We start from the raw sequence: 221359 nt of genomic DNA on the forward strand, positions 1-221359 counted from the left end.
CTTACATGCAGAGTACATCATGAGAAACTCTGGGCTGGAAGAAGCACAAGCTGGAATCAAGACTGCCGGGAGAAATATCAATAACCTCAGATATGCAGATGACACCACCCTTATGGCAGAAAGTGAAGAGGAACTAAAAAGCCTCTTGATGAAAATGAAAGAGGAGAGTGAAAAAGTTGGCTTAAAGCTCAACATTCAGAAAACGAAGATCATGGCATCCGGTCCCATCACTTCATGGCAAATAGATGGGGAAACAATGGCTGACTTTATTTTTCTGGGCTCCAAAATCACTGCAGATGGTGACTGCAGCCATGAATTAAAAAGATGCTTACTCTTTATGTTATGGCCAACCTAGACAGCATACTGAAAAGTAGAGACATTACTTTGCCCACAAAGTTCTGTCTATTCAAGGCTATGGTTCTTCCAGTGTCATGTATGGATGTGAGAGTTGGACTATAAAGAAAGCTGAGCGCTAAAGAATTGATGCTTTTGAACTGTGGTGTTGGAGAAGACTCTTGAGAGTCCCTTGGACTGCAAGGAGATCCAACTAGTCCATTCTAAAGGAAATCAGTCCTGGGTGTTCATTGGAAGGACTGATGTTGAAGCTGAAATTCCAATACTTTGGCCACCTGATGTGAAGAGCTGACTCATTTGAAAAGACTCTGAAGCTGGGAAAGATTGAGGGCAGGAGGAGAAGGGGACGACAGAAGATGAGATGGTTGGATGGCATCACCGACTCGATGGACATGGGTTTGGGTGGACTCCGGGAGTTGGTGAGGGACAGGGAGGCCTGGCGTGCTGCAGTTCATGGGGTCCCAAAGAATCGGACACGACTGAGCGAGTGAACTGAACTGAACTGAAGGTGCACCTGGGGGCCGGGCAACAGACACAGTGATTGAAAGACGGTACTGAGGATGTTCGGCAGTTAGAAGTCTGCCAACAGCTGGGCAGTGAGCGGGTCCTCGTGGGGGAGAGGGTGGTGTGAGGCGGACAGCGGCCTTCTCCCCGGGGCCCTCGGCCCCCAGGACCCTCCGCCCCTCGTGAGAGCAGCTGGGACGTGCCAGCCCCGCCAGGCTGCTGGCGTGGTCTGGGACAATCCGCCTCAGGGCCCGGCCCGGGGCTCGGCGCAGGGAGGGCTGAGGGAGGGGTGTGTCGTCTTTGGCGGCGCCGAGGTTTGATGGAACATGGCAGGCGTCGTGCGGCTGCAGCGAGATCCCGTGACACAGAGATGCTAGACAGCCACCAGCTGCTCGGACACTGCCCTGCGCCGGCCACGCGGCCGGCAGTGAACTTGAAAGGCCCCCAGGACGACATTGTCACCGGTGCAGCAGATAGGGCCGGGGCGCAGGCTGGTGTCCTGAGGTCAGCAAAGCTGCCTCAGCAGAAGCTGCCCCCTGTCTTCCGTGCCCAGGGGGGCCGTCAGCCTGTCTTCGCAATGACTGAAAAGGCTGTTGGCCAAGAGAAGAGTCGTCTGTCTTTGGGCTGAGTGTGTTTCTCTTTCTCAGGAGCACTGGCAGTGAAATCCAATTTGTGATGCTCGGGGATTAGAATCCCCAGGGTGCTTGCTGGCAGCCCTGCGCTCCTGCAGAACCAGGAAGCCCACTGGCCTCTTGAGCCCTGAGCTGCGTGCGGTTTAATCCCAGAGTCCCTTTCCCGTGGTTTATAGAGCGGAAGGCGTTGCTGGTGATGGATGCCGGGGTATTTCTTAGTCTCCGTGAAAGTTCAGGTGTGCGTGATACGATCTGATTGTCCGGTTTCTTGACATTCAGGCTTGTCTCCTTCGTAACGCAGTGGAATTGATTTCTGGGTACTTGGGAATAAAGCCGGGAGTGGGGAGACACGCCACGAACAGCGAGTAGGGGCCGCAGGGTGGGCGCCGCGCCCACACGCGTTCGCTGGTTCAGCCGTCGGGGCTGCAGCCTCACGGAGTTCTGGAACCACAGCCCACCCCCCAACTCTAGGCTTGGTCCCCACCTCCTACAAAAACAATTCCAGTCGAAGTGACGGCATGACGGGGTGGGCTAGGAGCCCCAAAGTGTTCAGGGGTGGCCCTGGGGCTGGGCCAGGGGCGGTCTGCGAGGCTGGAGAGGGGGTCCTGGGCGGCGGGACCCCCGGGCCCCATGTCCAAGGTGCTCCAAGGTGGGTCCCCTGCACCGCAGCCTGCATTCTGAGTGTCTGTTCTCTCGTTGCAGGTCAGAAGGAGAAAGCTCCCGCAGCATCAGGTACGTGTGTCGTCGGCCTCTGTCTGTGCGTCTGTCTGTCTGTCCTGGGCAGGCGGCATCAGTGAAACCATGTGCTTCCCTTCCCTTTGACACGGGTTGGGGGGTCAAAGCCCAGTGCCCAGGCACCTTGGCTGCACTGTGCTGGCTCAGCGTCCTGGAGTGAGAGTGCCCGTATACCGCCGGGCCTTTCCTGGTCCCACAGTGACCTTCTCAGAGGTCCCCTGGCCTGCTGGTGGTTCCTTCCCATCAGGGTAGTGGCAGGCAGGTTCGCCTGGGCTGTGACCCACGTAGGACCAGCAGCTTCTCAGCTCAGACAGCCCCTGGGGCCAGGCTGGGTGTGTGGGGCAAGTCTTTGGGGAGTGCGGAGGGGCGGCCCCCACCTGGGCTGCAGTGCGTCTGTGGGTCATGCCACAGGCCAATGGCACCGTCACAGGGCTGGCGGCCAAGAGCCCTATGCCTCCCCATCCCTGGCACCAGGGGCTCTGACTGGACCCAGAGCGGGGTGTTCGTGCCTCAGCCCAGGGGCTGGGGCAGCCGAGTTCAAGGCTTGAGTTGGGGGCCAAGGAGGCCATGGGGGATGGGAGACAGTGGTTGGTGGTGAGCGTGGGGGCGAGGAGGAGACACAGAAGGTGGTTAAGAACCACAGGCCCCCAGGCCCACAGGGTGCCTCCCCGTGACCAGGTGGGTAGAGGAGGTGCTTACGGGGCTGCGGCTGGGAGTGTCGGGCGGGGCGGGGTCCTCGGGGCAGGGCTGGAGGCGGAGTGAAGGTGCCTGCGCCCTGAGGAGGCTCCTGGAGCCACAGCCCCTGCACTGGGCTACGGCTTAGCCCAGGAGGTGCCGGCAGTGTCCTGAGCCCGGGAGGCAGAGCAGGGGCTGCAAAGGGGGCTGGGGCTGATGGCCACGAGTCAGGCAGGCAGCAGAGGCACCCTCAAGGGGCCTGAACAGAGCGCCACATGAGGAAGAAGGACGGGCCACCCAGGCCTGAGGGGCTGGAGGCGATGCCGTGCGAGACAGCGTCCAGGAGGTGCAGGGGCGGCCTGGTTGGGTGTTCTGGGGCTGCCCGGGGTCCGTGAGAGCCGTCTGCAGCTCTGAGAGGGGTGTTCACCGGCTGCTGGTGAGGAGGAGGCCCAGGGGTGCTGTCTGCGAACAGAGAAGGTGCAAGAGAGCCTGGACGTCACGTGACATTTCGGGTAAGGAAGTCAGATAGAAGAATGTGATTTCTTGCTTTGTAACGTTTGCATTAAAAACCCAGGGCAGGAGACATAGGCAGCTAGTAGACTGTACCCTCAGGAGGTGGGGCAGAGTGCAGGGCAGGCAGGGAAGGGTGGCCACCAGCCTCCTCTGAGTCCTGGGGCAGTTGCTGGCTGTGGACTGGACCCGTGGACGACCTCTCCAGAAAACTCATTAAAAGTCGAGCACCGTCAGCAGGGAGTCAGGGTCCCGGCAGTGGGGGTGTGCAAAGATGTCAGAAGCGGATTGGCAAGGAGAGGGGAGAGTGGTGTCCCACCAGCCCCCACCACCTGCGTGGGATCTGAGGACCTCCCCTGCCTCCGTCTGGCACACTCACCCAGAGGGGGCTGCAGTTCCCGAGAGACCTGTGGGTTCTGGTTCCCAGTGAGCGGGGGTGGGAGGTGTGCGCAGGGGGAGGGGCCTTGCAGGGGGCCCTGAATGGGCCCGAAGAGCTCGAGAGCCGGTCTCACCCCCCACCTCCAGCCTCGGCACCCCATGGAGGGGTGGCGGGGGTCAGGAAAGTGGGGTTTGAAGGCCGTGGTGCTGGCAACCAGCCCGCGGGAGGAGGGTTGTCCGTGCGGGGGAGGTGGGGGCGCTCATGTGAGCACCCAGAGCCACATGGCTTGACTGCCTGGTGGGAACAGGAACGGCCTTGGGACATGGGGGGCGGTGTGCAGAGTGAGCATATGTTCCCAGCTCCAGCCAGACGGCTCTCGGCAGGGCGCCTGGAGCGGAGGAGCTGGGCAGGGAGGAACTGGGATGGGCGTGCGGGCAGAGAAGGCTGCGTTTCCGCTCTTCTGTGAGGACCCCAGCCTGACGGCTCCAGTCCGCGTGGTTCTGTGCACGCCTGGCTCGTGGGCGGAAACTGTCAGGACGTGAAGGTGCCGGCTTCCGTCCTGGACCAGGCTCCATCCCGCACTTCATCCCGGGCCTCTCGACACGGGCTTCAGGCCTCCGCCACACGTCACAGCTGGTGCTGGGGCATGGCAGAGCACACACACGGCCCTCTATTTGCTGAGGAGCGGCGACCCCCGGACCACTCAGCTCTGACTCAGCCCTCTGTTCTGCTGGTGCTCGGGACTGCCTTGCAGGACAGCTACAGAGCTGGGTGTCCGGGGAGGCGTGTGGAGGGGTGTCTTCTATCTGTGCACCCAGACCCTGTCAGGCGGCCTCCCTGCAGCCCCCCCTTCCCCACCAGAAGGAGTGCTCTGAAACCTGGACCCCCTGCTTCTTGCCCCACGATCCCTGTTGCCCCGCCAGCGCTTCCCCCCGGTGCAGCCTGGTTTTCCTCCAAGTCCCCCTCGAGCTGCTCCCGCAGAGCAGTGCTCCTGACTTCTACATGTGGCCGCTGACTCCTTGCCTGCCTTCTGGCCTGTGGGTATGACTTGTGCCATTTCCTCCACCCTCTCCCCGGGGCGAACCTCTGGCTTCTCGGAATCGCCCACAAGCTGCTGCCACCCTGAAGCTTTGCGGGCGGGGGTGAGGCTGACGTGCTGCCCTCCCCTCCTCCCACTGAAGCTGGAAGTTCCGCCTCTGCGCACCGGTGCCGAGTCGAATCTCGGAGACAAGGGTTGGGGTGAAGCAGAGCGGAAGAGCTCTGTTGCTTTGCCCGGCACAGGTGGGCACGGTGGACTCCTGCCCTCGAAAACTGTGTGTCCCTACCTGGGAGGCTTGGCTGAGAAGCTTTATAGCAGTGGTTCAACAGTGGGGCTGCTGCTGAGATGCGGGTGTGTGCAGGGCCTACATACACTCCCTTAACCTGGCCCCAGGTGGGCTCCGGATGAGCTTTTCTGGATCCCTTGATGTGGCTTCAGGCGGTCTTCTCTGGTTTGAAGAATGCTGACGCCTTCCATTGCTTGGGCTTTACTTCTGTGAAGAGCTCAGAGAGATTGTTCTGTGTATCCCTTGAGACAAAGCAGGACCCTGCTCCGAGGCTGCACGGCCGTCTCTTGACTGCCCTGCCCCTGTCCCTGTGTCCCCTCCCTTCCCTGTTGGCAGCTGTTTGAACTGCGCTTGGGAACTCGGGGAAGGTTGGTGGAGGCTGCCCAGAAAAGCTCCCATGCCCAGGATGCCCACTGGGTTCTGCTCGGCTCTCACACTTGCCTTCCACAGCTGCTGTGCACATTTTAATATCCAGGTCCTTGTTGCTTTGTGTCCTAGTGACGTGAGCCCCTGTCTTACTCACCCGAGCAGAGTTAGGGACCCAGGATGAGGCCGGGGGTCATTTCCAGGTGGGGCCGGCACCCCCAGGCGCACAGCAGGCCCCACGGGCCTTAGTGGAATGAATGTGCCCTGGTTATCACCAGGAGACGTAGCACGTCTTGCATGGAACAGGGGAAAACTGTTTGTTCTGTTGGATTCAGGACCCATAAATATTTTCAGACTGTGAATCTGGTGGAAAAAAGTGGACCATTCACCTTGCTCAATGTCCCCACATCCACAACAAACCCTCACTACAGATAGTGGGCAGAAGGGGCCGCCTTTGATGCCTGGGTTTTGTTAGCCTAGCCAAGTGAGGTGTTGATGGATGCTGTGAGCTCTTTGCTAAATGTTAACGAGCTGAATCCAGGGAGAACCCCTGTTCCCCACCCTGCTTGGGGCCCGTTTAGATGCAGACCATCTGAGGCGCCGCCTTCCTGCTTGGATGTCTCAGCCTCGCGGAGCAGCCAGCAACTATTTTACCAAGAGAAGCCTGTTTGAGAATTTGCGTGCGCTTCTTTTCCCCGAGGCGAAACATTTGCAAGATCAGATGTATTCATTTTCCACAAATGAGATGACTCATTTTTGACCATTTTGCAAACGTAGGACTTTGCTCCTTGTGCCCGGGGAGCGTGTGTCTGCTTTTCACTCCATTCCAGGGAAGCTCCCGAGGGCCAGACTTGGAACATTTTAATGATTTATTTAGGGGAAGAAGGAGACATTTGCAGAGTGTAGAGTTTGGAAAGAATGAAGAGTTGCATGGAGCGCCCAGGAGGGCTGATACTGTATTTAAGATGCAGAGGCTTTCTGCAGGGTAAAGCATTACCTTTTCTCTCCCTGGCTCTCATCAGCCCCTTAAAGTGAACTCATACTCACTGGTAGGAATTAAGTATAATACCATTTAAGGAGTGTTCACTGCGGGTCGGAGTCTCACCACATCTGAACTGACCTCACCCCTGCAGGTGAATTGTTGGCTTTGTTTTGTAATTCTAAGAATTTGTTGCTTCATCCCAAGTTACCTCATTCGTTAGAGCACAGTTGTTCCCGGTGCTCTCTTACAATCCTTTTTATTTTTCTGCAATGAGTAATAATGTCCCCATGTTTACTTCTGTTTGAATAATTTGCCTCCTCGTTTTTTCTTAGTCAGTTGAGCTCACAGTCTGGTTAGATGGCTTATCTTTCCAAAGCACCGGCCTTGGGTTTTGTTGGTTTTCTCTGTTGCTTTGCCGTCTGCTCTGATCTTTGCTGTGACCTTTCTTCAGTAGCTTCGGGTTTAATTTGTTCCCGTTTCTAGTTTTCCCAGTTGCACAGAGCTGAGTTCTTTATTTGTGATCGCGTCATTTCTCAGATGGATACGTCCTCGTTTTCCTTCGTCTGTAGGTAATTTCCAATTTCCCATGATTTCTCCTTTGACACGGGTTCTGTTTAAGTGCGTTGGGTACTTTCCACAAACTGTGAATTTCCCACTTTCCCTTTGTTACGGATTTCTAACGTCATCCCGTTGTGCCTGGAGAAGATACTGTGTATATCTACCTTTCAAAGTCTGCTGAGACTTAAACTGTGCTCTGACGCATGGTCTGTCCCAGAGAAGGCCTCCTGTGAACTCATGTGTTGTGTTGGTTGGTAGGGTCGCGTATGTCTTGGGTCTAGCTGGCTTATTGTGCTGTTCCCGTTCCCCCTTCCTCGCTCTGTCTGGGTGCCCTAGCCGTCCCTGAGACGGGGTACTGAAGACTCCAACTACTATGTAGAACCGACTGTGTCTCCCTCTGTCTGTCCATTTTCCTCCGCATGTTTTGGTGGTCTGTTAGGAGCCCCGGTGTTTGCAGTTTTACCTTCCAGCTGTTCTGAATGCGCCGTGTTTTCTTTGCCTCTTGAAGCCTTTTCTGCTGTGAAGCCTCCTGGGGCTTCCCAGGTGGCACTGGTGGTAGAGAACCCATCTGCCACTGCAGGAGGCTCGAGAGACGGGAGTTTGATCCCTGAGGCAGGAAGGTTCCCTGCAATAGGAAATGGCGTCCCACTCCAGTATTCTTGCATGGAAAATTCCATGGGCAAAGGAGCCTAGCAGTCTACAGTCCACGGGGCTGCAAAGAGTCAGACGTGATTGGACGCATCCTAATGCCAGTTCGACGTCTGGCATAAGCACAACCTCCCTGCTCTCCTGGGGTGCCGTCTGCCCAGACTCTCTTTTTCTGTCCGTTCACGGTCAGCGTTTTTGTGTCTTTGGAACTAGAATGAGACCTCCGTATCCTTTCTGCCAATTAGTATTCTGTTTGGAAATTTTAATCCGTTTACATTTAAAATTACTGGTAAGGAAAGCTGGCTGCTTTTATTTTACTGTTTGCTGCCTATGTGCTTTACAGCGTTTTTGTCCCTCTTTTCCAACTTGGCCATCTTCTTTTGTTTTTAGCTGACTTTTTTCTGTAGCGAGCCGTTTGAATGCCCTCCTCATTTCCTTTTGTGTATATCCTTTGACTCTTTTCTTTCTGCTGACTGTGGGATTACATTTAACATCCTGAAGTTATAGTACTGTAATGCCAATTTATACCAACTTAACTGTAACAATGGCAACCCACTCCAGTACTCTTGTCTGGAAAATCCCATGAACGGAGGAGCCTGGTGGGCTGCAGTCCATGGGGTCTCGAAGAGTCGGGCACGACTGAGCGACTTCACTTTCACGCGTTAGAGAAGGAAATGGCAACCCACTCCAGTGTCCTTGCCTGGAGAATCCCAGGGACGGGGGAGCCTGGTGGGCTGCCATCTTTGGGGTCACACGGAGTCGGACACGACTGAAGCAACTCAGCAGCAGCAGCAGCAGCAACTGTAACAAAGTATAAAAACTCTGCTGAGCAGCTCTGACTCCATTCCCTCTCAGTTACTGACGTCCCAGAAGTACATCTTCATGCACCGTGTGTCCAAACACAGGCTAATGGTTGTTTGGTGGTTGTTTTAGGACTTTAATCTCTTAAGTAGAAAAGAAAAGTGAAGCTACAGTAGTGTCAGCTTTTCTAACTATCTGTGAGTTTACTTTCACCAGAGAGCTTCATTTCTTCACATTTCCGGTATCCTTCATTTCAACCTGAAGGGAACCCCTCATTGCAGGCAGGTCTGGTGGTAAAGAAATTGTTCAGCTTTGGCTTTTCTGGGAAGGTCTTAATTTCTCCCTCGGTTTTGAAGGACAGTTTTATCAGATATAGAAGTCTTGGTTGACAAGCTTTCTTAAATTGACATCAGCCTGTGCCTCAAAGGTTTCTGATGAGAAATCTCCCAACATCACTGGTGAAGATATGATGGAAGCTATCTTCCTTACAACTCTACAGATGCTAACGGTATGCCTCCAACCCAGGCCCGATCTCTCCTCTTTTGTGGAGTTTTCCACACACATCACTTCCTGGAGCCAGTAGTTCTGAGAGCTGATAGTAAACAACCCCCATCTATTCTATTCTAATTGTTTCCTCTGTGTGGGTTAGTTAGATTGTGAAGGGGAAATCCTAGAATCTTGCCTCAACCTCCTAGGTTTCAAATACTGCATATTTGACATGGTAACAAAAAGAATAAAGATACTAATCATGTCTCATCATTTCCCTATAGTGTCATGATGCCAGCTGAGTTGTAATGTTAGAGACCAGACTTTTAAGGAGAAAGAACTTAATATTTTAAGTGTCGATGTTATGAGGTCTTTAAAAGTAAAAAATTATTACAGGTTTTCAAACTCGAAATGAAACGTCCACTGAATTATCCTACAGTTTCCATTTTGAATGAAGTAATCTCTAATAACTCACGTCAATAACTGTTTGGGTCCTTTTTGTTTGTTTGTTTTTAAGAGTAAAGAGGTCTTAAGACCAATTAGTGAGAAGATCGTGGTGATTGGTCCATTTCTTGCTCTGACCTCAAAAGGCGCTGCTATGATTATTTGCAGAAAATCTACAGAGGTCCCTGCTGGGCCCAGGTTTTCCATTCTTGTAACCCAGGACGCTCCCTCTGGTGACCTGACAACCTTGGCCCCACAGTTAGCTTGTTTTTTTCCTTTTCACTCCCATGTTGTTTATTTTTCTTTATTCTCTACTCACTTAAAAAATTTTTTCTTTGTGATTTTTCTCTTCGATTGTTTTCTGTATTTTTAGTATAGTTAGTGTAGCTAGAATTGTTGGTACAGTTAGTATGAAAGTGAAAGTCACTCAGTCGTGTCCGACTCTTTGCGACCCCATGGACTGTATAGAATTCCATGGACTGGAATTCTCCAAGCCACAATACTGGAGTGGGCGCCTTTCCCTTCTCCCAACCCAGGGATTGAGGCAGGTCTCCTGCATTGCAGGCGGATTCTTCACCAGCTGAGCCAGTTAGTAAGCATAGTTAGCATTGTTAGTATACCTAGTTAGTTAGCATTGCTGGCATTGTTAGCATAGCTAGGACTGTTTGTAAGCGTAGTCCGTGTCTTTGCCTAGTACAGCCAGCAGGTGGCCACCGCACAGGGCCTCGCTGAGGCCTCCCTGCTGACGAGGAGGCGCCTGTGGGCTACTCCAAGCTCCTCAAGATCATGGGTCCACGCAGCTTCACCATGGTGACGCTGGCCCGGCTGGCCGTCCAGGTCCTTAAGGAAAATCAGCAGGGCTCCTCTGCCTCCGGGCACTTTTCCGTGAAGGCTGCGGGATGAAGGGCTTATATTACCAAAGTTCATGAAGTTATCCTTGGGGACTGACTGGAGGAGACCCGCTGGGCCATTTGCAGGACAGACAGGCCTGGGGCACATGGGGAGCTAACCTCCACCTGCGGGACGGCCACCAGGAAGGGATCGAGGGAGGGGCCTGAAGCCAGGAGACCTCCTCTCTGACGTGAGAGGGGCAGGCTCGGCCTCGGCAGGAAGTGCACAGGCTGTAAGCTGAACTCCTGTAGCCCCGCTGCATACGCTGCCCTGGAACTCTCCCTGGGCCCAAACCACGGCAGCCGCTTGGTGCGAGTGCGGAGCCTGGGACTGTGGCCGCTAGTCCCTGCCCCCTGCGGGGAGGACTTTGTGGAGCTGCGGCAGCGGGCACTGTGTGGGCAGCAGGATTCCTTGTCATTTGAGCATGAAAACCTCTTGGAGAAAATGATGACCGTTGACCCTAGTGACAGAGGACTTTAGAAGATGTCCGAGGAATCCACGGTTCAACACAGGCCGTACGTGAGCCTCCCTGGGACAGAGAGGACCCCCAGGTGACAGAGGTGATAAGAACCACGGGTGTTGAAGGGGACGAGATCCAGGACTCAGAGTGAGGCCACGGATCTGGTCTCAGCTCTGGGAAACCCAGCGTGCAGGGCCCAGCCCTGAGTGCCAGGGCTCCCTTCCGCTGACCTCAGCAGCCGTGAGGTCTAGCCTCACCCAGCCCGTGAGGCTCAGCCAAAGGTCTCTGGGCAGAGGAGCCTCTCGTCCCCACGTGGCAGCCTGAGGGGGACCAGGAGTCAGGGCAGCGAGCCCGCCAGCCCCCCGCCCACCTAGGGCCGTGCTGGTGGGGGAGAGGGATGGTTTTCATCAAGGAGTTGGTCCTTCCTCATCGTGACATGAACTGGATGCTCCAGAAAGCTGCCTCACAGATGCTCTGTCCTGCATTCTCCCCGCCAAGAGGTGGGGCTGTGTATGGTCCTGGAGTGACATGGTGCTTGGAGTTCATCAGAGCAACGAGATGGGGTGACGACTTAGAAGAAGTATCAGGCAACTTCCAGCAGCCACCAGTGTGGTTCTGCCGGGAAAGGCCAGGGGCCGCCGCAGGGTGGGAGTGCGGAAATCGCGCATCACTGTCTTGCACCAACATCACCCCGTCTCCTGAAGGACCGAGGGGAACTTCTGCCCTGAGGTCTGTGTTCATTACGACCCAGAGGTTCGTCATAGGATAGTAAAGCCCCACGAACCAGCCAGTGTGGGAAATCAGAAAAAGGCGGGGGGTGATCCCCCAAAGAGTCTTGGTCTTTCCTCTGCAGCTGGCTTTTCCGACAGTCATGCGGGAGTCAGGCCTTTTCCCCTTTCCTCATCAGGGAGGGCCCGCAATGCATGACTTTGAGCACAGGAAGCAGCAGGCATAGGGCTGAAGAAAGCTGGGTGTCAGAAACGCGCAGGGCAGAAATGGGGAGTCAGGGGCAGGCCTGGCCCCCTTGCTTGCAGGACTACCCCTGGTGTGCACTGTCCTTGGCGGCTCCAAACTCACGCCCCCCAGCTCAGGGCCTGGGAGCAGCGGCTCTGATGCCGGAGGCTCAGGGCCCTCCCGAGACCGTCGCCTCCTCTCCGGTGAGCCCCGGGCCTGGGCTGGGCCACGGCTGCCACTGCTCACCCTCGGTGCAAGCTCAGTCTCACAGGGAGGGCTATGGGCTTTCCCTAAAGAGTGGGGTAGCCGTGAGTGGGGAGTAACACAGCTGCCTGCCGCTGGCAGCACACATCTGGCCACAGGTGCCCACCGAGTCCGGCAGGGCCGAGGAACCTTGGTCCCTTAGGGATCCCCACCAGCAATTTGCCAGCAAAACTCAACAGCAGCCAGAAGCCCAGGGTATGTAGCTGGTTCCTGAATTATGAATTGCTTAATACGATTTGTCTGGTCCACACAACAGTCTCATAAAATAGGACCTCAGGTAGAGAGGGGTGGGGTGGTGGGCAGAACATTAGAAGGGGTGAGGCTGAGGGGTCCTCGAGGCTCCCAATAGCCTTGTCCACTTCCCAGAGCACTGAATACCAACCTTTAGCTGGCCACACAGCCCCCCAGGACTACAGGGTTCCCATCTCTGCAGCGAGGCTGGGCGTGCGAAGCTCCCTTCCTTCAGGACAGGAAGGGAGGAGGTTTGTAGAGCCTCTGGAATGTGTCCTAGGAGAGAGACGCTGGCTCCTGCTGCTTCTCCCTCTGGGGGCAGGAGCTCTGAGGCTGGCTCTCATCCTGTCCCCATGTAGACGAGCCACTCCTCAGGGACGACAGGCATCAGAGAGAGGAGCTTCTGGGACCAGCCCTGGACTGTCTGCCTCCAGACCCAGTGGGAAGGATGGGAGCCACTCGGCTGTGGGGCTCTCTGTTGCAACCTCTGAGCCTTATCCTAGCCCAAGCAGCAGTCCTCAGGGGACATTTCTCGCTCCCTTGGGTCCAGTCTCAGGACCGTGGCTCTCCTGACGTTTCCAGCCCTCCCTCCCGTGGGTGACGGCCAGGCTCCGCTCCAGCCCACTCTCCCCTCTGGGTGCTTCTCTGGAAATCTACGGCGGGAAGACTGATGCTCCCGACTGGAGGAGTCAGGAGCTGATACCTCCCAGGGGCACCACCCCCGCCCCTTCCCAGAGATGTAGGTTGTTTTGAAATACGCTGCACTGACTCTTTCCCGGCTAATAGCTGCAGATTCTAATTAAATAACTCGGGGAACAGGCCGTCTCACGCGTGGTGTAACTTGATTATTGCTGGAAAAATGAGTTCGGAAATGACAACTTCCCTGCTAGGCTGACAAGTATAAAAGCTTAATTTGAAAAAGCAACCAAATTCCATGCACAGTATGAAAGCAGAGGCTAGAACTTGGTTGAGCCTTGGTCTGAGCTGTCCGTCTGCGGAGACGGATCTGTAGGGCGTCCTGGGTGTCCAGTCCTGTCTAACGCTTTATGTGCTCTCCAGTCATGGCCTGTGATTTTAGAGGGAGAGCAACCCTTACATACGTTAGTCAACTGTGCACGCTCAAGTCGTGACCCCATGGACTATAGCCTGCCAGGCTCCTCTGTCCCTGGGATTTTCCAGGCAAGAGTACTGAAGTGGGTTGCCATTCCCTTCTCCAGGGGACCTTCCCAACCCAGGGATCCAACCTGTGTCTCCTGCGTCTGCTGCTTTGCAGATGACTCTTTACCGCTGAGCCGCAGGGAAGCCCATACATTAGTCAACAGATTGAAGACACGGTAAAAAAGAAAAACCAAAAAACTGTTCAGTTGATTTGTTCACTTGTTGGAGTGATTGCAAAGTGCTAAGTCAGGCTGGCTTAAAATAGGATGTATTCATAGAAAGCTTGCCTTGAGCACCTGCTGTGTACTTGGTCCCAGGTTGGGGGCTCGGGGGACTGTGAGGAGGGAGCCTGGGTGTCCGTCCATGAGGGACAGGACGATGCCAGATGAGGAGGCCAGGAAGTGGGGGGCTTCGAGGTGAAGTAGGGACACATCTGGTGGGGAAGGTGGGCTAGGGTCTGGTGGGGGGCGTCCTTGAAGCATCACCGCTGTGTGATCTGGTCAGGACAGGGAAGGGTGTGGGTGCGCTTGGTGGAACAGCATGCACGGTGGCTCAGAGGTGTGGGGGGGTGGGGGCATGTGACCCTGTCCCTGTAGCAGGCCTCCATCTCCCTTCCTCTGTGAGGATGGGGGTGGTGATGAGAGCAGCTTAGTGAGCCCTCCTCAGGCCCTGCTAGTAGTTCTTTATTACAGATGAGGACACTGAGGCCCAAGGTCACACGGCAGGAATCAGCTCTAATCCAGGCCGCACAGCTAGTGTCTTTACAGCTGGCTCTGTGTTGGCAGCAGGGGTGCAGGCTTGAAATGGACGTGGAAAGCAGTCTGGCCCCAGTGCTCCATCGGATGCTGAGTTGCCCTCAGGAGGCACGCCTCAGTGCCCGTGTGCATGCCCCCGGGGATGGGACTCGTTGCTGACCCTGACCCCGACCCCGGCTGGGCCTCCCGGGAATTTGGCCTGGGATGGCCCAGGGGAGCCTTGGGGCAGCCATAGGCACCCTGAGGCTCCCTGTCCCCTGCTGAGCAGCTCTGGTCCCCTGACTGTCCCTGACAGGGGGCCCGATGGAGGTGACAGCCGTGAAGCCGGGCGTGCTGCAGAGCTGAGGACGCGGTGGGCATGGTGCAGGTCCATGCCAACGGTGAGGCAGCCATTCAGCAAACACTGGTTCAGGCCTTGCAGTGTGGCCGGGCTGGGCAGGGCCGGGGTGCCCAGTGGCGAATACAGCACAGCCCCTCTCTGCAGCGCTCGGAGCGCGGGTCCCCCATGCCCCACACTGCTCCTGCAGAACAGCAGCACTGAGGCCGCAGCTACGGGGCCTGGAGGAGGATGAGGGGGCCAGCGTGGGCACTGGCCCGGAGCTGGGTGGCCTGGGCTCTGTGATCGGAAGTCACGCCACCTCCCCATGCCTGCTTCTGACCTGCAGAAAGGGGTGATGATACTGGTGTCCGCCCCCAGCCCCAGGCTTCCGTAAGTGGGCTCTGGCCTCGGAGGCATGGACAGTGGTGTCTGGCAGTGGGCCAGGCTGCCATTCCCTCACAACAGGCTGTGCCGATTCGAAGGAGGAGAAGACTAAGGCTGAGAGGAGTTAGGAGGCCAGCTCGGGCTCACCCTTCCTTAGGCTATCCTGCAGTCCCCTGGTCTGTCTGTCCGCTGAGACCACCCAGCAAAGTAGGTGCTAAAACTCTCTGAGCACATCAGCGCATGAATGAGACTCCAGCCCCACCTGGGGCTCTGGAGGCCGTGGGCACATGGGGACGTCAGACTCCCCCAGACTGTCCATCGCTTCACCCACACCCGACACGGAGAAGGTGTGGGGGCCAAGGGCCAGGAGGCTCTGGAACAACCCCTGGAGGGGGCTGCTGGGCAGGCAGGGAACAGGGAGGCAGATGCCTCCGGAAGACATTGCCGGGCAGCAGAGGTGGGGACTGAGGGTGCTGGGGGGGCAGGGGGCAGAGCCCAGCCTGGCACCTCCCCCTGCAGGACGGCGAGTGGGGTAAGAGCCGGGTGCAGCCCAGGCCCCCTCCCGGGCCCCCTCCTCGTCCAGCAAAGGGAAGAGGAGACGATAAGACTAACACCCCACAGCGCTCCCTGAATGCCGGGCACAGCTTCAAGGACTCTGTAGGCCCCTCAGAGCCTTGTGAAGCGGCTGCTGCTTCCAGCCCCGTGGGGACAGGGGCACGGAGGACACAGAGACGCCTGAGGACAGAGCTGGACTCCAGCCAGAGTGTGCGCGGGGCGCCGCGCTGAGAGCAGCCTTGGGGACTCTGGAGACGCCCTGGCCTCCCCCTCACAGCGGCGGCCCGGCTCACTGGGCAGGGGGCTCCAGTGCCTGTCCCTGGGCCTCTGCGGGATGCGGGCGTGTGGGACCCAAAGGCTCTGGGGAAAGGAGAGCGAGGGGCCGGGCGTCAGGGGTGTCAGAGCCCAGCGCTGCCCCTGTGGCCGTGTGACCCGGAAAGGCTCCCTGACCTCTCTGCGCCCCGCCTTCCCACCGTGTCCCTGAGGATGACTGTGCTTGGCACACAGGAGGCCCTCAGCCAGAGGAAAAAGCCAGTCGCCCCCACCAGAGACCGACCGTCTTATGTGCCCCCAGCAGAGCGCACACGCCACGAGTCCCAGAGCTGACCCTGGGTAAGCAGGGCAAGTGCAGTCCCGCAGCTCTCCCGTGCCAGCCCGAGGCCTTCCCCTCCTCGGGGACAGCGGCTGCGAGCAGGCTTTAGCCTCGCAGGAGGTCTCAACTGAGCTTTCGTGACTCGGGGGAACTCCTTGTACCCACTTGGCTTCCAGGTTGTCAAGGGACAGAGTGCCCGCTCAGCGTTTCAGCAGCAACATCCTCTACGAGTTGCCCATCACTCTGAGGCCGGGACACGTGAATCCAGCGCCCGTGACCGTCTGCCCGCTGACTGCGGGAGAACCGTGCCCATGCCCCACCGCACCCCTTGCAGCCGGCTCCCAGAAAAGTGGGTAGTGATCGCGGCCACATGCCGTTTAACCAGAACACAGCACCGCCACCAATTGGAAACACAGGGATGAAGATGGAAAATCCCAAGCCTGGACCACCGTCCTCCAGAAAGCAGAGGTCAAGGCACCTCCAGACCCGGAGAAAATATTTACAGATCATGTATCTGATAGGGGGTTGATACCCAAAGTATCTCAAGAACTCATACAACTCAACAGCAAAAGACCAAGAAACCCAGTTGTGAAGTGGGCAGAGGATCTGGGTGGATCTTCTTCTGAAGGGCGCGTGGCCAGCAGGTGCATGAAAAGATGCTCTGCATCGCAAGCACCAGGGAACGCAAATCAAAACCATGGCGAGGTGCCACCTCACAATTGCCAGAAGGGGCTACCACCCAAAGACAAGAGTAACAAGAGTTAGCCAGGGTGTGCAGAAAGGGGGGCCTTCGTGCGCTGTTATGGGATGGAAATTGTCGTAGCCACTGTTGAAAACAGTATGGAGAGTCCACAGAGGAAAAGAAAGCTGCGTGCGGTCCAGCAGTCCTGCTTCTGGGTGTTGGTCTGACGGGAAGGAGATCGTCATGCTGAGAAATGCCTGCGTCCTCACCTTCGCTACGGCGTTATTTACAACAGCCAGGTCACGGAGACGACCTCGGTGCCCGCAGAGAAATGAACGGACGGAGAGCATGTGACGTGTGTACGTGAGATCTTAACCCGCCGTTACAGAAAGGAGGTCCTGCCGTTTTCAGCCATGGACCTTGAGGGCGTCATGCTCGTGAAAGAAGTAAGACAGAGGGAGGCACATGGCATACAGGCTCCCTCCCACGTGGAGCCCGAATAAAACCCCAAACGCACTGAGACACAGAACACGCTGGAGCTGCCAGAGGCGGGGTCAGGGAAGTGGGTGACGGGGCCAGAAGGCACAAACGCCGAGTCGTGTAATAAAGGGTCCTGGGGAGTCCTGTGCAGCAGGTGAGGCTGGTTGGCAGCACTGTGCTGTGTCTGGAAGGGAGTCGGTCCAAGAGAGCAGACCTCGCAGTTCCCATCACAAGCAGAAGCGTGTGACTGCAGTGCTGCGTGTTAGACAGGCTTGCCGTGGTGATCATTCCACAATATGGACAAAGAGCGAATCATGCCGTACGCCTGAGACCAACACAGCGGTCCTCAGCAGTTCTTGTGGTTCAGCCGCTCAGTCGTGTCTGACTCTGCGACCCCACGGACTGCAGCACGCCAGGCCTCCCTGTCCTTCACCATCTCCCGGAGCCTGCTCAAACTCACGTCCATCGAGTCGGTGATGCCATCCAACCATCTCATCCTCTGTCGTCTCCTTCTCCTCCCGCCCTCAATCTTTCCCAGCATCAGGGTCTTTTCCAGGGAGTCAGCTCTTTGCCTCAGGTGAACTATTGGAGCTTCAGCTTCAGCATCAGTCCCTCCAATAAATATTCAGGGCTGATCTCCTTCAGGATGGACTAGTTGGGTCTCCTTGCAGTCTGAGGGACTCTCAAGAGTCTTCTCCGATACCACAGTTTGAAAACATCAGTTCTTTGGAGCTCCGTCTTCTTTGTGGTCCAGCTCTCACATCCACACGTGACCACTGGGAAAGCCACAGCTTTGACTCTGTGGACTTTTGTCAGCCAAGTGATGTCTCTGCTTCTTGATACACTGTCTAGGTTTGTCATAGCTTTTCTGCCAGGGAGCGAGCATCTTTTAATTTCATGGCTGCAGTCACCATCTGCAGTGATTTTGGAGCCCAAGAAAATAAAATCTGCCACTGTTTCCATTTTTTCCCCCATCTGTTTGCCATGAAGTGATGGGACCAGGTACCATGGTCTTAGTTTTTTGAATGTGGAATTTTAGGTCAGCTTTTCACCCTCCTTTTTCACATGCCAGCAAATTTGGAAAACTCTGCAATGGTCACAGGACTGGAAAAGGTCAGTTTTCATTCCAGTCCCAAAGAAGGGTAATGCCAAAGAATGTCCAAGCTACCATACAATCGTACTCATTTCACATGCTAGCAAAGTAATGCTCAAAATCCTTCAAGTGAGGCTTTAACAGCACTTCCAGATGTACAAGCTAGATTTAGAAAAGGCAGAAGAATCAGAGATCACATTGCCAGTATCCGCTGGATCATAGAAAAAGCAAGAGAATTCCAGAAAAACACCTGCTTCACTGACTAGACCGAAGCCTTTGACTGTGTGGATCACAACAAACTGGAAAATTCTTAAAGAGATGGGAATACCAGACCGCCTCACCTGCCTCCTGAGAAACCTGTATGCAGGTCAAGAAGCAACAGGTAGAACCGGACAGGGAACAACAGACCGGTTCAAAATTGGGAAAGGAGTACTTTAAGGCTGTATATCGTCACCCTGCATACTTAATTTCTGTGCAGAGTACATTATGCAAAATGCCGGGCTGGATGAAGCACAAACTGGAATCAAGACTGCTGGGGAAAGTGTCAACAACGTACCAGTTATAGGAGACTGTTACAGGAGAGAGAGCACGGACGACTTGTTAGCTGAAGTTGCATTGGCCCTGCAGCAGCAGAGGGTCATGCCTGGGTCAAAGACCAGAGGTCCCCTGGAGCCTAAAATACTTACTGTCTGAGCCTTCACAGGAAAAGCTTGCTGACCCTGCCCTGGAAGACAGTGGTTGTAGCAGCCACAGCAGCATCCTGGGACCACCCTCAGCCCAGTCAGCTCCCCTGCTCCACTGTCTAACCCTGAGAGGGAGAGGCTTCAGTGTTCCCATTTTACAGATGAAGAAGCTGAGGCTTCTTTTGCTTTCAATTACTAACCAAGAGGAGGATGAGACGGTTGGATGGCTTCACCGACTCAGTGGACATGAGTTTGAGTAAACTCAGGGAGCTGCTGATGGACAGGGAGGCCTGGCCTGCTGCGGTCCATGGGAGTCGCAAAGAGTCGGACACGACTGAGCGACTGAACTGAACTAACCAAGCGGTGGAACCAGCCTTGAACCCCAGTATTCTGGTTTCAAAGCATCTGCACATCTCAACTGCGATTTCTAGAAGGTGGGAGTCCCGGCGCTGGGGAACACCCGCTCTTCCACACCGAGATTCATGCTCCAGGGCCAGCCATCCCAAAGGCTGCTGGATGGACGCTGAACCCATTTATTCTGCACTCCTCAGCCCTTGGCAGCCGTTTTCCTGACATTTCAGCTGGCTGAGTTTTTATAGGTGAATCATCCCTGCCCACCACCCACCCTGCCCTCCTGTGTGGCAGGCCCCTCCTCACCCTGTTATTCTAAATCCTTAGCTCACCAATCTGCAGAACTGCTTTCAAAGAGCCCCGCTCACCTGAGGGGAAGGAAGGGGGAGTTGGGGGGAGCTCTCCCACTGAAGGTGACATGTGAAAGGGACAGGGTTTATGTCCTTAATGGGACTCAGCTTAATGCCAAGAACTTAGTCCCAGAGAGAAATAAAAGCTGAGAGGCTGAAGGTTACAAGACTGCTGACAAAGGGTCTTGCCTGTTGGTTGTAAATGTGTGATTTAATTTAAAAAACGAGCCCGGTGGATGCTGACGGTTTGCCCCTCGTGGCTGGAAATGGCCACCTGACCCTTAAGCCCCCTCAGTTCTGGGACACGATTGCCTGGGCGTTGGGACCTTAACAGGGGTGCTGTCCTCCCAGTCCTGGGCACAGCTGCCCTTTTGTGCCCCCAGGGACTGTAGTCCCCCGTGTCAGAGTATTTCTCATGCCAGGCCCAGGAGACCCCCATCATAAGAAGGAATGGCATGTCTCTGGGGGTCACACGTATGCCCTCGGCAAAGCATCACAGAGAGAAGAGGCCTCCCCACCCAGCAAGCATGCTGGGATCAGGAGTGGCTGATGGACTGAGATCCCATGTTCCCACTCACCAGTGAGCACCCCCCACGTCCAGCCTCTGTGTTCCTCGCTAGCCTGGAAGCCAGTCTCCCTCGCCCACACTGGGTCGTTTGGGTGCCCTGGGGTCTGCAGACCCCAAGGCTGGGCAGGACGCAGGTGAGAGAGGAGAGGTGTGTGTGCAGCCGGTGTGGCAGCGGAGCTGTCTTGGAGCTGGCCAAGTGTTTGTGTTTTGACATCCAGAAACGGGCAGCGGCCCCAGCAGACTCGTTACTTGAGGTCACCTGTACTCTCTCTCGTCAGTTGCAATCGTGTGTTTGAACAGAGGCCTCCGCAGGCTATTAGTGACGTTACTGCCCATCACGGACCGGCTCTGCTCAGCTCTTAGCATGACGGCTTCTGCACACCTGTGACTTCCCACCTGCCCCGGCATCGCTCTCTCAGGCTCAGCGGCTCCCCGTTGCCCAAGCCTGCTTCACTCCAGGCGCAAAACCTCTTAGGAGAGCCTGGCCACCCCCCGCGCCCGGGCAGTGGCCCGCCGGCCACCCCGAGCCCCCGAGCCCCCCAGGCAGTGGCCCAAGCCCCCGAACCCCCTGGCAGTGGCCCGAGCCCCCGAGCCCCCCAGGCAGTGGCCCGCCAGCGACCCCGAGCCCCCAGTCCGCCCCTGGCAGTGGCCCGAGCCCCCGAGCCCCCCGGGCAGTGGCCCGCCGGTGACCCCGAGCCCCTGGGCCGCCCCTGGCGCTTCTGCCCACCGCACGCGCTGCCCCTCCTCCTCTGCTGTTCCCGTGTCTTTGACCTTCAGCTCCCCTGTCGGTTTCTGCCTTGTGACAGGACGGTATTGGTTACTCAGCTAGAAGCCTTTGCCCAGCCCAGCCTGCCTTCCTCCTGTGGACGCCCCGCGTGGAGGAATCACAGTTGGTCTAAGCCATCACGGCAACTGTTTCCCCACCACCGCTAGGGATGGTCAGGACAAGGGATCAGGACCCAGTTCTGGCCAGTGACATATTTGGAGGAAGTCTGGGGGGGCTTCTGTGAGAGATTTTCCTTCCTGAAAAGAAAGCTCGACAGGGAAGAAGGTGCCCCCTTGCTTCTGCTTTGAGTGCTGACTGTACAGAGGTGATGGCGGGGCAGAGGCAGCCGCATTGCATCCATGAGGGAACACCACCAGCATTCTGCTAACGGTGGAGGAGAGAAGTGGGTGGCATCGGAGTCACCGATGACACCATTGGCCCCCAGGCCCTGTCTGGGCCTCCCGTCTCTCATATTTTCTTTAAACATGAAACATTAGATGCCTTCATAATTTAAGCCACTCTCAGTAGGCTTGTCTGTTACTTCAGCCAAGCACATAACTAACTGATGCAACCCTCCAGTCTCAGGTGAACAGTCTTCGCCAGTTCCCCATCAGACTTGGGTCTGTGCCCTTGACCCCTGCCCTGCACCCATGAAAGCAGCTCACATGCTGTGCTGCAGTCTGCCTGGCTGGCCTGTCCACAGGTGGTCTGTGGACACCTCTGGGGCAGGCCTCCACCTTTCCTTCTCTGTGCCTCCTCAGCCTGCACACAGTGGGCCTTCAGAACCTCAGAGACCTCACCCCACCCCCACCACGGCCGGAAGCCCCCAGCCATCAAAACAGCTGCAGATTCACTGTGGCCTGAGCTCTGCTTCCGGGCCACGGGGGCTTCTGCAGCAGGAAGAGCGAGGTCTCTCGTAATCAAACCTTCTCAGCGGTCAGATCTCACCTCACAAGTGCCTTCCAGGGCTGACCTGTGGACTCACGGTCAGCTCGGTCTCCCGTGTGGCAGCCACGGAGGCCAGGATGCAGAGAAAGGCACAGTGAGCAGAGTTTCGAGGGAGACGTGGGCAGGGCAGGGTGGGTCCCTTTCATTCCAGCCTGAGTGCAGGTCTCTGCGTGGTCTGGTGAGCAGGTGGGGAGTAGGACCCCTGAAGGCCCAAGTGAGGGAGGTCTCAGTAGCGGGGATAGGGTTAAGGCTCTTGGGCTCCCCGTGGACAGGGACTGCCCTGGTGGTCAGAACAGCATGATGCTATTTGCCACACAGAGCAAGACAAAGAGATGCCGAGCGTAGGGGGCCTGGGGGGTGTGGTGCCGGCAAAGGACCTCTCCCCGCAGGGCTGATGGTCTAGAGGGAACGGTTGCCTGGTAACAGTACCACCGCGCCCCTTCTATCACACACTGAGCGCCTGCTGTGTGCCCTGGGCATTTTCAGGACGTCCGTCACTTTGAGTAGTGGGCAAGAGGCTCCCAGGGGGAATGAGTTCTGTCCGAGGAAGCCTCTGAAGGTGCACTTCCAGTCCCACCCTGCCCCCCACTTTGTGACCCTGAGGAATCCCTCCCCACTAGGGGGCTTCCCTGCCTACCATACAGGAGACCCAGGTTCGATCCCTGGGTCGGGAAGATCCCCTGGAGAAGGGAGTGGCTTCCTACTCCAGTGTTTTTGCCTGGAGAACCCCATGGACAGAGGAGCCTGGCAGGCTATAGTCCATGGGGTCGCAAAGAGTTGGACAGGACTGAGCAACTCTGATGCTGGGAGGGATTGGGGGCGGGAGGAGAAGGGGACGGCAGAGGATGAGATGGCTGGATGGCATCGCTGACTCGATGGGCGTGAGTCTGAGTGAACTCCGGGAGTTGGTGATGGACAAGGAGGCCTGGCGTGCTGTGATTCATGGGGTCGCAAAGAGTCGGACACGACTGAGTGACTGAACTGAACTGAACTGAACTGAGTGGTGAACACACACACACTTTGGGCTTCTGCTTTCTTTGTTTCTGCAAAATGCAGCCCTGGGGAAATGAGGTCCTGGAGCCCCTCTGCTCTCACAGCCTGTGGCTGGGTCTGAGCCCAGCCGCGTCGGCCTGTGAGCACCGTGGACGGTGACTGCAGCACTCCCAGGGCCGGGCTGGGCTCAGGCGAGTCCACACTCACACAGCTGTGCGTCTGAACCCCTCCTCACTCGTGGCTGCTGAGGGCACCCAGGGCAGAGGAGGGTCTGGGGTTTTCTGTGCCTGAGGACTCTGGGCTCAGTTCCTATGTGGTGGCAGAGGGGGCTGCTGCTGTAGAAAACCTCTCTGGGGGTGTTTGTGAGCACCGGGCCCTTCCATCACTAAAAGTCAAGTTTGGGGCTCTCTTCACTATGGCTAGAGTGGTTTACTAAAAATGGAAACTTTTATGCGATGCTTTTCCATTGCTCCTGGGACACACATCAAAATCTTAAGCCTGGTGTGGAACCAAATTAGAGTTTGCCCGCATTCCGTACCCTCTGCTGGCGTGTGCCCTTCTTTTTCTTCTTTCTTGTCGAGGGCATTATCCACATAGAGATGCTGAGGCTCCATATAAAGAGTTGGCTTGGAGAAGACTCTGAAGAGTCCCTTGGACTGCAAGGAGATCAAACCACTCAATCGTAAAGGAAATCAGTCTCAAATATTCATTGGAAGGACTGATGTTGAAGCTGAAGCTCCAATACTTTGGCCACCTGATGTGAAGAACTGACGCCTCGGAAAAGACCCTGATGCTGGGAAAGATTGAGGGCGGGAGGAGAAGGGGACGACAGAGGGTGAGATGGTTGGATGGCATCACCGACTCGACAGACATGAGTTTGAGCAGGCTCCGGGAGATGATGAGGGACAGGGAGGCCTGGCGTGCTGCAGTCCAAGGGGTCGCAAAGAGTCGGACACGACTGAACAACTGACCTGATACAGAGATGCTCCATCAGCCCAAGTCCTGAGGGAAGGGATGTGAGCGGATAGCATGAGGGTAATAAGCCTTTCTGATGGCTTCTGAGATTTCGGTTAGCGTTTGTTACTCAGTGTAACTCAACCCTAACTGTTAACACAAAACCCACGGACTCTTGCTTTTACTCCGTCCCGCAAGCCCTGCCTTCCACCTTTATCCTGTCTCCTTGGAAGGTTACCTTTTTGCCTGCTTACTACCAGTAAGATCTCAGCTTAAATGTGAAGTCATCAGGGAAGGATGGCCTGATCTGTGTTCAGAGTACCTTAAATTCATCTAGCTCCCTTTCACTAAACTGTAAGTTTCCTGAAGGCAAAGCTTAGGTATTTAGCTCATGCTTTGGGGTTTTTTAAAAACCATATCGTTATTTATTTATGCGTTTGGCTGCGTCAGGTCTTGGTCGTAGCAGGCAGGGTCTGCGCTGCAGCACGTGGGATCCTCCGTTGCGAGGTGCACGCTTCTCTCTAGTTGTGGCTGTGGGCCTGGTTGTTGCGTCAAGTGGGCCTAGTTGCCCCGGGGCAACTAGGATCTTCATTCCTGGACCAGGGACTGAACCCACGTCCCCTGCACTGGAAGGTGGATTCTTAACCACTGGACTACTAGGAAGTCCCTAGCTCATGCCTCCGGGAGGCCCTGCTCCATCCCCACTATGTGCCAGGGCCCAGGCTGAGGGGCTGGAGATTATGGGGGTGAATACCAGCCCTGAGCCTCGGGCCCACAGACCCACCCTGTCGAACACATACAGCAGCACTTGGACCCACTGGATCATTCCGGTTGGAAATAAGTGTAACAGCGGCTGGAGGGAAGGCATGGGGGACTGCCTGGAGGAGAGGGTGTTGCAGCCTGATTTGGAGGAGGACGTGGAGTTATCCAGGTGTAGGGCTTGCTGGGGGTATGGTGAGATTTGTAGAGCAAAAAGCAGTATGCCCAGAGTTTCCAAGGCTTGAAAGGATGAACCCAGGAGCAGCAGAACCAGAAATGAACCTCTGGCCTCTGTGTTGCTGTGAGCAGAGCTCCCCTGTTTCGGCGCCTCTGTAGGTGAAGAGCAGAGTATGGCGTCTGCTGCTTGGAGTCTGTGGACAGTGCGGATCATAGCGGGTTCCAGGCCCTTCTGTATGTTGGTGTCGTGAGCTCTCTGGCCTGGGGGTCAGGTGGGCCCAGGGTGGGCACACAGAAGGCTTTGTTCAGGATGGAGCAGCCGGGGGCCACTTTGCTCACTGGAGATGCCTCGGTGCCTTCGGCTCCCATCTTTGCTTTCTGAGAAGCTGCCAGAGTTTTTTCTAGTAAACTGAGGCTTCCTGTGCCCACAGCCCCAGCAGCCGTTTAATATTTGCGTAAGATGAAGAAAATAGAAGCGAGGTGAATCAGCAAAGCACCGTGTCGCTAGCGGTCACATCTCTGATATGATCTCGTTATTAAAATGGTCAGCGGGAATCAGGATGAGATAGGGCGAGCCTGCTGCTCAGGAATTAGTGACCGTGGTCCCTCAGCGTCCCTTGAGCTGGGGAGGGAGGCGCATCCACACCGGCTTGGGGCTCTAGGGCCCTGGGATGCAGAAGGAAGCCCCCAGGCCCCCGAAAGGCAGGAAGGCGGTCTGTGACACTGGAGGCGCCCTTCTCCATGGCCCTGGACTTTCTCACTGTGCGGAAGGAGAGTAAAGTGTGTCCCCCAACACCACCGCCCGCTCCCCTGGTGGCAGGCGCGTTCATTCCGTCAGTGGAGCAGCTCGGGCAAGCCCACTTATTCTGAGAAACGGTTGTCGCCGTCCTGGTCGTGTTATTTATTCCCTGCTGGCTGTGAGGCTGACCCTGAGAGGGTCCCTGAACTAGAGGGACAGACACGCACAGAAACGGACGCGTTCTGCGTGGGGAAGCTGACCTGTGGGTCCTGGCCCCAGAGGAGGGACGTTAACTCCTGCTGGGAGGGAGCAGACAGAGATAGGGAGCCCCCCGACCCAGAGACAGGGAGCTCAGGAACAAAGAAAGGAAGGCCTGGAGCCCGAGGAGGCCACGGTGGAGACGGGGGTGCAGCCCTGTGCCGGGGGTGGGGTGGGGTGGGCAGATGGTCAGGGCTCAGTGGGGCCGTGCCTTGAGGACTGGAGAGGACGGCGATCCTGCCTGGCCGCCTGCACTGGGGAGCTGGCTGCAAGTCCGGGAAAGCTCTCCAGCACTGGGTAGATGTGAGCCTTCCCCCCGTGGCAGGTGGGAGCACGGAGACCCAGGAGGGTGGCAGGTGGCAGCACGGAGACCCAGGAGGGTGGCAGGTGGCCAGGACATTCCCCGCTTCTGGGGGCTGGCTGGGGCTGGCTCCAAAACCAACAGACGGTTTCCCGAGAGGTTCTGCCTTCCAGGGCCGCTCTGGCCCGCCAGCTGGGCTTCAGACCTTCCGGGTCAGAGCTGGCTGGACCCTCCAAGTCCGCAAGCCGGCATGGTGTAGGAGGCCTTCTCTGATCCACCGTCCCGGGCAGCCTGCCATGAGCGTGAAGCCGAGGAGGAGGCCTGTCCTGCAGGCGTGCTGCGGTCCATCAGTAGTGTCTGCTGTGGGTGAGGCGGGCAGGCCTGTGTGACGTGTGCCAGCCATTTGCCATTGCTGGCGCAGCCTCTTATCGCGCTTATGGAGGAGCAAGCCTAGGTTCTTCCACCTCCTGGTCTGGCCTCTGGGCACCAACGGGGACACAAAGGAAAAACAGTGAAGTGTGCGGTGAGGAATCAGTCATCCTGGAGCAGGCTGGGTCCACACTCTTCCTCCTCTATTTTCTGCTTGCCTGTCTTAACATTTAGTGTGTTTTGTCCATTATAAGAGGTAGTTAAACAGCATCTGTGAACCCGCCACTCAGCTCCAGCTCCAGAACCGTCTCAGCAGCGTGAGTCTTGACCACCGTAGGGTCAGTGCCCGGAGCCGTGCGTGTTGCTTTCCTGCATCTGTCTAAGCAGCGCTTCGTTTTGCTTGTTCTCGAGCTTCGTAAAAGCGGCACTCTGCGTGTGGACTCCAGCGCTCGTGGTTTTCAGGCAACAGGTTCGTTTCTCAGGCTCTCTGCACAGCGCTGCGTGTAGCTGCCGCTGGCGTTCACCGCTGGCGTGAAAGTGAATGGAGAGGCCGCTCAACGGCTGCTTCTCCCGTCCTCCTGCCCGTGTGCACCCGGGTCCTGGGCGTGCTCCCGGTTATTAACAGTGCTGCGAGGAGGTCGCTTGCGTGTGCCCTGTGTCGTGCCTAGGAGGGGAACGTGGGGGCTTATACGGTGTATGAATGGCCCTACAAGCAAGCGCCGAGGTGGCTTTCACAGCGGGTGTGCAGCTCTCTCATCCCCAGCGTTTACGTGGGGAGACCCATATGTTCTAGTGGGTCTTTGCCTCTGAAGCCCTAGGTGCCGCCAGCTGCCTCACAGTTGGCGTGTCTAGTGGGCGTACAGTGAGGGGCTGCGATGTCAGCTGTGCTCGCCAGCGCACGAGCAAAGCCCACCGGCGCCTCGTCTCACGTTTCCTTTGTGCGCCTGTTTCCCCCTCTTCAGAAATGCCTGCCTCAGGCCTCTGACCCTCGCCCTCCTTCTCCCCTGGATTCGCAGGAGCTTGCGTTTTCTGGACGCGCGTCCTCTGCTGCCGTGCGAATGGCAAATGTCTTCTTGCCGTTTGTGGTTGCTCTGTCTCCTGTCTTCCAGCAAAAAGGAATCCTTCCTTTTGCTGTAGCCGTATCTATCGGTCTTTCCCTAAGCCTGGAGAGCTTTCTGTTCCTTGTTTAAGAAATTGTTCCCAGTCCCGATTGTAGGAAGATAACTCCTCACAGAAAACTATTGGAAAAGTTGTCGGGTGTTCCCTATCGAATGCAGGTTTAGGCCTGACTTGGGATGCGGTGTGAGGTGTGAGGCAGGGATTCGGGCTCATTTCCCCACGTGGATACGAGCTTTCCTGCGCCGCTGACTGAAAGGGCCTCCTTGCTCCAGTCTCACATCTAGAAGCCTTTTGTCTGCATGTCCTCGGCCCCAAGGCCCTCAGATCTCTGGGGGTTTGTGAGCGCCCCGCGGGCCCTCCTGCTCTCTGCGTCTTTTTCCCTTCTCCCCCATTTTGCAGTTGCAATTTCTAGTGTGTGTGAGGGCCCCAGAAAGCGCAGTGTCCTGATTCCTGGATGCTTTTGTGGAAACATGAGCATAGTGGAGGGTTTGAGTCCGTAATGATGGGATGATTGTGTGGGGTGACCCCGTGATGGAGGGTGGCCGGGACTTCCAGAGGGCAAGGTCTGGGTTCCTTTCCCTGGCAGTGTGGCCACACACAGCAGGGCTGGTGGGTGGGGACCCGAGTCTGGGGCTGAGGCAGAGGGCTGAGATACCCAGCTCGGCTCCAGTGGGCTCCCCTGACCTGGCATGGAGGCATTTCTGCCACATTTCCCCGAAGGTGCTTCCAGAGGGCCTCTCGCTGCTTCTGCTTCTTATCCCGCTGCATCCCCCTGGGGTCATGTTGACCGTGAGGCCCTGTAGTTTAGGGACCTCCAGCTCCTGGTCTGGCAGTGAGAACTCGGGGAGCAGTACCTGTCACCCCGGAGCCTGGATCAGAGCAGCTGTCCTGGTGGAATGCCCCGCCACTGCCGTGGGGGGTTCCGAGTCATGGTCTCTGACCCTGCCCCACCCCCCGGCTCCTCCCCACCTCCCGGGCCCTTGACGCAGGGCCCACTCGGAGGTCTGGAGCCAGGAAAGGAGGTGGCCTCCCCTCCCGGGCCCGCAATCTGGAGTTAAGCCCTCAGACCAGCCCCTGCCATCTCTGCCCTGCCTGCCCACAGAATCAGGAAGGCCCGGGATCCAGGACAGCCCCACACAAGGAGAGGCTCATGGAGGCCCACAGGCCCTCACCCTACAGAGGTAACGATGGCGCCGGCTTCATGTTCCAGGCCCGGGTCTGAGAAGCTTTTCCTCACAGCCCTGCAGAGACGCCCGTGTGCCCATCTGACTGGCCGAGCCTGAGGCCCAGAGCCCAGGGCCCTGCAGCAGGCCTGAGGGCGGCCCGGGGTGTGCAGCCCTGCTGCCTGGCCTCAGACCCTATGCTCCCCGCACAAGGCTGCAAGGCCCCCTGGACCTGGGCCCGGCCCCCAGCTCAGCCTCCCTGAGACCGATCTGAGCCCATTCCCCAGGGGGACTGTGCCCCCTTGCAGAGTCTAGAAGAGCTTTGCCCCTGAGCTCTGGATCTGTGGGGGCCTGGGCCTGCCCCAGCCTCCCTGGCCATAGAGAACGTTCTTCTCTTCCGTGACCAGGCTGGGCCAGGATGCCTGCTCTAGGGTAGGGGTGCCCCGGCTCCCTGCAGTGGGAGAATCAGCCCTGAATGCTGGGCCCTTAATTTTAGAGTGTTTCACACAGCGGGGGCTCCACACTCCACGGAACAGACCTCTGGGGCCACCTCAAGTGCAGGTATCTTTGACAGAAGTCACCCACAGGGGGCTTACAGCAGCCGTCCTGCGGCCGTCCATCTGGGCTCGTGCTGATGAGTGAGAGCCCAGCTCCTAGATGAGGCTGCAGCCTGTCACTGTCCACAGAGGGGCGGGCAGCTGCCAGGCAGAGAGGACAGCAGCAGAAGGCCCAGGCTCTGTACCCTGGTGGACCCCGGGGGACCTTCCTCACCGCCCCCCAACCCTCACTGGCTCCTGCTGGAGGCCTCGTGACTTGGGCGTTGTTGGACCAGGTCATGCCGCGTGCTCTGAAAGGAGAGCCGGCAGGGGCAGGGCGTGGGGGGCGGTGGGGCCCTCTGACGAGAAGCAGGCTGCTCTGTGGCGTGCTGAGGCACTGGGAGAGGGGCTGCAGGAAGTGGGGAGGGTGCCGGCGGGCGCCGGGAGGGGCAGTCCAGCCCCGGGGGCTGCAAGTGCAAAGGCCCTGGGGTGGGGCTGGGCTCTGTGGGCTGGAGGCCTGCAGAGCTGGAGTGGTGGGAGAGGGTGGGAGACAGGAAGCTGAGGGGGCACGGGGCGGTGGGAGCTGTGTGCTTGGATTTGACCCTGAGTGTCGCAGAAGCCGCTGGAAGGCTTTCCGTAGGGCCTACACCCTGGGGAGCCTGGGCGTGGGGTGCCCAAGCTTGTATCTTGGTTGAGACTCTGTGCACTGAGGCCCAGGGTCCAGTCTGTAGGGCAGAGCCTGAACAACGGCTATTGTGAGGGCCAGGAGGCAAGAGCCCGAGGCCAGCCCATCTGTCCACAGCCAGCCCCTGTCCACGTGTCGCAGAGCCTGTGCACGGAGCCCTGTGTGTTCAGGATTCTGCAGCGCCTGCATCAGCTAGGTGCTGCTGTGTGACAAGCACTCCAACACGGAGCAGCTCACACCAAGAACCGTTTACTAGCCGAGTAACTCGCAGCCTGGGCGGGCTCCTGGGCTCCCGCAAGCATGTGTGGTCGAGCAGGGCAGGGGGGCCCATCTGAGGCCGGGGGTCAGCGGCCAGCCGGCTGCTAGCTGAGGTGGCCGGGGGTGATGCTGGCCGGGACTGCGTGGCTTTCATTCTTCCAGGAAGCTCGCTGGGCTTCTGCACGTGCTGTGACAGGGCCCCAGGAGGGTGGGCACACACACCCGCTCGATGCCTGGGCCCGGCACGGGCTCAGTTGTCCTTTCCAGCTTGGAGGCAGCACCGGTTCAAGGTGGGGAAACTGGGCCCCACCTCCAATGTGGACAGCTGCCCAGTCACTGCACAGGGAGTCGGTGGAGACGGGTGGCAGGCAGCCCAGTGCCCCCAGACAGAGGGAGAGCAGTCTACCACGGGCTGGGCAGCAAGGTGCCCTGCACGAGGGGCAGTGGACGGTGCTCTGAGGGGCTCATGGGCGGCCCTGGGCAGGGGGTTAGTTTCCAGTTGCAGAGTTTCTGCTCTGAGCTCTGACCTACCCACAGTATTATCAGCATAGACAAGCTAGCTGAGCTGTGATAGCTCTGAACGCGGCGCAGCCACCACAGGGCAAGAGTAAAGGCCTCGCACGCACAGCGGAGGCGAAGGAGGCAGGGATGGCGGGGCACGTGCTCTTCCCTGAGTCTCAGGGGTGGGCCTTGCCGGGGCCCACGGCGGGACAGGCCTGGCTGGCTGCGCCCGAGCCTTCTCTGCCAGCGGACTGTCGGAGCCACCGCCCTGGCCGGGCAGGCGCTGTCTCCTTGGGGAGGGAGGGTGAAGCCTTTGCAATTTGTAGTTGTCTGTTGTATTTAGAAACCCAAGCATCCCAGAGTCATAAATTACCTTGAACTAGTTTGCTAACCCGTGTGACTCATGGCTCTTTAAAGCGGCCAGTTATATAACTGGCCGAATAAGGCGCACCCTAGACCCCTCGAGAGGCAGGGCTGAGCCAGTCGTGGCAAGGGTGCCCACCACTCAAGCCCACAGGTGTCAGTGCGAGGAGACGCTTCAGGTCCCTGCAGGTCACTGGCATTTCCATGGAAACGCACTCCTAGCAAGGAGCAAGGGCTTACAAATTAATGAGGATGGATTCTCATTCCCCGAGCGAGATCACGGGATCTGTGCCACACGGAAGGGGCAGAGAGCGCCATCTGGTTCAGCTTCCCCACAGTATCCCGGGTCATTCAGTGCCTGCTTACACCCTTCCCGGGACAGGGAGCTCATCACCACCTGGAAATTTCACACTGATGAAAAATTCGCTTCCTGTGGACTCCAGCACTCTCTTCTGGGGACACGTGTATCCATGCCTGAGACAGCCTGGACAGCTCTCCTTCCCCACCACCGGCCCTCTGGACAGAACGGATGCTGATGGGCCAGCCGGCTAGACGTGCAGCGCATTATGTCCACACGGCAAGTGCATCGGGACCACCAGCATTGACGTCACACTTAACTATCAGATGGTTGCAAGATACACGTGTCCCCTCTTCTTATCGGTAACAGAGCTTCAGCCCCCTCCCCATTCCTGTGTTCAGATAGCAGAGGCGACTGTGCTGGGCGCGTGGGGAGGAGATTCTGGTGTAAAGGGGGTCTCTGTTGTAACGTGGGATCAATTTCCAGTCTCCTACACGGTTCCCTGAAATCTCCTAGAGAACAAAACCCGTATGATGTTCTGAATCAGGCTTCAAACTGAATGGGACGCCTGCAGCCTCCAAATAGTGAACAGAATACATGGACCAACTCCCCCCAAGGTTGAGGAGACAGAGCTGGCCCTCCCAGAAGACCGAGGCAGCGAGGTTCACCCCAGGAAGTACCAGGGTCCTCCAGACAAATACACTCCAACCTGGAAGAAGTGAACAAATTCTTAGAAAGGTACAATCTCCCGAGACTGAACCAAGAACAAATAGAGCATATGAACAGACCGATTGCCAGCAATGAGAGCGAATCTGTAACGAAAACTCCCAATAAACAAAAGTCCGGGACCAGATGGCTTCACAGGTGAATCCTACGAAACATTTCGAGATGACTTAACACCTATCCTTCTCAAACTGTTCCAAACACTGCTGAGCAAGGAACACTTCTGAACTCATTATATGAGGTCAGGATCACCCAGATACCAAAACCAGACAAAGATATCACACACAAAAAAATTACAGGCCAATGTCCCTGATGCATACAGATGCGTAAGTCCTCAACAAAATACTAACAAACTGAATCCAACAAGGACTAAAAGAATCGCACACCAGGATCAAGTGGGGCCTCCCTGCTGGCTCAGCTGGTGAAGAATCCGCCTGCAGCGCGGGAGCCCTGGGTTCCATCCCTGGGGTGGGAAGATCCCCTGGAGAAGGGAAAGGCTGCCCACTCCAGTGTGCTAGCCTGGAGAATCCCATAGACTGTGTGGCCCACGGGGTCACAAAGAGTCGGACACGACTGAGTAACTTTCACTTTTACACCACAGTCAAGCGGGACACATCCCAGGGATGCAAGGATTTTTCCCTCTCTGCGAATCAGTCAATGTGATAAACCATATTAACAAACTGAGGAATAAAAACCATATGATTGCCTCAATAGGCCCAGAAAAAGCTTTCGCTAAAATTCAACATCCGTTTGTGATAAAGTTTCTCCAGACGGTGGACATACAGGGAACTTAACCTCAACGTATACAAAAAAACACACAGCTACCGTTATACTGTGGATCATAGGAAAAGCGAGGGAAGTAAAAAAAACAAACAAACCTACTTCTACTTCATCGACTACTCTAAATCCTTTGACTGCGTGGATGACGAGAATGGGACAAGAGGTGGGAATACCAGACCACCTTACCTGCCTCCTGAGAAACCTGTATGCAGGTCCAGAAGCAACAGTTAGAACCAGACAGGGAACAACGGACTGGTCCAGAATTGGGGAAAAGGAGTACGTCAAGGCCGTGTATTGTCACCCGGCTTATTTACTTCTATGCAGAATACATCGTGTGAAATGCTGGGCTGGATGAGTCACAAGCTGGAATCAAGGTTGCTGGGAGAAATATCAGATATGCAGATGATAGCACTTTAATGACAGAAAGTGAAGAGGAACTAAAGAGCCTCTTGATGAAGGTGAAAGAGGAAAGTGGAAAAACTGGCTTAAAACTCAACTTTCAGAAAACAAAGATCATGGCATCCGGTTCCAGCACTTCATGGCAAATAGATGGAGAAACAGTGAAAATTAACATTTCATTTTCTTGGGCTCCAGTAATACTGTGGATGGTGGCTGCAGCCATGAAATTAAAAGACACCTGCTCCTTGGAAGAAAAGCTATGACCAGCCTAGACGGCATGTTAAAAAGCAGAGGCAGCACTTTGCTGACGAGGTTCATGTAGCCAAATTATGGCTTTTCCGATAGTCACGTAGGGATGTGAGAGCTGGACCCTAAAGAAGGCTGAGCACTGAAGAACTGATGTTTTCAAACTGTGGTGCTGGAGAAGACTTGTGAGTCTCCTGGACTGCAAGGAGATCGAGCCAGCCAACCCTAAAGGAAATCAACCCTGAATATTCGTCGGAAGGACTGAAGCAGGAGCCAGAACTCTACTACTCTGGCCGCCTGATGTGAAGAGCCAACTCACTGGAAAAAAACCTTGATGCCGGGAAAGACTGAGGGCAGGAGAAGAAGGAGGTGACAGAGGAAGAGATGGTTGGATGGCATCCCTGACTCAATGGACGTGAGTTTGGGTAAACTCAGGGCGATAGTAAAGGACAGGGAAGCCTGGTGTGCTGCAGTTCATGGGGTCGCAAAGAGGCAGACAAGACTTTGCAGCAACGGTGCCATACTCAATGGTGAAAAGTTGAAACTATTTCCTCTAAAATCTGGAACAAGAAAAGAATGCCCATTCTTGCCACTTTTATTCAACACAGTATTGAAAGTCCTAGCCACAGCAGAGAAGAAAAAGAAATGAAAGGAATCCAAATTGGAAGGGAAGAAGTAAAACCATCGCTGCCTGCTGATACTATGTAGAGATAGTATCTATGATACTACATAGAGAAAAATCCTACAGGTGCCCCTAGAAAACTGCCAGAACTCATCAATGAATTTGGATTTTTAAAAAAATTTGCATATTAATACAAAATTAATATCAGAAATCTGTGACATTTTTATACACTAACAATGAACTATCAGAAAGAGGAATTAAGGAAACCATCCCATTTATCATCACATCAAAAAGAATAAAATACCTGAGAATACACCTACCTAAGGAGATAAAATACCTGTTCTTGGAAAATTGTAAGACGCTGATGAAAGACAGTGAAGACGATACAAAGAGAAGAAAAGATACACCACATGCTCCTGGATTGGAAGAATTATAATGATATTGTTAAAGTGACTATACTCCCCAAGGCAGTCTACAAATTCAATGCAATCTCTTTCAAAATACCAATCACGTTTTTCACAGACCTAGAGAAAATATTTTTTAAAATTTATATGGACCCAAAAGACCCTGAATAGCCAATCTTGAGAGAGAAGAACAGAGCCAGAGGAATCACTCTGGCTTCAAACTACGCCGCAAAGCTGCAGTGATCAAGACGGCGTGGCGCCGGCACAGAAATAAACACACCGGTCCACGCATGAGGGCAGAGAGCCCAGAGATATGTCCACGCGCCTGCGGTCAGTCAATCTGCAGCAGAGGAGGCAGGAATTTACAGTGGGGACAAGACAGTGTCTTCAGCCAGTGGCGCTGCGGAAGCTTGACAGCTCGGTGAATGAAGTTAGAACACCCACTAAGGCCGAACATCAAAATAAACTCAGGGTGGATTACAGTCCTGAGTGTCAGGCCAGACACTATGGAATTCCCAGAGGAAGATGTAGGGAGAGCCTACACCTTTTAAATTGTAGCAATAATTTTTTTGGATTTTTCTCCGAAAGCAAACATAAATAAAACCTAATTAAATGTATGAAACTTTTACGCAGCAAGAAAGCTGTTGACGAAAATGAAAAGACAACCTATGGAATGAGAGAAAATATTTGCGATTGATAGGACGGATAAGGGATTAATATCCAGCTTATATAAGTAGCTCATACAACTCAACATCAGAAACAGACAAAAAGCAACCCAATTAAAAAATGGGCAGAAGAAACGAATAGACATTTTTCCACACAGGAAATGCAGAAAGATGGCCAAGAGGCATATGACAAGGTGCTCCTCATCAGTGATCATCAGAGAAACGAAAATTAAAACCGCAGTGTCTATCACCTCACATCTCTCAGACGCTGCCGTCAAGAACACCACAAATGACAAGGGTTAGTGAGGATGGGGAGAAAAAACTCGTATACACAGCTGGTGGGAGTGCAGATTGGCGCAGACACTGTGGAAAACAGTATGGAGTTCTCCTTAAAAACGAAAAATAGAACTATCCCAGGACCCAGTAATCCCACTTCTAGGTGTGTGTGTATATATCTGGAAAAAACCAAAAGCACCAGTGGGAAGAGGTACACACAGCTCAGTGTTCTTAGCAGCGTTGTTTACAGTCGTCAAGACAGAGAAGCAGAGTGTCCACCAGCAGATGAAAGGGTAAAGCTATGGGGGATACACATGCGCACGCACACACACGCACACGCACGCACACACATACACACGCGCACACACACGTGCACACACGTGCACACACACGCACACGCATGCACACGCGCACACACACGCACGCACGCACACACGCACGCACGCACGGGACTATTACTCAGCCACAGAAAAAGAATGAAACGTTGCCATTTGCAGCTGTCTGGGTGGACCTGGAGGGCGTTAGGCTAAATACACTGAGTCAGACAGAGAAAGGCGAATAGTGTGTGACACCACTTACGTGGAGAATTTTAAAAATACAACAAACTGGTGACTGTACCAAGGAATAAGCAGGCTCGCAGACGCAGAGGAGAAGCCAGCGGCTCCCAGTGCGGAGGGGGAAGCGGGAAGGGGCCAGGTGGGGCAGTGGGTTCCGGGGCTCTCAGGCAGAAAGCCAGCACCAAGGGCATGGGGCCGTCTGGCCTATCAAAATAGCTGCCACTGGACTAGTACATTTAAAATTGTGACTCACCGTGTTGTACACTTAAGACTCACACCATATTTTACAGCAAATACACTTCAAGTTTTAAAAAGCCTACCAGAGAGTGGATACATGCATACGTGTGGCTGAGTCCCTTTGCTGTCCGCCCGAAACTGTCACACAGGGTCCCCTTTGAGCCTTCAGCTGACCGACCCCTGTCTGTGAGACAGCGCCCAGCGCCTCGAGGTTAACTGTCCGGAGGAACCGGGTAGCGCCGTGCCCGGGCCTCGCAAGGGGACGGTAAGGTGCGACTCTGTCCACAGTCAGTGGAGAGTTTGGGGCGTGAAAAAAGGATCAAATATGACACATGAAAAAAAACAATCGAAACTGACCCCAAACAGACATCGATTCCAGAATTAGCAGGCTTTACAATAGGTACCATATGTTCATGTCCGTATCTGTGAATAACCAAGTGTTCAACAGGTTATGTATAGGTTTTTTAGAAACCCAAATTGAACTTATGGAGATCAAAACTACAATAATACCATACGCAGCATTCAAATAACTCCCCCCAAAAGAGGCAGAAAAAGAAGAAAAATAAAGCAACCCACGGGACAGAAAGAAAAATAGATTTAAGCCTAATCATTTTCAGCACTCATAGTAAATATAAATGATCTGAATATCCCAGTTAAAAGGCAGTGATTTTCAGATTCGATGGTTTTAAAAAGTGAGGATTATGTACTGCCTACAAGAAATGTTTTAAATAGAAAGATACAAATAGGCTTAAAAGGATGGAAAAATATGTGGAACTAACACCAGTCAAAAAGGGAAGTGGAATGACTGGATTAACATCACACCTCAGAGCAGAGGGCGTCAGCAAGGACAGAGAAGGCCAGGACATAGTCACCAAGAGGCCAGTTCATAAGGAGGAAAAGGACAGTCCTGCGTCATTATATAACATGCTTGAAATACATAAAGGAAAAAAACCGAAAAGACGGCAAGGAGAAATACACAAATCCACGATTATAATCAGAAATGTTATTATTCCTCTTGTAATACTTGATAGAACAGAAGCAGATAGAATCAGTAAGGATATAAAAGGTCTAAACAGCATCATCAGCTTTAGCTTCCTTGACATTCCACCCAAAAGCAGCAGGTAAACATTCTTCTCTAGTATACCCGGAAAGTCTGCCAAGACAGACCAAATTCTGTGTGATACAAGTACCTTAGATTCAGATCATACGAAGTATGTTCTGGGATACACTGAAATGGATTAAACATCAAGAACTTCTGGAAATATTCCTGGAAAAGTCCCCAAATATTTGGAAAATAACATTTCTAAAGAACCTGTGTGAAAGACGAAATCAGAGTCTTTACAACTGAATAATAAAAACACTGCATATCAAAAATTTGTGGAATGCCACCTAAGCAACACGTGAGGGGCATTTTAAGGCACAAGATACCAGTAATATTTAGACAGGAGAAACGGTCTCAGATCAGTGAGCTTAAATTTCACCTTAAGAAACAAGTTTCAGGTTCTTTTTCTCTTTAAGGAGAACAAATTAAGCCCAAAATCAGTGGAAGAAAGAAAATGTGAATATCAGAGTGGGAATCGATGGAACAGAAAACAGAGAAAATAAATGAAACCAAAGCCCAGATCTTTTGAGGAGATTGATACAGGCAATAAACCCTTAGACAGATTAATCCAGGGAAGAGAGAGAAAAGGCACCAGCTCCCAGTACCGAGAATGAAGGGATATTGCTTGGCCTCTTTACAAACTAAAACCGAAATGGCATGTTTCTACATGCCTACTAGGATGGCAACGATTAAAGTGACTTCTGTAGGGTGTGCGTTTGAACGTGTGGAGAATCTGAAACTTTCAGAATGTGAACTGGTGTGTAACCCACGCTGGGACAGTTTAGCAGTTTCTGAACAGGTTACACGCACCTACCACATGCTCCAGCCTTTCCACTCCTAGGCGTTTATTTTCCGAGAGAAATGAAGCCACGTCCGCACAAAAGCTTGTGCACGAGTGTGCGTAGCAGTCCGGTTCGTCATAGCCAAAGGGAGGGAGTAAACAAACGCCCGTGGGCTGAGGCGTGGACGCGCACACAGCCGTGCATCCGTACCGTGGAATTCCGCTTGGCAGGAAAACGCCGTGAACGGCCGGTACGTGCGACAACTTGGATGGATCTGAAATCGTTATGCTGAGTCATAGAAGCCAGACTGAAATGTCTGACTCCATTTGCATATGATTCTGGAAAGTGCAGACGCATCCTTATCCATCAGGGGCTGCCTGGGCGTGGAGTCAGGAGGCAGGGTTGGGCCCCAAGACCTAGGCCAGACGCATCGCTAAGGACAGATCCCCTGGAGCCCTTTCCGGAGCTCTTGACACCTGCCGGCCCCCCGCCCGTCACGGCCTGGACGCCCCCTCAGTCTGCAGCCACTCAATTCAGTGAGCGTGGGGCAGGCGTTGTCTCTTGCACCCCCGCCGCCGCTCACCGCTCTGATTTCTGTCGTCGTCGAGGGACGGCAGCAGGCACAGTGGGCCTGCAAGCTCTCCTAAGCCCCCAGCCCACACGGCGATGTGAGCCCGCTGGGTGTGTGCTGGCAAGGGGCCAACGGGGGCCACAGACCACATCCCCTCGCAGCCCCCCAGCCTGAGGATGTCTGCTTCCTCCCCGGCTGGGCCTGAGTGCTGCTGTTACGCTCCTTTTATCGGCAAACTGAGAAGGCTGGCCCCCCCCCCCAGATGTCAGTGTTAGCTCTGAAACCAGCTGCAGGGCCAGGGAGACCCCGATGTCAGGACGAGCACCTCCCCGCGGCCGCTGCCTGCAGTCGCCACCACTGGAGACACCTTCCCAGCTCGTCTGTGCCCGCCTGCCTCTCGCGGTCAGCCCGCGCAGAGCCTTCTAGGCTGGATCCTTTTCTTAATCATCTGCTCAGTGGGTGTCTTACTTGACATGTAATTGTCTTCCCTTGGGAAAATTCATTCTCGGGGCCTTGAATGGTCTTTATGAAACTCAAGAGGGTGGTGAACCCCAGCCCTGCCCCAGGCTCAGGGGAGCCCCGGAGCCCCTCCCTCCCGCCGGAGCTCTGGGGGACCCCCAGGCTGCATCCCGCCAGGCCCCCCTTCTAGAGGGAAAGTCGGGAGTGGCTCCTGCGATGTCTGAGGAGCAGGCCGGCTGGCTCTGAGGAGCCACAAGCCTGGCTTTGTGGTCGCAGGTGTCCAGTAATGACCCTGTGACCCTGTCACTGTCTGAGCTTTGGGGTCCAGGCTGCAGACTGGAGGCGGTCTGTGGACCCAGGAGCTGGGCTCCCCCCAGAGCCTGTGCTGAGCCCCCCTCCAAGAGCCTGTGCTGAGGGCGTCAGGCAGTAGCTGCTGGACTCGATGAGGGGCCGCCCTGAGCTCTGCGTGGAGCTCTGCCTGTTTCCCTCTGAAGAGTCAGCCCTTCCCCACCGAGCAGCCAGAGGGGCCCCTCCTGCTCACTCCTGCCCACTCACAGCAGAGACAGGGTCCTCGCAGCAACCCTCACGGCCCACCCCATTGTGTCCTGGCCCCTGATCCCAGCCAGCCTCGCCCGTGAGGGGCCGACGGGGGCCGCAGACCTCGTCCCTACATAGCCCCCAAGGTGGACGGGCCATCTGGCCGCCCTCTGCCTGGCCTCAGCCATCCCTGGGCTCCAGGCAAGCTCTTGCCCCAGGGCCTTTGCACCGGCCGAGCCCACAGCCTGGCTCACCCTCTTCCCAGATGCCGTGTGGCTCCCTCATCTGCTTTAGGCCTTCGCACCGCCAGCCTCCTCTCGCCGAGGCCGCCCCTGGGCAGCCTGCTGCATTTGCAGGCTGGCCCCTTTTCTAGGCGCGGTTGCGGTTCACGGTATGCCCCCCCCTGTCGGGTCAGGCAGACTGTCATCTCCCCACTGGAAGGGAAGGGCCCGGCGCAGGGCAGGCGCTGGGAACGCCTGCTGCCCCTGGGTGACCTGGATGGTTGTCACCCAGCTTGCAGAGGCCGGGCCTTCAGTTTACATGGAGGTCCCCTTTCAGCCTCCAGTTGCCCCAGTGGTCCCCTGAGCCCAGGGGGGGCCGCGGTTCTGGAGGGCTGCTCACCACCAGTTCTCGAGGCAGCCCTGTCTGGCCCCTCCGTGTCACAGCTAGGAGCTGGGCAGGCCTGGCTCAGTGCCCATCCTGACTGCGCCCCCTTAGTGATCCAGTGTTGGTGGAGCAGGGCACCTCCCTTCTCTTTCCCCAAACCAGACCCCCAAGGCCCCAGACCCCCATCTTCCAGAGGCAAAATCAGCCTGTCCTGTGCCTGCCTGGCTTCCTGTGATGGCCGGGCTGGAGCCCCGTCCTCTCAGGGCTGGCCTTGGTCCACTTGGGTCCCGGCTGCCCGAGACCTTGGCACACGTTGGGCGCATCACAGGTGCAGGTCTCTGCCCAGGGCCACCGCCCCCCAGGGCAGCGAGCGCCTGTGCTCACGGGCCTCCAGGAAGGTCCCCGTGGCCCCAGACTCCGCCCTGGACTGTCATCCAGCCGCAGCGTCACACGCCCATCCATTGCCTGTCCACCTGTCTATTCAGCAGACAGTCACCAAGCAGCTGTCCGCGCTGGCCCTGCCCTGCGCTGCCTGCTGGAAACAGCCCAGAAGCCCGGCCTCCGTGGGGCTGGCCGTTCCTCTCCCAGCCCTGGGCACCTCCTCTGTGAAATGAGAAACTGGCATCCCTTCCCCAGGAGGCCGTGAGGAGTCCAGCAGACCAGTGTCAAGCGGGGATCAGCAAACTCGCTCTGTTTCAGGCTCACGGGCCGCGCTGTCCCGCAGCTGTCTCCACCTTAGATGAAACGTACGCATCTCTTACAAAGACAGACCGCGGCTGGACGTGGCGGGGGCCGTGGCCTGCTGGCCGCTGGTGTAGAGTCTGTGGTGGCTGCAGGGTGAGGGGCTGCTGGTGCTGCGATCGTGACCGAGGATGACAGTGGCCATGGGGAGGTGCCGTCCTCCTCTGGGGATGAGGGCTGTGCTCCAGGGGCCGCAGGGCGCTGGGGCCACACAGGCCAGAGGTGAGACTTACGCGAAACTGCCTTCTGTTTGAGTCTGCGTAGGCCGCGTCTCAGCTGGCGTTGCCTGGGTGTACCCCCTAACCTGGCGGGGTATGTGCTCTAAGAGACGAAAGCTGGGATTTAACCGGTGACTGAGGTCTGCCCGGAGCCCCGTAGAGGCGGCTGGTTTAGCGGCACTTTGGAGGAAGCCTGGGCTGTGCCCCGGGCCCCGGATCTGCTTCCCTGCCTGCAGGACTGCTCGCTGGCCCTGTCCTCGCTCGTTCCCCGGGGCTCCGAGATCCCTCTGCTCAGTTCCCCATCTTAGATCGCACTGGGAGGTTTTCCTAATTGAACGCCTCCTCCCTCTAGACTTCGAGCAGCTCCTCCTCAGGGAAGGCAAGGGGGAGAACTGGCATTAGCTGAGCGTGTGCCACGTGTGGCCTTGGGAAGCACGCGTGGAACCCAGACAGGTCCCGTGCCTGCCTGAGTGCGCTCAGCCTAAGAGCTGCGGAGCTGGGATCCGGATCGAGAGCCCTCCCGCCATCCTCCCGGAGAGGGCCGGCATGAGGGACCCAGGCTGGGGTCGGAGAGACCTGGGTGGTGAGAGTCACTCTCCCAAAGCCTTAGTTTGCTCACCTGCAAAGTGGACGCAGTGACCGTCTCCACCTCACAGGGCGGCTCTGGAGTCTGTGAGGCCGGGAGGGAGGTGGGAGAGAAGGACAGAGTCCCAGCCTGCCTCCCGGGGCCCTGAAGGTCCCTGCTGCTGCAGAGTGCCCGGCCGGACCCGCGCGCACCCTGGTCCCTGAGCTGGAGTGGCTGGCGGCCGGCCTGTGTGCAGGGCATGCCTTCCAAGGAGCGTGCCTCTGAGGCCAGAGCCTTCCCAAGGGAACCGAGAGCTGCTGGGGGTGGATCCCTCTCCACCCCCAAGTCCTTGGCCACCTCCCAGGTGGGGCTGCAGAGCACTGGGGGGAGGGGGCGCTGTGCTCAGCCAGTGGGGTGGGACACGGACAACCCTGGGTGCTCACAGCGGCCGACGGCAGTGCTGCGTTCCCCCCGGGAACCAGAGCCGGGTTCTGGGCCCACCCTTCGTCCCCCAGCCCGTCATCAGCTCCATCGTTGCCCACCGTGAGCAATGGACCCGCAGCTGCTCCCACTCTGCACTGACCTTCTGCACAGCCCGCCTGGGAGGAGCTCTCCACTGGGGGTCCAGAAACCACTGCCACAGCCAGCCCCCTGGCTACTATTTCCTTCCTTTTGTGAAAGGTTTTGACCGTTTATTTCCTAATAAGCGCCAGTCACTGGAGGGAAAAAACCCAGAATTGTATTGATCTTCCTTAAGCCTGTTTTGTGGTTTAATAGTATCTCTGCTTTGAACTATGAAAGTGAAAGGCTTCCCTGATAGCTCAGCTGGTGAAGGGTCTACTTGCAATGCAGGGGACCCCAGTTCAATTCCCGGGTCAGGAAGATCCCCTGGAGAAGGGAGAGGCTGCCCTCTCCAGTATGCTGGCCTGGAGAATTCCATGGACTGTATATATAGTCCGTGGGGTCTCAAAGAGTTGGACACGACCAAGCGGCTTTTACTCACTGCTTTAAATTATGAAAGGTGAGCTGCAGCGTGGTGATGCTCTCAAGACATGCTAGATGAACGCCGTTCACGGTTCAAACCCCACAACCAGCTCCCTCTCTCTGCTTCCATGAGCACGAAACTGTGTTTAAAAGTCTGTTTCTCATAATATCGGCAGAAGCAAGTTCACAGCTAAGGAAGCTTTAGCTTTGAGCCCCGCGAGCCCCTGGATCCCTTTTAAGGAGGGGTTGGAGGGATCAGAGGGTTCATGTGGGCTCACGCTTCTTATTTTTTCCTTACTTTTTCATTGGGAAAATCAGCATAACGTAAAATATACCACTGGACCCATTGTAACATGTACAAGTCAGTGGCTTTAAGAACGTTCACACAGCCATGCAGCCCACCCCAGCATCACCTCCAGAGCCTCCCGTCTTCCCAAACTGACCCTCTGTCCCCGTGAAACACTCACTTCCCAGGCCCCAGCCCCCACCGTTTACTCTCTGTCTCTGTGAACGTGACTCCTCCAGGGACGCTGTGTGAGTGGGATCACACGGTGCTTGTCCTTTGTGACTGGCTTTTCTCACTGAGTATCACATCCCTGCAGTCCCCAGGTAGCAGCAGGGGTCAGAATGTCCTGCCTTTAAGGCTGAATGATGCTCTGCTGTACGCGTGGACCGTGCTTTGTTAATCTGTCATGCGCTTATGGTCATTTGGGTCATCTCTATGTTTTAGCTGCTGTATTTGTACATGGGTGTACATGTATCTGTGAGCCGTCTCCGCGTTTCAGCCGCCGGGAGCCTTTGCGTGCGTGTGCGTCTCTTTCTGGGACCCTGCTTCCGCCGCTTGCGGTGTGCACCCCACGGTGGGCTTGCTAGGTGTGCGTGGCCTTTCTCACCTGCTGAGCGGCCCCCACGCCATGTCCCACAGCAGCTGCTCGTTACATTCCCACCGACAGTGCACGCGTTTTCTGGTTTCTCCACATCCCCACCAACCCTTTAGCTTTGCTTCCTTGTGGGTTTTGTGGGGTTTGGGCAGTAGTCAACGTAAGGCCATGAAGTGGTGTCTCACGGAGGCTTTGGTGCGCGTCTCCCTCAGCTGAGCATCTTGTCTTATGGGCGCTGGTCGTCTGTGCATCAGCTCAAGCCCTTGGCCAGTTTTGAGTTGCTTATTTGGGCTTTTCTTGTTGAGTTTTAGTTCTTCATGTGTCCGGATGTTGAGTACCGCCTGACCCCTCCTTCACCCCGAGGCCCCCCATCCCTTCCCTGAGGGCCCCTTCTCTTGGCACTGGCTGAGGAAACGCAGCGGGGCCGGGGTGGGGTGCAGGCGGCGGGTGCTGGGGGCTCCCCCCAGCAGGCGTTTGCCCGGCGGCTGCTGACTCGAGGGAGAGTGGACCGCAGGTCCGGGCAGGTGTGCGGATGTCCCGTGAGCGGGGCTGGCAGCAGACCCTTCCCTGGAGGGGAGGGAGGGAGGCATGGCCTCGGAGGCGTCCCCATGGCCCTGGCGCTCAGCAGGAGCCTGAGATGACAGCGGCTCCCACCCGGGGCGGCGTGCAGCAGGGCGGGTTTAATCACAGCCGCACCGGGCGGAGGGAACAGCTTGTGAAGCTGGGCAGATCAGACGCTGGTTCATGTGGCCTCGCGGTGAGGTGCAGGATGGAGGTGGGGGGCTTCTGCTCCCGGGAGCTCCCTGAGGCCCCTCAGACCCCCCTCCTCTTCCCCCATGCCCGCCGTGCATCGGCCCTGGGGCCTGTACCAGGCTGTGCAGTGAGTCAGGGAGAGGGATGTGGACCCCCAGCCAGCGGGCCCTGCTCCTTCTTGCCAAGCCCCACAGGCAACCCCGCCTGCCAGCCACGCCCTCACTGCTGTGACCGGACTCACAGCTGAGAGCCTTCCGTGTCTGGAAAGGAGACCGTTGAAGTGTCCAGACCACCTCTGTCGCCTCCTCAGAGAAGCCCTCCCTGACCTCCCCACGCAGACTGTTCCCGTCACAGCTCTCAGGGCTGGGGGCAAGGTCAGGACTCCCGGCCCTGGCTGCAGGGAGGGGGCCTCCAGCCCGGCTGGGCAGGCGGGACTGGGGTCCCTTTGGTTTGTTACTGCGTCCTGGTCTCCCCTCTTCGCGTCCCTCCAGCCCCCTCGGCGTCTCTTCTTATGGGCTGGCAGCTGGGCACAGTCACTTCCCAGACCCACCCTCACCCTTATTTCTGGCAGGTCCTGGCTAGGCCCCCTAAGACAGGTCCGTGGGCACGGCCTCTCTACTTGGCACCCCGCCCCACCCAGAGGAAGTCTCCAGACCTCGGCCGTGCATTGCAGGGACCTGGCAAGCTGTGAGGCTGGGGCAGCTGCCTCCCTCTGCTTGGGGTCCGGGGGCTCAGCAGCCCAGAAGTTCCCTGAGACGACGGGATATCCAGAAGCATTTTTGCTTTCAGGAGACAGAAACCAACTCTGGCTAAAATCTAGCCAAGGAGAATCAGAGACGGGTCAGGGCGGAGGGATGCCCGCACGGGTGGGGCGGGGCTGGACCAGATGCAGGCCCGTGGGAGCCAGGGCCAGGCAGCTTGGTGGGGCCGCGGAGCGGAACCCCGTGGACGCGCTTGTCGGGACACCCGTTTGGAATCACCCAACCGCTGTTGTATGGTTGAGTTTTTTTTTTTTCCTTATTTTTTTTTTGTTTGTTTCTTTAAAAAAAAATTTTAATTGGAGGCTAATTACAATATTGGGGTGGTTTTTGCCATACATTCACATGAATCAGCCATGGGTGTACCTGTGTTCCCCATCCTGAACCCCCTCCCACCTCCCTCCCAATTCTTAATGTATTGTAATGGGAGCACAGGGGATTCACAGTGTGGTGTTAATTTCTGCTGTGCAGCACAAGGGTTGTTATACGCGCATGGCGCTCTTTCTCAGGCTCTTCCTCCTCGTGGTTTATCGCAGGATGTTGCAGGTAGCCTCCCGTGCTCTACAGTCGGGCCTTGCTGTTTAGCCATCTGCTCACGCCAGACTTCCAGCTCCTCCCTTCCCCACCCCGCCCGCCCGGTCACCACTAGCCTCTTCTCTCTGTCTGTGCGTGCTTTGTGGTTAAGTTTTCGAGTGCCGTGTTTGAGATGCCTCGTGTGAGTGATGTATCTACTTGTCTTTCTCTGTCTGACTCAGTATAATCTCCGGGTCCACCCGCGTTGCTGGAAATGGCATTGTGTCGCCTCTTTTAGTGACTGAGTAATATTCCACTGTGCATCACGTCTTTATCCGTCGTCTGCTGGCGGAGAGTCAGCTTGTCTCCATGTCTTAGCTGCTGTGAACAAAGCTACCGTTGACACAGCGTGAACCTTTCTGAATTCTAGCTTTGTCTGGACATGTGCCCAGGAGTGGGATTGCTGGGTCATATGGCAGTTATCTTTTTAGTTTCTTGAGGAACCTGTTTTCCATCGTGGATTACCAACTTACATTTCTATGGGGTATATTTTAGATTACAAAATATTCCAAACCTAGGGAAAAGAAAACTAACGATCTATACGGTATATAACTCTTCCTGTGTGCCTGGAACCATTCTAAAGCATTTAATATGAGCAAAAATACCTCAGATGCTCGTAAGGACCCCCCGAGGTGGGTGCAGTGTCTTCAGGGAGGGAGACGGAGGCACCGAACAGCTGCCCAGGGGGCCTGGGCGGGGTGGGTGGACAGCCCCGTGGGCCCCGCAGCCACCATCCAGAGGCGCTGGCGTTTGTTTGTATTTTGCTTCTGGAGAAGGGAGGGGAGGACAGAGAGGAAGCTGCCCTGCGCCCCGACACCCGGGGTGGGTGGTCCCCTGCGTAAGTCAGCACAGAGCCCAGGGCACTGAGGGCCCGGGCAGACCCTGTGTGAGCCCTTCCCCACGGCCCGCGCCCTGGACATGCCCACCCGGGGCTGCTGTCTGGAGGTCGGCATGGGAGGTCAGGACCCCAGAAGGATGTGCTGTCTGTGGGACCCCGGAGCTAGTAGGAGGCCACGGCCTCCCCACCCACACCCACCATCCCTCCCGGTTCCCTTCCAAGCACTTCCCAACAGGGGGGCGTCCCCTGCGGGTGCCTCCTCGCCAACCCCGCAGCGGGGCTCTGAGATCTGCAGGCCCGTGATTCTCTTGTGAGATTCGTACAGACCCGATCACAGGGTGTTTCTCTCTCTGCAGCCTGCCCTGCATGAGTCCCCGTGGCGTTTTCTGAAGCTCTGTCTGCGCAGAGAAGACTTGACCAGCCAGGGAGCCTGGCTTCTCGGCTCAGGAGCCAGGCAGGTCCAGACTCCAGACTCAGAGGGATGGGCCACCCCCGCCCGAGCTAGGGAAGGTGCTTCCCACCAAGACTGGCTAGCAATGGCATGGGGTGACGCCCTCGTGGGAGACAGGAGCTGGGTGTGCGAGGCTGGAAAGTGGGCAGGACCGTGCTCACTGTGGCCCATAGGACTGTGTGGGCCTTCTTGTTGAGTCTCCCCAGGTGTCCATGGGCTTTGACCCGTAACCCTTCCTCGGGGCAGGCTCCTGAAGGAACTCTTCATAGATAAAAACAAGGACTGCCCTGCCACAGAGCTTATGATGGAAAAATGCCTGCAATAACATTGCTGTCTGAGAATAAAGGTTCCATTTCTTAGTTGACACGACAGCCACCCACATGAGTGTCAGAGAGTCCTTAATGGGCTGCCCTGGCGGTCCAGTGGTTAAGAGTCTGCCTGGCAATTCTAGAGACTCAGGTTCGATTCCTGGTCTGGGAACTAATATCCCACACGCCCAGGGGTAGCTCACAGCCCACGCTCTGCACCTGGAGAGTCTGTGGCTGGGGTCTGCGCCAGCTGGCAGTGAATCAGGACTCCACCGCCATGCCCGTGCCCAGTGGATCCCGGAGTGTCAGCCTGCCAGCCCAGGGTTTGCGGGGTTGGTGGTGGGCAGCAGAGTCCTCAGGCACGAGTGGAAGTCCTGGGAAAACCAGGCTGAATGACCCGACCGAGTCAGAGCCACCGCGATACCAGCAGACATTATACCAGTTGCTGGACGTGGGTTCCAGCTCAGATCTGAGCAAAGCCCTGGTCCTAACCCTACCGGCGCCTCTCACCAGCTGTGTGACCTTCGGCAAGTGACTTACCCTCCCTGAGCCCATCTAGTTTCTCCGGGCATAAAGGGGAGCTGATGCTTACCTGAACTGGCTGCTGGGAAGGATAAACACGTGGGAAGCATCTAACTGTGCCAGCCACGCAGTAGGCGCCCAGTGAACTGTAGTGGCCACAGGGATGGCGGTCATGGGGTGGCGTCCACCGCCTTCACTTACCTGGGTGGTTTCTAGAGAGTCTGGAGCTCAAGGTGAGAGGCGGTGGGAACTGGCTTTATTTTTCTCTGCTCACTGCTTTGATCAGCCCCGGCTCGATCTTTCAGCCCCTGAGTGACCATCTTTCAGTACCTCCTGGGGGTGTGCGGAGGCCCCAGGTCTCTGTCTGGGGGTCCCCTTCTCCACATGGATAAAGGCACCGGCGATGAGCCAGCCATGGGTCTGCTGGCCTCGTGGCATTTTACACTTTCGTTGTGACTTTGGCTTGGCATTTCACTAAGATCTAAGCGTTTCCATAAAACCACCCAGGTCATTTACTCTTTCCATCATTCCGGCTAACTCTGCATGGCTGGGGTGTTTCGTGGGCCCTGGAGCTGGCGTGTGCCGTCCTTTCTCACGCAGGGTTGAAATGCCGCGGGAGATGGTGGGTCCGTAGGGTGTCCAGGCTGTGACCTCCAAAGCTTGGAGACGGGTGACCCCCACGGTGTCTCCTCAGTTACTGGTGTCACAAACGCAGCACGCACGTGCTCAGAGCTCTGCCTTGTGCGGACCCACAGGGATAAACTGGGCGGGGAGGGGGCCTGGAAGACCCCTGCATGCCAAGCGTGTCGGGGGGTGGCTGAAGGGCTTGCCCCTCCAGGCGGGCCAGTGTTGTCCGGGCCAGCATGTGGTGGAGGCCAAAGGTGAGGGGTGAACGGGAGGGGCTGTGATGATCCCTGCACCTGGGGTCCCTGAGAGCAACTGAGTCCAGAGCCAGGACTGGGGTGGCGGGAGGGAGAGGACGAGGGAGACCCGGGGCTGAGCTCTGGCTCCCGGTGGGTTTCTGCCTGGATGCTGGGTCAGCTGTGCGTGCGTGCTAAGGTGCTTCAACCGTGTCTGACTCCGTGCAACCCCGTGGACTGTAGCCTGCCAGCCAGGCTCCTCTGTCCGTGGGATTCTCCAGGCAAGAATACCAGAGTGGGCTGCCGTCTCCTCCTCCAGGGAATCTTCCCGACCCAGAGATTGTACCTGCGTTTCTTACGTCTCCTGCGCTGGCAAGCGGGTTCTTTGCCATTGGTGCCACTTGGGAAGCCGGGTCAGCTGTAATCCACTTACTTACTACGAGGTTTTAAGACTTCACGTAAGAACGAAACCACGGCTCTGAATCCACCCTGTAGACTGCAGAGAGCCCGGATCTGAGGGTGAGGGAGGTTCGGCATGGACTCAGAGGGCCCCAGGTGAGGGCCCCTGGTGAGCACTCAGCAGAGGGCTTGCCCTCAGGCCCCCAGAGGACGCGCCCCTTCCCTCCCCTTCATCCCCAGCCTGCTGTGTTCCAGGTTTGCCCCCTAGACTGGCCACGTGTGCTGTGTTTCCAAGAAAGAGAGCAGAGAAGTCGCTCGTTGACTCGCTCGACAAACAGGTCTACGTGAAGAGCGTGTGTCATGAAGCTACGCGGGGCACGGGACAGAGGGCCGGCCCTTCAGGCGGGGCCGGGGCACGGAGAGTGGAGGGGCAGGTGACTGCAGTCGGCTGGGCTGCAACTGATGGCCACAGTCAGACGGCAGGCCCTGTCCTGCTCCACCACGCACCAGCTGTGCGACCTTAGGCGGGCCACGCTACCTTTCTGTCCTGCGGTCTTCCCACCTAGCAGTGCCCCTCGGGGATCGCCGTGAGGACTGAAGATGCAGTGGGACCCTTAGGACAACGCCCGGCACGAAAGGAGAGCTCTTCTGTGCATGTAGCTAGGATTTCCCAGGCACCTACTGTGTGCAGGGTGCGGTGGACGCAGCGCTGACGGAGACAGGCAGCGGCCCCTGCCCCCGTGGGGTGGGAGGCCCCTCAGCGGCGGGGGGCAGACCCTCTGGGCCCACCCCGCTTCCCTTGCCCAGAGGCCGCAGCCCCTGGCCCCCGGGGGACCCCCGCCAGCCAGACCCCCGCTGTTCTGCAGTCTGGAGGGCTTCTGCAGAATGCGGGCCCTGCAAAGCACCTTGGCCCCTGCCCAGACCTCGCTGGTCTTGGCTCTCTCCGCGTCGGGGGACCCAGCCCTCCCCCAGGTTGACATTCAGGCCCGCGGTGCAGGAACGGCGCCTTGGCAGCTATACACACACCTGCAGCTCCCCAGAGGCTCCAGCCTCGTGGTCCCCGGCCCGCAGACGGGGCCTGGGGTGGGTGATCTATGGGCGTCCTGGGTGTGTGGGAGGGGGTTAATTAAAAAGGTGTCTGGGAGATGAATTTCTGGAAACAAAAATTGGAAACCAGTGGAAGCTATTGATCCACTTAATGGGAAGCTGATGGTATCAGAACGAGCAGACAGCTCTGGCTCCGGGCGATCGATCCCGCGCCTTCTGCGAGGCGATCTGCCCGGGTGGGGGGCAGTGAGACACGGCGGGCTGGGAGGGGCCCCCAGCCCACCCTTGTCCCCCACAGGGCCCTGCGCTGACTCTGGGCCCCAGCAGGGGAGGAAGAGGAGCTTCCGCTGGGGTCGGAGCCCCGGCGACGCCGTGGGGTCACATGTGATCGCAGCTGGGCAGAGGCAGGCCGTGTCCTCAGCCCTGCCCGTCCCAAACCCAGGTCCTCCTGGGGCTCCCGTTTAGTGGGACGGACCACAGAGCCCGTTTAGTCCGCTGTACGATGACGCAGTGTGGGCCACGGCCTGGAAGGGCGAGAAGCCGGCGGCCGCAGCAACTGCGAAGTGAGAGGGCGTCGTCATGGCAGCCGACAGATGGCCCCGCCCCCTCACCCCGGGTGGGCGTCTGCAGCGCGGTCTGCTCCCCTCCTCCTCCGAACAGAACCCGGGACCCCGGGCCTTTTGTGCCCATTTCTCAGATGCTTAACTGAGGTTCAGTGAGGGGTGGCCGTGGGCCCGGGCCCTCACCCCGCTCGGGCAGTGAGACATGGGTGCCTCGCGCTGGGGTCCCCTGGGGTCCGAGCAGGACTGCGTGGGCCCCAGGCCGGCTTGCCTGGCTCTGGGGGCTCAGGCTGGGCTCTTCTGGAGCAGCTCACGCCCGCCCTGGGACTGGGCACCTGAACTAGCCCTGGGCACAGCTGGTGGTGGGCTCCGTGCCCAGGCACCCCCGCCCTCCCCAGAACGCATCCCGACAGCACTTCCTTGTGAAGGGCTGTCCCGGGATCTGGGTGGCACGATGGCCTGTCGGGCCGTCACTGACCCCTGGACGTTATAGGCGTTCGTCTCTGAAACAGTGACATTGGAAGACGGCCTCCAGCCGACAGCGCTGCCCCTCCGTGGCTCCCCTCTGCTGCCCCCGAACTTTGGGCCCCTACATCAGCGCCTCCTCAGGCACAAACGTTCCCCACCCACACTGGGACCCCCAGCCGGCCCCCGGTCACCTTCCTGCCCTCTCAGCCCCCAGGGGAGCTCTGAGAAGCACAAACCACACCGTCTCAGGCGCTTGAAACCCACCTGCAGCTTCCCACTGCATTAGGTATAAAACCAGACCCCACAGCGCACCTGCCTGTGCCCCACAAACCCCTGCCCCCGACGCCTCTCCCAGACACTGTGCTCCCCGAGTCCCCCTCCCCAGTGCCCTCCCCCCACGTTCTGCCCCAAGCCCCCCTGATGCCCCCCACTCCCCCAGCAGCTCTTTGAGCTCCTGAGGTGTCCTCTGGCCTCAGGGTCTTTGCACCAGCTGTCTGCACTGCTCCTGCCCCAGGTCCTGGTCTGGCTGGAGACTTGTTGCTCTTCGGGTTCAGCTAGGGGAGCACCCCCGCCACCCCTCACCCCTCTGCAGCGCTGGGCGCCCTCTCGAAGGACTGTTAGCAGAGAGCTTCAGCGTCTGCACCCACCCCCACGGCAGCAGGCACCACCTCTGCCACTCACTGCCCAATCTACTCAGAGCCCAGGGGTCACTAAACGTTGGTAGAATTGATCGATGAACAAACGTGAGGCCCTGCAGGAATGCAGCCGGAGACGCGGCCTGACGTGGCCCAGGACTCTGGGTTCACCAGCGCTCCCTCACCCCCAAGCACTGACCCGAGGATGGGTGGGCTGGGCCCTGACCCAGCTCCAGCTCTGAGAGGGGCGGGGCTCTGGGAGAAGCTGCAGGGGCAGGTCTATGCTGAGACCCCATCCTCTGCGGGGGAGCCCCCAACCTTGGGGAGGCATGCAAGTCAGCCACCCCTCCTCCCAGAGGACGGGAACGTGAGGAGCAGGCTGATGGGGAGAAGGGAAGCGTGTTCTGGGCAGAGGGAACAGCGTGTCGGAAGGCCCAGGGGTCGGGCAAGCGCGGTATCGGGACAGCAGAGGCGGGGGCTGCCTGAGCCCCGCTCTGGAAGGAGGACCGTGCTCCTTGCTGGCCTCCCTGCTCCCCCAGCTCAGGGCCCAGTGGCTCTTCATCCGGACCATGGGGTGAGTGGGGGGCGGTCTCCATGGCTCTTGCTCAGTCCCCCCGGCTCCCTGCTCCTGCCTCCACCCCTCCCCGCCATCAGCGCAGGACACAGGGCCCCTTCCCACCTCCCTGGGCTGCCCCGGCCCGCTCTCTCTAGCCTCCCCCGGCCCTCGCCTGTGCCAGCCACGCCTGCCTCCTCTCGGGCCCTGGAGCGCTGCGGCCGTGCTCCCTGCGCGAGGCCTTGGTGCCTGGCTCCTTCTGCCCAGAAGGCTCTTCCCCGACATCTCCATGCCTCCTCCCCTGCCCCCTCCCCGGTCTCAGTGGGTCACCGGGCGCCCCCCACCAGCCTTTCTGCTCCTGGAGCCCTGGCCCCCGACCTCCCACACTGCCCTGTGCGTTGTCGGCCTCCCAGATCCCACCTTTGTCTCTCTGCTGACCTCGTGGTGCCAGAGAGACGGCTGCACGTAATACCTGCTACCTCAGTGTCTGTCAAATGAACGAAGAAACTCTGGGGTCTCCCAGGTCCCCTGACTCTACTCTCCCGGGTCCCCTGACCCTATACTCGAAGGTCAGGTGAGGTCATGGGCCCCCTGGGGCAGGACAGGCGCCAGGCACCATCACCCTGGGGTGCTCGGTCTGGGCCTCCAGCGCCTCCCCCAGGGCTCGGGGCCCTAAATGTCCAGGGCCCTCCACACCGAGGTGGGCCAACGGGCATCTCCCCTAGCGCCCGGAGCTGGTGCTGGAGAAGAGGGCTGCTCGATCGGCCGCCTTCCTCGGTGACAAATGGCTGATAATTAATGTTGGGCCTGCACACAGCTAATCAATTTAAAGTTGAGCGTGCAGCCAGAAGCGATCCCCAGAAAAAAAACGTGTTCAGCACCGCATCTTCCTCATTCTCGCTCATCAATCACCGGTTTTGCAAGCAGCTTATCAAAATGTAGAGAAAAGCGTGGCTGGAGACATAAAAAGCCCTTAAAGGCCCAGAGATGTTTTATCGGGATTTTGCAGTTGTGGGTGTGAGGAGCCAGGAGCGGGTGCTGGGAGCACGGAGCGGCGGGCCTGGCCCATTTCACAGAGGGAAAGGCTGAGTCTGGAGCAGGGCAGTGGGGTGAGATCTGGACAGGGGTGTGGCCAGGAGCCCCAGGTGCCGGTCCCGGGGGTGCGAGGCGGGCAGCCAGCCAGAGTCCAGGTCCCTTCTGGAGGACTTAGTGATGGGAGGGCTCGGGAGCCCCATCCAACTGCTGGCGGGGGGAGAGCGTGGTCCGGGGTCAGGCAGACCCGGGACTCAAATCCCGGCTCTCTCCTACCCAAGGTGCTGGGGGCCACGGTACCCCCCTCTCTGACCCAGGAGGACCCTGTCAGAGGTTTGCCAAGAGGAGAGGAGGCTGCGTATGTCGAGGCCTTAGGCACGGAGGGAGGGCTCCTTAGGCATGCAGTTGGTGCTCAGCAAATGGCAGCTCTTCCTCCGGCAATCAGAGGCCCAGACCAGGGCCTGGAGGGCAGCTGGGGCTGGTTGAGTGCCTGGGGCGTGAAGACAGGACTCCGAGCTGGGCCAAGCGGGCTGCCCTTCTCCGGGGCAGTTGTTCGAAGCACCAGGAGGCAGCTGTGTGCTCGCTCCTGCTTCTCCTGTGGGAGGGCAGTTTCGTCAGGTGTCTCCTCTCCCCAGGGAACTCCTACGCATACTTCAAAACCCACCTCCCATGGCCCCTCCTTTCGGTGCCTCCCTGATTACTGAGTCAGCTTCGTACCTTGAATCCCTGCTAGCCTGTGAGTCCTGGTGGGGAGGGTCTGTGCCCTCTGCCCTAGTCTGAGGTGACATTTTGTTCGATGGACAGACGATGAGTGACTAGCTCTCCCAGCAGCACTCACCCCTGCCCTGAGGTCACCCAGAGGCCCCCGTCACTGGTCCCTGCCCACTGTGAAGTCCCTGAGAGCCGGGGCCCGGCTGGGGCTTCTGTTCATGTCTGTCTCATACTGTTCTCGGTACGCAGCATGAACCCAATAGGAGTCAGAGTGACTCAGGTGAGAAGGAGGGGCAGGAAAGCCGAGCCTGCACTCTGCAAGCGCCAACTCAGGGCCAGGACAGCGCTGGGCATTTAGGCTTCTTTCTCTGCCTCCCACCAAGCCCGGGTCTCAGCTGTTTGTAGTGAGGCAGAGGGACTCTCCTGGTAGAGGAGTCAGGATTTAAACCGTGGATCCTGGACGACTCTGAGAGCTCTCGCCAGTCCATCTCTGTCTTCCAGGGAGTCGCTGCTCGGATGAATGGATGGATGGACTAATGGGTGGCGGAGTTCTCGTGAGAACCTTGCCGCCTTCCTCCTATCTCGCCCCAGCCTCCCGCCCGGCCTGTCCCTGGGGCAGCTGGCTCAGCGCTTTTATTTAGGGCTATAGAATGGAACCACGCGGCCACAGGACCCGTCCGATTTTCCTGCAGGGCCCCCACCTTCCCTGGCTCTGAAGCGGCAGCTGCTGGCCCCTCCCACCCTCTGCCAATCAGACCCCATTGTCCTGCGGCATCTGGAGTGCTCTGCAAATTGCCAGCCCCGAAAGGCTCGCTCAGCATCCTTGGAGAGAAGCCGTCCGCGCCTCCTTTATAAGCACCAGTTCCTAAAAGGCTGGTGATTGCGTCCTCAGCGCTCCCGCTGGGCCTGCCCAGCGCCTGGGAGTGGTGGAAAAAGCCCCAGATGGCTGGGGCGGGGTGGGGGGGGTGTCGGTGATTATAACTGAGCAGGAAGTGAGCTTGGCCTGCTGTGAGCAGGGAACGCAGTTCTAAAATATCTCTCAGCCATCCTCCCCGCAAAGCTGTGCTCCTGCCTGTCCCAGGGGGCGTCTCTAATGGGTGGGACTGCGTCACCGTTGTGGGAGGGTTGTGAGCACCCTTGGGGGGGTGGGGGGCAGTTCCAGTCCCACCCCAGCTCCCACTAACGGTCACAGTGGCCATCAACGTGGACCAGCAACTCAACCCCGCCGTGCGCCAGGCGCATGCCTCCCAGCATGTGATGTGGCGTCCCTGGCCTCTGTCCCCGAGCCAGCGCAATGCATCCTGAGGCTTCAGTCCGCTCTGCCATCCTCCCGGAATTCCCAGCAGAGGCCCAGAGACGGCACGTGCTTTACTTCAGGTCACACAGCCTGGCGGGTGCAGGACGGGCCAGGAGCTCATGCCCACTGGAGTCAGCTCAGGCTCCCCCTGTGCCCCTCTGCCCAGCCCTGTGACTGCGGGCGGGCCCCTGGCCTCTCTCTGTCCTCAGTTTCTCCATCGGTACTGTGGGTCCAAGGAGAAGGCGGGGCTGCATAGGACCTCATCCTGAGCCCAGATCAGGGGTCCAGGCCCCTCCCCTGTCGTCGCCTCCTCGGGCAAACCTCCCCACCGCACACATTTATCAGACAAGGGGCCTGAGGGGTGGGTGGGCCGATTCCCCAGGTCTGAAGTTGAGCCCCTCCCTGAGATGTTGCTCTTCCTCTGGGAGTTGGTGGCCTCTTAGGGAACAGTGGCCAGCGGGTGCGCCCCTGAACCTGGGGCTCTGGGGTCAGACGACCTGGGGTGGGGGCTCCCTGAGAACAGGAGCGTGGCAGACGGGCCCCCAGCACGTCTTGGGTGAAAAAGTGTATTAAGTGATGCCGGTAAGACACTGAATGAGAGGGCCGGGCAAGGCTTGGGGAGGGAACAGCCTCCCCAGGAGCGGTGTGGTACGGGTGGAGGTCAGCGGGCCCGCTGATTGGCCAGGGAAGGCTGCACCAACCAGGTCCTGAGACCAGAGCCTGGGGACGGGAGTGAGCTTGCCCGGGCGTGGCCGGGGGGCCTCTTTAGCCGCGTTTGGGCTGCAATCTCAGTGCGAGAAGGAGCTGGCGCTGGGGCTGGGGAGGCGGGGGGGGGGGGGGGGTGGGAGGGAGGGGGGCAGAGCCCTGCGGGTGGCCGGGGCTACGCGGGCCTTGGGGAGCACAGGGATCTGGGGCCCTCGGAGGCAGTAGAGGGCGCGGCAGCTGGGAACGAGGCCTGTTGCAGGGGTGCAGAGTGGGCCCCGTAGGCCCGGCCAGGGGTCTGGATGCCACTGTGGGAGGGGGCGCCTGGTGGGCTGGGCCTCCGGGTCTCCTTGGGTACCAGGTTTTGCACGGGCCTCCGTTCCTGACTGCGTGGCAGCCCAGTGCTGCCCTCTGCTGGGGCATCTGAGTATTACACCCGTGGTGTTGGGCGTGACCCACCCTAGAACTTCATGGGACCGTCCCTGGGATCCCGGGTCCTCGGGGATGGCAGGCGCTCCCCAAGCCTCCTTGCTTGCTTACCTCTAGGGCCAGGGAGCTAATCCCCTTTTGAGGCAGTCGGTTTCAGCTCTGCACAGCGCAGATCATTTTGCACTTGGTTCCCTCCCAGCCTCAGCCCTGCACCCTGGGTCTCAGGCCCGCCTCCCCAGCTGCCCTGATCCAGGCTGGGCTTTTCCACTTGCTCCAGGCCCTGCGCACCCTGGCCTCACCCGGAAGCCTTATGCCTGACCATCTTCCATACCGGAGCTCGGACCAAGAAGAGAGCCTGGTGGGAGGTCCAGACGCCCTCAGCTCCTGCATGGGATGTGGCTTTCCCGGGAAGATCCCTGCAGACCTCCCGACCGAGCCCCTCGGGGTTCACCTGAATCCACAGGGAGGTTGGCAGGGGGCAAGTCTTAGGACCAGCTGGGCGTGAACAGAGGGGTGACCGATGGTCTGAGCCCAGCAGGGGCGGGGCTCCAGCACACGGGCCCCAGAACGTCATGGGCTCAGCTCACGATGCCCTTCCATGACTTTCCACGGCCCCGGCCCCTGCTTCTGCACAGGAGGCTGTTCCCAAGGAGCCCAAGAGGAGAGGAGAGGGGAGAGGAGGAAAGTGAGCAGGCTCAGGCAGCTGGGAAGGCGGGCCTGAGACCAAAGCCGAAACTGGCTGCCTCAAAAGGGGATGAGCTCCCTGGCCCCAGGGGCAAGCAAGCCAGGACCTATGGGGCAGGAGGAAGCTTGGGGAGCGCCTGCCATCCCTGAGGACCCTGGATCCCAGGGACGTTCCCATGAAGTTCTTGGGGAAGTTCTGGGGTTGGTCCCGCCCAACACCATGGGTGTAATGCTCAACTCCATCCATCACACACAGGCCGATCGTCAGATACTGTCTGAGAACTTGCCGTGTGCCCAGCACCGTCCTGAGTGTCGAGGACACGTCAGGGTCTAAACGAGACGGGGCCCTTGTGCTCGTGGAGTCTGACACTTCAGTGAGAGCAGACGGGCAGCCGCGAGACCCGGTGCTTTCAGAGGCGGATAAGCGCTCTGAGGAGGCAGGCGCCGGGGACAGAGCTGGGCAGGGGAGGCCCCTCTGAGCAGAGACCGGAGTGATGAAAGCCGTGACGCCTTATGCATCCTTGCTTATTCTCTTAGGCAGGGGTGAGGTAGTTCATGCAGTATTGAGCTGAACCGCTTGAAGTCTCAGCGTATTCAGCACTGGGAGGCCATCACCGCCATCAGTCTTAGAGCCTTCCTATCATCCTGAAAGAAACCCCGTGTCCACCAGCGTCGGCCTCGTCCCCGCGCCGCCCAGCCCCCGCAGCCTCTCCCCCACTTTCTGCCTCCGCGGCCCCGCCTCTTCTGTACACTTCGTGTGAATGCACTCTGACGGTCCTCATCGTGTGGTACGATCCCCTTTCACTCGGCCCGTGTTTTCAGGGCTTATCCACGCTGTGACACCTCTCCACACTTCACAGCTACTGTAGCCAAGCCGTGTCCTGCTGTGTACATATGCGCGCTTGCTAAGTCCCTTCAGGCGTGTCTGAGTGTTTGTGGTCCGTGGATGGTAGCCCGCCAGGCTCCTCCGCCCGTGGGATTCTGCAGGCTAGCATACTGCAGTGGATTGCCATGCCCTCCTCCAGGGGACCTTCCCGACCCGGGAATCGAACCCGCATCTCACGTCTCCTGCCTCGGCAGGTGGGTTCTTCACTACTGGTTGTGTATTTAACTCATTCTGTTGACCCCTCCTCAGCAGATGGACGGAAGGGCCGTTTCCGCTTTTGGGGCTATTAAGCCTAATGCTGCTGTGAGCATCCGAGTTCAGCTTTCTGTGTGGCCGTGTTTCCAGCCCTCGTGGGCGTGGATCTAGGTCACACGGTCACTGCGTGTGTTACCCGAGAGGGACAGGCCGGCTGTCTTCCGCAGCGTCCGCAGCATTTCCCGTCCCCACCAGCAGAGTGTGAGGGCCCTGCCTCCCCACGCCCTCTCCGGCCGCTTCTTGTCCATTTTCGACCGTGGGGGGCAGGTTTGCATTTCTCTGACGACAAGCAATACTGAGGTCTTTTCATGCACTTGTTGGCCATTCGTGTATCTTCTTTGGAGAAGGGTCTGTTCAGATTCTTCGACCTGCATTTGCTTGCTTTTGAAAATAAAAGCCGATGATTCGGCAAGAAGATTGCCAGAGAGCTCGATGGGAGTGGCTGCCTCTGTGGCGCAGAGCTGAGACGGTGGGGCCAGGGGCGGGGCCCAGATTTCACTATGAATCTCGTACGCGTTTGGCTTTTGAATCTAGCGAATGTATTATTAAATATGTTAAGTAAATGTGAAACTAACTACAGGAAGCCGTCCAGGGCAGTCCTCAGCGTGCCCGGACGCAAACATCCGAAGCTCGTTTAAGGACGCCGTTTGGGGCCTGACTGGGGCTGGGTAGACGTGGCCCCCTGCCTGCCCAGGGGCCTTGCTAACTCTCACTCAGCGCCGGCGGGGTCCCCAGCTCCCCCCTTATGGCAGGATGGGCGCCCTGCCACGCCCCTCAGCCGCGAGCTGAATGGAAACCCCTTGGGGAGACTGCAGGACGGGAGTCTGGCTGTGAGAGGGGAATGTCGGTGTGGCCCCGTGCGCTGTCCCTGCAGTCAGGGTGGCGGGGAACCAGGGACACCCAGGCTCAGTCCTCTGCACAGGCGTGCCCCTGGCAGAGCACTGGGATCCCTGCCCGGGGGTCCAAGTCACAGATCAGCCCCGAGCCCACACCAGACTCGAGGAGTCGGCTCCCCCTGCGTGGCCCCCTCGCCAAAATACTGGAATGTGTTTTCTGCCAGGAGTTGCAGACTGTGCCGAGCCTTGGACTGACCCCTCTGCAGCTCTGCGGTCCTGCCCCTCGGCCCCCTAGGCCCCTCAGGACCTGCAGGGGAGGCGTTAACGCTCAGCGCAGCGGTGCTTCTGCGTATATATTCATATATTCCGAACGGCCCCCTGGGCGAAGGCCCTGGGGCAGGAGAGGGCTTGCCCGACGGGGAAAGAGGCCACTGTGCCTGGGCAGTGAGTGAGGAGGGGCCAGTCAGGGGACCACGCAGGCCAGGCGCCTCCTTGCAGGGACTTCGGCTCCTGCTCCGAGTGAGGAGGGGGCCCCAGAGGGTGCTGAGCAGCCCTGCAGCGTGCTCTCGCTTGCAGCCAGAGGAACGTCTCACTGCCGTCGGGAGGTGTAGCCGGGAACCAGGGGCGCAGGGACTGCCGCTGGCCTCCGGGGTGCGGAGGCGGGGAGGGCCAGGGCCGGCCGGGGACGTGAGGGCAGGAGAGGCCACGGGGGAGCGAGGTGGCCGATTGAAGGCAGAGGAAGGCAGAGGAGAAGCAGTCATCCGGTGCGGGGGCAGGGGGCGGGGGGTAGGGGCTGGCCTCCTCCTGAGCACCTGTCTGAGCAAAAGCGACTCGGAGGCTGCGGGGCCTCCGGCAGGGAGTCAGCACAGAGTGCAGGTTGGAAGCATAACTGTGGGCATCGTCAACAGATGGGAGTTGACAGAGCCCAGGTTGGATGGGACCCCCAGGGCTCGAGGCAGACAGAGGAGGGGACGAGGGGCCCAGGAGGAGCTGGGCAGTGTGACCTGACCATCGCGGCCGTGGCCGCGAGCCCAGCAGGCTCCCGGCGGGTGCTCGCTCAGCAGCGGGGCCACGAACTGGCGCGTGGGTGGCCTGCTCCTTTGGACCCTGGGGCCCCTGCCGGCAGGCCTTCCTTCATCACTCCCGAGGGAGCTCCTACTCTGCGCCGGGCACTGGTTCCAGCAACGGGGGGCAACAAGGGAGCTGGCGACCCCATGGGAGCGGGGGACGATGACCACCCAGACCCGTCCGTGTGAAGCCTCAGGGCGGGGTCCCACCAGGCACGTGGCAGGCAGGTGGCCCTGGTTTCCATTTAGGGTCTTGAAAGAGTCTCCCTTTAAAACGCATTCAAGGGGCTTCCCCGATAGTCCAGGGGTGAAGAGTCCACCTGTCAGTGCAGGAGACACAGGCTTGATCCCTGGTCCAGGAAGATCCCACGTGCCCTGGAGCCGCTAAGCCCACGAGCCACAGCTACTGAGCACACACTCGGGAGCCCGCGCTCCCCAGCAGGAGAAGCCGCCGCAGTGAGAACCCGCCACACTGCAGCGGAGACCGGCACAGCCAAAGACACAGAAATGAAACCACAAATAACAATAATAATATTTTAAAATAATAATAAAGTTGCGTTCAAGTAAAAGAGGCCCCAGTATATTGAAGGTCATCGTGGTGATGGAGGTTTGGGCTGTTTGTCTCCTTCCTGCGAGGCAGATGTTATCATCCCATTTGACAGATGGGGAGACTGAGCCCCAGAGACGTGAAGGGCTTGCTTGCAGGCCTCCTGCCCACCCTCTGGGATGCTTCCTGCACCAAGAGCCTTTTCTTCTTTGAGCAGTAAATTTGGGAGGTCCCCAAAACAGCTGGGGAACTTTCCAGATGCAAATATTCCATCTGGTCCATTAACTAAAATCACGGCAAATAAACTGTAACCACAAGACCTATTATTAGTGCGGAGGCACATAATTACCCAGCACAGAGTCACTGTCGGAAGAATCTCTGTCTGGCGGCTGGGGGGGTTGCCAAACCCGTGAAGGGTGAGGTGTGTGGAACAAGAAGCCTCAGGGTGGTACCTGCATTTCCGCTGATTCTGCTGGGGGTGAGCCAGGGAGTGTGACTGAGGGCATGTGTTAATCCCTGCCTTTGGTGGACATTTCTTTGGGGTTCCCTGGAGGCTCAGCTGGTAAAGAAGCCACCTGCAGTGCAGGAGGCCCTGGTTTGATTCCTGGGTGGGAGGATCCCCTGGAGGAGGGCATGGCGACCCACTGCAGTGTTCTTTCCTGGAGGCTCCTGTGGGCAGAGGAGCCCGGTGGGCTACAGTGCACAGACTCGCGAAGAGTCGCACGCGAGTGAGCAGCTAAGCACAGCACGTTGTGTGCAGCCCCTCCGTGCGTGACAGCCGCACAGGGACCCTGCGTCTGGGGACCGACATTCTCTTGAGGGAAGACAGGTGTTGGGAAAAAACCAACTAAGCAGGATCCTTTCAAATGCTCTGGATGAAATAAAATGGCACCTGGGGGCCGTGTCCGTGAGAGTGTGCAGGGAAAGCTGCCCGGCGGGGGGGAGCTCTACGGGGACTGGGATGGTGTGAGATGATAATGTGAGATGGGGCCCGGGGGAAGGGCACTCTGATGGCGGGAGCGGACGTGCAAAGGCCCTGAGGCAGGAGCCGGGCAGGGGGCAGAGTGGGGGAAGGGGTGAGTGGCCGCAGGTGCATGGGGTGGCGGAGTCGGGAAGCCGGGCCAGGCGGCTGGGGTTTATTCTGAGCATCCTGGGAAGCGTCTGATCGGTGTTTGTACAAGCTGCCGCGGCACAGCGTGGAGAATGGGCAGTAGCCCCAGTCAAGACAGAGCAGGACTCCGGCGCTCTCGGGAGGAAGACGCGCTCTGGTTCCCTTCTCGGGGTGGCCCCCGGCTTCCTCCAGGCCGCCCCCAGGGTGAGGAGACAGACAGGCCTCTCCCCCCACCCCCGGCCATGAGCTGCCCGTCCCGCAGCCCTCGCCGTGCCATTCGCAGGGAGGGCCCTGTGTTCCCGGTTTTCCAGGCTACAAATGGAGGCTCAGAGACAGCTTGTCACTCGCTGGGGGTCACACAGCAGGTGAGCGGTGGGCAGAGTCTGAGTCTGCTGTGCCCCTGCCCGGGAGCAGCCCTCATCCCAGCAGACGGTCCTGTCTCTCTGGGCTGAACCCAGTCCTCCAGCCTGGGCCCCCCGCAGCCCAGGCCGCTGGCCAGACCGGCCCCCGCTGGCCTGGCAACCAGCCTCCTCCCCACGCCCCTCCCGGGGTGAGGGTGAACGGGTGATCAGACGGGCCCGTGGCCCCCTGGAGGTCGGGGAGAGGAGACGCGGGGCCAGGCACCGTGGGGTCACGCTGCCCGCTGCAGCCCAGGGGACCCTTAGACCAGATCTCACGGTAGGGGAGGGGCAAGCAGCAGCCCAGCCTCCTCCCCCACCTGCGAAACGGGTGACGACCCCCGAGTCAGTGCCTTTAATAGTCTTCAAAGCCACTAAGCCCCCGGGGCTGCGGCCGCGCCCGCCACTGCGCCCCACCCGTCCAGCCCTGGGGACGCTCTCACCTTTGGGGAACTCGGGTCATAGGCACCCTGGAGCCCACTTGCGAGGTGTCCCGAGCAGCCTCTGCCGGGGGCCAGGGGGACCCATCCCCAGACGGGAAGCGCGGGGAACGGGGACGGGCCCCCAGGCAGGCAGCAGGGAGCTGGGGCCCAAGCCCGCATCCCACCCCAGACCTGCAGGGCCCGGCTCCTCCGCCTGAAACAACAGCTCAGTGGCATTTCAGCTGCTTTTAGGTGCCTGGGGAGTTTTCTGTAATAATATATTTTCTCCTTATTATAGTCAATCAGAATGAGAAAGGAATTAAAGTTGAGGGCAGCTGTCGGTGTGGCCTTTGGCTGGCTGTGTCTCGGTCGCATTCTTAGGTGGACACGCTTTGAGAACCCACGTCTTTTTCCTTAAGCAACAGTCACTAATTCCCTCTGAAGGCTGCATGATAACCCCGTGGTGGGCGGGGATCTGAGACGCTGACTTCCATTTGCCGTTTTAGTTTGTTGTAAATGGTACCGTGATGAGCATGAGGCTTAGAGCCTTAGAGCCTCTTTTGAATTGTTTGCTAAGATGTGCTGTTCCTGTGTTATCTTAGACCCTGGGGGCGCGGGAACGGGGCCCCTGTGATGGGACGGGGGGATGTTGGACCCCGGGAAGGATGCGGGATGGGAGGGCAGGGGGGGCCTGTGGCCGAGGCCGGAGCTCCCCGGGTCTCCCCGCCTCCGGCACTGGGTATCCTTTTCTCTTAGGTGTCCGCACCCCCGGGCTCTGCTGACCTCCCCTCCGCACCCCTCTCACGCCCTCCCCTCTCCCCCAGAGCTGAGCCTCCAGCCCGATCCTTAGAGCCTCCTGGACACTGCCCGTAAGCAGCCCCCAGGCCCTGACCGCCAGGGGGACGGTCACCTCTCTCCCACCCCCGCCTCATCCTGCGTCCCCAGGTGGGTAAGAAGTGCCACCAGCCACCAGCGTCCAGACCAGGAACCCAAATGTCGTCCTTGTCCCCAGACCCCACCCCCACGAGGGTCTGCACACACCCCTTCTTTCCACCCCTCCCGACGCTGTGTGCAGGCCTCCCTGCCCGCCCCCCTCCAGAGCCTCAAATCTGCCCCCTGCCCCCATCCCCTGTGAACGTCTCATCACACACCCCTCCCCGGCGCCCCATTCCCCCCAGATGAAGCCCAAGCCGCTCGTAGGCAGAGGCCCCTCACCCCGTGCTCCTCAGCTCCAGGCCTCTGCCCACGCTGTCCCATTTGCTGGGAACGCCTTTCCACGCACCGTCAGCCCAACAAGTTCCCACCCATCCTAGGCTCAGCTTCCACGTGCCCCCCTGCGGAGAACTTCCGTTTTTCCTTCCCATTTCCCTTTCCCCAAGACCAGCCCCCTCCTTGCCTCACTCAGATATCCTGTGGGACATCTAGGCAAACAGTCCCTGGATATTATAATACTCTGTCAGCATCATAGCTGTTAAAAGGCATAGGAGTTAGGGCTGGCCCTGGTAAGGTGGGGTTATCAGCGCACCTGACCTCAGACCTTCAGGCGTGGCTGCCTCCAGACGCTCCAGTGCCGACCCCGGTGCCCTGTCTCTCCCGCTCCCCATCCAGCCCCTTCTTAGGGGCCCAGGCGGAGCAGTAGCTCCCGTCACTCAGGTCTAAGCTCAAGTGCAGGTTGGGAGAGTCTGCACCCCAGTCGAGTCGGGCCTCCTCCCAGCTCGAGTCCCAAGTCTGAACCTGAGCTGGGAGAGGAGTCAGCCCCCCGGAGCCTCAGGCACTAAGGGGACACCCAGGTTGCTGCAGGAGGGGGCCCAAGGCCCACCAGGGCCCCGGGAGCCCGCTGCCTCCCTCCAGGCAGGAGACACAGGCTGTCTCACCTTCCGCCCTCCCCGCTGGGCCGCGGCCTGGCCCCGAGGCGGCGTTAGTCAGCGTTTTATGGATGAAGGAGCAAGTAGGTAGAGGATAAGTGCTGCTCTGCGGTCAGGAACGCTCCTGGCCCTGGGGCTGGGGGCTGGGCAGCGATGCCCCCCTCCTGGCCCCCAAATACCCACAGAACCTGGCCCCATGAGGACCCGGGAGACCAGCCCCTTGGGGTGCTGCCCCCTCACGTGGACCTCAGAGGCCTCCGTCCTGCCCCAGGGAGTGGCCCGAATCCCCAAAGACAGACAGACACACACACACACACAGAGCCCTCCAGCTGAGACGGGCCAGTGGGCCTTCAGGAAAGGGAAGCGGCAGGCCCCCGCCCAGCCATGACTGGGAACCCACCACAGGTGGTCCATGCCGACCCAGCCTGTGAGCGGGGCCCGCCTGCCCGCATCCCAGCATCAGCTCGGGGCTTCCCAGGCTGGGGCGTCTGGACACCTGGGGCCGAGAGAGGGGGTCAGGGGGCAGCTTCCGCTTCACAGCCGCGTCTAGTGGTTTTGCCCCTTTACCGGCTGTGCCGGGGCTGTGTCGCTGCAGGGCTCTTCCCTAGTGTGAGAAGAGCCTGCCTCCAGCCTCCAGCCCCAGTGCCGCCTGTCAGGGACCCTGTGCCCCAGGTCGGAGGACAGGGCACTGCGGGCGTTTGGTGCCTTACAGAGGGGCCCTGCCCGGCCCCCAGCAGCCCACCCAGTTTCCGGAGATTATCTCTGCGACCGCTTCCCCCCTCACCTCTGCTCCCTGCGCGTGGGGAGCCGGCGGCTCCGGGATGTGAGGGACTTTCCACAGCCGGTGGGGCCCTCCCCATGCCGAGAGCCAAGCCCACAGCTGCGGTCCAAGGACTCTGCACAGGCCCCAGCTCGTGGATCACGGCTTCCGGGATTGGCGTCCTGAGCGTCACGCATCCGGGGGGCACAGAGAGCGCTGGGTAGCGGTCCCCGGGGTGGTTCCGTCTGCAAAGCCTAGACGCAGGCCCTTGTTGGGGATCTGGCTCTGCAGGGAAACTGACGTCAGACTCACCGTCTGCATCTTTACGCCTTTTGATGTGCTCACAATTTTTATTTCCTAACTGAACATGATACCGCTTTTTAGGGTCTTCATAATACTCGTTTCTTTCTGTAGGCATGTGTACATAGCTAAAGACACAGAAAACCTTCTGAAAGGGCCCGTCCTAACAGATCAGAGCGGGGAGGTCAGCGGAGACAGCTGAGGGCAGTGAAAACTGGGGGAGCGGTCAAGGGAGCTTTGTTTAAAGAGAAGAGCCTTTCACGCTACGTGTGCAGTTAGGATTTGCTTCTGTAAAATCTAGTGCTTCAGTGAGAAGGGGAGAAACAATTCCAGACCTTGAAGGATTTGTGATTGAGATTTGGAAAGTCAGAATGCAGATGGTTCCGTGTTTCCACGGTTAGAGCAGGGTAGGGGCTCCGTGCCGCCCCCGTGGGAAGGAAGATGCTGGGACCCCCACCCCCAGCCTGGAAGGTCCTGTGACCTGAGGATCAGTTGGCTCCGTGCTCCCGCCCTCTCTGCCAAAGGCCGTGTGCTCCTTTCCGGGGCACAGATGGGCACTGGCCCGAGCAGCAGGCGGGATGCTCTGTGTGAAGGCGCCTGTCCACCTGCAGGGCGGAATTTTCCAGGGGAGGCAGGGAGTCCTGGCTGAGAAGCGTCACCCCGCCGCCTCGAGCCTCTGCTTTCTCTCCCCGTGTGGGTCACTTCTGGGGTCCACGGTGGCCAGATGGGGGCAGGGGTGCACGCAGGGATTTCCAGAGTGACCCGGGAGAGTGGGTGACTGCTAGGGTGAGGGGGGTCCCAGCGCCAACACTGTGCCCCAGTCCCAGGCCTGCTGCGGTGCGAGGCGGGGAGCCTGCCTTTGGAAAGGCCCGCGGCCCCCACGCCCCACCCCAGGCATCCGGTTCGGTCAGGAAAGCGCCACAACCACTTGGTGCAATGTCCTGCAGCGTTGCTTCCCGACTGTGTGCCCTTGGGCCCACTTGTGGCCTCGGGCTCCACCTCCAGAAAGTGAGTGACAGCCCCCTCTGATGGCGAGGGGCAGCTCGGTGTGATGCGGGCAGAGCCGATGCTCACGACTGCGCCTCTGGTCACGGCCCCTGCTCGGTGACCTGCGTCACGTCCCAGCAAGACGAGCCTGCGCGTCTCTAGTGAGAGTTCAGAGCTGCGATCTCAGCTGCACAATTTTTGGAGACTCCTTTGCACCTGACCCTGCGCTGGACACCGACCACCAGACATCCAGCAACCCCACTCCGCTCCCCCAGGTGGCTCGTAAACACCTGCAGTCTTGGAACTTGTGTCTGAACTCCAGGGTCTTCTTCGTTTGCCCTTTTTTGAAATAACAGACTAACGTATAAGAAACTCACGTGTAAGTCTGTGAGGAGGATGTGCCCAAAAGCTGTGGGTGTGCAGGTGATATTGTGACCCCCAGGGAGGCTCCGAGGGCCGAGACCCAGGAAAGGGACGCTGGGGCCAGCTCTGCCATTCGGCTGACCCGCCCTCCCCGCAGCTGCTCTGAGCCTCAGTTTCCTCCTCTTGAAAATGCACATGATAAAATCATCGTCTCTGAGGAGGTTGAGTCTTGGTTCCACTGCTGCGTGGAGGTGAGGCCCCTCAGGGTGGGAGGGGCTCTGAGAAGTCACTGAACATCAGAACTGGAGCACAGCCAGCCTCGTGGAGCCCTGAGCTGCAGCTGCTGTTATTTAGGGGGTCACGATTAAAATCCCATGCAGCTCCAGTGAGGGGAGAGGTGAGCAGGCTCTAAGGCAAGGTCAGCCCACTATCTGGCAGCCTCTGTCTCGGGAGGGAAGGCTCTGCTGGGGCAAGATGGGTCCTTCCCAGGTGCTGCTCAGGAAGTGTCAGCAGTCCCGATGCCCTCCACCGCCGTCATGCAGCCCCCGTCTCTACTCTGACCCCTTGTGAGGGCCTGCCGCTGGAACTGGGTCCCATCTCTGCCTCATTTTGCTGTGCGGTTTCAGGCAAGTCACTTGCCCTCTCTGAGTTCTGTTTCCTCCGTCGTAAAGGAAGGAAGAAGGACGCAGCCGCCGCCCTGCCCCCTGGACCCGGCGGGGCTGAGAGCCCAGAGACACTGGGAAGAAGGGATCGGCCCTCTGAGCTGTCAGCCAGGGCCCGGGTAACCGACCCAGCGAGGAAGTCAGGCAGCTGCTGAAGAGCCAAGACTGCAGTCACACCGCCCCCGTGTGCCGCCCGCCAGCCGGGTGACCCTCAGCGCGTGTTGGACCTCTGGCTTTAGTTTCCTCTTCCGTAAAATCCTGTATCCCACTGAGGTTGTTACAGGATTCTACTGCACGTAAAAATTATATACGTGTGTAAATAATTTATATATATATTAACTGTATATATTATGTGTGTCTATGTAGATATATATGCCTTGTGGCTCAACTGATAAAGAATCCCCCAGCAATGTGGGAGACTTGGGTTCGATCCCTGGGTTGGGAAGATCCCCTAGAGAAGGGAAAGGCTACCCGCTCCAGTACTCTGGCCTGGAGAATTCCAGGGACTGTATGGAGTCACAAAGAGCTGGACATGACTGAGCAACTTCACTTTCAATGCATGTACGAAGTAGGTTTGGAGTTCCTGATTTGCAAATGAGGAAACAGACTCTGATCCAAAGTGCCTCTGTGGGGAGAGGATGGACAGCGACCCTCCCGTCGTCACCGCGCGGCGACTCGCCTGCTGCTGCGCCCTGGCCTCCTCAGCGGCTCTCGACCCGCAGTGCATTCTGCCTCAGGACCCTGGCTCCAGGTCTCCCCTCTGCCTGGCTGCCTCTCCCCAGATCCTCCATCACACGGGTCTCAGCCCACGTGATCCCCCTCTGACCGCCCCCTCCCCGTGTGAGTGGGCTTCCCTTCTCTCTCCTCCCTCCCCCTCCCGCCTCTTGCTTTATTTCTCTCCTGATCCTTCTTACCATGCGAAGTTGTAGCTGAGCGTGCTGACTCCCTGTCTCCTCCTTAGAGTGTAACCACAGCGTTTTCATGAATGAATGAGGGCAGATACTTGGCCTTATTCACACTGGGTTGCCAGTCCCTGGGCCGTTGGAATGAGTGGGTGGGTGAATGAACGAGGGGACCCCACGGTTGAGCAGAGATTCGCCCCAGGATATGGCCGGCGACTGATAACCAGCCGTGCGCGGGGGCGGCTGCTCTGTGTGGTAAGCCCTCCTGGCACCCCGCGACATCGCTGTGATGATCCCATTTTACAGCAGCATGGGTCAAGTCTCCCAGCGAGAAGCGGCTTGCCCGGGGTCTCAGGGCCTTTGGGAGGCAGAGGCAATCTGGGAAACAGCCGGCCTGACTTCAGGGCGCCAGCTCCGTGCACTCCGTGACTCGCACGTCTCCGGGTCAAAGACAGAGAGAAGCCGCCCCGGGAAGCAGCAGCGCGTGCATTTTAGCAACGGATTTCCAGGTTTCGAGCGCTCTCCGCCTGCTGGGTGACTTTGCAGCGAGGGCGCCGTGGGGCGGCCGCGCCTGATGCTGCGGTTGCCATGGCGACGAGCGCCTCGGCGATTGGTCCAGCTCGGCCCGCACTACGTTGCTCCCGGGGCGCGGGGGGAGCCTCTGCGCCGGCCCCTCCTCCGGATGCTGTCGCCCCCCCCTCCCCCGGCCAGCGCTCCCCAACCCCCGCGCCCCGCCACCCCGGATGTGCGGCAGGGCCCAAGCCCGAGGTGTTCGCAGGAGGCCAGGCGATCATGGTGACCCGACGTCCTCGCAGGCTCCCGGGCACCACGTGAGCCCTGCGTGCCTGGGTCCTTCGGAGCCCGCGACTGCCACCCCCTGCTCCTGCCCCAGCCTCCGCGGAGGAGTGCGCCACCCCCGGGAATGTGACTCGCCCGCGATTTAATTTTCTTCCCTTCCACTTCTCGCCTGAGCATCGCCCTGCTCCTCTAACCACATAGAGCCTTCCCAGCTGGAGAGGGAGAGAGAAGGGAAAACCGCCCACCCCCTCCAGACAGGATGGCGTGCGGAAGACGCCATTTGTGAGTGTTTGTGGCGGGCTTATGCCTGGGACTTGAGGTCAGAAGGGCCGCAGCCCAGCTGGGAGCTGGGGGCCAGGCCCTCTGGGGGGAGGGCGTTTTGCCGTGCAGGTGGCTTGCAGAGGGAGCTGGCCACCAGACATAGATGCCAGCATCTGTCCCCTGCAGTGTATGTGTTTGTCGGTGGTCATGATGTGGGGGGGGGGAGGGGAGGCTGTTAGCAGGACTCTGTTGGGCTGTGAAATTCCCTGTCTCTGAGGGCTGATCACCCCCCAAATCTACGTATGGGGTCCCCAGACCTGCTGGTACCGTGCTGGCGTCTGGTTCAGTCCCCCTCTGTCCATTTGGAAATGGCTTCTCGTGCCCGGCTCTGCCGTGATCAGCCCTTCAGCCGTGGCTGATGCAAGGTTGGCAGGAAGGTCAGGGTGGGACAGGATGCCGTGCCCTCCAGGGACGGGCGAAGGTCCAGCCTGCCCTCCCGAGCGGGGATCGCCAGTGTCACTCCGTAACACCCAGGTGTGCCGTGGGCCAGCGGCAGAGCACCTGTCTGCTGGGCCCCGGGCCCAGAGTCCGAGAACGTCTGGACGGGCCGGTGACATCACGGGTCCGGGTATTTATGGAAAGCCGAGCCCGCGCCTCCTGGGACGCTGGATGAGGATGCCAGCTTCCTTCGCAGCTCCCTGGGGCTCTACGGCGTTCTGGGTTCAGCAGCTGGGTCTCTGTCCTTGCAGGACCCCTCCTCTGGGACTGGGGACCATGAGTCTCCTCCTGCTGTGGGCACTTGGGGGCTGTGCAGTGAGGTCAGAGGGCAGAGCTGGGCCCTCAGGCTGGGCTCAGTCCCCAGGACTCGAAAGCCTGGGTAGGGGGAGGTCCTGGAGCATCATGTGGGGGGACCCCTGGGGGTGCTTCAAGGCCTCGGACCCCCCTACACCTTGACGAGGGTCCCTGGAGCCCAAGCGAAGCAGCGCCCACTGGTCTCCCCCCGGGCCAGACAGCCCACTCGCTGGAAGAGCTGGACGAGAGGAGGCGTCGCTCCTGCCGCTGGTGCTGCCAGCAGGCCCAGGTGGGGCCCCGGGGTGAGGAAGGCGCCGGGCTCCGTGGTTTGCTGTGACGTTCCTTTGCCCTTTAAGTGGAGAAGCCCACGGCTTGGTTTGTTGATGGGAGCCGATCACTCCGGGTTCTCACTCCCTGCCCCTGCTTTTTTTTGGGGGGGGAAACAAATAATAAATCCTTCCCCAGCATGGAACCTCCGCTATCGCTGGGAACAGGCCACCCCCTGACCCCTGAGACACTCCTGCCTCCTTTGCCTAGGCCCGGGAGCCTGAGGTCAGAGACGTTCTCTGGTCTCAGGGGCTGTGAAACTCTGGGGGAGGGAGGTCTCCGAGGTGGAATCTGTGCAGCAGCCTCTGGACTCCCATTCTAGAGATGGGACAACTGAGGCTAACAAATCCCCAGGAAACTGGGAGTGCCCCAGCTCGAGGTGTGTGTGGGGGTGGGGGGTGCTTTTCAGCCCAGCTCTGCATTAGAATCACTGGGGAAAGCTTTAAAACTCCCGTGTCTGGGTCCCACCTGAGATCCTGGCTTCTGGGTCCTGGGAGGGCTGCAGCCTCAGGAACGTTGTGGTTCTCCCCACGCGATTTCGATGCTCAGCTGCTGGTGACGTTCGCGGATGTGGCCTCTTTCCTTGGCACCGCTGCGGGTCCTGCCCGATTGTGATTTCTGAGCACGCGGCTGCCATTCCAGTTCCAGGACCCCTCCCCGGTACCAGTGCAGACTCGCTCTGTCTGCTGGGAGCCCAAGAGCCTGCACTGGAATACACAGCCTCCAGTAGGGCCCACCGACCACGCCTGTCTCCCCCACTCGCCTGGGAGGGGGCTGGACTGTGGGGAGGGCAGGTCGGGTTCCCCCCACTGTGGGCCCTTCCTCACCGCCCTGGCTTTCAAGCTCCCACAGTTTGGCAGCAGGACACCCAGGCTTCCCCCACGTGCCGCCCCCAAGCCCATGGGCACCAGAGATTACACAGACTGGGGAGGGGGTGGCCGAAGTCGGGGGGGCCTGTTTTGCAGAAAGGCTTGCGGACCAGAACCAGGCCTCTCCTGGCACCTGCGGTGCAGTCCCTGGGCTTGCAGCGTGGGGGATAGGATGTCTCTAGACGCTTGACTGCCAGGGCCTGGAGGCCCCAGCCCAGGACCACCGCAGCCACCGTCAGAGCTGCGCTGTTTGGCTTCGTGGCTTCTCACACCCCTCGCCTCCGTGGTTCTCACCCGTGCTGTGAAATGATCCCATTTTACAGAGGAGGAGACTGAGGCCAGAGAAGGGTAGACCACTAGACTGAGGTCTCATGGCGGCCTCTAGCCCCGTGCTCGGCGGTATGTCTCTCCCCCAGTGCGCTGCACACACGGCCGGCCTGGACAGACTTGCTGCAGGCGGAGCCCTGCCCCCAGCCCCCCCGGCCCCTTCCCCACCTCCCCATCCTGCGGCCTCTTCCCCTCCACCCCCTGGGCCCTAAAGAGAGCTTGGGCATCCAGACTCTGTCGTCGTTGAGAGGGGGCAGGTTCCCACCCGGGAGCTCCGGCAGCCGGAGCCAGCCCTGAGTAGACCGGACGGTGGATGACGCAGTGAGCAGGAGATTCATTAATGAAATGGGAAAATCGTGACGCCTCCAGGATCAGCTCCTTAATCAACTTTGCTAGCAACCAAGGCCAGGCCTACACGGAAAGCTTAATTAACAGTGTCTTAATTAAGGTCGGCCCCCTCCCGACTGTAACTACACTTACACGGCACGTCACTTCCTGCTCCGTGAACACAGGACGTCGGGCTGCAGGAGTTTGCAGTGGGCGTGCGAGACCCTCGGGGCTGCTGGGGAGCGGCGGCAATCGTTTGTAATTCACCCATCCGCTCGCTCACTCAGTCATTCACTCTGCCCGGAGCCACCGACTCTAGACGGCAGGTGCCACCCTAAAAACATTCCCCAGCGCCTTCCCCACCCAGCACTGTCTCTGTCCGAGCCACACCGCGTCCCCCTGACAGGCTGATTGGGCCATTCTGGCCGCTGGAGTGTCAGCTGCGCCAGGGCAGAGGGGCTGACCGTGTGTTAGCTGTTGCGTGTCCGGCACCTTGAAAAGTACTGCGTGTATAGTGATTGCTCAGTCAGGCGTTGTTGATTAATGAATGATGGGTCCTGTGCCCGGCACTGCCCTAAGCTCAGGGGTACAGGTGCATTGTATACTCTCTGCGACCCCGTGGACTGTAGCCCGCCAGGCTCCTCTGTCCGTGGGCTTCTCCAGGCAAGAACACTGGAGTGCGTTGCCATGCCCTCCCCCAGGGGATCTTCCCGACCCAGGGATCGAACCCGGGTCTCTTGTGTCCCCTGTGTCGGCCGCCAGGTTCTTTACCACTGAGCCACCTGGGAAGCAAGAGGGTACAGAGCCCAGTGAGACGTAGCTTCTGGGATCCTGTAGGCCGTGAACAGATGGTGTGAGTGCAGTGCCGCGGGCCCGGCAGGACGACAGCCCAGAGACGGGGAGGGTTCCCACGCCCCACAGCAGGCCGGAGGCTGAAGTGGGTGCCGGCTGATCAGGGAGGGGAGGGTGCTCTGCTGCGCGGGCCTCGGGCCTAGGGTTGCAAGCACTCTGCAGGCCTCGCTCACTGACCTGCACGGTGACCCTGGGGGTGGAGCTGTCGCTGTCCCCTCTGTACAGATGGTGCAGCTGAGTCACTGACTAACCCCGGGAGGGGTGGCGCTGGGGGTTGGACCCCGACGGGTGGCCCCAGAGCCGCGCTCTGTGATGCTCCGACGGCTTTACTGAAAGTGGTGGTGTCTGGCCCACGCCCCACGCCCCGAGTGTGAGCGAGAGGACGTGAGAGGTAAGACCAGAGGTGCTGGCGGCGCCGGGACAGGAGGCCTCTGGCCCCCAGGAGGGGCTCCCCTTGTGGGCAGGGGCCATGGGACCCACAGAGGCTTCTGATCCGCAGTGGGGGCTGCGGTTCCCGCACCGGACCATGGAGGGAAGTTGGGGGTGGGCAGGGATCTCTGCTGTCCTTTCCGGCGCCCGCGCCCCAGAGGGTGGCAGGTTCCCAGCCCAGGCCTTCAGGAGCCACTCCTGCCGGTCTGCTCGGGGCCTGGCCAGGGGCCAGGGTGGCCCCGGGGAGGCTCCAGGCTGTGGTCTGCAGGCAGCTCCATGCCCAGGTAGGAGAGACCTTTCCCCTCCCCACCTCTCATCTGACTCCAACCTCCAGTCAGGTCTGGGACCCGGAGGCCTGCACAGGACCCCTGGCTGGCTGGCCTCGGGGGACACACCCAGCCAGGGCCGGGCTGGGGGGCGTCCTGGCTGGCGGCCCTTCGCGGGGCACTCTTCTGCTGCCTCCTGCCCGCCCCCACGTGCTCTCCCGAAGCTGGAGCAGACCGCGGCTCCAGTGCTCACCCAGGGCACTGAGGGCCCCTCGTGTGGCAGGGGAGGGACCTGCGGGCTCACTTGGTTTTGCCTCCTCCTGCCGGGGCCTGAGAGGCCTTGGCCAGTGCTCAGCGCCCTCCCGGCGCCCGCGAGGCCTGCTGCTTTTCCCAGGGCCCAAGTCCACCCCTTGCCCCGCCCCCCAGCTGCTCACTGGCTCCTGCTCTCTCTCCCCTCCGTCCACCCAAGCCCCGGAGTCTCCGAGGCCCTGACCCTCCCTGGAGCTGGCCAAGCAGGACTCGGACGCTGCCCTCCAGCTCTACCCCGGCCCACTGAGTTACGCTGGGCCAGCCTCCTGCCCTCTCTGGACCTGTGGCTTCCTCTGAATCCGGAGCGGCAGGGTCAGCTCCGGACAGTGCGGGCTGGGCAGACTCACACGGGAGGCTGAGGCGAGGGGCCGGAGCTAGCAGAAGTCGGCGCTGGGCTTCGGACGTTCCAGCTCTTTCACACACGCCCCATCCCATGCACGGCTTGTGGCCCCGGGGCTCGTCGTCCCCCGGACGCACAGCAGATACGCGGAGTCCTGCCTGCCCTGTGGGGTGCACCCATGCTGGCCCCCTGCCAGGGGGTGCCCTTTCTCCCCACCCCTCGGACCCCAAGATCCAGTCATGCCCCTCTCTCGACTGCCCAGGGGAGCCCTGGGCCCTGGCCCTCCCTTCTGCACAGTGTAGTCCCTCTGTCGGCTCCCGTGGCCTGGGAGCCTTCCAGGCGAGGCCCGGCCTCTGTTTGCCGGCATCTGTTGTAAAACTGTGGCGACACACACGTAAGAGAAGGCTGGCTGGTGCAGCCATCTCTGAGCGTGCAGCTCAGGGCAGCAGGCACGCTGACAGTGTTTCGCGGCCGTCTCCACCGTCCGTCCCCAACACCTGCTCATCCTCCCAGACCGGGACTCGGTCCCCGTTAAGCACTCCCTCCCCTTCCCTTCCCCGACCCCGGGCACCCACCATCCTTCTCCCTGTATCTGGGATTCAGCCGCCCTGAGGACGCGTGTAAGCAGGATCCTGTAGCGTCTGTCTTTCTCTGGCTTACTTTGCTGAGCACGTTTTCAAGGCTCATCCGTGTTTGCAGCCTTTGTCAGGACTCCCTTCCTTTTAAGGCTGAAATATTCCATCGTGTGTCTGGACCGCACTTTGCTGACCCGTTCGTCTGACTCTGGACACCTGTTTCCTTCCGCCTTTTGGCTGCTGTGAATAGCGCTGGTGTGGACGTGGGGACGCCAGGGCCTCCTTGGGACCCTGCCCTCAGCTCCTCTGTGTGTGTGCCCAGAAGTGGAATTCCCGGATCCTCTAGAAACTGCTGAACTTTTCTGGGGGAACCTCCTTGCTGTTTTTCCACCGCAGCTGCACCGTCTCACATTCCCACCAACACTGCACACGGGTTCGTTTCTCCACATCTTTGCGCACACTTGCCGTTTTGATTTTTGGTTGTTCGTTTTTGTAATAGGAATTCTCGCCGTGTGAAGTAGCACCTCGGGGAGCTTTTGATTTACTCCTTCTTGAGTAAAGGCAGCTGTGGGTGGTGAGGTTCAGCCTCCTTCTCTGCCGTTGGGCCACGCGGCCCCGAGGACCCCCGACGTTGACTGGGGGGCCTGGGCCCGCTGGACGCCTGCCGATGCCTCTGCTGCCTCTGTGGGAGCTTCTGTCGCAGATCAGGGTGGGTAGGAGGGATGCGGGGCTCAGGCCTCTCCACCCAGAGCCCAGTCCTCCAGCTCATCAGAAGCCCAGGGCGTTGGGTCCTTGGGGGTGCCTGGCACACAGTACGTGCTCAGAAATTTTAAATCACGCCGGTAATCCCTGCTTCCATCTTTTCTGCCCGTTCCTCGTCTATCCGTGTAACCGAGAGGCGACTCCCTGGCATGGTGCAGCAACGCCTGCACATGCTGCAAGGTCAGCCCCCCTCCGGGTCCTCGGCCCCCAGGCCCCCGCTGTGTCCGGCTTCGTGGGGTCTCTCTGGGGAAGTGCTGTGCGCGGATGGAAGCACTGCAGGACTGAAGAGGCTCAACCACCCGGCCGGGTACACCGAGCGGAGGTTCCGGTCTCGGCCTTGCAGTTCCGGATTCGGGGCCCCCGAGGGGGTGGGGTAACCATCCAGCCCGTGAAGGAGGCGACATTCTCCCTCTGGTGGGAGACCCTGACCGGTGGCTGGCAGAGTGGCCTCCATGGAGGAAGCAAAGCTGCAGCAGGAGCAGGGACATGGGAAAGACTGGCCCTGGGCACCCAGGGTTCCGATCCCACAGGCCTCCCAGCCGCCCGTGTGTCCTGGGCCAGCCGGCCACCCAGATCAGTTGCATCGGTACCGTTGTGAGCTCCTGTCCAGCATGGGGCCTCGGCTGCGCCCTGGGGACAGTGACCCTGCCCAGAAGGAGGCGGACGCAGGTGGAGCCGCCACCATGGGGTGGACGGTGTGCCCTGGGCTTTCAGCAGGGGCCGCTGGACACGTGGGTGGCCTTCAGGGCAGACACGGGGAGAGGCGTCTGACCAGCGGGCTGGGGAAGCCCACTCCCTACAGTGTGGGGGCTGGGCCTGCAGGGCCGAGGCCCAGAGGCTTTCCCCAGAACCTCGGGGAAGTGCCCTGGGCCCAGCCCTCACTCCACGAGACGCCTCCACCATTGGACACATTCCCGTGGCCATCACGTCACGTCCAGCGGCTTTTCCAGGAACGCGTCTGCTCTCCTCACAGTCGCAGGAAGATCAGACGCTGATACCTCCGGAGCTCTGCCAAGAGCTGCCACCGTGCGGAGCCTCGAGACACCGAGGGCAGCGTCCCTCGTGGCCCCCGGGTGGGGAGCCAGGCCGTGTGTCCACCTGGGATCCTAGCGGCTGTCACCTTGGGGGCGGGAGACTGGCCTCGTCCCCGAGCACCCACCACAGGCGGGCCGGCTACCTCATCGTGACCTGCTGCCCTGTCCCCTCTATGCTGCCACAGCTGAGGCCGTCTGTTGACTTTTGTCTCATAACGTGTGTGGAGAGAGACGATGTGGGTTACGGACCTCGTTTCAGACCAGAGAGCCGCAGCGCAGGTGTGGGTGCTAAAGATGGGGGCAGACGAGGACTCTGAGGGGATGGAATCGCTGTGCATTTTCTCGTGAGCCCGCACATCAAAGTGCATGGAACTAAGTACACGCGCGATCGTGCGCAGGCGCGCGCACACACACACGCACGCGTGGGTGTGGCACAGGAAGTCGTCTAAGATGGACGGTAGTGTCAGCGTCGTGATGGAGACGTTGTCCTGGATTCTGCAGGGACGTTACCTTCGGGGAAAATAGGGCAAAGTGCAGACAGCCTCCTTCTGGGCTGTTTTTAACAACTACCGGTGGATCTACAATTAATCTCAAAATTAAAAGTTTAACTGAAAACGAAGGCCGGAGCAGGTATTGGGTCTGATGAGCTGGACCCTTGGGGACTGTGGGGCAGGCCGGCCCGTGACCACCGCCCCCCGCGTCTCAGGCCCTCTGTGCGAGGCCTCCCTGACAGGGATCCCCGGTCCCCCAGGCTGAACCCCACCGGCCTCCGCCCTCGAGCTGCCGGCTGAGGCCTGGTTGGCCCCTGGCGCTGAGCTGGAGACCTTGGAGACCCTCTGCAGACCCCGACCCGGAGCCAGGACCCCGCCTGCCCGCCCCCGCCCCGGGGTGTCCTTGGCCTGCAGGCCTGCCCCGGGCACCAGCGCAGTGTTCATGTGGGCCTGACTCTCCCGCCCGCGGTCCCCGGGCCCAGGAGCTGGGACAGACACACTGGCCGTCCCTCCTGGTGCCGTCTTGGAGACCGAAGCGAGCGTGCGCAGCCTACTAGGACTCACGGGTGAGGGGAGCAAGGGCCCTGTTGCGTCTGTCTTCCTGCACGCGGGCTGTGCGGCGGGCCGGCTTCTGTCACGTGGAGGCGGCGCAGATTGCAGGGCAGACGGGGTGGAGCTGGTGGGGCCGAGGGCCGTGGGGTGGAAGCCAGCCCGGGCGGGGTGCCGGCTCAGGCCCCCCTGGACCTGAAGGCCAGGCTCCCTGGACGGACCCAGCGGGGGGCCTGGCCTTCCCTCCTGTTTATCCGGCATCTCGGCGACGAGCTGGGGACCTGAGGGCTCCAGGGGCCTGAGATGCCCCGTGCTCCCCATCCTGGGCGCGCCTGACCCCATGGGGTCCCTGGGAGAGGGTCCCGTCGGAACGGCCCCTGGCTCTGCGCGCGGCGGTTGGAGCGTGGCTAACTGCAAGATGTCTTACTGGCCTCGTCGGTTTCCCTGCTCGTCAACACGGCCCCTGCGTCTGTCTGGAATGGCTGATGAGGGAAGGGATGCATTGGTCATCAGCCTGGCTCCTGCAGGGCTTGCAGGCCAGTAGAACCGAGCATCTGCTCACATTTGCTCCGTTCCCGGTTCTGGTCCAGGGGCCACGGCCACAGGCGCCCCCGAGTCCCTCCGATCCCCCATCCTTGGTCTAGCTTCAGTCCCTGACCAGCTCTGGGGCTGCTGAGCAATCAGGGCCACTCGGAGGAGCCCCCCAAAACTGGCTGGGCCCAGGAGAAGTTGGGGCCGAGGCACTGAGGTGATCGGGCTGATTCCCAGTACCTGCCTCTGCCTTAGGAGCTTCCTTAGGACCCCTCATCTGCCGCCCAGTGGCCGTGTAGCTCACGGCAGACGACTTCGCCTCTCTGAGCCTCGGGGCTTTTCTCGGTACTGTGGAGCCAATCACTGCAACTTTGCAGGCAGCGATAAGGACTCAGTGATGCAGTAAAGTGCAGGGCGGATCCGTGCCTACATATATCCTCGTCCCCTTCCTCCCCTGGACTCTGAGCGCACGGGACAGGCTGGGACCTCAGAGACACGGTTCTGGGGAGGGTAAGGGAACCAGCAGGACGGAGGGGGTGTAAACCAGAAGTCTCCAGGTTGCAAAGGTCAGAAACCCAAGTCAGAAGGGATTTTAACGGTCACTGTCGGTGACCAGCCTGGGGTCAGGCTTGGGTGTGGCTGAGAGTCCGGGGGCTCCGACACTCTCGTGGCCGTTTCCTCCTTGCCTTCTGCCTGGGGTGTGTTCTCAGGACCCCTCCAGTCCCGCTGGTCAGCCGCGGGGTTCATGGCCTTCCTGAGACCTCCATGCCCAGAGGAGGCTGGCTGTGTGGTGATCAGCCAGGCCTGGAGCTGGGTGGATGGGGCCAGCTCCGTCTCAGCCACTGCCCTGTGTGTTCAGGACGGGGTTCAGGTCTGTGTTTCTGGGCGGGGGTGGGCAGAAAACCGAGGCTGGAGACAGCCCGCTGGGCATGCTTGGGGTCAGAGGGCAGCCCGCCGAGCTGGCGGCCTCAGCTCAGCGCCGGGCGATGCACTCAGCCGGGTGCTCAGGAGGCAAGTGCTCGGCTGGGCGGCTGGCCCCTGGCCCCAGCACACAGCCTGGAGTCACAGACCCGAGGTCCGCGCTCGGCGGCGGGGAGGAGAGGGATCATGGCTGCTCGTGTCGGGTAAATCCACAGGACCCCGACGCTAGGCATCTGGCTGGCTGGCGACCCCCCGCCACCTCGAGTCTTTCCATCTCCCTCTTGCTTAGCCAGCTGGGACCTGACCTGTAAATGAGAATCTTTTCCCCTGTTCCTGCACCTTCCCTCTTTTCCCAGTGGTATATGCTCAACATTTTTCAAAAGCCCGAAAGCAGCCTGGGGCACTGTGTGTTATCCAGGGAAGCTCACCATCCATTTCAGATCCACGTCACATCCTTCCACCGGCACCTGTGGGAGGGGTACCCCCCCGGGCCGTGCTGAGCCCCCTGGGGGCGGCCAAGCCCCATGTCCCGTCTGTGAGATGGGCTGTTCCCCGCCCCCGATGGACTGCAGGGAGCGCCTGGGTGCTGGGGCAAAGGCAGTGTCCCCCAGGGGACGCTGACGGGGGCGGGGGTTCTGCACCCCCGTGCTGCTCAGCCACGGCTCCCAGTCGCCCTGGAGGCCGAGCAGGACCCAGGGCCTGTCCGCGGGCGGGAGGGCTGAGACTGGGGAAACACGCAGCTCCCCACAGAGCCCTAGGTGGGGCTGGTCCCGGGCTCCACTGACATGTCTCAGCCCTTGGGTGCCCCTCCGTCCTGGCCTCAGGAGCCTCCCACTGCCAGAGCCCGTGGCAGCCCCATGCCCCCCAGCAGCTTTGCCTCCATCCTGCCCTTGTTCCAGACACGTGCCCTGGCCAGCCTTCAGCCCTTGGCCAGGTGTCCCGGCTGGGAGCCCCAGGTGCAGAAGGCGCAGGACGGCAGAGAGGGCGGGCGGTCCGCAGGGTGGCCAGTGGAAGGCGGGGCTGGAGCTGGGCTTGGGGACAGCGGGGCTGTGACCCTCCCTGGCAGCCGCGTCCGTCCCTCTCACCCCAGATCTCGGGGTCCCCCCGCCCCTGCTGCCTCCCCACCCCCTCGCTCCCTGTGTTCACACGCTGGCTGCTGCCCACCTTTGTCCTTCTAGACCCAGCTTTCCCACCAGGCTGTCGCCAGCGTGGGTCCACCCGGCCCGCCGCTGGGTGCCGCCGGGCCAGGCCTCAGTGAGGGCGGGGCAGCCGCAGCATCCGTGAGTGAGGGACGCCCCGCGCTGTCGTCTTCAGCCTGAAGTTTGTTTTTCTCCTCCGTTCATCCAGAAGCGTGTCCAGAGGGCGCCCCCTCGCTGGGCCCAGGCCGGGTGAGGCGGGACAATGGGAAAAGCTGGGGGAGTCTGAGCGGCTGACGGAGCACAGTGCCCAGGGTGCCCGCTGCAGGCCGGCCCGGGCCGGGGGCGGTGGGGTGAGGAAGGCATCGCAGGCGTTACAGGCCCGAAAGCCCCAGCCCTGGCTCGGGAGCCACCTGAGAGCCCCAGCCCTGGCTCGGGAGCTGCCCGAGAGGGGCCATGGGGCGGGGCACCACCAGCTCGGCGTGTGTGCAGACCGCAGGGGAGGGAGGTCAGAGGCTGCGACGGCCCCCAGGACGCCACCCCATCCACCCACTGGGCTCTGCACCCCTGGGGCTCAGCCTGCCAGCTGGCTAAAGGCACGTCCTCCGCTCCGCGGCCGCAGCCACCCCATGGGCTGAGGGCACCAAGGCCTCCCCCCAGGCCTGGCCGTCCGCCAGGAGAGCTCTCGGCGTCCCGAGCACAAGCAGACACGTGGGAACCGGGCGTCTCAGCACCTCAGAGCCTCTGAAACAGGCGCCCCCGCTCCACAGCCCTCAGGCTGAGCTCTTGTCCTCCCAGTGAACAGAGCGGGGTGGGTTAGGGCTCCCCGAGTGTCCAGGGACCAGCACGGCCGTGGGTCTGGGGGCTGCCCGCCCCCACGACTCTGCCTGTAGGCACCCACTAAGGCTTCAGGCCCCTCTGCAGCCCTGGAGAAAGTGCCCCCCCCCGCCCCGAGCTGGGGTCTGCCTCCAGCTGCTTCAGGCGGGGTCCCCGGGCAGCTGTACGAACCCAGCCCCCGTCCCCTCCCCTCCCCACCGGCTGCCCCTTCCATCCACCCCGCAGTCAGAGTACCCAGCTCGTTCCTCTGCAGGGTGGATGTCCGCTGCTAATAGCACTGCCCGGGGGCATCTGGAAGGACGGGCCCAGGTGGCCCGGTGCCCGAACTCAGCACAGGCGCCGCACTGTTCCCCGCGCCCCCACCCCACCCCTGCCTCCGTTTCGCGGTGATGTTTACCTGGAAACACCCAGATCCAGTGGGTTCTGGAAATATCCCTTGTTGTTAATTTTCATTCAGCTAAGGTGCATTAACACAGCTCGCTTGCAGGAAGGGAGGCAAATGCAAATGGAAGGACCTTGGCAGAGCCTCGGTGACCGTGGGTGTCCCGCGCAGGCCCTGGGGACACATCCCTGCCTGACTCTTGCTCGCCATGACCCTGAGACCAGCCGGGAGCTCCCGGCCACTCACGGGAGGGCCTGTGTACACGTGTGCCGTGTACACGTGTGTCCCACGCACACATGTCTGTGTGTGATGGTTGGGAGCTATCTCTTTTTGAAAATTGAAATATAGTTGATTTTTAATGGGCTTCCCAGGTGGCTCGGTGGTAAAGAATCCATCTGCAAGCAGGTGACACAGATTTGATTCCTGGGTCGAGAAGATCCCCTGGAGGAGGAAATGGCAACCCACTCCAGTGTTCTTGCCTGGGGAGTCCCATGGACAGAGGGGCCTGGCGGGCCAGAGTCCAGGGACTCACAGAGAGGCAGGCACGACTAGGTGACTAAACAGCAGCGGAGCTGATTCACAGCGCCGTCGTGCACGTCGAGAGGCGTCTGGCCGTGTGAGGTCCGCGTGGCTGATTTGTGCACGTCGAGAGGCGTCTTGTGTGTGTCTGTCTGGCCGTGTGAGGTCCGCTGGCTCTGAGACTGGCTTGGTGTTGGGAACGCTGTCCAGCAGGCCGCAGGTTGGACCCGGAAGGGGAGGTGGCCCCGCACAGTCCACAGCCAGCTTGGCCAGGACAGCGGGTGGTGTCCACTGTGCCCTCTGTCCAGGCAGGGTCCTCCGGCCTCGCCCTGCCATGGGGTGGGGCCTGCCTTTCACCCCACACCAGAGGGGCTGTGGACCCGGGGGTCGCCCTTCCCCTGAGTCAGACGTCACCGTGTTCCTGACTGTTGTGTTCGCTCTAGGAATTTCTGTGGGGAGGCCTGGAGGCTCGTGGCGGGCACCCCCTGAAGGGCAGAAGCCTCCCTGGGAGGCAGGTGGGCGCGGGGCCTTTGGGAGGGGCCTTTCCTCTGGGTATCTTTTTGCGTTGTGTTTTTGAGCCGCGAGAGTGCCCTACTTTTTAATTTACTTCTGGCTCGCCGTGTCTTCCCCATTGCTTAGCTGCCCCGCGGCTTGTGGGGTGAGTTCCCGGAACAGGGATTGAGCCGCGTCCACTGCAGCGGCGAGCAGATTTTTCGCCCCTGGGTCACCAGGGAAGTCCGCGCCTTACTTAGTTGAAAAGTGTATAAAAGCGTGGATTTGGGGGTGAGTTGGCTTGTTTTCGGGGATCTGATGGAACACCACCAACCTGCCAGTGGAGGGCCACCCTCAGGATGAGGAGGGTGAGTGGGGCCAGGATGTCCTGGTTGGGGTCAGCTGCCTAATGGCTGCAGATGGTGGGGACCCTGGATCAGAGGGCGAGGGACCAGGTCCGGATCGAGGTGGGGCTGCTCGCCAGCTGGGCGGCCTCAGCCAGGTCTCAGCCTCAGTTTTCTCATCTGTAAAATGGGAGCTGTCGTAGCAACAGGTCCCCAGGCAGACTCGAGGAGGAGTGTCTGAAGAGGGGTGCGGCACGGTCTGACCCCCACCCCGGCCGGTCTGGACTGAGGCATCTCTGCCCCCTGACAGTCAGTGAACCAGGTCCGGGGTGTCAGGACGGCGCTCCCAGACTCCACACCCAAGGCCACAGGTCTGGCCAGGCTCCCAGCCACGTGACAAGGCTTCAGCCCACTCCCAGCAGATAGGGAGGCTGGACACGCCCTGGCCAGCAGCCCCGGCCCCTCAGCCAGTGTCTGCCTCAGCAAGAAAGTCTTGGTGGGAGCCTCAGGGTTACGGAGGCTGGGATCTCAGGGTGCTCCCGGCAGGCAAGTGTGGTCAGGGGCTCCCTGTCCAAGCCTCTGTCCCTGCGGCAGGTTCCCAGCCTGGCGCCCCATGTCCCATCTTGCCCCCTTGGGGACCCTTGCCTGAACAAGGCCAGACCCTGGCTGTGCTGACTCCCTGCACCCAACCCCGTGGAGCCGAGGCCTGGGCTCAGAGTCACCGCTTCTGCAGACTCTTCTGAGCAGGGGCCGAGGGGAGCCCTGCCGTGGCCCCCTCGTCTGGCACGCCTGGTCGGAGTGCCCGCCTTCCTGGGGATGGGTGTGGTGCCCACACCGGGTCTCACCCAGGGCGCCTGCCTGCCGCCTGAGCTCCCTTTCCACACCGCTGTCCCGAGGCCCAGGGGCCTGGGCAGGGACACCTCTCCCCTGGCAGCGGACGGTCTCCTAGACTCCTGGCAGGCCGGAGGGCGTGGAGGCTGGCCCGAGGACAGTCACCCCATGTGCCCATGGGCAGGGCTGTCCAAGGCCCAGAGCCGGCACAGGAAGGCAGGGCGGGCGGGCAGGGCCTCTGTGGCTTTCTCCAAGGGGGGCCGGGCCCGGCGCTGGGGGCCTGGGCAGGGCAGCTGGCCGCAGAGGCTGGTTTTTATGGCACTCCCCCAGGTCCCTGCCCCGTCGGCTCCCGAGAGCCGCCCTGGAGTCTCCGGGGCAGGCGGTAGCCCCATACCACAGACCAGGAGCCTGGGGCCGAGATGATCGGGGCACCCGGGTGGTGGCGTGAGGCAGCGGCTCCGCCTGCGGGGAGGTGGGACGAACCCTCAGGGCGCCTGCCCCGCCTTCCCTCTCTGCGCCCTGCCCTAGAGCCCCGGAGCAGAAGGGGCTGCACATGGGGCAGCCGTGAGGGGTGAGCCCCGCCCGGCCCAGTGCCCACTGTCCAGCTGCCCGGGGGCTCAGGGGCAACAGAAACTTCGGGAGCCCCAGGGGCGGCCGGGATGACTCGCCCGTCCCTGCACCATGTGTCGTCCAGCCCATGGGCCTGCCTCGGAGTCGAGAACACATCCCACCCTGTGACCCCGAAAGTCCAGGGCTGGGACCTGCGCGCACGTCCGCCACCTGCACAGAGCCCTCACTGACCGGACAGCCGACGCCCCCTCCGTGCGGGCAGTAAGAGGTGTGCCCGGGGTTCCCGGCCGCTTCCCGAGGGTGACGTAGAGGAGTGTTTGACGACCGGAAGACGTGAGGTGTTGAGCGCGGGAGGGCAGCGTGGGTTGCGGAACAGAGTGTGCTCTCGTGCCCAGCCCCCATCCAGGCACATGCTGCGGCCGCGGCCAGGCCCTGAGACGCCCTCAGACCCCGCAGTGCCTGGGCTGGAAGGCAGGCACTATCTCCTCGCTGTGCCCGGCTGCTCTTTCCTGCCGTTGGTGCAGTGGGCATGTGCTTCCTTTTTAGTAAGACGGAGGCGTGCGGCCTGCCCGCCCCTCTGGAAATGGAGGTAAATTCCACAAATAACCCCAACACCCAGGGCCCGTCAGCAGTGGAGGCGCCGTGCCTCTAGCTGCCTCTGCTGCGGGCCTGGAGGGGCTCCAGGGCAGGGGTGGCCTGCCCTCTGCCCACCCCGACCCTGCTCTCCGAGGCCTCCTTTTCCTTCTCAGGAGCGGACAGTCGCCCTCCAGCTCAGAGCCGTGGTGGCCAGGACCCCGCCCAGGCCCTTCCAGAAAGCACAGTGTGCCTGGAAGACGCCTTACACCGGCAAAGGTGTTCTTTCTCAATCTGACAGAACTTTCTAGAGCTCAGGGGGCCCTGGGGAGTTGGCTGGTTCCGGGTTAGATGCATCTGGGGATCTGTGGGAACACACAGGACACCTGCACTCCCCCAAACAAGGCGCGCGGAGGCGGGTAAGCGCGTGACACCACGGTCAGCGCCGTGAGCTGTCAGAACTCGAGCTGAAACCACAGCGAGGTGTCAGAACGCCCGGAAGTGGGGCCGGGGCCACATGCCAGGCCGGCCAGGAGGCTGGGGGCCGGGTCCCGCCTGCACGGCTCCTCTGGGAGACAGCTCACTGGGGGGCTCGGGGGACATGCACTCTTGGCAAACGCCCTTTGATCCAGAGGAAGGAAGACCTGGGTTCACACTGAAACCCGTTGGAGAAGGTTCAGGGCAGTTCTATCCCTGACAGACCCCCTGGCCCAGAACCTGCCGCAGCATCCTTCCCAGGGTGTGTGTGGGGCGGGGGGGATACAGATAAACAGACGGTCGTCCGTCCGTGTGGTGGGTGCTGTCCAGCTGTCAAGAGGAAAGGGCTGTTGATACAGGAACAGCTGGAATCAAACCTCCAGGGAATTACACAGAGTGAATAAGAAGCCAGTGCTGAAAAGCCATCCTGTGTGATTCTGTTTGTGGTAACAGCCTGAAACGACAGGATGCCGGGCGGATGGGTGGCTGTGGGGGCGCAGGATTGGGGAGGAGGGGGTGTGGCTGCGCAGGGAGGGGTGGGTGCGAGTGCCCTGCGGTGGGTGGTCCTGGGGCTTGAGTGTAGGTGGGGGTCACGCAAAGCTGCACATGTGGTAAAGCTGTCTGGGCAGCTGCAGCGGCTGAGGGCCTGACGCCTGTTTTTACGTTCAGTGTTATCAGTGGGGGAGGCTGGGGTACGTCTTGCTGTGAACCTGTGGTTATTTCAAAGTGAAGAGTTCTTAAAACAACACGCAAGGTACAGGAGCGCGACCCCAGAGGTTCGGGCTAAGTGGTCTGGATTTGGGCCCAGGTGTCAGTCCCCCTGTGTTTCTAAGAAGCGTCCCGTGTGTCTACCGCACAGCCTGGGCCTGCAGCTCTGCAGAGGGAAACCAAGGCTAGAGAGGGGCAAGGGTTTTCCCAAGGCCACACAGCTGCAGGGGGAGGAAGCGGGTGGCCGGAGGGGATGGCCACTGGCTGCGAGGACTTGGGTTTTTCCTGCTGCGGGCTGGGGCTGAACCAGGCGTTTTCCGTTTTGTTTTTAGTGTAAATCCAATAAAGATTTATTGGAATCCAGTGTGCGGCTAGGTGAATTGTCACAAACGGAACACTTCCGGTAGCCAGCACGCAGACCCCCAAGCAGAAGCCAGACAGCGCCCCAGGAAGCCCCCTCGGGCCCTGCCAGTCGCTGCCCTTGCCCCCCACTCCCCGCACCCAGGGGCCCCTCTCCCGACCTTCAGCACGTGCTGTCTTTCCTGTTGCCAAACTTGGTAGGTGGCCGGGCGCTGTTTGGAGCCACGCCCAGTTCACTCTGAAGGGGAGGAAGTGGCCTCTGCTGGAGTCTGGTCCAGTGGGGCTGGGGCGGGGGCTTCAGGGAAGGACTGTCCCAGGGCACAAGACCCTGTGCAGTGATGGCTGGAACGGCCGTCTCCCCGAGCCCGCGCTGGAGGCGGGAGGGGGGCTGGAGCCCTGGCTGGCTGGCCCAGCCTGCCGGGTCCCAGGGCCCCCTGAGCTCCTTTGACCTCTGGGCACAGCGAGGCACGGCAGGGCAGACGGCTTTGGACCAGGGGCCACCAGCCCGCAGTAAGAGCCCTCGACACAGGATGACTCGCCCCCAGACCCCGATTCCCCCGTGACCGTAACAGGGGCTTTATGTGGGTAGAAGAGGCAGCTGTCCGCACAGAATCGGTGTGTTAATGCAGCGCGCTAACAGGTCACCTGTGGCGTCTGCTCACAGCTTCCTCTGATCCGTGACGTGATATGCTGCTGTTTGGGGTCCTCTGCTGGTCGTAGCTGGATTTATGGAGCGCTGACTGGCTGGCACTGTTCCCAGGGCCGTAAATGCACCATCCTATCTAACCTTCCTCGAACTCGGTAAACGAGGACTGTGAACTGAGACGCGGAGAGGTCCCTCGACTTGCCCAAGGCCACACAGCTGGCCCGCGGCAGAGCCGGCCTCTGCAGCCCAGCCCCCTTGGGTCTCTCACGTCCCCCGAGCACCGCTGGATGTGACCCCACAGTAGCGTGTGGTCGGGCAGATATGCCTGCCCGGCACCTTCTGGTTTCCCAGGCGCTTCTCCACAGCGACTGTGTTACCGCCACCCCGCGTTCCGAGGGGGAGGCCAAGGCACAGGGGGGCTCCAGCACGCCCCAGGCTGTGGGTTCCCAGTCCAGGCGCTGGGCTGTGCCCTTCCCAGCACCGCTGGGCTAATCGGGAGGAGGGTGATGGGCAGAGTGGGCCTCAGGCCGTGGCTCTGAAGGCTGCGTGGACCCGGCCGGGCTCAGGGCAGAGGCGGGACGGTCCCCACTCAGAGCCCGACCCAGCTGGGCTGTCAGGTCAGTGCACACCGTGAGGGGGGCTGCCCAGGGAGTCAGGCCGCCAAGGGGCCCCCCAGGATAGGCAGGACACGGGGAGGAGGAGGGGAGCCCCGGGGTTGGGCTGGCCCGGGAAGGCCAGGTCCGCATCTTGGCCTGCCCAGCAGGTGACACTGCTGCCTGGAGGAGGTTGTTGTGCCTCCTTCCGTACCTCGGTCCCGAGTGTCACGACAGGCCACGTGAGGTGACGCTGGTCGACCAACGCCCAGTCCATAGGGACTGCTCAAAAATACGTCACTAGAGGAGGGGGAGAGAGAAGAGGGGATAGGGAAGGAGGCAGCAAGGAAAATGGGAAGGACGGATTCTGACTGGGGGACAGAGTAGACAAGTCTGCCCGAAGGCGTTGACACGTGAGCAGGGTTTTGGAGGGTGAATAGGAGTTGGCTGCAGGGTCAAGAGAGAGGGGGTGGAATGGTGTCCCAGGCACGGGAGCCCCTGAGCTGCAAGGTCAGCGTTTGTAAAGAGGGAGGGTGGGTTATGAGTCCAGGTACCTTCGAGGTTCACGCAGTTTAGGCGAGGACGCGTTTGGAAAAAGGACCTAGGGCTCGGTATGCTCTCTGCGGCCCGCCGGGCTTCGCCGTGCTCTCAGGATGTCGTCGGAGCAGGACTCGGGTGGGAGCAGGCCCCTTGGCTTGTGGCACGGCTGCCCTGGGCTCCAGGAACCCCAGCCCGTGGCTGCGTCCCTGACACGTCACACCGGCGCTGCCTCACGTGGCTCCTCCATGTCTGAGCAGCCGGGTGGGGCGATTGTCTGGACTTGGGGCTTCCTAGGGATCAAAGTTCTTCACCTCTCCCGGCACGGGTCCCAGCCGAGTTCCCAGCCTGGAAGGGCGTAGGAAGGCGTGCCTGACCAGCCTCTCTCCATCATAGAATGCCTCTGTCCACCCCAGCGCGGGCATAGGACGGTGACCGTCCAGGGCAGTGCCCGAGGGGGCCTCCTGACACGCCACCCACGTCCTCTGTTCTGCCCGACCCTGGCCAGGCCTGTGGACACACAGGCAGAGCTGCTGGGCAGCTGGGGTAAAGCCCCGGAGTGGCGGGACTCTGGGTCCGGGGAGGGGGAGCCGCCTGCGGCTCTTCATTGGAGGCAAGAGAAGGGGCCACCTGGGGACAATCCTGGGGAGTCTGCTCTGCAGCTCGTGGCGTCCGGCCACCAGCGATGCTTTCGCTGGACCTGAAGTAGCCGAATCGCAAGTCAGAGGGGACACGCAGAATGGGAGACGAGGCCGAAGCTCAGATGACCCATGGTGGGCGTCCAGCGGTGGCCCGGAAGAGCTGGGCCCTCAGTGCCAAGCTCAGGCCACTCCCAGCAGATGCCCTGGATGTCTGGGCGTTCGGTGGGAAAAGGCCTGCGGGGCACTCAGGGCGGGAGGGCTGCCCACTTGGGGAGCAATGTGGCAACGGAGGAGGGGTGTGGCCGAGGACGTGGCCTCCGGGGGCACATCCTGCGTCCAGCAGCCGCTCCCCAGGGCCGCCGGGCCGGGCTGGGCTGTGCTGGGGAGCTGGCCCCGCCTCGTGGGCGCCCCCAGTGTGAAGCCAGGGTCGCTGGCACGGCGCCAGGGGGGGCCAACAGACACGACGTCTCAGATGTGGTTGCCTGCGAGAGCTTTATCCTCCTCCGCTTCGCAAATGAGGACGCAGGCTGAGAGGGGCGCTTGTTCCAGTTTGTGTGGCTGGGTGGGGTGACGTCTGAGCCCAGGTAGGCTCACTCAGAGCCCGGACCCAGAGCTGGACACCCCGCGGCCGAGGCTGCCAGCGTGCAGCAGGTGGCCCTCCCCATGGTGCCCCAGCCTCTTCGGGGCGGACAGGCTGGTCTCAGGCAAACACACCGACATCGGGGCTGCCCGGCCCCAGAGTGTCCGATGCGCAGCACTTTCCATCTCAGAGCCTGTTCCTTCTCAGGCGGGGGAGGGCCCCCTCCCTCCGACTACCCTCTGCCCCTCCGGCCACGTTGGGGTGACAGGTCAGAGGAGGCACCGTCGTGGCTGCGACTGGCCCCCCCCCCCGGTGAGGCAGCAGGCAGGCCCTGCTTTCAGGAGCGGCCTGTGACGGGCAGACAGCAGTGAGCCCGGATGGACGGCTCAGCCCTGCCGACGCGGGCGCTGAGGGAGCACACGGAGCAGTGAGGGCCGGGCTGGGGAGCAGCTCTAGGCAGTCAGGGAAGGCCTGGCCGAGTGTGAGGGGGGTGGAGCCGCAGGTGCAAAGGCCCTGAGGCTGGAGTGACAGGCCCGTTGCAGGAGCAGGCAGGGTGAGAGCAGGTGAGGAGGCGCAGGCCAGCTCGTGCTGGGAAGTGGCGGTCTGTGGTCGGGGGCACGTGGGCAGCCCCAGGCCCCACCCCCAGGTGCAGCGCTGCCTGCAGAGAGCTGCCCTGCGGGGCCTCGGGCCTCGGCTTCCCGGCTGAACAGGAAGCCCTTGGACCGAGCCCTGCACCGGCAAGTGGGGAGGGCGCAGGGCAGTGTCCCCGCTGACCTGTCAGAGGGAAAGAAAGCACATGGTTTCTTGCATGCGGGCCCTAAGGCCTTCCCCCGGGAGCTGACCTGGGCCTCCCTGGGGTGGCCTGAGCTGGTGTGGGCCCCGCGGGGAGGGGCAGGGTTGTCTGGGGTTGCTGGTAATCCTGTCTCACTTCTGCCACCTCAGGAGCTCCCTGGAGACCGGAAGCAGCCTCTCCACAGACCGATACAGGTACCGTCGCCCGTCCATTGTGGGCCTGCTCAGAGCCACTGGCCTGCTCCCCGCATCTGTGCCCGCGGTGGGCCCCGAGGGTCCCGTCAGGGAAATTAGCCCCCACTTGTCACTGAAACACCCCCAGGGGGCAGAGGCAGTGCCAATACCTCCCCTGCAGACCAGGGTGGCCCCCCCAGCATCCCAGCTGAGCACAGTGCCCCTCAGCGGGCCGCGGGCTGGTCTGCCGCTGTGGTTCCCCTGACGACCAGGGCTGCAGCCCCAGGGAGAAGCTGCCGGTTGCTCTCCGCTTCTGCGCCGTACTTGGCAGAGGTTGCGGGGGTGGCTGGCGTGAGGGTCTTGTGTCTTGATGCTTCTGTGAGACGTTTTCAGGACAAAGGTCTAGAGACTGTGGTGTAGGGGAAGCCCCCTGGATTGGGCAGCAGGTGGGCATGAGAGAGCAGAACTCCGCAGCAGGTCCTGAGCGGGTGGCTTGTAGGGGGTGCGGGGAGGTCTGTGCTGCACGAGGGGGTGACTGGAAGTGGGCTGAGGTGCCTGCTCCCGGGAGAGGGCAGGCTTTGTGCAGCCCTGCCAAGTGCACGTGGCCACAGGGCCAGGGGGGCGAGCGGGGCCTGCAGCGGAGCCCCAATGGGGCCTCAGCTCGGTGAGAGGGGCCCGTGGACCCGGACAGGGGTCAGTCCAGCAGGGCTGGGCCCCGCCTGCGGGCACGACACAGGGGAGGCGGCTGTAGTGACTGGCTCCGACCCCGCAGGCTCCGAGGGCTCCAAGGGCCCGGGGGCTCGGCTTCCCTGAGTGGCTTGGGGCCGGGCACCCTCAGGGGCAGAGAGCGGGGCGCAGGGCAGGGTGGCCCGCTCGCGCCTGCACACTAGTGCCGAGGTGTAAACGGCCGTGCCACACCCAGAGCACGGAACACTGTCGCTTGCAGGCAGTGTCCCACCACCCCACGGCCGCGAGGAGCTCTCCGCCCACTTCGCAGACCGTGCTTGTTCAGGACAGTCAGTGTGAGCAGAGCCAGGGCTTGAACTCAGATCCCGGTGTGACTCCGCCTGATGCTGTAGCACACCCCTCTCCCACAACCACACACACACACACATACACACACAGACTGCAGAGCGTTCCCTCCCTGCCTCGCTTCCGCACTTGGACCCTCCCGCCACCCCTCTGCACGTGGGTTCACACGCACTCACGGCCACAGCCCCGCGTTGGCACCTGTGGGTCACGCTCACTGTCAGGAAGTGGCCGCAATGACCACCAGCCCTCAAGGCTGGTCACACTCGACCCCACGGGCCACGACCCCTCCCCACGCCCTCGGGGAGCAAAGGCAGCAGGGCCCCTCGGCCCCCCTTCTGAGCCGTTATTTTCTGGGCCCCCACAGCTGCAGGGAGCGTGGGAAACCACGGTGACCCCTCCCACTGCCTTTGCACAGCTGCTGTGTCAGGGAGCAACCAGGCAGGGAAAGGAAGTTTCAACATATTTCGTCAGGTGGTGACAAGCGTGCGGCCCAAAGGAGCAGGCACAGCCCACCCGTTGCGTGTTACGTTTCATCTGGACCTTACTGAGGACTGTAGCCCAGGAGGCGGCCTCCGCCCTCAGGGACCGCCCCCCAAGAGGTCAGGGAGGCGCCAGCATCGATAGGGCTTCTCCTGGGAAAAACCGTGGCGTAGCATCAAAGGTGACTGCTAATCACAGGAAAACAGACGCAGCAAGTTAATGCCTGTAGAGCTCCTGTATGTGGGCGGGGGCGGCGCCTGGCTCAGGGCCCCTCGAGTTTATTGCTGGGATGCACACCTTAACAGTCTCGAGCAGGCCTCCAGTTTCCCTCCATCCTGAGTCCCCTCAGGGCGCACCTTCAAGGGGCTGCTGCATGGCTGAGGGCTTGATGGCAGCAACAGCATTTGTCCACAAGCGCTCTAAAGAAAAGGAAAGAAGGGTAAATGGCCTCGTGAGGGCTTCCCAGGTGACCCACTGGTAAAGCACCTGCCTGCCCGTGCAGGAGATGCAAGAAGCTAAGGTTCGATCCCTGGAAAACAGTCACACACTCCGGTATCCTTGCCTGGAAAATTTCACGGACAGAGGAGTGTGGCAGGCTATAGTCCGTGGGGTTGCAAAGAGTCGAACATGGCTGAGCCCTCCCCCCGCCCCCCACACACACACACATACGCGGGAAGGCATACTGATGGGGGGTAGTCAGGGAAGGCATCTTGGAGGAGGTGCCGTGTAACAGCAGAAGGAAGGGGCAAGGGATGAGCCACTGTCTGGAGGAGCGGCAGCCGCTAACGCGATGTGCTCCTGTCCCCTGGGGACACAGGAGGGCCATGGCGCAGCAGGCCCATTTCTTGGATGAGGAGGCTGAGGTCCGGGGACCAGAGGGACGTTGGTGCCAGCCCCGGGACGGGCTCGTCCACCTCCCGCTCTGCCTAGCCCTGTTTGCCCAGCGGTGCCCCGGGCTCTGCCGCTTTGGGGGGACTTCTGAGAAAGCAGGCCCTCGGGCTCTGGTGCCCCGGAGGCCCGCTCACAGCCTGGGAACTTGGGAACAAAGGTTCCAGCCAGGAATCGCCTCCTTTCAGAGGCGCAGCCGGCTTCCTCCGCCGGGCGTGAGAGGGAAGCTGATGTTCACTGGGGGAGGGGCGGGCGGCGCCTGGGAGGGCGGCCCCCGGCAACATTCTGGGTCCTGCCCTCCCCTCAGTGCCCCCCCCCTCCGTCCTTCTGGCCAGCCCAGCCTGGAGATGCTGCCCAGCCCTCACCAGGCCCCACGCGGCCCACTCGTGCCTCGGGGGCTCAACTGAACGGTTGTGAAGGCCTTCCCTTCCAGCCGTCCACTACAGCACTTCTGAGAGCCGCTCAGCAGAGCCGCTGGGCCGGGTCACTCCTGGGGGGCGTCCTGTACCCTGGGGGGCGCTCACTCCTGGGGGGCGTCCTGTGCCCTGGGGGCACTCATTCCCAGGGGGCGTCCTGTGCTCTGGGGGGGTGCTCAGTCCCGGGGGGTGTCCTGTGCCCTGGGGTTGTTCACTCCTGGGGGGCGTCCTGTGCCCTGGGGGCGCTCACTCCCGGAGAGCGTCCTGTGCCCTGGGGTTGTTCACTCCCGGGGGGCGTCCTGTGCTCTGGGGGGTGGCCTGGGGTCTACGGGCCTGTAGTGCCGCTCACTCCTCTGCAGCCCCCATGTCTCCAGGCCCGGCCAGCGTCCCCTGGGGACCCTGTAGGGCAGACTCACCTGGGGGAGGGGAGGGAGAAAGGTCCTCTCGGATCAGCTGATCTGCTGCTGACGGAGGCCAGGGCTCGGGGGAGGCAGTGTGAGCTGGGACCAGGCCCCGGGACACCAGCAGCCTGCACGGGCCCTGCGTGCCCAGCGCTCTGGGGGCACCAGCTCCAGCCTGAGGCCGACGGGCCGGGACGTCGTCCCTCACATGCAAGGATGAGGTCTCCTCGCTAGGGTGCCGTGGGACCTATGCTGAACAAACCCGGGGCCCCGAGTAGCAGGCGGGTCCTGACGTTCAGACACCCGGGAGTGACCCGGGTCTGACTGTGTTGTGCCCAGGGGGACCCTTCCACCCTGCTACGAGACCCTCTGCTCCTGCAGCAAGCGCTGGGCACCCACAGCGGGCCAGGTGCTGGGCCGGGTGGAGCTGGGACACTCTCACAGCAGTTGGGAGGAGAACGCGGCAAAACCTACGGGATCCGCTGAGGGGATAGGACGTCAGGAGACATTGAGGGCGGGTGTCAGGGGCTCCGACGGCGGAGGAGGCCTCCAGGCGGTGCTGGCTGTGGGACCTGGTGGGTGGAGAGGAGCGCTGGCCTAGGGGGCAGGCTCCTGGGCCTGACGGGGCCTGGGGGAGCAGTCAGACAGCAGGAGGCAGGAGCCAGGGCCCCGAGGGTTGCTGGGCGAGCGGGAGCTCAGCCTCTGTTCTGAGGGTGGCAGGCAGCGGACCACGTGGAACAGAGGGTTGACGTCTTGAGGTCCCCGTGGCTGGAGGGCGGGGAAGGGCCACGGGGCGTCCGGAGCAGACGCCGGGCCTGTGAGGAGGAGTCCACTGGCTGTGCATGGCCCTGCCGTGACGCTGCGTCCCGGGCTGCAGACGCCCCCCCCGCCCGACAACGCTCCGCTGGGCACGGCCCCTCAGCCCCGCGGCCACCCCCCGCCCCACCTCGCTGGCGACGGGAGTCCCCCTCCCGGCAGCCAATGAGCGGCTGTCATCAAGGTTCCATGTTAGGTTTTATCAGTGTGTCCCCGTCACCCGGGCAACCGCGGCGGGCCTGTCAGTCTCTGCCCGCCGCCTTTCAGAGCCGGACTCCCGGCTCACCATGTGGCGACGTGGTGAGTTTCCGCTCACGGGGGATTCCGCCGGACGTAACTGACCTGCTACGGAGGCTGGCACTTCTCATCTGCCCCCTACCCACCTGCAACCCCACCCCCATACCTCCCTGGTCCCCCTGTCTCGGCCACTCCGGGCCAGGCAGGCAGCAGGGCTACCGCCCTTCCAGGTGCCAGCGCGGCCACTGGGAGCCAGGGACCCGGCTGGAAGGAGCTTGCGGAGCGGCTGCCGAGAGCCCCGGGCCTCGAGGCCCCCAGGATGATGGACCAGGGGCCCCCCCGACTCAGCACAGCCGGGGCTGCCCTCGTTCCGCCTGAGGACACCCGGGGGAGCCCTGAGGAGCAGCAGCCCCCAGCAGCCGCAGCAGCCTGAGTCTGGCTGGGCGAGCCCCGTGGAGGAGCGCCCGGGCTTTTGTGCGCTCCGCTCTTTGTATCAGAGGCTGGCGGGCCGGGCCCTGTGAGCGGGGCCCCAGGCGGCCTCAGGGAGCAAGGCAGCCAGTCCTGCAGCTCCGTCAGCCCTCCTCTGAGTCCTGGCGACCGGAAGGCGAAAATGCTCAAGTTCAAGGCCTTCTGCCTGGATTACTGGCAGTTTCTGTGCCTGCAGCCTCTGCACGGAGTCTATAAAAGGTAGGCACCCGAGAGGGCCTCTGCCACGGGGCAGCGCGGCTGGCAGGACTGTAGCCCGCGTGGACAACTGCGGGGCCTCCCTGTCCCAGGGCATTTGCTGTGGACCTCTGAGGACCACGGGCCAACTTGGCTTGACTGTGCCCCCTCTCCCCCTCTGGCCCTGATACTGGTAGGCTTTCTGCAGAGGAGGGGTCACCCCTGAGCGCTCTGTGGTTGCGAGCTGAGCTTCATTGTTCTTGCTGCTGGAATAGGTCTGGAGCCGCCCGATCCCAGTCCGGGGCCGTCTCTACGCTGGCCCGGCCGTGCCACTGTCCACATCCAACTTGCCGACGGCCCGTGTGACTCCGGAGTGTGACGGCTGCACCCCGAGCAGAGTTCTGAGACTTATTTGGGGAGTGGGAAGGCGCACTGCGGGGTGGGGGTCCCTGGTCTGGAAGTAGTCAGAAGACCCTGGAGTTCAAGTTCAGACCCCCCAACCCCGCTCACTGTGTGACTTTGGGCAGACAGCTTTCCCTCTCTGAGCCTCAAGAGGCCCCACCTGTAGGGGTTTGGACCCGGTGACGGGTGTGGCATTTGGGGACTGCTCCCTGAGGTGGCACGGGCGCAGACGTGAGCCCCCGCAGGTGCTCGCGCCCACACACACACACACTGTCTGGGGACGGCCGGTCCCCGGTCAGAGGGCCCCGCGGGAGGCCGAGGGAGAGCACCGGTGCTTCCGAGGGAACTCGTTTCTCCTGATTACACGCTCGGTGCCGTCCGCGGCTATTGGCATGTGAGCAGTTCTGGGAAAGTGTGGGAGCCTTTCTTCTCTCTCCCAGGGCTTTCTGCGAAGGCGGCGGGTCTGAGGGTCTCACAGCAGCCTCGGAAAGGAGGTCCCCGCTGTCGGGTGGGTGCCAGGGAGGGCGGTCCGCTGTACGTCTGACCCGTGCGTCCTCCACGCGTGCAGGTGCACCCACCCTTCCCGCCAGCCGGGGAGCTTGTTCTTAGGGGCCTGGGGCTCCTGGAACGTTCTGACTGTTAGTGATTAGGTGTCTGCAAGGCTGCAGTTCAGGCTGTGGTCAGTCCTTACCCCCACGGCGACAGGGGTCCTGAAGCTCCCCTTCGAGCAGCTGAGACCCGAGGACAGGCAACCAAGCAAGTGTGACCCCGGGGTTTGGACCCAGGCCTCTCTTGCTCCAAGGTGGACTCTGTCTCAAGTGCTCTGCAGCTCAGACGAGGAGGGCGCCAAGGTCCTGGGGCGGGAGGGATGGAGGGAGCCCAGCCCCACCCACCGGGGTCAGGCAGACACCGTGAGAGGCGTGGATCTGGGTGTGGGCTGCACGGAGGAGGCGACGGCCGAGCAGACAGCGACGTGTCTGCCGGAGTCGGCTGGGCCCAGAGGGGAGGACGGGTGTCCCGGGCAGAGGGAAAGGCCTGTGGGAAACCCCAGGGGCTGCCAGTGGGCAGGGGTCTTTGTGGGGGCCGGCGAGAAGCCGTGGAGCTGAGAGGGGTGCCAGGGACCCGAGTCCAGGCCTGGGGCTGGGCCTCCGGCTCTGCACAGTGGAGAGCCCTGGAATGTGCTGAGGGTGGTGTCACACTTGTGAGAGGAGTCACGTGGTCCCTGCGAGAGGCTGGGCTCAGCCTCCAGGGCCAACCACTGAGAGCCCTCTCGGCCCGCCCACCATGGAATGGTCTTAGAGCCGGTGTGGTCTTCTCGAGGCGCAAAGACAGACAGGGCATCGTCCCCAAGGAGCTTCCAGCCTGTAACGAGAAAGAGACCCACTCACAAGCCGTGAAGGTTACGGATGGCGGTAAATCGCAGGAGCACAAAAATACCCACGGCGTGAGGGAGAAATCTAGGAAGGCTTCCCACAGGAGGTGTCATCTGAGCTGGGTCTGAACGTAAGAGCAGGATTTTTCCAGGCAGGGAAGGGCGCAGTCGGTGGAGAGCGCGGCACGAGCAGCCGTGTAGAGGTAGGACGCGGCCTGGCGTGCTTAACAAATGGTCAGGGCCTGGCGTCGGGGGGAGGCCAGGCGATGAGGCTAGAAGGGCAGGCAGGCCGGGCGGCGGTGCGGAGGCTCGGAGCACCTGCTGCGTGGGAGGCGTAGCTCTAAGCCCACCAACCCCGTGAAGGGGAGCATGCCATTGCCCCATTCTCCAGGTGAGGAAATCGAGACTCAGGGGGCAGAAGTCACAGGCCCAGAGTCATATGGCCCATCGAGGGACCGAGGGATTTCACAGGCTGCACGTGGCCAGCCAAGCAGATGCTCAGGCTGGGGTCGGTCCTCTCTCCACCGATTCGTGTCCATAAATAGTGGTGACCCTTCAGTCAGGGACGAGAGTCTTCATGGCCAGACCGAGTCCTGGAGGGGCGCTCACTTCTCCCCAGGGTTGGGGGAGGAGCTCACCCACCTGCCACGGCTCCTGGGGGCCTGGCAGGGCCAGTGCCCGGGGAGCACTTCAGATGCCTCACTTACGGGGCTTCGGGAGCCGCGGTCGCCCCTGCCCAGACAGAGCCAACCCCAGGAACTTGGCGCACGGAGCCTCTTGGCTTTTTTCCTGGTGACATATCCTGGTGTTTAAAACAGCGACCCCAAACTTTGGAGTATGAAAAGGCTGTTTTGCAGACAATGCATAATTAACCACTTCTAAACACAGGGTGTGCCAGGCTCCCTTGAAGCTGTTAATTATTCTTCATTAGTGATCTTAAATTCACGTAAAATAATCCTGGAGCCCTGCCAGAGGCTGGGGCTGCAGCAGAGCGGAGATTCTCATTCCAGCGAGAAAGCACAGCAGAACGTTCTCAGCACCTGTGCCTTCTGCCTGGGCAATGACCAGCCTGCGCAGCCCCTAGCTGCGACCCAGAGGCCATCGTGAGAGGCACAGGGCCCTGTCCGCAGGCCCCAGGGTCCGGCGGACCTCAGGGGACTCTCGGCAGTGGGACAGTTCGGGTGGGCAGAAGAACGAGACACGTAGAGTAGTGTGCCCACCACCTGGCTTTAGAAATAACCTGTTCGGATGTGGTGGGAGGCCCGATGCACCCGCCTCGAATCCCACCCCGATTCCCCAGAGCTAAGCCTCAGCAGTAGCCGCTCCCTTGCCCGCTTGGTGTGTTCATTCCAGTTCAGTTAATTTCAGTCGCTCAGTTGTGTCCGACTCTTTGCAGCCGCAGGGACTGCAGCGCGCCAGGCACGTGCACATTTTTATACTTTTGTTTTTTTGTTTTTTTTTTTCGTGTTTATACTTTTGCTAAGACGAGGCATCGCTCTACAAGCCCTGCAACTTTACGCGCGTGATGTCATAATCTGCAGCTCACTGTTTCTAGCTTTTTAATTGTAGTGAGGTACACATGGCGTAAAATTGGCCGTCTTACACATGTTGAGGGTCCCGTTCAGTGGTGCTAAGCACAGTCACGCTGTTATTGTAACCATCGCCACGCCATCGCCAGGACTTTTTCCCAAACTGCAATGTGGTCCCCCGGAAACACCAGCTCCCCTCCCCGTCCCCAAACCCTGCGCCGCTGATCCTACCGTCTCTACGGATGTGACTCCCGTCTGTACCTCGTGGACTCCCCAGCTGATGCTCGTGTAGAGAACCCGCCTGCCAGTGCAGGGGAGAGAAGAGACATGGGTTTGATCCCTGGGCCGGGAAGAGCCCTTGGAGTAGGAAATGGCAGCCCACTCCAGTATTCTTGCCTGGAGAATCCCATGGACAGAGGAGCCTGGCGGGCTACAGTCCATGTGGTTGCAAAGAGCTGGACGCGACTGGGCACCTCAGCAGCAGGACCTCATCTGACTGGAGCCTTTCAGGATCTGCCTTTTCGTGGCTGGCTTGTTTCACGTGGCTCGGTGTCCTGAAGGTTCACCCCTACCGTAGCTGGTGTCCGAATTTGCTTCCTTTCCGAGGCCGTCTAATATCCCACTCTCTGCATACACCGCGTTCGGTGTGTCTCTTCATCTGTTGATGGACTCGCCTTGCTTCCACCTTACGGCTGCTGTGAGCGATGCCGATGTGAACATCGCTGTGCAGATTTGTTCAAGACGCAACTCGCTCTTTTCACCCCCGTCTTCGCTGGTGCGAGTCACCGTGCGGCCGTGTACAGCCCTCGTGTTCATGTTCGTTGGTGTGGAGCACGCAGTCCATTGTCCTGCGGTTGATATGGAGTTTGGTGGTTTCTCACTGCTGATGCTCCAGGCAGGGCTGCAGTGCGTGGTCCTGCTCACTCTCCTTGCACACCTGTGTGGAGTGTGTAGGGTTCGTCCCAGGGCGGTGCGTGAGTCCCTTCAGCTCTGCCGGGCTTTGCAGAGTTGCTCTCCCAAGGCGGTGTCGCAGTGCGTATCCTCAACAGCAGGCGGTGAAGGCCCGAGTCTCTACATCCTGATCTACCCTTGGTGTCAAAAGCCAGGTGATGTTTTTAATAATTAAAGGAGAGAAGGAGAGTGTAAGTGGTATGGGCCTCCACCCCAGCTCTGCGCGGCGTCAGGCATCCCGGAGCAGAAGCTGAGACACGCACGGCTGTTCTCTCGGTCTCTCTAGTTCCTGGCCCTCCGAGGTTAGGGGCTCTCAAGGACAGTGACATCCGTGCGTTTTCTCTCCCCACAACCTGACTGTGGAGCCTTCCCTCCGAGCGCATGCAGATGCCACCGCTGGCTTTCCGATGTAGGACTAAAGTCAGGCCAGCTGTTTTACCATCCCCTCGCGCTGGATGTAGTGGAGGCCAGGTGTATGGAAAGCAGTGTGAAGACGCTAACTTTGGAGAGAGGCCCCCGCCCGTGGCCTCAGTCCGTAAATGCCGCAACCTGGCAGCTCCAAGCTCCCAGCCCGGGAAACCGAACGCAGAGACTCGGGGCTGGTCAGAGGCTGCCGGCCCCTGCACACACCCCTGAGCCCAGGCTTCTGCAGGTCCAGCGCCCGAGCCTTTGCGACTGGAGGGCAGCGTGGGCTCTGCCGTCAGGCGGGCTGGGGGTCCGACCCGGCCAGGCCTCCGCTCATCGCTACATGTCGCTTCCTCGGCTGCTTGTTTAGGGGCTGGAGGCCGCCTGCGTGGTGCCTCCAGGAATCTTTGCGGCAACCTCGCGGAACAGAACCTGGTTTTCGTCATGTCTCAGTCCAGGAAACAGCGGCCCCGAGAGGGCAAGTGACCGTCTTGAGGTCACGGGGATGGGCTGTGGTCACTGCAGCCCCCACGACCAGCTCCACCCAGTGGTGGCCGCACCCGTGGTCACCCTGTGCAGCCCCTCTTGGCCCCGTGAAGCCGCTCCGCCTGCAGTGGCTGTCTCAGACCACCCCACTTGCCGCGGCTTCCTTCCCTCAGAGTCGGTGTGCATTTTCCCATCTGGTCTCCTGTTTGACATCAGACAGGGCTCCTTGAAGACGAGGGGCTGGATCCTCAGAGGCCTCACCCGCTCACCTCGTGGCTGCTGCAGGCTGAGAGCTGGACACATAGACGGGGTCTCCCCATGTGGCCTGGGCTTCCCCACAGCTTGGTGGTGTCTGGAGAAAAGGGGAGTCGTTGTTCAGTTGCTCAGGCATGTCTGACTCTTTGCGGCCCCACGGACTGCAGCACGCCAGGCCTCCCTGTCCATCACCAACTCCCGGAGTTCACCCAAACTCATGTTCACTGAGTCGGTGATGCCATCCAACCATCTCATCCCCTGTTGTCCCCTTCTCATCCTGCCTTCAATCTTTCCCAGCATCAGGGTCTTTTCAAATGAGTTGGGTTTTCCCATCAGGTGGCCAAAGTACCGGAGCTTCAGCTTCAGCATCAGTCCTTCCAGTGAACACTCAGGACTGATTTCCTTTAGGATGGACTGGTTGGATTTCCTTACAGTCCAAGGGACTCTCACGGGTCTCCCTCGGCACCACACAGCCTGGAAGCATCAATTCTTGGGCGCCCCAGAGCAGGTGCCACAGGGAGAAGGGAGTGGGGGCAGACAGAGCCAAGGACAAGGTGCTGACTTGTACGATCAGGTGTCAGAAGTCCCTTGGCCTGTCTGCATTCTGTTCGCAATTGTGAGCGTCTCAGGACACAGTGATTCCCAATCACTTCTGCTCTCTGAGCTGAAACGGACTTAGGAAGAGGACCTAATGGGCGTGCGGGCACCCGGGACACCGTTGGCTCTCAGCAAATAGTGGGTTTTCTTTTTAGGTATTTATTTTTTTATCCATGAAGTAAGTTCAGAGAAAGCGTGGACATGACTCAGGAGAGGGAGCGGTTATTTCATCTGGGAAAACCTACAAGAGCAGACACGGGCCTTGAGGGCTGAAGAGGGTTTTCCCAGCTCCGCAGGGGAGGCGAGGCGCTAAGCAGGACAGGTGCAGCAGGAGTGAGGATGGTGGAGCGTGCCTGCTGATCCTGTGGGGGCTTTGCTGGTGAGCCGCAGAGGTCCCCTGGGGCCAGAGGTGCACTGCACCCTGTGCGGGGAGGCAGTCCCCGGGGGATGCGGACGGGCAGCAGGAGCGAGTGTGCGTGCCAGGCGGGTGCAAGTTGTACCCACCCCCCCCACCCCACCTAGGTGCTTCTGCCAGTGTTTCGCCAAAGGCTCACTTTGTCCCCACTGCCAGAGGCCTTGAGAAGCTTGTCTCTGGCTGAGTACTCGGCACAGATTCAAGAATCCAGCAGCCGGAGCTGAACCCAGCCCAAGGTTCGAGAGGAGAATGAGTGTTGTTGGATGGGACGCCAGTGTGTCCTTGCTGGGCACATCCAGGGGGCGTTTAAGCAGACCCTCACTGCAGGGCTGGCCTGGCGGTCCGGTGGTTAAGGATCCCCCTGCTAGTGCAGGGGACACAGGTTCAATCCCTGGCCCAGGAGGACGCCCCCTGCCGCAGAGCAGCTCAGCCGGCGCACGACAGCTGCTGAGGCCCGCAAACCCTGGAGCCGTGCCCCGCAGCAAGAGAAGCCACGCAACGAGAAAGCACGGACCACAGCCAGGGAGTAGCCCCCCTCGCCGCAAACTCAAGAAAGCCTGCGTGCAGCGGTGAACAGCCAGCGCCACCAAAAACAAATAAATCGACTCAGGAAAAAGGCAGACGCTGCAGGTGTCGGTGGGCCCCAGGGCTCCTGGCCTTCGACTGACCGCTTCTCCCCGCTGGCGGCCTTAGTGAGGCCCCGCCGGCGGCCAGAGGCTGGGGGAGATGGGTGTTAAGAGTCACGCAGATTTTACTCAGGGGAGTGTTGCTGCTAGGGCAAGACCCACTGGGCTCTCCTGGCGGACGCCGCCTGCCTCCAGAGTAGCTGCTGGACTTTGCACGTGAGATTAATCCGTACTGAGCCGCGGTCTGCACCTCAGCCGGGCCCTGGCGGCCACTGATGGATGGCTCAGCCTGCCCGAGGGGCTCCAGGAGCCCAGGCGACTCAGAGGAGGGGAGAACTAGGCCCACGTGTTTCTGAGCTGAGACCCTTGTCCCGTCAGGGCCTGCTATGGGCAAGGTCAGTAGTGAAGTCCTAAGCCCCGTGTCTCCAAGTGCGCCTGTGTTCTCAGATGGGGCCTCTAAAGAGGCGATTCAGGTGGCATGAGGTCACTAGGGTGGCCCTACTCCAGTGGGACGGCTGTCCCTGTGGGAGGCAGAGATCAGGACTCACACAGACACACGAGGACGCCCGGGTCTGATAGTAAATTTCACGTGTCAGCTTTCCCGGCCGTGGGGTGCCCAGGCATTTGGGTCAGCATTATTCTTAACGTGTTTGTGAGAGTGTTTCTGGATCAGATTAACACTGAATTCAGTAGAGCAAAACAGACTGCCCTCGCCGATGTGGTGGGCCCCGTCCAGTCCACTGAAGGCCCGAACAAGACCGAAGAGCCGCGTGAGCGTGCACTGCGCCGCCTGCCTGGCGGCCCTCGAGCTGGGACGCCGTGCTTTCCTGCGTCCGGGACTCAGATGGAAGCATGGGCTCTTCCTGGATGTCAGGCCCCCCGGCGTCGGGACGGAAAGCCTTCCACCAGCTCTCCTGGCAGTTCTGAAGCTCCAGGTCTCCAGCCCTCCAGCTGCAGATCTTCTGGCCGATCAGCCTCCACAGCAGTGCGGCCAGTCCTCCCTGTGGCAGATAAACGTGTTATGTGTTTACGTATGTGTGTGTGGATAATAAAAATACACAGTGCATACACACACACACCCTGATGGCTCTCCTTCTCTCGAGAACCCTGACTAGTGCACCATCCTGGACGCGGTGCGAAGCCAAGGACAGAGGCCTCGGGAGAAGCCAGCCTTGCCGGCACCTTGGCCGCAGACCCCTGGCTGCCGGGACCCTGAGGCGATGAGTTCTGTTGTGTGAGCTCCCGGCCTGGGGCGTCTGTGATTGCAGCCCTAGCCGACTTCTCTAGGGCCTCCCCTTCCTCATCCGTGAAGCGGGTACAAGGACCCAGTCTCAGGTTTACCGCGTCTTGTTGGGCACAGGATGCGTGCCCAGCAGCAGAGCCCATGTGTGTGGCGTGTGGTGGGCAGGGCTGGGACCTGGGCGAGGCCGGTGAGGCGTTTGGCTCGGGTGTGAAATGTAAATGGGCAGCAAAGAAACTCAGCAAACAGGTAAACAAATGTCAGGATTGCACGTCAAGACGGGCGGCGTTCGCCTCACGACCCTGCGTTGCTCTGCCGTCTTTTCTGAGGGGCTGCGCCCGGTGCGCCCTGCAGGGTGAGTTACGGGGGCTGATGGCAACGCGCACGAGATCAGGCAGCGCGAGCTGTCTTATAACCATCTTTTCCGTTTAGAGTGTTACTCACTTCTCCCCTTGGGTCTAAAATAGGGAGGCTGCTGTGGGGTATATATGGGGCTCATTCCTACTGGCTTCATTCAGGGTCCAATGTGCAGGCCCCGAGCGGGCCGGTCCAAGGGCCGCATGGTCTGCCCGCAAAGGGCCGGACGGGTCTCCTCTCAAAGGTCATCTGGGAAACGCGGTGCCCTCTGTGTGTCTGAGACGAGCTTAAGACCAGGGACCGTTTCTCCACAGAGGCTGTCGCTAGGCCCGCTGGTGACTTGGAGTAAGATCTGAGGATTAGATAGCAGTGTTGAACTGACGCTGGAGGCTGTACTTTGGTTCTGTCAGAGAGCATCCTTGTTTTCAGGGAAGACGCAACATAGCAAGGACTCGAGGCGGGCAGCTTCCTCTCAGGCAGCTGATTGTAAGCGTGCGTGTGCATGTGTGTGAAGGAGCATGATAGTAAACAGGGTACACTCTTGACATGGGGGATCTGCACCAAGGGCGTGAGAACACTCGGCTTGCAACTTCAAGTCTGAAATTAACTCCGAATACAAAGTACAGGGAAAGAAAAAAAACACACAGCGTCAGGGTTGGCAGAGGCCCTCACCTCTCCTGCGCCCCGGCCTCCTCCTGGTGCTTCAGATCCCAGCCTGAGGGACGCCTCCCCCAGGAAGCCCTCCGGCTCCTGACCCAGCGCAGCCCCGCCTCCCGGGCGGCCTCCCGCCTGGTTTCCTCAGCGTCCTTCCTTCGCTGAGCGTTTGCCCTCTGGACCCTGCCTCCAAGTGTCAGCTCTGCGGGATTTTGTCTTATTCACCGCTGCCCCACGTCCCCAGTGCGTATAGCCGGTGCTCAATAAACACCTGTGAACAAGGGAAGATGTGACGATCTCGGGCTGCAAGTCAGAAACCCTGGAGTCTTCTCACTCCCGACTCCCCCGCTCAAGACTTCCCGCGTGACCTTGGGCAGCGGCCGCCCCACCTGAGCCTTGGCTTCCGCATCCCTGCTGGGCGCTGACGCTGCGGATCGCGTGACACAGGGCGGCCGTCTCTGCCCCCACGGCCACGTCCCGGCCGAGCCCCTCTGTGCCGCCCCCCATGCCTGCTGCCGCTCCCCCCTGGTGGAGAAAAAGGGGAAGGTGAGGAAGCATGGCTCTCACACCTACCGCGGCCCAGAGTCGGCCTGCAGGAGGGCCCGGGAGCAGCGTGCGGGCGTTCGGCTCTCTCCCAGGCTCCTCGGAACAGGGCTGGGTGGGTGAGCGGCACCCTTGGCAGGACACAGGATCCCCCTGAAACTGGATCACGCTGTCTTGTTTTCACGGCAACCGTGGACTTACGGCAAGTGATACTGGTTTTCCATGTAGGGGAGTGATCTAAAGTTTCCTTTCAAAATACTCGTATTCGGGGCGAAAGCCAGCTTCTTCACGTGGCATTTTGGGCCTCGCCGCAGACTGTTCGTGCTTGCAGACTTAGAGCTAGCTGGAAGCAGGTTCAAAGCCCGCCCCCCGTGAGCCACGGGCCTGCACCAAACGCTGCCGCCTCGCCACCCCGCCAGCTCCCTTCCGCCCGCCGCCCGCTGCTTGCCGTGTTCAGCTTTCCCAAGTGATCTCCAGCAGTGTCTTTTTATCATCACTTGGCTCAGATCGGGGGCCTATCGAGACCCACGCACCGCAGGGGCTGCTCGAGCCTCTCTCCCTCCGGAAGCGCCCAGCCTCGGTCCGCCCGCGGGCTGCTTGTTAGAGACGGCAGCCTGCTTGCCTCTCGCCCGCCCACACTCAGAGTCATGTGGTCATTGCCCCACGTCCCTTTCGCCTGCTCCTCTGTCTCCTGAACTAACTGTGAGTTAGACCTGGAAGCTTCCTCAGACGCTTGCTGTTGTTCAGTCGTGACCCCATGGACTGCAGCAGACCAGGCCTCCCTGTCCATCACCAACTCCCGGAGCTTACCCAAACTCACGTCCATCGAGTCGGTGATGCCATCCAACCATCTCATCCTCTGTTGTCCCCTTCTCCTCCCGCCTTCAATCTTTCCCAGCATCAAAGTCTTTTCCAATGAGTCAGCTCTTCGCATCAGGTGGCCAAAGCATTGGAACTTCAACTTCAGCAACCATCCTTCCAATATAGGGTCCAGCTTTTTAAAGCAGTTGATCTTAAAAGCAGGTATTAGCTAGTATTCAATGAAATGCTGTAAGGGCCTTGGGAACTGTCTGTGACTAGACGCTGGTGACGGAGAAGGTTCAGCCACCGCCCAGGCAGGTCTGAGTGTTGGGAAGCAGGTGAGGAGGTGAGGGCCTGGCCTGGGGTGAAGCGGTCCTCACCAGGCCTCTGCACACATGTGGTGCACACACACAGAGTTAAGGGTAGGGTTCCTGACTTGACCTACATGCCGGGACCCAGGGAGCTCTGAGCCAGCTAAATAACACCTTTTCAGCACTGAATGGGGGTTGAATGTGCAGCTTTTCTCCTTTGCCTAAGAAGGAGCTAGGGAAGGGCACAGCCTGCAGGGAAAGGGGTTCAGGATAGACCTTGGGAAGGACTTCCATGCCAGGCCAGTGTCGTGCGGAGGTTGTAACGGGTGCTTGTGGGCAGAGCTGGTTCAAATCCCGCCCCTCTGCAAGCTTGGTTTCCGTGCCCTGCAGATGACATCATAGTAGAGTCTGCCTCATAGGATGAGTTTCCCTGGTGACTCTGCCAGTAAAGAATCTGCCTGCAATGCAGGAGACCCGGGTTCGATCCCTGGGTCGGGAAGATCCTCTGGAGAAGGAAATAGCAACCCACTCCAGTATTCTTGCCTGGGAAATCCCATGGACGGAGGAGCCTGGCAGGCTGCAGTCCATGGGGTCGCCCTGACCCCAGTTGGTGGCCCCCGTCACCCTGGAATGGGCTCCCCCCGCCACTCCAGAGCAGCCTGGGGTCCGGTGTTTTCCCTCAGGCGGCGGAGCTTGGTAAGATCGCACAGTCATCTGCATACTTCCTGCTTGCCCAGCCTGGGGGCAGCTGACACACAGGCGGGACTGTAAGCAGCCCCAGAGCCCACCGTGGACAGGTCACCTCCCTTCTGTGGGCCGTAGTGTCCTCATCTGCAAAATGAAAGGCCGGAGGATCGAGGGGGAGAGAGGTTCATTCGTGCAGTAGGTGTCCAGTCATTGATGCTTCCTGTTGGCTGGAGTGTCTGCTGGGGGCATGAGACGTTGAGGAGCAAACCCACACCCACGCGCAGGCCACTGCCAGCCTGCTGGTGTGGGTGCTGTGAGGAGGCACACGCGACTCTGGAGCTGGACCAGTCGCAGCGGCTTCCTGGAGGAGGGGGCAGCTCAGGGAACCTTGCCGGGGGAGAAGGGGCAAAGGCTACGAGAGGCCCTGGGGCGAGTCAGCCGCGGCTCTGCTGGGTTTGGTGCGCCCAGAGATAGCCCGGGCTTCCCTGGGAAAGAACCTGTGTGCACTGCGGGAGACCTGGGCTCAGTCCCTGGTTGGGAAGACCCCCTGGAGAAGGGAGAGGCTACTCACTCCAGCATTCTGGCCTGGAGAATCCCATGGACTGTATGGTCCATGGGGTCACAAAAAGTCGGACACGGCTGAGCGACTTTCACTTCACTTCACTGACATAGCCCACGTGGCCTTTTAGATTTTAACTTATTGGCAACGTCTAAAATCCAGGAGTCTCTATGACAGAACTCCGGATTTTTGACTAGTGAGAATCCAGAGTCCTCGTTCCTACAGAGCAACGGTTTTCCCTTCGGACGGAGTGTGGTCCTCCCCACCCTGTCCCACCGATCGCCCCTGCCTGCTCCCCCACGCTGTCCCACATCCACTGTCCGTGGACAGGACGTCCATCCGCCCGTGGTTCAGCCCCCTGGGCGTCAGGCCTCTGCCTCCCCCCATCTGACCAGCAGCCGTCCCTGCCGCTCTGGGGGGTGAATGGCTGTAGAATCCATCCCACGTCCCCAAGCCAGGGCCGCCCCCTGAGGCCCCGCAGCGGCTCCTGGCTCTGCGCTCATCCCCTCCAGCCTTCCATGTGCACGGTAGGCAGGGCAAGGCCCTGCACACACAGGGGGGCTTGCATGCTGGCCTCCGTGCCCCCCACCCAAAACCATGGTCTTGGTGAAGGTCTTCTGTGGCTGCCCCCGAGCAACCCCTCGGGCCCGGAGGAGAAGGCAGAACTCAGGTTCCCACGTGACCCAGCCCGCGGAGCAGCCTTGGACCTCCATTTCCCATCTGGGAAGTAGGCGCATCCAGGGGCCCCTCCCTGCAAGGCACCCGCTGCTGGAGGGGTGCAGAACGGTCAGGGGACTGGAGGAGGCTTGATCTTCAGCCCGCCGCATGCGGGACGCTGCTCCAGGCAGTGCTGGGAGAGGCTGCGGAGACAGAAGGCAGGACTGCACTCACCTCCCTCTCAGCCTGTGTGCGCCCAGCCGCGGCCAGGCCGGAGGCGAGGGGCTTGGGTGTCATCCGGCCCAGGTGTCAGAACCCTCATGCATCTGTAGGAAACGGGCGCCGTGAGGACAGTTGCGACTTGGGTGGCTGACATGGGGCCGACTGGGGTGATGTGCGAAGCGCAGAGCCGCATGGACGTCCTCCCTGCCCCCGCGGGCTCTCTGAGCAGAGACCGCAGACTCGGGACCGCAGACACAGGACCGCAGGGTGAGAGAGGCCACAGCTGGCTTGGGACGGGGGATGGAAGTGGGGGAGGTGGGCCAGGGCCGGTCGTTGCTCTTCCACCAGCCCCCGCCACTGCCGGAAGGCATCTGAATTTGCTTCTTCCTTGGTGCTGGTCAGCACTCCCACTGGAGAGCCTGCCACGCTGCGAGGCTCTCCAAGTCCCACACGGCGTCTGGTGACCAAAGCAGGTCACGTGGACGGAGCAAACGCACAAACAGCTGGCTTCCTGGAGGCGGTGGCCTGTGAGTCGCGCCTGGAAGGGCAGTGTATCAAGTCCTGGCAGAAACAAGGGGTTCGCTGGGGTTGCTGCAGCGTGCCGGGCTGTGAGCAGCAGGGGGCTGGGGTCAGGGAGGTCGCAGGGGGCAGCCTGGCCCCTGTGCTGGCAGTGGTTAGGGGGTGGGGGCGCTTACTTGGGCCTGAGGTGGTGGGGGGAGCCGTTACATGAACCCAGAAAGAGAGAGCTGTGGGTAGAGGCGCCCGCCAGGCCCCGTGCCTACGGAGACGGGGCAGTGAACCCTTGCTGGGGTCTCCCCCTGGCCTCACCCACCAGGAAACAGGTGCAGAGTTCCCGGCCCAGGGTGGGTGGGCCTGGGGGTGTGGCTGGAGTAGGGGTCACTCGCAGGCACCAGGAAGCTCCGTGCAGGCGGTGGGTGGCGAAGGCCTCGCCTGCCTGGCCGAGGTCAGCTGCGGGGCGGGAGCCGGGTGGGCTGAGGAAGGCTGACCCAGTGAGCGCTGGAGAGGCCGTGCAGGGGTCCGGCTGGACAGGGGCTGACCGCCTCAGCTCACCGCCAGGGAGCGGGTGGGGCACCTGTTTGCTGAATGAGACAGAGGGGCGAGTTGGGGTGTTCGGAGCCTGAGGACCACAGACGCTCCTCACCAGGCCAGTAGAGGGGTCACAGCCCACTGGGCCTGAGACTGGCCTGGGGTTCCTAGACCCTCCCTCGGGCCCCAGAGGAAAGGCCCCCGCATCCTGTTCCTGACCTGCTCCTCGCACACTGCCCTCCCCACCCAGCTGCTGCCTCCCGCAAGCAGGCACACACCCCCGTAGGCCCAGTTTCCCGTGACGTCGGCATCTCCCAGGAAACAGCCGCGTCCTTCCCTCCACCGGGGTGGCAGTGACCTCACCCCCAGGGGGCCGGCTGAGTCACAGGCTGAGGGTGGCCGGCCGGCCAGCTCTCTGCAGAGCCTGGCTTTGGCCAGGCCGCTGGTGAGAAGGACCGGCGGAGGGCGTGAAGGCTTCTGTGCCCTTCCCTCACCTCCCGGCTGCCCCGGGTCCATGGAGGGGGAGGGGGACAGCGGTCACTGGGCACCCACACTGCCCAGCGTGCCAGGGGCTCTCGATAAGACACACACACCCCAAGAGGCTGAGTCCCATGCCCAGGGTCACACACATCCGTCATCACGGCACAGAGGGGAGGGAGTCCTGTCCCGTTTTGCAGAGGAGCAAACAGGCTCAGAGACGACGCGTGTGGGGACAGGGGAGTCAGGGATGGACCAGGCCTTTGGCCCCTGTACTCGAGGACAAGCCACCGAAAACATTCAGAAGACCTCAGGGCACTTGGAGCCTCAGTTTCCTCATCCATAAAATGGGGGCGGTGACACCCGCCCCTTGGGGATGGGGGCAGTGTGAGAGAGGACAGGATGGGGCAGTGTGGGGATGGTGGGGCGGCCCCCGCACTCCCCAGGCGCCCTCCCGGGCACTCTGCTCTGTGACAGCCTCTACCGCTGCCAGCCCAAGGCCAGGGTCGGGCAAGTGCAGGGCTGGACCCCAGTGGTGGCCTGGACTGGGGCTGCGGGGCTTCAAAAGGCAGGTCGTCAAGAGGTGCATGGGAGGCGGCTCCTGGCTCAGCCCACTGGGTGCGGTCACCCCAGGGGCTCCCCACACCCTCAGACAGCCACCGCAGCCCATCCTCGCCAAGGAGCAGACCTCCGAGCACATGATGCCCTGGGCGCTGAGAAAGCTGTGCCCGTCGCCTGGCCTCAGTTTCCCCATCGGTAAGGCCGAGAGAGGGAAGCCCCGCCTCGGGACAGGGTGTCCTCCAGCACGAGAGGAGCTGGGGAGGGCCCCCCGGGGTCCTGGGCACAGGGCGTGCATGTGCGGTGCGCGAGACAGATGCTCCTCCAGCTGGGGGTCCGGGGGTCTGCACCAGAGCTGGGGCGGCAGGACCTGGGGGACATGGGGACCCAAGAGACATAGGAGCCCAGAGCCTGGGGCCGTGGGAACCGGGAGCCACGGGGACCCAGACCTGCTGGTCCACCCGAGGCTCCAAGTGGCCGAGGGTGCATCGGGGATGGAGACTTGGGGACCAAGTGAGAGGCAAGGGGCTGACCGGGAGGATGGGAGGAGGGCTCAGGACGGGGGGCTTGCTGCCGCCACCTCTCACAGCTTTCGATCCTTGCAGGGACGCAGGACGCCCAGGCCGGGGCTGGGGTGGTAACTGAGGCGGTGGTGACTGAGGGGACCGATGATGGGTGCGTGGGTGGTTGGCACAGAGGTAGGGGGATGCGTGTGGCTGTGTGGATGGATGGATGGGTCCGTGGATGGTTAATGGGTGGACCTGTGAGCACAGGGGTGGGTCGAGATGTGTAAACAGGCTCTCCCGCACCCACAACAGGTGTTGAGAAAGCTCCCACCAGTAGGACAGACCAGATAAGCCCCTGAAGGGAGAGCTTGCTTAGTGTGGCAGAGGAAGTGCAGCCCGTATGGGGAGCAGCAGGGGGGCTTGCCCCAAGGGAGCGTTTCCTTAGGTCGCTGGAGTGCCCAACTTTGAGAGGTAGTGAGGTTCCTGTCGCTGGGGGCATTCAAGGGCATTCAAGCTGAAAATGGGCCGTCACTCCCTCAGAGTGCCGTGGAAGACTCCTGCGGCAGGTCGGGGCCTGCTGTGGTGGTGTCTGACAACAAGGAGAGAGAATTTGGGTTCTCAGGCCCGCAGGAGGCCATGGTCTCTGTTGAAGCCCAGCTTCCTTTTGGAGAGAAAATTCTTTCCCGGTGTAGGGGCCAGACGAGCATGCAGCTGCCGTCCCCTCTGTGAGAATCGGGCTGGAATCCGCAGCAAAATTCCCCATCCTGCACAGGCCAGGGCCAGGGTGGGCAGGGGGCCAGGCCCAGAACAAGGCTTTGACCCGGAGACCTGGGCAGGCCCAGCCCCAACCTCCCTGACCTTCTGTGGGCAGGTGAGGCCCTCCCTGAGCCTCGGGTCCCTGGAGGATGAGATGGGAGCCCTGGCGGCCGCTGGACAGCAGCTGTGTGTGGGCTCCGGGCCCACCTGCTCTCGGGGGCTCCCTGGGGGCCGTGGGTGGGAAGAAGCCGTGAGTCACTGTCCCCGCCTGGGAAGCCCCCACTGACCGTTGTGGGCTGGGCCTGGGAGCAGCTGGCAGGGGGCGAGGGCGGGGCGCTCCATCCAGCGGGGGTCCCCTCCAGAAATGGCCGGGACCCAACCAGACCCCACAGCGGCTGAGGGGAGCCCACCGTGCGTCCCTTCTCCGACCCACGGGGGCCAGGGAAACTGGTGATAAAATCCCCTCCGTCAGGCAGATGGGGGAATGGGTGAGTGAGCCCTGGACCCGTGCTCAGGGCTCCGTGAGGCTGGGGTGGGGTGGCTGGGGGACTGAGGCCAAGGAGGGGCCAGGCACCCCCGGGTCATCTCACAGTGAGGGGGTGCTAGCCGGGGCTGGCAACTCCGTCTCCCCCGCCAGATGGAGACCCCCAGGGCGGGCGGCCACGCGCCCGGGAAGCCTCCAGCTGTGTCTTTGTTCCCTGTCCACCCAGGCTTCCTCCGGGAGCCAGGGCAGACAGCCCCCTTGTCCTGACCGCGGTGGGCAGGGCCGCGGCGGGCGGGTGTTGGGTTGAGGCCTCTGGGGAGCTGACGGAGGATGCGAACCACCCTCGCCTCCCGCCCGCCTCCCTCCCCGTCCCAGGCCGGCCTCTGGACGGAGGGCCAGCCCTGGGCCCCGGGTGGACGCCCCTCGCCCGGCCCGCCCAGTGACTCACTGCTCCCCTGGCCCAGGGCCACCGCCGGCTCCTGGCAGGAGGCGAGGAGAGCGAGGTTGTGCCGCGGAGCCGCGGGGTCGGGTGTGCGAGCCCCACTTGCCGGGAGGGGCTGGAGCCGCGTGAGGTGGGAGGCTGGGACCTGCGGGGTGGAGACGGCCGCCCCCTCCCCGCGCCCCGGGCCTTCTCTGTCTCCCTCCCACCATGGAGAAGGAAGTGACCTGAGAGCCAGCCCCCCGGCCGGAGCCGCCTGGGGCCCGGAGGGCAGCGCCGTGGGTCCCCGGCTGCCCGCTCCCCGCTCGCCAGGCATGAAGGGTGGCGGCGGCGTGTGGAGCCTCATGTGGAAATCCTGCATCTCCGTGAGGACCCTCAGGTACCGGGGGGACGGGCGAGTGGACGCAGCTGAGCCCAGCTGTGGTCGGCGGGCGGGGGCGAGTGGGCACCGGCTTGCCCGGCTCTGTTGGCTCCGGGAGGTCCAGGGCAGCCCAGCCCTAGAGCTGGAGGCAGGACGGGTCCCCCGGCGCCCTCTTCTGGGGCTCTGGGGTGCCCAGGTGCCCTGCAGGACGCCAGGCAGGCTCCAAGTGGCTGGCAGCCTCCCCGGTGGGCGTTTGCCACGGCACACTGGGCGCAGCGGGGGGCCTGTCCCAGGCCCCTTGACTGTCTCCCCGGGTGAGATGCGCTCAGCACTCAGCGCAGGCTGTTTGCCCCCGTGGGCCACGTGCGTGCGAGCCGCCGTTTCACTGGCCTTGGCGGGTGACACGGCCTCACCTCTCCGGCCAGAGTTTCCCACCTGCAGATCCTAGAGGCTTAGCGGGAGGGCTGAGGGAGGGGGCAGTGGCGGGGCCTGGCTCCCAGCCAGCACGAGGTAAGCTGACTCCCCTTCCGCCAGCTGGGGGGTGCCCGGAACCAGGTGTGATGGGGGTGGAGAAGGCGGTGCACAGAGCTGGCCCGGGGCGGGGGCACCACCCCCGCCAGCCAGCCGGCCCCAGCCCCACCCCGCCCCCGGGGCTTGTTTCCAGCCTTCGCAGCTGCTGAAAGGGCTCAGAGCAGGAGCAGCAGCCAGGAGCGAGTGACCTCAGACCAGGCTGGGCTCCGAGGCTATAGGGGGTGGGTGGGGCTTTGAGACCCCGCCTATTTGGATAACACCTTGGGGCATATTTTTTACTACACGGGGAGGTTTTAGGAAGAATAGAGGTGGGAAGATCCCCCGTCTTTCTTCCCACCCTCATTACTTGGCATGTAAACTATAGGGCGTTGGTGATGGACAGGGAGGCCTGGCGTGCTGCGATTCATGGGGTCGCAAAGAGTCAGACAGGACTGAGCGACTGAACTGAACAGAAACTACATAAACTCTCCCTTGCTTCCTCCCTCCCTTCCTGCCTTCTTTCCTTCCCCAAATACTTGTGACCACTTAAATGAAATGCCTACAATAAAAATAAACAATAAAACATCAGGATCGGGAAAAGCACAGTTTAGGATATCATGACTTGAAAGTGAAGTCCCTCAGTCGTGTCTGACTCTTTGCGACCCCATGGACTGTAGCCTACCAGGCTCCTCCCTCCGTGGGATTTTCCGGGCAAGAGTACTGGAGTGGGTTGCCATTTCCTTCTCCAGGAGAGCTTCCCAACACGGGGACTGAACCCGGGTCTCCTGCATTGTAGGTAGACACTTTACCTTCTGAGCCACCAGGGAACCATCATGACTTGGCAGGGGAAAAAAAAGCAGAGCAGGAGAGAGATGGGCACGATCCTGGGGTCCTTTTGTGGAGATGAAAATGGTTGAGCTTCCCAGCAGCCAAGGGGAAAGGGGAAAGCCAGCCTCCCCGGTCTCTCTCACCGTGAGAAGCCAGCGTGCCGAGGACCCTGGTTGCCTCTGCTGCTAGGGGGGAGTGTGGGAGCCCTGGGCCTCACCCTGAGTGGGCGGGAAGGCGAGGGCCATTGCAGGGCCAGGCTGAGGGCAGACAGTGAGGGCTGAGCTTTTCTTGGGTGGGGAGGCCGGCTGGCTGTGAGAGCAGAGCAAGGAAAGCTCCCCCCAGTGAGTCAGCAGCTGCCTGTCCCTCCTCAGCCCCTGGGACGGACCTCCCCGGGCAGGCACCTTGGAGGCCAGGCCCGGCGGAGGGCGCGTCCCTGCGCGCCCTTCCCTGTGGCCGCAGCGGGATTTTCCTATGTCCTGTTCTCTCCTGCGGTTTCCGGGGACAGGCACTCGGGAAAACTCAGGGCTTGTTTACAGGATGCGGTGGGCGCAGGCCTTGCGGTGGGTACTGCCTGCCAGGGCCTCATGCCAGGGCCTCAGCCCAGGAGAGGAGCAGCCCCGGCGGGGGTCACTGCACAGCCACCCGGGGCTTGGGGGGCTCGGTCAGTGCCCCTGGTGTTTGTGGGCACTGCTGGCCGTATAGTGGTGACGGCCGTCAGTGACAGAGGACCAGCTCTAGGGGGCTGTGGGCACCACAGTTGGCACTGGGTTTGCCCCAAAGCCCCACTCAGTGCCTGTACGTGCAGGGCGCTGTGTGGTTACTTGGCAGGACAGGCCTGGCGGCTGGGGGGCCGCGGGGGGCTTCAGGCTCCAGCAGATGCACTCTGGTCTCTGGGCCCACACCCCGCTTGTTTGGGGAGCCCCCAAGAGAGCCAAGACCACTCCCCGAGAGAGACAGACGGACAGAGGGGGCCAGCCCACACTGGGGTGGGGGGATCCCAGCCCCTGGGCTGCGGGGGGAGAGCTGAGTCAGCAGGAGGGCAGGGCGGGTGGCCGCAGGGACAGACTGCGGGGCTGCGATGGATGCACATACTTTCCCACTTGCGTCTTCAGATTCCGCGCCGCGTGCGCCTGTCGCCCTGGCTGGGCCGCTCACATCTGGAGAAGCGCGAGGTGTGTGGGGAGCAGGCTGCCTGGCCAGGCCTGGCCCCCTGCCAGCACTTCGGGGGCCGTGTCCGGGACGTTGGTGGCAGGGTCCCTGGGCCTCGGGCTGAGGTCGCTGATCGGAGGCCCCAGGCTCAGGGCGAGAGGGACATAGCTCCGGGGAGCAGGGTGCAGACCCCCCCCCGCCCCGGCCCACGGCGGTGGGTGTCAGATGCGCAGCCGCCGGCCAGCCACTGAGCGTCTCTGGCCCGTTTCCTTGCCTGTTAGATGGGGGGCGGTTCCAGCAGGGCAGGCTTCTTGGGGCGATCCTGAGGGGGTCCCCGTCAGCACCCAGAGGCCAGTGACACAGTGCGGGGAGCCCAGGCTCGTAACTCAGGGCACCCCCTCCCCCCCCCCCCCCCCCCCCCCCCCCCCCCCCGCCCACCGCAGAGTCTGGAAGCAGCTCAGCCCGTCCTATCGCATAAGTGACTTTTAGGGTTGTTCTGAGATTAAACGGGTCAGTGTCTGTGGGCCTGCAGGCAGGGTAGGGGTGTGTGTGTGTGAGACAGGTTGGGCAAGAGAATCACTTGTGCACCTGGCATTACTTGGGGAACGAGAGATCGGTTTCTGCCCTGGGGGAGCCGGCGGGGCATTTGAGCTGCGGTGGAGGTGGGGGGTGTTGGAGCTGCCGGTTGGGGGCGGGGAACAGGGCAGCCCCCTTGGGGCGCAGGCTGGGGATGGGGCGGTGGGGAGCTTGGCTGAGCAGACCCCCCCCCCCGGCATCTGGGAAGCAGTGCTGGGGCACAGCTGGCAGCTGGGCCCCGGGGCGTCCGGGGAGCGTCCTGGACAGTGAGCCGTCCGAGGCCCCTGCGCGGGGCCTGTGTGCACACCTCGAGGGCGGGGGCTCGCAGCCTACACACGAGCCTCTCCTGACCCCCCTTCTCTGGGCAGCCGGGGCGGGAGATCTGAGCTACCCCTCCGAGCTCACGCAGACCCTCAGGCTTCAGACCCCCTGAGCCTCAGCCCTGCCGTCTTCCCTCCTCTGCCCCCTCCCCCCACGGAGTCTCTCTGCAGGACTTGAGGACCTACTCAGTGCCTGGTGTCTACCCTGGGAGGGGCACTGTCTGCCCCCGCAACCACCGCCTGGGGCAGAGGAGGCGTCAGGGCCCCAAGGATCTGGCGTTGTTGGTTTCCTATGGGGTCACTGGGGGCCCTTCTTGGTAGGGTGGCTCTCACCCTCAGGGAGCTGGGCAGGGAGGTGGCGGAGTGGGGCACAGGCCACCCCAGCAGGTGCGGAAAACTGGAGCACCTACTGTGCGCGGGGCCCCCAGCAGTGAGGATGCCGACGGCCTGGTCTCTCGGGGCTGGAGCTGAACGATAAACAAACAGATGAAGACGTCTTCAGACAGGGACTCGGGGAAGAGGGTGAGACTAGGGGGAGCAATGGAGCAGCCGGGCAGTAGGGGCCACGTGACCTGGTGGTCCAGAGAGGCCTCCCCAAGCGCCCTTCAGCTGAAGAGCAGGCCCGTCCCTGCAGCGGAACGGTGTTAGCCGTAAAAAGGGAGGAATGGACGAGCCTTGAGAATCTCAGACGGAGGGACGGGGGCCGGTCACGCAAGGCCGCAGACACGAACGTCCACAGGAGGCAAGTCCGCTGACCCAGGAACACACAAGCGCCTGTCCAGGCTGGGGTGGAACGAAGAGGGCCTGCCTAACGGGTGTTTCTTTCTGGGACGATGAAAACATTCCAGCCTCAGAGGGCGGTGATGTTTGCGCGACTCTAAAATACACTGAGAGCATTGACTTGCTCGCTTTATTTTTTGAATTTTTATTTTGGCTGCACCGCGAGGCCTGTGCGACCCTAGTTCTCTGGCCGGGGGTTGAACCCTTGAGGCGCTGAGCCTAGCCCTGGAGCCGCCAGGGAAGGCCTGTGAACGGCACACTTTAAATGGGCGAGTGTTGCGGAACGTGAGTGTTGCGGAAACTGTTTTTAAAACAAGACAGAGGAAAGAAACACCTGGTTCAGGGGGTGGCCCTGAGCTGAGAGTGGCAGGAAGTAGCAAACTCAGCAAGTGCCAACACCCTGAGCGGGAGCAGGGTTGGTGGGGAGGGAGTTGGGATGGATGCGCAGCCCTCAGGGCCCCGGGTCAGGTCGAGGACTTCAGAGTCAGCTGAGACAAGGCAGGGTGCGCAGCAGGATAAAGCTGCAACTGTGCTGTGTCAAAACTACCAGGCTGCCGAGAGGAAACAAGATTGCAGGAGTGGGGGGCGGTGGCGCGGTGTGGGCGGGGGCGGCTGGCGAGAGCAGTCAGAGATGCCCAGGGGGCTGCCCCAGGGGACAGGCCGCCCCATGGGGGATGCCCTCCTGGAGGAGGGGATCTAGGCACGGCCTCCAGGAGTGGGGGATGGGCCGGGCAGTGACCGGGGGTGACCAGGGGCTCTGCAGGTGGGGGACCGGGAGCTGAGTGCGAGGAGGCCTCAGGGGGGCCTCCCCGGCCACAAGGAGGCCAGCTGACCGCCCCACCCCCGGTCCTCTGTGGGCCAGAGCAGCTTTGAGACTAAGTAGGGCAGAGTCCGCCAGGCCACCTGTCGTCTGCCTTTGTCCTGCCCGCCTAGGCTGGTCCGCAGAGAGAGGGTCAGTGCCGAGTGGCTGGAGAGCCAGCCGGGCCCCTGCGCTTCTGAAGAGAGCGGCCTCGAGGAAACTCGAGTGGCCCCTGAAACGCGATCGGCGCGAGAGCCGGCCAGCAGGAAGCTGTATTATTCATTGAGTAAATCCCTGGGGCCTGCCTGGTCTCCGGCCACCTGCACGGCCCAGACCTGGACGGAGAACCCCCAGGGCAGTGTCCGGCCGGCTGAGGGCGGTGGGGCCCGAGGGTGCCCGGGGCGTGGTTTCCTGGATGCGGGCTGGGCCGGGAGGAAGTGGGACCTCAGACGGAGGCGGGCGGCCCGCAGCTGGTGCCCCGGGGCCACGGACGCAGGCTGGGTGCCCGGTGCAGGAAGACCGCCACCCTCTCCCCAGGGACTGTGAGTACGCCCACCGCCCGCCCCGGGCGGGCAGGGACAGGGCTTGGGCACCCAGGGGACCCGCGGGGGCAGCGGCCGGGCGGAGGGCCTCTCGAGCCGCCCCCAGGGCTTTGGGCCGCTTCCTGGGACTGCTTTCTGCCCCTGCTTCTCCGCGCCTGGACAAGCTGGCGTGGTCGGTGGCCCCAGCGTTTCCCACAGCGGCCCGGAAGGGCGGTCGCAGCTGCAGAAGGGAAGTTCACTGGCGTCCCCGGCGGTGAGACTCGCCTCATGCCCTGTCTGGGGGACGATGGCCAGAGCCCCTCCGTTCACCCAGGCCGGGGTTCTCTGTCTGGGGCCCCACGACCCCCGCAAGAAAGAGAGACTCTGGGCCGTGCCCATTTCACAGCCGAGTCAACTGAGGGCCCAGAGGCCCCATGTGTGGTGTGTGGAGCCCCCATCCCCCGGGGAACACACGCTCGGGGCACTCGTAGGCTGAGGCAAGCGGGCAGAGGACATCCCCAGGCTCCGGGACCTGGGCTTCCTGTCTGCCCACCAGTCCACTGCGGTCCACTTTCTCCTAAGTGGGCTCTGCCCTAGGGACACCCCGCCCGCCCCACCGACAACCGTGGCTTCTTTCTGAACTGGTCCAGCATGGAGCCGTGAGGCTGGAGGGACTGGGGACAGTCCCAGTGGGGGAGCTGCTCTGTGCACGCGGAACAGCGACTCAGCGAGGCGCGGGTGCAGTCCCTCAGGAATTCCCCGGGTGGGGTGGGCCGGCGACCTGGCCCGCAGGGAGATTCCCCACCCCGGGTGGCTGTCCCCCCAGTGACCTGAGGGCCTGTGCGCGGCGTCCCAGGCCGGCGTGCGAGGCGGACCTGGGGTTTGGACCCGGAGCGCCCCCTAGCCCCTCAGGGCGTCACACCGCCGTCTGCGGGGGCAGGGGTCAGTGTTCCCGTGATGACCCCATCACTGGCTGCGCTTCCTCCTTTGCAGGCGGTCAGACTCCAGTCCTAAGGAGGGGGTCTCCGCCCCTCAGGCGCCCTGGAGCCCGCACTGGGGTGGGGACGCACGGCTGAGGGGTGAGCTCCATCCAGGGCTGCCCTCCGAGCTGGGTCCGACAGGGCTGCCCGCTGACCCCCTGGGCCAGGGGCCGCAGCAGGATCCCGGCGGTCAGGCTGCTCAGGGCCCAGGGCTCCGGCCGCAGCTTCTCAGGCATGACCTGCCTTTGTCGGGTCCCAAGGTACAGCGGTGGGGGGGGGGGGCTGGCCAGGCAGATGGATGCTGGCCAGCCAGCAGAGGACCAACGTCCCGAGGGCAGGTGGAAGGGGGTGATCCGGGCCGGGACAGCAGGGCCTGGGCGGGCGCTGTGGTTGGCTCTCGTGGGGGACCCTGGGCGGGCGCCCTGGTTGGCTCTCGGGGAGCCTCGGACAAGGTGCTTCCCCTCCCGGACCGCCCATCCTCTCCTGCCCTGCAGGCCCCAGAGTTGCAAGCTGAGCCCCCTGCCGCTCTGCGCTCTCAGCACCTCGCGGGTCCCTAAACCCAAACATTCCACAAACAGCACTGTGTCATCTCTGGGCGTCCGAAAGGGTCGAACAAACCAGATTAAAGGGCACAGGAGGGGGTGAATGGCGGGGAAGGGGGCCGCTGGGGGGAATGTGGCTTATTTTCATAGAGGCACGGGGCCCGTGTGACACAAAGCCGCTGGCAGGCCCGACTCACGACCTCACGGGTGTCAGAGCTCAGGGACGAGCGGAGCTGGGGCATCATGAAGTAGGTAGCCTGATGGCGATCGAAAGAGCAGGCGGCGGGCAGAGGGCCACAGCGGAGCGGCCTGTGGGGGCCCGGGGCCCTGAGCCGCGCGGGGCAGGCTGTGGGGAGCCGTGCGGGGCGTCCCGCTGTTCCCTCTCCTGAAACTTCCCAGAGTCCCCGGCTGAGTCCCCGCTGCCACCGCCTCAGCGCAGCGCTGCTGAAACAGGGCCTCAGGCTCAGCCCTCCCTCCTGCTGGCCCTCTGAGGCAGCGGGCCGCCTCTGTGTAGACGCCCGGTGTGTCCGCCCTGGCTCTGCGCCCCGCCCGCGCAGGCCTGGTCCGCTGCACTTTCTCTGCTTCGCCGTCACCAGGAAAGTTCAGGTTGGTGGGGCTGCCTCCCTGCACACCTTGAAGAGTCCGAACCCTTGGGGAGATTTTTCCCCGGGCCTGGACGCTTATTTGCAAGTGACACTTTCCCCTAAGGGCCTCCCCAATAGCTCAGTTGGCAAAGAATCCACCTGCAATGCAAGAAACCCCGGTTCGATTCCTGGGTCGGGAAGATCCGCTGTAAAGGGATAGGCTACCCACTCCAGTATTCTTGGGCTTCCCTGCTGGCTCAGCTGGTAAAGAATCCGCCCGCAATGTGGGAGACCTGGGTTCAATCTCTGGCTTGGGAAGATCCCCTGGAGAAGGGCAAGGCTACCCACTCCAATATTCTGGCCTGAAAAATTCCATGGACTGTATAGTCCATGGGGTCACAAAGATTCAGACACGACTGAGCGACTCTCACTTCACTTCAGTTTCCCCTGGAGCGGCGTCTGGGTGGGACACAGAGACCGTGGAGCTGCCGGGCCCCCACCCTGCACTGCCCCCTGGACACCTGCCGGGCCCCCATCCTGCACTGCCCCCTGGACTCCTGCCGGGCCCCCACCCTGCACTGCCCCCTGGACACCTGCCGGCCTCATTGTGCTTGGAACTCTCTGTTTGGAGAGAGCCAGGGCCACGTAGAACCCCAGGGTCAGAGAGCCGGAGCATGTGGGTCTTCAGACCCCTGCTCAGAAACGAGGCCACAGTCACAGGACGAAGACCGGCTGGGCGTGGGCACACTGTGTCTGGAGCTCCAGGTGGCCCCCAGGCTGGGACCTGGGTCCACTGGGCATCGTATCTGCAGACTGTCAGCCGGGTGCAGGCAGGAACGAGGGTCCGCACGGCTGCCTTCACTCCCTGAGTCCCGTGAGTGTGGGCCAGGCCACCCTGAGGCGCCCTCTGACCTTCACCAAGAGTCTTCGGAGGAGTGGTCATCAGCCCCCTTCAGTGGAAGAGCAGAGCCGCGCCCAGAAATCAGTGTAACATCGCCCGTCTCTAGCACAGCAGTGAGACGCCAAGGCCGGCAGAGCAGAGTGCCTGGGCTGCACCCAGAGGGCTGGCCGGGGCGCTGGGCTGTGGCCAGGCAGCAGAAGCAGGCTGAGGGCCCAGACTTCCGTGGGAGCCCCTCTCTGCGGCTTTCCTGGCCATGTGCCCTTGGGCGTCTCAGGTCAGCTCACCAGCCTTCCCGGTAGAGGCCCTGTAGTCACAGGTGACAGAAAAATCGGGGTCAAACAGGCTCATCTGTAAAAGGAGCTTTTCCAATTCACGGAACTGGAAAGTCTGGGGTAGTGGCTTCAGGAACGGCTGGACCCAGGAGTTCAGTTTATGGACTGGGTTTGGGCTTTTCAGCTCTCTCTTTGCTTTCCTCTCTGCTGGCTTTGCTTTGGCCTTCTCCACGTGGGTGCCTGGCAAATGTGGGGAGTGCTGCCCGACTCCGTGATGAGCCAGCTGCAGGCGGTGGTGAGCCTCATGCTGCTTCTGGCATGTTGTTGACAGTGCCCTGGGGCAGAGGGGACAGGAGAGAGGAAGTTAGGAGACCAGCAGTCAGAGCTGACCAGGGGTGAGCTCCAAGGCCTGTGGGAGCCCCAAGGAGCAGCGGTGGAGTTTATATCCAGACAGCTTCCCCCGAGGCTTCCTGGAGGAGGCGGCAGCTGAGCTAAACTTTGAGGGCCTGGAGTTGACCTGGGGAGTGAGATGCGAGAGAGCAGGAGCCCTGTGGCTCATCCTGGGGCTCAGGCCAGCTCAGGACCTGCACACAGCAGGGTAAGCGGGCTGTGCCCGGCTCCTGGGGCACCTGCCCAGGGCCCAGAGTTCAGGACAGCTGCCTGAGGGTGAGAAGGACAGGATGCCAGGGCCTACGAGTGGGTGAAAGGTGGCCTGGCTTCCAGGCCCTGAGGACAGGGAGGAAAAGAGCACTTAGTGAGCACCTACTGTGTGCCCATAACTTTCTGTTGCCCGTGCCGGCCACACCACGGCCCTGGAGGTTCCCTGTTCCCTCTTTGCAGAGGAGGAGCGGCTGCTTGATCGGAACAAGGCTTTTCCAAGTCAGCCGTCTTTCCCCACAAAGGCAGAAAGTGCGCCTCGCCCGTCGGCCAGGGTCAGCAGCCTCTGCTCTACCAGCAAGAGACTGCCAGGCTGTCCCCGGCCGTGGTGCATGCGGAAGTCACCACGTTCAAAACAGTTGTGTGTTGAAACACCTTCCCAGCAGCAGGCTGACCACCCCTCCCATCACATCAGCAGCAAACACAGTTAACGTGAAACCCAGGGCCTGCAAAACAGGGCTGCGTCAGAGCCAGGGATGGTGGCGACTCGTGAACCCGGAGGCCTGCACGCCTCAGTGGCTACGGACGGTCACCCGCTCTGAGCAGCCAGGAGACCAGCTTCGCTCTGAGTCTTAAAAGCGATTTTTTTGTGGCCAGGCTGAGTCGTGTTGCTTCGCGCAGGCTTCGCTACCTGCAGCAAGCGGGGGCTACTCTCGGCTGCGGGTGCAGCCTTCTCAGTGCCGTGGTTTCTCTTGCTGCGGAGCGTGGGTTCCAGGCCCTCCAGCTTCAGAGGGTGCGGCTCGCGGGCTCCAGAGCCCAGGCTCGGTCACAGTGGCTCATGGGCTTAGCTGTTCCGCAGCATCTGGAATCTTCCATCAGACCAGTGTCCCCTGCATTGGCAGGTGGCTTCTCACCCACTGTTCCACCAGGGAAGTCCTTCAGCAGCGAATTTCTAAAGCCCTTCTCAGCCGCCCCTAAAGCATGTTCACTTGGCAGAGGTAAGCCAGGGTGGGAGCAGGGAGGTGGCGGGTCGGTGCCCAGCCCCCATGTGAGTGACTGTGACTCCCTGGGCAGCCCCCGGTGCCTCTCTGAGCCTCAGTTTCCTCCTCTGCACACTGCGGATCGCGTTTCCCAAGGTGAGGGTGAGATAGCTGTACCTGGGCGTGTCCGCGTGTTATGACGTTACAGCGGCTGCGTAAATGTCAGTGGTTACGTGGAGTGAAACGGCTGTTCTCGGTGTGATTACGACATTGGTATTTCTTACTGTCTAATAGTTCTTTGGCCATGGCACATCCCAGCTGTGCCACGCAGGGCCTTCGATCTTCCTTGTGGCTTGTGGGACCTTTAATTGCCAGAGCTTCCCTGTGGCTCAGATGGTAAAGAATCTGCCGGAAATGCGGAAGACCCCGGGTTCGATCCCTGGGTGGGGAAGATCCTCTGGAGAACTGGAACGGCTACCCACTCCAGTGTTCTTGCCTGGCCTGGAGAATCCCATGGACAGAGGAGCCTGGCGGACCACAGTCCCTGGGGTCGCAGAGTCGGACACGACTGAGCGGCTGACACGCGGACGCTGCCCCAGCTGTAGCAGGGGAGCTGCTGGTTGCAGCACGTGGCTGCTAGTTCCCTAGCCAGGGGTCGAACCCAGGTCTCCCGCACTGCAGGCGGATTCTTCACCATCTGAGGCACCCGGGAAGAAGCTCTGCTCTGCAGAAAGGGGAGTATTTAGGAGAGGGTTCCAGGCAGAGGGTTCCAGGCAGAGGGTTCCAGACCAGCATCAGAGCCTGCTCCGGAGTGCGTGTAAAGCCAGGCGGGTGGAGAAGGTGCAGACGGCGGGTGGGATCTGTTGGTGTGTCCGGGGAGCCGCAGTCAGTGTTGGGGGGCGTGGGGTCTGGAAGGGATGAGGGCCGGATCGGGGCCAAAAAGGCAGGGGGAGGCCAGAGCCCCTGGTGCTGTGCTGTCTGTGAGCGGGGGGGTCAGATTAGCCAGTGTTCTTTTGGTTACAAGTGATGGAAGCAAAAGCCCGGGCTGGCTTATTGCCTTCGATTTCTAAAGCAGATAGGGCTTCAGGTACAGTTTAATTCAGGAGCTCAAACCGTGTGTCAGAGACACGGGCGTCTTTCTCCCTTCTTTCACAACTCCCCCCTCAGGCAGCCTCTGCTCGTGGGGCCCCCCGGCTCTAGGTTTCCAGTAGCCTGTGAACGATCCCCGCAGAAACGGTTCCAACAAATCGCAGAAGAGCCTTGGGTCACAGGCTCATGCCTGGCCCAGTCGCTTTGGCATGGGGGTGGAGTACTCAAGTTAGGGGTGGGGTCCATGGACGCAAGGTGGACTTAAGAGGGGAGAAGGGGATTTCCCCAGGGAAAACCGGGGCTCCCCAGCTGGGCTGGGCAGGCGCAGTCTTCCAGCACCCCCGCTGTGATCTGATAAGACACCCCAGGCGCTGTGCTCGGCAACTTGACCTGCGTCACCGCTTCCTGTCGGCCTGTTAAGATCCCCATTGTGCAGGTGAGAAAACCAAGGCCCGGGGAGTTACAGCCACCTGCCCAAGTTCACACCATGAACAAACGGCCCGCAACCTCGAATCACCGTGGCCCCAAAGCCCAGGCCCTTAACCGTCTGCGCACTGCTTCACGGTAATGAGACCTAGGGTGGAAGAGGACGCCTGGGGACCTCGTATGGAGGACGGGGTGCAGGGGGCAGGCAGGAGGCGGAGCCACACAGGCAGAGAGGAGGGCCCCTGGGGGTCGCAGCTGTGGGGGCATCCCGACGCTGCCATTCTGGCTGGCCTGCTCCGGGCGTCTCAGCAGGAGGACGCGAGGCGTGAGGTTGCATTCATGCTCCCACCACGGGCACAGGGCGCTTCCGGGGAATTTCCGGAGGAAGCGGTCGAAGGGAGGTGACCACCCGCCTGGCACAGGGCCAGGGAGGGGAGCGGGCCGGATGGGGAAACAGCCGCTCCCCACTTCCCTTTTCGGCCCTGAGACTTCCCAGGCGAGAGGCCCGCCTCCCTGGTGACATCACAGCAGGTCAGAGGTCAACCCACGCGCAGCCTCCTTGCACAGAGGGGAAACTGAGGCGGTGTGGGCCCAGTGGTCAGCCCCTGGAGAAGTCTGGCCGCCTGAGTGCCAGTCCTCAGTGCGCTGCCTTGCTGTGTGACCTCGTCAAGCCTCAGGACTCAGTTTTACGTCTACAGAGTGGACCCAAGATGACGTCCCAGAGACGACAGAAGATGGCTTGAAGGCCTGGCACCTGCAGATGCCAGTGAGAACCGGCCGCGACGATTCCTCCTGCGCGTGCTGAGCGCAGAGGGGAGCAGCTGAGACCCCGCCACCCAGCTCTCTGCGGGCCAAGACGTGAGGCCTTGGGCAAGTCACCGTGCGTCTCTGGGCCTCAGTTGCCTTGTCTGGGAAATAGGATCGTCCCTGGATGTCTCCTTCCCGCTGGCGGCACGGCGTCCCCTCCCCTCGCAGCTTCCCTTCCTGCCCGGCCAAGCACCCGCAGCATGCAGGCTCTACTCACGCCCTCAGCGGTCAGGCCACAGTCCCTGGTGCCCCCTCTCAGGTGGCAACTGGCCCCCAGCGGGCGCCCCCACGCTCTGTCATCTTGCTGATCAAGCGGCCGCAGGCGGTCATGGGAGAAGGGCCCAGTGGTGCTTCTGGAGGCTGAGCCTTTGCTGACAGCGCCCTGGCCCTCTTCTGGGGGTCTGCCTGCCCCCATCCTCACTGCGGTGGGCGCTGGGTCAGCACCGCATCCATGGTGTGGCCATCTCCTGCCACCTCCCCCTCGGGCCAGGCTGGGAGCCGGAGGAGCATCTGCAGGGTATCACTGCCCGCAGGGTGAGGGCCTCCAGAAGCCAGACGCGGAGGACGGCGCGTCGGGCTGGGCGACTCAGACAAGCATGTCTGCTCCTGAGTCTGTCCTGTTGCTCTCATTCAGTCGCTCGGGCGTGTCCACCTTTTTGGACCCCGTGGACTAAAGCATGGCAGGCCTCCCTGTCCATCACTGTCTCCTGGAGTCTGCCCAAGTTCACGTCCGTCGAATCGGTGATGCCATCCAACCATCGCATCCTCGGTCGCCCCAAGTCTGCCTGCTCCCCTGTAAGAGGGGAGAAAGACGCCCACCCATGGCGAGGGCTTTGTAACCCTGAACTGGAAGCGCAACAGGGAGAGTCTGGGCTGCAGCAGGGAGGGTCCAGCCAGGTCAGAGCCCAGCTCTGTGCAGGCCACGGGCTCTCCCGAAGGCTGCCTCCTTCTCGCCCCGCACAGGCCTCTGTTCTGTTTAAAGGGCAGATCAGTTCCCTGGGGTCCCGGACGCTGCTGGTGGGGCCCCCACCCCTCCAGAGAACGCTTGAGGGCTGGGTTCTGCCTCCCATGGCCCAGGCTGGGCCCTGAGCTCTGACAGCCGGGGCAGCCGTCCTAGGGATCAGTGTGCCGATCCATGTTTCATTTCATGACTGCTGTGTGACAGGCCACCCAAAGGCTGTGGCCCCAACAGCATGGGCAACTGTGCCCGGGCCGGCCCGCTGGGGCCCCTGGGCTCCCTGGAAAGTCCCAGGTGGCTGCACTCACTCGGCTGTGGTTATTAGGCTGGGGCACCTTGCTGCCCACCCGTCGGTGGCCTCCAGTGGGCAGCTGGCATCTTTGGCATCCAGGAGGGCGAAGGTGGAGCCCAGGGATGGTAATGGAGGGAATTTGCGGCCACGCCTTGCAGTCACAGAGTGTGCGTCATTAGGATTTTGCCGGCTTCTTGCTTACAAGGGTAGGGGTCACGGCTTCAGGTTCTAAAGTCATTGTTTATAGAGTCAGGAACTAGCCGGTAAAACTCCCCCTGAGGACCCCTTACGTTGCCGTGGCTTGCAGAGCCCCTGGTTCGGTGCCCGCCCTGCGGGGAGCTCAGTGCCCACGGTGGGGTGAATCCCTGGGTCACAGCAGACGGGGGACCCTCACGTCCCAGCTGGGGATAGAGGGCTTCCCAGCTGACCTGCTCACCTCCCGTGTTGGCTCCGTTCGGTGTTTCCCGTAAACCTCTAGAAGTCGCGCTGCCTGGTACAGCAGCCGCTGGCCATGGGTGGCTACTCAAGTCTCAACTACTGAAAATGAAATTGTTAAAGAAGTCAGCCCCCCAGCTAGCCCCGTTCTGAGCGCCCAGTGGCCTCATGGCTAGGAAGCCCCCTTGGCCCAGCCCCTACCTTTGAGGTCACCCTGGCCCCGTGCTGGCAGCTCGGGGTTCAGCGCCGTCCCTGTCACCTCGAGAGGCTCCTGATCTGCTGGGGACAGAAGGGCTGGAAGCACCCAGTCCCAGAGTGGGAACATGGCTCCCGGAGACTGCTGAGGGGCGAGCCCTAGGGCCCCCTCGCCCTCCAGCCCTGTCCTCCCCGCAGGGAGCGGCTGCAGCCAGGGAGGGGGGCAGGGAGGAGGGGTGGGAGCCGGGGGGGACTCCACTGCACTTCCCAGCTTTTCTAGTACAGGGAGCTTGCCTTTTCATCACCCCAATGCCCACATACTCCCCCACTTCTGCACAGGAGGGTTAGTGTCCATGGCTGAAAACCCACAGCTAGCTGCGAGAACCCGTTTTAGAGGAACGTGAAGTCTGTGAGTTTTATTCACGGCGCAGCATCTGTTTTGGTTTGAAAGATGTTAACGTGTGAAGCATAGTATTTGGTTGGTCTGTCGGCAGTGTTGGGTGTGTATATGGGATGCAAGATCCCCTAAAATAACTCAGCCCCACCCCCCTGCCTGAGAAGTGCTGGAACCTCCAGGAATGGGCCTCCCTGGGCAGCGCCCGGCGAGCAGGGATGGGGGACCACCTAATGGGGTCTCCACGCAGCAGCATGTTTGGGTTTTGTGGTGGGAGGGGAGCGAGGTGCCCCCTTCATGTCCTGGCCCCCACCCCTGCCTCCCTGCACACAGGCAGCCTGCAGGTCCCCAAGCCACCCAGTCTGCTGCTGGGAGGGGCCTGGCCCGTCTGCCTGTCCCTCCAGGCCCCAGACCCTGGCGTTCGGGAGCCTCTTTGCTGTGTGGGGACAGAGAAGATTCACACCCTTGCCCTGCTACAGACCCCTGCCCCACCTGGCTCACAGAAGGTGCTCAGTACATATCACTGGGTGGGCGGATGCCCCCGACACCCCCTTGGGCTCTGGCTGTGTCTTCTCTCTGGGGATTCCCCAGCAGTGCAAGGAGAGGGACACCGCCATGGGAGGTGTGTTCACAACATTGTCCACGCCTTTTCCCCTCTGGGGGCCACAGCTTTATTCTCAGTTGTATTCAAGTCCCACTCAATACTTTTACGTGTAGATTCATTGAGTTATTTTGAAACAATTTCAGTCCTGAAGACACCTGCAAGAACTGAAAAAAAAAAATCTTCCATGCACCTTTCACCCAGCTTCATCATAAGTAACATTTCACCGAATTTCACTCTTCCAAAAAAAGAGTTTTTTCTCCCAGAACTGTTTGAGAGGTCATCACAAACTTGCCGCCCAATGACCTTTACTCCTAAATAAGGCTTCAGCTTGTGTTTCCTAAGAGCAAGGACATTCTCTTATGTAACTGCGATCCAGTAGCCAAATTCATGAGACGAAGTTCTAGGAGCTAAAATACACTTTAAAGGGACTTCCCCGGTGGCTCAGTGGTTAGGACTCCGCTGCAGGCGTTGGGGGGGATGTTCTATCCCTGGTTGGGTAGCTAAGACCCCACATACTGCACTCAGTGCCACCAAAAAGATTTTTAAAAATATAATTTACAGTCATGTCTCGCCAGTCATCCAAGTAATGGCAAGTCTTTTTTTCCAATCTCCAATCTTGCATTGTATTTCGTCGTCATGGGTTTTTTTGTTTTTTTGTTTTTTTTTTTGAAGCTTTACCAAGGTTTAATTTATGTAGCATAAAATTCACTCGTGTGAAGTGTACAATGCAATGGTTATTAGTATGTTTACAGAGCTGTGTAACTGTCGGCACAATTTTATTTTAAATCATTTCAAATCGTCTTGAAAAGAAACCTCGTGTCTTCTTTCCATCACTGTCTTGCCCCACCCCAGTCCCCAACAATCACTGATCTTTCTGTCTATAAATTAACCTTTCTGAGCATTTCGTGTAGATGGCACCACACAGTAAGTGACCTTTTGTGACAGGCTTCTTCCGCTTAGCCTGCTCAAGCTTCAGCCTTGCTGTAGCAGGGGTCAGGACGCCACCCCTTCTCAGCCATGCTCTTGTAGAGGCAGACGGCGTGTAGTTTGTCTGCTGACCACAGCTGAGGAACATTTGGGTTGCTTCCACTTTTCGAGTATTGTGAACACACTGCTGGGGACATTGCCATACACGTTTTTCTATTCTAAATACAAGTCTCTGTTTGGTTTTAACGATTTGCAGATATTTTCCTCCGATCTGTGGCTTGTCTCTCATTATGTTAGTTTCAGATGTACAGCAAAGTGATTCATATATATATATATATATATTATTTTTTTAAGATTCTTTTCCACTGTAGGTTATTACAAGGTATTGAGTATAGTTTCCTGTGCTTTATAGTAGGTCCTTGTTGGTTATCTATTTTATGTTCGCCGTGCCTTTTGAAGTGAAGTGCAAAAATTTTGAAAAAGTCCAAATTATCGTGTTTGTGTCTTATGCCTTATGTCTTTGAGGGTGTATCTGAGAATCATTGCCTAATTCAAGGTCAGAAAGATGTCCACCTACGTTTTCTTCCAAGAGTTTCATAACTGTAACTCTCACATGCAGCTCTTTGATCATTTTGAGGTAATGTTTGTGTATAATGGGAAGTGAGGGACCAAATGCAGCATTTTTTCTGGGTGGATAACCAGTTGTCTCAGCGCTGCTATTGCAGAAACTATTCTGTCCTATGAATTGTCTTGTCAAAAACCCTTTGACCATGGAGAGTAGGAGTGGGGAGAAAAATTTTTTTAAAACCCTTTGACCATAATACAATATTGTTTTAAATGTTATTTGTAAAAATTCATTTGGCTGCATTGGGTCTTAATTATAGCACGCAGGACCTTTGTATCGTCATGTGGGATCTCTCACCAGGGTGCACAGACGTTCTAAGTCACTTCGTGGCGTGTGGGATCTTAGTTCCCCAGCCAGGGATCGAACTGGTGTCCCTTGCTTTGGAAGGCGGATTCTCAACCACTGGACCGTCAGGGAAGCCCCCTAAATGTTACCTTCGTGGAGATGAGGACCTTCCCCCATTTAACAAAAGTGTATCCAGACCACCGGGGTGACTGAGCGCTGAGCTCTGCTGCCTGGGCTCCGCCGCTGCTTTTCCTGCTGTGTTCTTGGACTCGTGGCCACAGGGCCCCTGTGGTGGATTTGCACACTGAACTGTCATCGTGGAGCTCTGGCTGCAGTCCATGGGGTCGCTAAGGGATGGACACGACTGAGTGTCTTCACTTTCACTTTTCACTTTCATGCTTTGGAGAAGGAAATGGCAACCCACTCCCGTGTTCTTGCCTGGAGAACCCCAGGGACTGAGGAGCCTGGTGGGCTGCCGTCCATGGGGTCGCACAGAGTCGGACACGGCTGAAACAACTTAGCAGCAGCAGCAGCTCTGGGTGCGGTGTTCCTCCAAGTGTGCTCTGACGAAACTTGCCAACTGCCTTCTTAGGTGTCTGCCCGTTCTGTTTTTTTTTGGAAAGATATTTACCGATTTGGCCGTGCCGGGTCTTGGCTGCAGGACGGGGACCCTCGGTCTGCACTGCTGCGCGCGGACTCTCCGGCTGTAGTGTGTGGACTCTTAGCTGCAGCGTGTGGGTCTAGTTCCTTGACCAGGGATCACACTCAGCCCCCCCCCCCCGCCACCTCCCGCCGCATTGGGAGCTCAGAGTCTTAGCCACTGGACCACCAGGAAATCCCTCCGCTGGTTCTGAAGTTTGAGAAGCCCTTAGTGTAGAGCCATTTCTCAGACAGGAAAGTAGAGGCCCGTGGAGAGAAAGGGACGTGTCCAAAGCCATGCATCTAGGAGAGCCTACAAGCCCACATGAAGGCCTCGAGGAGTAAGAGAGAGCCGCTTTGAAAGTCAGGCAGCCCCCAGCCTCACTTGTAAAATGGACAGAGCATCACGCCTCTCAGAGGCACAAAGAGCAGACGCTGGGCAGAGAGTCCAGCTCAGAGCCCGCCTGACTCAGCGTGGGCACTGTGTGTGAGGCTGTGCCTGCCTCCTGGCCCTGCGCTCAGGTCCCCATCCTCCAGGGCACGTCCTCTGCCCAGCAGAGCAGCCCTCAAGGGCCCCTCCCGGCTCCAGCCATCCCCCACCGAACCCGCCTCACTGTCCCCAGTGCTTAGCCACTGACTGGGCACAGCTCTGTCATAGGGCCTGTGTCAGTTGACGCTGGCAACACAAAGAGGATCCCACCTCCATCCCCACCCTCGGGAACTGTGGGCAGCAAACAGACTCGCTAACTGACGCCTAGAGGACAGTGTGGCAGTGGTTATTTGTATTGTTAATAGCCAACGGCTCTTGAATTTCTCTCTGAGAGCCAAGATGTTTAGAGGAGGTGACATTTTTGCAGCTAGATCTAAAGGTTGGGTTTGGACTTCAGCTAACAGGCAAAAAGCATTCATTCGAGATTTTTGCCAGTTTGGCGCGGGGAGGGCTAGAGATGAATAGAGGCCGGAAGGTGCAGAGCCATGACCGTCCAGCCGAAGAGCGTCAGCGTGGCTCGGGGGGTGATGGGGTCACAGATTGTTGGGTGAGTGGCTCAGCCTCCCTGCAGAAGGCATTGCTCACCGCCCTCCGCCCCCCGACATCTCCACCCTGCACACGGGCTGGGTGCCTGGTCCTCTGTCCGTGCCCCTAGGAACGGATCTCCAGCCCCAACCTGTGGGCCTGTCGCCGGGGCTGATCTGGAGAGGAAATGTGAGCCCGGAGTTTCCGGCAGGGCACTGAGGGTGGAAGGAGCAGGCGAGGGCACGGCGGCCAGCCTGGAGGGGCTGCGGGCCGAGGCGACGGCCCCCCCCCTCCCCGGCCCCTGCTCCCATAGCCCACGGCCAGGGGCCCCACCTCCCTGCAGCATTCCGCGTCAGGCTGGCTCTTCCAGCCGGAAGGTTCTCGGTCTGACGTGACATTAGACCTGCAAGGAGCCTGGGCACCTGCCTTGCCCTGGGCTTCCTGTCTGCTCCATCAGGGGCCCTTGAGGCTCAGAGGACGACAGTCGTCCCCAGGGCGTCAGCCCCAGCCCGGGTCAGAGCAAGCCTCTCGATTCCCTGTGCAGTCTCAGAAAGGATTCTTTTTAAAACGTTCTTTTTTAGTTGCATGTAGTCCATGCAGGAGAAGAAAATGGCAACCCCACTCCGGTGTTCTTGCCTGGAGAGTCCCAGGGACCGGGGAGCCTGGTGTGCTGCCGTCCATGGGGTCGCACAGAGTCGGACACAACTGAAGCACCTTAGCAGTAGCAGTAGCAGTAAAGAAGATTTAATTACCCCACGAGCCTGTGCCTATGTGCAGATAATGCCTGGTGACTTTTAAAAAATCAACTAACCCTCAGCTGCTGCTATTGTTTAATTTCTCAGTTGTGTCTGACTCTTTGCGACCCCATTGGCTGTAGCCCGCCAGGCTCCTCTGTCCATGGGATTCTCCGGGCATGGATACTAGAGTGGGTTGCCATTTCCTTCTCCAGTCTTCCCAACCCAGGGATCAAACCTGCATCTCCTGCCTTGGCAGGCAGATTTTTTTTACCAGTGAGCCATCAGGGAAGCCCTCAGGATGAAGATTTAAAATGAAAAGGAAAAGCTCCTCCCTCTCCCATTCCACACACCCTCCCGAAAGGCGGCCATCAGTAACAGGTTGTTTGGGTATGTGGGTATCCTTTCAGGGAGAAGAAGTCGGAAATGTCAGTACACATATATGTCTAACCTTTTACCATGTACACAAGAGGGACCGCATACAGCCTCTGTCCCTTGCACTTCTCAGCAGAAATGCGTCCTGGAGCTCTTCCTGGGAAGTCTCAGCCTGTGGGTGCCGTCGTGCCGGCTCCCTCTCCCCAGGGCTGGACACCAGAGGTGTTTCTCTTCTCTGTTTGCTCACTCTGACAGCGTGCTGTGTGCAGCTGCCCTCGTGTCTTTATGACAGCATGCTGGATGCCTTTGCCGGGCCACCCTGCAAAAAAGCTTGCGCCATCTTGCACCTCAGCCGCCAGTGCTGGGGTGCACTCATCTCTTCCCAACTGCCACAGCAAAAGCATCATCAAACTTTTTTTTTTTTGCCAGCCTGGTAGAAACACACGATGCCAAACACGTTGTATTTCAGTTTGTATTTTTTAATGTGCATTTAGTTACAAGTGAAAGTGAATGTCTTTCCATGAACCGCTTGTTTGTATTCTCTGCCCTCTTGCTTCTAATTGGTTGGTCGTGTTTTCCCATCTCTTTGAAAGAGCTCTCTCTGTATTAGGGAAATTAACTTTCATTTCATTCTCCTCAGTGAACTCCTGTCATCCGTGCTGCAGATACGCTTTCCAAGTGAACCCTTTGTATTTTTTTACTTTGCAGTATGTGTTATTATTCCATGTAGAAGTTCTCATTTTTATATAGTTAGATTTATCCGGATTTTCTGCCTTGGCTTCTGGGAACACAAATATTTACACAGCGCATCTTCCGCAACCTCTGACACATTACCACAGTTGATCCTCAGACCAGCCTTTGAAGGGGGGAAGGTTGAGGGGTCTTATCATTGGGTCTGTTTTGCAGATGCATTCAAACGAGGCTTAGAAAGGCGGTTGCGGAACAGATTCTAGACCCTAGTTCTTCCCAGCCCCTCCCCTGACTCCCCGCCAGCCAGGTAACTCATTCCTGGCATTGACAACGAAAGGAGATAGCTTCTCTGTGAAAGCATTTTTAATTATTAAAACTACAAGAATCTTTTCTTCAAGACCTCTTTAAAAAAAAAAGTTTATGAAAGTATACAAATAGCTTTTAAAAATAAAACTTCCAGTGATGACATGGGCTTTGGGTGGAGGCTCATGCGATGCCCTGAAGCCCAACCCCCAGGGGGACCATCAGGAGTGAGGAGGACCCCCAGGAGCTGGGCCATTCCTGGCCCATCTCTGCCATCACCAGGGCCTTGTGTGTTCCTGGAAGAGCTCAGGTGCTTATCCGTGCACGAGACAGAGGCTGAGGTGGTCCTGCACCCCACTTAGCTGAGGCCCTGCCCTTGGCCCGCTCTGTGAGTGTGGCGAGTACACTCACCTTCTCTGCGCTGCCCTTGGCTGTGAAACCCGGATCATAGTTTCCAGCTTAAGTAGATGGACAAAGTATCCGCCTCTCACCTCTGATCTGCCTGTTCTTCCAGCATCCACAGCCTACTCCCCACCTGGCCCCCGTACCCAGAGCCACGGGCTGTCAGGGGGCACAGTCGGGCTCCCCCCACCTTGCCCCAGAAGCCCAGAGAGGGACGTGCCTTGCCCAAGGTCACACAGCCCGGGGTGGCAGGGCGGCCGAGGCGCCTGTCTCCTGACTCAACCACTCACGGGCCTCCTCCCCTCTGGACCACAGCGGCCCGGCCCGGCCTCCTGCCTCGCCGATTCTGGCCACCAGGGCGCGCGCCCGGCCGCCCGGCTCCCACGTGGTCGGGGGCTGCCCGCTGCCCACCACAGGAAGCCCTCCTGAACCTGGGGTCAGGGCGCTCAGAACCGCCCTACACGCCAGGCAGCGCGCCCTCCTCGGCTGCTTGTTCCCGGGGTACAGCCCTCCTGGAGCGCCTGCCCCTTGCAGGCCGCCTGCGCCGCTCCGTCCCCACGGCCTGTCCGTCTCCGAGGCCGGGCCGCCCCCCGAGGCCCGCCCCCAGCAGTCCGTGGGTGCCCAGGCCGTGTCTGCTGCGGGGTAGGGGGCGCCGCCGGCAGGCCCGGACCCTCGTCCCCAAACCGCCCGGAGCCGGCTACAGAGCACCGCCCCCCGCCCCTGCCCCCAGCACGCTGCGCGACCCTGCACGGTGGAGACCCTCTCTGGGCCTCGGTCTTCTCATCCGAGAACTGGGCGGCTGCGGGGAGCGGGGTGGGCATGCGGCGGGGGCCGCGGTCCTCCGTGGGCGGGGCCTGCGGCTGCGGCTCCGGGGCGCTTATCTGGGGGGGCCTCGGCGGGTCGCAGCGAAAGGCCGGGGCCACCCGGCGCCCCCCCCCACCCCCGCCCCGCCGCGCCTGGGCTGTGCGAGACCCGCTCCCCGCCCGGCCCCGCCGACTCGAGCGGCCTCGACTGGCCGGGCCCGGGTGACGTCGGCGGCCGGGGCGGCACCCGGCGCCCGCCCCCCAGCCGCCGCCGGGGAAACTGAGGCCGCGCGCGCCAAGGTCACGGCGCGGAGGCCGGCCGGCCGGCGGCGCTCGGGCTGGGGCTCCGCGCTCCCGCCCGCGCTCCTGCGGCCGCGGGGACTGCGGGGACGGCGGGGACGGCGCGGCGGCGCGCGCTCGGAGGCTGCGGGCGGCCCCGCGAGGTAGGAGGCGGGCCGGCGGGGGGCGCGCGCGGCGGCGGGCGGGGCCGGGGGCCGGGGGCCGGGGGCCGGGGGTCCGCGGGGCCGAGTCTGCAGCGACGCGCGAGCGGCGCCCGGAGCCGGGCGGGGGCGGGGGCGGCTGTGCGGAGCCGGGCCCGGGGGGAGGACCGAGGCCGCAGGCGTGGGGCCGCAGCGGGCCCGGGCTGGCCGCCGGCCTTGCGGGGATCAGGCGGGGGCGCCGGGCTTTCGGAACAGGGCTCTGCGGTGTCGCTCCCGGGGGGCCGCAGGCGACCGAGCCTCCCGGCTCTGCGGATCGCTCCTCTGAAACCCCGCGGAAGGCGCGATCTGGGGGAGGGGAATCAGGGCGTCCGGCCCCGCGTCTGCACCGCTGGCCGCCTCGCCTGAGCTGGGAAATGTGAACCCTGGCCCGCAGGGTCGCGGGGTCGGGGGGAGATGTGGCCCCCTCCACGGCCTTCCTTCCCCACCCCCCTCCTCTCTGCGCCGCCTCTCCGCGGAGAAACCCGGCCGCGGATCCAGGGTCCGGAGCCTGCGGGCGGGGAGGTTGAGGCATCTCAGGAATTCGTTGGGAACCAGATGGACGCTCCAGGGCTGGGCTGGAGGCGCTGGCCCCGGATTCAGCCCTGCCCCTGACCCTCTTGTGACCTTGGGCAGTCCCTCCTCCCCTGACCACGTGGGCCAGATGCTGGTCCCTAGCCTTGGGGGTCCTTCGGGTCCGACCCCCCCAGCAGGCAAGGAGTCTGATTAAAGGACTGTACTCGGGGGCTGGAACAGCCACAGCCCAGATGGGGCAGGAGAGAGCAGGGTGTCTGGGAAGGGACCACGCGCTGCTGTGGGTATCAGGACACTCTGTCTCATCTGCCAGCCTAGAGGGCAGCCCTCGTGGACTAAGGGGCTCTGGGTGCGGGTAAACCTCTCCTCTGTCCAGCTAGCTGGCCCTGTGAGGAGGCAGGGCTGGTTGGCAGAGATGTGATAGGCTGTCCCCTTGTCCCCCCGCAAGTGTCTGCCAGGCAGTTTCCGCTTTAAATCGCTAAGCTCTCCACTGTCATCGCAGATCTGTTCCTGGAGCCAGCGGAGCTGAAAGATGGCAGTGGGTGTCCCCTCCCCCGGGCCTGTCGGGGCTTCAGCCCCTGGGCGGGCGTTTGCTTGCCTGGTCAGCTTTGTGTGCTCCGCTCCGAGGATGCGCCGCCGTTGGGTGGGGGTGGGGCCCTTGCTCCGCACTTTTTGGGGAGCCCCTGCTCTGGCTCCGCCGTCAGTCCCCAGCGGACAGGGTGCAAACTCTGGGAGCTGGGCTCTCGACCAAGATGACCTCTGGTCACCCTCCGCTGCCCCCAGCTTTGGTCCTGGCTCGTCACTTGGGCTGGCCAGGCGGCCAAGCCTCCGCAGCCGTGAGTGGCCAGAGAGCCGGTGTGCAGTGGGGTTTGAAAGGAGGGAAGAGAAGCGGCCCCGGGAGCCCCCGGAGGCCGGAAAGGACAGGCCGGGAGTTGTCTAGGGCGCTGCATCACCACGGCCCAGCCCCTGAGCATCAGTGCCACAGGGAGCACGTGAGGGCCCACCTCCCCTTAGAGCTGGGGAAACTGAGGCCAGAGGGGGGCAGGGACGTGCCCAGGGTCACACAGCACCCCCGGGCCCCCAGCTCTCCAGCAGTCCGGCCATCCTTGGGGAGCTGCAGCCTGGGGGAGGACTCGGCGTCCCCCCCGCCCCGGAGGTCCCCGCAGGGGAGGAACGAGGACAGGGACTCTGGCTCCACACAATTCACAAGCATTAAGTCATCCTGAGTCTCGTGACTGGAGTCGCCACCCTTCCCTGTGGTGCCTGCTCTCCCAGCCTCTTTCTCTGTCCACCCCACTCCTGCCGGCCCCACAGTGAGACCCATGATCTGAGTCACGCCCCTGCCCCGTTGTGCAGACGGGGTGCCCAGGCCAAGGCAGCACCGGGACCCCCCCCCCCGAGTCCTCAGCTGTCCTTCAGCCCATGTTCTGACTCGGGGTGCTGAGTTCCTAAGCGCCCCTGGAAGAGCACAGTCATCCTTTGTTCTTGCAGGGAGCTCCCGTCACGGGGTGTGCAGGCTGGAGCGGAACACTAACTGGTCAGGGAAGGTTGACCAGATGTCTCATCACCCGCCCACCTTATCTGTCATAACCAGAGGGTCAGGACTGGGCTTGCTTGCCCCTGTCAGGACGTGTTTCTGATACGAAAGAAACATCACATGGGCAGGTCCCTGTAGAGGCCTGGGCTCCCACCTCCTACCGTTGCTCACGGTGTTCATGGCCACCGTAAAGTGTAACTCAGACTCACGTCTAAGGGCAGCATCTTCCAGTGCCCACTGCCTGCCCACTGGAGGCAGCCTTCGGCCCGTCCGTTTTGGTGCCTGCCAGGCCCACCCCACCGATGCCACCCAAAAACCTTTGCTGGCCTTCAGGCATCCATGTCACCTCAGGCAGAATCTGTGTCCTCCTTCCCTGGGGTCCCATCGTCCCTGAACTGGGGAGGGGTCAGTGTGCATGGCCAGAGGTGGGCCTGACCTCAGGACACCCACCGCCTCACACCCCCCCACCCCCACCCGCTGCCTGGACTCCGTCGTGGAGTACCACGCGAGTGCTGGCTTAGAAAGGCAGGGTGCGAGCAGTCAAGTTTGCGGTGACTTTTCAGAGCTGAGTGTATGTGGCCTTCTGGCCCAGCACGGTCGCGGTTCAAACCCAGCAAACGTCTTTCCAGCCTCTGCTCTGTGCCAGGCCTCATCACAGGGTCTCACTCTTTCCCATTTCATCTGGGAAGCCGCGGACCCGTCTGCTAATGTGCCTGAAGGCTCTAGAATTGTAAGATCAGAACAAGGATGTCAGCCCCACGGCCAGCAGCACCCACAGGAGATGCTGCCCCCTCTTGCCCACTGCAGGCTGGAGTCCCTTCTGTGACTGGGGTCCTCATGCCCGGACAGCTGGGCGGTTTGCACACTCAGACGGCCTAGGGGAGGCGCTCAGAGGGGCCTGACCCTGAGAATCCCCTCGGGCTCTGCAGACCGAGACAGACAGGCTCGTGATGGGCCCCTGTCATCCCGTCTGCGAGTTTGGGCCTGGGCCACTGCAATCCTGCGGGATGACAGTCTCCTCCTCCCCAGACTCTGAATCCCCCGAGGGTGGGACAGTGGCCCAGGCACCTGCTGATCCCCAGCGCCAGGGGCTAATGCGAGTCTTTGTTGTGCTCAGCTGAGTTAGAGCCAAACAAGAAAGCAAGCAGTGAGTTCTCCTTGCCCGAGTTATATGCACCCTGAGGTGGTCCAGAAGAGTCCCATGTCTCGGGTGAGATCCCCTGGAAGGCCATTTTAGCTCCGGGACTCCCAGAGCCAATGACTTAAAAAAAAAAAAAATCTAAGGACTTAGTGAAAGCTATCAGGATGGTAATGTAGATTTGGAAGAGCGCTCAGCGCCAGGCTGTTCTAATAAAGACAGTTGCTCCAGGGTGTTATGGCGGCGCTTCATCATTCTGCTTCTCCAGATTCAGGACTAGGATCAGGTCTTGGACGTGGTCAAGGGGCCTAAGTGAAAGTGAAAATGTTAAGTCACTCAGTTGTGTCCAACTCTGTACGACCGCATGGGCTGTAGCCCACCAGGCTCCTCTGTCCATGGGATTCTCCAGGCAAGAATACTGGAGTGGGTAGCCATTCCCTTCTCCAGGGGATCTTCCCCACCTAGGGACCGAACCTGGGTCTCCCACGTTGCGGGCAGACTCTTTACCGTGCCAGCTACGAGGGAAGCCCGTGCACACAGCCCTCTGAGCCTCAGTCTCCTCCGCTTTAGAGTGGGAGTGAGGGAGTGACGGCAGGCCCCTCCCCAGGTGGCTGTGAAGGTAATTCTGGAAAGTGGCAGTGTCATGCGGCTAGCTTCCGTTTTCTCCTTTGAGGATATTGAAAAGCTACTAAGTGTTTCTAAGGCCTCAAAGTCCCGATCGAAACGCAAGCTCCATTGATTTTCTCATTCAGCGAATATTTCTGGAGTACCTACACACCAAACGCCCTGCCCTCTGGGAGCTTTGATTCCAGCGGCAGGAGACCCATAGCAGATGAGGACGCAAGCCAAGAAGAGTGTGTCAGCTGCTGCTAAGGGCTAAGAAGATGAGCCTACCCTGGTCAGTGTTAAAGGGGCTTCCCTGTGGAAGAGCCTTCCAGAAGGGCGAGGAGAGGAGCCCCCTTCACCCGCCCTCGGGCTCTGGGAGACTCCAGTCCTGGCCCTGCGGGCTTCCCACTCGCTGTGCAAACTTGGGCAGGTTCCTTGCTGTCTCTGATCCTCTGCCCTGGTTAGAAGTAGCAGATTAGCCCCTCTCCAGCTCAGGTGCCCTGTGTGGCCGGGCTGCCTACCCTGTCGGGGTGTGTGTCGTGCCTGGGACGCTGCCATCACAGCGGGGGTCCCTGCCTATCCCCTGTGTCCCACACCACACAGGATCTCCATCTCAAACCGTCACGCGGAAAGATGGAAAGACAGGCCCAGGAGCAGCACCCTGGCCCAGAGACGCAGGACAGCTGAGCCTGCGACTGTGGCCCCTCAGAGACCGCGCCACCCTGACTTCCGTACTAACACCATCTTGCTCTCACTGTCTTCCCACCTGTCTGAGCAACTCTGTACAACGTGGCCTTGTTCCTGTTCTGAGCTGTCTGTGCATACGGCTTCCCAGGTGGCGCTAGAGGTCAGGAACCCGCCTGCCAACGCAGGGCCAGGGTTTGATCCCTGGGTCAAGAAGATCCCCTGGAGGAGGGCTCGCCACCTGCTCCAGTATTCCTGTCGAGAATCCCACAGACAGAGGAGCTGGTGGGCTACCTTCCACGGGGTCGCAAAGAGGGGGACGCGACTGAAGAGACGCACCCCCACAACACGGACGTGGATTTGGGCCGGAGATGTTTGCTCGGGCCTGGCTTCTTCTCAGAGTCACGGGAGCTGTCACTTGGCCTCGTCACGGCTGGGTGGTACTCCACTGCACCGCCAGCCACACTTAATTTTCCGTCTGTGTCTTCAGATCGGGGCTGTGTTCTTGAACACGCCCTCCTCCCAGTGTGTGTTCCGCCTCCTCTCTGCTGTTTGTCTTGAGCCGGGCCAGGTGGTACGCGCTGTCCAAGGTCGTCCCAGAGCCGCCCAGCCCTGTGGTCCTTCCCTCCCATCACCCCCCCACGCCACCCGCCACCCCTATTGTCAGTCTTGGCCATTTTGGCTCACCTGGCCGGTGGGGAACGGTTCTACTCCGCACCTTCCTGCTTGCTGGTGGGGCTGAGCCGTGTTCATACGTTTACTGGCTGTTTGGGTCTCCTCGTTGATGGGACTGCTGGAGCCTCCTGCCTACCTCAGGCTGTCTTCTCGGTTTTTCTGCTGTTGTTGTTGATTTTGAGGATTCTTTAGGTATTCCAGATTCCAGTCCTTCATCAGTTATACGTGTTGTAAATATCTTGCATTTTTCAGTCTTCCTGGAGTCTTAGAATGAACGTTTCACTCTCAGAGGTCTTAATTTGAGTGATCTTAACTTCATTTGTGTGAGTGTGTTTTAAGAATCCTTTCCTACCCTGCCGTCATGAATTCACCTTTCACATTAGACCTGTGATTGGCGTTGGTAAATGGTGTGAGATAAGGGCTCCATTTCACACACAGGCACACGTGCTTGCACACCAGCCTGCCCAGCAGTTCGGTGACTCGCGAGTCCCTCCACCTCCCTGCTCTGCCTGTCCCCTCCTCCTGTGTGCATACCTTTCCCGGCGGTGCAGGAGCCAGGACTGCAGGCTGCATGCTGGAGCCGCAGCAGGGACAGCCCCCAGGCCGGGAGGACGGCCCTCCCCCGCTGCCTGCCCCCTCCTGCCGAGCAGGTCTGCGGGCCGTCACGTGTCCGCTGGCTCTGAGTCGGGCTCTGGCGGATTAAGCAGGGGCTCAGGGCTTATGACCCGCGCTGGCTGCTGCACGGGCCCCGGGGAGGGCAGACGGAGCTCAGCTCTGGGGGCCGCAGAGGAGACCCCTGGGGGCCAGCGAGGCTGTGCTCAGGAGGCAGGAGGTCCCCAGCCCCGGCGCTGGAACAAGGAATAAGGTGAGAGGGATGGGGCGGCCCGGCTGTGTCTCTCCCGCCCGGCTCCGGGAACCTCCGTCTGAAAACGAAATGTCTCCCACCCGCCGCCCCTACCCCCGCCAGACCTTTCCATTAGGGGGGACCCAGAGCCAGGAGGTGGGGGCGGGAACCCACAGGAAGACCTGCCAGGGTTCAGGCCTCTGTGCAGGCTCACCTGAACACACACACAGAGACACACAGACACACACACAGACCCCCCACACACACACATAGACACCCCCCACACACACACACAGACCCATAGATACACACACACACAGAGACACACACACAGAGACACACACACACACAGACACACACAGAGACATACACACAGACCCCCACACACACACATAGACACCCCCCACACACACAGATCCATAGATACACACACACACAGACACACACACACACAGAGACACACACACACACGCACACCTGCCCACTGGCTCTCGAGGAGCTCTGCATCCCCTGCAGAGATGAGGGCTGCCCTCTGGTCGGGGAGGTCACTGCTGCCCCCTAGTCCAAGCTCCAGACCCCAGCGCCTTTCCCCTGGTGGTGGCCAGGCCCCTCCCCTTGGGTGACCTTTCCTCCTGTCCTGCAAGGTTGGGGGATTCGCCCACTTAACAGATGAGGAGACTGAGGCTCGGCGAGGGGCTGTGGGCCAGCTGGGGCCGGGCTGGGAGGACGGCTCCCAGCACCTCGGCAGCCTGCCTACGTGAGCCCAGAGCAGGCTGTGCCCACGGCCTGCCGGAAGACACAGCCCCGGGGCCTCTGGCAGCTCCGGGTGCCTGGGGGCGGGGCGCTGGCCTGGGAGCAGAGCTGACCTGGGCTATCCCTCGCTGGTGCCTTGGGGGGATGGGGGGCAGGGGGTGGGTGACAGTAAGAGGCCCCACCCCTCCAGGTCGCTCTGAAATGCACTGCGTGAAAGGGCTTCCACGCGCGGCCGCTCCCAGCAGGCCCTGCGGACTTAGCTTTCATTCGCACAGGGAAGGTCAGTACCTGAGTTCACTGCGTCCTCTGAAGCCCTGGGCTTCCGTCTCCTTCTTTTCGTCCTGGGATTTATTTATGCGTTTATTCCTCTGCGTTTCCTGTCTGCTTAGGAAACACAGGCACGTGGTCCAATCGCTCGGCCTTCTGAGAGCCTACGATACGGACGGCCTGCGCCCTCGCCTCGCCCCAGAGCAAACCCGGGCGCTGGAGGCGTGATGGTCAGCCGGGCTCCTGTGTGTGTGTTTGTCGGCCGCCGTGTTTTAAAGGGAACAACGGCCTGGGCTCTGCCCCGTCCTGTGACTGCGCTCTGGGCCTTTAAATCCACCCACTCGATTAGAGAGCCCGGGATGGCCTCCCCACAGAAGCCGGGCGTATTTGTAGGAGCTGGCACCAGTTCCTCCTGGTCAGCAGGCCTCGAGGGAGGCTGCAGCCTGGCACAGGGCAAACAGGGGGACTGTTGAGCCACAAAGAACGGTCCCTCTGTGCCCTGAGAGGGCCCCGGTCGGGGCCCAGCTCCCCCTCTGGCCCAACCTGGCGGCGCTGGGTCTGGAGCCCGGGTGGAGCCTGGGGAGCTGGCTGAGGCCCCGCCGGCTGCCAGCTGTCCACCGGGCGACCTTGAGCCTCCTCTGGCCTCCTGACTCCGTGCAGAAACCCAGGGCACGGGGTGGCCCGAGAGAGAGGATCGAGGGGCTGTCTCCTTGGGGCCCCCAGCACGCCACCTCTCACCCGTCCCATGATGTGGCCGGAGTTTCCACTCTGCCTCTTACACTTTCACGGTGCTCCGGAGGCAGCCCAAGCCCCGCTGCCGTGTTCCCTGTGGGCCTTGTGACTCCTGGACCTGCCGGCGTCTTATCTCTGCTGTGGAAATCTCCCAGAGGGCAGTGGGCAGGGCTTCATCTCTCCCAGCCTCAGAAAGGAAGGCAGCAGTCAGCACTGCGTGGCAGCGTACCCCGTGTGTGACTACACACCCTCATCAGAAGGGCTCCCTGCCCCCTTGAGGGAAGAGCAGGACCTACCATTGCTCTCAGGGGCGGCAGGGCCCAGGGTCGCGGTCGCCCGGTGCGGCCGACGTCGGGGGCGGCAGGGCCCAGGGTCGCGGTCGGCCGGTGCGGCCCCTGTGCAGTCGCTCAGGCCGTGCACTGTGCAAGAGCGGCTGGCAAAGCACTGCTGCCCAGCTGCAAGCTGGTGAGACGCTGTGTGCACCAGGAGAGGGCGCCGTTTCTGAGTTCATGCACAGACCCCGCAGCTCACTGGTGGAGAGGGGCCTGGCAAGGTGTCTCCTCTCCTCTGAGATGGGTTTTCTCTGCTCAGTTCTCTAGAATCTCCCTCCAAGACTCTGCTGGTAACCGGGAGAGAGGCCCTCCAAACACCCTCCTGCATCGGTGGGAGCAGCTTGAGTAGACCCCGCCCAGTGAATCTTCAGAGGGAATAGGGCCCTGGCTCAGGGCAGACCTGGGCCGAATCTCGGCTCTGGCCACTCCTGGGCAGAGCTCCTCAGCCAAGCCCTCCACTTGAGCATCTGTTGCGGTGATATAGTGGTCAAGAACCCACCTGCCAAGCAGGAAACATGGGTTCAATCCCTGGTCCGGGAAGATCCCCTGGAGGAGGAAATGGCAACCCACTTCAGCGTTCTTGTCTGGGAAATCCCCATGGACAGAGGAGCCTGGCGGGCTACAGTCCATGGGGTCGCAAAGAGTCGGACAACAATATCCCCCCAAAGCCCAAGCATGAAGGACCCTCACGTCTGGGCCCGGCCCCTCGAGCAGGACCTCTTTATTTGTGAAGGCAAACTGACTTGAGGACAGAGCCGCATGAACTAGACAGAGTCAGCTCATCCCCAAGACTTCCTCCAGCACCTAGTGCATGCCAGGCCGGAAAGAAACAGTGAGACCCAAAGACAGGACTTATCCTTTCAGAGCCGAGTCATGAAGGTGGAGTCGGGAATACATAGCTGGAAGGGAGCACCAGGCAGAGGGGACGGCGTGTGCAAAGGCCCAGGGGCAGGGGCCAGCTCCCTGGGTGTGAGGCTGGAGCCGCGTGGGAGGGTGTGTGTGCTAAGTCACTTCAGTTGTGTCTGACTCTGCAACCCCATGAACTGCACCACTCCAGGCTCCTCTGCCCATGGGATTCTCCAGGCAAGAATACTCAAGTGGGCTGCCGTGCCCCCTCCAGGGGATCTTCACCACCCAGGGATCGAACCCGCGTCTCTCACACCTCCTGCATTTGCAGGCAGGTTCTTTACCACCAGCGCCCCCAGGGTGGATGAGTGGGAGGGGCGAGGCCGGCGGAGGCCGGAACCGCAAGGGTTTATGGGCATGGTGAAGAGTTAGGTGCCAGTCTCTCTCTCTCTCTCTCTCTCTCTCTCTCTTTCTCGTTAAAGATGTTTGTTTAATCGTGTGGCTGCACTGAGTCTTGGTCGCGGCAGGCAGGACCTTCGATCTTCACTGTGGCGTGTGGGATCCTTAGTTGTCTTATGTGGAGTCTAGCTCCCTGACCAGGGGATTGAACCCTGGCCCTTCGCTGGGAACACAGGGTCCTAACCCCCGGGCCACCAGGAAAGTCCCTGCTGCTTATTTCTTAAGCAGCGAGGAGCCAGGGTTTCAGCCTCCTTAGATCAGTGACTCAGACTGAAACGTCAGGGACGTTGGGTTTGAGTCCTGGCTGTGCTTCCTGACCCAGGCCCCCGCCCCCCCCCCCCGCTGTGTGACGGGGCGGGGGGGGGGCGGGGGGGTAGGTTGTGTTCGGTGGTGCAGGAAGGAGAGATCTGAAGGGGAAGCTTAGCGGGGTGTCCGGAGGTGGGCTCAGCTGCCCCTGTGGGCACCACGCTGTGCAGTCCGCTTGAGGCTGGAGGGCCAGGGTGCAGTTCTCCAGAGGGACGGCAGGGGGCGCTGGCCGCTCGGCGGCGGCGGGTGGGCTCGCCCTGCGAGGCCCCGCGCGGGACCGGTGGCGTCGGGGCGGCACCGGTCAGGCCGCCAATTCAGGGCCCCCGCCCGCAGTTGCCGGCTCTCCGTCTTTCATCCCTCCGGGACCATCATCAGCTGTGACCTGAGCTGACGTTTTAAGCCGATCTAAATTTGCCACCCAGCCCAAACAGGGGACAGCTGGGCGAGACCAGCCCCTGCAGGGGCGCGCTGGGGTGCAGACCCCCGCTCCCCCGCCCCGGCCAGTGTGGTGCGGGTGACGAGACGCCCCTCGCAGGCGGGCGGGTGGGCGCTGGCGCAGAGTGCCCAGGGACTGTTGGTCCAGCCGGTCCGGGGCCCCCAGGAGGCCTGCAGGCCTGGCGTGCTTCCTCTGCCCCCCCTACCCCGGGGTCCCCGCTCCCGGCAGTGGGCTGGGAGCACAGGGCAGCCCGTGTGCGTTCAGCGAAGACGTGTCCTTCCGGCCGGGGGCTGCGTTGCAGGGCGGGATCGCTCACACTTGGGCCATCACTGTCCGTGCTTGGGTGCCCACGGGCAGGGCCAAGCCCCAGGAGAGGCCCCCTGGGAGCCCCCAGGACGGGGCACCGCGGGAGGGGAAGGAGGAGTCCCGGGAGAGGTCCCCGCGCTGCGCTGCGTGTGGTCACCCTTCACCAGGGCGATAATTACTGCATACGTGCCTGAAAGGGGACAAATTGCTGTGTGCTTGCAATTATAAATTGCGTTTCTGACACTCCAGGGGTTTCCAAACCTTGATATCTGTGCTGTTTACACAGACGTTACCGTCGTTGATGGAAATTACCAGCGAGGCCAGAGCTTTCTGTGGGTCGTGCTTCCTAAGAGATGCTCAGGGTGGCTGTGCTCCGAGAGTCCCCGGGGGACCCGAGCTGAGCCTCGAGCTCGACTCCTCTGTTGTGGGCTCAGGTTCTATCTGCAGCCCGAGACTTTTCACACTTGGATCCCCAGGCTAGAATCCCGGCTCTGCGCCGACCGGCTCAGGGGCTGCCAGCCGCGAAGCCCTCCGTGTCCCGGTTTCCTTACTTGGACTAAGTAACGGGGCTCGATAACCGGCTCAGAGAGCGCGGCATCCAGCGGCAGGCCCTTGGCCTCGGTGCCCAAGGTGCTCCCTGGGCCTGTCCTCTGTTCAGGATGCCGGGAGGCCCACATCCCCGGAGGAGGGGACCCTGGCCCTGGAACCCCGCCTCCCGTCCCCCCCCCCCGCCCCGCAACCAGGCCGCCCTCCCCGGCCTGCGGGGCCGTGACCTCATCTCAGTGTTATTTCTTGCTGCAGAGTATATTCTCAGATCCCTGGGTTTCTGTTAGTGTGAGACGCAGGCCACAGGTGGGCGTGGAACGATTCCAGGTGAGCCACGTATGCTGCATTCGGTGACGTGGAACTGACAGATGTACCCTGCCCCAGGAGAAAGCTGTTCCCCTCCAGGCTCTTTCAGCCCCTCTGATTAGATTACAGATCACACATCACACCGCATGTCTCTTTCACGCCTCTTTATCACTCCAAAAATGCTTAACTACAGGGCCTTCTTTTATAGGAAGTAATATACTTTATAGGAACTAGTATATAAAAAAGGCTGCAAGACGGACAGTGAGCACCCCCCTCCCCACCCCCGAGGTAATCATCATCCAGAGACATGTCTATCAGAGTGTGTGTGTGTGTCTCTGTGTGTGTGTTTTCCCCGTCCTCACAATATATCTTGTATCTCATTCCGCATCAGAATACAGCAAGCATCCTTCTGTTTTATAGCTGCCGTCTGTAACATGGATTTTCTATACTTTTAATCTCTGTTTTAAACAAAGACAGAGCGAGCCTCAAGCACAGGCCTTCTGCTGATAACAAGCTCTGAGCAAGGTTTTATAACAGTGTTTGGTTTGGTGATTTACTTTTCTGACAACATTCAATATATGCTCGGCAGGAATGACTTTTCACTGATGGAGCAGATATAATGTGTGCTGATATACAGAATACGATTAAGTAATTGGCACACAGGTGCCGTGTGGTTGCTTGGAAAACTAACCTGGGCATAAATCCAGGCCACTTCTGCCGGCTCCCCCGCCCCTCCAACACCCTTCTATAAAATGAAGCCCCTGCCCTGTGCTCCAGCCTCATTCCTCACAGCTCACCCAGCCCCACACTTCATGCGCCCTTATAGGCCGTTCCTGTGCCTGGAGCGCCCTGCAGGGAGCTCCCATCTGTGCCGCAGATCCCAGTCCAGGCTCCACCTGCTCCAGGAAGCCCTCCCCGATGGCCGTCCCTCCGCCCACAGTCGTTCCCGCCCCTGCGCCAGGCGGATCGCGTGACTGCACTGATCACCCACCTTGGTCCCCTGGAGCAGCGCGGGGGTCCTTAGATTGCTGCAGGGTGAGAATGCGCATCGCTCGGAATTCCCCCCAGGACTGCAGCTGCTGCTGCCGGGACCGCACTCTTGAGTCTCTCACTGGTGGAGGGCAAGTCGCAGGCTGAGTGTCAGCGTCCCTGGGTTCTCAGCTCAGCGCCGTCATTAGCAGGCTGTGTGTCTTTGCACAAATTACACCTTCTCTGGGCTTTGGGGCCTCCGTGAGAAACAGATGTGAGCCCGCCTTGTCGGGCAAGTATCGAGATCGTGGGAACACGTGTGTGGAAACTGGGCTGGCACCAACCAGTGTGGGTTGCTTCCTTCTAGCCCCCTGCCACCCAACTTCCCGAGGGCAGGGCCCACGTCTGTTGTGTCTCAGACCCTCTGTGGCGCCCGGCCTGTGCCTGGCGGGCACTCACTGCCCACATTCAGGAAGGCACCTGTGCCCAGTTATCAGTTTATTCAACTAGCGACTCAGACATCACACCTGCCCTATGCCCGCTGACTCTGAGTCCGTGGACCCGGGTCGGGTCAAGCTGGACGGCGTCTTCTTCCCGCTGGGACCAGTGAAAGTGCAGGCCGCTCAGCCGTGTCCAGCTCTTTGGGACCCCACAGACTATACAGTCCACGGGATTCTCCAGGCCAGAACACTGCAGTGGGCAGCCGTTCCCTTCTCCAGGGGATCTTCCCAACCCAGGGATCGAACCCAGGTCTCCCACATTGCGGGCGGATTCTTTACCAGCTGAGCCACAGGGGAAACCCAAGGACCAGGGAAGGGGTGGGATAAATCAACAGCATAAAGCAGATCGCAGCGGGGAATGTTCAGCCCACTTAAGAGAGGCTGTCGTTTGGGGAGCACTTAGTGGCGTCCGTTTGCAAACCAGGCATCGGAGCACTTGCTGTTGTAATAATTGAACACATCTATTCATTAAAACAGAGGGCCGCTGGGGCTTGCTTGGCTGGCCCTTGGTGGCCAAGTGGATGCAACGGATAAGAATCCATGCTGCCAGCAGGGTGGGCCTCGCAGGGCAAGGCCTCACCACCCCCCTCTACCCGCTTGGTGCAGCTGGCCCCCAGGGAAGCGCAGCTACCGGGAGAGAAACCCACATACGTCAGGAACGGTCGTTCGCTTTGCCCCCGGGGATTCCTCTTTTTAGAGTCACTTTAGCTCACAGGTTCCTTAAGTTATGAGAATCCCCCTGGTTATGAGAATCAGTTTTTCTGAAGGTCAGTTTCATGTGAAGAGGGGCATTGGCTGAGATCAAACAGGACCAGACTGGCCTTGTGCTGGCCCTGAACCAGAGTGAACCCGGTTCAACACGACCCTTCAGCTCATCACAGATTTCCTGAGCACCTACTGCCCACCAGGCACCTTCCAGAAGCTGGGGACACCCTGGTGACACGTCATTCCTGTGGAGGAGGGGCAGTAAACCAGGGAGCAAGTAGCTGAGCCAGATAACCAGGCGGAGATGGACTTTAACGGGGATTAGACCAGATGGAGGGCCTTCCCCAGTGGCTCAGAGATGAAAAATCCTCCTGTGATGCAGGAGTCACAGCTGCCAGGGGTTCAATCCCTGGGTTGGGAAGATCCCACGGAGAAGGGCATGGCAACCCACTCCAATAATCTTGTCTGGAGAATCCCACAGACAGAGGAGTCTGGCGAGCTACAGTCCAGACTGTTATAAAGAGTCGGACATGACTGAAGTGACTTAGCACGTACGCACGCAGACAGGATGGGGAGAATGAGGCTGTGCTTTCTCTGGGGGTGGCCTGGGCTGTTCTCAGGCACAGAGTGGACTCAGGCCAGTCCTGGACAGACCGGAGCGTTTCCTAGAGCTTGTCCCCAGGGGAGGGACTCGGTGCAAATGTCGTGGGTCACACCCCCCGCTCCCGAGGACCTGGCGTCCTTGCGCCACCAGCCAGGAGGGGAGGGCTGAGCATGACGGGCTGTGGTGGGGGGCGCCAGTGATCGTGTCCTGGGGCTGGCGGGGCACCTGGCGGGGAGAGGGTGGCGAGCAGTGTCATTCTGGCGCTGACGGGGGTCAGGGAAAAGCCCGTCACTGGTGAAGGCAGTTCCACTTCTTGGTTCTAATTTTCTTCCTGATATTGTCAGGCCCCTCGAATCTGCAGGAAATCCGGCAAATGGCCATTTCCCGTCCACTTGAACAGACTCCTAACCCAGGTGGCTGCAGCATGTGGTAGCCATAGGCCTTTTGCCCATGGACCCTGTCTCCAGGGCTGCAGGACAAGCAGTCCGTATCACCTGGCTGGACTCAGCGGAGGGACAGGGAGAGGGTGTGCCCCCAGGAGCAGCCAGCCCGGGGAGGGATGCAGTGGGCGTGTTCTCACCTGTGGCCACCACTGCCATCTTCCTTTACTTCCACAGCAAACCAACATCTGCTGTGCCAGGGGCTGGTGGGGGAGGCAAGTGCTCCGGGGACCCAGGCTCGGAGGGCTTCTTGGAGGAAGTGACCGCTGCTGGCTGTCTTGTGCACTCCATCCGTCACCGAGCACCGCTGGGCATCACGGGGCCGCTCCGTGGAGCGAGCCTTTCCTGGTGTGGGGGTTCCTCTTCCTTGCCCCTGGGTCCCAACCGTGTGGCTCTGCTGTCTGCAGCCTCCTGAGGAGCTCTCCCAGGCCCTTACAGGATCTATCACCCACGTGTCACCTGTTGGCGTCATAGCAGCTGCATCCAACGTTTATTGTCCATTTAAGCGCTCCTGATACCTCCAACCATGACGGTTCCCTCTGTCAGGGGCGCCCTTTGCCAGAGCACTGCGAAGGAGGCGCTAAGGAAAAGATGCCCAGTTCGTGGCTGCACCCCACACTGACCTGGGGACTCGGGTCCCTCGTCTGAACAGTGGGCAGCAGTACCCAGTCACCAGGGCCCCTTCTGGCTCTCAGGTTCTAGGGTGTGTTCACATTAAGGCCGCTTTCATCTCACCGTCGGGGTCTGGCCTTGGCCAACCCAAGTCCCAGTGAGTTTTTTCCTGGTTGGACTTAAAATTCCTCTGGCGTGGTGACAGGTGTCTGAAAGCAGGCCAGTTATGTGCAGCAATGGCCACATCTGAGCCCATCGCCGGGAAAATGACGGAGAGCCACTTGAGGCTTGCAAGCCGTGATAAGTCTCTTTCAGCTTTGCTGTGACACAAAAGTATCCATAGGCAGTACAGAACTGAGTGAGTGTGACTGCGTTCCAATAAAACTTTATTTAAAAAAGCAGACAGGGGGCGAGACCTGCCTCCCAGGCCTAAATCTGCCTTTGACTTGTTCAGCTGAGCACCTCAGTGTTCCAGGCCCACAGCAGGCACAGGGAATGCCATAGAGAAGGACGCGGGCCCAGCTCTGCCTGGAAGGACAGCACAGCTCTTGGCTGTGATGGGAGAGCAGGGGCAGGGGAATGGGACAGCGTGAAAGGGGAGTTTCTGACTTTGATGGCGGGCAAGTCTGGGTGAGTTTCTGGGGGAGGTCGCGTCAAAAGCTGAAACCCAAATCCTAGCTGTGAGCCAGCACCGTGGAGGGTGTTGCTGGAGACTGGAGCCAGACCAGACAGTGCAGGAGGAGGTCTGTGGGAGAGGGACTGTGAAGGCCCGCCTTTGGGGGTGTAGGTGCCACAGGTCGGGCCAAAGGAGAGCAGGAAGGCTGTGGAAGATGGCGGGGCGGGGGGGACTGTCAGAAGCCCAGGGAGGGGGTGAAGTCAAGTTGTGGGTGGGCGTGTGACAGCGGCCAAGGTAAGCAGATCAGCACCGAAGCTTAGGACGAAACAGCTTCATTCCTTTCTCGCCTTGTAGGCGGGCTCCTACCCACCCCTCAAGGCCCCAGCCTAAATGTCCCTTCATCTTTGGAGCCTCTTGTCGGGCAGAGTGACAAGCTACTGTCTCCACACTATCATAACATCATACACAGGGCAGTGTCTCCCCAACTGTGCCTCAAAGCACAGGCATGGAGTAAGCACTAACGTGTATCTGCTAAATTAAACGAAAGGGCAAGGTGAATTAATTAGCCAGGGGAGAGGTGGGTGATGAGCCTCCCTTTACAGTTGAGGAAACAGAGGCTCAGAAGCCTAAACACTTGGCCCAGACAGCATGCATAAGATTTCTTGCCTGGGCTGGTCATTTCCACTCCGCAGAAAAATTGGCTTTCTCCACCTCTCCAGGCTGGAACTGCTCTCACTCGCCTCACGATTCCTTGAATTATTAATCTGTGAGGCAGTTGACAGAGAGCAGGAGCAAAAGGCACCGTCTGCAGGAAGGGAAAGTAAGAGAACGAAGAGGCGTCTGGTTTCCCGGGACTCCATCCTCTGCAGTCCAAGTGCTTACAGGGAAATCCAATGCCCTCGCCCCAAACCCCAGCCGGAACTCTGTCGCCAAGACTCTTGGCGGGCGGCGAGGCCCTGGGCCTGCAGAAGCGCCTGGAATCCTTGGAGAATCCGGGTTTTGAGCCGTGTCTGGAGCGCTCCACAGCTGAGGGGAACTCTCTTGGCCCCGTTTATTACAGCCTATTTTTAGAGGGCAGGCCAGGCTGGGGTGGGAATTCTCCACCCCCGTCCCCAACAGGACTATTTCAACCCTGCCGACTGTGTCCCCGCCCATCTCCCCACCCCCAGCCAGGCTGCCGTGGAAGGTCTTCCTCCAGAGCCCTGGGTGGCGGGGCCCCTGGTGGTGGTCGGGTGGTCAGGTGATACACCTCACTGTGGTTCCGATTCACATTCCCCTAATGATCAGTGATGCTGAGCCTCTTTTCGTGTGCTTATTGGCCGTTCATATAGCTTCTCTGGAGAAATACCTGTTTGGATCCTTTGCCCGCTGTTAACAATTCTCATCTATTTATTTGGCTGCCCTGGGTCCTCACAGCTGATGTGTGGGCTTTCTCTTGCTGCGGCGCATGGGGGCTCCTCTGTGGTGTGCAGACTTCTCACTGAGGCGGCGTCTCCTGTTGCGGAGCACAGACCCTCCGCACACAGGCTCAGTGGCTGCAGCTTGCAGGCTTTACGGGCTCGGTTGCCAGGAGGCGTGTGAAATCTTCCTGGACCAGGGATTGAACCTGTGTCTCCTGTATTGGCAGGCGGATTCTTACCCACTGCACCACCAGGGAAATCCCCTTTGCCCGTTTGTTAAACTGGGCTATTTGCCATTGTGTTGCCGAGTTGTAAGCATCCTTTATCTGACATGGATTGCTGCTGGTGGTGTTCAGTCGCCGAGTCATGTCCGACTCTTTGTGACCCCGTGGACTGCAGCCCGCCAGGCTCCTCTGTCCTCCACTGTCTCCCTAAGTTTGCTCAAATTTATTGAACAAATGAATTCATTGTTCACTGAGTCGGTGATGCTGTCTACCATCTCATCCTCTGCCTACCCTTCTCCTTTTGCCTTCAATCTTTCCCAGCATCAGCGTCTTTTCCAGTGAGTCGGCTCTTCCCATTAGGTGGCCAAATTATTGAAGCTTCAGTTTCAGCATCAGTCCTTCCAATGAATATTCAGGGTTGATTTCCTTTAGGATTGACTGGTTTGATCTCCTACAGTCCAAGGGACTCTCAAGAGTCTTTTCCAGCACTATAGTTGGAAAGCATAATTCTTCGGCGCTCAGCCTTCTTTATGGTCCGACCCTCACATCTCTACGTGACTGCTGGAAAACGCTTAGCTCTGACTGTGTGGACCTTTGTCAGCAAAGTGATGTCTCTGCTTTGTAACATGCTCTCTAGGTTTGTCACAGCTTTTCTTCCAGGGAGCAGGCGTCTTTTAACTTCACGGCTGCAGTCACAGTCTGCAGTGATTTTGAATTCCAAGAAAATAAAATCTGCCACTGCTTCCACTTTTCCCCCTTCTATTGGCTATGAAGTGATAGGATTGGATGCCATGATGGTAGTCTTTTGAATGTTGAGTTTCAAGCCAGCTTTTTCACATACTAGACCTTATTAGATGCATAATTTGAAAACAGTTTCTCCCATTCTGTCTTCATTTATTTTTAATGTATCAAAGAAAACGTCAGAAGTGAAGAGGAGGGGTGTGGAAATGGGCTGTGCGTTCCTGCCCAGCCTCTTGCCCGGAAGCGCTGGGGTACTAAACCGGCCCTGGGGCCTGTCCCTTGCCAAGCTGCAGGCTGAGCCAGCCCAGTCCTCCTCCTTCACTGTTCCTCACCCGTCCCAGGTCCCCATCTGGGAATAATGCTCCCCACTGGCCTCCCTGCAAATGAAAGATTCAAAAGGGCACGTGAAGAAGCGCCTGCGTGTGGGGCTTCCCACGGCTTCCGCCCCCTGCTGACTGCCAGCTGCCCAGCCCTCCAGGAGATGTACCTGGAGAGGCGGGGCTCTGATCCCCTCTGTCAGCTTGAGGAGTCTCCCAACCACATCTGAGCATTCCACAAGTGCAGATGCCTGCCTTCAAGGCGCCCAAGGACAGAGAATACAGAGACATGCAGCTGAGAACGAGGTGCCCCGACTGCTCGTGGAAGAGAAAGCCACGAGGGGGAGGGAGAGCCTCTTCATTAACCCAGTTAAACTGAGCCTCAGTTTCCCCTTTTGACAAGCGGGACCAGTAGTAACTGCATCACAGTGTTGTAACTGAGGACCAAATATCAGTAAAAACCTCTAAAATGCTAGTTAGTATCACTTTAAGCTTGCCTGGGGGTCTGGACGTTGTTCTGTGGGTGGGGGGAGGGCAGAGGTTCTGGAGGGCTTAGGGAGAAAGAAGCTGCTTCCATCAGATCCTCACCAGAAAGCCCCCCAAAGGGTGTCCTCAGACTCGAGTGGGGGCACCCACTCCCTGTCTCTGGGGCAGGGGCGTTAGAGCCGAGAGCCACACCATCTGGGAAAGCGCGAGCCCCGTTTCATAAACCGAGGCCAGAGTCAGGATTGGCAGGGCTTGGCGCCGTTGGCATAGTAGGCTACAGTTGGCTGGTTTGGGGATTTTGTATCTGTTGTGCTCACACGCTCAGGAGGGACATATGTCTGCGAGGGGGCTCGGTCTTGGAGTAGTCCTCCCAGGGGAGGGCCCATGGCTAGGGCGGGGAATGCTGCCGCGGGCGAATCCCGCCCCTGCTCAGGCCCCGCCCCCGGAGCGGGTCCCGCTCATCTCCACGCCCCGTGCGGCCTCGCCCCGCCCCTGCTGCCCCGCCCCCTGAGAGCGGGCCCGCCCTCGCCCCCGGCGCGAGGGTCTCGTCCCTCCTCCCGCGGCCCCGCCCCTGGCACACGGGCCCCGCCCCTCTCCCCGCCCCCGCGGCCCCGCCCCCTGAGAGCGGGTCCCGCCCCGGCGCGCCGCCTCGCCCCTCCCCCGCGGCCCCGCCCCGCCCCTCCCCCACGGCCCCGCCCCCTGCGGCCCCTCCCGCGCCCCGGCCGCATTCCTCCGGCCCGGCCTAGCGCTGCGCCTGGCGGGCGGCGGCGGGGCGGGCTCTGCCGGCCTGGGGCTCGGACTTGGGGCCGGGAGCGGCGGGGACCTGCGGGCGCTGGGCCGGGCGACCCGAGCTGGTCGCGTGGCGGGCAGGCCGGGCGCGGGCGGTCGGGTGTCGGCCCGGGTCCCGCGCGCCCGGCCCCGCCGGCTCCCGCCGCGGCCGCCATGTGGTGCCTGCACTGCAACTCGGAGCGGACGCAGTCCCTGCTGGAGCTGGAGCTGGACAGCGGGTGAGGGCCGGGCCGGGAGGGTGCGCGCGGGCGTGCGGGGCCCCGGGGCCCGGGAACGCGGGGCGGGGTGAGCTCGCGCGCCCCCGTGACCGTCGGCCGGGAGCCCGCGCGGGCGAGTGCCGCGAGGGACCGCTGGGAGTGGGTGTCCGGTGCTGGCGGGGGAAGTGCGGCCAGCGGGCGTCTGTGCCGCGCCTGGCTGCAGGCCTGCTGCTGCCGGGCCGGGGCCTGTGTCGGGCAGACCCCGGGGGAGAGCGCGGGGGGCTGCGCAGGTGCGCGGGGGCGCTCTGGCCGGGGCACCTGGGCGTGCGCCGGAGCGGCTGGAGCCCGGAGGTGGGGTTCTGCGTGGCCGTGACTGAGCCACGGGGTTGGGGTTGTCTGTCGACGTGTGCATGGTGTGGTCAGCGATGGAGTCAGAGGGGATGAGTGTGTGTCCCAGAGACTATCCCTGCTCTGCTCTGGGGGCCTGTGGGTTGGTGGCTGGCTGAGCGTCTGCGGGCCTGTGTTTATGGAGAGAGGGGGAGAGTGTGTGTGTGTGCTGGGAATATTGATTTCTTCGCTCTGCCCGCCAGCACAGCTGCCCCCGAGCTGTCTGCAGGCCCCTTGAGGAGCAGGGCTGGGGGGCGGAGGGGATTTGTTGACAAACGGTCCTGGCTTGTGTCAGGCCTCCTGGGAGGGGGGACCCACCTGCAGCCGTCTGATCTCTGAGTTCAGAAATTCTGCAGCTTGTGTCTGGCAGTTGCACTGAGAATGCACATATGTCCCGCCCCCCCCACCCCGTCCCCGCCCCCCCCACCCCGTCCCCGCCCCCTCCCCTCCAGTCCCTGGGCTGGAGGCTCCACGTGGGGTTGTGGGGGTGCGGTTCCCAAGGACCCATCGCTCCATGCGTCTGGGGCGGAGGCCAGGCCGGCTGCAGCTGCAGGGCCAGCTGTCTGGAGTCGCTGGCAGCAGAGTCCAAGAAGGGGGGCGGCCTGTGATATTCACACCCTGCACGTGCTGCCGCGCACAGCTGTCCGCCCCGCACTCGCCTGCAGCGCTCTCCTTGCTGTCCCACGTCCCCGTGTCGCCGGGCAGCACGCTGGGGCTGAGGGTCCTGTGGTCACAGCTCTGCAGTTTGAGTGCCGGCCGCGTACAGGCCCTGCTCTGGGTCATTGAGCACAGCCCGGAGCCACTGTCTTTGTGGGACCACAGGCCAGGGGACACAGCCGTGAGCACAGCTCAGAGTTGTTGTCCTGAGGGGTCTGTCTGTCCGCGAGGACTTGTTCAGCCTCGCCCTTCCTGCTGGGATGCCCACGCCACCTCTCCTGCATGTCTCCCGGTCCCGTGTCCCTTCTCACTGGCAGGCCCTCCGCGCAGCCAGTCTGAATCCTCCAGCTGCAGGGAGGCCCGCTGGGGCCCATTTGTGGTCAGAGCTGGTGACGAGCAGCTGCTCCTCGGCCTCTGAGCAGGTGGGACCCATTTGCTGCTGAGTGCCCAGGGGGAGGGTGGGAGAGGGTCAGCTTTGCCCTGGCCTGGGGAGGCTTAGCCAGCTTGCCCCTGACCTAGAGTCCTTCCCGGTGGCCCAGAGAGGACTCAGCAGGCTCCAGAGGCCTCAGGACACCCCCAGTGTGTAACAGGTCCAAGACCACCCGTCCTGGAATGGCCGTGACCACCCCCGGCCAGCAGCACGCCGGGAACCTGTCTTGGGTGCTCTGTGCTCTAAGCCTCTCCCGCCCTCCCTTTCTACACCGACACAGTGAGGCAGGGGGGCCAGGGTCCTGACCAGAGTCTTCCAGGGCGAGCCCAGAGTAAACCCACGTGTTCTGATGGCGGCCTGCGCAGGGTCCCTGCCCGCCCCGCTGCTGTCCTCGGGGCTTCGCTCAGGGAAGTCGGACTCTGAGCTGGTTGTGCTAATATTTACACAGCTTTGGTTCAGAAACACGGACAGGGCTGCCGGCTGCACAGTCAGATGGTGTGAGGCTGGACAAATAGGTCTTTCTCGAGGAGTCTGAACTGGGCCCCAGGAGCTCCGGGTGCAAGTGTGTGCGGGTGTTACCTGGCTGGGCTTTGTGGAACGTGGGATTGCGGTTTGCCCGGCGAATCCAAGAGTCCAGGGCAGCTCAGGGCATTAGGAAAGAGGGGCTCAGGGAGGCAGACAGCCTTGATTGCAAACCCTAGCTCAGCTCTGTGAGGTCACGCAAGTTTCCATATCCTGTGAGCCTCAGTTTCCCCGGCCGTGACAGGAGATGGTGCCGCTGCTTCACGGACGGGCCTGAGGCCCTCCCAGTGGGTCTGGGAGCCCTCGCCGGGCTGGCCACCCTGGCCTCCGCCAGAAGCACGGTCACCCGGGTCAGCGCCCGGCTCTTCCCCCCACCTGGGACCTGCTGGGTTTTCTTCCTTCCTCTTCTGTAAATTTCCTCTGCATTGTCATGACGTGTGGAAAATCCACCTGGTAATGAGCCCAGAGGCAGGGCAACCACACAGGGGTCATGGACTTGGGGGTGGCCCGGGTCCCCTGGACTGTGTGTGTCTGTGCAGAGGCTGTTGAGTCGGATTGGTCGCTCGTCCTCAAAAGCAAACGGTAACGAGTTTAAAGGTCGTTACGGCTCTTAAAGAATTAATTGGTCCGGCCTTAGAGTATCTGGCTGTTCCCACTGCGTGAGGAGAAGCTGGCGGTGATCGTGTGGGGGACGTGGCCTGGTGCCTTCTGTCTGCCCTGGCTGTACCTGAGTTGAGCGTGTGCAACCCACGCCCAGGGCCAAAGCTTGTGCACTGTACCAACCACGTGCCGGGCATGGCCATCCTCCAAGCACGAGACACCAGTGGACACACAGGCTCCCAGGCCCCCGGGGGCTTGTTCTCTGGAGAGACGTGTGCAGCCTCAGGGGCGGCCACATCTCACTTCCTGTGTTCCTTTATTCACTCACCAAACTGTTACTGAGACCTGCCTCTGCCTCGTGTGAAGCCGTGCGGCCCAGCGCCCAGGCCTCCAGGTTGCACAGAGCCTGACTCTTCCCAGCCGCGTGGCTTGGGTGTGTCGCCTCCACTGTCTGAGCCTTGCTTTCTCACCCCGTGACACGGGCCTGGCTGCCTCGTGGGGCTTGTGCGGCTTGGCCTGCTGGCAGCCTTCTGCCCCGTCGCCACGTGCTCCCCTCTGCTCACTCTCCTGCTGGTGTCTGGGCTGAAGGCTGGTTTCTGGAGTCTGCACTAGGGGCTGAACCACCTAGTTGCTCTCTTTTCTGTTGCTCAGCCGCTCAGTCGTGTCCAACTCTTTGCAACCCCATGGACTGCGGCACGCCAGGCTTCCCTGTCCTTCACTGCCTCCTGGAGTTTGCTCAAATTCACGTCCATTCAGTCTGTGATGCTGTCTAACTATCTCATCCCCTGTCGCCCACTTCTCCTCTTGATTTCAATCTTTCCTAGCATCAGGGTCTTTTCCAGTGAGTTGGCTCTTCTCATCAGGTGGCTGAAGTATTGGAGCTTCAGCATCAGTCTTTCCAATGAATATTCAGGGTTGATTTCCTTTAGGATTGACTGGTTTGATCTTGTTGCAATCCAGGGGACTCTTGAGAGTCTTTTCCAGCTCCGCAACTTGAAAGTATCAATCCTTTGGTGCTCATCCTTCTTTATGGTCCAACTCTCACATCCGTACCTGACCACTGGAGAAAACCACAGCTCTGACTCTACGGACCTTTGTGGGCAAAGTGATGTCTGTGCTTTTTAATACACTGTCTAGGTTGGTCATAGCTTTCCTTCCAAGGAGCAAGCGTCTTTGAATTTCATGGCTGCAGTCACCGTCCGCAGTGATTTTGGACCCCAGGGAAATAAAGTCTGACACTGCTTCCACTTCTCCCCCTTCTGTTTGCCATGAAGTGATGACTCTAATAGCTTTTAATGCCTTCTTCGTATGTGGCTGGAGCTTCTCTGCTCCTTGATGGAAAGGACTGTTCTTTCCATTTTATTTCCTTGGTTTGCCGCTTCCTGACATGGAGATGGTTCACTGCGAACTTCAGGCCCAGGTGTGGAGCCGCAGCCAGAGTCCCCTCCCTCCGTGTATAAATGGGGAAGCTATGACTGCCTTGTTTTTTCCTCTTTGTTCCAAGGTTGCTGTAATAATAATAAAAACGACAGCAACGGTTGCCGTTTGGCAAACTCAGTGAAGGACTTAGTTCTCAAAGCAGTTTTTGAGAAAGAGTGTCTTCTGTGCCCCTTTTTCAGTTGGGGGAGGGTTACGTGACTGGCCCAGGTCACCAGCCAGCGAGTCCAGCAGCTGAGATGTGGTCTCTGCCTGGCTGACCCCGAGGTCTGCGCTGTTCACAGCCAGGCTGTGCTTCCTCTGGGACTCAGTAATCTTCAGCAAAACAAGTCACATCGCAAATGGAACCTTTGGTGTGTTCCCCGCAGCACAGAACAGGAGTCTCGTGGCCCCTGCTGTGCGGAGTCCCAAGGCATTCCTGAACGTGCCAGCTGGCTGGCAGGCAGATTGTCTGTCCTCCTGGTGTCTTGCTGGACACTGCAGACCCCAGACACTCGGGTGGGATGCCAGCCAGACGAGGCCCCCGCTTTCTACAACTTGCTGCAGGCCAGTCTCGGTGTGGCATGGTGTCTCGGGGACAAAAGCTGACTGTCCTCTGACGTGCTGAGGGATCAGTGTGAACACAGCCGGCCTGCGGGTGGTGAGGAAGCCCAGGGCCACAGCCTTCGATGTCCCTGGGGGACACACGTGCATGTGGGCTGCTGAGTTCCATCCCGTGGGAGGAGACAAGGGCCAGTAAGAAAACCGGAAACTTTGAAAACAGCCCCAGCGGGGAGCCTCCTGGTTTGGGTTCCCCGGAACCGCCCGTGATCCGTGCAGCGTGGGTATCTGTCTGCATGCCGACGTGAGCACTTCCTCCCGGTGCCCGGCGCTGTCTCTGGCTGGGAGACTTGTTGGTGTGAGAACTGGATACATTTCTCTGAGGGAAACGTTGAAAACGGTGCCTTATTGCATCATAGTAAGAGCTCAGTACGTGTGAGCTGTGGCCGCGGTCAGGGCCATTCTTGACCCTGACTATTTCAGAGAAGGGGCCCTCCCCGGGAGCCCGGGCATCGCGTCGCATCCCCTTTCTGGGCCTGGGCGTCCCCCTCTGTGGGTGAAGAGCTGTTCAGGGAGGGGACTGTGGGACCCGGGGGTCGTTTGTTCGGGGAGGGGGCGGGGCCAGCAGCTAGGAGGTGGCTGTTGTAGGCAAGGTGGGTGGTGGGAGGCGCTCCTTAGCTGAGCTAGTCTGCATAGTGGTGGACGGTCGCCTCCCGGTCTCTGCAGAGCCAGGGGCTCCAGGATGCGGTTCCCAGCCAGGAGTGGGTGGCCCCTCCTTTTGGCTGCTCCTGCTGTGTGGTGGCGTTGACTGGGGGCCCTGAGGGCAGTGGGTGAGAGGAGGGGCCTGGTCGTGGGCTTCGGTGGGTGCGCTTGTTGTCCCGCTTGCAGCTGAGGGCTGCACCTGCCCCGCAGGCTAGACCGTGTTGTGTCCAGGGCCTCAGCAGAGCTAGGTGACATCGGCCACGGGACAGGGAAGCGGCCCTTCCAGGCTGGGCACAGCCCCACTGGTGCCCAGGACTTGCGGGCAGGAAGGGGACCCTCACCTGGCTCTGGTGGGTCTGGAGTTAACAGAGGTTTGAGCCACACTTCAAACCAGCTACAGGATAAAAAGGATGGTGTCTGTCGTTTGGGTGGCCTTTGAACCTTGCACACACCTGGCCTCTCTGACCGTCTAAGAGCCTTGTGACGTGGCTGGTATTAGTCCCATTTTACAGACAAGGAGACTGAGGTGAGGAAAGTGAAAATCACACACTCAGCTTTGCGCTGCATAGATCTGGTCTTCTAGTTAGTGTATATCTTCCTCCCTCCCTGGCGTGGCTGGGGGAGATGGGGCTTGAGCTCTCTACAGCGGGGATGGGGGAGCGCGGAAGGAGGTGTGGGCAAGGAGCAGGACCCGCCACCCGGGGCTCAGACGCCGGCCCGGCCGCCGCACAGGGCCGCGCACAGAGTCCGCTCCGCCGACGCGCTGCCCTTGAAGCTCCGGCCAGTGGCCTTGTGTCTCAAAAGCGTGTTTGCCGCGCCATGAGGTCACTTGGGGGTGAGAAGTGTCTTCCGGATCGCCGGGGCCTTAGGAGTCGGGGTGCTGGGGGGTGCCGGGCTGGTAGCCTGTGGTCAGGGACGGCCACCTGCTCCCGGGTTCTTATTACCTGGTCTGACTTCCCCGTGTAGAGCCCGGTCAGGCCCGCGACTGTGCCGTGCAGGGAGAGGAAGTGACCGGGAAGCGCTTTCCCCTGCTGTGTGCCCGCCCTAGGCAGGCTCAGCCGCGCAGACCCAGGCTCTGTGTTCCATCTGGCCCTCAGCTTTCTCAGAGTCATAAATTAACCCTGCTGGCTTTGTCACTTTTTTTCTCCCTCACTCAGTAAAAATGGCCAAATGGCCCAGAAAGTTAGACGGCAGGCCTCGATGTGGGCAGCGGATTCCTAGGGCTGCTTTAACCTCCTCACCATGGAAACCCCCCAAGCGTCTGCAAGGGTGTCATGCCCCCACCGGCGCTTTTGCTTCCTCACCCCTGGATTAGGCAGATCCCAGACACCGTGCGGATGTTAACGCGAGGGGCTGTCATGTGGTCGGCCTCGTCTCTGGCGGCGGAGCTGTGTTCCCCGGCAGGTCCCTCCAGCTGTGCCTGGCGGCCGGTCACTGCCAAGGGGCCCGAGTGACGCCCACCCCATAGGGCAGAGCAGGCCCTGCGTCAGGCGTGAGACAGGACCGGGGCTCTCTGCTCCCCGTCCCCATGGGGCCCTGCTTGCTGCCCCGCGACCCCCTGTGCCCCAGTCTCCCCCGAGACACATGGGCCCCTCCTCTTGCCCGGGTGGCCTGGGTGGCCTGGGTGGCCTGACCTGCAGCCTCCAAGCACCTTCTGTCTGGCATGGGAGACCAGGCTCCCCCAGGCACTGCCTGGGCGGCCTCTGTGCCTTCTGTCTGTCTGTCCTGCAGCTCCTGCCCTGGCGCCTGAGTCTGTCCCCCTCCCCACACTGCCCACCCCAGAGGCGGCAGTCAGCCCGGACCCCGCCACACACACACAACCCCCCTCCCTCAGTCTGTCCCCCTCCCCACCTGCCTACCCCAGAGGTGGCAGTCAGCCCAGACCACACACACACAGACACACACACACACACACACGCACCACACACAGACACACACAGACATACACAGACACACACACACACAGACACACACACACACACACACACACACACACACCCACCCACCCAGCCAGAGAGCTGCCCTGTCAGCACCCCCCTCCCCTCCTCAGGTCGTGGGTCCCATGCTCGGACGCCTGTCTCTGAGCAGAGGCTTGCGAGGGCCTCTGGGTGTTGCCGTGTGGCCCTCACAGCGGCCTTGTGAACTGCACGACACCCCCATCTCAAGGCTGAGAAGCTGAGGCACAGAGGGTCCTAGCCGCCTGCCAGGTGCCAGACGGGCGGGGCTCTGTGCTGCTGTGGGAGGTCGAGGGGCAGCATCCTGACCTCCCAGGCCCTCACCGGGGGGGCCACATGTGGGGGTCCCGTCACCACACCACAGATTCAGGTCCTGGGAGCCAGGCGGGAGGGGTCAGGGTCAGACAAGGCAGGTGGGCCCCCCCAGCCCACCCCAAGAAGAGACGGTGGAGGTGGGGGCATCAAGCGCCGTCACGGGGGGCCGGCGGTCGGTGTTCAGTCAGCTCCCCCCACCCCACTAAGTTACAGCCCCTCGGTGTCTCAGTTTCTCCATCAAGTAAACGGGCAGGCGAGAGGGCCCCTGCCTCGGCAGGGTGCCGCCTCCAGCTCTGAGTGCGAGCTCTTGCTGACTGCCAGCCCCCAGCGGATGATGACGGGGTGTCCGCGCAGTCCCGCCCCGGGGAGTGTCGGAGGGGAGGCAGGTGTATGGGAACCCTGAGCATCATGCCCCCCCGTGCTGAGTTTCCAAGCCTGCCCTCCAGGGGGACAGACGTGTGCCTCCCAGGGTCAGCGGGGTCCCGAGGCCTCTTGCTGGCGATGCCCCCTCCTCTGAGGGCACCCAGCGTCCCAGGAGGGCTGTGGATACCTCCAGAGCCCACGCCCCTGGGGGACAGGGCCCTGTGGGTGCGGGTGTGGGCGCCGGCTCCCAGGAGTTGCGATCATGACAGAGATTTTAAGTCGGCAAGGACCTGGAGGATTTGCGGGTTTACAGGGCTTTGTGGTGGTGGGGGGGCTGGGCAGGCGGCTTGGGGGCCCCAGCTGGGTGGGACGGCAGCGCAGGGTCGACAGTGTCCCAGGCCCTGAGTGGGCCCCGCGCCTGGTCGCAGCCAACAGGGTGGGCCGCCGGTGGGAGGCCTGCGCGACAGGGCTGCTCTCCGCCCGCCGGCTCTCCCGAAGGCGGTCTCCCCAGCCGGTGCCTCCTCCCTGCCCTGTCGGCATCCCTGGGGCCCGGCCCAGCCCCGTCTGCTGGAGCCTGCCACAGAGAGCTGCTTTCTTTAAGTCCCTTTTGCGCGCATGGAAATAACTAGAGGCCTCTGTGTTTAATTTGGCTCAGCCAGGAAGATTTTTGGCCGTGCGTGTATGTGTGTGTGCATTCGGAAAAATCTTTCCAAGTGTGCCCTGGCATCGGAAGCCCGAGTCCTCCTGTTGCAAACAGTCAGAACCAGCAAGGGCCGCCCTGGCTTCGCCGGGGGCGAGGGTCTTGGCGGGAAGCAGTGGGCTGTGAGACACACAGACAGAAACGGGCGATGCTGTCTGCACCTGAGATGCGGCGAGGGGAGCGGAGGTCCTAGCGCTCAGGTGAGCCGAGGGCAGGCTGAAAGGACAGGGCTGTATGCGTGACACTGGGGGTCCTGGCTCCCCGCATGTGCCGAGGCTGGTCCTGCGTCCCTTTCTGGCCTTGACAGAACCTCACAGGCTGTCCGCCGAGCCCTCGTCTCCCATGTGCAGAGCCGAAACAGCGCTGTGCGCTCACCTGGGCGCTTGCAGTTGGCACAGCGGGTCCTCCTGCGGTCCCCATGTGCCTGCTGGGTATTTGGTGGCAGGACTGGTGTCCGTTGCTTCGCGGAGGCCCAGAGCAGGAAGGCTACCTGCCCAGGGTTGCTCAGCCCAGCAGTGGGGCAGCTGGAGCTCGACCCCGTCCGGCCTCCCCCCGAGCCCGGGCCCCACATTCTATGCGGGCGCTTCCTGAGCTGCTGAGCAGCACTCCCCACATAGAGGGGTGAAGGGGGCTGCCCTGGGTGGGCACACCCCAGGGTGTCGCCTGGGCGTCCGGGGTCAGATGGATGCTTTTTAGGACTTCCCTCAGCTCAGTCGGTAAAGAATCTGTCTGCAATGCAAGAAACCCGGGTTCGATTCCTGGATCGGGAAGATCTCCTGGAGAAGGGAATGGCAACCCACTCAGTATCCTTGCCTGGAGAATCCCATGGACAGAGGAGCCTGGCGGGCTACAGTCCGTGGGGCGGCAAGAGTCGGACACAAGTGAGTGACTGAACCACACTACTCTCTGCGTGAAACGGAGGAGGGAGCATGTCTGCTGAGTCGAAGCTCGGTGGCCTCAACGACCAGGGGATCGTGGTCATCATCCGTGTGATGGCGCCGCGTCAGGGGGACCCTCAAAAATCCAGCTGTTGGGGGGCGCGGCAGGGCAGAAGGCAGGGCACATGGAGCTGCGGGAATCCCAGGGCCCTGCCCCTGGGACTTGGTGTCCTAAGTCGGGCTCCCCGAGGACGGCCGGACCCCGGGCTGCATGCGTGACTTCTGCTCTCTGAGTCGGTCGCGAGTGCTGGTCCTCAGCGAGCCTGTGAAGCGGACACGACCGGCGGGAGGGTGGCGTAAGGCCCGGAGCCCGTGGGTGTGGTCGGGCTGCAGGGAGCGGTGGGACTGTGGCCAACAGAGAGAGCGAGCCCCTGTGGGCGTGGCCATCCCCATGCGGAAATGTGCGCCCACGGGGCCTGATCCTCGGGGTCCCGTCTGGAGCTCTGTGCTGAGACCCCGTGAGCCCCCTCATGGGGAGCCCCGTGTCCCCGAGAGCTCTGCCTTCTCGTTGGCCCATGAGGAGACGCCAGGTGGGCGCCAGGCCTCCGGGCCGACGCCAGGGTCCCAGATGGCTGGGCCCCACCCTTGCCTCGGTCCCGGCCCAGATGGCGCTGGGGAGAATAAAGGGCTTTCTCACGGCCTGTCTCTGCACTTGGCCGCGGGGCTGGCGTCAGAGGCCCGGTTCTCCCGGGATGCAGGCCTGGCCCCTGGCCTGCTGCTCGGCCCCCCGGCGTGTGGGGTGAGAGCCCCAGGCCAATCGGGGTCCCCTGGGACCGATGGTGACGCCGTGTGCGCAGCATCACGCCAGCGGAGGCCCTGGCCAGGCTCGACGGCCGGCTGTGTGCGCCGGCCCCCACCCAGAGCCCCGGGGTTCCCCCGCCAGCTGGCGTCTGGCCCTCCTGAATGAGCACGTTTGCCGCCTTGGAGGAAGTCGGCTCCCACCTCCCGGCAGGGCCCCCATTGGTGCAGGCCTGCAGGCCTCCCAGGGCCGGGTGTGGGGGCCCCAGGGAGCCACGCCAGGGTGTCCCTGCAGCGGCTTTGTGACTCGAGGCCTGGAGAGCAGTGTTCTGGGTGCAGAACACGCGTCTGTCCCTCCAAGAAACGTGCCAGGCCTGCAGCCGTTCGGGGTGATGGGTGGCGAGCGCAGACGCGGGCCCATAGAGGCCGTGCCTGCCGGCTGGGACCCAGGGAGCCTGTCTGTCCGCAGGGGCCTGTGCCCCTGCTTGCTGTGAACAGGCAGGGAGGGAGCTTGACTGTGGGCAAGGGCGACAAGGTAACCTGGGTGCCTTGCCAGGGGGGCCACCCAAGGATCCTAGAGGACAGGCGTTCGGGGTCCCAGGCCCTGCCCCTGGAGGGAGGATAGCAGTGTCCCAGGCCAGCTCCGGGCCCCAGCCGCCTGTGGGCCTCATCCTTAGCGTTTCGGAATGTGCTGAGCGGACAGTCGGGTCCATCGAGCCCCCGGTCACGGGCAGCATTGCTCGAGTAGCATCGCCGTTCATTTGTGCAGCGAGGGCCCTCTGAGCTCCCCGAGCCCTGTCCGCAGCCCTGGAGGCCTGAGCAGGGTGTGTGCACCCTACCCCCTGCCACTGGAGCCGGCTTTCTGAGGCGGAAACGCGCCAGAGCAGGCCTTCAGGCTCCGAGCCCGCAGTGCAGAGCGGGGGGCTGCGGCGGAGGCGCGGGGAGACGCCTCGGTAGCTGCAGGACCCCCTTCCCTGCCCCTCCTGCCGGGTGACCCTCACACCCCATGCTGGCCACGCTCCGAGCGCCGGGCCCCGCTGGGCTGGGCCTGACTGCGGCCTCTCGGGGCTGACCTCTGACCCTCCGGCCGTCCGGGCTATTTTGATGGGAGTGACTCAACATGGAGACGCAGGGAGGTCCGGCCCGGCTCCAGCAGGCGGGCAGACAGACCTTCTTTATGTTCTGAGTGAGACCCATGCCAGAGACGCTGGAGCCGCCCCCTCCTGGGGGCCGGAAGGGTGACTTGGAAACAGGCTGGCAGGCCGGGGCAAGGGCCTGGCAGCCCAGCGGACGCGTGTTCCTCCCCTCTGGCCGTGCGCTGGAGAGAACAGGCCTGTCTGAGGAAGGGCGCGGCCCCGGGCCCCTGGAAGGGTTCCCGGCCGTCTGCAGGGCTCCTCGCCCTGGCGCCCTGTCCCGATCCATGCCCCGCGGTGGCAAAGCTGAGGCTCGGGCAGGGGGTCAGGCCCCCCACGCAGTCTCTCACCGGCTCACGTTGGGACTCCGTGGGGCAGTGACTGCCCTACGGGCCCCTGGGACCCGGGGCAACACCCCACGGCGCAGGCATCCCAGCACTGCGCTTCTCCCGGTGGGCTTGCGGCCCGTCTCGCCAGCAGCAGCTGACAAACCGGGAGGTGCTGGATGCTAGTGTAAGGAGCGGGGCTCTAAAAATAGCCTCCCACCCAGAAGAGCCCATTGTTCTGGGTCCTGTATTTTTATACGTGTACAAAAGCCGCTCCTGGAGGCCTCTGTGCCCATAATTAGTGCCGGAGCCGAAGCCCAGGAGGCGGAGCAGGGCTGGACCTCATCACCAGCAGGACAGGCCTCAGGGCAGCAGCCCCAGTCCTTGCCCAGAGGGTATGGGTCAGTCAGGCCAGCGAGCCGTGCCCACGTGGAGTAGAGGGCAGTGGCTGGACAGCTGCGGGGGGGGGCCCTTCTGCTGCCCCACCCTCAGCCCCGCCCTCCTCCCCGACCCCACCCGCCAGCGTCCGCCTCCCACCAGCACCCCCATTCTTGGCCTTCCCAGCTTCTCAGTGGCCTCTGCCCCTCCCAGCACCCCCAGGGTGTCTTCCAGGACCCAAGGACAGGCATCGGCACCTCCCTGCTCCGGCCTGTCACTGGCCCGCGGTCCAGCCACTTTCCCTTCCCCCGTCACAGCCGGCACAGGCCTCTTGTCACTGAGGGTTGCTGAGGGTCGCTGCAAGGAAGGATGGAGGTGCTTTTCCAGAACACTGCTGCTGTCTACCCCGACCACCGCCCCAGCTGAACCTGGGACCCTTCCCTGGCCTTGCCCCGGTGGTGGGGTCCAGCGCCCCCTCCCCACCGAGCCTTGTGGGGTCCTGAACCCTCAGGTTCCTGCAGCCCCAGGCGTAGCCCACCTGCCTTGTGCCCCTCCGCTGCTCAGCCTCAAGAAACGGGGGTCCTGAGCAGAGAAGAGCCCTCCATCACCGCCCAGGGTCCCTCCCGGGGTCCAGACAGCAGGCGCCTGCCTTCCAGGGAGCTTCCCGCCTCAGACGCTGGGGCCTGGGCTCTGCTCGCCAGCCTGCGGTGCCTGGTGTGTCTCTTTCTGTTGCTGATGCCAGCCGTCAACATAGCGTCCCCCGCGTCTCTGTTACTGTTCCCGATGCCAGCCGTCGAAGTAGCGTCCCCCACATCTCTGGCCCTGCCTGGCTGTGTCACAGAGCTGGCTTCAGTGAACGTTCACAGACCGGCGTGGCCAGCCCGGGGGTGGAGGAGGGTTGTTGGGGGGCTCCTGGGGAAGTCAGATCTCCCAGCGGGCTCCCGGGTTTCGTGTCTACATGGTGGTCCCTGTGCAGCCCGCCGCCCGCGTCTGTGGTTTGGTGAATAAGACTTTGCAGGTCCTGAGAAAACCTCTAGTGATGATAAAACTGGTGAGCTGCTTCGATCACTCTCCTCTTTAAATGCTTTGCTTGCTTATTGCTTTTGGCCATCCCGGGTCTCGGTGGTGGTGCCCGGCTTCCATAGCGGTGGCGTTCCTTGCGAATCATGGGCGGTTGCAGCAGGACCCTGGCCGGGCCTGGGTTCTGCAGGCCGAGCTCTCGCTGTGCACACAGCCCTGGGGCGGTAAGAACCTTTCGCTGGTGTGAAACCGGGCTCAGGCCGGGGGGCGGCACCTCGGGGGGACTTGGACCGTGGCTGAGGCTCTGCGCCCTCAGCATCGGAGAAGCAGGCCCGGCCCCGGTGCCCACAGGACAGGCAGGCGGGTGTCCACCCAGGGCTGGCGGCCACCACTCAGCTCAGCAGTGGATTCTGCCCGGAAATACGTTCTCTGCTCATTTTATCGAAAAGAAGCCAGACATCGGGATGAACGAACGTTCCTGGCACCTATTTCTAACGTAAGGAAGAAGAGGAAGACGGTGACCGCCACTCTGTGTAGACGCAACAGAGGCACACGGGCAGGACTCGGGGGTGGGCGTCCAGGGGCGGGACTCGGGGGTGGGCGTCCAGAGGCGGGGCTGCGGGGCGGTGGGCAGGGAGGGGCTGGCCGGCCTCTCCTCCCAGGCCTGTTTCCTCTGTGTCCGACGGGAGGTGCTTGGCCGGGCCATTGGGATTCTAGACGGCCCACGGGTCACAACTGGCCAGGACTCTTTGAAAGTCCAGTTTCTGGGGCCACAGTGCTGGCTGACCCTTTGAATTCTGGGGAGCTCCTGAGTCAGGCAGGAATCAGCTGCCGAATCTCCCAGGAGAGTCTGGGGACCAGCCCGGGTTGGGGGCCACTCTGCAGGTACCTCGATTGTGCCCGCTGGGCACCCTGAGGGAGGGGTGGCAGTGCCCAGCCAGAGGGTCCTTGTCCTTCTAGAGCCTGGACGTTGTGGTGGGGAGGTACAAAAGCTTCCGGCTTGCTTTTAGAAACCCTGTTTCTAGACAATTCTGTCATGTTTGCGTGGGTTTTCTGCATAGAGGTGGTAAGTTTGGGTGGGTTCCAGTCTCTGTGGCTCCGAAACCCCACCATCCCCTGGCCCAGGGCCAAGACTGTCCTCCGTAAGTCTATGCCCTCCCGGCCCGGGTCCTGCTCACAGACCTGGGGTCCGTGTGGCAGACAGCATAGCCCCTGGGAGTCTGGCGCTTCTAACACGGCTCAGAGCTGCTGGGAGTGTGCATGCCTCCGGGTGCCAGATGCTGCCGTGGTGCAGACCTCTCGGCACGGGCCTTCCCACAGACAGCAGCTGGCACTGCAGAGGTGCAGCCGGGAGGGTGGCGGGGGGCTGGGGCTCCCTGAGACTCAGGTGGCCTTTGAGCAGAGAGCTGGAGGAGGCGAGGGGCGAGCCAGGTGGCCGTCTGTGAAGACCCCAGCAGAGCGGAAGCCCGTGCAAAGGCCCTGTGGTGGGAGTGCATCAGGGTGTGGGGGGCCGTCCTGCAGAGCCTTCTGGGTCACTGGGAGGACTTGGCCCTGAGCCCCGGGAGGGCAGCAAGTGGATTAGGGACCCGGTCCAAGTTGTGTCTCGACATGTCCCAGCTGCTGAATAGGGGAGGCAGGGGTGTGGTGGGCGGGGCCAGAACACAGCAATGAGGAGGGGGCTGCATGGGCCAGGCCAGCCCCGACGTGGTGGGGGGTTGCTGAGCGGTCCGATGCTGGCTCTCTCAAGGGTGGCAGGGCCTGCTTTGCTGGCGGATGACGCGCGGAGTGTGAGCAAGACGGTTGCCAAGAGCAGCCCAAGAGGGCCTGGAGCCGCTGGGAGGATGGAGTCGCTGTCGGCCGAGTCGGGGCGGCGGGCGGGGTGGGGGCCCTCATTCCAGGGGCCCACCGAGCAGCAGAGGCAGCGTACCTGGGCCGGACGCAGGCTCTTTCGGCTCCTGTCTGGTCACTGTGTATCCGCGTTAAAGCCGACTGGGGACCTGGGTGAAAGCCAGACCCTCCCGACCGCCACCAAGCCCTTAGAGCAGCCTCGACTGTCCAGAAGGCTCGTCCGCGCCCTCAGCTTTGAGACACTGCTCCTCCTGGCTGAGCAGAAATCACGCTGGTGTTGGGTGGCTGTTTGGACGGCTGCGGCTCCAGCTTCCCCCAGTCCCTCAGCACTGCCTGGAGGCCCTGAGTGCTCACCGGAGGCCCTCGCTGCCTCTGCGTCCACCCATCCTGAGGTCCTTCTACCCGATCTGCCCACCAGGGAAGGTGCCCAGCATCTCCCTGAGAACAGGAGGTCCACAGTTCCTCTCCCCCGAGAGGGCCAGGGCTCAGTGTCCACTGGGGCCCATCAGTCCCTTCGGTGGCCAGCCAGGTGTCCGTCCTAAGGACCACTTACCAGCTGCGGTCCTGGCTGTGATATTTTAGGCCTCCCTGGAGGCGGGTGTGGGTGACCGATGCAGGAGCAGCCTCCCGGGTCCCCCGGGAAGCCTGCTCCGCCCCCTCCTTGCTGGCACACCAGCTCTGTGTCCCTTTACACACTGACCTCTCCCTTCAGATCCAGCCCTGTGTGTCCTTGTCCACTGGTGCTCGGGGCCAGGCTAGCCCTCAGGGAGGGGGCTGCCTCCAGGCCCAGGCACGTCTCACAGAGTTGAAAGCCTGGGAGGGTGATCTGTGCTTGAAACCTGGTTGTAGTCTGAGCTCTGTAACCTTGGGCACACCCCGAACCCAAGTCGCCCTTCTCCCATCAGCAGAGGGCGGGGGAGCCAGGCCTTCTCAATGGGGTCACGGCAGGGATTAGATACGTGAATTTAGCTTGCACTGTGGCACTCTGGGTGACTGTATGTGGGGCATGACCCACCACAAGCCCGCTCAGTCCCTGAAGACTGGTTTTCCATACCCTGCTGGAATGCCTGCACTCCCCAAGGCAGCCCCCTACCACCGCCAGGTACTGGGCGGCTGACGTTCTGCCTCCTGAAGCCACGCTGCCTTCACCCCGTCTCTGCTCCTGTGGCCCCTTGGTTGGGGACACGGCCACCAGTCCCTTCCTGCCCTGGTCTGCCTGTGCCTCTCACCCAGAACCTGGTGCAGAGCAGGACTCGCCCCCTCCCCATCCTGGGCGATAGACCTCTACTAATGTGACCACAGAGCCGCAGGCGCCCCGGCGGAGGGTTGGGAGGGAAGGCTTGTGAAGGCTGCTGTTGACTCTGGCTTGAACCTCCCTTTCTGGGAATCAGAAACCCTGGACAGAGCATGGCGGAGGCATGAGGGAGCACGTGTGTCTGGGACGCTGTGTTGCTCGGGTCTGGGCACTCTGCTGGGAGTGTGGAGACGGCTCTGGCATGGACGTCTGACCACAGGCAGGCCTGCAGATGGCTCTCTCTCCGCGTGGGGCTGGCCCACTCAGAAGACAGTGGCTTTTCCAGACGATGTGACCACCACTGGCGCCACGCACCCCAGGCTGGTTTACGTCGTGACCACACACGACCCCAGGGTGCAGGGCCCTGGACCCCAGCCCTGCCCCCAGGGGCACATATTTCCTCTCTGCTGCCAGGTGGCAGGTGCGCCCGATGGGGATCTGGTCCCCTGCACCCGTGACCTAGCGACTCGGCTTCACCACCCCACTCTCCTTGTCTGCGGAAGGGACAGTGGCCCAGCGTGCCCAGGGCTGGTGGTTGGGTTACAGGCCATGTAAGTTAATCATCCAATACAGTACCCGCATACCCCGAGGCTTTACAGGGAGAGTTGCTGTGTGTGTGTGTGTGTGTGTGCGCGCGCGCGCGCGCGAGAGCGAGCTGTTCAAGCTCAGCGGGTGTGAGTGTGGGCTCTGATCTCGTGAGCTGTGTGTCTCGGGACGGGCCAGCCTCTCTGTGCCCGTGAGCTGTGTCAGCGGTCGCGGGCACTAAGCCCGGAGTCCGTAAACATTGTTTCTGTTCTGGCATCATCAGTGCTGGGGGCAGCAGCGGGTCCCTGCTTCTGCCCACAGCCTCCTCAGACTAGCGTTTTTCTTAAGAAAAGTCATTCATGACCTCACAGGCCATAATTAGAGACGTCCGCATGGCCGCGGGCCCCCTGCCTGACTCACTCACCAGCTGGAGTGGGGATGTGGCATCTCAGCCTTAGAGCCGGGCCCCTTCCAGGGACCGCCCCACCCCCCTGGCCCGGCAGCCCCTTCAGGAGCGTTTACAGCTCCGGCCATGGGTGGTGTCCACAGGAGGCCCGTCCAGCAGTCAGGGCGGGTGACCCTGGCACCTGCCCCTCCCGCCTCTCACTACTGGGACCTGCAGGCGGGGCCCTCTCGGTCAGAGAACTGGAGACCGCGCTTAGAAAGCCCTTTTCACGAGCCGAGGGCTTTCTGAAGGCTGCCTCCGTGTATTGACGTCAGTCCGGCAGTGCCGGGGTCCTTCTGCCCCACCTCCGACAGGAGTCTGCCCTGCTGCGGCTTGCACGCCTCCAGGGACAGGCAGTTCAGCCACTCGAGAGCATCCTTCCTCTAGCTGGGTGACGCGGGTCTCAGATCTGTCCCCCCGGAGCCATCCCCCCTGTCCTCTGCCCATGAGCCCGACAGAGGCTTGGCCGCCGGCCTCAGGTCATTGCTGGCCCCGCGCTCCAGCCCTCGGTGGGAGGCAGCCACGTGCCATCGTGGGTATTGGCACGTGGCCCCAGCTGCCGTCCATGGTGGCCCTGCGGGAGGCGGTGCTCATGGGCCTGCAGGGGCGAGTCAGGGACAGGTTGGTGCTGTCTGCCCAGGCTCACGGGAGAAGGTGGGGGCGAGCGCCCTGGCCTTTGGAACCCACTTGGAGCTTCGGACGGTCTTCCCTGTGAGCCGATACCTGTGGTGGACAGCAGGTCTGGGGCTGTTCTGGCTTCTCACTCTGCGTCACTGACTGGCTTCGCAGCCTGTATTAAATTCCCATCAGCTGGAAAGGTCCCCTCACTGTTTTTCACAAGAACTTCCATCAAGCCAGACGTTTGCCCCGCCCCCCAGCCCACCGTCTTAAGTTGTTTCCATTATGTTGATGTGTAGTTTATGTAAATCAGTCCCTTGTTGACAGGCATTTCGATTATTTCCAGTTTCTACAGTCAGATGCAGCACAGCAGTGGATTCCTTGCATGCACTTCTGCATATTGGCCTTGCTTCCTTCGTAAGACTCTCTGGGAAAGGGAGGCCAGATCAGAAGCGTCTACCCAGAGCGCTGGCCGCAGCCCTGACTCTCCCAGGAACTCTGAACGGTCGGGGAACAGCAGGGGTGGGCGTGGGGCCCGCCCAACCCTCGATCTGCACGTGGCCCAGGGTCTGCGTGTGCTCTTAAATCCCTGTGTGCAGCCAAGGGCCGACTCTGGAGCATCCAGTCGTGGCCGACGGACAGAAGCTTCCCCGAGAGAGGGGGTTCCTGGGTGGTGGGAGGTGGAGCTCCCGCTGGGCGAGCACCATGGTGAGGAAGAGGTGTTCGGGGCTGCTGGGGGCTGGGCCAGCGGCCTATGTCCCTGGGGCAGGCCGCCCTGGGCATCCAGAGCTGAGGGCTGGCCAGGACAGAGGGGCCTGAGTCATTACCTCCGTGGATTCAGCTCCAGCATCTGGAGGGTTGCAATTTGATGACCAGGTCTAGCTGGTGCCCTGAAAAACAGGCCAGCGTGCTTGTCAGCACCCGGGGTTCCCCCGTGAACGTGCCTTTGTGCTCACCAGGGCTCTGGCTCGGGTTAGGAAGCCCCCTGGGGGTCTAGCGTGTGCCGCTTCTCTTTGGGGTCAGGAAGGAGTGATGTTCTCTGGCTCAGGACGGTGTGTGCTCTGCTTGCTTCTGTCCGGTCGTTCACTGGAGGGCAGTGTGCCTTGCTGGTCACAGTGGTGTGGCCTGGCCACTTCTTATCAGGACGGTTCGAGGATTTGACTTTTGAGGTATGCAAAGGCCGCCACGTCACACAACTCAAGCGGACACTGTTCACATGGAGTCGCCAGGACTTGGGGACGAAGAGAGGGCATGGCGCCATGGAGTGGACGTAGGGGAGGGGCTGGCCGGTGACTTAGCTCAGGACTCCGGCTCAGCCTCTGCGAGGGGACGGGGACCATCACGGGTTAGGTGTGGGGCAGGTAGGTTGTGCATTGAGGGTGGCGCACGTCAGAAGCCCCACCCCGGGGCCGGCGGGCCTCACCGACCCTGTTGGTCGGGTGCACGTGCCGGCACTCGGGGAGCGTAGCCAGCAAAGCAGCCAAGTGCCCTGTGCGCTCACAGAGCCTGGGTGCCGATGTGGGCGGCAGGCAGAACAGGGAAAGCCCGGGGAACGCGCAACGTTACACGGCGGGTCGGCACTGCCAAAGTGCTGAGTGAGGGGTTAGGAATGCTGTGGGGAGGGAGGCGTGAGCGGTGGGGGCCTCCTCGGAAGGTGGCATTGAGCAGAGACCCCGGGTGGTGATGGCGTGGAGCGGGCTGAGTTGTAAGACATGGGAACAGCGGTCCAGGCAGGGGGACAGCCAGTGCGAAGGCCCCGAGGCAGGGGAGTGCCTGGCGCCTTTGAGAAGGGTGGAATGTCCCTGCGGGCCAGACCCCAGTGAGGATGGAACAGCTTGGGGAGGCTGGAACACCGCCGGGAGGGGGCCATGGCGAGGCCAGGCCTGGAGGGCAGTGTCTCCACACTCCGTGTGATGGGCAGGGGGCACTTGGTGTGCCCCCTCCTTTTGTTGGGATTGGTCTGGCTGCTGTGAGGAGGAGAGGCGGGGGGCTGGATGAGAATCCAGGGACCCGCCCTGGCCGCCCGGACGTCCTGAGAGGCGGGCAGGTGGGTGTGTCTGGGAGGTCGGACTCACAGGTTTCTGCCACGTGTCTGTCCGTGACGGAGACCTGGCCTCCACCCCGAGCATCTTCAGGAGCCTGCTGGGCTGAGACGGTCAGGAGCTGGGTCACGGACCGAGCAGGAACCCTGGGCTGGCCCAGGCCCACAAAGGCCCCCCGCATCCGTGGCAGATCGCAGCGCCCCTCCCACGGGGGCTCCAGCCTCCTCCAGCGGGAGTGCCGCGTGCATGTCGCGCCCGTGAACCCGGCCGGACAGGAGGCCCATGCCCTGCACAGGGTCCGGGGGCAGCCGCCTGCCCCTCTCTCCTCAGCACCCTCTGCCTCAAACAGGCCACAGGGGGCGGGAGGAACGCCCTTCCCCCCATGCAGATCACTCAAGACCAAGCGAGTGCAGGCTGGGGAAGGGGCTGAGTCCCTTGCCCCATGAGGGTGGACGCCCTTCTTTGCCTGGGGGGTGTTGGTGCTGGGGGAGGGTCCCAGCCCCTGCCCGGCCCTGCGCAGCACCTGCCCATCACCACCGTGCCTTCTGCAGCCTCGGGGCTCAGGGACTAGGTAAAATCCTGGTGAGCTGAGCCCTGACTGCTTCTCTGCGAGGACACGGTTGCATTTGCTCTCTCTCTCTTCTCGGGAGACAGAGTGGCTCTGATGGAAGGGTGTCCAGTAGGGATGCATGTGGAGTGGGTCCTGGGGTCTCATGGAGGGGGGCAGGGGGAGTCTCCCATCAGCCATGTACGGCTCAGGGGGCCCGTCGCCTGGGGCCCCCGACCTTCTGCCCCCACCCCTCCCGCCGTCAGTCCAGGGCTGTCTTGGGATGCACCTGGCCTGTCCCACATGGGCCCCTGAGGTCCCCAGGAAGCTTCTGCCAGTGACCGCCGGACGGCCGGGGTGCTGGGCCTGGGGCCAGGCCTTGGGCAAGCGGGAGCCCCTGAGTCACGGCTACATCGGGGGCTGGCACCCAGGGCTCTTCCCCGGGAGAGGACCCTCATCACCCTCCACTGCTGGGCTGCAGGCTTTGCCGTAGGAAACCCACCGAGCGTCCCTGCGGGCCAGAGTGGAAGGCTGGCACTATTCTTAGATGGCCAGCCTGACAGCACGTGCCGACTTGGCAGCGGGCGGGAGAGGCGCCTTGGGCATGGGTGCCTGTGGCTGGGCCGCGCTAGCCCCTCCCCCGGGAGGCAGCCGATGGCCTCACGTTCCATGGCAGGCAGAGCTGGGCGGGTGGGCCGGGCACAGGCTGCTGACTGCATGGCTGTGAAGATGGGACCCTGGCGGAAGGACCGCCTGCAACCCATGGGGCTCTGTGCCCTTCCCTCCCCTGGGCCACTTCCTGAGGGACTGCCGCACAGGCCCCAGGGATGCTAGGATGCCCCGAGGGGCGGGGGTGGCCGGCACTGCTGGAGAGGCTGCCCGGAGGTCCCAGAACCTCAGTTGCACGTTCGTCGCCGTCTCTGGGCTCACTTCTGGGGTCGTGAGTGCGGGGTGAGTAACCATGCCCCCCGTGCCCTCACCAGGCACTTGGAAAGTTGAGGGGTGCGCACAGGCCTGCGGACCAGGGCAGTGGGCTGGTGGGAGCCCCCCGTCCTGGGCGCTAGCCCCAACGCACCCATGCTCTAGCTGTGTGACCTCAGGCAGAGCTGGCGCCGTGCGGGTGCCAGTCTGTCCTCCCAGAGATGGAGTGAGCAGTTGGTCCTCACAGACTGGCTTTAACAGTTCGAGGAGACGCTCTGTGTCCGCTTCCAGGTCGGTGGTCGCCAGCAGCACAGATGGGGCGGCAGCTTCAGCACTTGCTCCCCCGAGGCTCACGGGCGCGGTGCTGAGAGCTGGGTGCAGGGTGGCCGTGTGTGTGTGTCCTGATCTTGGATCAGGCCCCCGTGACCTCATTTTACCTCCATCACGTCCTCAAAGCCTATTTCCAGATACACACTCTGAGCAGTTAGGGCTTGGAGCTTGCGGGTGTTGGTGGGGAGGGACACGCTCAGCCCATAACAGCACCCCCACAGTGCCTGACCCCGCAGGCATGCAGCGAGGAGTCACTCTGTTCATTGTTGGTCAAAAGGGAAAAAAAGGACTTAATCCTGGCAGTGGAGTGAAGGAGTGAGGAGGTGGGACCCGCCGGCTGTCAGTGGGCGTCCCGGGCACAGCCTGCTCTGTGGGGGCCCGTCGTGGGGGTCGGTGGAAGGGGAGCAGGTCCGTCAGGGCAGGGTGTCGGTTGTAGGGGGCAGGGGTGTGTGTGTGGGGGTGCGGTACAGCCAAAGCAGGGCCTCTGCGAGGGGAGGGGAGCCTTAGGGAGGCATGAAGCAGGGGTGGCCGTGGGCCCCGGGGGTCCACCCAGGGGAGGGTGGGGTGTGGGCCAGACACCTGCCTGTGCGGTCTCCCCCTCACCTCCGGTCTGTGCTCTCTCCGCAGCGTTGAGGGCGAGGCCCCCAGCAGCGAGCCTGGCACGTCGCTGGACAGCCCCTCCGCCTACCACCAGGGGCCCTTGGCGCCCGGCTCGGGCCTGAGCCCGGAGCCCTACGAGCACGCGCCGGGCGGCGCCTATGGGCTGTACGCGGGGCCGCCTGGGCAGCAGCAGCGCGCGCGCAGGCCCCGGCTGCAGCACTCGACGTCCGTCCTGCGCAAGCAGGCCGAGGAGGAGGCCATCAAGCGCTCGCGGTCCCTCTCCGAGAGCTATGAGCTCTCCTCCGACCTGCAGGACAAGCAGGTGGGCGCTGGCCACGCGGGGCGGGGGCGAGGCGAGGCGGGGCTGGGGCAGGAGGGGCGGGGTGGGGCAGGAGGGGCGGGGCGGAGCAGGAGGGGTGGGGCGGGGCGGGGCAGGAGGGGCGGGGGGGGCAGGAGGGGCGGGGCAGGAGGGGCGGGGCAGGAGGGGCGGGGCAGGAGGGGCGGGGCAGGAGGGGCGGGGCAGGAGGGGCGGGGCAGGAGGGGCGGGGTGGGGCAGGAGGGGCGGGGCGGAGCAGGAGGGGTGGGGCAGGGCGGGGCAGGAGGGGCGGGGCGGGGCGGGGGCAGGAGGGGCGGGGCGGGGCGGGGCGGGGCGGGGCGGGGCGGGGCGGGGCGGGGCCCACCCTGAGCACTCAAGGCTGGGCGCCAGGCAGGGGTTGGTCTCCAGGATGGAGGCCTCTGCCTCACCCCGGGGCCCTCGTGGTCTCCTCCCGACTCCAGGAGGAACCGGAGGGAGCGAGCGGACGCGGGATGTTCTGTCCGACCTCGGCCTCTGCCCACTTCCTGCTCCCCCGGCGGCGGGGCTCCGGGCCGTGCTGTCCGCCAGCGCACAGGTTGCACACGGTGGTGGCCACTGAGGTCCCGGGGTCCAGGAGAGGCCTGGACCTTCCGGGGTCTGCAGGAGGGGGAGGGGAGGTCAGTCCACAACAGAAACAGCACGTCCTCTGGGCAGCAGGGAGGCCAGGCCGCTCGTCCCACCCGTCGGTTTGCAGTCCCGTGTGTTCTGGGGGGACGTTGTCTCCTTCCAGGCTGTGCCTCCTCCCCAGGGACTTGGCCCAGAGCCCCCCAAGGGGTCGGCACCCGTGTACACAGCAAGGGGCATGCCTGGCCTGCCCACTTGGCCTCCTGGCCCCGCCACCCGCTGGCGTTTGGCCGTGTGGTCAGGTCTGCAACAGAGGCCTCTGTTCCTCTTCTCAGCTGCACCCAGATCTAAAGTAGATCAGAACAGTTTATAGCAACAGACTATAGCAGGACCGTGGAAACAGAAGAGAGAAGGGTTAGGCAGAGGCCGTGGAGGTAATGAGCCTCTCCTGGCCTTAACGTGACCACAGCTGTCCGGCTTTCCCCTCGCACGTTAGCCCAGTGCCTGCCGTACGGCAGACCCTGTGCCGGTCGCTGGGGAGTCACCGGGGAACGGGGTGTGGCCACAGCCCTCGGGCGGACGCCGTGGTCCAGCACAGGTTAGCCGTGCAGAGCAGGGGTGATTGAACCCCAAGGATGAAGGAAGGGGAGGTGGGCTGGGTGCCTGTGGGAGGAGGCAGCCCGGGTGGGGTGCCAAGGCCCCTTGGAGCCAAGTAACCGAGGCCAGGGCCTTCCAGGAGAAGCTGAGAGCAGGTGCAGGGGCCCTAGACGGGCAAGCTTGCCGGAAAGGGCGGCCGGGATGAGGTGGGGCCAGGGCGGTGACAGGGCCACTGGGCGTCCGGCTCCCTGCTGAGCCTCCTGGCAGTCGAGGCGAAACTAGTGACGGTGGGGGGCGGGATTACACGGGAATTCCCAGGCGGAAGCAAGGTGCCTGGTTCCGTGAGGGCTTGGAGCCTGGGCGGCACAGAGCTGCCTTTCAGTGGCAGGAGCCCAGAGCAGTGGCCGCTGGCCCCTGGCCTCCCCGTCTCCTGTGGCTCCCCTTTGCGGGAGGCCCAGCCTCGGGGCTCCTTGTCCTGTCTCATCTCAGAGCCTCTGTTCCCCTGCACAGCGGGCAGCTTCTGGGGCCTGTCTGTAGGCGGGACGCGGGGTCGAGTGAAGGTGACACCTGTTAGGTGAGTGCAGACGGCTTGGGTTCCCCCCCTGCGCCCCAGTCAGCACTCAGACGGGGCCTCGGGGCAGCTCTGACCCAGAAGGGGAACGCCCCAGTGGGCTGAGTGAGTGCGGGCCTGGGTTGGTGTATCCCCAGGGGAGGCCAGTAGGAGGGCCAGGGAGCTTAGGAGCAGTGTAGAGCCCAAGCTTGCCCCCTATCACCACTCCCGCCCCTGCCCCGACCTGGGGGGCTGGCTCAGCCCAAGGCGTCGCTGCTGCATTCGCGAGGCCTAGAGTCAGCAGGACAAGAGGGGCCGTGGATCATGCTCTGGCCTGTGCAGGGGCCCCACCCCCCACCGAGCAGACCCGAGGGACTCGGAACCCAGGTCTCAGGGGGCAGAGGAGAGAGGGCTCCCTGGAGCCCAGGCGTGGGCCTCTGTCGGCCCCGAGCGCTCTCAGAGCTGCGCTTCCAAACCCAGGAAACATGCCGCTCGCAGATGTGGAAGTGAGGTCATCCCTTTGGACTTGGTTCAGTGGCTCCAGGGCAAGAGAAAACACAGACCCGCCCTGGCTGCCTCCAGGCCCAGCCGGGCTGTGAGATGCGGTTTTGATCCTCGCCCCTCCCCTCCGCTCCCGACTCCTCTCCTGAGGGGGGCCCCTCTGCCACCCCACCTTTCTGTAGGGCTGGCACGTCTGTGTCTGGGGGAGCTGGTGTCCCTCATGGCAACTGGGACCCACACGCACCCCCAGCGAGGCTCCGAGCCCTCCCACCCCCGCCCATACCCTCCCCGCCCGCGCCCCCCCGCCCCCCCCGGGGCTCCGGGCAGCCGTCGCCTCCCCTTGGCTGCAGCCTGGCTCCCTCGGCGTCTGCCTGGCTTTGTCCCCTGAGCTGGTGCCCTGTCTGTTCTGCACAGACCCCGCCTCTCGAGGGCAAGGCCATGCCGTCCTCACGGAGGGGACTGGGGCTCTGACCCTGGGGTGTGAACACTTCCTGCCGAGGACTGGGGGCCTTCCCCCCACCCCCATGTCAGGGGCTTGGTGGGCCAGCCCACTCCTCATCCCGAGTCCTCTTTGCTTTCGGAAAGCGGGCTCTGGCCTCACCCCGGAGCGAGGCATGGGGAGCGGCCCTCGGGACCGTCCTCAGGCCTGGGGCCAGCGGGCTCTGGAGGTGCACACACCTTGCGGGAGAGTCCCAACGCCCTGCCTGCCTATGGCGTGGGCCCGCTGTCAGCCTCCCAGAGGGCGCCCTGGGATCTGGAGGCCTGCAGGGGTGTGTTGGGTCTGTTCTCTGAGGCTCAGTTTCCCCATCTGTACAGGAGCAGGTGCGGGGGCCCCACAAGCTGTCCACCCTCCCAGGAGTGCAGTGGAGTGTCTTGCGCCTCCTCCGCCCCGTGCTGAGGGTCTGTCTCGCCTGTGTCGGTGAGGCCCGTGTCCTCTCGCTGGCCCGTGAGGCTGGTCTGATGGGCCCGAGGGGCCGCGGGTCCAGGCTTCTCAGAGTCAGTCTGCAGACAAGGGCCTAGGCCCACGGCCGGCGCTCAGTGCTCAGGGCCGACTCGGGTCTCGTGCTGGTCTCCCGGCCTGCCCCCGCCACAGTCTCCTTGTCTCTCAAGGGGCGGCCTGCAATCTCCTGCAGCAGCTCCAAGTTTCATTCAACTGCACAGCCCCAGTGCAAAGGCTGCTGCAGACAGAGAAGTCTGGGAAACCACCGCCCTTGAAAGGCTCTGAGAAGTCCTGCAGGGAGCGCAGGCTGTAACTGCAACTCACCACTCCTCCGCCTCCCTGGATCTGGGAGCGTGTGGGCACGGCCCCCAGCGGGTTCCTGGGTCTAGGTGCCCTGTGGGCACGGCCCCTGGTGGGTTCCTGGGTCTAGGTGCCCTGTGGGCACGGCCCCCGGCGGGTTCCTGGGTCTAGGCGCCCTGTGGGCACGGCCCCCGGTGGGTTCCTGGGTCTAGGAGCCCTGTGGGCACGGCCCCCGGTGGGTTCCTGGGTCTAGGCGCCCTGTGGGCACGGCCCCCGGTGGGTTCCTGGGTCTAGGCGCCCTGTGGGCACGGCCCCCGGTGGGTTCCTGGGTCTAGGAGCCCTGTGGGCACGGCCCCCGGTGGGTTCCTGGGTCTAGGAGCCCTGTGGGCACGGCCCCCGGTGGGTTCCTGGGTCTAGGAGCCCTGTGGGTACGGCCCCCGGCGGGTTCCTGGGTCTAGGAGTGTGTGGGCATGGCCCCTGGCCGGTTCCTGGGTCTGGTAGCATGTGGGCACAGTCCCCGATGGGTTCCTGGGTCTAACAGCCCTGTGGGTATGGCCCCCGGCGGGTTCCTGGGTCTAGGAGCCTTGTGGGCACGGCCCCCGGCGGGTTCCTGGGTCTGGGAGTGTGTGGGCACAGTCTGCCCTCCGGACCAGGCCGGGCCATGCTCACGCTCCTCTCCTCCCCTTCAGGTGGAGATGCTGGAACGGAAGTATGGGGGCCGCCTCGTGACCCGGCATGCGGCCCGCACCATCCAGACGGCCTTCCGCCAGTACCAGATGAACAAGAACTTCGAGCGGCTGCGCAGCTCCATGTCTGAGAAGCGTCTGTCCCGCCGCATCGTGCTGTCCAACATGCGGGTGCAGCTGTCCTTCGAGGGGCCCGAGAAGGCGCACAGCTCCTTCTTCGAGGGCAAGCAGGTCTCGGTGACCGACGGGGACTCCCCGCTGGGCTCCCTGGGGCCGGCCGAGTGCGGGGACCTGGGCCCGCCGCCCCCGCCCGCCCTGCAGGCCCCTGCACCCGCCGGTGACTTCGCCGACGCCATCACGGAGCTGGAGGACGCCTTCTCTCGGCAGGTGAAGTCGCTGGCCGAGTCCATTGACGATGCCCTCAACTGCCGCAGCCTGCATGCTGTGGAGGGGGCGCCTGCGCCCGCCGCCGAGCCCTCGTCGGGCCTGCACGGTGCGGCCGAGCAGCGCCGGCTGGACGAGATGACCGCCTCGTACAGCGACGTCACCCTGTACATCGATGAGGACGAGCTGTCGCCGCCGCCGCCTGCAGTGCAGGCCGGGTGCCGGCCGTCCAGCGGCGAGTCGGACCTGCGGCTGCGGGCCGGAGCCACCGCCCAGGACTACTGGGCCCTGGCCCACAAGGACGACCAGGGGGACACGGACACCAGCTGCCGGAGCACGCCGTCGCTGGAGCCGCGGGCGCGCGTGGAGCACCTGCCGCTGCTCACCATTGAGCCGCCCAGCGACAGCTCCGCCGACCTCAGCGACCGCTCCGACCGCAGCTCGCTCAAGAGGCAGGGCGCCTACGAGCGCGGCCTGGGCGGGCCGCAGGGCAGCCCCAAGCACGGCCCCCACGGGCCCCCCAGGGGCCTCCCCCGGGAGGAGCCGGAGCCACGGGCCCGGCCGCCGCGGCCCCTGGACGCCCACCTGGCCATCAACGGCTCGGCCAACCGGCAGAGCAGGTCCGAGTCGGACTATTCCGACGGGGACAACGACAGCCTCAATAGCACGTCCAACTCCAACGACACCATCAACTGCAGCTCGGAGTCCTCGTCCCGCGACAGCCTGCGTGAGCAGACGCTCAGCAAGCAGACGTACCACAAGGAGGCCCGCAACAGCTGGGACTCGCCCGCCTTCAGCAACGACGTCATCCGCAAGCGGCACTACCGCATCGGCCTCAACCTCTTCAACAAGTGAGTGCCCCCAGCGCCGCCGCCCGGCCTGGGGCCCGGGGTGGCGGGCCGCGGGGGCCTGGGAGCAGGGCTGGGTCTGCGTCCACGTGGGCTGGTCAGGGAGGAGGACCCAGGCGGGCCCGACACCCGGCAGGACGTGTGCGTTGGGTCTGTGGCGAGGCTGCCGTGCGGGGCTCTGGGCAGAGCAGGTCTAGGGCGGGAGACTGGTGTTTAACACAGACTATTCTTAGCGTGGCTGAAAATAGCCCTCCCTTGGAGGGGACGCTGGCGGCTCTGACTGCAAAACCTCGGGCCTCTCCTCTCTGGATATGGTGTCACTGGACTCCGGCCTGCTGCTGGCTCCTCCGGGGGGCGGGAGGGACGTGGAGGGGATGTGGCCAGCCTGCCCGGTGGCTGCTGACCCACGTCCACTGTGAGCCCCCCGCTTCCTCTTCCAGACGGCGGTGGGGGGACTTGGGGGTTACCCCCTGCCCAGCTGGGCAGGCAGAGAGGCCTGTCCTGAAGGGCGGCTGTGGAGAACCGTGGGATCACACCCAGCCTCCTGGGGGGGCGGCCCTGGTCCTCGATCGGCTGAGACCGCACATTCCCAGAGCCGTCATGGGCACCCGGGGAGCCCTCGAGACTCTGTCTGCCCCCAGGCCGAGGCTGGAGCACTGCATGAGTGGGGAGGCCGCCCTGCACTCTGTCCCAGGAGCCCGCCCACCTGCTCTGGGCCCCGCCAGTCCCAGGGCGCCTCGGACCCTCCTGGGGGAGGCTGGGGTGACCTGGGGGCCCCCGCGCTCGCCTCATCCCCAGCAGGTGTCGTGTCCTGACCTGGGAGTCCCAGCCGGGCAGACAGGTGGGGTCCAGAAGAGCTGCCTGCCTGGACCAAGCACCTTGGTCTCTGGACTCTTCCTGGCGCTGCCGCGGGCCACGCACAAGCCTCCCCTCACGCGTCTGTGTGCCTGACTCTGGTCCTCCCGCTTCCTCTCTGTGTGTCCTCATGGGTGCAACCCCCGCAGCGGCCTTGTCCGTGTGAGTCATGGGGTGTGAGCTGGAGATGAGCCCGTGTGGAAGGAGCTCAGAGAGTCCGGCCCGTGCCTCCCTGCCGTCCCCTTGGCCCCTGCGGACGTCCGCAGGCCACGCACACTGTCCTGCTCTGACGCTGCCACGTGCTTTGCTGCTGGTGGCTGGACCCAGGGACGTCCAGTGGCTGTTCATTGAAGTGGAGCCTGCAGCTGGACATGGGGACCCATCTCCCCACATCTGGACGCACTCAGCCTCGTCTCCCTCCCCAGTCCAAGCGAAGAGATAGTATCTCTTGCTTCACTTTGGGTTTGCCTGCCTGCTGCTTAGGTGGGGCATCCATATGTGTGTCTTTTGGCCATTTTGGTTTTTCCTTCTACAGAATGCCTATTCTTATTTTTTGCCTATCTTTCTGTTATTTCTTTTCGATTTCCTTAGTTCATTTCAGTTTAGTTCAGTTGCTCAGTCATGTCCGACTCTTGGCAGCCCCACGGACTGCAGCATGCCAGGCCTCCCTGTCCATCACCAACTCCCAAAGTTCACTCAAACTCATGTCCATTGAGTCAGTGATGTCATCCAGCCATCTCATCCTCTGTTGTCCCCTTCTCTCCCCTTCAATCTTTCCCAGTATCGGGGTCTTTTCAAATGAGTCAGCTCTTTGCATCAGGTATCCAAAGAATTGGAACTTCAGCTTCAACATCAGTCCTTCCAATGAACACCCAGGGCTGATCTCCTTTAGGATGGACTGGTTGGATCTCCTTGCAGTCCAAGGGACTCTTAAGAGTCTTCCCCAACACCACAGTTCAAACACATCAATTCTTTGGCGCTCAGCTTTCTTCACAGTCCAACTCTCACATCCATACATGACCACTGGAAAAACCATAGCTTTGACTAGACGGACCTTTACTGGCAAAGTAATGTCTCTGCGTTTTGGCATGCTGCCTAGGTTGGTTTGATTTCCAAGTGGCTCTTTATACGTGGTGGATGCTGACTCTCTGGAATTACAGAAATGTCTTCCTGTCACTGGCTTCCTTTTTGTTAAACTTCTGAAGTGAAATCCACATACCATAAGATCTGTCCTTATAAAGTGTCTAGTTCAGCGGTTTTTAAGTATACATCTTTTAACTTTGTTTATGCTTTGTTGGTTTAACACAAGTTACTCATTCTCTTTTCTACATTTTTTCTCATTGAGGTGTAGTTGACCCATGACCCAGCTTCAAGCACACAATGCAGCGGTTCTCTTTGGGGGCTACGTTGTTCTTTTTATGTTTCCTTTTAAGAGACTCCAGCCCAGGTCATCTCATAGGTTTGAAATATTTTCCTCAGGACTGTTGCAGCTTTGTTTTATATCCTTTAGTGCGTCTGCCTGACGTCTGGTTTGGAGAATGGTACCCGGTGAGGAGTGTAGCTTTTATTATTCGGTGGAAGTTAGCTGGTTGTTCACAGACAGTTTACTGAATTGTCTGTCCTTTCTCTGTTGACTTGAAGTTCCTTGTGACTCCTCCGTGAGCGGGGTCTGTGCTGGGATCCCCGCCCCTTCCTTGACAGATATTCATGGAACAGCTCGTGCAGGCCGGCCCTGTGCTGGGGGCCTGGCCGCATCCGTGAACAGGATCAAAGATCCTCGCGAAGCTCCCTCCACGCTCGTGGTCAGGGGCTCTGTTTTTCCCTGTGCCCACATCAGGCTTTTGGTTTTACATGCTTTCTTAGGGCAGAAACCCCTCTTTTGTCCTTTTAAACAGCGGTCTTGGCTCTTGTTGGTAGTTACTCTTCCACACCGATTGTGGAATCAGCTCATTAAGGCTGTGGAAACCCCTGGAGGATTTTTCCCTGCAGCCCTTGTGACTGGGGGGCCTCAGCCCTTTGCAGGTCGAGGGGCAGAGGTGAGGCCGGGCCGCAGGGGGTGTTTTAGTTCAGTTTGCCAGTGACCACAGTCCGTGCAGCTGCCCAGCTGGGCCCACTGCAGGGGCTCAGTGGCCGGTCCCAGGACAGGCCTGCAGCTGCAGAGCGCGCTGTCGAGGGTGCGGCCTCGCCCACAGAGAGGCAGTGTCACCCGTCCCCGCATCAGCACCCGTGGCCGGGCGGGAACGGGGACCCTGGGCCACCCCTTCTGCGCCAGGACCCAGCAGGTCGCTCCCTGCCAAGCTCGGGTGCAAGGCTGGGGTCGTGTGGCCACCCGAGGTACAGATAGCAGGGTCCCCTCGCAGCCGGAGGCCGGCCCGCACGTAGGAGTCTGCAGGGCCTACCGTCAGCGTGCGGCCACAGGGAGCCCCGGCTCTGACCGCCACGCCCCCAGAGCGCCCCTCAGGGGCTCCGGGCCTGTCCAAGGCTCCTGTTTCCCCGCCCTATTTCTTATGATCACGGGCACCTTCCCGTGAGGTCAGCCAAGCTGGCACCAGGCCCCGAGGTCCGGGCCGAGGGAGTGGCCTGCGGGCTCACTGCCCGGGCCCCAGGGGTCCCCTGGGTCCCGGGGCAAGTGGACACCCAGCCCCTTCCCAGGCCTCCAACCGCAGTGGGAGCTGGCTCTGGGCCTCCGTGTCCTCCGGTGGCGTGGAGGTTTCTCGTAATCCTTCAGGTGCTCACCTGCTGTGCGCCGCATTCCAGGCACCGCCCATGTTAACACACCCATCCTGCAAGGGTGGTCAGGCTCCTGGGCAGCGGGGGGTGGTGTGGGGGCTGAGCCGCCGTGGGGGTCCTCGGGGTGTCGGCCATCCAGCCTGTCCTCGGGCGGCCAGCGCGTGCTGGACGGGGCCGCTGTGTACGCCCCTCACTGGCCCAGGCTGGGCACGGGGCCTGGACGGTCCCAGTGCCCCGGGTGGTGGACTCAGGCTGGGACAGGACCAGGTGCCACGGAGGCGGAGGGGGGCGGGGGCAGACACGCCCAGCTGAGCCTGTCTCTCGTCCCCCAGGAAGCCCGAGAAGGGCGTCCAGTACCTCATCGAGCGTGGCTTCGTGCCCGACACGCCGGTGGGGGTGGCCCACTTCCTGCTGCAGCGCAAGGGCCTGAGCCGGCAGATGATCGGCGAGTTCCTGGGCAACCGGCAGAAGCAGTTCAACCGCGATGTGCTCGAGTGAGTGGCCCGCCTCTCCCCTGGACGCACGGGACCCCGGGCTCCTCCAGTGGGGCGGGGGCCCCGCTGTCTGTTCCCCTGGACGCACGGGACCCCGGGCACCTCAAGTGGGCCGGGGGCCCCGCTGTCTGTTCCCCTGGACGCACGGGACCCCGGGCACCTCAAGTGGGGCGGGGGCCCCGATGTCTGTTCCCCAGACGCACACAGACCCCAGGCACCGCCAGCCCCGTCCAGCAGGGCCGGCCCCAGCCCTGGTCCCGCGGCCTCCGTGCTGCCGTCCTGGGTGCCGCATGGGCAGCCGCTGAGCTCGGGCCCCATCCTCCTCCCTCTCCTGCTGGGAGATGGGCTGATGGCCCACCAGGCTGGCGGCCCCAGACCCTGCAGAAGAAGGGGTTTCTGGCCCCTGGGAACGGCTGGCAGGGATGAGAAGGCTTGCCTGCACATGCCTGCACCCCCGTCCCCCCCAGACTGTCCTGAGAGGAGTGGCTCCATGTCTGGGGCCCATGGCCGCTGGGCGGGCGCTGTTACAGGCCCTGTCCTCACTCCACCCGCAGGGGTGTTAGGGGTCCGTAGCCCCCTCCACAGACTAGGAGCCAGGGCCAGCAGTAGGTGGCTCAGAGCGGGTGCCCTTGGCCAGGACCTGGGGCATGGCTCCAGGCCTGCCTTGGGCACATTGCCCACCCAGGCCCTGCACGGGATGGACGACCTGGCCGGTGCGCCGGGCACAGGGTCACAGCGCACACACAGCTCTGCACCCCGTGACGCGCCGGCACCCTGGAGAGGCAGCTGTGCCCCCTGGGCTGCTCCCTCCACAGCCCCTCCGCTCCAGCCCCTCCAGGAGTGTGGTTGTTGCCCCCTCCCCTTTGAAACCAGGGAGGACCCATCCAAGGAGAGCTGACTAGCTCCTCCATGAGTGGGGCCGAAGACGACCATCCAGCCCAGCCCCTGGCCTGCAGCTAGCCCTTAACCCACCCCCCACCCCAACTCCTCCGAGCTGCTGCTGGTCCGTAGGAAATCCGGGCATTGTTCTCCTTAGATCAGAAAATAGCGGCAGCCTCAGGAAGTAGCAAGACCCCCCCCCCCCACCGCCCCCGCCGCCCCCAGGCATCCTCCTGGAATGCTGGTCAGCAGACCTTCCCGTGGGGCCCCATCTGCTCCTTGCTCCAATGGCTGAGTGCTTGGAGCGTCGCCCCAGTGGACGAGGTCCCTGGGAGTGGACACCGGGACCTCTGCAGCCCCGCTGGGTGGTCGCTCGAGGGTCCCTGGTGCAGACCCCCCTTCTCTGCTCAGGGGTCCCAGTCAGGCTGGGGCAGGTCCATGGCCAGAGTCCCCTGCCCCCCGAGGCCTCCCCAGCTCTGCCTTCCTTTCAGGTCAGCAGATGGGGATGGCACCACCCCTCTGGACACCCCTCAGGAACCCCTGGGAGAGCCTCCCTCCAGGCCTCCCTGCTCTGAGCCCTTGGCCCCCGGCGGGAGGGGGCAGGGTCGCTGACCGGCCGCGGGCTCTCGTTCCAGCTGCGTGGTGGACGAGATGGACTTCTCCGCCATGGAGCTGGACGAGGCCCTGAGGAAGTTCCAGGCACACATCCGGGTGCAGGGGGAGGCGCAGAAGGTGGAGCGGCTGATCGAGGCCTTCAGGTGCGGGCCAGGCCGGCAGGGAAGGGGCCCCACTCAGAGGCCGGGGCCCCGAGGGCAGAATCCTCCTTCAGGGCAGGGGGCCCCTTCTGGGGGGCCAGGCACCATGCGGCCCAGTGCTGGAGCCAGGGCCTCAGACGCTGGCTCCCAAATCCATCAGCGTCGTTGCAGGGCAGACTCTCAGAGACACAGAGAGCCTGGTTCTGACACGCACCGCGTACCGGCTGTGTGACCTTTTGCTGGTTACTTAACCTCTCTGTGCTTCAGTCCCCACCGGCAGAGGGGGATGATGATGCCAGCTACCCTGGCATGGCGGGGCGGGTAAACCACTCGGGATGTGTGGGTGCGTTTAGCCCAGCGCCTGGCACCCCAGAGAGCCTGTGATCGAGGCCAGCTGTCCCTGCAGCCCTCCTTCACGCTGGGATGGTGTACACTGCTGTGTAGGGGCTCCGGGCCCCACGCTGGGTGTGGGAGGCCCAGCCCCCTGGTCTCTGCATGGGTGAGAAGAGACCCCAGACCCTGGGAGGGGAGCAATCAGACACTTCCATCCAGGAGGGCTTCCTGGAGAGGGACGAGAACACTGAAGCCCAGGCTGTCTAAGCTCTGACGGCTGCGGCCTGCGAGCTTAAGTTGCCGAGCTCCTCCTGGTTCCTCTTCTCCATCCCTGCCCCAACCACCCAGCCCTCCACAAGGGCGCCAGTGGAGGGGGCTTTGGGAAGGCGTGGGGGCGTATTGGAGGCCATGTGTTAGCAAGGCTGCCGCAGCAGCGGGGGGCTGAAACTAGCCGGAGGTGGGCCGCCCTCTGACCTGGAGCCCTAGGCTCCTGTTACCTGAGGGCCCCGGGGCGGGTCCGTCCCCACCTGGGTGGGGCGGAGGGCACACCACGCCTTTAGGGCACAGCCTGCCAGCAGCCAGCACTCCGAGGGGGCCCGGGGGTGTGGTCCTCAGCCCTGAGCAGCCGCCATCCAGCTGGGGGGCAGGGAGTTTGACTCCTGTGGCAAGCAAACGGGCAGACGGTCAGGGCCAGCTCTGCTGGTTGGAGGTCCCCATGTACAGACACAGAGGCTCTGAGACAAGTGACCAGCCTTGGGTGTTGGGACCGCTGGTGGGCGAGGGGCGGGCTGGCCTCCTGCCCCGGCTGAAGTCCCCCCCACCCCGCCCCAGCCAGCGGTACTGCATCTGCAACCCCGGGGTGGTGCGGCAGTTCCGGAACCCCGACACCATCTTCATCCTGGCCTTTGCCATCATCCTGCTCAACACCGACATGTACAGCCCCAACGTCAAGCCCGAGCGCAAGATGAAGCTGGAGGACTTCGTCAAGAACCTCCGCGGTGAGCCGCCCCAGCCTCGCCAGCTCAGGGTGGGGGCGGCCCGTCCCGAGGGTGATGTGAGGCCTGGTCTCAGAGCGACCGCAGGGTTTGGGCCCAGGCCGGTTGCAGGGCCAGAGGGCGGAGGGACTGCAGGCCGGGTGCCAGGCGCCCGGGGCCTCCGAGCACTGCCCGTCCCCAGCCTCCGGTCTGGCCTCCGTGGCGGCCCCGTGGCCCTGTCGCCCATGGGAAAGCTGGCTGTGAGCTGCGTGCTCCTGGTGACCCTTCGGGGGCTCCAGTTCCTCCTCCCTCAGCCATGGGACTGGGGCCTCTGCTGTGTGTGAAACGAGCCCAGAGGCTCGAGGAAGACGGGGCTGCCGGGACACACCCCTGCCGGCCGGCCACCCTCACGTCCGTGACCTCGTGGTTCGTGCACCTGTGTGCTCCGCCGTCCAGCACGACGGCGAGGGGCGGCTGTGTCCCCCTAATTCCCAGGGTGGGGGCCGAGCACCCCAGAACCAGGAGAGCAAGCTGCCTGGCTGTGTCTTGGGAGCCTGGGCCGTTCCCACCGATGACCTCTTGTCTTCACGCCAGGGACCCCAGGGTTTCTGCCCCGCCTTCCTGAGCTTTGAAGGTTCAGAGGGAGGACACACCCGAGGTCACGAAGCAAGTGAGAGCTGGAGGGGGCAGGAGTTCCAAGGCCAGGCCAGCACTTCCGCACAAAGCACACGCCCGGCTCCTTCGTCTTAGGGGAAGGTGTCCCCACACCACCACACACACTGGACACAGCTTCTCTCTGGCACCGCTCAGCGCCCAGCGGGCCCAGCAGCCAGGTCCAGTAGCCGGCGGCTCTGGAAGTCCCAGGAGAGGCAGGAGAGGGGCCTGGACACCTGACGAGCTGTGTTTTGCTTTTACTGATATTTGTCTCTGTTTGTTTTTAAGTATGAGTGTGTATGCGCAGGCTTACTCTCCCACGCGTGTCAGTCTCGGCTGCGCTGGACTCGCTGCTCCGCGCGGGCGCGTTCTAGCTGTGGTGCGCGGGCTGCTTAGCGCGGTGGCCTCTCTCGTGGTGGCTCACGGGCTGCGGGCACGCGGGCTTCCGTGGTGGCGGCTCACGGGCTGCGGGCACGCGGGCTTCCGTGGTGGCGGCTCACGGGCTGCGGGCACGCGGGCTTCCGTGGTGGCGGCTCACGGGCTGCGGGCACGCGGGCTTCCGTGGTGGCGGCTCACGGGCTGCGGGCACGCGGGCTTCCGTGGTGGCGGCTCACGGGCTGCGGGCACGCGGGCTTCCGTGGTGGCGGCTCACGGGCTCTAGAGCGCGGGCTCAGGAGTCGGGCTGCACGGGCTTTGCTGCGCAGCAGCACGTGGGATCTGCCAGAACCAGGGACCGAACCTGTGTCTCCTGCATGAACAGATGGACTCTTAGCCACCGCACCGCCAGGAAAGTCCCTTACATTTATATTTTGGATGGGTCCTATCTTCACGTGGTTTAGAAGCCAGAGAGTCACGTGACCCAGGAGTCACCCTGCTTGGAATTTACCTGAATGAGTCAGAAACTCCCCTCTGCACAGAAACCCACGATTCACAGTTGCCCAAACCAGGAAGCCCCCCAGCTGCCCTTCAGTAGGTGCAGGAGCCCTGGTCCATCCAGACCGCAGACTGTTACTCAGCGCTGCAAAAAAACGAGCTGCCGCGTCTGGAAAAGACGGAGGACCCTTAGGTGAACATTGCCAAGTGAAGGCAGCGCTTCTGCAAAGCCTGCGCGGGGTCTGACTCCAGCTGCGCCGCGTCCCGCGGGGGCGAGGCTGGGGAGACAGGGCTCCGGTGGTGGGCGGGGGCGGCAGGGATGCAGAGGGGCTCAGAGGGTGTTCAGGGTGGGGGACGGTCTCCGTGCGCTGTTGCCACGGTGAACACGAGTCGCTGCACGTTTGTCCAGACCTGGGGATGGACACCGCCACGCGGGAACCCGTGCGTGACCTGTGGCCTCTGGCGACTGGGGCACGTCCGAGTAGGTTTCTCCAGTTGTAGTGAACACACCGCTCTGATGGGGCTGCTGACTGTGGGGGAGCCGGGATGTGCTTCCCGCTTAACTTTGCTGTGAACTGGAATCTGTCCAGAAAGACCCGGGAAGTGCCGAAGGTCCTCCGCAGGGCCCCTCCCAGCCCCAAAGGTCGTGCACCGTCGCTGAGTCCTGCTGTGCCTCCCAGAGCCTACCCCGGAGCCGGTGCAGACATGCGCAGTTGGCCCCCCCCGCCCCCCCCACACTTGGCACCTCGCTCTTGGGTTGAGGCCCAGCCGTAAACCTAAGGGCCTTTGCTGCGTCTGCTCACCTCGATTTTGCGGACACACAGTCCTCCCTGCCCAGGTATTCCCACAAGGACCGCGCGGCCCGTCCCCCACCAGGCGCAAGGGTTTGTTCCCTCCTCTGCAGTCTGGAGGCAGAACCGTGATGCATATCACGTCCCAGGGGCCGGAGCCCTGAAGGCGTGCAGCGCACCTGAGGTGCGGGCGTCAGGCAGGGGACAGGCAAGTGCGAACGTCCCCCAGAGGGCTGAGCCTTCCCACTGCTGCACGCCACCCGAGGAGCCTGCGGACCGAGGCCTGGGGCTCGCATCTCTCCTGAGCTGGGCGGGGTCTTTCCGGCACCACTTCCAGGGCCATGTAGCAGAAGAGGCATGAGTGTGTCAGGGCGACCGGGGTTCGAGTCCCAGAAATGAGACAGCAGCCACTCAGAACCACTGAGCTGTCCGAGAGGGAGGAGGCTTGAGCTGCCCTTGTCCCTGTGAGGTCCGCCGCGCTCTGGGGGCCCTGTGTCATGAAGGAGGGCTCCTGGCTCAGAGAGGCTCAGTGTCAGGCTGACAAGGGGCCAGATGAGGACGTGGGCCCGCCCCCCAGCGCTGCGGCCGGGATCGAGCAAGGCAGCGTTTACAGAGCCGCCCGAACGTGGCTGGAAGGCCCGTCCTCGCGAAGCCGGGGCAGAGCTGGCCCGGAGCTGGAGCTGGGGTTCTGTCATGGGCAGGACCCGTCTGGCAGCTGTGGGCTGGGAGGGACGTGGTTCAGATGTGGTGCCTCGGGGTGAGCCGGCCACTGTCCCCTCGCAGGCGTGGACGACGGGGAGGACATCCCCCGTGAGATGCTCGTCGGGATCTACGAGCGGATCCGGAAGCGGGAGCTGAAGACCAACGAGGACCACGTGTCGCAGGTGCAGAAGGTGGAGAAACTCATCGTGGGCAAGAAGCCGGTAGGTGGTCTGCGCCACCGCGGGGGGCGGCACCCCCCGGGCACCCAGGAGCCCCCAGCCCCGTGACCCCAGGCCAGCCCCTGATGCCTCTGGAGCCTGGTTCCTCTGGTCAGGACTGGTGAATTACATCACCCTTAGGGCTGTCTAAGCGGCTTCCCTCTGGGTCCCTCGGAAGAGAGCCTGAGGCCTTGTTTTAGCCAGCGGCTGAGACTGTGCACTGGCCCCCTGGTGCCCTGGGCTCCCCTCAAGCCCGCTGGGGGCGCCGGAGAGGTGCCACGGGAGGGGTGTCCCCGGGGTCTCCACCAGGGCCCGGAGCGCGTGTGGGGCGTTAACCTCTTGTCGTTTGCTCCCCGTTTCCCCTGTAGATCGGATCCCTGCACCACGGGCTCGGCTGTGTGAGTGCCCCCGCCTCCCCTCTGTGTTCCCCGCGAGCCCCCGGCCCCCAGACCCTCCGCTCCCACTGCCCGGGCACTCTCCGCAGCGATGAGACGTTTGCTTGTCACAGTTCTCCCCGCCTCGGACCTCGGCGGCCCTGCAGGGAGGGCTGTGCTGTCGGGCCCAAAGCAGATGGTCTCCATACATCTCGTCTGGGCCTGGTCGAGCTTGTCCCCAGGCCCCGAGACCCTGCGCCTGAACCAATGGCCTTGGGGTGGCGTTGAGGCCTCCCACCCTCCCCCTGCCCACCTGGCCCGGGTCTGTCTCCCCAGTCCCTTTTGCTGGCTGCCAGGTCAGGGCCCAGGACCCCTGTCACACGTGTGACCCAGCCCCCCCGGCCCCACACCCTGCTGTCCTGTCTCCCGCCCCTGACGGCGTCAGGCTGGGCCCACGTGCCCTCCCATGTCCCTGCGGCTGGCCAAGCTCGGCCCTGGAGAGCCATGTGTGCAGAAGGCGGGGACCACCCCCTTGGGGTGGTGACTGCTGGCTTGGGTCCCCACATGGCCCCCCAGACTCAGATGGCGGGGCTGAGATCCTTCAGGACGGAGGGCCTGGGGTCTGGGGGCTCAGGCTGCACGTGTCGGGCGCTTCGGAGGCTCCCCTGGGCCCCACGCCCCGCTCTCAGCACCGGGAGGGCGGTCTCCGTGGGGCAGGGCCTGTGGGCGGGCGGCAGGGCTGAGATCCTTCAGGATGGAGGGCCCAGGGTCTGGGGGCTCAGGCTGCACGTGTCGGGCGCTTCGGAGGCTCCCCTGGGCACCTGCCCCACGCCCTGCTCTCAGCGCTGGGAGGGTGGTCTCCGTGGAACAGGGCCCGCGGGCGGCGGCGGGGCGTCCTGGCCGGGGTGCGGGCTGACGCGGCCCCTCCACACAGGTGCTGTCGCTGCCCCACCGCCGCCTTGTCTGCTACTGCCGGCTCTTCGAGGTCCCGGACCCGAACAAGCCCCAGAAGCTTGGCCTGCACCAGCGCGAAATCTTCCTGTTCAACGACCTCCTGGTGGTACGTGGGCCGCGGGCGCAGGGCTGGGTGCGCAGACCCCCGCCTCCTCCAGGATGGAGCATTCGGCCTCCGCAGCTCCCGGCCCGGCCCCTCAGCCCCCGGGGAGCCTCTTCCTGACAAGCCAGCAGAGGCCTCACGGCTTCCCGAGCGGGGGCAGTGACAGTTCAGCCCCAGGACTGGAGGGCTGGACGTGGCAGAGAGGGGCTCCCCAAGAGGACGTTGAGCTCTGGCCCCCAAAACAGGCAGCGTGGGTGTGAAGACAGTCCCGCAGCCGCCTTCTTCCCCGGGACCCCGGCCCCTGTCCCCGCCCGATGGAGACCAGCCACTCTGCCCAGGCCCCCGAGCCTGGAGTCCAGACATGCAGCTTCCGGTCCTTTAAGAGCCCCTGACCTTGAGCAAGTCGCTGGGCCTGGTGTCCTCCGCTGTCCGACTCATCCGTCAGCGTGTTTCGCTGGGCTTGCGTGGGGCCTGCGGGCATGAGTGTCCCTCCTCCTACTGGCCCTTCACTGCCCTGGGAGCCTGCTGGCCTCAGAGCGGCGGGGCAGGGCGGGGCGGGGGTTCCTCACACAGGAGAACACAGCCCTGGGGGCTGCGAGAACCGCGATTGCCTGGGGTGCCCCCGCAGTGCGGGCCTGGGGCTCAGCCTCTGCCTGCCTGTCCCCAGGTCACCAAGATCTTCCAGAAGAAGAAGAACTCAGTGACGTACAGCTTTCGGCAGTCCTTCTCTCTGTGCGGCATGCAGGTCCTACTCTTCGAAAACCAGTGTAAGTGGGCCCAGGGCCCGGAGTTCACTTTCCCACTGTTAGCAACAGAGGGCCGGTTGCAGGCTCAGAGTGACCTGGGAGCGTTTCATATCATCAGGTGTGGGGCTCGTCACGTCGACTTTCGCCGTTAACTTCTAGCAGGGGATAAGATTTTACATCTAGCGCAGAGTGAGTTTACTTAAATAAGATGTTGGTGGAAAGACATCCGGTGGGTTTGACCAGTCGAGCGAGGGTCGTGCCTGAGGGGCCGCCGAGGTTCCCACCAGGGCCCCGGGTCCGCACGCTGGCGGTCGTGTGGCCCAGCTGTTTGACATCTCGGGGCATCGAACTCCCCACCCCCAGGCTGGAAGGCTGCCCCGCCTTGCTTTCCCCCGGGGAGTCTGGTGCCACGTGCTCTGTTCTGTCCAACAGGCCCCCCGGGGAAGGGGTGGCGGTGGCAGGGGCCCCCTGGGAACAGTCCGACCAGACCAGGTCCTCAGGCAGAGGGTCACCTCAGGCACCTGGGTCTCACACAGGCAGCTCCCGGCCCACTCACGTTAGACTTGGTCTGAACTTTGTCTTCCGTTTTATTGGACTGGTTCTGAGATCGTCACGCGGGGCTCAGCTGTCCTTGGTGTCTCCCGAAAGCCAGGTCTGGGCGCGTGAGGCCCGAGTCCCTGCGCGGTGGACGGGCTCCCCAAGCTGCTCTGTCTCCCCGGCGCACGTCCCGATTTTAGGAACCTGCTTAGCCCTCTAAGCATTGGAGCTCGCGGCCCTGAAACAGGTCTGAGCTGTGATGGTATTGTCCTCCGGGCCGAGAACCGTTGCAGGCCGGGCGGTGGGTGCTTGATTCCCACTGACGAGAGAGGGGGCGCCAGGACCCCACAGCCCCGAGAGCTCGGAGGCGGCCCCAGGCAGGAAGGAGCAAGGGGTGCTGTTGGCTGTGGGGCGCCCACAGTGTCCCCCGAGGAAGCTGGGCGGGGTAGGCACAGAGGCCAGGCAGGGGACAGCAGGGTCCCCCGAGGTGACTGGACAGGTGAGCGGGGACATGACCTCCATCTCCTCCCAGACTCAGCACCCAGCCAGCCTCACATCCCAGGCAGAGTGACTGAGGACCCTGATGTTCAGGGTCCAGGCTGCAGGTCCGTCCAGGGGGGAGGACCAGGGCCGGGCCCTGCCTCCACTCAGCCAGATTTGAGCCCGGCTCGAACATGGAGCAGGGCGGTCCCCGGTCGGGAGCCGGGGGGCTGTCTGGTAGTCCCTGCAGCCTGCGCCGTGGGGCCCGTCCTCCCCATGGAGGGTGCATCTGGGGAGCCCCATGGACACGCCAGGCCCAAGGGGAGCTGGGGAGCCCGCACACAGGCCCGCGCTCTCGCGTCCCCCGCAGACTACCCCAACGGCATCCGGCTCACGTCTGCCGTCCCGGGGGCCGACATCAAAGTGCTGATCAACTTCAATGCCCCCAACCCTCAAGACCGCAAGAAGTTCACCGACGACCTGCGGGAGTCCATCGCGGAGGTGCAGGAGATGGAGAAACACAGGATAGAGGGTAGGTCGCGGCCGTGGCCAGGGGCGGGCCTGACTCAGGAACCTCGGCCCCTCTGCTTCCCGCGGCCACGTGCCCGGACAGCGCCCACCCCCCGGCCCCGCCACCCAGACCACAGGAGGAGCATGGGGGGGGGGGGGTGTGGGGTTGGGCAGGGGTCTCTGGGTGAGAGCCTGTCCTGCCCAGGGAACTACATCACAGCCCCGAGGAGGCCGCGGCGTTCCTGGTGCCCCCGCCCCTCCACGTCCGGAGCTCTGGAGCTGAGCTCCCACACCGGAGCGTGGCCGGCATTGATGTCCTCTGGGCCCAAGCACCAGGTGGACTCAGGGCTGAGGCCATCCGTGGCTCCCCTGAAAGCTGGCGACACCCACCCCCGCCACCCCCGGCTCTGAGCCTCGTTCCTGCTGTGGTCATGTTCCGGGGGGCACAGGAGCGGCCCCCGCTCCCCAGCCTCCATCCACAGCCAGGCCAGGCGAGCCTGGGTCCACTCTAGACCCAGGAATGCAGTCTCCCCCCAAGTCGCTGAGCTTCCTGCAGGCCTCGGTGCCCTGACCTCTGCAGCCTCCCTGCGGGGTCTCCCTCGGTCCCGGGGGATGGGGGGGCGTCACTCCAGCTCCTCCCCAGAGGACCTCGCCCCTCCATCTCTCCGCCAACCCTGGAGGTGGCAGCTCGGCCCTGTGCCACCCAGAGCCCACTACGCGCCCCCCCCCCCATTGCTCCGCGTTGCCCTCCTAGGGGTTGCCCGGCCCCGCCGCCACCCCCTGCTTGCCCTGGGCCAAGGCCCTGCTGCTCACTGCCTGGCGCTCTGTTGCAGCGGAGCTGGAGAAGCAGAAGGGCGTTGTGCGGCCCAGCATGTCCCAGTGCCCCAGCCTCAAGAAGGAGTCGGGCGGCGGGACTCTGAGCCGGGCCTGCCTGGACGACAGCTACGCTGGAGGCGAGGGGCTCAAGCGCAGCGCCCTCAGCAGCTCCCTGCGCGACCTCTCGGAAGCGGGTAAGAGCCGGGCCGGACCGCCCCCTGCCCAGCGCACACGGGGAACTCCGCCGTGCGCAGCGGGCTTACATTGGCCAGAGGGGTGGGGAGCACCGCGGCAAAGTGGCTTGGACTGAGCTGGTCCGGGTGGCCGCCCCCAACCCACTGTAGCATCTGAGCAGGCAGAGAGGGCATCCCCCAGAGGCCCCAGGGAACGGGGCCACACGGTCACAAGCAGGACAGCTGGGCAGGAACCCCGTCTCCCCTGCTCTTTGTTTGCTCTTCTGTTTCCTGAGCCCGGCTCTAGCACCAGGCGAGCCAAGCCCCGTCGCTCTGCAGAGCCCGTGCCTGCGCCTCACGCTGACGAGGGCCGGGGGGCGATGCCTGCTGCACCGTGTCAGGGGCCCCGTCATTGCCCTCGGTCCCGGGGCCTGCTCTCCCGGCAGAGGTCCCCTTCCCAGGAACTCTGGGCCTCCGTCCAGCCCAGAGGCGACGGGGAGAAAGCCTGGGCGGGAGTGTCTTTCAGTGTCGTTTCCTCGTTTCTGTGCGTGTGTGGTTTGCTTCCAGCCTCTTAACCCGCAAGCGAGCCGCCCAGGTCTCCTGGGGTGGGGGTTGTGCCTGGAGCTTCAGGGAGCGCCGGGCCGTGGCAGTGGTGGGGGTGGGGAGCCTGCTGCCCCCTGCTTTGCTTGCCAGTGCTGTCAGGGAGGCCACAGGCTGAAGGGGGCAGCCTTTCCATCCCCCACGAGGCACGTCTGGCCAGGCAGCTCCTCCCCGGAAGAGGCTGGCTCAGTGTGGAGGTGGAGCGGAGGCAGCCAGGCACGTGGACATGTGGCCATCCCAGTGCTGTAGGCTCCTGGGACCCTCGACTTGCACCCTGGCTCTCCGGGAGCCCGACATGACCTGGGTTTGCTGGGGGGAGACCCTCTTGGGGTGAGATCAGCCTGCTCCCCCTTCCCTGGCCCCTCTCCCGCCAGGTGCTCGCCCAGCCCAGCCCAGCAGCCTCAGGCATCACTGCGTGGCCAGCTGTGGGCCCCTAGAGAGAGCTGCTCGAGACCGCATCCCATCCCCACCCGCCCCCCCACACCCAGCAGCGCTTCGTCCCTTCAGCATGTTCATTTCTCAGAAGTTTTCCCCTGTTTTCTCTATTTTTGAGTTGGATTTTTTCCTTTGCTTCTGTCTCATCATTTTTTTATTTTCTTTCCATCATGAAAATGTGAAGTGCATGGCCAGCGTGAGAGTCAGGCAGGGCTTCTCAACCGGGCTCTGCTGACTTCTTGGGCCGGACCATCCCTGCCGTGGGGGCTGCTCTGTACAGGACGCCTCTGACCACTAGATGCCAATAGCACCCCAGTCACGACAATCAGACACCTCCCTCCAGATTGCCAGGTGCCCTCAGCAGGGAGAGGGCAGAGTCTGGCTGGCAGCGTGGCTGTGGTTGAGAACCTCTGGTTTTCGTGCGGCTCGTGACACCCAGCTAGACGTAACCGAATTGCTCTGGGGCCCTGCAGGCTGGAGCCCAGGGCCTGTGTTTGGGTTTGTGCAGTGGGGCCGCCTCAGGCCTCTAGGGGCCTCTTCCAGCCCCCGTGGATAGGAGTGGCCTCAGCGCAGCTGGCCAGTTACTCTGGCTGCTGACGGTCAGGACCCCAGGCGTCCGCTCTCTCTAGACAGAGCCATGTGCCAGTGCATGGCTGTGTGAGGGGCCAAGCTCCGAGCTCTGGCTGGTTTCTGTCGGGGATTCTCAGCCAAGAAGGACTGCAGGATACGCTGAAGAGGGTCCCCAGGAAGAAGCTGCCTGTTCCCGACAGTGGGAGGTGAGGTTCCGCGGATGTTCCAGTCCCCGCCTGGGACAGGCCCCCGCCTTGCGACCACCACAGGAAGACAGGCCAGCGTCAGCCATCTCCTGAAGAGGCCACAGGCGCGCGCTCTGTGCTGGACAAGGTCAGGGAGAAGTGCTTCGAGGCAGCGACGTCCCCTCCTGCGTGCCCGGCTGAGAGGGACTTGCAGGGGATGGCCCAGGGGGAGGGCCAGTGAAGCCCAGCAGCGGGCTCGTCCTTGCTCCCAGAGCGGCTGCGCCAGACTTGCGACCACCCAGCTGTCCAAGAGCCAGGACCCCAGGGACAGGGCTTCAGCCCGCCGTGAACCTCGGGGGCCCGGGAGGCAGGCATGGTTTGATGGCCCAGCAGGACCCAGGCAGCCGGCTTGCCAAGAGCCAGAGGAGGGCGCAGCCCCGACCCAGCTCCTGTGGAGCTGCGAGGCCTCATCCAGTCTCCATCCGTGCGGTCTCCCTTTCGCCTCTGCCGGGGCCCCTGCTCATTCCGGGGGCACCAGAGCTGTGCCAGCCCGTGATCAAGGATCCCAAGGGCCTCCAGGCAGAGCCTTGCTGGGCCTACACAGCACGCCAATTCTGGGGCTTTGGCTCCAGCTCTAGGCCAAGTCACCCCTCTAGGTCTCCGTTCCCCAGCTGCAGGGGCGACGAGCGCTGCCCCCAGGGTCTGAGAGAGTCACCGCCCGCAAAGTGCCGGTGGGGGGCCTGGCCCAGCGTGCCAGCTGTTGTCACCCTCACCATTGAGAGGACCACAGACAAAACCTGGGGCGGGGCCCTGCTGGCCTGCTGGCCCGCCCTGAGAAGCCAGCAAGCTGTGAAGAGCCACACCAGCTGTCCATCCAGGCGCAGCTTCCGAGCTGGCCGTGGCCAGGCTGACCGGGCCTTCTCTGGCCCTCGAGAAGCGCCGGCTAGGATGGAGGGCTCCCTGAGGCTCCTGCAGGATTCCGAGATGGGGGCCCCCAGGACTGCGCTGTCCTGGCCCGTCCCCGTCCATCAGTAGATGGGGTGTGCGTGTCCACACGCCTGTACATGGCCTCCAGGGGGCAGGTGCCCACAGGTGTGCCTGGACTGGAGTGCAGATGAGCGCAAGGACATCCCGCATCTCCTGTTGACCTGCAAAGTCCAAGAGATGATTTCTAAGAAACTCAGATTCCCTCCTGGACATACAAGTAAGAGCGCTCCTGAGTCTTGGCCCATGCTGGGCAGGAGGGGTTCTGTTTAGCTCCTTTGAGGCCCAGCACTGAGCCCGGGCCTGGCCTGGTCCTGGTGGGAGAAGCAAGCTGGCTGCAGGGCCGAGCAGGACACCGAGGCGGAGAGTCAGCAGGCTGCCGGGGGCCGCCCCTCCCTCTGCAGGGTCCCCCTCTGGCGGCTGGGGACTCTGTTTCTGCCCCATGCTCCTGCGCTGCTGTGCTGAAACAAGACAAGAAGGGGATGTCACCCCTCGTCCATATCTGCTGAAAGATGAGGAGGGACAGGTCACCCTCGGCTGGGGACGAGGGCCACGTCTGCGCAGTTGTCCGTGGTCCTCAGCACCACATCCGCCCTGCAGCCCGGTCCTGTGGGCTGTGGGGCTGGGACCCGACACCGCCTTCAGGGGACCCCAGGCTCCCAGCTGGACTCAAGTCTGGGGGTCAGCAGGTGAAGACCCAGGCCCTGGACACTCCCCTCAGCCTGCTGTTGCAGGCACGTGCAGCTGCCGCCGTTTCAACCCAAAGGGTCCAGACACACCCTGTCCGCCCAGCGCAGGTCGGGGTGTGGGCCACACCACGGTACAAGGCCGCCCCTTCCGTCTCCCGGGCACCTGGGCTGGTCCAGCTCAGGGGCAGCATGGCCAGGGTCTCCCGCCTCATGTGGACAGGTGGATGTGGCATAAACTGCTCGCTGTGGGAATGAAGTCTCTCAGTCCATCGGCCAGAGCCCCCATCTCCTGGCGTGGACAGAGGGCACCTGTCCTGCGCGGTGGGGCTTGTAGAAGCCGGAAGAATGTCTGGAGTCCCTTCTCTGCCCCCAAGAGCTGGCTGGAGGCTAGACCCGGCCAAGCCCTCAAGCTGGGCACCATCGTCCCCAACAGCCTCGGTGTCCTGCAGGAACCCCCAGAGAAGTCATCTGGAGGGCCCGTGGAGGTTGGGGCAGGCTCTGGGCCTCCAGAACCAAGAGGAAGACTCAGCCTCCTCGGGCATGGCCAACGCGGATCGCATGCCTGCCTCGTGCCATGTGTGGGGCACTCCGAGGCGTTGTCAGTGAGGGCTCATGGCCGGGAAGGTGTGTGGCATCCCGGGGGGCTGGCGCCCACAGTGGAGAGAGCTGGTCTGCGGGCCCGTCCATGCCCCCGGCCAGACACTGCACAAAGCAAACGCGGCCCCAGAGAGAGGGGACCTGGAGCTCGCCTCCTGAGAGTCCCCACGCCCTGCAGGCCGCAGTGTGTGTGTGCGTGCGCGTATGTGCGACATACGACTGTGAAATCCACCAAAGGGCAGTGCAGGACCACGCTTGGCTCGTTTCAGCTGCTGGAGGAGCCGGCCCGTCCCCACGGGCCGATGGCCTAGGGTTCCCCCCACCCTCCCCGGCACCCACCCCACAGGCTTCCGGTCCACGAGAGGGGGATAAACTTGGGCTGGTCGGAAAAGTTTTTTTTTTCGTCTTTTTGTCTGTCTGGTTTTTTTTTTTGCTTTTTAAGAACCGCGTTGTCTTTAAGTGGTCAGCGCCCTGCCCCCGGCTCCGCCGGGCCGCGGGTGGCAGCGCGGGCCGCGTCGCGTCTAACCTCTGGTATTGCATGTTCTGGGCAGGGAAGCGAGGGCGTCGCAGCAGTGCGGGATCGCTAGAGAGCAATGTGGAAGTAAGTAGGAGCCCGTCCGGCTGGCTGTGTGTCGCCTCCCGTCCTCAGTTTTCGCCTCTTGTCTATTTTTTTGTTCGTTTTTTTTTGCTCCTCCTTCCCTCCTCCGCAGAGGCTAGATCCACCCCGCCTGCCTGGCACGTGCATGCTGCCCGCCTAGACGCCCCGCGCCCTCACCGCTTGTGGGGGCTGGATCGGTGGGGCGGGTCCGGGTCTGTATGTCACGGTGTAGTCTCCGCTTAACCCCCGCCCCGCGGCCCCTGAGCATGGTTAACACCCGGCTCCCGCACTCCAGGCACGGCCCCGCCCCCTCGCTGTCGGCCCCGCCCTCGGACTTCCACGCTCCGCCCTCCCCAGCGCTTCTCCTTCCTGGAGGTTCGATTGCTGTGTGTCTGCAGTCAGGGCGCCTCGGAATTGCTCAGCCAGCTCGGGGGCGGAGAGCCGGGGGAGAGAGGAGTTCAGTGTGGATTTCATGAGGTTCCATTCATCCTCCAGCCATCTCGACATCCCTGTTCTCATCTCCGCTCAGCTTGCAGGCCTCTCTGTCTCCTCTCTTCCCGTGTTTGGTTGGCGTTAGGTAGTTAGGTAGCCGCAGTGAGACGCCTAGGCGGTGCCCACCCGCAGGGGGAGGCTCCCCCAGCCCCTCCTGCGGCCCTCAGCACCCCCTCCCCGCAGGCAGAGCACACGCCCTCGGACACTGAGGACCCAGGAGAGCTCAGGGCAGGGTGTGGGCGGGAGCGGGCCCTTCTCCGCCCCGCCCTGCACACGCCGCTCACAGACACCTGCAGACACACGGTTCTGATCTGAAGGCGCGGGCCACCCCCCAGGCAGGGTGCTCAGCAGGGCTGCGTTACCCCCACGGGTCTCTCCCCCAAGGCCCCTCGTGGGCCGCCAGCTGACCTGCACGGCAGTGTCCGGAGGTGGCCCCTGAGTCCAGCCTCACGCGGCCCGGCCTCTGCAGCCAGCACGTCGAACTAAGGCTTAGCAGTCACTGGGTGAAACTTTTTAACATTTTTTTTTTAAAGAATCATTCTGCCGTAAGTGCGCTAAGCTCTTTTAATTTTGGTTTCTATGAATTTCCTTTTTAGGGGTCCATCATTAGCAGTCCTCACATGCGCCGGAGAGCTGCTTCAACACGAGACTGCCCACCTCGCCCACACCAGGCCATGCCCAGCTCCTCCTCCCTCCTGGGCTCCCTGTTTGGGAGTAAGAGAGGGAAGCCCCCTCCCCAGGCGCACCTGCCCCCAGCCCCGCCCCCGCCACACCCTGCGGTGGGCCACCCCCAGGGGCCTGTGGAGGGCCCCCTCGCGGGCCCGGCGCATGGGCACCACGCCCAGTACTGCCACCTGCAGCAGAACCCGCCCCCCTACCACCACCACCACCACCACCACCCCCCGCAGCACTTCCAGCACGCACACCAGTGCCACCACGGCCCCCACGGGGGGCACCCCGCCTACGGGGCCCACGCGCACGGCCACCCGCCGCTGCCCGCGGGCCACGCGGCGCACCACCACGGGCAGCCGCCCGCCCCACCGCCCCCCACCAGCAGCAAGGCCAAGCCCAGCGGCATCAGCACAATTGTGTAGACAGCCTGAGTGGGGGTCCCGGACCCCCCCGGAACACATGCACACCACACAGGCGCGCCCAGGGGTGGCAGCCCCAGACCAGACCCAGGGCACCTTCTGTTTGCACCTCCCCTCCGCCCCCCGGCCTGGACGGACCCCCCCGAGCCCCGGGGCTCGAGTCACAGGGAACACAGCCCCCGGTTTGAGTTGGCAGGGGTGCCCCTCAGCCCGAGAGGTGGGCCTTGGCCTCCACCAGTCCGGAAACGGTGCCGCCGGCCGGGTAGACGTTGAACCGAGTCCCAGCCCCCATCCCCACCCAGCTCCCAGCTCTCTGCTCCCTCATTGTACCTGGGGGTGATGACCCAGCCTAGGAAAAGAAAAGATGACACACAAAACCAGAGGCAGAACCAAACACATACCCCAAAACTTGCTGCATTATTGCTCTTTTATTGACAATGGGCAAAACCTAAGTAGACCTGATATGGTTGATGAAAATACGTAAGTAAACTTTATATAATATAAATATATAAATATATAAATACATATATACATATATATATATATATACTGTATAGGTAGGATTTGTGTGTGAAAGGCAAATGTTTCAGTCCACAGAATTAGCAATAGAGACTTTACAAGGAGCCCCACTTACCTGATAGGAAGACAGAACCTTAGACAAACGTGTGAGATTAGACCAAAAATGTAAACGCTAGGGACAAACTCAGATACTTCCATATTTTCGTAAGAAGAGACGCCCCACCCCCAGGACTGGCTGAAATCTTTACGCGATCACTACTAACTGTGCCAAGTAACATAGCATCTAAGTGTTTTCAAAGTCCGATATTGCTTTGTATAAATCCTTATTTTATTAACAGATGACTATCATAGGTAATCAGTATTATAACTGCTCTGTTATTTCAGGTAAGCAAATAGATTTTAAAAATGCAGTGAACTCTACCGTAGCGACTCGGGAGCACTAGTGCAGAACTGGTTGTCCCGGACCGTTGGCTTCCCAGACTCTTAGACACTTTAAGTGGCTGCAATAACTGTGAACTTCCATGATCCATGTTCCTTTCGTACGCATCCGGTTTACTGCACACTCATTCAGAGCCCCCCGCGGGCGCCCCACACCCGGCAGAGAGGCGTTCATCTCCCACATGAAAGCGACCAGCTCATGCCCGTCTCCCCAGCACCATAGCCCCTCATCCTGTCTCCAGCCGCCGCAGGCAGACGCCCCGGAGAACCGAAGGCTGCTGCTCCTGGCGGTTAGCGATCCAGGGCGGTGTGTGTGCTTCCCGGCTTGTTTTCTGAGTGGTGGCCGTGCCCCTCGTGATTCCATGTGGCCGTGTGCTCGCACGCCCCCGTGTTACGCCTCCGCGGCCAGTCCGAGCCCGGCGAGGAGCGCCCCGCGCCCGGCCCTCCCGCTGTGCTCTGTCGCTTCCGTGTGTGGGGGCCCCATCCGCTCCCTCGGGGCCGGAGTCACCCACGGGCCGTCCTTTGTAGTTTCAGCCCTTCGAGCCACTGCAGCCGCCTGTGCTGTGCTCCTAGGCCGCGGACCAGAGGACCGCCCCGGGCGCTGCCGGGCGGGAGCCCCCGCAGGAAGGGCGAAGCTGGCGCGGGACTGCACGGGCGCGGGGCCCTGGACTGCGGCGGGACAGCCCCGGGGCTCTGCCCACCCCACCCCACCCCTTTCTCGCATCATCCAGGTCTCCAAACCAGCAATTCTGCAAGCCGAGCACTTTGTTAATCTCCAGAGAGAGCAAATACAGCAATCCAGAGTTGAGCCTTTTTTTTTTCTTTTTTGAGAGAAGTGTGACTTTAATCTGCCCGCCTTTATCTTCTCGTCCGTGTGGTCCTCCTCCCTTGGGCATCTGCTCAGAGAGATGGGAAGCATGGCGTGTCTGTTCTGGTCCGGGGTTGGGCTGGGGGGTGGGGGGGAGGCTCCCCAGTTCCACGGACCCCGAAACTCCCGGTCACCCCGCAGAGCCCGGACCCCAAGGCGTCCTGTCTTGCGGTTTCAAGGGCGGCGGCGCGCCTGGGAACAGTCGACGTGTATTGCATGTCCTCCGGCGTCAGGCGCGGGAGGCCGCACTGTGTCTCGATTATTTGCAAAACTCTCAGTGTTAATGTTGACAAATAGTTGAAGTAAAGTGGTAACATATTAAATATGTCGGCTTTTCTTCACAGTCTGTACCAATCGTAGGATCTAACTGTAAACTCCAGGTTGTTCCAGAAAAGATGCAGGCACGCTGGCTGGCAGCAGGCCGCACTTTCCAGAGGGCCATCCCTGATGGGGCAGAGCCCAGTGGGGTAGGGCTGGGGCACAGGGCACCCTCTCTCTGTGAGCCATTCAGAACCCCCACCTCCGATCTCTTGGGTCCACAGGGCTGGGCGCTTCCCGCTTTCTGCTGGCTGGGTTCCAGTCAGTGAGGTTTCATCAGCGTGTGTGTTTCGGGGACAAACCTATCACGGGATGAGTGTCCCCAGAAGGCACACTGTTCCGTGGAGGAGGCTGGAGCCGGGCTGCCCCGACCTCACAAGGAAGCAGACGTTACTGATGGGCTGGTGGTCCCAGGCACTTGCCTGGGACCGCTCTCTCGGGACCCCAGCCCACCCCAAGGTCCGCTCGCCCGCACAGCAGGCGGAGGTGGGGTGTCACCAGGCCGAGTGTCCTCCATTCTGTCAGGACACACGTGGGGCGTTTCACTCACAGATTATCTCAGCAGGAGACCCTTAGAGGAAGCAAGCTGGTACCATCACCCAGCATCTTTTCTGGGACAACAATGAAGTCATGTATTTGTATTTTTTTTTTAAGTTTATGAATGGATTGTATAACAATGTAAAAATAAAGTTCATCCTAATATGACATGCGCCTCTTACTTAAAAACGTCCTCAGTCGTCCTGTGTAGAGCGATTTTTGCATCCCCCACCGCATGCCCCCGGAGCCTCTCGGTTTTAAGATGAGCTAAGTGACAGCAGGTAGCACACGTGACCCTAGAGGCTGACTCGGCACCGCACGAAGCCGTGTCGCCACAGGTAAGCATGCACCATACCGTCCGCTGCAAAACACCACCGCCCTCCCTGCCTGAAAAACGAGCCCTTCCGTAAGTATCTTAAACACGGCAGCGGTGATCCAGGAGGCAGTTTGCAGAGTGAGTCGGCGTGGGGCTGGAATGGGGGCGGGGGGCCTGGTCTCCGTGTGACCCCGCTTGCAGTCACAGGGCACACTCAGCACCGTCCCCTCTGGGGCCCTGTCACTCACCTTCGAGTCGTCTCCCACAGTTAGAACCAGGACTTGAGTGCAGGTTGTTGAGACCTCAGGGGCCCCCTGGCTCGAGGGAAGCCCAGCACCCACCGTGTCACTTTGCGGAGAGAGGAGTGGCTTTGTTTCCCTGTGTGTTCTGTTTGTAAGTAACAGACTCTACTGATGTAAAACCATAGCTGTGACCGATGTGGAGAAGCAAATAAAGTCTTCGAAACACTCGCGTTCTCACTTTTTCTGGGAAGACCGGCTGTTTCCCTGTCAGCCGGACACAGAGATCCCCAGGTGGCGAGCTGGCCCATCCCTGGTTGTGACCGCGGTGGGCTGCAGCCTCTGGGAAAACTCGAATTTGAGGATGCTGACAGGTGACTTAAGATAAAGGTACTCATCGCAACGTAGGCACTGGTAGAAGATTCCCAAGGTATTTATAATTTCTAGCAGCTTTGAACAAAATTTTGTGCTTTCGTTGAATTAGAGGAGATGGACCCTATGAAGCGTGGGGCTGGGCGAGGTTGACTTGTGGGCAGAAAGACACCCAAGGGCCCAGCCCCCATCACGCGATGGGTAACATCACCTGGAAGCCAGAAAGATGGGTTCTGTTCTCCCAGAAGCAGGGGTGCTGCAAGAGTGTGCTTGGCTGGTGCTGTTTCTCCTTTCCTTAAACCCAGATAGCTCCAAAGAATACCCTCCTTGAAAGCTTCGCTACGTACAAGGTAGCTGAGGTAAAACCGGTTCATCTGATCTGCAGGCAGCGCCAGAGGTTCACGTCAGTGGCCACGATCGGCGGGGGCCCACCCTCCACAGAGGGGGGAATTCCCACGGGAAGGCGTTCCCAGGTTTCTGCAGCTGGATGATGGCCCTGGGTTGGGGGTGCCCTCCAAGGGAGGGGAGCTGGTTCCCGGAATTCGCAGAGATCCTTCAGCCTGTGATGTCACCTCACACAGAGCTGCCGCCACCTGCCACTCAGCCAGCACTGCAGTTTCAGGCTTGTCTCCCCGGGATGGACGGGGTTGCCTCCGGCCAGCTTCTCTGTGCGCAGCGCCCCACCCAGCACCGCTGCAATCAAGATGCATCTGAAAGCAGGCTGCTGGTTGTAAGGGGGTGGGGGTCATGGCACAACCGCGGGCTGATCTGAGGGTGTCTGAGTTGCCAGCTGTCTGCAGCTCCTGCCCCTGAGAGTCGAGCCGGGGACGCAGCATGCAGTGGGACTCCTCCGAGAGCAGTTCCTGCTCAGTGGCCGTGCTCCGGAGCTTGCCTTGTGCTTCATCGCTCAGCAGCTTTCACTACTGTTCACACGCCCCGTGGTGAAACACGCAGCGTCTTCGGTTCCAGTCTCGCCTTCGTCTCAGGAGTGGCAGGGGCTGGTGCGGGGACACCTCCTCTGTCTCCTCTGCTGGCTGACACCCCTCCCCGGAGCCTGGAGTGCTGGCCTCGAGGTCACAGAAAGCCGTCTCCCTTCCTCCTCTCGGCACACAGCCCACCCTCTGTTTTCCTGGAGAAATCCCCGGGTTCAAATCTCCAGCCCAGAGCACCTCAGACGCTTTGTCCAGGACCAAATCCATGATCGCACGCACAGCTGGGCTCCTGGGCCCCCCTCCACCCCATTGGTGAACAGCGTCCCTGCGAGGGGTGCAGATTAGAGCTAGGGAGTGTTCTGGACGCCTGTCCTCATCCTGACTCCAAGTCTGTGCTGCCAACAAGCCCTTTTGACTTGGACCTCCCTCTTCACGTCTCACCTGCCCTCAGGCTTGTCCCCTGGACTAGAGCCCGGTACCTGGGCTCCCGGCCGCCACGGTGGGCCCCTCAACCCCTCTGCACTGCCACCAGGGGAGTCTTCTAAGGGTGCTGCCTGCTTGAAGGCACGTCAAAGACTTTCTGCTGCCCTCAGGATTCAAAATAAGCCTGCAGAAGCTCCTGGACGTGGGCTGGGTGTCTGTCGCCTGTCCTCCCCGCTTCACCCTCACTGTGCCCTTTCACTCCAGCAGCGCTAGTCCTTCAGACGCCCAGGGAAGCCGTGTTCCCCTTGCCTCAGGGCCTGTGCAGGCGTGGCCCCTGCTGTTCCCCAAACGTAGCATGACGCCCGCGCCTTTGTTGAGTTAGTGCCTATTTCCTGCAGCCAGTTTCAGCCACTCTCTGCTCTGCGGTGCGTTCGCATCGTTGCATGTTCAGGGACATGATCATCAGTTACTCTAAGTGTGACAGGGTCAGGTCCTTGCACAACTGTGAGCCCGACAACATGTGGCAGGAAGTAGGGCTTTCGTGAATGTTTGCTGAATGAGCAGGTGAGTACCGATGCTGGAAGAAGGGAGCTTAGTGCGCGATGCAACTTGGAGATGTCAGAGCCCTGGGGACGCAGCTGGGTTCTGTGCTCCCTGTTAGTTCAAGGAATGGTCTGGGCGAGGGCTGGAGGCTTTTGCTCACTGTGTTTTAACTTCCTCACATATGGCTTAGTATTTGGAGCATTTGGAAAGAACAGACTCATAACAAGTGTGGGGAGGACTCGTAGTCCTGCTCCCCACAAGTTACAGCTGAGGCCTTGGTCTCTCCGCTTCCCGCCCTGCTCTTTGGGCATGTTGCTTGGTTCCCTGGCTCAGATCTTTGGGGTGTGTCCCAAACAGTCTGCAGGTGCTGTTCAGTGCCCCTTGTGAAGAACCGTCTAGGAGACGCTGGATCAGAGTTAAGCCGTTAGTCCTGCAGAGCCTCTTAGAAGGATGGCGTTGTGTCGTGACTCTCAGAGGCAGTCTGCGCCGCGTTTCCCAGACGTCCGTAGCGGCGGACTCTGTCGTGTGCCCAGCGTCCAGTTCAGAGGTGTGTCTGTGCCAGCTGCCTCTCCTTTTTCCCCTGACATATCCTGGCCTTCACGTAGCGTTGTCTCGGTGAATAAGGAACAGACGGGCGGAAACTGCAGTGTTTCTGAGCAGATGTGGTGGCTCCAGGAGGAAGTGGGGGCCTGGGCGAGTGGGGCGCCCGAGTCTGACTTTTAGGGCAGAGTTCCTGGTCTGGGCGATGACACCACTCTGCTGGCCTGGGGTGGCCATCCGTCCCCCTGCATTGCCTCCAGTCGGGCGTAGTCATTTCAGCCCTCACTTGCCTCGGGAACGCACCCCACCTTCCAGCACAGAGTGGGTCTGCAAGAAAGAGGGCCCAGCCGTGGGCAGGTGTGCCGTGAAGGAGCTCGTTTCTACTCCCGATTCTGACCCTTTGAGACTTTTAGGGGTTTAAAGGACGTGTGCTGTGAATCTCTGAGAGATGGCCTGTGCTGAGTTTCCCAGACTCTCTTGTACCCCTGACCACACTCCCACGTACCTCCACAATGTGACCAGTGTCCCATACGGGAGAAGCCCATTTAAACCCAAAAGGTGGAGACCACAGCTCTGGAGGTGTCACCAGCCGTGGGACTAATAGGAAAGAAAACATTCTAGGATAAAAAATGCCAAAGGATCATGGAGGCCACTGGAATTGGAATCCCTTCCCACATCCTGAGAACGGGTCAGAAAAAGAACAAATAAAACCTCTCTAGCCCAGACCGACAGCGTAACCGGGAGAGGGCAAACATCACAGGTTGCAGTGAGTGGTCAACGGGGGCGTGAACGTCTTGGACGAGCAGAGCTGCCTGGATCCAGAACATAGAGCCTGCAAGGGCTGCGCGGGACAGAGACGGCGCGACCTTGCCGCTGTCCCCACCCTCAGGGCAGACCACCCTCAGGCAGCAGCAGGGACCCTGCATCCAGAGGAGAGGGGGCGCCTTAAAAGAGGCAGGTTTCCTGAAGGCCTGGTAACAAAGGACAGGAAGGGGCGCTAAGATGAGGGCCCTGTTCAAACACGTGCTGTCAGAGAGTCAAAGCTGACGGGACTGTAGCTAACCAAATCAACATGAAAACATGACTAAGACGTGCCAGTGGGGAAGAAACGGTTGCAATGAAGGAAAAAACTGAAAGCAATGCTCCCTGGAACAACTCCATGGAAATAAATTCGGAAAAACCTAGATAAAACTGATAATGAGGCAAAACTGATCCCTGGAGAGACAGACATTTAAAACACAAATTCCCATAAGAGAATTAGAAAAAAAAAAAGTAATCCAGTGCCAGGTCCAACTGCTTTCTTAGAGGAATTCTTTCAAACCTTCAAATTTAAGATAATCTCAATGTTACTCAAACGGCTTCAGATCACAGCAATGGAAGGAAAACTTAGGAAAACTTTTTTATGATATGACTATAGCAGTGTTTTCTAAACCTGGTAAAAGCTGCATAAATACAAACCCACAGACAACCGAAGCAAAAATATGGATAAAACAATAGTAAGCATCTAAGGAGGCATTAAATATAAACAGATACACAGTTATCAGTTATACCATGAGGGGGTTAATCCACGCATGGTTTGCAGTTGGCCCTCCACGTCCCCAGATTCAACCAGCTTCGGACTGTGCTCTCCTATAGTGGTGGGTTTTTTTTTTCTTATGTTTTTAATTTTTTTATATTGGAGTTTGGCCTCCCCAGTGGCTCAGCAGATGAAGGACCCACTTGCAATGCAGGAGACACAGGTTCAATCCCTGAGGTGGGAAGGTCCCCTGGAGGAGGAAATGGCAGCCCACTCCAGTATTCTTGCTGGAGAATCGCATGGACAGAGGAGCCTGGTGGGCTGCAGTCCACGGGGTCGCAGAGAGTTGGACACGACCGAGTGCGCAGACATGATTTCCATTGCTGTGTTTGTTTTGAGCATACAGCAACCTAGTTCAGATTCTTTTCCCATACAGGTTATTACAGAAAAGTGAGTTCCCTGTGCTGTGCAGCAGGTCCTTGTTGATTATCTACTTTATATATAATAGTGTGGCCAGTCGCTCAGTCCAACTCTGTGACCCCATGGACTGCAGCACGCCGGGCTTCCTTTCACCATCTCCCTGAGTTTGCTCAAACTCATGTTCACTGAGTCGGTGATGCCATCCAAGCATCTCATCCTCTGTCGCCCCCTTCTCCTCTTACCCTCAGTCTTTCCCAGCATCAGGGTTTTTTCCAGTGAGTCAGCTCTTTGCATCAGGTGGACAAAGGATTGGAGCTTCAGTTTTAGCATCAGTCCTTCCAATGAATATTCAGGGTTGATTTCCTTTAGGATGAACTGGTTTGATCTCCTTGCAGTCCGAGGGACTCTCAGGAGTCTTCTCCAACACTACAGTTCCAAAGCATCAAGTCTTTGGCACTCAGCCTTCTTTACGGTCCAACTCTCACATCCATACATGACCACTGGGAAAACCATAACTTTGACTGAATGGACCTTTGTCGGCAAAGTGCTGTCTCTGCTTTTTAATATGCTGTCTAGGTTTGTCATAGCTTTCCTTCCAAGGAGCAAGCGTCTTAACTTTGTGGCTGCAGTCACTGTCTGCATTGATTTTGGGGCCCCAGAAAATAAAATCTGTCAGTGTTTCCATTTTTTCCCCATCTATTTGCCATGAAGTGTTGGGACCGGATGCCATGATCGTAGTTTTTTGAATGCTTGAATATTGAGTTTTCACTCTCCTCTTTCACCTTCATCAAGAGGCTCTTTAGCTCCTCTTCACTTTCTGTCTTTAGAGTGGTGTCATCTGCATATCTGAGGTTGCTGATATTTCTCCCAGCAGTCTTGACCCCAGCTTATGCTTCATCCAGCCTGGCATTTCGCATGATGGACTCTGTATACAAGTCAAATAAGCAGGGTGACAGTAGTGAATCCTCTCTAGATAGTTTAAAAGCCTTCGTATTATACCCGCCCTGGTCAAATGACCCTGAGGTTTCCGTCCCCTGGAGTCTGGCAGATGCGGAACGGGCGCCGGGAGAGGCACCGGAAGAGAGCCCACGGTGACGATGGGAATCGGGAGCCAGTGTGGGGAGACCTGGCCTTGAGTGCTTCTCGTGGGAAAAGGGGTGCTGGGGGGCCCGGGCACACAGTGACTGTCGCCTCTAGTCACTGGACGAAATGCCACTGAATGGGCACTTTGGAGCCCCGGAAGGGCTGCCCCTTGAGGCTGAAGACAGTAACGACGGCGACTCTCTGTAGGAGAACGCAGCACTTATTTCAGGTGCCGAGCAAGGAGTGCGGGTGGCCAGCGCCTAAAAGGCCTGAGCGCCCACAAGGCTTTGAGGAAAAGGTTTATAAAGGCAGGGCGAGGGAGGGGAGTCGCGGGGTGTGCAATCTGCTTGTGGATATTCTGATTGGTTGCGGGTGAGGTCATCAGGATTTAGCATTATCAGCCTTCTGGTTCCAGCCGGCCTGCGGTCTACGTGCTTGTGGGCAGCAGGCAGTTAGATTCTGCCCCCTGGTGGGGGTTTCAGGCTCTGCAGAAAGGCTCAAAGAGCGCGGCTCAGAACGTCCTCTGCTGCCCTTGCCGTGCGCTCAGCCCTGAAACGGGAAAGTGCAGTCGCTCAGCCGTGTCCAACTCTCTGCGACCCCATGGACTGTGGCCCACCCGGCTCCTCTGTCCATGGGATTCTCCAGCAAGAATACTGGAGTGGGCTGCCATTTCCCCTCCAAGGGATCCTCCTGACCCAGGGATCAGACCAGCGTCTCCCGCATCTCCTGCACTGCAGGCAGGTTCTTCACCTGCTGAGCCGTCAGGGAAGCCCTGTATTGCCTTTGAGGAGGGACTCGAGGTCCTTGACTTTGTTTACGGTCTGAACTATTATCATTTTGTCTTGCTTGACTGTCTTCCTTTCTTGCTTCAGCTTCTCACTTTCTGATTAAATGTGCTCTTTGACTAAGGTTTTTCTACAGACAAAAATGCAGGCGGAGGGCATGGGGGGAGAGTCCTGTTCTAGAAAGACCCCAGAGGAACCTTTTTGTGATTGTTCAGTCGCTCGGTTGTGTCTGACTCCTTGTGACACCCCCCCCCCCCCGCCCGCCCCCATGGACTGCATGGACCCCATAGGGTCCTTCTGGGTCACAATAGTATTATGTCAAAGCCATAGCCAGGGAAAGGTTTCAAAGGGGAAATACCTTGGCATCAGCTTTGGGTCTGTGAGCTATCCTTTACCCCATGGTCTTCCTTCTCCTTGCTTTTTAAAACCCATCTTGCCTGTCTGGAAATCAAGCTAAGCTCATTATCTTTAACACCCATGAGGAGCTAACAAAGGATAACTAGAATGTATGGTGAGCGTTTATCCCCTGAAACATTCTTCTATCCACAGAAGTGTTGGTGAGCAAAGACTGCTTTATCTCACAAGCTGAATTCATACACTTGAGTGGACTTGCGTCTGGGTCAGGGAAGTCCTTACTCATCCACGTTTGGGGACCATCCTTCATTCTAGGGAGTACATTTTAGTAAATGGCACCCCAAATGATCCTTTGCTTGTAACCTAGAGTCCCGACCCAGATCTGGACTAGATGTCTTGAAAACCCACTGCGGTCAGCACCCAGAAGGGGAGCTGTTTGTAGGGCAGTGCTGGGCACTTACTACAGTCTGGCCAGTGAGAATATTGGGTCTTCAGGAGAAAAAGAAAATACAAAAATGATTAATTACATTACGTTGCAGGGGAAAATGCTTCCCTGGTGGCTCAGTGGTAAATCTACAGTGCCAATGCAGGAGACACAGGTTCAATCCCTGGGTGGGGACGATTCCCCTGGAGAAGGAAATGGCAACCCACTCCAGTATTCTTACCTGCAGAATTCCATGGACAGAGGAGCCTGGTGGGCTTTAGTCCACGAGGTTGCAAAGAGTTGGACACGACTGAGCCTGCACACACAGGGAAAAATATAAAATGAGGTCCTTAGGTGAGTTTCATTTGGTTATCTCTCCTACAAATTACAACTGGGTGGGGGGGGGAATGAATTCATATGAACGCCAAGTTCTGTGAAGTAATTAAGAGGAGCCATTTTTCCTTGAAAGAGAACAGACACATCAGTTAGCAGTAGTTTTTGACTTCATGCCCACTCTCCACAGTCCTGTCATCGGCATTTACAGCAGAGAGGATTTTGTTCACTTCATTATCAGGACCGTGTGTGACTCTACAGGCCGGGCCCTTCTCGGAGGCAGGCGGGGTAGAAATACGGGAGGGATGCAGAGAACACAGCTGATCATCTCCCCCTGGGAAGCCACAGTGTAGCCTGCTAGGTGTTTATATTGAGCTTTAATGGCGAGCCAAGGTTATTCTTTATCAGCTCCTGCTGAATGAGCACTGACAGCTTTCTGAAACGCAGGGACTGACTTGGGACCTGAGCTGCCTCTCCCTCCCCAGCTCAGTGAGTGAACCATTAAGATGGATTTCCGCACCCTCGCCTACCCCCATCATGCTCCATTATCCGGTTTGCAGTCTCACATTCGCTGACTTGAAGGATTACAAAAAAACATTGTTGTTGATTTCAAAGAAATGTTAGTGCTGATGCCAGAAGCCTTTGCTGGAGCCCCCAGAGTTTTCTGGCCAGAGGCTGACTGCAGCGCTTCCCGACAATGATGCTGCCGGACCTCTTGGAGGGCTAGGATTCCGTGCCTGCAGGTGCTAGAGTGACGGGCTACGCTTTCCTAAGTAGGTTTCCTGGGAGTTATTTGTTCGAGTGGCAACAGGAATAGTCTGCGGTAAATCCCTTTTGCAAGAACTGGCATTGCGTCTTCCTCTAGGGCCTTTCCCACGCATTAAAGATGCTGGCTTTGCCATCTGGCCATCTTCAGATAAGATTTCAGGCTCGGCTGGCTTTTGCGCAAACAGGTAAGGCCCCGGTGAGTTAATAAACGTATTTGGCTCTTACGTTACAGCAGTTGCTTTGCAAATTCTGGTGGTTTCAACAGAGCGTTTGTGTTATTTTAACATGTTTTTCATAGCATAGGAGTGAGGGAATACATGCTGGGTTGGATCTTAAGCTATTTTGACTTTTGAAACATAAGGAAAAATCAAGCGAGTGTTGCTTTTGTCATTGTTAACGCTGTCACTGTTTCAACTCTCCTGAGATTTGGAAAGACTCATCACTGAGACCAAGTGTAAACTGAAGAGCTTCTATTTTCAGACTTTTCTGTTGTTCTTTAGTGGCTAGGTTGTGTCCAACTCTCTTGCGACCTCATGGACTGTAGCCCCCCAGGCTCCTCTGTCCGTGGGATTTCCCAGGCAAGGATACTGGAGCGCCTTGCAGATGGACTGTTTACCTACTGAGCCACCTGCGAAGTCGAGACTTACTTTTTTTTTTTTTTTAACCCTCTCTCCCAGGGTTGCTAGACCTTGAAATTTACGGTATGTGGAGTGGGAGGGGAATTAAACATCAGCCCACTAAATTTGCGTAGGAATCCATGTTTGCGCTGATTTGATCATTTGCTAGTGTTGAAACTGAGATTCTGGAATAGGTCGTGACTTGCCTGGTGGAGGAGGAAGGGAAGATGGGGATCGGTGAAGACGCACCACCGGGCAGAAGGGCCTAGATGAGTCAGTCCAACATGCTCAGGCTGACGACCACGCGTAGGAAGGGCGGAGCAGAACGCCTGAGAACTGGGCGCCTGAACCAAGGGCCGTGCTTGGCCCTCAGTGCAACCTGGGCCTCAGGCTGTGTCCCCGCCACGGAGCTGGCAGAGGCGGAGAGGGAGAGCAAGGCGTGACGGGGCTTCCAACCTCCATCAGAATGATTTCGCCCGATTTTGGATCAGCCAGAAACAGGAGTGAGAGAGGACAGGGCAAGAGATCCTTATCTGTGAGTGTGTGGGTGCTCGGTTGTGCCGACTCTTTTGCAACCCATGGGCTGCAGCCCCACAGCCCCCTCTGTGGCTGGCCTTCCTCTTTTGGAGGAAAAGACCAATATCGGAAGAGCTAGGCTCCTCCTGCCTTGTCCTGCCAACCAGGGGCAGAGTCCTCTGCTTCCAGCCGGTGGAAGAGGAGGCAGCAGAGGATGACCGCTCATTCTTCAATTCCGGTCTCTTAAAACCGGGGGGAAGTCATACGGATTCCCGACCACAGCCGGAGCTCGGGGTGTGTTGGCCCGAGACTGCCCGGCCCTGGCGTCACTTTGGGGCCCTACTCAGTTCTGTGTGCCCAGAGCTACACGTCCTCCTGTCTGAGTCTGCCAGGCCGCCCTAACAAAGAACCACAGACCAAGGAGCTTAGATGATCAGTCGGCCCATACTTGCGGGGGTCACAGTGTGGGCAGGACTGGTTCCTCATGAGGGCTGAGACGCCAATCCAGGCCTTGCTCCCAGTTTCTGGGGTTGGCTGGCCCTCAGCCTTCCTTGGCTTGCAGAAGCATTATCATGAGTTCTGATCTCACCTCCACACACAACATCCCCTGGGTACATGTCTGTGTCCACGTTTCTCCTGCTTACAAGGGCACCGGTCATGTTGGAGTGGACTGTGACCTCTTCCTAAGTTAGCTCATTACACAGCTACAGCGGAATGCCCTAGGCAACCCTCTTTTCAGGGAAGGTCACGTTGTCAGGTACTGGGGTTAGGATTTCAAGTAATGAATCTTGTGGGGTGGCGGGGACAGAATTCAACCCACAGCACCTCGTCACCTTTGTGGCTTTCAACAAGCCAGTGGCTTCCATGTTGCCATGATAAAGGGGACAGATACACATCTGAAAGGGAAGGAAGTACCAGGGACAACATAATCTGTGAGACAAAGTACCCTCTGAAGGACACCTCTCTCCGTGCAGCCAGCTTCTCTCTCAGCAGGAGATGGCACTGGTGGTACCTGTGCACAACTCACCTGTGAGCCCATCATTAGGATGCTGAGGGCAGGGACCTTCACTAGATTCTCTGTTTCCCATGACTGACTATCGCCCTCGCGGCCTTGGGACAGGAGACAAGGCCACCTCTTTCTCTCCTGTTCTGTGTTAGTAAATTTCTCCACGACCGTCCCATTGTGTGGCTTTCTTGCCGAGGAGGGAGGGAATAGTTTCCTTCTCAGACGATGTGCAGAGGTCCAGAGCCAAGCATCCTGGTGTGCTACGACCAACTCTGCGGCCGCTCCAGGTTGACGCTGACACGCCGCGCACGGGAACCCGTCACGACAGGATCACACGTCCACAGTGAGTGCTTTAAATACGAACCGGGGAAAAGTCTACGTCTAGAGCAAACTCTTCACAAACGACATGCTATTTCTCAAAGGCTAACACTCGAGTAGAAGATGGAATACTTGAGTGTGTGCCCCGTGTGTAATTTTTATATTATTACAAGAAAAACAATGATCATTTACTGTGGTAGATGCTGTCATATGGATTTAGCTAATCCTCACGACAATCCTGTGAGGCCAGTGACATGATATTCATTTTTACAGATGGGGAAACTGAATTTAAACACTGTCAAAAGTAGGAGTGCTCCAGAACATTTCCCACCGTACGTGTTATTAGAGTACGTAGAAATTATGCCTTAATGTGTTTCTAATTTTTATTTTGGAAACTGAATTTCTCACTTGGTTAATTCAGGGAGGATCTGGCTAAATTGCTGTATAACTTGATTGATTAGACTCCCTTTTTTTTTTTTTTGGCCCCAATGTTCACCAGCTCAAAGTTAAAAGCTAGCAGTGTCCCTTTTTTGTTGTTGGCTCATCTCACCTGCAGAGGTGGTTCACAGGCCGTCATTGCCAAGTGCCTTCTTGAGAAGCTGAACGCTGACACTGGCAAATTTTGACCGCTATGAAGAAACCAAGTGACAAGGCTTCGCAAGTTAAAGACAAAACCTGACGACACACTGCAGAAGTTGCCTGCAAGGACAGGTATTTTGCAACCAAGAATGTTTCTGAACTTTTTTTCCCCCTGATGCTGTGTCACTGATAAGGATAGAGTAGGATAGTCAGTTTAGAAATCTCACTGGAGGATTAAGACAGAGAATTTTAAGGGAGTTCGGGAGACTGTTACAAGCTAATAACCACTCAAGAAAAGAATCCAGTAACCTAACAAAAATCTACACTACTTTGGAGGAAGACCCGGTGCATCCAAGCGCCACACACCCTGAGAGTTAAAACACGAAGATACGGGATCTGAATCTTGTTCCATGAAGAGTTAATGTTCCTTTAAGAGTAGCATTTTTGCTTCCAGCTGAGACAGAAATACAGGTGAAAGGGGAAAGAAACTAGAAGAAAGGGGACATTCCGCTGAGACCTGAGATGAATTGCCACAGTTTAGACTATGTTGCCACACTTTTGCTAATATAGACATGATAGAAATAGTGCCAGGACAGTCCCAGCTAGACCACGCAGCCTCTAAGGAGGAAGTAACGATGCTAAAAGCCTTGGTGGCTGCCCAAGAATGAGGAGGAAGGTTGTCTTCCCTCCCCACTGTTTCTTAGATGATAAAGATGTAGCCCTCCTGTTTCTGGGGGCTGTGATCGCTTGCCAGTCTGCTTGTATCTCTCACACGTGTCCTTTGCTAACAGAATCACTCTTTGCTTATCACTGCCTCGCGTTGATTTCTTTCTGTGACCAGACTTCTTTCTGTGAACGCGAGCTTCAGTAATTCCTGACACCTCTTGTGTGGTTTCAATTTAAATGACAGTGGGTTCGAGTCCCTCCAGAGAAGGAGTGTGGCTTCATCATCAAGAGTTTACCCAAACAAGTCTATCTTTTACTGGGCCGGGCACAGCACGTTCAGATGAAAGCGCTGCTCTTTATTCTTTGAGTTCTGATCTGATGGAGGCAGAAAGCATTTCCAATATGAGGAAGGCCTTTAGGGCCTGGCTGGGTGTGGGGGGCAGCCCCTCCTCCCTGTCCTGTCCCTCGCCACCTTCAGGCCGGCGTTTTCCAGGGACGTAGTAACTACAGGGTCTCGTCCAAGCTTCTTTCTGGTGCAACACCCCTTTTCCTTTTCCTCCGTCTCCCAAATGTGTGACATACACGTAAGCTATGAAGCAAAACCAAAGAAATCTTCGTGAATAGGCCACTGACTTAAAACAAGGACTGTAACCCGTATGCGCACGCCCTTCAGAGATAACCAATATCGTGAATTTCCCCCATCTCCGTTTTTAAAATGGTTTCAAATTTATTTTTATTTAAAACATT

At 61.1% G+C, this 221359-nt stretch overlaps 1 protein-coding gene across 9 annotated transcripts; it reads left to right on the forward strand.

Annotated features, from left to right (window-relative positions):
• The first annotated feature begins 69682 nt into the window (after positions 1-69682).
• IQSEC1 (IQ motif and Sec7 domain ArfGEF 1) lies at positions 69683-208030 on the forward strand. 9 transcript variants are annotated; one of them, XM_069562211.1, is made up of 14 exons: positions 69683-69732; positions 178293-178587; positions 182762-183993; positions 187908-188069; positions 189584-189706; positions 190868-191034; positions 194112-194251; positions 194617-194646; positions 195557-195682; positions 196347-196446; positions 197813-197974; positions 198786-198962; positions 203553-203602; positions 204688-205545. In XM_069562211.1, the coding sequence occupies exons 1-14, from the start codon at positions 69710-69712 to the stop codon at positions 205183-205185; spliced, it is 3285 nt and encodes a 1094-aa protein (XP_069418312.1). In that variant the 5' UTR covers positions 69683-69709; the 3' UTR covers positions 205186-205545. The 9 variants fall into 9 exon arrangements, with proteins under 9 accessions (XP_069418312.1, XP_069418311.1, XP_069418319.1 ...); XM_069562210.1 differs by lacking the exon at positions 69683-69732 and adding an exon at positions 113107-113252; XM_069562218.1 differs by lacking the exons at positions 69683-69732; positions 204688-205545 and adding exons at positions 118632-118738; positions 206668-208030.
• Positions 208031-221359: the final 13329 nt, after the last annotated feature.

Source organism: Ovis canadensis, chromosome 19 (genome assembly GCF_042477335.2).
Source record: "Ovis canadensis isolate MfBH-ARS-UI-01 breed Bighorn chromosome 19, ARS-UI_OviCan_v2, whole genome shotgun sequence".
NCBI lineage: Eukaryota > Metazoa > Chordata > Mammalia > Artiodactyla > Bovidae > Ovis > Ovis canadensis.

Coding starts and splice junctions, on each gene's coding strand:
- IQSEC1 (XM_069562210.1), top strand. CDS start 113,188: ATGAAGGGTGGCGGCGGCGTGTGGAGCCTCATGTGGAAATCCTGCATC. Junction 194,252..194,616: donor TCATCGTGGGCAAGAAGCCG/GTAGGTGGTCTG, acceptor TTTCCCCTGTAG/ATCGGATCCCTGCACCACGG. Junction 194,647..195,556: donor TGCACCACGGGCTCGGCTGT/GTGAGTGCCCCC, acceptor CCCTCCACACAG/GTGCTGTCGCTGCCCCACCG.